At 34.2% G+C, this 288358-nt stretch overlaps 6 protein-coding genes across 28 annotated transcripts; 2 read left to right on the plus strand and 4 right to left on the minus strand.

Annotated features, from left to right (window-relative positions):
- Window positions 1–4124: 4124 nt before the first annotated feature.
- On the minus strand, window positions 4125–26267 carry LOC143051495 (ras-related protein Rab-11A). 3 transcript variants are annotated; one of them, XM_076224370.1, is made up of 7 exons: window positions 26264–26267; window positions 18914–19043; window positions 12603–12714; window positions 11975–12058; window positions 11226–11419; window positions 9747–9827; window positions 4125–7690 (listed from the first exon to the last, which is right to left on the minus strand). In XM_076224370.1, exons 2-7 carry the CDS (start codon window positions 19029–19031, stop codon window positions 7551–7553), a joined length of 729 nt encoding a protein of 242 aa, XP_076080485.1. In that variant the 5' UTR covers window positions 19032–19043; window positions 26264–26267; the 3' UTR covers window positions 4125–7550. The 3 variants fall into 3 exon arrangements, with proteins under 3 accessions (XP_076080485.1, XP_076080486.1, XP_076080484.1); XM_076224371.1 differs by lacking the exons at window positions 18914–19043; window positions 26264–26267 and adding an exon at window positions 21155–21416; XM_076224369.1 differs by lacking the exon at window positions 26264–26267 and having other exon boundaries at window positions 18914–19106.
- Window positions 21435–33214, plus strand: LOC143051496 (riboflavin kinase-like). Its single transcript, XM_076224372.1, has 4 exons — window positions 21435–21648; window positions 25909–26060; window positions 28167–28269; window positions 29239–33214. The coding sequence occupies exons 1-4, from the start codon at window positions 21564–21566 to the stop codon at window positions 29358–29360; spliced, it is 462 nt and encodes a 153-aa protein (XP_076080487.1). The 5' UTR covers window positions 21435–21563; the 3' UTR covers window positions 29361–33214.
- A 5664-nt stretch (window positions 33215–38878) lies between these two features.
- LOC143051497 (ankyrin repeat domain-containing protein 40-like) lies at window positions 38879–40085 on the minus strand. The gene has a single exon (XM_076224374.1). The coding sequence runs from the start codon at window positions 39973–39975 to the stop codon at window positions 39154–39156; it is 822 nt and encodes a 273-aa protein (XP_076080489.1). The 5' UTR covers window positions 39976–40085; the 3' UTR covers window positions 38879–39153.
- A 256-nt stretch (window positions 40086–40341) lies between these two features.
- LOC143052011 (tudor and KH domain-containing protein-like) lies at window positions 40342–65046 on the plus strand. Its single transcript, XM_076224984.1, has 12 exons — window positions 40342–40360; window positions 48233–48368; window positions 48717–48838; window positions 49482–49680; window positions 49977–50116; window positions 51147–51297; window positions 52142–52368; window positions 56529–56701; window positions 57154–57258; window positions 58558–58622; window positions 61944–62101; window positions 64832–65046. Exons 2-12 carry the CDS (start codon window positions 48275–48277, stop codon window positions 64898–64900), a joined length of 1503 nt encoding a protein of 500 aa, XP_076081099.1. The 5' UTR covers window positions 40342–40360; window positions 48233–48274; the 3' UTR covers window positions 64901–65046.
- Window positions 65047–71021: 5975 nt separating this feature from the next.
- On the minus strand, window positions 71022–198597 carry LOC143051499 (CUGBP Elav-like family member 4). 16 transcript variants are annotated; one of them, XR_012970809.1, is made up of 15 exons: window positions 198172–198397; window positions 169067–169149; window positions 103524–103572; window positions 86430–86558; window positions 85633–85727; window positions 84391–84534; window positions 83693–83858; window positions 83212–83361; window positions 82520–82555; window positions 81479–81565; window positions 81030–81119; window positions 79180–79335; window positions 78360–78506; window positions 77469–77532; window positions 71022–75225 (listed from the first exon to the last, which is right to left on the minus strand). XR_012970809.1 is itself a non-coding variant. In XM_076224392.1 (14 exons), the coding sequence occupies exons 1-13, from the start codon at window positions 198580–198582 to the stop codon at window positions 78379–78381; spliced, it is 1320 nt and encodes a 439-aa protein (XP_076080507.1). In that variant the 5' UTR covers window positions 198583–198597; the 3' UTR covers window positions 71022–75225; window positions 78360–78378. The 16 variants fall into 16 exon arrangements, 15 of the variants coding, with proteins under 15 accessions (XP_076080507.1, XP_076080497.1, XP_076080501.1 ...); XM_076224392.1 differs by lacking the exons at window positions 77469–77532; window positions 198172–198397 and adding an exon at window positions 198576–198597; XM_076224382.1 differs by lacking the exon at window positions 77469–77532 and having other exon boundaries at window positions 85648–85727.
- Window positions 198598–205236: 6639 nt separating this feature from the next.
- Window positions 205237–228074, minus strand: LOC143051501 (uncharacterized). 6 transcript variants are annotated; one of them, XM_076224395.1, is made up of 8 exons: window positions 227957–228074; window positions 220327–220347; window positions 215381–215452; window positions 213834–213860; window positions 213129–213155; window positions 211372–211410; window positions 210544–210573; window positions 205237–207765 (listed from the first exon to the last, which is right to left on the minus strand). In XM_076224395.1, the coding sequence occupies exons 1-8, from the start codon at window positions 227994–227996 to the stop codon at window positions 206300–206302; spliced, it is 1722 nt and encodes a 573-aa protein (XP_076080510.1). In that variant the 5' UTR covers window positions 227997–228074; the 3' UTR covers window positions 205237–206299. The 6 variants fall into 6 exon arrangements, with proteins under 6 accessions (XP_076080510.1, XP_076080511.1, XP_076080515.1 ...); XM_076224396.1 differs by lacking the exon at window positions 213129–213155; XM_076224398.1 differs by lacking the exon at window positions 215381–215452 and having other exon boundaries at window positions 205238–207765.
- Between the last annotated feature and the right edge of the window lie 60284 nt (window positions 228075–288358).

A 288358-nucleotide genomic window follows, 5' to 3' on the forward strand; every position in this document is an offset into this window, starting at 1 on the left:
ATTGCTTGAAAGCAATCGTATCCCAAAAACAACCTGTACATTTCCCTTAAAAATGACCTCTCGACAAATTTAAAAGCGATCTTGCGACCTGAGGGGGTACCCTGTGGGAGCCTCAGAATATGAGCTATAAAACTGAAAATATTTCTACCTACAGTATTCTCAAATGACACTGGATACCCCAATTTTAAAATCCTAGTAATTTCATAGAAAATTGGCAACCAATCTATCATGGCAAGTACAGAAACTTCGGAGTGATTAATTAAAGATCTTTGGAGAGAAATCAAACATAAGTTAAAGTTCTTTCTAATTTAAGGGCCAAGAAAGTGACCTCATCTTTCCTTATAATTGATCTATATGTGGTAGTCCAAACATCATTGTTTTGTAGTCTTAAGAAAAATGTGCCAGAAATTGAATTCATGGCCTTCGTCAAAGAATGGTCTCCGATAGAGTGACTTCATTGGACATCCTACCATATAGATATAGGAAGATGTGGTACGAGTGCAAATGAGACAACTCTCCATCCAAGTTACACATTCTATATAATATGTATTGAACAAAATATGAGGCTCCCGCAGGGTCAAAAACGACCTGCGACCTCTGGGCTTTTTAGAGGCGACTTCCGACCTGAGGGCCTTCTAAAAACAACCTGCGACCTGTAAAATTTGGAAAAAAACGACCTCTGACCAACTTCCTTCCTCTGTGTTGGGAAAAACGACCTGTATTATTCCCTTAATCAAAGCGCTGTAAGCGCTGAAGGCAGTTAACCAAAAACCAAGGCAACCGTAATTATGAAAACTGTGGCAATGTTGCCTCAACATTAAACATTCACATATAGTAAATTCATGTTTATCTAATGATTTATTTATTAAGGCAAATAATTTATATGTTATCAAGGTTTCAAAAGCAATGCATATATCAATGTATATTTTTTATGGTGAGTCTGCAGTGGTACAAGTTCCCAATGATTGCAGTTGTTCTACTTGGTAGTTAACCTTGATTTGACTGCTAGAAGTTCAATTTGACGTAGTATGAACATGTAATAGTATGAATGGACTGGTTTCCCTGGAAAGAAAACTGAGTTTGTGTTCTATAGTACAAAAGTTATGAGACACGAATCAGACAAATGTTCACTACAACAGGGATCAAAGATGAGGTCTGACTGACTTGCCCATAGTAAATGTAAAATTAAAATGATTTGTTATTTTGTCCCATACATATGAATATATATAATTTAGGGGTGGGGATCTCAACGGTTTTCAAGTTCTCAAACAGGTAGGGGTAGGCAGAGGATTTAGGGGGCAGAGGGCCTGGCCCCCTCTTTTTGGGAAAAAATTTGGTTGCTTATATAGGGAATCACTGAAGCGTGACTGGAGCGGGCCCCTCTTAGGTCAGTCAGTGGGCCCAACTTATGAAAATTTCTGGATCCGCCACTGGGGGTAGGGTGACCCTAGGGACTTCCCCTACATTTCATTTTATTCATTATATTGTCCCATACATGAATATATATGGTTTAGGGGTGGGGATCTCATTGGTTTCCAAGTTCTCAAACAGGAAGGGTAGGCTGACCCAAGGGACTCCCCCTATATTTCATTTACTTAGTTATATTGATCCATACATGAATATATATTGTTTTGGTGTGGGGATCTCGACCATTTCCAAGTTCTCAAACAGGAGGGTTGGGATGACCACAGGGACTTCCCTTATATTTCATTTGATTTGTTATATTGTCCCATACATGAGTATATATGGTTTAGGGGTAAGGATCTTGACCATTTCCAAGTTCTCAAACAGGAGGGTGAACAGTGACCTCAGGGACTCCCCCTATCTTTCATCTGATTTGTTATATTGTCCCATACATGAATATATATGGTTTAGGGATGGGGATCTCGACCATTTTTAAATTCTAAAACAGGAGGGGTGGGGTGACCCCTAGCGACTCTTCCTATATTTCATTTGATTTTTCATATTGTCACAAACATGAATATTTATGGTTAAGGGGTGTGGATCTCGACCGTTTCCAAGTTCTCAAACAGGAGGGGGTGGGGTAACTCCAGTGACTCCCCCTATATTTCATTTTTTATTTATTATATTGTCCTATACTTGAATATATGCAGGGGCGGATTCAGACGGGGGAGAGTTGCGGGCTTGCACCCCCCTTAAATTTGAAAAGCATGGGTTGTTCTCAGCTTAATAAAGAAAATTCCGATAATTTTACCTCAATTTTTTTTAGCCTCGCTCTGCTCGGCGAAAATTTAAGTTTGCGCCCCTCCTAACCTAAAATCCCAGATCTGCCCCTCATATGGTTTAGGGGTGGGGAGCTCGACCGTTTCCAAGTTATCAAACAGGAGGGGGTAGAGTGGTCCAAAGAATGCCACCTATATATCATATGATTTACTTACATTAAGGTATATATAATATAGTTGCATTATTTGTGAAAATAAAGAATGAAACTTTCAGCTACTTTAATCGACCCTTCAAAATTGAGAAAAAACTAATAACCCCTCGAAATTGCAGTAATATGTTTACACTTTAAAAGCATCTCACATGCATTATCATCATTTATCATTTATAAAGAAAATTTAGACTGTGACCATGAACATGTATATCGTTAGATATACTGTTCCCAGCTGTCACGTTGTATTGGATTTTTAAATTAAAATTTATCAAAAAGTAATTTTTAGTTTCTGAATAAAATATTTTTCTGCTTTTTCTTTCTTTAACATATATCTTTTGGTTTACAATACTAGTGTTTATATTCATTTACCAGGCATAGATGTATTTTTTCACCTGCTTGGATTTATTTTGTAAATGATCGTCAAACCCGGAATTACCCTTATCCGCTTCCGGAATCGGATCCGATTTTGTAAAATTTTGTCTTCACGGCCGCCATTGTTATGTGTTTACAATGTTGTTTTTGTCAATCAGATACGATTTTACGGGATTTTACTCGAATTTATACAATATTTGTCGGCGATTTTCTGTATAAAGCTAGCGGTTGAACAAATTGAACATCGCCGTCATGAATAATAATGATAAAAATAAGTTTTTAGCTCGTTTAATTGGAGACTTTGGTGAACATGGTGAAAAGGTTTGCAAAGTAATTTCTTATTTTCTTTCAAATGTAAGGCGACTACGTCGGGCGTAGCTAGAAACCAACTATCCTAGTCGAAATTCCGCTTGCAAAAGTGGAAGGTCGCGGACCACCGCTAATTTGCACACCTGCCTCCAAATTGAAAAGCTACGAAAATTTCTTTTTTCTAATTTGAAATTGCCGCCAACAGCATGAACAGTTGAATTATATAATAGACTACTGACGTAGTTGTACTACGTATTGATGACAAACAATATTCCTACGACTTTGGTCATTTGGGAAATCTAAACTGCTTGTCTTAAGAGATTTTCGGCGATTAAATATTTCATACAATTGTTCTTTGACATCTTAGCTAAAAGCTCAAGTCATAATGAACTACACAAGGATTTTTAATAAGCACTACTTCCTATGTGTAACTTTAAAACTTTTGGATAAATCGACGATCATTTAAGGTTTTTCTGGTCATTTTTTTTGTAATCCAGAATAAAAAGTATTAAAAAAGTGTTCAATTAGTTATATATAACATAGTAACAAGCTAGATAATAACAATGGCAAGTATTTCAGGATTTATTGGATAGAACACAAATCTAGGGTGCTCGCATAATGCAGCTTAACTGCATAAAAATGACCTCTCGACGAATTGAAAAGCGACCTTGCGACCTGAGGGGGTACCCTGTGGTAGCCTTAGAATATGAGCTATGGAACTGAAAATATTTCTACCTACAGTATTCTCAAATGACACTGTATACCCCAATTTTAAAATCCTAGTAATTTCATAGAAACTTGCAACCAATCTACCATGGCAAGTACAGAAACTTCTGAGTGATTAATTAAAGATCGTTGGACAGAAATCATACATAAATTTAAGTTCTTTCTAATTTAAGGGCCAAGAAAGTGACCTCATCTTTCCTTATAATTTATCTATATGTGACAAGAAAGTTCACATTACCCAGACAAACGCAACAGATTTCAATTATTCAATCCAAATTTACGCTAAACTGCTGACAAAGTATGGCAAATATAAACGATGAGATAAATGTTAACATTTTTATTCTATCAGTTTTGTTTATAAAATGTACCCTCCTCAACTCTCACATACACTCGTACAGACATACGATAAACAAGCATTTGTGATGAAAAAATAAACATATATTTACATAATAATCACAGTAAGATCAGGCCAAACATAAAATTTACGTTGTTTGATGTTGCCTAAAAAGCAGCCTACCCAAAAATATCTGACACAAATCATATCAAATTTAAAAGATATTTTTTTCCTGCTTTTACTTTGTCTATTAATTTATGTCTTTTCACCAATTTCTTTTAAAACTCTACTTAATAATAGGCAACATCTAACAAAATATTTTTTAAAGAGTGGCCTCAAAGTTGTTTCCACAGCTCTTACAGTCCTGGCATTATACGACCAGAAACGACTGTTTACTATAATTCATTATATCGTCTTTTATTTCTCTGACATTTTTTATATTTTGTCTTGAAATCTTTCCAACATAATAAATTTATCCATGTATCATGACATTGAAGGCTGATTAGGAAAATACCTATGTATCGAACATGTGTCCTTTCCCACTGGACCATGGGCACATCAGCTGAAATGTCAGAGGCGGATTTAGGGGGGGGACCAGGGGGCCCGGGCCCCCCTTTTTAGGAAAAAATTTGGTTGCTTATATAGGGAATCACTGAAGCGTGACTGGAGCGGGCCCCCTCTTAGGTCAATCAGTGGGCCCCCTCTTAGGTCAATCAGTGGGCCCCCACTTATGAAAATTTCTGGATCCGCCACTGAATGTGTAATCAAAGCCCACTAGAAATTTGATTGTACATGTATTTGAATATAGATTTTTTCAAAGAAATAATTTATTATAATCTCATACAAGATTTTACATCAAATATTAACAAATATACAGTCATAATATTGAGTTAATAAAGCAGTAACAAAAATATACCAACATGCTAGCAATAAGGTACATTTTATAATGTTAGGGTAGAAATAAAGGGTGCAGCCACTTATTCAAAACATGTAATCATTGGATTAAGTTACTGTATTTTAGTGGTTTTTTTCCCCTTTTGTTGCTTAATTTGATAATGGCAGTCTTCTTTAGCAATGATTTAGTATTTTACCTGGTCAAAAGTCATCACAGCCACATTATTAATGCCAACATACACTTAAAACAAAATTTACTTTTCCCTGATTCATGATTGATATTTTAAAACAATTTTCTTGCTATATATTCATACAAGTTGCTTTAGCTTTAAATTTTGTTGTACAGAACTTTCATGACTTAACAAAGATTGTTTAGTAAATACAGAATTCAAGAACACAGGGCAATATGGGGTAAATTCTGCTTATAATAATGTTTCACTTCATACACATGCTTGAATCTTTTTCTAAAAAAGAAATAGATATTTTATAATAGCAATGTACCCCTTTGAATCATATTTGAATGGTTAAACAGAACTAGGATATCTTTGAATAGAAATCATGTGTTATGCCTTTTCACATATAATGAAAGCTGTATTGGACATCAAATGGTATACTGACATCCCTTCCTTAATGAAACTTATTCAAACTTAAGAAAATATCAATCTGATATACACAAATGCATTCATTACTTGTACTTTTTTTATGTACAGACTTGACCTCAAAACAAATGGAAATTTGAGAAACAACATCAACAAAAAGCCAGACTATTATAAGTACAAGTCTCGCTGTATAATAATTACACAATCACACCCAAACATTCGTACTCATCATTTAAATAAAATACACTCACACAAATTGTACAGATTTGTTTAAAAATATGTGATATAGCTATAATAGATAAACAGATTCTACATGTGACTTCATTCTACATTATATAACCATACCAGTCAGTCATTCACAATCTAATAAATAAGGCTTGTCCTGGAACAATACTACATAAATTATACCCAGGACTGATTACAGACTTACATGTTGTTCAAACTAATTAAAAACAGTTACAGCTAATTTCTATAGCATGTAGAGCAACACTTTGGTAAGCTTACTTGCTTTGATTGTATATTGTAGAATAATATTAGTACAACAACCAATTAAATTCAAATATAATATATACAGGTTAAACTATGCCTATATATATTATTTAAAGATGTCAATCTATTTACAAAGCTTGTAAAAACAATCATACAAACAAAGCAAGCAAGCCAACCAAAGTTTTACTTTGCAAGCATTAGAATATCAGCTGTAATCAATCTTCAGCACAACATGGTCTACATTTTACAGTTTCAATTCATTTTTCCGATATGAGTCATAGCTATACTAAAGGTTAAATCTTCAATATAAGGTTTTAAAATGCAGTTTCTATCTGACACACAGTAGCAAAAATATAAAAACCACCACCCTTATTCTGAATTTAAAAATAAGATATATTCTTTATCTTGTTTATCAGTCTGCACCAAGATGTTTTCCTACTACTTGTTGGAACACCAATATTCTAACATTTTCTTTGGTGTCTAAACAAAGTTTTTCAAAATCTCACGGGTGGTTTACAGTGCAGACTGTGTTTAAACCATAAACAAACATTTTACTGGCAGTCTTTTAGTGTAAAACAAGTTTAAATTACAACAATACAATCCAGTTGTATCAAACATTTCTATAGGAACAAAACACGGGAATTCAAGTTTTACATTCAAAACCTTTAACGGAATGTCATACGTGATATTTGAGCCGATGATTCTTTCAAATACAATGAAATCTATGATCATCTAGTGAATAAAGAATCATGCAAATTTAGGGAGATATGGAATTGTTGTGTTGAAAGGTGTTAAATTGAGGGGTATAGTGAAAAATAAGTTTGTTATAACAAAAATTACTATGGATCTCCAGTATTGTTATATATCACAGTATGTAATCAATACAACTAGCAAATCAAAAATTAAGCTTAATTACAATGTATAAAAAAACAAACTTCAATCATTCATATAGTCTCACACATTCTAGTGAAAGGAAGATTAATGGACTCAAGATTTTTATTTCTTTGCAACTGATAATGTATCCATGAATAGAAACAAAAAGGCTTAAAGAAGAAATGGTAAAAGAATGTCTCCCAAAATATGTCCCGAAGAAAAAACCAATATTTATAAGTTTTGAGTCGACTTCTATTTTTTGGTTTTTTTTTAATTTAAGAGTATAAGTAGTATAAACCATCATGAATAATAAAATTAAAACAACTTAAACATTTCTAAACACAATGTAACAATCGCACCATATGACCATAATCATTTTAACACAAAAGTTGATATTACAGGTTATTACAGAAACAAGCCCCTTTTACAATAATGCAGAATGTCGTCAAATGAGAAACTGTGGAGTTCTTCCCCTTTCTTTAGTAACATATCATTCAATATGATGTCGTATAGACATATCATTGGTCTTATTTAAATGTTCTTTCTAACCACGCGACTCTCATACATTACAGCATGACTTAGACTTTGGCGTGGAGCTATCTGTAGGTCCGACTATGATATTTTGTACATTGTTGCTAGGTGTGTTGTCGTCGTCAGGGCTGTCCCGGATTTGTTTCTGTGATACTATTTTATAAATTTCTGAAAAAAGAAAAATAATTTGAAGGATTTGTACTTACATATAACTAATAAATAGTATAATCCCAACAAAGCAGTTCCATAATCACCATCTAAATACAAGCAGCACAAGTTTCTGAGTACTTTCGTCAATATTGCTCTAAAGAGCCTGTGTCGCTCACCTTGGTCTATGTGCATATTAAACAAAGGACACAGATGGATTCATGACAAAATTGTGTTTTGCTGATAGTGATGTGTTTGTAGATCTTACTTTACTGAACATTCTTGGTACTTAGAATTTTTTCTATCTATAATAAACTTGGACCTTTAGATACAGTGAAAAATATTTTGTAAAAATTTACAAAAATTTACCAAATTAGTGAAAATTGTTAAAAATTGAATAAAATGGGCAACAACTCCTTAAGGGGTCAACTGACGATTTTGGTCATGTTGACTTATTTCTAGATCTTACTTAGCTGAACATTATTGCTGTTTACAAGTTATCTCTATCTATAACAATATTCAAGATAATAACCAAAAACAGCAAAATTTCCTTAAAATTACTAATTCAGGGGCAGCAACCCAACAACAGGTTATCCGATTTATCTGAAAATTTCAGGGCAGATAGATCTTGACCTGTTACACAATTTTACCCCATGTCAGATTTGCTCTAAATGCTTTGGTTTTTGAGTTATAAGCCCAAAACTGCATTTTACCCCTATGTTCTATTTTTAGCCACGTGGCCATCTTGGAGGGATGGCCGGGTCACCGGACACATTTTTTAAACAAGATACCCAAATGATGATTTTGGCCAAGTTTGGTGTAATTTGGCCAAGTAGTTTCAGAGGAGAAGATGTAAAAGATTACTAAGATTTACGAAAAATGGTTAAAAATTGACTATTAAGGGCAATAACTCCTAAAGAGGTCAACTGACCATTTCGGTCATGTTGACTTATTTGTAAATCTTTTTTTGCTGAACATTATTGCTGTTTACAGTTTATCTCTATCTATAATAATATTCAAGATAATAACCAAAAACAGCAAAATTTCATTAAAATTACTTATTCTGGGGCAGCAACCCAAAACCGGGTTGTCCAATTCATCTGAAAATTTCAGGGCAGGTAGATCTTGACCTGTTACACAAGTTTACCCCATGTCAGATTTGTTCTAAATGCTTTGGTTTTTGAGTTATAAGCCAAAAACTGCATTTTACCCCTATGTTCTATTTTTAGCCATGGCGGCCATCTTGGATGGTTGGCCGGGTCACCGGACACATTTATTAAACTAGATACCCCAATGATGATTTTGGCCAAGTTTGGTGTAATTTGGCCCAGTAGTTTCAGAGGAGAAGATTTTTGTAAAAGTTAACGACGCCGGACGACAACACGACAGACGCCAAGTGATGGGAAAAGTTATGGATTAAGTTTCTGTTCTTTTATCAGTTCCTGGGAATCAAGTTTTTTTGTTGTTAACTCTGCACTTTTTCTGAGGTTTAGATTTGATTTGTTTTTTGGTGTTTTAACGCCACTTTTAAGCACCCACTAAGCTATTACGTGGCGGTCAGTTTTTGTTGGTGGAGGAAGCCACAATGCCCGAAGAAAACCACTGACTTTTGATAGGAAAACTGACAATCCTAGTCAATAAAGATTGAAATTGAGTGCACGCACAAGAGCTGGGTTCAAATTGTCAACCTCAGTGTTGACTGGCTAGTGATTACAGAAGTAACTACTTAGATCACTTGGCCACTGAGGCCACTTTTAGAGTTTTAACCCCGCCGCATTTTTGCGCCTGTCCCAAGTCAGGAGCCTCTGGCCTTTGTTAGTCTTGTATTTTTTTAATTTTAGTTTCTTGTGTACAATTCGGAAATTAGTATGGCGTTCATTATCACTGAACTAGTATATATTTGTTTAGGGTCCAGCTGAAGGACACCTCCGGGTGCGGGAATTTCTCGCTACATTGAAGACCTGTTGGTGACCTTCTGCTGTTGTTTTTTCTATGGTCGGGTTGTTGTCTCTTTGGCACATTCCCCATTTCCATTCTCAATTTGATTGAAGGAAAATGATTTAACACTACAACCAACCTGTTAATATATTTTGAAATGCTGATTCCACATTAGTTGAGTCCAATGCTGAAGTTTCAATGAAAGACAGGGAGTTCTTTTCTGAAATAGAAAATCAAATATGAAATACATACTTTTATAAGTCACAACAAAATACAAGTATAGAGCAAAAGTTTGCCTCAAAAATTTGACTGAAATGGGAGCATGCATGATTCCTATGGCAATTTGTAGCAGTCTGCACGGTTAGCCACTAGTCTTATGCCCCAGACTAGTAAAATTTCATTCGGACTAGTAAGTTTTTGCAAAAATTTGTTTGTACCAATAAGAGAAATGTCAGGATATTGGTCTTCGGACTAGTAGTTGAAAAAGTTTTTGATCCAGACTGCATTTGGTTTTTGTTTGATAATTGTTTCATTAGCGAATTAATCAACTCCAATCTATTGTCATGATTGTAAACCGACTTTAAAATTCTCATTTAGCTATTACAACACTTTAAATAGCAATATAGAATTGTAATTTTCCTAGCACAATTGTTTTACAAATAACCTATATAGCTGTAGCTAGTTATTTCTGTGTCATTAAGAGAGTTTCCTCATTAGAAATCATACCACATCTTCTTTATATTAATTAAAGAAGAGTTTCAACAATCTTTTGTTTCACCTCTTCAGTTTATATCAGGTATTGTTATTGTTGTAGTGTAGAAAGTTTTATTACTATGTCAATGTAATTACATCTCTCCCACTTTTGTTTTCAATTAACAAGACAGTTATAATGATTCATGAGCAACACCATCTGTGGAGCAGGAATTCCCCTTCCAGAGCACATGAGATCCTCCCCAGTTTTTGGTGGGGTACGTATCTAGGGAGCAGGAATTCCCCTTCCAGAGCACATGAGATCCTCCCCAGTTTTTGGTGGGGTACGTATCTAGGGAGCAGGAATTCCCCTTCCAGAGCACATGAGATCCTCCCCAGTTTTTGGTGGGGTACGTATCTAGGGAGCAGGAATTCCCCTTCCAGAGCACATGAGATCCTCCCCAGTTTTTGGTGGGGTACGTATCTAGGGAGCAGGAATTCCCCTTCCAGAGCACATGAGATCCTCCCCAGTTTTTGGTGGGGTACATATCTAGGGAGCAGGAATTCCCCTTCCAGAGCACATGAGATCCTCCCCAGTTTTTGGTGGGGTACGTATCTAGGGAGCAGGAATTCCCCTTCCAGAGCACACGAGATCCTCCCCAGTTTTTGGTGGGGTACGTATCTGTGGAGCAGGAATTCCCCTTCCAGAGCACACGAGATCCTCCCGTTTTTGGTGGGGTACGTTTTGCTTAGTATTTTATTTTCTATGTTGTGTTTTGTGTTCTATTGCTTGTCTTTTTCTTCTTAAGCCATGGCATTATCAGTTTATTTTAGATTTATGAGATTGTTTCAAACTTTTCTACCCTAAAATAATCTCTTTTTTTAATAATCACATGACAACCTTGAAGAATTGTAAATGATTGTTTACCTGCAAAGGCCCTTGCTTCGTCTGTAGGGACAGCTCGTAAATGCCGTAAATCACTTTTATTTCCTACTAACATAATAACGATGTTACTGTCCGCGTGGTCCCGTAGTTCCTTCAGCCATCTTTCTACATTTTCATATGTCAAATGTTTAGCTATATCATATACTAATAATGCACCAACAGCACCTCTATAATATCTGTAATAACACACAAAATCATTTCAATGTAGGATAAACATGATCAAATATCTTTAGAAGTATGACAACGCATATATTGAAATGCAAATTAAATAGAAATTATTATTTTTTTTATTCAGAACTCTTTTTTTTTATATACTAGAATTTGTATTCATTCATCATTGATTTCTGATTGAAATTTTTCCATTCTTTGAGGAACAGAAACAAGATTAGCAGCACAATCAAAAGTAACATAAGAGGTTTAATTTTGTTCTCAGGGAAGACTTCAAAAGAGTCAAATTAAACTAGAGGTATAAGGGGAGGGTTGAGATCTCACAAGATATGTTTAACTGTCATGACTGTGATGCATTTAATTTGTTCTCCTGCCCAAAGTCTGGCCTTTGTTAGTCTTGTATATTTCTTTAAATTTTGGTTTCAGAGTTTCATGTCGAATCCATTTTCACTGAACATTTTATTAAGGATGCAGCAAAAGTCACTACTGTCTGACATTCTCAATACTAAATTGTATAGACTATAGTACAAACCTGATCTTGATACTACATAAAATGTACTTACGCACTAGTTATAGCCCTGTATCGTTCTTGACCAGCTGTGTCCCAGATCTGGGCCTTTATCACTTTACCCTCGACCTGTATGCTCCTGAATAATTATAAAGGTTTATCATTAAAGTTGTGTTTATTTTTATTAATGTCACTGCAAATACTATAAAAAAGATGATGTGGTATGATTGCCAATGAAACAACTATCCACAAAAGACCAAAATGACAGACATTAACAACTACAATTTATTTGAAAATCATTTGTAAGTATTTGGTTACTGATAGTCTTAATTCTATATATAAAAGACATACTGTCTCTAGTGAATAGTTTGTCAATCGTTTCAAATCTTAAGTTCTGACAGTTTGATTTATTTGAAGTTCACATTATCTTTCGCTGAACTTGGTTACGTAGTATGTGCCAAGTGTTTAAGGGTTTGTCTCGCCCTAAAATTAATGGTTTGCAACTAAATAATCTTTAAAATTTCTGTCTTACCGATCGATTTTTTTTGTCTGACAGTCATCATCCCTTTTTTTCATTCAGTAATTTGTTATATATGGTAAGGAAAATTATAAAACAGATTTTCTGATGTACTAAAAATTATTGTTTTCATTTTTTTTTTTAAATCAAACCTTTGTATAATTACCTTGTGGCAAATTCCACACCAATGGTACTTTTACTTTCCAAGTTGAATTCATTTCTTGTGAATCTTGACAACAGATTACTTTTTCCTACGCCAGAATCACCAATCAACACAACTGCAATAGAAATATATACATTAAAACTAAAATATGCTTTCTTACATGAAATTAGAAATTAAAGGGAAACTTCGCAAAAAAATCAAAAATTGATATTATGTCCATTCTGTATAAAAATTCTCAAATTTATAGATATTAAAGTTTTATTCCGCTAGATAAGAGATCACCATCGATTTTAAATTTTGAGTATCAATTCTCTGCGTTCCGCCATTTTGTCATCTTCTACGATCAAAAATCACGATATGTCTATAAACCACAAAGGACCAAAACTACAGTAACCGATGTAGTCGTAATTGCGTGTCGATATCTTGTCAATCGTACGGTTGTTTTATCTGACTAACTAACTTGATACGGAAAATGTTCTTATTTTTTTTTTAAATAACCATAGTCTGTTATTTTTAAACGGTTAATATTGGAATTAATTAAAAAGTCAAAGTTCAAATCATAAATAAGTGTTCCGTGAAAATTGTTTTCGAAAATGTAATTCGTTCATAATTCTTTAAAGTAATAAACTTTATTCAAATAAATTCGGATCTTCCCTCATCTGATCACCAGCATGGCTTAAGGTATTACTCCCAAAGGTATTGTGAGGGGTGTGAGGTGACACGTCCAGGTATTCAAGCGATTTCCTGTCAGGATTGCAAGTTCATGCATCGTTTCACTTCTGTAGGTATTGATCGGTGTACACGGTCGATAACTTATAACTTTCCATTTTGAACTATCAGGTTTATAATATACATCTCTGTCTTGCGTGTCCGAAAGTGATATAATATACTAGTCATTACTTAACTCATACGCTTGTTTATAAATAACATTTCTGGTGTAAAGAATATTATTTATAAAAATATTATTTATAAAAATATAAATAATACATAAAAAAAAGATTTGAAGAAATAAAAATCTATTTACATATTTTTTCCAAGGGTTAATTTAGGAAAATGTAATATAAACTCGTTGTCAATAGTTAAAGACAGATTGGAACATACAAGAAATATTGATTTTAAAAAATGTACGCATTTGCCGACGATTCGTTTATACGCCTGGATAGAAAGTTACAGAACTATAGCGCAATTTAAATTATATACATGAATACATTGAACATAAGAAAGAAACATACATTTTGTGTAAATTGGGGTAAAAGTTTTGTAAATTGACTAGTCCACGTATGCCAACAGTATGTAATCAACGGATTCGATAGACTATTGTATACCAAAAGAAGAAGAAGAAGAACGAACTATACAAATTAGTTGAAAAAGGCTTTAGTTAACTCATCAGATGGATAAAAATACAAATACTATAAATACAATTGGAAGTTTTCGTTTTTGAAATTTGAGAGTAAATGATGTATTAAACGTTCAAGAATACGCATGTAATATGTGTCACTGGATAAAAAAAAATCATCCTCAACACCTACTTCCGTATGGGACTTCCCCTTTCAGTGACCTGCAAATTTAACAGATGATACACTTTCTAAGATTTATATGTCCAACAACGACCCACTGCTCTACATGTGTTACTAACAGCCTAAGATAGCAATTCTTTTGTTAGGTAAATTCTCTTTTGTACAATACCAGAAAACACGGAAAATAAGTTCTTTAAATTTTGACTCTGGAATTAATACCATTTTTTCGTGCGACAAACTTTATTTCTGGCGATGAGCAGACATGGGCGGAAAACAATAAAAAGATAGGTTTAATATTTGTTCATTCATTTAACATGTATAATATGAATATCATTTAGTACACTTCGGTCTATACAAATGCAGAATATACCATGATGGTTTGATTTCGTCAAAAGATGTAAGAGATCTGACAAATAGATTATCACTTCGATATTGCAAGACACCCATTTATAACTTTGCACTTTTGCATACCAAACTTTCGCAAAAAGATAAGTCATTTGATTAAATAAGAAGTTGTGGTTTGTTTACTTGGGAGACACTTACCCAAATGATCCCAAATGAAGTGGACTTAAGCAGCTATATAAGTCACGGTATGGCCTTCAACAGTGAACAAAATTAAAAGTATATTGTATAATTCAACTAAATGTAAACATGGCTGTGAGTTAGTACGTCTGGAGCTCTCCCTCTATGGCGCTTGTACCTCGGAAAACTTATACAGCTTGTTTCAAGAACAACCGGGTTCAGACAAACTGTTCTGAAATCGATATTGTCACTAATGCATTCACCCAATTCAATATTACCATCAAAGAGAGTAAATTCGGGGCAACAAAGACATTCCGTCAATAACGGCATAACTATGCATTTAGTACACGAACACCAATCCTGTTGTGTTAAACTGGCGAGGGTTGCTAAGGATATCTTGATTTCGGGAACTTTCTGCAGCTTCCATTTTATGGAGCTCTTCTTCGGTATACTCTGGCTCTAGTGCGTACCCAAATTGACCATACTCGTCAAAATCTGCCTCACTTGACCGGACTGGAACCACTGTTAGTACTATCGACCTCTTTTTTTTTTTACTATCAACCTCCGAACAAGACATTTTTAGTTACAATTTTATGATTAATTTTGGGACAATATATACACTGTCCTATAGAAACAAGCATGCACAAATCATGAGAGAAATATATGTGAGTAAAAGTTAATTGAATTAGAAAAGTTAATATCCTTTGGTCTCGAATGTATGTTAACTAATTAATGTGTTTTTATAGGCTAGCTCAAATCCTCATCCAAATAATATAATCTATATGTAATAATCCCTTTCTACCACACCAAGATTTAATGCCGAGCGGTAGACATATTTAAGGTACTAATTAAGTATAATTAAATGAACAATAGATAACAATAATTAATCATAAATGTGCAAAGATTTAAAAACATTTTTTTTTCTTTATTCATACAATTATATTTCGCTTCGGTAGAGTTATCTTCAAATAGTTTCAGATATTAATTAATACATGGGTTACAAGAGTCTAAATGTAAGTGTTCTCGTACATTTTTTTGCCTAATAAAGACAATCAAAATGATTTGGTAAAGCTATTTCTAATTTCCAAGTTCACCTTTTTTATGAGACTTAAATCAAGGACAAGAGGTGTATATCATTTTATTCTGACACATGAATTAAGTTTCCCGTCTTTAACTGAAAACTGTTTATTTCTTAGTACATTAATTTATTTGAATTCAAATAAATAATAGCACCAAATATAATTAAATAATTCCACGGCGATCTATTTTTATTTGTCACCTGTATTTTTAATGTGTGTAGTAAATGCTCCCTTGTTTTAGAATCCACTGATCCGAATAGACAGTCACACCTGGCAAGGTGTGCCCTAGAGGCGTGGTTAAATACCGAAGTGCAAATAACAATTTACCTTTAAACAAGCCATCTACGAGTATTGCCACAGAACCGTGAATACACACATCATCGTATAAACCTAGTCATAGCAGAGATAGTAAAAGGTCAATAAGAGTACACCAACATATTGTCTTTACAGATTATTGTACTTTAATTTGTTCACCTTATCAGACCGAAAATGCATTAATTAAAAATAATTTTATAACTTTTTGTGTTGTCTAAAAAAATAATTCGAATATACACATGAATGTGTACAATTGCACGTCTGTGCGTTTTATCTTCTTATTATCAGCTGGTTATTAGATAAAGCATAAGTCATCGGCGCGCTTACGATTACGTTAAAATATGATTAAAAACCAAGACTTTTAATGATTGTATTTTAAATCCCGGCATGCAAAAACCAGGAGAAAACGTCACGACCTACAGGAAGTAGTTAATATTTTTTCATTAATTATTGAATTTCTCCTTTATTACTGCACATTTAGCGATAAAACTTTGTGAATATATATATTATGTCATTATGAACATATTTAAACCATAAGAAAAAAATCGCGAATTTTCCCTTTAAGCAAATGTTTTACTTATTGGGGTTAGGGTTAGCAGACTTGTCTGTTCTTGTCATTCAGGTGAAAATTTCTGCGTAAATTTATTTTTCTAGTTTAACATGGCCTCTGATCAGATTGTTTTCTTCTTTTCCAAACGGATTTAATAAATACAAAGTAATATGCTTTCTTACATGAAATTTAAAATCAAGCAACTATTTTAATTAATATCCATACAGCAGACTTGTCTGTTCTTGTCATTCAGGTGAAAATTTCTGTGTAAATTTGTTTTTCTACAGTTTACCACAGTTCAGATTTTCTTCTTCTTTTCTGGTCTAATTAAAATTAAGTTGACCGGGGTTAACCCATTTCAGAAATCAACATTATTTCAAGCATTTTACAGACAGAAGTTTAAAAACAGTGAAAAGAAAAGTGAGGATCCAGATATGAATTAGTTTGTGCAGAAGTCTAAGATCTTTTGATTTTCAATATAATGAATATGTTCAATATTTATCCTTGTTGTTTAAGGTGGTACCCAACACCTGCACTAAAATTAATTGATTTTACAAAGTTAAATCCCTATAGTGTTAAGCATGTTCAGAAAAAGGGTTATCAGACAAATATATAACTAGAAACTGTTTGGCATTTACTTTCAACATGTTCAAAGAACAAGATTTTTCTAAAAATTAGCATAACAGACAAGCTACATGTATGTAGATTAATTTTGTATGTAATTGTAATTTCTTTTGTGTGTGTTAAAAAAGGTTTAATGTAACAACAGGACTTGTTTGTAGTCAATGAACTGTACTACATGTACATGTATTGTTCTTAATCCTAATATCCTGAAAACAGGCAATCTTCTTACTTGTCTATATATATTAAGTAATAAAAATAAAGATTTAGTAAAACATTTACAAAGGAATCTATTGTTCAACAATATTTATGTTTCTTTTAATTTTTTTTTAATATGCATATCAATTTTCCTCCTACAAATGTTCATAAACATTTGTTCATTTTCCATCAAATAAGACTCAAATTAGTATACAGAATTGTGAAAATACCTATTTATTTATGTGTTTGGTAAGGCCACGTTTTTTTTATTTGTTGGTTTACGGATCCGCCGACCCGATTTTGCCGATTTTAAGAATAAAAATAAAATTGACTTTCATGCTTTTTTATTCCCGCCGACCCTTATAAATGCATTATCCCTGAAAAATAATTAAATTTTTCTTTTATTATGAAATGAAATGCATTAATCATTAACAAAGTTGATAACACTTTCTGTTGTGAAAAATAAAACTTCCAATTTACGTTTCTAAAAATAGACAAATCAATTATAACTGACCTTGAAATGTCTTTTGCGCAAATAATTTTGCGGAACGAAACATGTGTTTAAAACCAATTACAACATAAGTTCGTTTCCCTTATTTGTCATCAGTCCGTAAGATGCATCATCTCAGAGAAATAGACTTGTCCAAATGTGGACAGGTGGAATACATCAATTAAAGTACTGAATATAGACAAATCATTTGAAATTTTCTTGTTTCATAGATAACAAAAAATATCGATCATTGGGATAAAAACCAGATTGCATGACAACTGATTAACCCGATATTGTCGTTTTTCCATTGGACGAGTCTATTACGTTTTTCAACACGTGTGTTGAAACTTATTTTTGTAAAACGTTTTTATATTTTTTTTCTTTATCAGTTTTTGTGCTTGAAGATCATTATTCACCAAGTTTTCTGGAATTGATTGAGAGCTACGCGAATCTGATTTTCTTGTTTCTGAAATGACGATTTAATTTCGTCTTTGTCCGTGCAACCCCCCTTTTTTACAGGAAATTATTAAACGATGTCATGCGATGTTCATGATCACTGATCAATAATATTTCATCGAACTTAATGTTAAGAAATGATGACAAAACAGCATATAAGACAAACATTTTGTTAGTAAGGTGAAATATATATTTATTTTGCATATTTTATCTGTTTTGAAAGATATTTTTTTCCTTCTTTTTTTCCGACCGACCGACCCAACTTTTTAATGCGAAAAATCCGTAAACCAACAAATTAAAAAACTGTGGCCTAAGGTTCCTAATATACATTTATGTAGTGACTATCCACCTTAGAAAGAAATTAAAGAAGTTTATTTTTCCAATTACAATGTACCTGTTGGAAGGTTCTATAATGTACATTTTGTAAACAAAACAATACTGAATTAAAAAAATGTGTAATTTCTTCATGTTTCCCAAATTTTCAAGATAGCTATAGGGGAACCCAGTATTAAATTTTGAACATTGGTAAAATATACAAGAACTTCTTCAAGAAATAAGTACCTTACCTTTTGTTATGTAATCAAATTCATCATCCAAATAATAAGTATAAGCATTGCTTTTTATTTTACTCTGACAGTAACGACATTCAGTTTTCTTATCCTTTTCTCTTTTGTGCAAAGCCATTTTGTCAAAAATGATTTTTAGTGAGCAAGAGTTTGCGAAGCAGACAAGACTACTAATTCAATAAGTTTAAACTTTATACTGTTAAATTTATTAAAATAAATATATATATAGCCTGAATTTATGATTCATTTTTTAATATTTTATTTTATTTTTAGCCCTGATTGTTGGCCATGTCACTTTGTTTACAAACATAAAATGACTCATCTTCACCAGGAAGTAAGTTAGTCAAAAGTTAACTATTTACAGACCACATTCAGGACATTGCTAAATATATCTTGTGTAAAATTCTTACCTTTTTATGTTGAAATTAGTTTATAGGTATAGGAAGATATGGTATGAGTGCCAATGAGACTTCTCAATCAAAATAACAATTTATAAAAGTAAACAATTATAGGTCAGGTGCAATCTTTAACACGAATCCTTGGCTCACACCGAACAACAAGCTATAAAGGGTATGTTTACATGTTTGTAGCATTAGACTATTCAACTTCAAGGGAAACAGATCAGTTTATATACATGTATTATTTTTTTTCCCTTGAGATTTGATTTATACTGCAGAGGCGGATTTAGGGGGGGGGGGGGGGCCCGGGACCCCCTTTTTGGGAAAAAATTTGGTTTCTTATATAGGGAATCACTGAAGCGTGACTGGAGCGGGCCCCCTCTTAGGTCAGTCCGTGGGCCCCCACTTATGAAAATTTCTGGATCCGCCACTGTACCAGTCAGGGGACTTACTGAAATAGGTGATTTTTAAATCACTTATTTGAGTAGCAAATTCGTGGTTTTGTCACAAATTGGAATTTTGTATTTTTTTCAAAATTTTAAACACATAGGTTTAAATAATATCTTTTAATTAGTAAAATTAAAAAAAAACAAAACTGTTTGCTTCTTTTAAGTAGAAAGGTTTCTGCCTTTGATGCTATCATTTAGCTGAAAATTCTATTTTAGTTGAAAAAATGCTATAATAATGGCTTTACATAATGAACTGATACTTTCTTAAAAGATTTTTCCCAGCAGTGGGAGTATTTTTCCTGTGAAGTTCAAGGTTTCATCTTTCAGATTATGTAATAAAATTCTACTGTTCGCGATAAAAATCTCACTGTTCGGGGGTGTTGAAATTACATGTAGTAGGGATTATTAAAAGAATGATACTTAAAGAAGTGATTTTTGGGAAGGAAATTGAGGTCTGATACTTAAACAAGTGATTTTTATGTCATTATCCTAGATTCAGTACAAGGTCATCACCTGAAATGACCTGGTCATCCTAGACAACACAGATGTTGGTTCTGATAAGTTTAGAAACATAATTAGTCCCTGGATCATTAGTATTCTATATTTAAAGCTACAATAAGATTAAATCACTTCTTCTAGTGATTAATTTGTACTACTTAAATAGGTGATTATTAAAGAAAGACAACTCTAACTTCCAACCTTTATGGAAATAATGTTACTTAAATCAGTGATTTAGAAAATCACTTATTTAAGTAAGTCCCCTGACTGCTGTACTGTGTTCAAAAAGCTAAATAGTGTATTATGATATTTTGTTGTAAAAGAGAATTAAGAAAACATATTTTTCACAGTTGACCGCCAAGATTGGTGCTGATACACTTTCTACATATAAATGTAGCTTTAACCCGACGGTAACCTGACAATATCATCGTAGGTGTTTCCTGTTTACAGTCGCTAGAGAAAAAGAAAGACACAATAAAAAAACGGACATCATTGAAGGACACATAATAGTTTGAGTATTACAAACGCACAGGTCAGCGTTGCATATACTAACTCAAGAACTAAGGACAATTAAGCAACTACATTTATTTTTTTAATTCTTGTCTGACCCTAGCCTATGCCCTTCATAGGGTCGACTATTTATTTATACAAATGTAAAATCAATTGATGGACATGGGAAATCTCTGAAGTAATAAGGGAATAAACATCTGAAGGGAAATGTTTATGCTGTCAAAAATAGTTTTTGACATTTCATTTCCTGTCCTTAATGACAACACAACAAAACATCAACAACATCACATCGGGGTGCGAACAAAGCTTCAAGTCGTTCATGGTGATGTAAACTGTAAATATGAGAATTAATGTAAGACTTAATCACACAAATAGACGGTCTGTACCTTTAAATAAGTAATCGTACTCGTCATCTTTACTACCCATTTCTTTCCGGAAGTTGGCGGAAGCAGGAATTCAGATGAAGATTCTTCTGACCCCTTCCTCAAATTAAAACAATTAAGTCGATTTTCAAAGTCTTGAACCAGTTGACTTTGTGACCTGTTGATAACTAAATACTTTCAACTTCTGATGCTTGTGATTCCAACAGATTTGTCAGGTGACCCTATTTCTGTCAACAACTGTAGCAGCCAATATGGCGATTTTGACGCCCCTTGTTCTGCGCAACCAAATGACGTCACCCGCGCAAGAGGAAATGCAAAAAACAGCCGGGGAAAATTTCAAAATACGAAAAATTTACCGGAAGTTCATTAACGAGAACATATGACGATTCTTACATTTTAAGGTTATATAAAAATGGAGCAAATTCTACCACATTTTGCAGAAGGAAAAGTTGTTAAAGGATTTGGACGGGGCAGCAAAGAACTAGGAATACCCACTGGTATTGAATACAGTTAATTTTACACAAACTTATATCTAACTTATGGGGGAAAATGATAACAAAAAACAGGAGTGTCAGTGACCAGGTTCTTCATAAAATTATCTGTGTCTGGTGTAATACCATGAATACTGGCTTGTGTAATATATGTATGTCACAAAATATTCCAAATAATCAAGATATCTTCATTTTTTGCTTCGAATCATGGGGTGCAGCTATACACCTAATAGCTATTCCCGGCTGACATGAGAATCTGTACCTCCTGAACTATTACATCCTACAACACTCACTTTTTCCTTGTGACGTCAGATATTTTGGGTTATGTGGTAATTTTTTTTTATGGGAACCTGTGACAGTGTGTAGTCCTATAACCAAGGACATATATTAGTTATACATGTTCGTTTTTGCTATAACATATTTTTGCATTCTTATTAAATTTTTAACGTTTTTAGCTCACCTGGCCCAAAGGGCCAAGTGAGCTTTTCTCAGCACTTGGCGTCCGGCGTCCGTCGTCCGTCGTCTGTCGTCCGTCGTCGTTAACTTTTACAAAAATCTTCTCCTCTGAAACTACTGGGCCAAATTAAACCAAACTTGGCCACAATCATCATTGGGGTATCTAGTTTAAAAAATGTGTCCGGTGACCCGGTCAACCAACCAAGATGGCCGCCATGGCTAAAAATAGAACATAGGGGTAAAATGCAGTTTTTGGCTTATAACTCAAAAACCAAAGCATTTAGAGCAAATCTGACATGGGGTAAAATTGTTCATCAGGTCAAGATCTATCTGCCCTGAAATTTTCAGATGAATCGGACAACCTGTTGTTGGGTTGCTGCCCCTGAATTGGTAATTTTAAGGAAATTTTGCTGTTTTTGGTTATTATCTTGAATATTATTATAGATAGAGATAAACTGTAAACAGCAATAATGTTCAGCAAAGTAAGATTTACAAATAAGTCAATATGACCAAAATGGTCAGTTGACCCCTTTAGGAGTTATTGCCCTTTATAGTCAATTTTTAACCATTTTTCGTAAATCTTAGTTATCTTTTAGGAAATCTTCTCCTCTGAAACTACTGGGCCAAATTAAACCAAACTTCGCCACAATCATCATTGGGGTATCTAGTTTAAAAAATGTTTCGGTGACCCGGCCAACTAACCAATATGGCCGCCACGGCTAAAAATAGAACATAGTGGTAAAATGCAGTTTTTGGCTTATAACTCAAAAACCAAAGCATTTAGAGCAAATCTGACATGGAGGTAAAATTGTTTATCGGGTCAAGATCTATCTGCCCTGGAATTTTCAGATGAATCGGACAACCTGATGTTGGGTTGCTGCCCCTGAATTGGTAATTTTAAGGAAATTTTGCTGTTTTTGGTTATTATCTTGAACATTATTATAGATAGAGATAAACTGTAAACAGCAATAATGTTAAGCAAAGTAAGATTAACAAATAAGTCAACATGACCGAAATGGTCAGTTGACCCCTTTAGGAGTTATTGCCCTTTATAGTCAATTTTTAACCATTTTTCGTAAATCTTAGTAATCTTTTACAAAAATCTTCTCCTCTGAAACTACTGGGCCAAATTAATCCAGACTTGGCTACAATCATCATTGGGGTATCTAGTTTAAAAATTGTGTCCGGTGACCCGGCCAACTAACCAAGATGGCCGCCACGGCTAAAAATAGAACATAGGGGTAAAATGCAGTTTTTGGCTTATAACTCAAAAACCAAAGCATTTAGAGCAAATCTGACAATGGGTAAAATTGTTTATTGGGTCAAGATCTATCTGCCCTGAAATTTTCAGATGAATCAGACAACCTGTTGTTGGGTTGCTGCCCCTGAATTGGTAATTTTAAGGAAATTTTGCTGTTTTTGGTTATTATCTTGAATATTATTATAGATAGAGATAAATTGTAAAAAGCAATAATGTACAGCAAAGTAAGACCTAAAGAAGTCAACATGACCAAAATGGTCAATTGACCCCTAAGGAGTTATTGCCCTTTATATAGTCATTTTTTTAACAATTTTCACAAAATTTGTAAAATTTTACTAACATTTTCCACTGTAACTACTGGGCCAAGTTCATTATAGATAGAGATAATTGTAAGCAGCAAGAATGTTCAGTAAAGTAAGATCTACAAACACATCACCATCACCAAACCACAATTTTGTCTTGAATCCATCTGTGTCCTTTGTTTAGTATTCACATAGACCAAGGTGAGCGACACAGGCTCTTTAGAGCCTCTAGTTATACTGATATTTTCATTTTTTATTTTTTTTTTAATATCAGAACAGTAAATAGAAATAGTAAATAATGCCCCCGAGGTCATATTTTATAGAACTATTATGACAGTGTGATGTCCAGTAATGTCGCACAAATAGCGATAAGGTGTATTAGTTTCAGTCAATAAACATTTGAACACACCATCTTAAAATAGTTCTTATCACATATAGATTCTGATTAGTTGCAGCTGAGATACAATAGCTATTAGCTTAAAAAAGAGGGGCTAAAGATGTCAGAGGGACAGTCAAACTCATAGATTGAAAATAAATTGACAACGCCATGGCTAAAAAATAAAAATAAAAAGACAAACAGACAAATAAAACATGTAGAAAACTAAATGAGAGTCAACATCTTCCTAGGTTTATAGCTTTAATAATGAGGATGACTGATACCTGAAATGAATACACAGTATATTAGTAAATGATTAGTTATCTCCTCCCCCGGGGACAATTTTTTTTTGGATACGAAAAAAAAAACTTAAACAATTAAAGTCAAGTCTATTAGAAAATAGATCTTCAGGAATGTTCTGTTAAAGTCATCTGGAAGCGAACAAGATTAAAGGTATGGTGTCCTTTCACAATTTTAAACGTATGGTGTCCTTTCACAATTTTAAACATATGGTGTCCATAGAAGCGGTTCATTACAAACAAATTGCTGCATTAATTTGCCTAAAAGGTATCAGTCATAAATGAGAGTCAACATCTTCCTAGGTTTATAGCTTTAATAATAAGGATGACTGATACCTGAAATGAATACACAGTATATTAGTAAATGATTAGTTAAAAACTAAAGACTAAGCAACACAAATCCCACCAAAAAGTGGGGTGATGGAAGGGTAAGCAGATCTTGCTCCACATGTGGCACCTGTTGTGTTGCTCATGTTTATTTCAAACCCGGTAAATAGTCTTATTAGGTAGGTCACATTGGTGGTGAAAAGGATTGTAGTTACGACATAAAGAACATATCAGATATTATCTTAAGAATGACAGCCTTTTTGTCTCAGGACAGGATATCAATGTCGGAAAATTCTATACATGTGTATTTCAGTTTCGATCAACTTTCATTATTCATGCTCAATATATTATGCATATATATATTTCACACTGAAATTCAAATTTGAAATATCAATTATTAATACAATTTTATTTGCCTTGATAATCTGCCAGTGGTGGATCCAGAACTTTTCCTAAGGGGGCCCTCTGACTAACCTAAGGTGGGGCCCGCTCCAGTCATGCTTCATTGATTCCCTATATAATCAACTAAATTTTTCCCAGGAAAGGGGGGGGGGGCCCGGTCCCCCAGGCCCCCTTGATCTGCCTATGTCTGCGATATGCACAATTTGTTTTGACTGGTAGTTGTTAATTTCTATGTCTTTGTTGTATTGCTCCTCCCATTAAGTTATTTTACTTTGATTTTCATAGGAATGCATAGTATTATTAAATAACAACTGTAGACCAGATTGTTTATGTGATTGAGCAATTCCAATTATATATATATTTAAATTATCATGTTTATAGGTCAACCGTCTTTTGTCCTCTTTATGTATACACATATTGAACTCTCTTTCCCAATTTCCAAAAAAACTCATAAAGACGAAAACTAACTCATGTAACTGACAAAAATAAAATACCGTTATTGCATCCGTTTTGGCGAAATGAGCAAAGAAAAAAAAAACATGTTAACAAGACATCATCCAAACAACACCATTAAATTAATCACCAAACAACACCATTAAATTAATCTCCAAACAACACCATTAAATTAATCTCCAAACAACACCATTAAATTAATCTCCAAACAACACCATTAAATTAATCTCCAAACAACACCATTAAATTAATCACCAATCACCAAACAACACCATTAAATTAATCACCAAACAGCACCATTAAATTAATCATTAATTTATAGAAAATCTTCTGTCTTTGCTACTGTTATATGTTATTCTAGACTGACTTAAGTACTGTTCTACATTTCAGCTAATTTCCCAGAAAAGGTAGTAGAAAACTTACCCAAAGATCTTCCAGGTGGTGTGTACTATGGCTGGGCCAATGTGGATAATGGTGAAGTATTGAAAATGGTCCTTAGTATTGGATGGAACCCTTACTATCATAATACAAAGAAATCTATGGTAAAAATAATAATAAGATGACAAACTGATTGTCAATAAGATAACTCTCCACCAAAGACATAATTAATAACTTTAGGTCACTGTACAGCCTTTGTCAATGAGCAAAACCCAAACAACTTAGTCGGCTAAAACAAGAAAACAAAACTTTTTAAAACAATGAACAAAAAACAATAATGCAGCATCAGGCAACAAATGACAATCACTGAATTTTAGGTTCCTGAGTTGGAACAGGCACATACGGAATGTTGTTCGGTTGATCATGTTTGTGAGTGTTTAATGTTCACCTGTGAGAGAGAGTTATGTTACAGCACAACATTAGTTACTGTATTGCAGAACAAACTATTACAATCAGCTGAAAAAGGATCACATGCATTTAAGTGTTGTTCTCTAATGTTTTCAGGAAACTCATGTTATACCATGCATTTAAGTGTTGTTCTCTAATGTTTTCAGGAAACACATGTTATACATACATTTAAGTGTTGTTCTTTAATGTTTTCAGGAAACACATGTTATACCATGTATTTAAGTGTTGTTCTCTAATGTTTTCAGGAAACACATGTTATACCATACATTTAAGTGGTGTTCTCTAATGTTTTTAGGAAACACATGTTATACCATACATTTAAGTGGTGTTCTCTAATGTTTTTAGGAAACACATGTTATACCATACATTTAAGTGTTGTTCTCTAATGTTTTTAGGAAACACATGTTATACCATGCATTTAAGTGTTGTTCTCTAATGTTTTCAGGAAACACATGTTATACCATACATTTAAGTGTTGTTCTCTAATGTTTTCAGGAAACACATGTTATACCATGTATTTAAGTGTTGTTCACTAATGTTTTCAGGAAACACATGTTATACCATACATTTAAGTGTTGTTCTCTAATGTTTTCAGGAAACACATGTTATACATACATTTAAGTGTTGTTCTTTAATGTTTTCAGGAAACACATGTTATACCATACATTTAAGTGGTGTTCTCTAATGTTTTTAGGAAACACATGTTATACCATACATTTAAGTGGTGTTCTCTAATGTTTTTAGGAAACACATGTTATACCATACATTTAAGTGTTGTTCTCTAATGTTTTTAGGAAACACATGTTATACCATGCATTTAAGTGGTGTTCTCTAATGTTTTCAGGAAACACATGTTATACCATACATTTAAGTGTTGTTCTCTAATGTTTTCAGGAAACACATGTTATACCATGTATTTAAGTGTTGTTCTCTAATGTTTTCAGGAAACACATGTTATACCATACATTTAAGTGGTGTTCTCTAATGTTTTTAGGAAACACATGTTGTACCATGTATTTAAGTGTTGTTCTCTAATGTTTTTAGGAAACACATGTTATACCATACATTTAAGTGTTGTTCTCTAATGTTTTTAGGAAACACATGTTATACCATGCATTTAAGTGGTGTTCTCTAATGTTTTCAGGAAACACATGTTATAAAATTGAGAAAGGAAATGGTGAATATGTCAAAGCGACAACCACCCGACCATAGAGCAAACAACAGCCGAAGGCAACCAATGGGTCTTCAATGTAGCGAGAATTCCCGCACCCGTAGGTGTCCTTCAGCTGGCCCCTAAAATATGCATAATAGTACAGTGATAATGGACGTCATACTAAACTCCGAATTATACACAAGAAACTAAAATTTAAAATCATACAAGACTAACAAAGGCCAGAGGCTCCTGACTTGGGACAGGCGCAAAATTGCGGCGGGGTTAAACATGTTTATGAGATCTCAACCCTCCCCCTATACCTCTAGCCATACATTTAAGTGTTGTTCTCTAATGTTTTCAGGAAACACATGTTATACCATGTATTTAAGTGTTGTTCTCTAATGTTTTCAGGAAACACATGTTATACCATACATTTAAGTGTTGTTCTCTAATGTTTTCAGGAAACACATGTTATACCATGCATTTAAATGTTGTTTTATGTTTTCAGGAAACACATGTTATACTGTGCATTTAAGTGTTGTTCTCTTATGTTTTCAGGAAACACATGTTATACCATGCATTTAAGTGTTGTTCTATCCAGAAAACCCATATGTTATTAATACATTTAAATGTTGTTCTATGTTTTCAGGAAACACATGTTATACACACATTTAAAGAAGATTTTTATGGATCAACATTAAAAGTAATTATGCTTGGATATATACGACCAATGAGAGATTTCTCCTCTTTAGGTAAGTTTTTATTTATTGATAAGAACAAAATCACACGAACTACCATTTCTATTAAAGATAAAATATGGGGTAGTATATTATTTAAGTAGTATCAATTATTAGCAAGTGTATGTATACGTGGTATGTAAAATTGTAATGTCCATGCTGATCATAAAATTGAGAATGGAAATTGGGAATGTGTCAAAGAGACAACAACCCGACCAAATAAAAAGCAACAGCAGAGGGTCACCAACAGGTCTTCAATGACTGTTTATTGATAAGAAAGCAGATTAAAGCAACCTGTCAATGTATTGTTTGTAATCGTGATGTCTGTTAATGAATTTCTTCTCTCAAAACATATTACATATAAAAATAAGAAGATAAAATGACGTAGAAGTTTGCAATTATAGGTCATGTATAAGAATAAGGAGTTATGGTTTAATGAGACAACATTCCAACAGAATCAAAATGACTTGCTGATAATAAAAATTCTGTTTGTGTAATTAGCCTTACATGTTATCAAACATACAATGTTACGGCTATAGGAAATAAAATGACTTTTTAAGGGAAACCTACTCAAATTTGATAAATATCCAAGATTTTTGTAAACACAGATGAATTATACTCTTACATCACTATCTCTGTTGTATTACACGTAAAAAAATATGTTTGATTAGATGATACCTCAATATAATGTTAGGGTTTTTTTTTGTTACGGTTAATTTTATAATGCATTGTGTGACAATAGTTGCTATTTTCTTATTAAATTATCTCCCTTGTTTGAAGTCTATTTTTATATAATTACACTTGAACACTAAAATTATGAAAAAGAATCCTGTTACCATCACTTTTTGTGACTTTGCTGTATTATTTGTGGACATCATTTTTAGAAGATACGGTTAAAACCATGCATGTATTTTTTTTAACTTTTAGATTTAGACCTAGGATCAAGTTTTCATTGTTCTAAATTAATGTTTTTTTATTTTACAGATGAATTAATAGATGCCATAAATGATGATATACAACAGGCTAAAGACAAGTTAGATTTACCTGAGAATGCATCATATAAACAAAATAACTTTTTATTCGATGAAATCAAGGCGGATGTTTAATGTTAGATTATCTTAGATTTTTTATTATTTTTATTTATTTACAGACTGACTGTTTTAAGTGAGACTGGTTTAATGTTAATTGATTGTCATTTATTTGGCAATGTGGTATAAATATTTGAGCTGCGATGGAAAGAAATTGACCTTATGCAAGTGCATGTATAAAGGAGTAGGTTCAGTAAGACCCCATTTTGGCCCCAAAATATAGTAGTTTTGCAAAATTGTGAAAATGTAATCCTTTAGCTATTTATTGGAAAGAAGAATGCTTCTGCTACACAAATATGGTCTGTTTTTGACAATACAATGCACATATAATTATATCGGGTACTAACATCATTAAGTCATGCTATATTACTGAAATCTTCACAATTTTAGCATTTTGGTTAAATTTTAGACGGTTTCCGTCTCAAATGAAAGTGGCCGCATTCGTGTTCATTCATAATATTGAAATGTAAGTTGTATTTAATGATAATACATGACATATATAAAGGTTGAGGTTGAACACGGATGCGGCCACTTTCATTTTTGACAAAAAACATCTGAAAATGACGATTTTTTGCATATTTGATAGATTTTTCATATTTTTGCTTGAATCGGAGGGTTTTTAATGACTTAATCAGCTAAAATCTTTCACATATACTAGTTGAATCAATTAAAATAGACACTTAAGTGTTTAAAAAGTGTCCAAAATCTTTCGTTAGATGAACCTGAATTTTGAGGCCAAAATCGGCCCTTACCGGACCTACTCCTTTACATGTATAAGCCTTTGAACAAATTAATAACATTCAAATATATAATAAAGATGAATTTTGTGCTGTGTTGTAGGATGTTATATCAACTTTTTTTTTTGCCTTGACATATCTTTTTTGTGCTGATGTGGTGTAAAGCAATCACCAACCAATCAGTCAATCAAATCAATTTTTAAACAGCGACAGACTTTGCATCAAGATTTTTTTTACCTCAAATAGGTTTTTATAAAAGATGTATTGATATTTACATAGGGTTAATATCTATCTGCTGCAGCTCATATATAATGAAAATAATTCCTGGTGAAGTTTTGTATAAATCCTTGAGATGTTCAACCAATTATGAAATGTCAAGTATTTATGTGTTCTAATGCATTAAGGTGGTACCTAACACTACAGGGAGATAACTCTGTAAAATCAGCTAAATGTTTTAATTAAGTTGCCTTGTGAAGGCAATATTAAGCTTCTCAATTATCAAAATTAGTGTTTGTCAAACTGCTATATAACCAGAATAATTTTTCTAATAAATTGGTTGGTTCAAATATTTTGAAATTTTTATATTTTTGTCAAACGTTCAAAGTAAATACTTCGTCAAAATTTTAGGAAAATAAACGAGCCAAATAAATTTTAGTTAAGATGTTGGGTACCACCTTAACATATAACTTATGTTTTATTTTTTATGTCACATATTTCCAACAACAAAATAATGTTTTGTTTGAGTGGCGATAACATCTGTCTAATTTTAAGTTTAATAATGCAAATTTATTTGTTCTATATAATTATGTTTTTTTTTTGTTGAGTATTATACAGATGTCAAAAAAGAGTAATAGACATATATGATATATATTGCTGTACCACTGCCTATTTTCTTCATAATATTTCTAAGTTTGCTTTGATTGGTATTTAAAAAAATGAAGTTTGTTTCTTTTATAAGACAATCTGTCTCTTAAATTTGAACTTTTTCAGAATTGTCCTAGAGTTATGGAATTTTTGAACATTTTGACATCTTTAAGGATGTACTTAGGTGAGATTTTGGAATTTGTGTAAAATTTCCGGACTCCTTGGTGTTTTTCCATACAATACAATGTAAAATATTTTGCCCCATAACACCCATTTATTTTTTCATATAAGACTTTATAGCTCATGATAGGTAATTTATCAAAATTTTAGAAGATTCTTGATTTTCTTTCTTTAATTTTGAGACCCAAATAATACCAATGCAAATATAAGGTAAAAGTCCGATTCAGCCTTTTCCCGCCATATTTTAAATCTCAAATATCTCGAAAAGGAGGTAACAACTTTTGTCCTAAATCAATAACATATGAAAAATTACAACTTGAAACTTTTCAGATTAGTTTTTCAAGAGTTATTGAACTTTAATTGTTTAACATTGTTCAACATATTTAGTTTCATGATGGCAATAAGTGTTTTAAATTTGAATGACTTAGGTTATATACCTATAAACTTCATTTGTCAAATTAAGCCAATTTTGAGGTGTTTTTTTTGTTAATTTACTAACTTAATCCATTTTCAACATTAAATATGATAAATGCTACTTGCATATTTAAAATTATTTCCTAATTTATATAATTTGATCTTGCGACTTTTTATCATTAAATTATAATGAGGGTATTTTGTCATCTTTCTGGTATCTGTGGTATTCTCATGTCACAGTTGTTTATTTTTGTAGTCATATTATTTTTATTGAATTATGTATCATACAAAACCTGTCTTATTAAAACAATAATCATTTGTAAAAATAGGTCAAATCTTGGAAATATTTTTATTGAACAATTCATCCTGAGTGTGTGTGTGTTTGGAGGAAAGAAAGTATGTTAAAAAGGACCTTTAAATGAGGGGGGATAGGAGGGGTCCTGATCCCGAAATCCCGGACTTAAAAAAACGAAATCCAGAGGTCCCGAATTTAAATAAAGTAAATCCCGAAATCCGAAAAAAAAAGGATTCCCGGATCCCGAAAGGGTCAATCCCGAAATCCCGAGCTTAAAAACACCCGATCCCGGAGTCCCGATAAAGGTCCTATCCCCCCTCTTATATATACCATGGTGCACTGACCATATAAATCATAGAACTTATTTTATTATGAGGGACAAAATTCCTACAAAAAACCAAAAGAGAAAAGGCAATAAGCAAATCAATAAACTTCTATTCAGTAATTATATAACCTAAGCATGAACAGCAGATCATTTATATAAGCAGTTCATTAGTTAAGCAGGTAACACTAATGTGTAGGGACCACATCATTGTTAATGATTTGATGGGATTTTGTAACTTTCCAATCATTACACAGATGATGATAATTTAATGTTTGCTAAAAGGTGTTCAAAGTTAACTTGCCAGCCAAAATAGGGTTATTTATCAATGTATCTGTTATAATTATGATTTAAATTATGTGTATAACTTATGCTGAGGTTAAAGAAGATCTGATGTCTTACAGCTGAATATATCTGACTAATTATTTTATATCTTTAATGAATTGTCAATACTTTAATAAGAGGCCTGTTAATTGTCCTTTGTACTGGGCTTTATAAGTAAGGGACAACATCAAAAGTTCAATGAAGGATGAAAAACTTAATTCACATAGTTTTTTCACTGACCCCCCTCCACCCCGCTCTTAACTTAATTTGGGAAAAATTGATTGACCGATATGGATATATGTAAAAATCAATGTCGGATAACCAAATCTTGCAGCCGTTCAACTCCCCACTGCCACCCCCAAACTATTTGAATTAAGTTTTTTTTTATCTTACATTGATCTTTTGATGTCGTCCCTAAATGTGTGGTACTACAGTTGTCTCAGCAAACATTGTTCACAACTTGATATTTGTGTTATGAATTATGCTGGTGTTAGCCACTTTATCATCTATAATTGACATTTAAATCTATAACAGTACTATAATTTCTCTTAAATATAAAGTTTATGCAGTCAACTTTTGACCTTACTCAACAAAACATAACAGGGTTGAATAAGCTTTTGAAGTTTGGAGATATGGCCTTGTCTGTTCATCATGGATCTTTGACTTTAAAACTTTGCATTTTGCACTTTGCATATTGCAAATTTTAATATGTTCAAATTTATAAGATAAAAGTTACTGTCACAAATCATAACAGAGAAGAATAGTACTCAATAGTTAACAAAAAAACATTGCCCTTTATATTGAGGTGAGGTTGTATGTCAACTTGCTTATACTCAGAAATGTATGTTTTCATTTGTTTTGATAGCTATAAGATCAATGAAATAAGAAGCTAAATTATTTCAAACCACAAAACCTATAGAACAAGAAGTCATTTACAAATAATCCACCGACCAAGCTTTTCAGATGCATGATTATATTTGATATATTATGAAGAATGTATAGATAACTTACATGTTTATTTGTTACTGGTATTTGTTTGTTATTGTTGTTATTCAGAGCTATAAATCATGTTACATCATATAAAATAAAGGCCATGATTTTGTAGATTTTGTTTTTTATTGTTGAAGAATTTTATGTGATGTCAGTATATTTGTATTTTGTCCAAAGGAGGTCATTGACTTCATCATTTAAAAAAAAGAAAAGTGTTATAAATGCCAATGAGACAACTATTCATGAGATTTAAAATGAGGTTAATGTAAGCTATTTATTTACTTCTAGGCCTACAGCAAACATATAGAATAGAATAGAATAGAATATTTTTATTTTCAAAATTACAGGGCCCATAAAGGACATAAAATCAGATACAATTGACTTACATAATTGGTATAGGATTCAAATCAATGAACTCAGAAAACTCTGCAAAAATTTACAAATAGTTGAATTTATTTCTAAGATCCTTGATGGCCTACAATCATAATACTTGCATTGATGTAGGATTTAAAATAGGAAAAGGTGACATATATCAAATTGACATTCAGAAGTTATAAATTGAAGAGAAACTGACAATGCCATTGACAAAAAACAAAAAGCCTAAAAAATTATAAAGAAAAAATAAGTCCACAAAACAATGAATAAAAAAGACTTGTGATGTGCAGGATTATGTTACCACAAGACATCCACAACATCCCATTTGACATGATTATGTTACCACAAGACATCCACAACATCCCACTTGACAGGATTATGTTACAACAAGACAACCCACAACATCCCACTTGACAGGATAATGTTACAAGACATCACAAAACATCCCACTTGACAGGATTATGTTACCACAAGACAACTCACAACATTCCCCTTGACAGGATTATGTTACCACAAGACAACACACAACATCCCACTTGACAGGATTATGTTAGCACAAGACATCCACAACATCCCACTCGACAGGATTATGTTACCACAAGACAACACTCAACATCCCACTTGACAGGATTATGTTACCACAAGACAACACACAACATCCCACTTGACAGGATTATGTTACCACAAGACAACCCACAACATCACACTTGATAGGATTATGTTACAACAAGACAACCACAACATCCACTTGACATGATTATGTTACCACAAGACAACCCACAACATCCCACTTGATAGGATTATGTTACCACAAGACAATCCACAACATCCCACTTGACAGGATTATGTTACCACAAGACATCCACAACATCTCACTTGACAAGATTATGTTACTACAAGACATCCACAACATCCCACTCGACAAGATTTTGTTACCACAAGACATCCACAACATCCCACTTGACAAGATTATGTTACTACAAGACATCCACAACATCCCACTCGACAAGATTATGTTACCACAAAGACATCCACAACATCCCACTTGACATGATTATGTTACCACAAGACAACCCACAACATCCCACTTGAAAGGATTATGTTACCACAAGACAATCCACAACATCCCACTTGACAGGATTATGTTACCACAAGACAACACACAACATCCGACTTAACAGGATAATGTTACCACAAGACAACACACAACATCCCACTTGACAGGATTATGTTATCACAAGACAACCCACAAAATCCCACTTGACAGGATTATGTTACCACAAGACAACCCACAACATCCCACACGACAGGATTATGTTACCACAAGACAACCCACAACATCCCACTTGACATGATTATGTTACCACAAGACAACCCACAACATCACACATGACAGGATTATGTTACCACAAGACAACCCACAACATCCCACTTGACAGGATTATGTTACCAGAAGACAACCCACAACAGGATTATGTTACCACAAGACAACCCACAACATCCCACTTGACAGGATTATGTTACCACAAGACAACCCACAACATCCCACACGACAGGATTATGTTACCACAAGACAACCCACAACATCCCACTTGACAGGATTATGTTACCACAAGACAACTCACAATATCCCACTTGACAGGATTATGTTACCACAAGACAACCCACAACATCCCACTTGACATGATATTATTACAAGACATCACACAACATCCCACTCGACATGATATGTTACCACAAGACAACACACAACATCCCACTTGACAGGATTATGTTTCCACAAGACAACCCACAACATCCGACTAAACAGGATTATGTTACCACAAGACAACCCACAACATCCCACTCGACATGATATGTTACCACAAGACAACACACAACATTCCACTCGACATGATATATTACCACAAATTAACACACAACATTCCACTCGACAGGATTATGTTACCACAAGACAACCAACAACATCCCACTCGACAGGATTATGTTACCACAAGACAACACACAACATCCCACTTGACAGGATTATGTTACCACAAGACAACACACAACATCCCACTTGACAGGATTATGTTACCACAAGATCACACAATATCCCACGCAACAGGATTATGTTACCACAAAGACATCCACAACATCCCACTTGACAGGATTATGTTACAAGACATCCACAACATCCCACTTGACAGGATTATGTTACCACAAAGACATCCACAACATCCCACTCGACAAGATTATGTTACCACAAGACATCCAAAATATTCCACTTGACAGGATTATGTTACCACAAGACATCCACAACATCCCACTTGACAAGATTATGTTACTACAAGACATCCACAACATCCCACTTGACAAGATTATGTTACCACAAGACATCAACAGCATCAGACTCGACAGGATTATGTTACCACAACACAACCCAAGGATTATGTTACCACAAGACAACACACAACATCCCACTTGACAGGATTATGTTACCACAACACAACCCACAACATCCCACTTGACAGGATTATGTTACCACAACACAACCCACAACATCCCATTTGACATGATTATGTTACCACAAGACAACCAACAACATCCCTCTTGACAGGATTATGTTACCACAAGACAATCCACAACATCCCACTCGACAGGATTGTGTTACCACAAGACAACACACAACATCCCACTCGACAGGATTATGTTACCACAAGACATCAGACATCCCACTTGACAGGATTATGTTACCACAAGACAACCAACAACATCCCACTCAACAGGATAATGTTACCACAAGACAACACACAACATCCCACTTGACAGGATTATGTTACCACAAGACAGCCAACAACATCCAACTCGACAGGATTATGTTACCACAAGACATCAGACAACACCCCACTTGACAGGATTATGTTACCACAAGACAACACACATCCCACTTGACAGGATTATGTTACCACAAGACAACACACAACATCCCACTTGACAGGATTATGTTACCACAAGACAACACACAACATCCCACTCAACAGGATTATGTTACCACAAGACAATCAACAACATCCCACGCAACAGGATTATGTTACCACAAGACATCAGACAACATCCCACTTGACAGGATTATGTTACCACAAGACAACACACAACATCCCACTCGACAGGATTATGTTACCACTCGACAATCCACAACATCCCACTTGACAGGATTATGTTACCACAAGACAACACACAACATCCTACTCGACAGGATTATGTAACAACAAGACATCAGACAACATCCCACTTGACAGGATTATGTTACCACAAGACAACACACAACATCCCACTTGACAGGATTATGTTACCACAAGACATCAGACAACATCCCACTTGACAGGATTATGTTACCACAAGACATCAGACAACATCCCACTTGACAGGATGATGTAACCACAAGACAATCAACAACATCTCACGCAACAGGATTATGTTACCACAAGACATCAGACAACATCCCACTTGACAGGATTATGTTACCACAAGACAACACACAACATCCCACTCGACAGGATTATGTTACCACAAGACAATCCACAACATCCCACTCGACAAGATTATGTTACCACAAAGACATCCACAACATCCCACTCGACAGGATTATGTTACCACAAGACAACACACAACATCCCACTCGACAGGATTATGTTACCACAAGACAACACACAACATCCCACTTGACAGGATTATGTTACCACAAGACAACCCACAACATCCCACTTGACATGATATGTTACCACAAGACATCACACAACATCCCACTCGACATGATATGTTACCACAAGACATCAGACATCCCACTTGACAGGATTATGTTACCACAAGACAACCAACAACATCCCACTCAACAGGATAATGTTACCACAAGACAACACACAACATCCCACTTGACAGGATTATGTTACCACAAGACAACCCACAACATCCCACTTGACAGGATTATGTTACCACAAGACAACACACAACATCCCACTCGACAGGATTATGTTACCACAAGACAACCCACAACATCCGACTTGACAGGATTATGTTACCACAAGACAACCCACAACATCCCACTCAACAGGATTATGTTACCACAAGACAACACACAACATCCCACTTGACAGGATTATGTTACTACAAGACAACCCACAACATCCCACTCGACAGGATTATGTAACCACAAGACAACACACAACATCCCACTTGACAGGATTATGTTACCACAAGACAACACACAACATCCCACTTGACATGATAATGACAAGACAACCAAGACAGGTAACTCTTAAATTTCTTGCAAAAGTATTGAGAAGCCAAAAAACAACATTAAAATATATTTAAAGGCCCCTTTGCAGGTTTTGTATGACTATAAGTGCAACCTTGCACATAAAACCTACACTGAAAATATCATGTATGAGACTGTTAGTTTTCTAGTTTGAATTTTTTTACATTGTCATTTTGGGGCCTTCAATAGCTGACTATGCAGTATGGGCTTTGCTCATTGTTGATGGCTGTTCTGTGACCTATAGTTGTTAATTTCTGTGTCATTTTGGTCTCTTGTAGAGAGTTGTCTTATTGGCAATCATCATGATCATACCATATCTTCTTTTTTTATATCATGTATAAAATAATGTACATTTTTGCTCAATTTTCAATTGAAGGTTTCACTGTAACTTTGAAATGAAGAACAGCAATACATTGTGTTCATTTGTCTTATCTGTAATCCATATCCTTTCTCTTCTATTATGTAATTCATCAGATCACATTTTCATATATTACATGTAGCTGACCCATTTTTGCTCTAAGTCTGATTCCTGTATTGCACATCATGCACATGCTTGACTGATATGGCTGAGAAACACTTAAATAATTAAGGTATGACTCTTACATCAAACATACATTTATACATGTACATATATTCGTAACATAAGCATCCTACATGTATCACAACAAAACAATTTGCAAATGTTGCATATATAGTAGATCGGAAACAGAAAATATTTAACAATTACAATCAAAAGAATTCTAATATTTCTAAATTTTATTTGCTTTCTTAAGCATGATATATAGCCTCGCTATGCTTGCAAAATTATAAATTGTAACCGACATGACCAAAAGTAAACCTGTTGACTACCATAACCATGATAACATATCATGCGTATAATTGAGTAATAATTTAATCCCACTTGTGTAAATTACAAAATTAAATAGACCATACATGTACATTTAAAAAAAGATTAGACCCATCATTACAAAATTTATAAAACTAGTATATATTATTATAAAATGTCATGACTGTCAATAAAGAACTTCTTGATTTTTGATTGGGGCGGCTAATCCTCTCATCCCTGCACTAGCTGGTGGAACTTTATTTGTCAGAACTACTTCAAGTTCCTGAAAATCGCACAATCTTTGAACATCTTTGTCTTTTCGTAAAATTGTATTAGGCAATTTTCTGATCTTGTTTATCAATCTTCGTTCGACTCCTAATTCTTTACACATGACTGATTTTAGTGATTCATATGTCAGATTTGATTTTTCCATTTCGACCTCAATAAAATCTCGGTCATCTAAATAAGCAACTCTTATTTTCAGAACAAGTTCATTCTCATTTAAACCTTGCATCGTTTTCACTTCTATACTTTTTTGATGGGTTTGAATGGTTGGTGCTGTAGTTTTCACTTCTATACTTTTTTGTTGACTATGAACCGACTCAACTTCGTTCAGATTTGTACTCTCTAGATCTGCGACTGGTTGTGTATATGGAAAAACAGGATTTGCTAGATAATTCGGTGTAAAGCTTGACTCGTCCTTTTTTAGGATAGCTATGCGATTTCCAGAACCACCAAGCAGATTAAATAAGTCCTCACTTGTTGTTAAATCTACAGGCTTTTCCCCTTTTGCTGTAAGTAAGTCTTTATTTGCACCTTTTTGTAAAAGGAACTCTACGACACCTTTGTGGTTTCTTTTACACCCCCAGTGTAGCGCAGACCACCCGTTTACAGGATTCTGAGAATTGACATCAATAGAGAATGTCTCTAAGAGTTTTTTTAATGAGTCTTTATCACCATTGCACGCTGCTTCTCTAAATGATTCGTCGTTTTCACTTGTTGCACTCATGCCTCGTCAAAGCAAATAATTGGACAAAGAAAATGAGCGTGGTGAATAAGTATTTTCTGCTCTAATGAGTTTAGCAGGCTGCAAAATCACAACAAGGATGTTGTTAATTCATAAATAAACTGAAAACTAAAACGGGTTTAGTTTCCGTAATTTTAAAACTAAAGAAAAGTGACATTTCAAGTGTAAAAAGCTTAAACGCTTTGATTTTAGATATCCTTGATGTTCTATAAATTATTTTTTGTTGTATTTAATCTTGTTCATACGAATATTTTATATACGACAATTTTTTTCACAGAACTCCCCCCTTTATTCATCCTCAAAACCGGAAGTCCCATGCTTTCTCTAGTTTCAGTTTCAATTTGACTACCCTTGCTGATTGTATTTTGTAAGCTTGTTTATTTTTAATGTATACCCTAATATTAACAGATCATAATTAAACATGAGGCAGATAAATGCCAAAGAGGAAAAGTCCTTATCAATTATTCCATTATATTTCATTATACTGATTTCTGCAAAAAATAAATGAGCCTGACATGTTGTGAATTTTATAGCTGAAACAAATATGGCTTTATTTACACCTCAAAATTAACTCCGAGTAAAGACAGACCTGTGCATCTGGAAAATTGTGAATACATAGCATATATGAGGGAGATAGGAGGGGTCCCGATCCCGAAATCCCATCCTGAGGTCCCGAAATTAAATAAAAAGAATTCCCGGATCCTGAAAGTGTCAATCCCGAAAATCCGAAAATCCCAACCTTAAAAACACCCAATCCCGGAGTCCCGATAAAGGTCTTATCCCCCCTCATATATCAAAATCAAATTTTACAGAGGAAAAGCCCCATTATGCAGTGTTATATGGCATTAAGCACAATTATAGGGGCATAAATAATACAGAATACAGGGCAAAATATACAAAAAAAATTCTAAGACCACACTTTTCAAGCATACACTAATTTAGTAAAATAGGTATATATGTTACCAGTCAGAGATATAACTCTATAGAGTTATTACAGAAAATAACTTGCGTGTGTTATTACAGATACTTTTCCTTAAATTTTCTAAATCTGTAATAACATATGTTTGTTATTTGTAAAATTATTTAATCTATAGTGGACTTTAGGGAACTCTTGAGACTTTGGGCAGAAGCTAAATGCATAGCCTTGATAATTAATTTTTAGCTCACCTGGCCCAAAGGGCCAAGTGAGCTCTCGAGTGAGCTATTCCCATCACTTTGCGTCCGTCGTCCGTCGTCGTTAACTTTTACAAAAATCTTCTCCTCTGAAACTACTGGGCCAAATTGAACCAAACTTGGCCACAATCATCATTGGGGTATCTAGTTTAAAAAATGTGTGGCGTGACCCGGTCAACCAACCAAGATGGCCGCCACGGCTAAAAATAGAACATAGGGGTAAAATGCAGTTTTTGGCTTATAACTCAAAAACCAAAGCATTTAGAGCAAATCTGACATGGGGTAAAAATGTTTATCAGGTCAAGATCTATCTGCCCTGAAATTTTCAGATGAATCGGTCAATCGGTTGTTGGGTTGCTGCCCCTGAATTGGTAATTTTGAGGAAATTTTGCTGTTTTTGGTTATTATCTTGAATATTATTATAGATAGAGATAAATTGTAAACAGCAATAATGTTCAGCAAAGTAAGATTTACAAATAAGTCAACATGACTAAAATGGTCAGTTGACCCGTTTAGGAGTTATTGCCCTTTATAGTCAATTTTTAACCATTTTTCGTTAATTAAAGTAATCTTTTACAAAAATCTTCTCCTCTGAAACTACTTGGCCAAATTAATCCAAACTTGGCCACAATCATCTTTGGGGTATCTAGTTTAAAAAATGTGTGGCGTGACCCGGTCAACCAACCAAGATGGCCGCCACGGCTAAAAATAGAACAAAGGGGTAAAATGCCGTTTTTGGCTTATAACTCAAAAACCAAAGCATTTTGAGGAAATCTGACATGGGATAAAAATGTTTATTAGGTCAAGATCTATCTGCCCTGAAATTTTCAGATGAATCGGTCAACCTGTTGTTGGGTTGCTGCCCCTGAATTGGTAATTTTGAGGAAATTTTTGCCGTTTTTGGTTATTATCTTGAATATTATTATAGATAGAGATAAACTGTAAAAGCAATAATGTTCAGCAAAGTTAGATTTACAAATAAGTCAACATGACCGAAATGGTCAGTTGACCCCTTAAGGAGTTATTGCCCTTTATAGTCAATTTTTAACCATTTTTCATAAATCTAAGTAATCTTTTACAAAAATCTTCTCCTCTGAAACTAATCGGTCAAATTAATCCAAAGTTGGCCACAATCATCTTTGGGGTATTTAGTTTAAAAAATGTGTGGCGTGACCCGGTCAACCAACCAAGATGGCCGCCACGGCTAAAAATAGAACATAGGGGTAAAATGCAGTTTTTGGCTTATAACTCAAAAACCAAAACATTTAGAGGAAATCTGACATGGAGTAAAAATGTTTATCAGGTCAAGATCTATCTGCCCTGAAATTTTCAGATGAATCGGTCAACCTGTTGTTGGGTTGCTGCCCCTGAATTGGTAATTTTGAGGAAATTTTTGCCGTTTTTGGTTATTATCTTGAATATTATTATAGATAGAGATAAACTGTAAACAGCAATAATGTTTATCAAAGTAAGATTTACAAATAAGTCAACATGACCAAAATGGTCAGTTGACCCCTTAAGGAGTTATTGCCCTTTATAGTCAATTTTTAACCATTTTTCGTAAATCTTAGTTATCTTTTACAAAAATCTTCTCCTCTGAAACTACTGGGCCAAATTAATTCAAACTTGGCCACAATCATCTTTGAGGTACCTTGTTTGAAAAATGTGTCCGATGACCTGGCCATCCAACCAAGATGGCCACCACGGCTAAAAATAGAACAGGGGTAAAATGTAGTTTTTTGCTTACAACTCTGAAACCCAAATCATTTAGAGGAAATCTGACAAGGAGTTAAATTGTTAATCAAGTCAATATATATCTGCCCTGAAATATTCAAATGAATTGGACAACCGGTTGTTGGGTTGCTGCCCTCCAATTGGTAATTTTTAAAGAAATTTTGCTGTTTTTGGTTATTATCTTGAATACTATTATAGATAGCGATAAACTGTAAACAGCAATAATGTTCATCAAAGTAAGATCTACAAATAAGTCAACATGACCTAAATGGTCAATTGACCCCTTAAGGAGTTATTGCCCTTTATAGTCAATTTTTAACAATTTTCATTAATTTGGTAAATTTATGTAAATTTTTACCAAATATTTTTCTCTGTTACTAATGGGCAAAGTTCATTATAGATATAATTGTAAGAAGCAAGAATGTTCAGTAAAGTAAGAACTTCAAACACATCACCATCACCAAAATACAATTTTGTCATGAATCCATTTGTGTCCTTTGTTTAATATGCACATAGACCAAGGTGAGCGACACAGGCTCTTTAGAGCCTCTAGTTTAATTGAATTAATTCATTTTTGATTATAAACCATGGTAAATCAATGAGACAAGGCTATTAAGGAATTAACTTAGCTGTGATAACAAGGCTTAGTTATTAAAGGAATGTAACTTATTATATAAGACACTTGGGAATTACTGAGAAACTTGCGCAGAACCTCATTACATGCTCTGGTCATTATTTCTTACAATGAATTAAAATACATTGTAATTAAGTATGATTTTTGTCTGAGCAAATGCTTTGAAGTGATATAGAGAAGCTGTGATAACACCCTTTAGTTATTACAGGCATATTTTTTCTGTAATAACATATAGGTGTACTATTCAAAATTGGAATACTATGAACTGTTACATCTTTCAATAGTTAAGTATGCATAAAGACAATAGTAATATCAATAGAACATGTAGAACTTGTATACATTTTAACTAAACTTTTGATGTATATTGTCCCTTTGAAACATGTAACATACGTATGTTATCACAGTTCTTTGATTTTTTAGTCCACAATAACAAATGTATGTTATTTTCCTGTAATAACCCTATAGTGTTATATCCCTGACTGGTTACAGTGAATTTGTATAATCAGGGATTATGTCATCTTCGCTAGCCAAGGGTTACGATCCACTCCCACTCTCTCCACCCTTGGCAGATTAAGCCAACATTTGTTAAAACAATGTTGCGCCATCTAACGGAATGTTAAAGTCACGCCCATTCCGAATACATTATTCTTGACCAACGGTAGCACTTGAACTTTTCAATTTGGAGGTAAAAACACGGTAGCGTCTAGATTCTACACACTTGGTAAAGCCGGAAACGAAAATATACGTCAACATTCATGCATTTGTGCATGAAACATTCACAGGAACTTCTAATAGTTGATTAAAAACATTCTAGTTGTCACTAAATATAGTAGTATGTTTAGGAATGTAAAGACTTGTTGCACAATAAACACGTGGCAATTGTTTAGAAACACCTTCTACATTTACACATGATCATGTAATAGACGCTTTTTGATTGGATGCAGCGAGTTTCGACTGCAGCCAATGAAAATCCTAATCCTGTGTCTCCGAAATTTTATCTCAATCCGCCAAGGGTGGAGAGAGCAGGTGTGGATCGTAACTCTTGGCTAGCGAAGATGGAATTATGTAGAATCCCTGATTTTTCAGGGAATATTTAGAATCACTAAAATCATTAGTAATTATATATAATCCCTGAAAATGGCCAGTGATTTTACATAATTCCTGAACATTTCAATAATTATTCTACATGTTCTACAAATTCCCTAATATGATTTCAGGGATTATGAATAATTTAATGATTCTTTGTTTGATAACAAAAATTAATACAGACAAATTGTAATTTTTAGCTCACCTGGCCCGAAGGGCCAAGTGAGCTTTTCCCATCACTTTGCGTCCGGCGTCCGGCGTCGTTAACTTTTACAAAAATCTTCTCCTCTGAAACTACTGGGCCAAATTGAACCAAACTCGGCCACAACCATCATTGGGGTATCTAGTTTAAAAAATGTGTGGCGTGACCCGGTCAACCAACCAAGATGGCCGCCACGGCTAAAAATAGAACATAGGGGTAAAATGCAGTTTTTGGCTTATAACTCAAAACCCAAAGCATTTAGAGGAAAACTGACTAAAAATGTTTATCAGGTCAAGATCTATCTGCCCTGAAATTTTCAGATGAATCGATCAACCCATTCTTGGGTTGCTGCCCCTGAATTGGTAATTTTGAGGAAATTTTGCTGTTTTTGGTTATTATCTTGAATATTATTATAGATAGAGATAAACTGTAAACAGCAATAATGTTCAGCAAAGTTAGATTTACAAATAAGTCAATATGACCGAAATGGTCAGTTGGCCCCTTTAGGAGTTATTGCCCTTTATAGTCAATTTTTAACCATTTTTCATAAATCTAAGTAATCTTTTACAAAAATCTTCTCCTCTGAAACTACTAGGCCAAATTAATCCAAACTTGGCCACAATCATCTTTGGGGTATCTAGTTTAAAAAATGTATGGTGTGACCCGGTCAACCAACCAAGATGGCCGCCACGGCTAAAAATAGAACATAGGGGTAAAATGCAGTTTTTGGCTTATAACTCAAAAACCAAAGCATTTAGAGGAAATCTGACAAGGGATAAAAATGTTTATCAGGTTAAGATCTATCTGCCCTGAAATTTTTAGATGAATCGGTCCACCCGTTGTTGGGTTGCTGCCCCTGAATTGGTAATTTTGAGGAAATTTTGCCGTTTTTGGTTATTATCTTGAATATTATTATAGATAGAGATAAACTGTAAACAGCAATAATGTTCATTAAAGTAAGATTTACAAATAAGTCAACATGACCGAAATGGTCAGTTGACCCCTTTAGGAGTTATTGCCCTTTATAGTCAATTTTTAACCATTTTTCGTAAATCTTAGTTATCTTTTACAAAAATCTTCTCCTCTAAAACTACTGGGCCAAATTAATTCAAACTTGGCCACAATCATCTTTGAGGTACCTTGTTTGAAAAATGTGTCTGATGACCTGGCCATCCAACCAAGATGGCCACCACGGCTAAAAATAGAACAGGGGTAAAATGTAGTTTTTTGCTTATAACTCTGAAACCAAATCATTTAGAGCAAATCTGACAAGGAGTTAAATTGTTAATCAAGTCAATATATATCTGCCCTGAAATATTCAAATGAATTGGACAAACGGTTGTTAGGTTGCTGCCCTCCAATTGGTAATTTTTAAAGAAATTTTGCTGTTTTTGGTTATTATCTTGAATACTATTATAGATAGCGATAAACTGTAAGCAGCGATAATGTTCATCAAAGTAAGATCTACAAATAAGTCAACATGACCTAAATGGTCAATTGACCCCTTAAGGAGTTATTGCCCTTTATAGTCAATTTTTAACAATTTTCATTAATTTGGTAAATTTATGTAAATTTTTACCAAATATTTTTCTCTGTTACTAATGGGCAAAGTTCATTATAGATATAATTGTAAGAAGCAAGAACGTTCAGTAAAGTAAGAACTTCAAACACATCACCATCACCAAAATACAATTTTGTCATGAATCCATTTGTGTCCTTTGTTTAATATGCACATAGACCAAGGTGAGCGACACAGGCTCTTTAGAGCCTCTAGTTTATGGATATTCATGCTCTTTTTGTAAATCCACAAAGCATGCTATTTGTGATACATGGCTAGAGGTATAAGGGGACGGTTGAGATCTCAAAAACATGTTTAACTTCACCACATTTTTGCACCTGTCCCAAGTCAGGAGCCTCTGGCCTTTATTAGTCTTGTATGATTTTCAATTTCAGTTTCTTGTGTATAATTCGGAGTTTAGTATGACGTCCATTATCACTGTACTAGTATACATATTTGTTTAGGGGCCAGCTGAAGGACGCCTCCGGGTGCTGGGGTTTCTCTCTGCATCGAAGACCTATTGGTGACCTTCTGCTGTTGTCTGTTCTATGGTCGGGTTGTTGTCTCTTTGACACGTTCCCCATTTCCCTTCTCAATTTCCACAGGATAAAAAAGGGAAAGGGAAACCTACAAAACATAATGGCAATTGTTCACAAAAAGTCTGAAAAAGAATATCGCCTGGCCACAAAACATGGTATCTCTCTTGCTCAAACCAGTTCAAGGTTGCAAATTCCCAATTTTATTTTATTTTTATTTTTTGGGGGAGGGGGGGGGGGGGGTTACTTTCAGATGTTTTTACTGAACACTTTATTTCTCTTACGCATATCGTTAAAATCTGATATGATATGTGCAGGAAAAGGTTTTTTAAAAAGTGGATATTGTGGTAAAAACAGATGTGAAGCATATTATCGTAATATATTGTGTTTCACATTTAAATATAGTGTGTCTAACATTTTAAAAAATTGGGGTCATCATTTTGATATATTGTGCTTAACATTTTACAATTGATGTTACTTTATAATGATGTTTTTGTGTGGTTTTATAAAATACATTATTTTACTTTTATTCATTTTCTTTATAAATAAAACTATTTCTTCATTTCAGTTATTATGTATAATCCCTGACGTTTTTTCTAGTGATTATACATAATCCCTGAAAATTTTAGTGATTATATATAATCCCTAAACTAGCCAGTGATTCTACATAATCCCTGAAAATTTCAGGGATTCTACATAATCACTGATTATACAAATTCACTGTAACATATACATGATATATACATGTACTATAATTTTATGCTTTCATATTTTTCTCTGACACTGATACACATAGTTAATATGGCTTCTACTAACGAAAGCTCCATTTGGAGTTAATGTGTTTAGAGACCACTTATGTCAGTACACCTTTGCTACATGTCCTATATTGCCTAATTTAGTAAAATTAATTTGTTGAATTATGAATTTTATGGACAGTGATGAGGGTAGTAATGGGGGTAACTTCATGATGTATAACGGTAAAATATTTATACCAAATGATGTTAACGGTAATTTTTAGTGCATGACGATAAAACTTACACTTTCTTTTAGAGGATAAAAAATTCAGCTGAAGTTGACGAATCACGCTATTTTTTTTCCAAATAACGATAATTATTTGAGACATCTGACGAATTTCGACGCTAACATTAGCCGAAATTGACCGTATGATGCCTGACGGTAAAGGGCAGTACCACCCTCAGTGATGGATAACAAAATTGATTTAAATTGTAAAGTAAACTAACCAACATTTTTTGCATTGAATTATAAAGTTCTTTACTATTTAAATGTAACCTTTAAGTCATTTTATTTCTTTTCAGAAAAAATGTAAAGATTTACATAGCATCAACCAGCTACTGAAAATGGAATTGACAACAAGGAATAAACTCCTGCTACTGATTGGTGCACCAACTACGTTGTTACTAGGTTATTGGTTATTACGTGGTACAGACGATGGTATGATTATATTTATTAATATGCTCACCTCATTGGCCGTAGGGCCATAATTTGTTGTCCACCTCAGTGGGCATAGGGCCATCCTTTCATGTCCACTTCAGTGGCCATAGGGCCAACATTTGTTGTCCACCTCAGTGGCCATAGAGACATCATTTTTGTTCACCTCAGTGGCCATAGGGTCATCCTTTGCTACAGTCCATTGTTCTTATCTGTTTTTGAAAACTTCTCCCCTGAAACATTAGTTTATCTTGTGATTCTTATTTATTTTGGTTTCAATCATTGTTAATTATAATCCTTTCTTTTAGTGAATTCTTTACAAAAAAACATTATTTTTTTATCTCATTGAAGACGATGAAGAAGAAGAAACTGCAGAAAAGATGGCCACCTCTCGACAAACAGTTATTGATGTTAAAGTTCCACCTAAAGCTGTAGGAGCTGTTATTGGTAGACAGGGAGCTATGATTAAGGAGGTACACATTATATATATTCATGATATTATCTTATTTATTTAAACTAACTAGTTAACCAGAAAATGTGTTTTTTTCTCGATTGAATAGTATTAAGAGAGCCGTAGTGTAGTGGTTAGTGCATCAGCCTACTAACGCAAAAGTTCCTTGTTTGATATCCGCTCCAGGGAATAATTTCAGGGACTGAATTTTTGGCTCTCCCTTGACATCATTTGTGGGTATGGTCTTGAAGAACGATAATAGTCTGTAGAAAGGGGACAATAAATGGTTGACTCATGTTAAGAATAAGCCGTATCACTTAAAAGACACCCTGATTTCAAAAAAGAGCAGGCTAATGCCACTACAAGGCAGCACTCGCACTGGCAAAGTGGAAAGGGATTAATATAAGTTGCAATAACTTGTTTTCCTATCTACTTTTAATAAATATGTTTATCTAAACTAACATAGTATTTCATTTTGCTGTAATTTGCTATTTCAAATCATTTCTGGAGCCAGAGTTAATTTCTATTTATAGATTCAACAGATATCTGGAGCCAGAGTTAATTTCTATTTATAGATTCAACAGGTGTCTGAAACCAGAGTTAATAATTTCTATTTATAGATTCAACAGGTGTCTGGAACCAGAATTAATAATTTCTATTTATAGATACAACAGGTGTCTGGAGCCAGAGTTAATTTTACAGATAACAAGAGAGATTCTCAGGAAGAAAGAGGAGTTGTTATCAGAGGGACACCTGAAGCTGCTCAGATGGCAGAAAATATGATCAGAAAAATCATCGGAGAACTTCCTGTTATTGTTACTGAAGAAATGGTGGTTCCTGGGAAATGTCTCGGTAGAATTATAGGTAAATAAAACTTGATAGTTATTGTTTCTGAATTATAGGTGAATAAAGGATCTGTTAAAAGGTGTTTGAATTTATAAATGCTGCACACCCCAATTACCTTCTTGAAAAAAAGTATAACAAAAATACCAAGACAAATTCGAAAACGGGAAGTCCGTAAAAAGTAACAAAATCAAAAGCTACCAAACCATAGAACAAATGATAAACAACTGACAAATAGAAATATTAGATATTGTGCATTTAGTTCTGTATAAAAAATCTTGGAAGAAAATAATAAATGTGTGATAAATCTTTAACAGGAAGAAATGGGGACACTATTCGTCAGATGTCACGAACTTCTAAAGCCAAAGTTTACGTTGACAGAACATGTGATGATTATAGAGAGTCTGAGAGAACTGTCACCATTACTGGTACTAAAGAAAACATAGAGCTGGCTAAGGTGAGTTAAATAGAGGAAACAGGGATTCAGAAAATTAGTGACCTATTACTGGTACCAAAGAAAACATAAAGCTGGCTAAGGTGAGTTAAGAAGGGAAAACAAGGATTCAGTAAATAGTGACCTATTACTGGTACCAAAGAAAACATAGAGCTGGCTAAGGTGAGTTAAGTAGAGGTAACAGGGATTCAGAAAATTAGTGACCTATTACTGGTACCAAAGAAAACATAAAGCTGGCTAAGGTGAGTTAAGAAGGGAAAACAAGGATTCAGTAAATAGTGACCTATTACTGGTACCAAAGAAAACAGAGCTGGCTAAGGTGAGTTAAGTAGAGGTAACAGGGATTCAGAAAATTAGTGACCTATTACTGGTACCAAAGAAAATATAGAGCTTGCTATAAAGATGAGTTAAGAAGGGGACACAGGGATTCAGAAAAATAGTTACCTATTATTGGTATTAAAGAAAACATAGAGCTGGCTAATGTAAGTAAAGAAGGGGAAACAGAGATTCAGTAAAATAGTGATCTATTACTGGTACAATGTACCAAAGAAAACTTAGAGCTGGCTAAGGTGAGTTAAGGGAAAACAGGGATTCAGACAAATAGTCACACATTACTGGTACCAAAGAAAACAGAGCTGGCTAAGATGAGTAAAGAAGGGGAAGCAGGGATTCAGAAAAATAGTGACCTACAACTGGTATTAAAGAAAATATAGAGTTAGTTATATATACCTTAGTTGAGTTAAGTTGGGGAATTATTAAACAAAGTGACATATTTCTGGTACCAAAGAAAATATAGAGTTAGCTAAGGGGAGTTAAGATCCAGAAAAATGTTTACCCTGGTTCAAGACAATTTATGAATTTAACAGAGAAATGTAACGGTATTTCATCAGAAAAAAGAGATGTATTTATTGTAAAGCAGAGACAACTTTCCAAATCATGTATTCTACTCTTCATAATTTCTTATAAATTGAGTCACTGTTTTGATGAAGGGAGATAACTCTAAGCCATACTAACACAATTAACTATATTCCAGTCTATGATTCAAGAGAAGATAGATGATGAGGAATTATTCAGAGCCAAGAAAGCTGTAATGGAGGCCAATAGAGAACAAAGACAAAAACCAAAACTACATGTACAAGACAAGCAGTCTGAGGGAAGGACAGACATGTCTTCTAGTAACCATGGTAATACTGGTCATTGTAATATACTGTGGATTCATTTGTAAATTTATGATTAAAGTCACAAGAAACCTCAAATTGAAAAAAAAATTATGCATATGTTTTTTATAACTCAATGGATAGTTTTCATTATAAAACTTATGTACATATACTTTTTTCTGAAGAAAATTCTTTAATTTGTTCATATTAAGAAGAAATTAACTTTATTTTCATTGTTTCCTTTCCAGGAAGCAATTCCCTCGACATATTTTCCGTATGTAAAGTGACCTCCGTCTGACCCATCTCGTAAAGATCCGGTGATTTCAATACACATGGATGTCCTTAAAATAAACTATTTATCTGATTGTACATGTTAAACACTTGCTCAATATCCATGTTTTTTTGTTGATTTTTGACAAACAGGTGACAATCGTTAAACTTCGGCTTCAAAACACGAACTTTAATTACCTGCCATACTTTCACTACAACACTGACCGATTGAAAAAAAAATGACGATTACACGAAATTTATGCGAAAAAATAATAAAATCGTGACAGAAGACTAAGTTTATGATGTTTGTATGCATTGGTTGAAGAATTGGAATAATATTATTTTTCACCGGTCACTCGTTTTTTATGACTTTAATAGGTAGAAGAGATATTTTATGTTTTTCACTCCCAGTATTTGCAAGGTTCTCATAAAGAAATAATAAGATGTAAAATTATTGCCAATGAGACAACTCTACACAATAACAAGTTAGCTGTATTGATATGTGTTAAAAATTAGAACATGAGAACTAATTTTAATACTTTTAATCAGTAAAATTTAAAGTGTTAATACATAAGGCTAACTTAGACCTTTCTATTTCCAGATCAAGCTAATGGAGGACCAGAGCCCACTGTCCATCCAACAGGACCAGAGCCCACTGTCCATCCAGCAGTAAGAGGATGGCCCACAGGCAGAGACTATATTGAGGTCTATGTGTCCGCTGTGGCTAACCCAGGACTATTTTGGGTCCAAATTCTATCCTCTATGTCTGTGGAGTTGGATAACTTGGTTGATAGAATCACTTCATTTTATACCTCAGAAATGCCACAGGTTTGTACGTGATGGACTGACTATAAAACTATGTCAGTCAGTAGAAGTATACTGGGTCTAGGGAAAGAATCAATTAATATTATTCATCAGAAATGTCAAAGGATTGCTAAGGATAGTTCTGCCTATTGAATTGAATCACAAAAATTTATACCTCCTAAAAATATGTCAGAAATTATTTTCTAACCTGAAAACCACATGAAAAATTGTTACTATACAGTACAAAAAAATAGCAAAGAGACAAAAAGCACAAAATAAATTGATTATAAACATAAAATACAACTACAAATGTCTATCTAGGACCAGAATATAGAACCCCTACCCATAACAGTACCACGATTTCCCACAAAATACAAGAACCTTTATAATATCCCCAAAACAAACTGATATATCCCGATAACAAGATTTTTTATGGTGTTATGCTACTTTTTAGGAGCTTTTCTCACCACTTGGCGTCCTTCGTCCGTCGTCGTCGTCGTCCGGCGTTAACAATTTACATTTTGAACTTTTTCTAGAGAACCACTAAATGGAATGGAACCAAACATGGCATGAATGTTCCTTATGAGGTGCTGACCAAGTGTTGTTACTTTGTAGCCGATCCATCATCCAAGATGGCCGCCAGCGGGGGACTTAGTTTAACATAGGACGCTATGGGAAATGCATACAAATGACTTCTTTTAGAGAACCATTGAATGGAATGAAACCAAACATGGCATGAATGTTCCTTATGAGGTGCTGACCACGTGTTGTTACTTTGTTGCCGATCCATCATCCAAGATGGCCACCAGCCGGGGACTTAGTTTAACATAGGACCCTATGGGAAATGCATACAAATGACTTCTTTTAGAGAACCACTGAATGGAATAAAACCAAACATAGCATGAATTATCCTTATGGGGTGCTGACCAAGTGTTGTTACTTTGTAGCCGATCCATTATCCAAGATGGCCACCAGCGGGGACTTAGTTTAACATAGGACCCTATTGGAAATGCATACAAATGACTACTTCTAGTGAACCACTGAATGGAATGAAACCAAACATGGCATGAATGTTCCTTATGTGGTGCTGACCAAGTGTTGTTACTCTGTAGCTGATCCATCATCAAAGATGGCCGCCAGCAGGGGACTTAGTTTAACATAGGACCCTATGGGAAATGCATACAAATGACTTCTTTTAGAGAACCACTGAATGGAATAAAACCAAACATAGCATGAATGTTCCTTATGGGGTGCTGACCAAGTGTTGTTACTTTGTAGCCGATCCATTATCCAAGATGGCCGCCAGCGGGGGACTTAGTTTAACATAGGACCCTATGGGAAATGCATACAAATGACTTCTTTTAGAGAACCACTGAATGGAATGAAACCAAACATGGCATGAATGTTCCTTATGAGGTGCTGACCAAGTGTTGTTACTTTGTTGCTGATCCATCATCCAAGATGGCCGCCAGCCGGGGACTTAGTTTAACATAGGACCCTATGGGAAATGCATACAAATGACTTCTTTTAGAGAACCACTGAATGGAATAAAACCAAACATAGCATGAATGTTCCTTATGGGATGCTGACCAAGTGTTGTTACTTTGTAGCCGATCCATCATCCAAGATGGACGCCAGCGGGGGACTTAGTTTAACATAGGACCCTATGGGAAATGCATACAAATGACTTCTTCTAGAGAACCACTAAATGGAATGAAACCAAACATAGCATGAATGTTCCTTATGGAGTGCTGACCAAGTGTTGTTACTTTGTAGCTGATCCATTATCCAAGAAGGCCGCCAGCGAGGGACTTAGTTTAACATAGGACCCTATTGGAAATGCATACAAATCACTTCTTCTAGTGAACCACTGAATGGAATGAAACCAAACATGGCATGAATGTTCCTTATGTGGTGCTGACCAAGTGTTGTTACTTTGTAGCTGATCCATCATCCAAGATGGCCACCAGCGTGGGACTTAGTTTAACATAGGACCCTATGGGAAATGCATACAAATGACTTCTTTTAGAGAACCACTGAATGGAATGAAATCAAACATGGCATGAATGTTCCTAATGTGGTGCTGACCAAGTGTTGTTACTTTGTAGCAGATCCATTATCCAAGATTGCCGCCAGCGGGGGACTTAGTTTAACATAGGACCCTATGGGAAATGCATACAAATGACTTCTTATAGAGAACCACTGAATGGAATAAAACCAAACATTGCATGAATGTTCCTTATGAGGTGCTGACCAAGTGTTGTTACTTTGTAGCCGATCCATCATCCAAGATGGCCGCCAGCAGGGGACTTAGTTTAACATAGGACCCTATGGGAAATGCATACAAATGACTTCTTTTAGAGAACCGCTGAATGGAATAAAACCAAACATGGCATGAATGTTCCTTATGAGGTGCTGACCAAGTGTTGTTACTTTGTAGCCGATCCATCATCCAAGATGGCCGCCAGTGGGGGACTTTTGAATGAAATTAAACATGTTCCTTTCCTTATAAATGAGGTTGTGTTGTCACTTTTAGTCAAATTTTATATTTTTTTATATGATTTCAAAAACCCAAGTAGAATCAGGTGAGCGATACAGGCTCTTGAGAGCCTCTAGTTATGGTGTTATACTACTTTTAACAATATTAAAGAATATTAACTAAAGATATTACTCATTTTTACTCAATAAAAGTGTATTTCACTTCAAGAATTTGATTTGTATGTCTTGTATACAAAATATAATGTCCGCCATATTGTTTTCAACAAGGAATTTGCATACAAGATATACAAATTGATTTTCTGAAGATTGCATGTACTTTTATTTATTATGAACGCCTTAAACCTTATAAGTGTATGCTGTTACACTAATTCAAGCAGTATAACACCATAAAAAATCTTGTTATCGGGATATATCAGTTTGTTTTGGGGAAATTATGTTGTTCAGTGGTTTCGTTATTAATTGTTATGCCCCACCTACGATAGTAGAGGGGCATTATGTTTTCTGGTCTGTGGCTCCGTTCGTCCGTCCGTCCGTCTGTGCTTCCGTTCGTCCGTCCGTTTAGGTTAAAGTTTTTGGTCAAGGTAGTTTTTGATGAAGCTGAAGTCCAATCAACTTGAAACTTAGTACACTTGTTGCTTATGATATGATCTTTCTAATTTTAAAGCCAAATTAGACTTTTGACCCCAATTTCACGGTCCACTGAACATAGAAAATGAAAGTGGGAGTTTCAGGTTAAAGTTTTTGGTCAAGGTAGTTTTTGATGAAGCTGAAGTCCAATCAACTTGAAACTTAGTAAACTTGTTGCTTATGATATGATCTTTTTAATTTTAAAGCCAAATTAGACTTTTGACCCCAAATTCACGGTCCATTAAACATAGAAAATGAAAGTGGGAGTTTCAGGTTAAAGTTTTTGGTCAAGGTAGTTTTTGATAAAATTGAAGTCCAATCAACTTGAAACTTAGTACATATGTTCCCTATAGTATAATCTTTCTTATTTTAATGCCAAATTAGATTATTACCCAATTTCACGGTCCATGGAACATGGTAAAGGATAGTGCGAGTGGGGCATCCATGTACTTTGGACACATTCTTGTTTTGACAATGTTATTGTAATATGTTTAAAAGCATGCAGCTGTTGTCTGCTCTATGATCGGGTTGTTGTCGCTTTGACACATTCCCCATTTCCTTTCCCAATTTTATTTCCATGGTTATATGTTTCATAGCATGTATTTAATAGTTTTACTATGTTTGATAGCATGTATCTAATAGCTTTACTATGTTTGATAGCATGTATCTAATAGTTTTACTATGTTTGATAGCATGTATTTAATAGCTTTACTATGTTTGATAGTATGTATCTAATAGCTTTACTATGTTTGATAGCTTGTATCTAATAGTTTTACTATGTTTGATAGCATGTATCTAATAGCTTTACTATGTTTGATAGCATGTATCTAATAGCTTTACTATGTTTGATAGCATGTATTTAATAGCTTTACTATGTTTGATAGCATGTATTTAATAGTTTTACTATGTTTGATAGCATGTATCTAATAGCTTTACTATGTATGATAGCATGTATCTAATAGCTTTACAATGTATGATAGCATTTATCATTCTGGTTGAGGATGTTAAGTGGTGTTTATCTTACAGTGTTGTGTTGTTAAAGAGCCTTTATTTTACAGGGTTACAATGTATCAAACCCATCAACAGGAGATCTGGTAGCTGCACCGTTTGAGAACGATACCTCATGGTATAGAGCCAAGGTGATGGGAGTAGAGGGCGACACTTTAGATCTGTTGTATATAGATTATGGAGACAGTGGTTATCTCCCCTACAACAAGGTTCGAAGACTGAGGTAAATACTAAGAGCCAAGGTGATGGGAGTAGAGGGCGACACTTTAGATCTGTTGTATGTAGATTATGGAGACAGTGGTTATCTCCCCTACAACAAGGTTCGAAGACTGAGGTAAATACTAAGAGCCAAGGTGATGGGAGTAGAGGGCGACACTTTAGATCTGTTGTATGTAGATTATGGAGACAGTGGTTATCTCCCCTACAACAAGGTTCGAAGACTGAGGTAAATACTAAGAGCCAAGGTGATGGGAGTAGAGGGCGACACTTTAGATCTGTTGTATGTAGATTATGGAGAAAGTGGTTATCTCCCCTACAACAAGGTTTGAAGACTGAGGTAAATAATATAGAGCCAAGGTGATGGGGGTAGAGGGCGACACTTTAGATCTGTTGTATGTTGATTATGGAGACAGTGGTTATCTCCCCTACAACAAGGTTCGAAGACTAAGGTAAATAGTATAGAGCCAAGGTGATGGGGGTAGAGGGCGACACTTTAGATCTGTTGTATGTTGATTATGGAGACAGTGGTTATCTCCCCTACAACAAGGTTCGAAGACTGAGGTAAATAGTTCTGACTTCCTTTGAGGATCAAATTTTATTCATCCAAGCATTGAACATATACAATAGAAGATGTGGTATGATTGGCTATGAGACAACAAAAGACCAAATGACACTGAAATTAACAACTATAGGTCACCATACGGCCTTCAACAATAAGCAAAGCCCATACCGCATATTCAGATATAAAAGGCCCTGGAATTACAAATGTAAACAGGGGTTAAAAAATGTTGTTACAGCTAACTAGCCCAGGACTTATTGGCAGCAGGATTTTACTAGCCCTGTTGGAAGAACTGCTAGTCCATCAAAACTGACCTGCTAGCCCTAGTATGCCTTAAATATCAAGAGTTTGCTGCATAATACAAAGTGGGTGTCCTTTGTTTTGAAGGAGACATTAACACTGTATTTAATCATTTTTGTTGATCTGTTATTTATTCTTTTGGTGCATAACCTAACTTAGTTGTTCCCACATTCAAAGCAGACTTTTTATTTGCGTGCTTGGGGCAACTAACGGCAATATTCACAGAGCATTGTCTGTTTTTTTCATCAGCAACAGCCAACCTTGCCAGGGGAATCCCTGTGTCCATGTTCTGCCCGTTCGTCTGTCTGTCCCGCTTCAGGTTAAAGTTTTTGATTGAGGTAGCTTTTGATGAAGTTGAAGTCCAATCAACTTGAAACTTAGTAAACATGTTCCCTATGATATGATCTTTCTAATTTTAATGCCAAATTAGAGATTTTATCCGATTTTCACAGTCCAATGAACATGGAAAATGATAGTGCGGATGGGGCATCCATGTACTTGGGACACATTCTTGTTTATCATCCATTGTCTGTTAACTCTTTAAATATTTTTCTCCTCTTTTTGATTGGAACAAATCTTAGTCACAATCATATATATAGAGTTTGAAATGAAAAATGAGCCTGTCAGTCTACATTTTAATTTAAAAAACAATTAGAGGCAACTTTTATATTTGCAACAGCATGTAGACTACTTTGGTAACCATAACTAAACTTTGTACTTGTTTGGCTTTATAAATATTTTGATATGAGCGTCACTGATGAGTCTTATGTAAACGAAACACGCTTCTGATGTACTAAATTATAATCCTGGTACCTGTGATAACTATTTAATGAAATATGTATCTGTGGACACAGTTCATTGAAAACATTGAATCAAAATGGAGAATATATTAAATGTAAAATAATTACAGTTGTTATCTCCCCTTGTTCAATGACTTGATATTGATCATCACCAGTAATTTGACACAGGTACCATAAGCTTATAATTTTTTGTTCTTTCAGATCTGAATTTGAGGCATTGCCATTCCAAGCTATAGAATGTAATCTGGCTTATGTCAAACCAGTTGGTAAGTTAATCTTAATTCTGATGCAACAATGTTTGTAACGTTCATTTTGATTGGATAACGTCACTTATTTTCATGGCATCTGGCTGGCATCAATTGATAATTGATGCTATGGAACGTACGCTTAAGCGCAGACAATATATTATAGATTTTAAATACATGTTTCAACATTGTTTTTTGTCAGTTTCATTAGAATGGAGATAACAATATTGTATTTTAAGCTCCACGGCATCAGCGCGTCGCCTGTAAACTAAGTTTGCGACCATCAAATCACCAATTGATGCCCTCAGAGCTTAAAATACAATACAGTTATCTCCTAATTATATTGGTACATATCTATCTGACAGCTAAGTCTAAGTTACAGAAAATGTTTCAGTCGAGGGGTTCAGTTAAAACAAATAATTGTCTAAAGTGAAACAACATAAAAGGGGGGAAAGCTGTATCTAAAATTTTAATGTATAGCACAGCCCATGTTTCCAGGATATTTCAAATGTTTTAATCTAAAATTTAAGACCATATCATTAGAATAGAATAGAGTGCTGCTGTATTTGAACAGATGATTGTTATAACAAAACCATAGTTATTCCTTAAGGAGGATAGAGGATACAAAAGATTTTACTTTATGATATGGTGCAAACATCAACCTATAAAATCAATTCATTTTGGCCCCAAATGACTTTTAAAATATTTATATCATTGAAAAGCCCCAACTTATCTCCCTTTGGTGATTTAAAAAAAAAAAATTTGCATTGAAATTGAAATATCTTTTTTGATTCATCGGTGATCTAAATTTTTTATTACTTTTTCAAATAAGGTGAACTTAAACTCAACTATTGTAAAATTTAAGGGATTTCTGTAATTTAGTTCTTTTTTTATTTCAAACTTACCTTTTTTTTCTCCTATTAGTTCAACAACAAAAAACTAGTACCTCAACAAAAATACAGGCTTCTTTGGAAGACAGATTGTGAGCTAAAATGAACGGTGACCCCATTTTTAAAATATTTTTTTATCAAGTATAGGATAAAGTTTATAGAAAAAAAAAAGCGAAATCCTATATTTAAAAGAAAAATGATTTATACCCGTGAGCCCCCTTAATTGGAAATATGTTGTATATAAAAGCTTATTTTAAAAAGAAGTGAATAGAGCAGCATGTGAAATTTCTGTACTTAAATTAAGGACACCCTTTACATTTTCAATAACAAACATGTCAGAATGTAAAGAAACCTTGTGAAATCGTGTTTTTCTCTTATTTCTTTCTTATAATACTCTATAATTTGCACCCCTGTCTGAATTGAGGTTTTGAAATTTCTATAGAAAAATGCCTTAGGAGAGTCAGGGGTTAAGAAATTTTGTTATAGCTCACTAGCCCAGGGCTAATTGGTAGCAGGATTTTACTAGCCCTGTTGGAAGAACTACTAGCCCAACAAAACTGACCTGCTAGCCCGAGTATGCCTTACAAAATTTGCTGCAAAATACAATGAATTCTATAAACTTTATAATTTTTATCCATTGTACAGTAGATTTTAGCAAATTGGATACCAAAAACTGATGTCAGCCAAAAAAAATCCCATTAGCAGATATATTCAATTCGTTGATAATTGAATATTCCTTGACTATACTGTAATAAAGAGTTGACCAAATCCGATATGGTACAATTCTTGACCACTGCTATAGTATATAGGTATATAAAAGGATTGGAGTGATTTTTATCAAATACATCATCAGGTTTGTGTAAAAGAATTATCAGCTGGTTATGTGAAATGATCATATTTGTTTTCAGTTTCAAAATTCTCTTAATTAAAATAAATCAAATGACCTAAAATATTTATGTGATTAAATATCACCATTCATAGTTTGTGTTTTTTATAATTGTTTTATAAAGGAAGTACGGTAATATCCATATATTTACATTTATCACAGGTAAGCTAATTGTGGGCTATAAATTGACTACAAACTGAGCAATCAATCTCTAAACATAAAATTGTTTTTGTTATAAATTTTATTTCTTTAAAATCGAATCCATTTGAATATTAATGAAGATAATCATGATTGATGACATATTATTGCATCAAGTTTAGGTTTTCTGAAGACTTTAAATGTTTCGGTTATGGTTCTGGAGGCTTCTTCAATTTGCAAATAAAAACAAAATGGCGTCCATAACATGTGCACATGTTACAAATTTATATCTGACGAAAGTCAGGTTTTTACTGTAAAAAGGGATTCACATAAAATTGCATAAATTATTAATCAGGTTACATTATATTTCCCGGTTGCATAAGCAGTGTAAAATACCCCCTGTAATGACAAATCGATATTGAAAGTACGGGATCCACACCAAGTTATTTGTTCTATTTTAAAACTTTTACAAAATCAGTTCAAACTCTGGGAATCTCGGATGATTAGCTAAGATAGAATGGTGATGAGAGGATTTTCCACTTTCTATTTTGAAAACGCCACGAATGTTTTGTTACTAGTCCGTCAGGCATATTGGGTTACAAGTTTAGGTTGCCGAGGTCCAAATGCTGTAGTCCCGGGCGTCGGGCTAGTGGATTTTTTAACCCCTGAGAGTTAAAATTTGTATACATTGATCTTTTAGTTTCTGTCCATCATATTTTGAAGGATAAAAATGTAACTTAATTATGTCAGACATTTTAAGAACCTGGCAAGGTGTAGACTCCTCTTACTTGGAATCATGGTGTAACTGCACAACATGTAAAAAGACTGTAAAAATCAGTTGGAAATAACACATGATCAGATTGGCCCAAACAAACTACCACTTACATCAATGACAAAGTACACAATGTACAAATCTAAGAACACTTTTAAAAGGGCAAAGAACATCTCAGGGGGGAATTAACTCTATAATGATCAGCCTAACGTTTTAATCAAACACTGTAAGAATAGAGACATCAAGCTTTTCAATGATTAAACTTAGTGTTTGTCAAACTGCTACATATCCAATAAAATTATTCATGTAAATTGTGTGGTTCAAATTTCTTGAAACTATATTTTTTTGTCAACCGGTCAGAGTTAATATTTTTCCTAAAATTTTAAGTGAAATTATATAACAAGCCAAATCTATTTTCAGAGGTGGATTTAGAGGGATTTTCAGGGGGCCTGGGCCCCCCCCCCCCTTTTGTGGGAAAATTTTGGTTGATTATATAGGGAATCACTGAAGCATGACTGGAGCAGGCCCCTTTTTAGGCAGTCAGTGGGCCCCCTCTTATGAAAACTTCTGGATCCGCCACTGATTTTAGTTTCATAAAAAAAATTTGCCTTTATAAATCTTAGTTTTGAAAAATTTATGTAAATTTGTTTATTCAGGTGACACATGGAGTGACGACTCGATAGAAGTATTTGATGAGTTGACATATGCTGCTAAGTGGAAGGTTTTAATGGCCAAGAAAATAAATCATCTTCAATCTACCAGCGGTATGGGTATTGTACCGGTACTAGAACTGATGGACACAAATACAGATCAGGTATGTAATGGTCTTAAAAATAAGGGGTTGTTATAATTAAAGAAAATCTGACAGAGGTAAAAATGTATATTTAATATGTTAAAACTGTCAGATGACTTTTCAAGAATTATTGCTCTTAAATGACAATTTAAACCATTTATTTTCATGTTTGCCTTCTATCTGGAAAATTATAATAGATGAAGAGAATATTTAAATTGCAAAAATGAGCAGCAAAACAAGTTCTACTTGTGAGTTTTACATGGTTGAAAAGGTCAGGCCACTGCTTATTAGAGTTACTGCGGTTTTGATGATGATTTTAACCATTTTTTTGCATTTTTGCCTTAATTAGAACAACTCAGGGATCTCCATGGCCTGTTTAACGATGGCGCCCCGCCATCGTTCCAATGTCTTGCGCCATCGTCAAATGACTCGCGCCATCGTTAAATTGTCTTGCACCATCGTTTAATTGTCTTCTGCCATCGTTCAAAACTTCATCGTTTTTTGTAGCCCGACGCCATTTTTTTTTTATCAATTATAATCAAATGCATGTAATTGCATAACCCTTACAGTTCTAACGCCTGAGGGATATCCTGATTAAGATCGCTAATCACTTGTACCTGAGCTTGTACAGATAGATCAACAAACCAGACAGGAGAATACTATCTGAGGATAGACGATCCATTTGTCGAATTAATCAACTAAGTTTCAGCAAATGATTATGATAATTTAGATTAAATAAATAAATTAATAATCCAGTTGCAAAGAAAACATTTTAACAAGTCGAACACGTGCTTTATTTTGACTTACGCAATCAGCATCCCCCTTTTTTAAGAAGTACAAAATAAGACGCATAAATGAAAATATTGATACTTCTAATTCTATAATGAAAATTCAAATAAATATGATTTAAATAAGTAAGGAATTAGCATGTTCACCATTCCTTGTATCATTGTTGTATGGAGGGATAAAATACTTTCGATCGCGCTACACTGTACAGCGTAGTCACGGTTTGTAATGGTGAAAGTTCCTCCATCGTTCAATTTTCATCCATGGAGATCCCTGCAACTGGGACAACATCCCTAATGCGCCTCGAAATGAGGAACTCAAAAGTCACGTGTAAAGAAAAAATCTCTGTGTAGTGATATTGGACATGTTTCTATTTTTAACAAATGACTGAACTTAATTATTTGTGGTGATTAGGAAAGTAGAGGAACATAGAATAAATGTGTAAAAACTGGAGCTATTGAATGTGTTCAAAGTATTAAATTTTCAAAGAACTTATTGTGTTAAAAAGGGGATATTTTACCACAAGGAGCCGCATCACAAAAGGATGTTCGGGGTTTGCTAATTTACGGAAAAAGTAATCTCACTTCGTACCCCGAAAATTTAACCACATATGTGAAAATGTCACAGCTTCGAAACGAGCTATCATACATATCCAAGTTTATGATATGGACTGAGCTACAGGAAAAAACGTTACCATTACCGCCTATGTAAAAACAATTAAAGATATTGAACCAACTGATAATAGATATATATAGAAACTTAAACAAGCAAAATTATTCAGCAAGACACCATCTTTAATTTTGACATCATGGGGAAAATCATCCGATGACTCCTTATTGGAGTTATTGCCCATTAATGTTGATTTTTTGTTGTCTGTTAAATATTACAAAAACTTGAAACTACTAAGCCAAATTTAACCCAACTTGGTGACATTCATCTGTTATATATTTAGATATATATGTATTATATATGTGTGATTCAGTTTTGTATGTTTTACGGAATTGTACAAGTGATGTCCGGAAATGCCTTTTTGTTTTACTCGCTCTCTTTTATTAAATGTCGTCAACGTAAGACGTGTTTTTATTGCTTGAGCTAGTTCCAACCCAAAACTTATAACTAAGACGAGGCGATATCGTTACACATTATTTGGGTAGTTTAAAAGAAATGTCTGATGACCGTGACTGCCAACCAAGACATGGCTGAACATAGAACATAGATTTGTCTAATATTTTGAAAACGGAGACACAAAATAAAATACTTTCCTGCATATTAAAATGTAACGTAACAGTACCCAAATTGCACCGAGTACCCAAATTGCACCTATTTAGCAAAAATAGCAGTGGACATCTTAGAAGATTTCCTAGAGACTACACAATTTGTATTTTTATGATTTGATACTTTGCACATCTTTCAACATAGGTGAAAATATTTAGATATGCACAAAACGTTCACAGTATTTATCAATAGATGAAGTGTTTACTGAAAAGGCAAAATGTACTGAAACGTCGCCATGCGACATCATCAAAACGTCATCTTTTTAAAATGATCAAATACAATATGTTACAAGTACCCATTTTAAAAAAAATGAAGAGTAAGCATGGACTTATATCCAATTGTTCAAAATATTTGAAGAAATTAAACAAAAGCTCTTGTTATTCGACTTTTGACGATGCAAATTTAAGCATAGATGCAATTTGGGTACTCCTCATTTCAGAATCATTGATGGTTTGAAGGTCAGTTTAGACCAATTTTTCTATGATTCCATATGGATTAAAAATCAAATTGGTATGCCTATATAATAAAAAAGGATACGGCTACAAAATAAACACAGAATGGACATTATTGTCTTTATCATAAAAGAACGTAGGTGAAAAAACTGTCAAAATAGGTGCAATTTGGGTACCGTCACGTTATGATGTTAAGCAACAATCAATCAATGAACCTAATGCATTATTTACTTAACAGGATGTTAATATTGCTCAAGAAATGGTGAAACGTGGTTATGCAGTGTGGGATGAGTCAGAAATGTCTTGAAAAAAAACCAATCATCATGATCATGCTAGACAAACAAGGGGAGAGAACTGTAGAAGAGAAGAATGTTTATGAACATTTTAACTGAGTTATATGTTTGTCATCAAATGATTTTAAGCATTGTGTAATTGGTGCTATAATATGTTTATGTTGTTAAGTTGTTTTGTAACAGTTTTGATACATAAGTTAGTTAATTAATTTTGAACCTGGGCATTTTATAACATTTTGTAAGATTAGACCATAAGAACTCATTTTGTTCTCCCATTTTGCCTGTAAGATATTGGTGTTATGTCAAATAGTTTTAGATACTTTTTATCAACACTCTTGGTTAGATTCTTTTCAGAATAAGGTCTTATGATACATCATTGTGTTAGATATACAATTTTATTAACATCCATTCATCTAACATTATTATAGAGGTTCCCACAGGGTACCCCCCTCAGGTTGCAAGGTTGCTTTTAAATTTGTCGAGAGATCGTTTTTAAGGGAAATGTACAGGTCGCAGGTCGTTTTTTCCAACACAGAGGACGGAAGTAAGTGGGAGGTCGTTTTTTTCCAAATTTTACAGGTCGCAGGTCGTTTTTAGAAGGCCCTCAGGTCGGATTTCGCCTCTAAAAAGCCCAGAGGTCGCAGGTCGTTTTTGACCCTGCGGGAGCCTCATTATATGAAGTCATTTACCCCTAGTCATTTTCTAAACTTGATTTGTTTCTGATCTTGGTGTGTTTAGTACAAAAGACTATTTTCAAATATCTGGGTTTTTTTCACTCCAGAGCTCCAGACTTAATGTTTTTTGACAGGTTACCTTCTACACAGCTACTTTTGCATAGATACTATTTCTGTACAAAAAAAATGCAGTACTGGAAATTTACTATTAATATTTAGTACTATTTCTTAACTTTAAAACTATTGTAATTATTTAGGTACTTGAATTTTACAGTACTTGATTTGTACTAAATATTTTGGTACAGAAATAATACAATATTTCATGTTTGAAAATCATAACTTTAAGAGATTTGAAATAGAAAACTTTCAAAATGCTGAAAATGTAACGGTAGTAACCAAAAATCTATAGTACCTAAATTTCAAGTACAAATAAAGTACTGTAAAATACAGGTACTTAATTATTACAATAATTTTAGAGTAACAAAATAGTACTGAATATATTCCAATACTACAAATTTTTTGTACAGAAATAGTACCTATGCAAAAGTAGCTGTGTATGTGGTAGGACATTTTTACATTGTGAATTTGAGTTCAAATCAAGCAACCAGTTTCATTCCAAATGATTTTTTGCTCTACTCAAAGTGATAAATGTAACTTGTTAAATTAATTATTAGTGTTTTTATAATACCATGACAACAGTTGTATGAGGGCATTATGGTTTCTGTTGAGCATCTGTCTGTCAGTCTTTATCGTATCAGGTTGTAGTTTTTCATTAAAATCAACTTGAAACTAATAGTACACATGTTTATTATAATGTTTACTTTGAAAGCTATAAACCAAATTACCAATTTAACCCCAATTTTTGTATTCACTGAACATAGAAATGTGGATAGCGTGAAATTTAAACTTTCTCAAGATGAAACTTTTGGCTAAGTTAGCTAACCATGTAATTTGGTGACATCAACTTAAAACTAGGGACATTATGGTTTTTACCCTGATTTTATTTCATGGTTCACAGAATTTATAGTAGTGCTAAAAGGGCATGTTGTCCTATTATATATTCTTGTGATGAACATATACACATACAAATGTATCATGTTTTGGACTTTCTATTCTTAAACAATTTTATATAGATTTCTTGGCCTTTTGATTCTTTTTGGAAGTTTAAGAATGTTCGCTACTCTTGTTTTTGACCTTTTTGTCAGACGTTCAGAATCCTCTGGTTTTATCAATGAATTGCTTATAGAAATATTGCCTGCTAACCGCTATATTTCTTATCTTAATTTTATTACATATAGTTCAAAATTTCATTTTGGAAAATCTTTTTAATTTTTAGCTCACCTGGCCCGAAGGGCCAAGTGAGCTTTTCCCATCACTTTGCGTCCATCGTCGTCCGTCGTCGTTAACTTTTACAAAAATCTTCTCCTCTGAAACTACTGGGCCAAATTAAACCAAACTTGGCCACAATCATCATTGGGGTATCTAGTTTAAAAGATATGTCCGGTGACCCGGCCATCCAACCAAGATAGCTGCCATGGCTAAAAATAGAACATAGGGGTAAAATGCAGTTTTTGGCTTATAACTCAAAAACCAAAGCATTTAATAGAGCAATCTGAAAATGGGTCAAATTGTTTATCAGGTCAAGATCTAGCTGTCCTGAAATTTTCAGATGAATTGGGCAACCCGTTGTTGGGTTGCTGCCCCTGAATTGGTAATTTTAAGGAAATTTTACTGTTTTTGGTTATTATCTTGAATATTATTATAGATAGAGATAAACTGTAAAGTTTAAAAAATGTGTCCGGTGACCCGGCCATCAAATCAAGATGGCCGCCACGGCTAAAAATAGAACATGGGGGTAAAATGCAGTTTGGCTTATAACTCAAAAACCAAAGCATTTAGAGAATTGGTAATTTTAGGAAATTTTGCTGTTTTTGGTTATTATCTTGACTATTATCATAGATAGAGATAAACTGTAAACAGCAATAATGTTCAGCAAAGTAAGATTTACAAATAAGTCAACATGACCGAAATGGTCAATTGACCCCTTAAGGAGTTATTGTCCTTTATAGTCAATTTTTAACAATTTTCATAAAATTTGTAAATTTTTATTAACATTTTCCACTGAAACTACTGGACCAAGTTCATTACAGATAGAGATAATTGTAAGCAGCAAGACTGTTTAGTAAAGTAAGATGTACAGACACATCACCATCACCAAAACACAATTTTGTCATGAATCCATGCTTCCTTTGTTTAATATTCACATAGACCAAGGTGAGCGACACAGGCTCTTTAGAGCCTCTAGTTTGTAAAGCCCTGGTCACAACACATGCAACAGATTGTACAATTTTTTGTCTGGAAAATCTATAAAACAGTTGTCGTGCAAAATGTCAAAATAATATTTCGAGTGGTCACATCAGCTATGACATGATGGTTCCACCATGAGTACAAGACTCATGATGGTTCCACCATGAGTACAAGACAGAAAAAAATATGTAATTGTACCGTCGTGTGCTTGTCGCAAGTCGGTTGTGCGACAGTCTTGTGACAGTTGTGCAACAATCGTACGACAATCGTGAGTTGTTTGGGGCTAATTGTCAGGTTTTCATGTATTGGGATGTGAGTGTGACTGTTGTGTTACTGTAGTGCCACTGTCGTACCACTGTTGTGCAACTGTAATGCGAGTGGCGACTCTCATTAAAAGCTCTTGAAACATGTCAGGCTCCATCCGCATGAATCCAACGAAATCACCTGTAGATTCCCGTTCCAACTCTAGCATCAGTGTACTATACTGCCCAAGCATCAGGCGCCGTTCAATCCATGGCTTTAACCACCAACGTCGATCGTTCCTATATTTTCACGGGCCCAAATCAACGCCATCCTTTAAACAGTTGACGGTGTGTTTTTCCAAACATTCATTCCCGCCGAATTGTATTTGTCTAAATGAAACGTAAATATGCTGCACGAAGAACGTACCACTGTCATATGACAGACAATCATTGCTGTACGAGCATCGTACGAAATTTGGTATTCGTGAGGCAATCGTGTGACTGTATCACGAGTGTCTTGCGACAGTCATGAAATTGTCGTACGACAGTCCTGTGACGTTTGTTTTATTAAAATGGTTTATGTTGGTACCCACGACAATGTGTTTATCGCACAACAGTCACACGACTGTGGAAAGACACTCTTACGACAGCCACAAGACAGTGATATGACAAAAAATCTTATAGCAAAAAAGGTGCGTGTCCAATTTTTGTCCCAAGACAGCGCCACGATGCTCAAAATATCGTCCAACTGTCGTGCGATTGTTGTACGTCAATCACAGATGACCCCTATATTACCAAATTTCATGTGGTGGAGCTGCATAAATGTGTCGTAGGTTCGTTGTGACCAGGGCTTTAATCACTTTTCAGTTTTTTAAAAAATAAGTGCCAATGTGAAGTATATGCTAAATCTAGACAGAATCGGTTTCCAGGAAAATTTTTCAATCAATTAAATTTCAAATTTAAGGACAGACATGTCATTTTTTTCTACTTTTCATGTTCTGTTATTTGTATATGACCAATTTACAATAGTCTTTGTAATAGCTCATTATATTCAACAGAGGAACAAACATCTTAATTAATTTCTTTTGTAATATTGAGAATCTCTTGTTTTTTTTATTTTAGAAATATGTTCTTTGATGATTAGAGAATAAATCATCATTTTTATAAAATGGAATAAAGATAAGTAATTTTACCACATATGAGTTGTCTTTTATTTTTGTCCATGTTGGACAACATAGATACCTTATTTATGTAATCAACTAAGGTTTTCAACCCTATCCCTGAAACTTCACAAGAAAATTTCAAATATGTTGAAGTTGTTCATCTGCTATTATGGAACTGTTTAAAGATTTTTTTTCTCATTTTTCCAGACATTTGATCTTTTTCATCAGATTTCGGCAAACGTTAGTCACAAATATTACAACCTGGCCATTCAAGACTTTGACCAATAATTATAAAATTGAGAATGGAAATGGGGAATGTGTCAAAGAGACAACAACCCGACAATAGAGCAGACAACAGCTTATAATAATATATGATATATATCTGATCAGAATCCAGTGTATGAAGATCATGTGTTTTTGTCACAGATGCAGTTACCAATTAGAACATCTTAAAGTAAAAAGCCTTCAACAATGAAAAAACACAACAGAAAGCTCTTGAAGGTCCCAAAACCAAATTCAGGCAATTCAAAAGAATTGGTCAACAAATTGAATTAGTCAGTTTAAAATGTCTGGTGCATAATTTTTGTATTATTGATCTTAGGATAGAAACTTGGTATTCAGATGCACCATGGACTGGATGTGTATCATATACAAAGTCGGGTAACTCTGACCTTTACTTGAACCTTTTTTACCCTCATTGAAATAAATCCTTGGCAAATTCATGTCCAGTTCACAATTTTTGTACAGTAAAACTTATATAAACCACACTTGGTATGCAAATGTATCATTAACTAGGAGTATTTAGCAAAGTAAGATTACTCCGACGTTAACTTTGAACCCTATGATGTAAAACCTTGTCTGTCTTGTATCCTGCACATAACTTTTGAACCATATAATACCAGTAACCACAGTTTGGATGATGGTGCATAATGGGATGTGGTGTGTCAAAGTCATGATGTCAGGTCACTAACATTTGACCCTCATGATACCAAAACATTGTCGGATTTGCGTTTTGTGCAAGGCTCATAACTATTTAACTGTCAAACTATGGTTAGCCAAACTTGGTTTGCTGATGTATCATGGGTTGTATGTCATATATCAGTCAGGTCACCCTATCCTTGATTTGTCTGTGTACTGAATTTCACAGCAGCCACTAAAATGAATATACAAGGGGTATTAGCCTGTTTATGATACAGCTTTGTACAAAAGTATCTTGTTTATTTTGTTCAATTTTTTTTATGAATTTTGTTAAACTGTGGATACTCAACATGCTCAATGGATATGCTAACTGGCAGTGAGATTGAACCTTTTGCATTAGTGTGACTTTGAGATGAAGAACAGCCATGGTAGGAATGTGTGTCATTCATTATTTATTATTAATCTTAGTCATTCTTTTCCATTTCAAAATTGTTTATACTCTGTGCTTATGAATATCAACTAGCATACTGAGGAAATATTTGCTTTTACTGAATGAAAACAGGGATATTTCTTATCTAGATTAGACCTTTGGCTTTCCCATTTGTATGGTTTTACACTAGTAATTTGTGGGGCCATTTATAGCTTGTTGTTCGGTGTGAGCCAAGGCTCCTTGTTGAAGGCTGTACCTTGACCTATAATGGTTTACTTTTATATAAAATTGTGACTCAGATGGAGAGTTGTTTTATTGGCACTCATACCACATCTTCTTATATCTATATATGTAATTCATTCAAGATGGCTGCCATCAGGATAATAAAACATAACACATAATTTGTCATTAACTGACCTTTTTTTATTTGTGATGATATGACTTGAGCATGGATGAACAAACTTCAGGTACAGTGTGAAGTCTCAGTTCTCAATAGCATTTCATATATACAAAATATATTCATGTCTGGTCCTCAACCGATTTGTTACTTAAAAATAATCTGGCAATGAAAAACTCCAGGTACAAATATGACAGTGAAATTTCAAGATTATTACAGAATTTGACTAATTTAACAGTTTTACTAAATAATGAAGAATGAACAACAATTATCATAAAAAAAATAAAAGTAGTTTTGAGAACATTTCTCTTGAAAAGAATTCTATACCAATGTAAGGGAAGCTTATGACAGCCAATTAATTAGATGAGGACCATTATTATAATAATTTAACTAAACTATATGATTATTTACAGATGAATTTAAGTACATATTGAATCATTATATTCAAATTTAAGTTCGTGAACTTTTTTCTAAATTTTAAATTAAAATTATAAATTCAAAATTTCATCAAACCATAAAATATATGAACAATATGACTCATTATATACATTACACATTAAAACAAATTATGTAAATTTCAACCTTGACTTTGACAAGTTCAAAGGTCAAAAGGTCATAAAATTCTGAGATTTCTTTGTCCTCCAAAAAACTAAAACATGTAAAAAATAATAAATATTGCACCACTTTATTAGACAAAATAACACCACAGAATTCTGTATGAAGATGTAAACATATGAAATAAATATTCCTGTAGAAAGTAGGTTAATGACCTTAAATTAAGTCAGATAGAAGGGAGAAAACTGACAACAGATGAAATAGTAATAGCTGTCTTGTAACAGGTTAATTTGGTCCCATTTAAAATTTTACAGTTCAAACTCATTAGTTAGTCAAAAAGTGATCAGAATCTATTTCAATTGTAAAGATAAAAACAAAGATTTTTTTTCAGAGACATTTCAGAAAAGAAAGAATTCTGTGGTGAAATTTTTGACTAGAGACATTTTATTCTAAAGTAATATTGCACTTATACTAAAACTCTGCTAAAATACCCACAACAGTGTGTCAAATACTTTGTTCTTAAACGGCTCACTGACAACATATAAAACTGTGACAATCTATCTTATCTCTATATCACAATGCTTCAGAGGAAATGACCTCATCTCAAACATTGCCATATAAGGTAACACAAATGTCTATTTTTAGATTAAAAAAACGACAGATAGTTGATTGTCTAGAGTTAAGAAATTTAGTACACTTATTTGATTTGTAAAAGTAGATACAAATGTTTAACAAATTCTCTTTCTATTTTATATAAAAAAACATGTGTTGAAGACTACACTCACCATATGATACAATGTAGTGGAAAAACACCGTCCCATGAAGACTACAATCACCATATGATACAATGTAGTGGAAAAACACCGTCCCATGAAGACTACAATCACCATATGATACAATGTAGTGGAAAAACACCGTCCCATGAAGACTACAATCACCATATGATACAATGTAGTGGAAAAACACCGTCCCATGAAGACTACAATCACCATATGATACAATGTAGTGGAAAAACACCGTCCCATGAAACACATAGTTAATTGGAGCACTTTTAGGTTTGTAGAACAGCAGTCAGTCCTAACTTGTTCCAGATAATACAAAATTTTATTACACTATTAAAAGTCACAAAATATTCTTCTACACATTATAAATCATGTTCAAGAATTTTAGCCATTATTAAACACCTAACAAAAGAACATTAAAATGTATTCATGTCAAATATACTGATTTTTTAAATTACAATGTGGAACATTAATATAAAAAATAATTAAAAGTTAACTGATTTATTTCACCAGGGGAGGTAACCCCATATAGAAGATTGGAATTGTTATAAAAGAAAAATACAAAATACAACAATTGTATGACTGCTGCTCACAAAGCATAAATGTCCCCTGACATCTAAAGCACTAACTGTGTGGAAATTTAACAATATGCTATTACATTGTACCATGATTACAATATTAAATTTGTTAACCATTTCATTTATATCTAAAACCATGATTACAATATTAAATTTGTTAACCATTTCATTCATTAACTTGTATACAGAAATTGACTAGTTACGTTACAATGTTTTAACATGGCAAGGAGTATGTTCTCTCATTTATTGCAACCTGGCCCGATTTCTTTTTATAACAGTAAGGCCCCCATAAGGGATAATCTTAATATGGTCATTTATTATTCAAAAGATGTGGTATGATTGCCAATGAGACAACTTTCTACAAGCATGTAAAGTTCAATCGTATTCTATTTTTTTTTATTTCATTTCTTTTTTATCACAAATAATAATAAATTACAATTATCCTTATGGGAGCCTCAATAATTTTAAGCTCAAAATATGTTCACAACGATAGTAACAGAATACCCAAATAACAAAAGTTTAACAGTAACAGTTCCTGATCTCAAATAAACTATATGCAATTCTGTCAACAAACATAACCTACACACATTTAAAGTTTAATTTCTTGTGAAACTGACTGCTAACTACTAACAGTTATGTCCCCTTGTTTGTATGGATTATGTCCCTTAGTTTCATACAGAATAAGACTTATAAGGGATGCAGAATAGCAAAAATAATTAAGCAAATAACGTTTCATAACAAAAATATCCAAGATAAAAGAAACAGATTTGATGTGGAACTTTGAATCTCAACAAAATTGTAATTTTTGGTCTATTTAAAATGTGTCTTATATGAAAAACAGAATTGATATATATATATATTTCAATATGGTATCATTTTTAAGGAATTTGTACAGCAAAAATAACAAAATAGAAGCTATCTTAAATATTTCTGATGATATAAAACTTTCAATCATTTACACCCCTTGTTTGACAAAACAATGAAATCTTTTCAAAACCAAAGTTATAAACTTGATTCTCTTTAACTTCCTGCAGGACTTAATTTAAACCAGGTCATATAAAGTTTCATCATTTTTGTCAACTTATCAAGCATTTTTTCAACAATATAAAACATCTCAATGATACAGATGATCCATGTCATGGACGCTCTCTAATTCAATGATAATATGATGAATAATAAAATAAATAAGTTTTCAATAAATAATAAACATGACTTCATATTAATAAGGAATGCAAGAGAAATATATACAAAAATAATTTTTTATTCAATGCCCTCTTCAATTTAAAATTAAAATGATAAAATTTAAGCTATTTAATTACCAAACTTTACTTAATAGACACGTATAAAATGTGATTGAACCACAACATTCAACACTTGGTGTTACCATAGTCACAAAAAATAAATAAATTGACCAGTCATCTTATCTAATACATCCTAAATGCCTTGGTTACCATGACAACAATAAATGTGTCACGTGACAGACAACAACCAATAGAAAAGTATGTCTCACAAGAGTTTAAAAAGATAGATACATCTTTACAAATACACAATTTTACTCCATAACAATGAACTGTTTCACAGATTTAACATACCAATATAAAAATGGAATGTCGTAAGAACTTAATCCATCTAAACTCTGCTTGAAGAGGGCATGAACTTTAACAAAGATTGTAAAATATATAAATATTATCAATTTTTAACATCATAATAAATAAACAAATAGTAATCTCCTTATAAATATTCATAACAATTCTTAAAATAGAATCTTTTTTGTCCACCTCTGTAAGCACACAATCTATAAAATGTTTTAAATTGTTCATTCACGCTTAAAAAAACATAGCGTATTTGGTTGTATATACCACACTTATCAGTTGTTAATATTGGAGGCGTATTGTACACAACTGTAGACGGTACCCAGCATTAAATTTTGAAATTTGGTATGTTTCTTCTGTCTTTCTTTTCACAATACCAATGGCCAATACATCTACTTAGCTCAATTTAACATGTTGTGCTTCTAAAAAATCATCAAGACTGTATGCTTACAGAAGGCATGATAAAAAATCAAACTTTGAATTGTATTCAAATTAATAATTTAAGGTGGACTAAATGCTAAGATAAATAAATTAAGTATATCTATTCTATGTATTTACAAAACCTACAATGGTGGGATTTCGTTCGTGAAAAATAAGGGTCTATATACAAAATTTGTTCCGTAACTGGAAACAAACCAATAACCTTGTGATTAGGCCTCTTCTTAAGTACTCTTGTGCCATTGGGGTCCCATTTGGGGTATCTGGAATAGAAAAAGAACTTTTAAGAAACATGTTTACATAATTTGGACTCATCAGCATAAAGTTTCTATGTAAGCAGGTGTAAGATGTGCTTAACACAATAAAAATCCTTGGAACATGTTTGTTTTCAACAATTTTTCAACAAGCATGGTTAATCTGCTTAAAGTTCAGGTTAGAAAAACTTTTTTCTCAACATGTTTACTTTTGTATAAACATGTCCAAGTGTACACAATAACATTATCTCAATGAAAAGAAAAACAAATGTAAAAGTGACTAAATATCAACATCTAAAATTATCTGGGGTAATTTTAGGATGCAAGGCTGAAACAAAGCAATAAATCATTAAAATTGTAAATAGGAAATAGGAAATATTTCATTAAAATTATGTACCGGTACTGAAATATTAAACAAATAAAGAGTAGGAAAAAAGTATCTATTATAAGAGTTTCAAATATCTAATATTTTGAAAGTTTTAAAAGTGTTAATTTTCTATTAATGATATCAACATGCAAAAATTCACAAAATATGTACAATATCAAAACTTCACAAAATTTATATGAAAAAAATCTAAAAAATTGAAAAAAATATTGTGACCACAAAGCCGTGAATGAAATAAAATTGGGTGTTATAAAAATGCTCACGTCGACCAACTAAATCTTAGTGATTAGAACATTGAAAAAAAGTTGGAAGACATTTTCTGAATAAATCTGTAATAATTTTTTTATTTTAAATTTGGCACTATATTTGGTGCCGCTAACCAGGTTTTTCTATAAATAAAACATATATTACAGATTTAATTCCAATATCTTTTGCATGATCTAAATATCCATTGTTTAAATCTTCTCTTCTGACAATATTTAACATTCCTTTTAAAATGTTTCCCAATGAGAAGATTTAAACAGTTCATAAAAATATTTTAGAAATCATATGTTTTATCAACAATAGCTGACATTAGAAGGACTAAATGACACAGAAATAAAAATCTAACTTTTTAAATAATAAAAATTTCATATGAAGACAATTTCATTATCAATATAATAAATTATTAAACGTGTAAATTTTTATTAAATCCAAATGTTGTGTTTTGAGCATCAGTATTTGATTTTAGAAATAATAATTGTTGGTTTCATTTTCTAAATCTAGAATAGAATTCCATGTTAAAAACAGCAACAAGTGAATTCTTAGAAACTGAATTTCAAAATAATATTATAAATCTGATTAATAAGAGACTGTCATTCTTTCCTATTATGTACAGCTTTATTGTAAATAACAATCACAGGTCACATGGTCTGATATCCGTCACATTTATAACATGGTAGAATGATGACACCTTACACCAAAATATCGGGGAAAATATGTGAAACAAGAGGCCAAGAGAATCATTACCATATATAATTATTCTTAAAAATTAAGCTTTTAGTCATCTAAATACTTTGAAACAAAAACAATTTTCAATCTATTTATAAAATAGAGAAAGGAAATAGGGAATGTGTCAAAGAGACAACAATCCGGCCATAGAGCAGACAACAGCCAAAGGCCACCAATGGGTCTTCAATGTAGCAAAAAACTCCCACACCTGTAGGTGTCCTTCAGCTGGCCCCTTAAAAAATATTTATACTAGTACAGTGATAATGGACGTCATACTAAACTCCGAATTATACACAAGAAATTAAAATCAAAAATCATACAAGACTAACAAAGGCCAGAGGCTCCTGACTTGGGACAGGCACAAAATTGCAGTGGGGTTAAACATGTTTATGAGATCTCAACCCTCCCCTATGTATTTTTTGCTAGTAGAAAAAAAGTGAAAATAATTTGTAATAAAAACCTCCCAGTACAAGAATGTAACAACTGAAAAAGGCCAAAGGAAAATATGTACCACATTTTCCTATATCTATTGAAAATAAGATGCTTAAAATGTTTATTCTGTATTTGAATTTATTAATTTTTTTACTGAAGTTAATATAAAGGGGAAAAAAATTCTAATAATTACACTGAAGCCTATGGTCTCCTACATAAAAAAAGATGAAGCAGTGCTTTTTATTTATCATCATCTCTCTACCATGTTCTAAACCATGTGACTTTTCAAATCAGGTCATGTGACTTCTGATGGTAAAATAATCTTGAACACCATACACATGTATAATTGGATTAATACCAAGAAGCAACAATTTTCACCAGATATACTACACGAAAGATTCATCTAACACCTTTTACAACCGACCAACACCGTTCACCGACTTACACATTTTTCTATTACTATCCTGTAACCCCTACATGTCCTGAAGTTTTGGACTTGTCCAGTTGTGCTACAGAATAGGGGAATATCATGTGATCAAATGTTACAGAATAGGGGAATATCATGTGATCAAATGTTACAGAATAGAGGAATATCATGTGATCAAATGTTACAGAATACGGTAATATCATGTGATCAAATGTTACCACACAAAGTGTACCTTCTATTTTTTTTTTTAGAATATACTAAAATAGTATGTCTTCTTTTTCTAAGAATAAACTGAATTTAATAGAACACCGTTTTTGTTTAAATAAACTAAATTGAATTGTATGTCTTTTTTTTTAGTATGAACGGATTTCAATTGTACATTTTTTTTCTAAGAAAAATCTTAATTGAAAAGAATTTCTTATATGTTATAAGTAAAACTAAATATTGAATAGTATGGGTTTTTTTTAAGAATACTGAATTAAAAAGTACTGTTTTTTAGAATAAGGTGAACTCAAAATGGTAATTATTAAAACAGAATACATTTTGATTTCTGTTTAAGTGATTTTTTTTACTTTATTACATTTCTGAAGAGGGTAAGTTGTGTCTGAACATGTACGTTAAATTTTTCATCACAGGATGAAATAAACATAATCATGATAATGATAGGAACTTTTTTTTGTCACAAAAAAAGAAATTAATTTCTAATCTAGAATAAATCATCAGAGATATTTTGCTGGTTTTTAACCCACAATTCAAGGACTAAACATATATGCTAAAAGTTAAAGAATACCAGTTTCCCTAATAAGGATTTTTCACCCAAACTCATCTTTGAACTCAGTGAACCAAAAAATCTATGAAAATATATAATTAGTAAACATTCTATAACAACACATCCAATATTTTACTTACCAATTAAGAACATTGCTGTCTAATATGGTCTGTTGGCATCCTTTGGGCGTTTAAGCTGTACCTTCAAACGTTTCATACCGATCTGGAATCCATTCATAGCCTGGATAGCAGCCTGAGCACTTGTTGGATTATCAAAACTGACAAATCCTGAAAAAACAAATTTATGACGAAGTTTTAACATCACTTCAATTAAGTTGTCAGTCACTCTTTTTCCTAGAAATTAATATTTCAGTGAAAATTTTCTTTTTTTTTATGAAAGAAAAAGAATAACTATCATTTACAGAAAATATTACTTATCTATATTGGTGAAACAAATTTATTAAAGTAACCACTATAAAAATTGAAGCCTAAAAAAAGACTCAAACATCTTTTATATAATTTAAAATTTTAGTAACTGACAATAATTCACTTTCATTGGTAAATAGATAAAAACAAAAGTATGCAACAAGAAATGAATTGTATAAACATCTATAAGTGATCTGCAAATATTTTCTTTTCTGCATCATATCCTGTCTCCAATCAACATCTACTCCCCAACTCTTGTCACAGAAACAAATTATACTGTTTCCGAAACTATAAACTATAAACATCAAATCCTCAACCCTCCTCTCCCCTTGTCAAAAAGAATCACATTTTGTATCAAAACTTTAAAATCAACAATACCCCCTTCTCCAACTTTGTAAATAATGAACAAATGGTAATTTCTTAAAAGAAAGCAAATCCCCACCCCTCCAAAAACACTGAAACTAGACTTAGTTCAAACCAAAATTTAAACATACAGATTGCAACCCCACCCCTTTTAAAGTATCAGAATTCTTACCAAAGCATTTGCTTTGATTAGTAGCACGGTCAACGTAAACCTTAGCACTAATAACGGTTCCGAATGGCATGAACATCTGAGCCAGTTCTGCATCTCCGAACTCCTGTGGCAGGTGGTAGATGAACAGGTTACATCCCTCTGGACCTGTAAGTATAACTGTTGGGTATATACAGAATTAAAACGGGTTCACAACAGAGTCAAACACTACAGTATAGACAACATAGGTATCACCTGTCTTATAAACCTGGCTATACCCACCGTGGGAGTAATGTCTTATCAACCGCCAGAGTAATGTCTTATCAACCTGGCTATACCCACTATGGGAGTCAAGGGCAGAATACCAAGTGTCTTATCAACCAGGATATACCCACTGTGTAAGTCAAGGTTGTTAAACACCTCTGTAGGAGCACAGATGATGGTTAAATGTTTGAAAAGGGACTTTATCATTCATAGATAAAAAAAACATTAAATAATTAAATATATAAAAGTAGTTTGATTTATATTTATTTTTGGGTTGTAAAAAAATTTTTCAAGAAGATAAAATTATGTTTATTAAATATAAAAGTATATGCAGAAACAGCTTTAGTTGGTTTAATCTGAATATTAACCATGGTCCTTCTGGATTTTCATGTAAATACATGTAGTAATTTTTCAAAGATTATGTAGGATGATGATACTGTCGTCCTGGTAAATCTTTTTATCTATGGGGATAGCAATGAGGACCTTTGGTCAAAATATATAGTAAACAAATATCAAAATTATTATTTTTTAAAATGGAAGGTGGTATTATATTATGGGGCCACTAATATTTCATGGATTATAAGACTGCAGTGAAACCTAAATATAACATGAACTGTTTCAAAGTATGAAAATCTGACCATACTTTGTAACGGTCCTTGTATGAAATATGCAAATACTGTACAACAAACTTGAAAGACTCTGTCACGACAGTTAGAAGTTAGTGTTAAGTGTCTATGACAACTAGAAGTTAGTTAGTGTTAATGTCTATATACATGTATATTAAATGTAGATTTGTCAATTATATCTGAAAAAATCTGCCTTTTGAAATAAGATCATTGTTCTTTTATAACTGTGCATCTCTTTTATAACCTTGTTTGTAAAAACAGTTGATCTTTTTTGTTAAAACTACATGAACTGAATTATTTGGTGCTTTGACTCTTATAACAGATTAATAGCTTTAAAAACTGAGAAAATGTCTGTAGTTTCAAATATTTTACCAATTAGGTCTCTGAACTAAATTTTTAAATGAGTTTTGCAAATTATAAATTTCTCCTTCTATTTGAAACCAGTCCGTGCTGTGTTATTGTTTTGTGAGTATAGTAGTTACAGAGTAGAGACATTGGCATGCACAAACCCACACAAACACATTGGCACCATTTTACATTATAACAATAATTCAATTACAACATTACATCTAATTCATGGTGACATTACAAATTCAATAAAATTACATTTTATGATGGTGTAAAGAAATTTCATCAGACTAAATTTCATATTTCTATCATGGGAAAACTAAGATTTTCTACATTATCTTTAAAATAAATTACATTTTATCTTTTAAAAAAAAAATAATTGAATACTGGCGTTGGCTCCTTTACTCATAAAGGGAAAATAACTCCAATATTTTAAAATTTTTAAGATTTTCAGAAAGCGGTCAATAATTTCCACTTATTCTTAATCTATTTCAGAAAGATTAAAATATATTCATTGCTTGTAATTGTTGATCCATTTCAAATGATCAAAGGGGAGATAATTCACAATAAAAAATCACTTTTTTTCCAATTTCCAATGATCAAGGGGAGATAGTTCACAATAAAGAAATGACTTACCTTCCTTCTGAGCCGTTGGTAATAGTGCGGCTTGTGCTGCAAGGGTTTGCTGGATTGCCCCAAAAGCTGGGTAAGCTGAAATATTCATATCTATTAGAAATAAAACAGAAAGCCAATAATTTGAAAACTGTTTGAAGAATAATTTGTACTAATGAAATAATAAATTGATAAACTTTAACTATTCACATGTCCATGTTTGGCTCATTATCAGTTATTGACTTTTTTTTAAACATTTAATTGATTTTTGTCTTGAAGAAATATTTAGAGTTGATGGTAAAACTGACTTTGGCAAAACCATCAATCGAACATATTGATGAAAAAGTAATTTTTTCCCAATCCACAATAATTGTATTTATTCACATAATTTTGTAAACACTAGTTTTAACAGTCTATATGTTCATACTGAACTGTAAACCAGTTTAATCTGTTAACCTAGGGCATAAACTTACCAATTCCTGGGTAAGCTTGGACAGCATATGCCTGGATTGGGTCTCCATTGGCTACTTGGGCTGTAACAGGTAGAGAAATGTTACGGGCTAGAAAATAAAAGGTTAGTCCAAGCTGTTAGCACATGCAAAAATAACTAAAGAGGGTTAGGCAAGCTAGAAATAACTTGATGTAGAAAGTTAGAAATAAATAACCAATGTTGTCAATTGGAAGCAACTAGAGTAGAAAAAGCAATATTAAACTAAATATAATATTAGTAGCTGGGTTAGAATCAATAAAATAATAATAGATTGAATAAGTAAGTTATGTACAGATCTCAAATATAATCATAATAGAAGAAAATGTTAGATTAAAAGATTTAGAGTTAATGTAAATTAAATAGAGCAAATCTTTTTCGCTAAATCTTTAAATTTAGTCAAAACGCAGGTTATATGTATGATATAAAAGCATGCAAGCTAAAAACTATATACATAAATAAAGCATAAAAAAGCAAAGTTTGTTCACTGAAATTATTGATCATAAAATTTCCTTTAGTTCAGTTGTGGAGTGTCTTGTTAGCTTTTCTAAATAATTATAACTCTCCCCCCCCCCCCACCCAAAAAAAAAAAAATAACTTAAAATATAACAGATATATAGAGGGAGATGTCATTAACAAAGTTTCAGCCCAAGAAATAATTTAAAAAGATTGAATTTTATTATCAGTAAACAAACTAAGCAATAAAATGGATGCTAGTGTAAAAGCAGACTTGAATTAAATCAATAACATGGGTTGTTTTCGAAGTTCAACAATTGCCTTGAATTCAAATATAACATACAATAAAAATAGATTTTGAAATACAGTGCAGTAAACATAAAATTTCAAATATCATATTGTATTTAAATCAGATTCTCTTGTTTTTATTTTTTTCAGTTTTTTTAACATTTGAAAAATAATGAAGTGTAAATGTGAGTTATCTTCCCCTATATAACAAGTGTAAAAGTGAGTTATCTCCCCTATATAACAAGCTGCCATTTTGAATTATATCTTGAGCAATAATACATACCTGTCAACGTCTGAAAGTGTGAATGCGGGTCATAACCTACATTGAGGAAAAAAAGGATAAAATCATAATGTGTTCAAACTTATTTTGGTTCATATTATTATTAGGGTAGTATGGGAGCTTTGATAAAAAAAATAATGATATCAGCAAATTATGATGCTACAGTAGTATGCATTTTTTCGAGAGACTCATCATTTATAAATATATGTTATCTTATCTTATGAATACAAATACTGTACATTGTTGGTTTTACAATTTAAAAGTTTTAAATTTTGCTTTATAAGGGAAGGTTACTCAAATGAACTAATTTTATTAAAGAATGCACAATATGTTATCTATTTTGTTATACATATTCATTTGTAGAAAGAATATGTTTACCCATATATGTCATTTGCTGTTATATGGGTCAAAATCATTAATGGTTCTCAAGATTTTTGGCTGATATTGATAATATTCTCACTAATAATTAGAGGGGGAAATAAAGTTCTTACATACAGAAAATCAAACAAATGTTTTCATTCCTTTTTTTTTATCTTTTTGTATTTGAATTTTCTTAATCTTAATAATTGATTAAAATGTAGATTAAAATAGTATATTATCTACAATTTTAAAATGACAGCTTATTTTTAAGGGGAGATAATGATATATTATGGGGAGATAATAAATTATAAAAGTGAGTGAATGAATCAACATACCTATATCAACAAGCTGGCACTCACCAGGATAGTGAGGTATACCATTAGCATAAATCTCTGGTGTTTGTCCATTAGCCTGTTGCATTTGGAAACCTGCCATTGATGTGGGGGACAAAACACTGGGAGGGGCACCATTTAAGGTGGCAGCACCTAAAATACAAACAGAATGTTGTATTAATTCTTGTTCACAAGCCAGTTGATTTACTTATGTAATGATTCATTAAGCCACTGCTACTGTTGGCACATCTTAAACCTTAAAAAAATGGTCAGAAAATATTTAATTTTTTTGTTTTTCAAGTAAGTTCCAAAATTAATCCATTATTCGAACAAACTTCACTTATTATCAAAAAGTATTAAAAAGATGAAATGAATTACTGAAATAAAGAGGCATGAAAAATCTTTCATAACAAAAATTTCAAAAGAATATTGAAATTGACTATGTAATGAGTGCATCAATCAACTAAAAACAAACAAGACATACCATTAGAAAGAGCCAGTGTGGCTGTAGTTGGGGTCAGTGCATTGGTAGAGATACCATTGGGTGCGGCCAGCGCCCCAATCTGTGGAATATGACCGAGGGAGGTTACTGGACTAGCCAAGTAAGCTCCTTGTGAAGCAGCCATCAGTGCTGCTTGTTGTTGTGGAATCTGAAATGATTAATGTTAAGTATTAAATTGTAATTGTAATAGTATCAATTGTAATTGTAATAGTATTAATTGTAATTTGTAAATACATTAATATTAATTGCAATAACCTTAATTTATTATTGAATGAATGTTACTTGTTATGGTAATAATATTACTTGTTATTATAATTTTACTTGTTAATATAATATTACTTGTAATAATGTTAAATTGTAATTGTAATGATGTTTAATTGTAATAATAAAATGTTAAAAGTATAAATTGTATAAATTTCAATTGTAATTGTAGGTAAGTGAAAGATTCACAAAATTAAAGTTTTGATTAATCCAGTTCTTTTTTCAGATATACAAATATATAAATTCTTAAAGTTCTATTGGAATTTGGCAAACAAAACGAAATAAGCTGAGATGTACAAAAAATATTTGCACTGAAGATAATTATGTTCTATATTTAATAGCAATAATACTGTTTCAAAACTGTTTCAATTTTTTTCTTTACCACAAATTTATCGTAAGTAAAAAGAATAATACCATACCTGAGCGTAAGCTCCGTAAGCACCAAGATTGGAAATTGCAAAAGGGTTCAGTAGACCCAGGGGACCTGTCATCTGCTGCATACGTCTGAGTTGTCTTTCTTTTTCTGTATCAGCAAATTTAACTACTAAACTAGATGATGCACCCTAGATAAACAGAAATATATTTCAAAGATTAATCACATCTTCAAATAATTCTCTTTTTATTTTCTTACCTGATTCAGATTATTATTTCCTGTTTTAATTTGGTTTGAATCCTAAAATAAATCCAACATATCTTCTCAACTATTTCCTTCATTTGTAGTCATATACTTGACTTGTTCACAAAATTAATGGATTAATAAAATATGTGTAAAATAATCCAATAATGTGCAGACTCCTCTTTCAAATAGAAAAAAGAAGATAGATGTGCCAATTAGACAACTCTCCATATATCTCCATGAACAAAATCATAAAAAACATATATAAAAACTTTAAAATATATTTCAGAAAATATAAAATAAATAATATGGACAACTTAATTCTCATTTAATAAAGCACAACAACAGAATTTCTTGATAATCTTGAAAATATACAATATCCCTAAGTAAAATCATACAATGTATATATCCCTCCTGATTCTAGCTAATGCTGGATATATTATTAGGCAAGGAAATTACCCATGAAGAATTGCAATTTTTTGCATCCCAGAAATAGTTTTCTCAATCATGTTAATTAATAGATGATGATTCCTGGTTTAAAACTCTCCCATATGTTAGCTAATCTAATTATTTCTCCTAATTAGTTCTCCTGTTGATGTAAAACATAAATTGCATTCTAGCAATGATAATTTGTGGTTTATGAAGTAGGTTTACTTATGCACTATGTGCACTTATCTACCGTAATATTAAACGTTAAATATAAGTTGTAAACCATAAACAAATTCTGAAATTATATTAATAATGGCTACATATTTTATCGATATAAATCATATCAGAATAAAATAAACAGAATACAGTTTGAAAAAAAATAAAACTGATCATAGCTTTGTTAAATTTCTTTTTTATTATAAATTTATCACAAGCATGCCAAATAAAATTTTAAAAATTAAGTAATATGAAGAGTTTGAAAATAAAGAAAGTTACACATGTACATATATTGTAGGTGTGTTTATACTACATGTAGTTGTGTTGAAATTCCCACCCAAATTAAAGAGCAACAAATATCTTTAAAGTACGAACAGTCCAATAATATGACTTTACATACATTGTTATAACTTACAGGCATAGTCTGACTTCCGTGTAGAGCACTAATGGCTGAGTGGGCTTCTGTTGCTGTCGTAAATTTAACAAATGCACAACCTATAATAAAATGATGATGTCTTTTATTGACCATTTCTCATTTCTGCAGGAATATTCACAGAATATTATTGATTTTTATAAGCCTTTGAAGGGTGAATTGGTCTCCATGAATTATTCTTCCCTTCTTAGGCTGTACTATTAAATTTTCCAAATCTAGTTTTCTTAGTTTTCACAATAATCCATCAACTAATTGATCTACAATCCATAACATTTGAGATTTAAATTCAAGTCACTAGTCATTCCTTTAACTTTCCAAATAACTTTTCTCTTTTGGACAGATGCTCTGTACAGTGCTACTGGATTTGTTCAACATAATATAATTTTTTATCTCCAGTATATTTGTTTTTAAATTCTTGTGAAAATGATTTGATTTAAAGGTATAATAACTTATAAACTAGCAGGTTTGGCAATTGAATAAATGAATTTGTCAGAAATATAAATTTTTAGAACAGAGATTGGCAGCTGAGAAAAATCTCATGATAAAACACTACCCTGGTACTTTCTTTGATAATGAGTTTTTATGTGGTTGTACGTTAAAATCTTATTTTCTCAAAAATTACAATAACATATTTCAACAGTAAAATTATTTGGGATTCATATTTAATATCAAATTTCAAAAGTCATTCAAACACCATTGAAAACATTTTTATAATAAGAATAAAACCGCCGACTATGAGAAATGAACACCGGAAGTTTATTTACCTTTACTGTTACCATTCTGATCTCTCAGTATTGTACATTCTTCTATTGTTCCGAATGGCTGGAATAACTGTCTTACATCGTCTTCCGTCTGTTGCTTATTTAACATACCAACAAAAAGTTTTTTATCTTCTGTAAAATAATATTTTCTTCGAATAAAATAATTTGTAAATCACCGCCCACTCAACTTCCTGTTATGAAAAAGATAGAATATGACAGCAGAGACGGAATAACACCGATTTTCCGTATCAATCACGACAAGGATTTTTAATATTTATTATAACAAACTTTAAATCGATTCCAATCGATCTACGTATATTTGTTTTACATAAAATATTCAGTAGATGTTTTCATGAATAAAAGGAAATATAAATTTGTCTGATTGTTTAGCAAATCGGTTTTATACCATCCGCCATTGATTATACAAGACTTAGAGCGCACTATCATACACGACATACACAGTGAAGCACCTGAATTCACAATGCAAAGAGGTTGATGATGTAAAAATGTAATCAATTTATTGATTAATTTACCAATTATGCTGTCTTAATGAGGAGATATACACAGGGGCAATCGATAACCACTGAGACTGAACGAATGAATCAGAAATTGATAAGAAGTAATTGGTTCGTTGGAAATATTCCATTCCTCGAGTTCCATTTACCTCCATTCACTTTTAGTGATGAAAGATGCGTGACAAGACAGATTCTCAGAAAACATTTCATTGATTATTTGACTATCCGAAAATAAAAATTGGTACAATGTCCGTCTGGTAAAACTGATAAAAATTTCGAGATGCGATGTGTTTGCCAATGAAACAAATATCAACCGCAGAGTTAAAATGAAGTGGTAATACGCAATACCGTACGGCAGTGGCGGATCCAGAGGGGGTCCGGGGGTTGGAACCCCCTTTTTTGGACTATCAATGCATTTGAATGGGGACATATAGTTGGACCCCCCCCCCTTTTTATCCTGGGTTGGCAACCCCCCTTTTTAAAATGGCCTGATCCGGCCCTGGTACGGTCTTCAACATTGATAAAAAAAACCACCCAGAATAGTCGACTACCCGGCAGTGATATATTTATTTAAAAAAAATGATGCCAACTTAAAATTAACGTCTGAGAATCTAACTCATTAAAATTGTATACTTCTTCCAGTTTAATTTTATTGTAGTAAATAATGCAAGTTTGTTATTAATATCTATTTATGACAGAAAGAGTTTATTTTAGAAAACAATCTCCATGACAGCAGTCTGTAACTTCTTGTCTCATTTAATGGGATTCATTCATTGAAAAAAGGTTGACGTTCTACATTAAAGTACATTGAGCTCCGTTATAATTGCATTAAATGATAATACTGAGAATATTCAAGAAACTGTAATGAAATTTACGGTACTTATGTTACTGCAACAGTTTCCGCATTTCAACAACAAATGTCTCTTCAGTGAAGATAATGGCCAAAATATTTGATAATCTAAAACATGAAGGGTGTATACCCCGGCCCCCAATGTATAAAATTTAATAACTAATACCACTTATAAAAAACCCTCGGAGTTTACTTATCAAAAATCAAGTTTATATTTATTATATGATTTCAAAATGATCTCTTTTGTTTAATGCATTTGCCAATGTTAAATAAACGATTTTTATTCCTCTTGGAAATTTAAAATAGAAAAGAACACAGGTACCCTTATTGTGTGTCACATTTACTGATTTAATGGTTTTGAGACCGTAATTGTGCGTTGTACAAATCAATGACTCATTAGTTTGGATGCAATATTGTCAAACCCAGAAGCATTATAATTTCCGAGTCGGCTTTGGGAATAAGAATTGATCTGGTTCCGAAAAATCAATACGGTTTATTATCCAGTGATGGAATGGTTCCGTTATAACGAGGGTCGATAAGGGGGTATTTTAGGTACAAAGTCAATATTCTTTGATTTTCAAATCTAAACTTGACAAATGGGTTTAATGTGTTTGTATATATCTATATTTCGATTCTTTAACAAACGTGTATGTTTGTCTCAAAGATTAATCAAACAAGTACGTGGGTACAAGCGAGAAATAAAACATGGTAATACAAGCACCCGCATATTAACCTAACGGATTTATACATGTTGTAAAACTCCCACCCAATGAATGTACGCAACTAGACCAACAACGGTCTCTTAAAATACGTTTCCTCGGTTTCATAATATATCTATTTAATAAAACACTTCAAAAAACATATATACGTTCATTATAAGTCTTCACAAACTGTTGTTGTCGAGCATACATTTGGTAGCACTGCGTTTTCATATTTGCATATTATTTTCTATATCCCGTCGTATACCTCTATAAATAAATGTAACTAGGGCCTCAAGACGACAACGACGGATCCCATTAACGGTGGTCACGTCCAAAAAGAACGATCTATGAAGAAATGATTGAGTTAAGGGAAGCAAGTGAAAGAAGTCATTATAATCTTAAAGTACCAGGCGATCGATCAGCAACCAACTATTTACGTCAGCCAGATTTTCAGATTTCGTTCCAATAAATCAAAGACTTGTAGAGATAGCATGAACGATTCTGATGAGGTTCAAGATTGTTTATTTATACTGAGAATAAAAGATGTTGTTCAAGATTGTTTATACTGAGAATAACAGTTTTACATGTTTATCTCTTTTTTAGGTACAATCGCGAGCATTTGGACACCGGGTATGAAAGATAATGGATGAATACTCCTATATTTTCATAGCGACTTTTCCTCTACAGCTTCCCAAGGGTTGAAGCATCTGCATTTCATATGTCAGGGAGAAGAGAGTTTGAAACGCGCTTCTACCGCAACAAATTAGATTAAAATCAAAATGTTTCCTGTTTCCTTTATTTTGCATTGCATGGTCACAAGTTATCAGTTTGAATTTTATAAAACCTTATATTTCCATGATCAAGTTTTCTGTGTAAAGACTTGAAAATTCATTCTGAAATATTTCCACGATACCCTTAGTTCTGTTTTTAACATAGATACATAAATACATTAGTATACCATTGACATTTGAGTAGTTGTACCAAATACAATAACTGTGTGTATCTACTTTGAAGTTATAAAAAGACGCGGTTTGTAACTGGCTAATTACGGTATCGTCGAATTGAAATTACAGGGCATATTTGCCGGATCATTCATCAAAAATTCTTTTCTATTTTTACCGCTCGTTTAAAAAGAAAACATCTGGTTTTACTAAAAGCAAAAGTAAATTTCTGTTAAACCAGAAACCCCTTGATGTAATAGCAGTTTAATTAAAACTGAATCACTGGATAAAAAGTAAAAACACAAAAATACTGAACTCCGAGGAAAATTCAAAAAGGAAAATCAAAAATCAAAAGGCAAAATCAAAAGTCCAAGCACATCAAACGAATGGATAACAACTGTCATATTCCTGACTTGGTACAGGCATTTTCTAATGTAGAAAATGGTGGATTGAACCTGGTTTTATAGCTAGCTAAACCTCTCACTTGTATGACAGTCGCATCAAATTCCATTACATTGTCAACGATGCATGAACAAAACAAACATACTCAAAGAGTAAAAATGTCAAAAATAGGGGTACAACAGTCAATATTGTGTTATCATCTTAATATCACTACATAAACAACAAATGTAACAAAGTAGCACAAAAAGGCATACATCAAATTCAACATTCTCATTTTGCTTTTCCTATACGGCTGAATTTATCTATGTAAAGTCTACCCATAAATGAAAGAAGGTTTTCATACTGGTGTAAAATTACGCGTTTGAAATTCGCACAGGTAGACATAAAAATAATTTTGTCGTATGACGGCATACATAAATGTAGACTCATGTAAAGTAGATATAACAAAAAACAGACTTACAGTAAAAATAATAAATAAAATAATGGTGTGGTTCAAAGTATGACGGGATACATAAGTACAGTTTCACGTCAAATACGGCTGAATTTATCTATGTAAAGTCTACCCATAAATGATAGAAGGTTTTCATTACTGGTGTAAAATTGCGCGTTTGAAATTCGTACAGGTAGACATAAAAATAATTTTGTCGTATGACGGCATACATAAATGCAGACTCACGTAAAGTAGATATAACAAAAACCAGAGTTAACAGTAAAAGTAATAATAATAAATAAAAATAACATTCATTTGCGAGGCCAACTTTTAAGAGAGGTGGCGCACTTCCAAATATATCCTTCCAGATTTATACAAATACCCTTTTCATAAACAAAATCGGCACATCTGCCTTGAACATCATCTGTCGGTAGCTACGAAAACAAAGAACTAAAAATCCAGGTCAAATTTTATCAAAAAATATTTGAAAAGATTGCTCTCGTGTTCGCTCTAGCAATGTTATGTAATATAAGATAAGGGCGTCTATAGAAAAAAAATCATCTTATATCAAAATTTAACTAGATGTATTAAATATTCCAGACTGCATGTATTTAATCGGAATTTTTGAAATTTCAATTTCAGTTTTTTTAAATGATTTGTATTTTCTGTTGAAAACATAAAGATGAAATATTTTAACAATGATAAAACAACAAGGAACAGCTGCCGTATTTGTGCAAATTCATTGGTCCATAAAAACGTCTCCGCTAGTGACAAAAAAAGTTTCAAAACTTTTTAATTTATAAAATACATGCACCTCTTAACGCGGTAACATGTGGTACTCCTATTATAAAGCACTATTTAAAATCTAATATTTCGGTAATGTAAATATTAATGCACAAACCTACCCTTCTTTGTCGTGTTTGAAAGGTATAGACCAATGCCCCTTTGTGAGGTCGGCGGAAAGGTTATTCATACACAAATAAACACACATTAACAGATGGCTAAATTATAGGGCCAACTGTCGTGTAGTTTTTTCGACACTTGCTACCGATTTTAATGGGGTTCTATAGAGGGAATATTATCCCATACAAAAGGTTGAAAAAAATACAATGATTATTGATTGAATTCAATACTATAATAATTTACGTTCGTGTGTCATTTTTCAAATCTATTCAATTTAATTGTTCCAAACTAGTGTCATTTTTCGCATCTTTTTAATTAATTTGTTCCAAACTAGATAAGATAAAGCCAGCGTGACCTGTACAGAAATAAAACACTCGACACCTAATGTAAATAAATTAAGCGTATATCAGTTCTCTCTTCTTTCATGACAAATTTGTATGACATACTTGTTTAATTTACTAAATTTCCTAATCTCCTTATGAGCGTACATCAAAAGTTACTTCCGACAATTATTTCAGATTTTAGCATTGCATATGAAAACCATCATCAACATTTTGGCAGCTGCCAAAACTAATCAATTTTCTTTTCTACAAGAATTTCGCATTTGTCTGATCATTAATTTAACTCCCTATCTTGAACTCTCTTAGTTTATGTCTTATAGATAGCGTGCTTAAAATTCCTTGGAATAGCAAGAATTAAAAGATTCACTACTGCTGCACATTCTTGTTAAACAATTGAAGATCTCTTTTCTTGCCGGTACAAAGATATATATGATTTTTATTCAAATTTGAAAGACTACGCTAAAACTTCGTTTTTTTAATGTAAAATCCTTACTGTATGAAAAATCCTCTCCGACAGTCCTATAACAAATATCCGACATAGAAATGTTTTTCTTTTTTATTTCGTACTCTAATACCCTAAATCCCGTGGATAAAACCATTAACTATAATCCGATTAAGAAAAATGTTTGTTTTTATAATGTCAGTCTCTTTCACTTTGAAATCTTTACTTTATCCCTGCAGGGATTCGTCTGGACTTAACGCACTTCCAATCCTGTGCCGTGCCCCACTTGTTGAAATTGTTTATCATTCAGAAGTAAAACTTCAATCACGCTGGGAACGATAAACTTAATAATGATGAAAAATTACCAGATAAAATCGGGATATTCACATGCATTTATATAATATAATGATTCTTTTCTTTGTGAGTACCATGCACTGTCATGCATATATTTATAGAGTTTGCACGTTTTCTCTTATTTTATCATTCAAACCTAAACTTTACAGTCGTAAAATGCACCCATTGAGAACATTTTTGTAATATTATACAAAATCTGATAAAATACTCATTCATCTTATAGTGGAACTTCCTAAAGAGATTCTATACTTTTTACGTTTTCAAAAAATCGTTGGATCAATAAATATTGCGAAGTACGGTACCATTCAGATCTCAAATGAATATAATTTCTAATTGTCAGGAATTATCAATTATTTATCTAGATCGTATATTTTCAAGCTAAATCAATAAAACAAAAAAGAATTTTCCGCGTCAAAAGGTGCAGTTACATTTACACAAAACAAAGCATAAATAAACATTCAAATAAGCAACTAAACATACATACAAACTAAACAAAGTTGTTAGTTTTTATACAAAAAATAGAAAATGATTAAAATGATGAAATTAAAAATGTTAGTTAAAACGACATACCTCCGCCTGCAACGACCATTTTTAAACAGCTAGATTTTTACACACTTAGAAAAGCCACACAACGACAAAGTTACAACAATTACAAATGTTCCCTGTACACAGAAAAAAATTAGAATGACAAAAATTTCTTGACCCCAAGTCTTTATATTCCGACAGATTGTAAATTCAATCGGTTTGCCGTTATTATTGAATGGGCAAATCCATTATCGCTTTTGTTTACTGGTCGCGTGCCATCGAACAAAGAATGTTTAACACCCCTTTTGATTGGTCGAAATGGAATCGTCCTCTTTGGAAGCTGTCAGACTAGAGAAAGTTGAAATGAAAGTTCCGTAGAGTTAATTATTTACATAGTTGAACAGTAAACAGGATATTTGATTGTTTTTGATTAATGATATAGTATTTCTTGTACTTTGTTATATTTTTTACTTCGAACTATTTTTAGTTTTTTGCAAGGTGGTTTCCAGAAGATTAATATTTGTATAAAATCACCTGTATTTTTTTGTTTATTCTCTTGCTCAACACCTGTCAGTTTTTACAGTTTCGTTTTTCTTGGCAACCAGGTGATAATTATTCTCCAAATGATTTCTAATCGATGAAACCGTTTTTATGTAGATATTATTACATATCTGATATTCGTTTTCATGTAGTTAGTTCATCAACAATTGATTTACTAATTTAATTGTATGGAGATGAAGATTATATATCTATATTTTATACGTGTACTTGTAAATCATGCTTCTTCAGTTTCGTTAACATGCGTTAGGCTCAATTGTAAAATATATAATACAAACATGTGCATAGATTCAGTCCTAAAAATAACGAATTTGTGACGTTTTTTTATACACTAAATTCTCTGTCATTTCCTTTCTTAAAATTTTCGACAAACATTTATTAATGTATACCAGAGACATATATATATCAGACATATATATATGTCTCTGTGTATACTAGGGCTAGAAAATAACATGAAGTAGTTTTCATATCATCAAAAGGGGATACTTTGACGGCTTTTGATAACACAAATAATTATTTAATGGATATAATATTACATGTACTTGAAAATTATGCTTCTTCATTTTCCTTAACATCATTCGGCTCAATTGTAAAATACATAATATAAACATGTGCATAGATTCAGTCTTAAAAATAACGAATTTGTGACGGTTTTTTTATACACTACATTATCTGTCATTTCCTTTGCTAAAACTTATATTAATGAATAATGCGCCAAAATTATGAAATATATTTCACATCATCAAAAAAGGGATACGTTAATGGTTTTTGAAACACTAATCGTAGATTACTGTATGTAATATTGTGCAAATTAATTAAACAAAAAGCCTTTTTACCAACAGTTATTTTTGCTATAACTTGATCCGTATTGCGTGTGTACGGTATTAATAATTTAATTAAACAAGCAAGTTCCCACGCTTATAATATATTCAACGTATCTCTAATATTGCTTATGGATATTATTATGTTTTTCATACATTATAATTTTCTGGATAAAAATGATGCGGTCTTTTATTATTTTTCTATTAAATATCGTTTATATCTGCTGTGTGTTTAAATATTCATCAACCGACAGGTTTCTAACATGAAGTTTGGGTCTTTATAATTTTTACGGTACTTGAACCCGCTTTCCACATGTACACACGAAAAAACTCAAATGATATTTAACATTGATAAAGTTATATTTTTTATATCAAGTAATAAATTGGTTTGCACCGAATGCTATTGATTGCTTAAGTTAAGTGCATAAAATGACGGTTTCATTTGAATATGACGAATAGATGAAACTGCATCTCAAAATGCATTATTTTTATTTGGTGAATAAATTAAAATTACAAATGTACCGATTGTCTCGTCTAAAATAATTCAATATCATCAGAAAGTATTGATGGGAAATGTCAAAAGAGACTGTCTTATTTAATTATTTGTCATAATTTAATTTTCAAATATAATTCAAATGTTTCTATCGCTTTTAATGAATCAAATTAGTTCTTAAATAAGAGACTGGTTTGGGAACTGTCAATTCCAAGTGCCATCTGTCATGAGTTCTGACGTAACATCGGTCACTTTTTGTCAGTCCACAGTGGTCAGTTCGCAGCCACCTGCTAACTAATCAGTACTAATGGATTGTTTGTCCGTTCGACAAAGGGTAAGGTAATGTTTGCCACAGTGTTGATTTTAGGTGACGACCAGCACGCGCTACTCACACTTTTCTATTTAGTTTGGTTTAGAGGCTATAACGGATTTTATTTCAAAAGTGTTACCTTTTCATTGTTTGGTTAACGGTACAAAATCTGTTCGTATTTGTATCCAAAAGTTGTTGATAAGGGAATAATGAAGTTTATATCATCTGACATATTGCGTGAGTTATCTCGAAATCCCGAAAGTAAATAAAACAAATTAAACAAAGAGCGATTAAAACTTTGAAGGCGTGACTTCCACACTATGGTAAAAATAGTGCAATGAAATATTCCTGACTTTGATGATACAATTCTAGGTCAAATTTATATCAAATATATAAAAAGTAGCCAATTACTTGAAAAAAATGATGCAAGCTCGACAAAACGTCAGATGCAATGGGTTAGCAGAACGATGTACTGAGGAAACCAGAAAGTGCTAGGGGAATACGAAAAATTGAATGCCATAAAATTGAGTTCCACTTAACTGTTCTAAAAATACTTTAAGTTTCTAATTATCCGAAAAATAGGACACCCTGCATTTATTTCACATCTGGTTAATTTTCAAACGTCTAAAACAAATTTTCAGTATCACAGTCAGCTTCAAATGTTTAAACCGTTCAAGGTTCTCAGACGGTAAGAGTCTGTGTATGGTGTTCTATATGTTCAACGTTAGGTTAAAAGTTATATACGTTTACCGTTTTGTGTTCTAGGCGATTGCCATTTTGTATTCTATAGGCGTTTGCCGATTTGTGTTCTATAGGCGTTTGCCGTTTTGTGTTCTAGGCATTTGCCGTTTGATGCATGCTCGCAACGTTTGTACGGCCAAATAAAGAAAGCCCTTTTAAACAGTTTTTGTAGTCTGTTTCGTGTACTGTTACATCACTGTCCAAGGTTGGTCAAGAATTTGGCGCAAGCAAACATGTTTTACCCCTCCACATTCAAGATTTGCATTTCCAGAGTCAGTAGCCTGCAGTTCTGTAGATATTGGTTGGGTATAAATCATGCATTTCCAGAGTCAGTAGCCTGCAGTTCTGTAGATATTGGTTGGGTATAAATCATGCATTTCCAGAGTCAGTAGCCTGTAGATCTGTAGATATTGGTTGGGTATAAATCATGCCGTTTTCTAGATTGGTTTGTTTTACATTTGTCATTCTAATGACGCTATAACTTGTTGTGTGGTATTGGTTTTGCTCATCAGTGTTAAAGGCTACATACGTTAACCTATAGTTGCCTACTTCTACGTCATTTTGGGTCTTATGTGCAGAGTAATTACCTTGGCAATCATACCACATCTTCACCCTTTTTTTTCAATTCTGATTTTGAAATAGTTGGTGAACCCTTACCTTTGGTGATAGTGGGAAAATTTGCCTAACCTCTTTTATCGACCAAAATTTTAATATTTGTTCAAATAAAGAATGAGTAAGCACTAAGCAGTATGTTTTTCTTTGCTTCGTGCACCTTTTTTGTCGGCCAGGCTATTTGAAAAGAATGAGTAAGCACTAAGCAGTATTTTTTTCTGTTCTCCTTTATCGTGAGAATCAACAGGATTTATTTAGTCAGGTAGAAATGCAAGATAATGATATTAGTTATTTTTACCATAGATCATTAGAGATTTTTGTGATAAAGTTGGGTCATTCAAGCGGATTAACAAAGTCATTAAAAAACATATGCTTTGTGATGATTTTGTAGAAATTAGTCAAAAAAATCGATAAGCACCTGATAATATGTTATCTTTCAAATCTGACAATCATAGGTGACGGGATTTAATTTGAAGTGAGGCACGTGGCTGGCTCGCGACAGGTAAAAAAGGGCGGAGCTTATCATATCCGGCAGGTGAGAGATCGATTTGCAATTTAAATTGAAATGCATCTGATTTTATGAATTTTATGGTCTGTTTGAGACGATCGATTTACACGGTGCGAATTATAAATGAAAGAAATTGTGTATGACAATTATGAGTCAATATATTAAAGAATATTGTAAATAGATGCATGGAGCGATGGCAAATGTGAACTGAAAAGTTACATCTAAATAATTTTATAGCATGATTAGCACTGTAACGTTAGGTCATACACTGTAAATTTCTTACAAAAAAAATAACATAATTTTGTCAAAACATATAATTTAATTCATATTTTAAAGTAAACAAAGTTTCAAAGTAATGACACCAAAATCACACAAAATATAAAATGCAACCGTATAATCACTTGAAATAAATTTGATGGAGGAGTGTTGCTATATTTGTTCAGGAAATTTATTTTTTTTAACTAAATAATGCAAATTCTTTCACCTTAATTACACTGAAAATGAACAACAAAGCAGTCAATCACTCAAAATTGAGAAAAAGTTTTTATTTGACACTCATTGTTATCTACATACTAATTCCTTGGAAACTTTCTCTATAAATATCCTGGTATTCGTACAAAGCTGAATTTTATCTCTTTGTTGCAGCTTATACATTTCAATTTATGAAATTATACTGCTGTCATAGATATGACCCCTGGTTGAAATATAATTTATACGCACAAAGAAAGTGTCGCTGAAAGTTCCCATAAAAAGTACAAGCTTCGCACGCGACGTCGCGTGCTAGACACGCGTCCGAAGTTTGCCAAGATATTATCGTTGTTGGGAATATTTCTAAGGGCACCGACCCATTATTTCCATGAACATGGTTTTGAATTGATGGGTCATCGGTCAATCAAGGCGAGTTTATTGCTTCTGATAGGACAGATTCCATAAAACCTGAGATACGACTTCTTTGACCCCGGAACCATAAATCAAAGATAAGAAGAAAAGGGGACTAATTGGACAAAATTGCAAAAAAAAAATTCATGTTTTATAGAAAGAAAAACAAATTATAATTTCTCTTAAAAATAAGTGTCACTATTTATTTAAGAATCAATTCCGGTGTAATTTAAATTAAAGTTTTACAAGTGAATGGTCATCAATAATTCTTTTTTAAAAGCGAGAAAATTAACCGCCAATTACCTGAAGCCTGATCTGCAGATCTCAAAAAGGACCAAAATGACCAAATTCGCTCCCAATCATTGAATTGGGATCGGGTACGCATTAAATATTAATGCTAAATAAAACGAGCTTCCGACTTCAAATGAATTGTATATATACTAATGACCTCGTAAATAAATTAAGTGTGGAATATCTAATGAGATCAATTTCTGTGACAATTTTGGCTCTCAGACGACAAAGGGGTATTCGGGGGTCTCTTCTTCAAAGACGCGTCACCTCACCCTAAAAGCCGAATAAAGAAACATCTAATGACCTTAACAAAACAATGAGCCACCTGTCCCCCAAAATAACACATGTCTCTCAAAAACTAAGTGTGCCGCCAAAAACTTAGAATGTTTGAAATAGTTTTAACAGTTTCATGGTTGAAAAACTTTACAGATATTTGAAAAGATGAAACCTTAGGCGGTGTATACGAACACCAGGTGATAATGTTATAAAGAATTAATTCATGTTGGTGACACACTTATAACAAACATACAAAAGGTAACTTTAGGACACTTTGGTTTAGCATTTTATATCTGGGTTACAAGGTGGTGATACAAGTACCTTGGCGCTCTTTTAAATGGGATCTTCATGATAAAGTCAACAACACTTAAATATTTAGTTTTTTAATAGCTACAAAATTATGATTTATCTAAATTTTGAAGGTACTGCAACGTATACTCGAGCATTTATATAGAATCCCATTTGAAGTCCGACGTTCCACCACTACTAGAGAATGCAGCAGCTAAGCAGACGACAGAACGAAGATAAAAGTAATTAAACTGCACAATTTAGTTTAATAATTCGTTAGCTTGTTGTCTCCCTAACGTATACCCTACCCTTCATATACTTTATTTCTGACATTTTATTTCCGGTTAAACAATATATGTTTTATAATACCAAAGTTTATTTTTTCCATATGTGTATAGTTTCTTTCGCTACACCCAACAAGATTCATAACTTTTATAAACAAAAAACTAGTTCAACTCCACAATATGTTTACGTGTCTTTCCCATGGCAAAAACTTGGTTAACATTTTTCATTTTTCATTTTTATATATATATGAGCTAGGACTCCGGGATCGGGTGTTTTTAAGCTCGGGATTTCGAGATTGACCCTTTCGGGATCCGGGAATTATTTTTTCGAATTTCGGGACCTCGGGATTTCGTTTTTTTTAAGCCCGGGATTTCGGGATTTCGTGTTTTTAAGCTCGGGATTTCGGGATCAGGACCCCTCCTACCCGCCCTCATATATGGTAACTCGACTAATTCCTTATATGTTAGAGTGATATGTTCAAAATACTGGTGGTTTGCATAAATGCTATAGCTACGTCTCCTTTGAACAAAGCAAGAACAACTTACAAAAAAAACACACATCTAAACTGATCTCAGGGGCGGACCCAGCTACTAGTATTTTAAAAGAGGTTCCTACCACATGTCCCCTTTTATGAAACCGCCTAAGGTTTCATCTTTTTCAAAAAACTTGGTTAACAGTTGTATTTTTATAACTTTTTGTTCTTGAATTAGTTATAGCATTGCTGGTAAATCTTATTTTCCTCTATTAAATTTAATTATTCACGAAAATGAAGGCGTTGGAAAGCTATATTCGGTAGTCACTGTTGTTGCTATATTGTTCGAGATTGTTGAACTATAGATGTATCTTTGGTGGTATTACGTTGTTGGGACTACGTCTATTTATTTGTGATATATATTTCAGCTTCTGATCTTTAAAACTGTTAATAAACTCAAAGTGTTAATGAAAACAGGAAGACAGTTATTACAATGTGTTAACGGTAAATGGAATACAATCAGTTAAGAGTCTGCCCACTGCAAAAATTACGAGCTAATTTTTATCAAAACGCGAAAAATCAGAATATTCCATTGAAAATAATGTTACCAAATTTTACAAGGTAAATATTTATCCTATCAAATAAGTAAAGATTTGTGTAAATTCACAATAAACTTCATTGATTTTCTAAACCAATATTTGTACCAGAGAGCAGGTGCCGTTATGTAAACATTACATTGTGTTTGTTTTTTAATCTCAAACGATTGAATTAATATTTTTAAATCACATCTGTAATTTTCAGATTAGGAAACTGACCGATTTTCGTAGAAAAACAAACATTACGACTGGTATGCCCATGCGAACAATGAAGCCACGTACACCTGTATCACGGCCGACACTCGGCTAACCGAGAGATTGGTCGGTTAATCTATATTGAGTATGCGGCTATATGGGCGATTGGTCTGTTAATCGGGTTGGTTATACGTCTGTTAAGAGTAAAACGCTTAATTTAATGTTAAACTCTATTAAAAATACAGATTTTTGGCATGTTATAAGAACCAAATCAAAAAAAGAAAAGTGTCTGACAAAATGATATCTATCATAGAACATTTTGCATTTGTAAAAACATTTCTTAGTCTGCGCAGTTCTCAGTAAAACTAAAAGGCGTCGCGCAAGTATGTAGTATTTATGCTTATACGCATAGCAATTTTTTGAATAAAAGGCGAAACAAACAAATTTAGATATCATTTAAAGGACAAAAAATAGTACTGTGGTTCTAAAAAATAAATTGATATTAGTAAATATTTGATAATTGTAAAATAACGTGAATAATACCACGTTTTAGTGAAAATTATGGGAATAAAGTCTGTTAATGGGTTGGACAATTGAAATTGTGTCAGTTAAGAGTTATTTAGCCACGACAAAGTTAAGAATGAGATGTTCCTGAGTAAACACAAATGACAATACGGTGCCACAGTATCCTAGAAAGAGCATTTTTATTTTGACTTTCTTTGCATTTTATTGAAGGGTGTGTCACTTCAATATAGCGTGATATGTATTGGCTTCTGGAATATGCATGAATTTTTTATTGACGTTTTCAATCAGCTTTAATTTTGGTGTCTGTTTGAAGTAGCACGTTCTCAATTCCGACTGAAAGTGTCTTTCTAATACAACACAGTGTACATATAACGTGTTCTCGTTCACATATGAACATGATATTTGTCACTGGACGTTAAACCCTAATTCGTCAGCTTCATCCAATTGGTTCTTTTCTTCTATTACTTAATCATATTATGTTGTTTACAAATCACTCTAAAGAAGTAAACGGAAAGGAGCGAATGCAGCTACATTTGGTTATTTTAAGTTTCAATTAATTTTATTCCGTTTAGTTCCTTTCTACATAAGTGCAGAGGAGAACTACAGTTGTCTATGGTGGCCGGAGAAGTCCATTTCGCGTTTTCGCGATTTCGCCTTTCATATTCTATAGGTCGAAAACGCGAAATAGCGAAAAGGCGAAATCGCAAAGTCGAAAACGCGAAAACGCGAAGTCGAAAACGAGAAATCGGTTTCGCATTTTCGCGTTTTCGACTGCGCAATTTCGCGTTTCCGCCATATAAAATATGTAAGGCGAAAACGCTAAGCTCTAAAACGCAAAATGGCATTAACCTGCCACCATAGTTGTCCGCATGTAAACTTCTAGAATTTGTCACCAATATAAGTACATCGCAATCCGTTACTGTTTCAACGGCCATCGGTGTTTCATGTGTGTATTCTTAAAGAAGTATTATTTTTCTCTCGTTTTTAGCAATGTACCACTCTCTACTGTCCTTATATATTATTCTATATTCTGCGTTTCCATCCAGATTCTCGTGTATACCATGAGGGTCCGGATTGGGGGTTTTGTTGATTTCTGTACTCTTTAAATTGTTATGTCATTTTTTTCTACATTTTGTTTATATCTTACTCATAATTCTTTCTTTCTTTTCATATTTTGTCATCCCAATATATTTTACTTACTGATGTTTAGTTACATTACGACGTTTATCTCTGATTTATATATATTGGTTACCAATGTAGATGACAAATTTGTGTCATGCATGACAATTAAGCAGAATCAACATGATATACGCGATCATTCTTGGGTGAAATTAATATTACTTTAATATTACACTTTTTGAAACCATTTTTATCAATTTTCAATTTCATGTGTTGTTTCCGTATATGCGATGTTTCATTGCTCATGTGGTGTTTTCGTACATTTTAGCCGCTCGTCTTGAGCCTACTCATTTGATCCGATAACACCCCATATAGCAATAAAATTATACTTTTATTGCCATTCATAACTCTTAACAGACCAATTAACAGACCGAGTTTTATACATCCGACCCATTAACAGACCAGGTTTTAAATAAAGATTGATTTATGTCACCAAAATACAGATGTTCGTGTAGATTTTTCACACAATGATATCAATATGGTTAACAAACATCATGCCTTTCTTTTTTCGATGTTCAAAATATTGAATGCAAGTAAATTTAACCAATGTGTCATTTTGTGTACATTTTATGTGTGTAAAATGTGTATAAATTTATTGATGAGTAACCCGCCTTTTCATTTTACAGATCGTACATCGAAGCTAGAAAAATAATAATTACACCACTGATTTCAGTACATTGAATTGTTTTGTTAGACATGAATACTTTTTATGATGAAAATATATTTAGAAAGTTATACTATGAAACATGTTGAACTTTCAATGATTTTCTCGATAACACCTGATTAACAGACTTTAGCCAACCCAATTAACAGACCAACCACCGATATAGCCACATACTCAATATGGATTAACCGACCAATCTCTCGGTTAGCCGAGTGTCGGCCGTGTGTATGTCCCTTATGTTTTTAAAGATTGACAAGGGAAACCTGAGTTACCATTTATGATTATTCTTCTATATATACATGTGTTATATTAAAATTTTGTCTTTGGCAATTCACAATTTTAATTTTAATATAACACATGCACTACATATAAGAGAAGCCCGATTTACCATGGGGGAACTTCAACCCAATTCTATATATATGACACAACATGCATTACAAAACGCAAACACCGGCAACAAAACACAATCAACATATATACACTTAAATTGAAGGCCCGATTGGTATGTCGCCTGCCGCAGCTATATGAGTTGCATATACACGTAAAGTAACCGATTAAAAGTCCTCATCTAACATGAGTTAGATTGGTAAATATGAATACTAGTATAATATGACGAATGAGTGCATTGCCATAACGGCCGAATATGTAAATCTATAAGAAACCTTTGACAAATGACAAATTCGGGTTGTACAGCACTTTCAAGCCGGCATAAACATGATTTCACCGAACTTGACTAATTCCCTATATGTTAGAGTGATATGATCAATATACTGGTGGTTTGCTATAGCTACGTCTCCTTTAAACAAAGCAAAAACAACCTACAAATAAACACACACATATAAACTGATCTCAGGGGCGGACCCAGCTACTCGTATTTTAAAAGAGGTTCCTACCACATGTCCCCTTTTACAAGCATCGATCGTCAAAAAGGGGGTTCTGATTTACCCAGGACGCTCCCCTGCATGGATCAGCCTGTGAAATACATAACATGAACACTTACCCGCCCTACTTTCACTGTCTGCTGGTTTAACCTGTATAGGACGGTTCATCTGAAAGTATAAGGGATAACATTGCTATATTGAATTTTTCTCGTTCCAACTATCTAGATTAAAATAAGGAGAGTCGAGTTTCTTAAACCAGTAAAACCTGGAGGCTCCTGTTCTTCCACCGAGATTCAAACAGGGAAAGTCGAGTTCTTCTCTTAAACCAATTAAATCTGCGTGTCCCCGGTATATTTTTGTAAACCTCTCCTTCCATTTTATCATAACTTTGGCTATATATGTTAGCCGTTTGTCATTTATGGACTTTGGCTATATATATGTTAGCCGTTTGTCATTTATGAAATTCGGTTTTTAAAGGATGAGTATATTTTGAATTTAGTGGCATATATTTTGCCTCGCAACAGACTACATTATACGAACCCCTCAGAGAGTTGTTTCAGGAGTTCCAGAAATCATTGAATTATTATTAAATTTAACAGAAACGTACAATCTGCCCTCAAAATTACTATTTAGTCACCAAGGATTTGTATAGCGAGAAGGCTTACTGTACAAATCCTTGATAGTCACGTATGCAAAAGATATAATCTTTTAAAATGTAGCATTTCATTTTATACAGATGATAAAAGTGTACACAAAAAGCTAAATTTCAACTGTTTCCAGATTGAAATCTAGCTTTTATGCACCTGAATGATTTTTTATAAGAAATTTTCTGTTACATCTATCAGGATGCCAAAAATTAGAAAAAACTTTAAACTTATAACCTTTATTAGTTTCCTCTGACATTCTCCAATTGAACCTCACGCACTAAATCATGTCCCTACTGTATATATAAACTTTATTTAATTTCGACACGAATTCTTACCATATTAAGTAAACCTTCTATAAAGTCTTAATTTATGGACAATAAACTTCCATTCGTATGCAACTTCCGATCATTTACAACCTCGTCTTGGAGAAAATTTTATTTTCTTGATGCAAATATGTTGCAATTAGCACCAAAGAAACCTCTCGTTCTTGAGAAATGCAATTACTGAAACCTTAGAACCATCTTTCAATGTAGCGATTTAAAGAACTAAGCAGACGGAACTCGATTAAGTTTTTTTCAACACAATCAGCTTAAAGTCGACAATAAGGGTCTTTTGGAGGACAATCCTTATATTTCAAAATCATTGTTTGCCATTTTAACCCTCTTATAAGAAAGCTGTCACAATTTGAAAGTCGGCTTGAAAGGTCTTTTGGGAGACCTTCACTTGTGTTCTCAAATTTTAAATCCACATATACAGTTTTAATGATCTTTGCAAGAAAGAAGTCGTTATTTCAAATCTTACGACTTGTATTTGTAAACCATTTAAACTATAAAATTCAGCTTCATACACATAAAACCGTTGAAAATTCTGGCTATATGGGTCTTTTGGGAGAACTTTACTTGTGAATAAAATTGAGAATGGAAATGGGGAATGTGTCAAAGAGACAACAACCCGACCAACTAAAAAACAACAGCAGAGGGTCACCAACAGGTCTTTAATGTAGCGAGAAATTCCCGCACCCGGAGTCGTCCTTCGGCTGGCCCCTAAACAAATATATACTAGTCCAGTGATAATGAACGCCATACTAATTTCCAAATTGTACACTAAGAAACTAAAATTAAAATAATACAAGACTAACAAAGGCCAGAGGCTCCTGACTTGGGACTTGTGCATGTTCTCAAATTTTAAATCTATTTTTTGCCATTACTATATTCTCTGAAAGAAAGAAGTATTTTTTCAAATCTTACGACTTGTATTTGTAAACAATTTAAACTGAAATATCAGCTCCATACATATAATCCCTTTGGAAATTCTGCAACGTGACAAAAGTCACATGATCTAGCAATCGCTAGTGAATTATGGAACAGATATATCATGTTAAGGAGGGGTATTTGGGGTAAATACCAGTCGAGAGAATGTTAAATTTCACGAGCCGTAAGGCGAGGGAAATTCATTTTCAAGACTGGTATTTTCAAGAACATGCTATATCTGGTTACCGTTCAAAAGCGCATTGATAATCGTGACGTTACAAGCGTCCAGTCGGATAGAGTATTTTTTGGCAAATACCACGACAGAGAGGGTAAAAAATCCTTTATGCATACTAGTATACCCCGGCGGCGTTAAAAATGAACGATATTCATTTGATAACAGTAAATTGGTGAAAAATACACTGGCTATCAACCATTCAAAACCCCGGATTCTTACATAAGGTGTAATTAACTATATTACCATACACTTGAAGAAAGTGTATCTATATATAATCATTAGAAATAAAAAGCCTACAGGTACAAGAATTTGAAAGTACTACGAGCCATTATTTTGTTATCAATATATAAATCAATGTATAGAATGTACACAAAAAGCACCGAAAGAGCACTTTTCCATGCACTGAAAAAGATCTTAATCCTTACAAAATTGTACGGAATCCCATATACAACCAAATTAAACTTTGTCTTGAATTATATCTCGAAATGTATACAAACATATTATGTTTTCATTTTTTCCCCCAATAACTTATTTATACAGCCAAGAACTAGTACTAGATATAAAGACAACTGCGCAATAAGAAATGCTCCTCTCGTTCCGACTATTCGGACAAATTTTATTACCGATAAAATCACAGAACTTCTCTCTGGAGCCTCGTCAGACATGAATTCCGATGTATTAACATTGATTTGGAATCGGAAAGTGCAGCTGCGACAACTCCGGAGATGTTTTTTTTATTACGATATGAGTCACTGAATTGATGCTCCAATTCCATTATAAAATACAAGACTTAATCTTCGGATTGTATTTGATAGTTTGGGAAAAAATCCATTTATGCAATTGTTTCACAAGCGGCTAGAAATATTGAATTAATAACACGCCAAAGGAAAGAAATAATACGACAAAAGGATAGAGGAATAAATCTAATTAAAGGGGTTGTTCTTTCTATAGAAGAAACTGTGTTAAAATGTTCTTAGATAATACAGAAATGTATAGTTAGATTATACAAATCCTTGGGAAAATATCATAGAGATATCCTTTAAATCGTTCCTATTTTATCTTTCTTTATTTCATAATAATTATACAATTATAGGAGATGTTGTTTGGTTGCTAATAAAACAAGTTGTTTAAAGTGTGTCTGCCTTTTTTTATGATGTTGGCCGTTGCACTATTGTTTCAAGTTGGGTGAAGGTTGGCGCGCCTATTAAACGTTACCCTAGGCTCTGCATTAGTTTACATCTGTCCTAAGTCAGTGAAGGTTGACGCGCCCATTAAACGTCACCCTAGACTCTGCATTAGTTTACATCTGTCCTAAGTCAGTGAAGGTTGACGCGCCCATTAAACGTCACCCTAGGCTCTGCATTAGTTTACATCTGTCCTAAGTCAGTGAAGGTTGACGCGCCCATTAAACGTCACCCTAGGCTCTGCATTAGTTTACATCTGTCCTAAGTCAGTGAAAGTTGACGCGCCCATTAAACGTCACCCTAGGCTCTGCATTAGTTTACATCTGTCCTAAGTCAGTGAAGGTTGACGCGCCCATTAAACGTCACCCTAGGCTCTGCATTAGTTTACATCTGTCCTAAGTCAGTGAAGGTTGACGCGCCCATTAAACGTCACCCTCGGCTCTGCATTAGTTTACATCTGTCCTAAGTCAGTGAAGGTTGACGCGCCCATTAAACGTCACCCTAGGCTCTGCATTAGTTTGCATCTGTCCCAAGTCAGGAACCTTAGGTTCTGAGTGGTTGTCGTTTGTTGATGTTGGTGCGATCTTCAACAATTAGCAAAACTCAAACCGTATAGTAAGCTAACATGCAGACTTTTAAGAAGGAGAAAACAAACGGCCTGATTTATGACTAATTACCGAAAAATAAATATGATAGACAGCAACCCACAACAACCACGTAATTACAAGCTCCTGACTTTGGAAAGGGATATGTAGAACTTGGCGGGGTTAAACATGTTTATATACGTGCACATTATTGTTTTGCTTATTATATTTTTTATTCTGTCATGTTGTTTGTGTACAAATAATGTAAATGATGACTAGTATACATATTTGTTTAGGGGCAAGCTGAAGAACGCCTCCGGGTGCGGGAGTTTCTCGTTGCATTGAATACCCATTGGTGGCTTTCGGCTGTTGTCTGCTATATGGTCGGGTTGCTGTCTCGTTGACACATTCCCCATCTCCATTCTCAATCTTATAATATATAAGAATGGGATAACTTTTGTTCAATTTCGTGTCTGTGGTATTCGCATCTAGGTCTTTTAAGAACCTTGCACTGATTCTGGTAAATTATTAAGTGCTTTCCTCCGATGACAACGGTACGTCCAAACAATATATAACATATCAGGGAATAACAAAGCAGACACGTACGTACACTAAAACGGACCAACATAAACCAACCAATTCACACGCTTCTTTTAGAAAAAAACACCGTGGGAAAAAGGGAGATTAATAAGTATTTGTTCAAAGGAACGTGTCTTTACTGCAATAACGTTAATGGAATCAATAATAGGTCATTTACAGATCAGAACTGCAAAATATAAGAGTCAACAAAAACTAAAACTGAAAATGTAAGTGAGAAGCAATCCAATCGAGGAGTGCATTTAAAATAAATTCCCTGTTGCTCATGCATATTATTGGTTTTCTCTCAAATATTTCTTTTGTCTTCTTTTTTTCTAATTCCACCTGAGTTTATATAAATCTGAAGATGATGACAAGTTCATTCTTATTGTCCTCACGTGTAAGCCGTAACCAAGGATATTATTCCTTTGAAATAATATCCGACTCAATTCTCTAGACGAAATGATCTTTTCCTTTATAAGAATTCTTTTATAAAATAAGATATTCATTGATTTTTGATGATAGACAAAAGATTTCTACTTCATGTTTTAATCCGATCCGATTTGATTTGCAGAATATGAGTCATGGCGCTTAATTTTTCTCATCCGCTTTTTTCCGGAGTATTATAAATATAAATCGTGTGTCGGAATGACAATGTAACGATTTTCAATTACAGAAATAATCATTCCGCGACAAAACCGAAGACAAGTCGATCGTTTGGCAGACATTAATGAACAACACGTCAAGTTTTAAAAAGCATTTGTTATTTTTTATTGAAAAAATGTGGTTGGTATGGCAACAGTTTTCCAAGGATACAGCAGAAGGAATATTTTCACACAATATCATTTCGCAGACGTAATTGCTATTGTTGAAAATAAAACATGTCGCATACCGTTCAACAAATTGAGAATAAGGGAGAGAGAGAGAGAGAGTTGAATCAGAATTTTTTATGCTAGTGATAATAAAGGTTCTGTACTACCATACCAAACAACCAAGTACATTTGCGAATTGTAATACTAGTATAGTACAGGAGCCTATAATTCAGTGGTTGTCGTTTGTTTATGTGTTACATATTTGTTTTTCGTTCATTTCTTTTTTATATAAATAAGGCCGTTAGTTTTCTCGTTTGAATTATTTTACATATAAATATCGGGGCCTTTTATAGCTGACTATGCGGTATGGGCTTTGCTCATTGTCGAAGGCCGTACGGTGACCTATAGTTGTTAATGTCTGTATCATTTTGGTCTCTTGTGGACAGTTGTCTCATTGGCAGTCATACCACATCTTCTTTTTTATATTATATACCGTCCCGTATATAATTTATACAAACAAAACGTGACGACGAGTACATACTATCGGGTTAGAGCAATACTCAGCTGTTGTTCGGTGAAACTGGTCCTTTCACAAGTTAAGCAATAGAGCAATATTCATCAGCTCTTTAATATGTCTTATTCTCTTATGACAGACTATAAGCGACACAACCATTTGTAACAGGAATCGTTCATTTTCAAACGGACAAGCAGCCATGGCATTGCCAATATATCCAAACAGACTTAGCAAAGAATACATTCCAAGGAGAGAGGACAGCCCTCTCCAACTGCATAAAATGTAATAAGACAACCCTTTTAGAATGCGTATAACTATAAGACAAATCTCGGGCTTTTAATGGAAACCAATAAAAAAAAATCATAAAGTAAAAGGAACGATACAGTCGTAGACATGCATTTTGAATCAAACATCGACAAGAGTGTTGAGCCCTTGCGAGTGTCTAAAATTTCCCAGTCTTGTGACCTTATAGCCAGGCCTTCTGTTCCCAAACAACCGTTAAGTGTTTGCTAGAACACACCCGCGAAATCGCGGGCATATACAGCTTGTAAACTTGTAGAATGAATTTTTGAAAAAGCTATTATGACTGGAGAATTTCATATAAGGTATCTAAAGCCCTCTCCCTTTTTTCCAAAGTCCGTTATTTGTTTCATTTCTGTTTAATTCAATTATGTTCGTGTTTCTAGCCTTATACCACAATTATTATTTTTAGTAGACAGAATACAGAGAGTCTCTATATATTATAGTAGTATAATCGTAGTTTACATGTGGATAAACGCGAAAAATAATTGTCTCTAAGGAGGTATAATAGTTGTGGTTCTTACGATCTAAAAACCATGATATGGAGAACGCTCTGATTTGCTTAAATCTATTTTATATTTTTGTAACCTATCATACGATTGGTTGTTCTTGTGCATGTTTAAAACCGGAAGTTTTATCTATGACTTAAAGTCAGTCTGATGACGGAAACAATATCCGGACACCTATTTTCTCGTTTTTTCTCCCAAAATAACTCAATTTGAATAATCATAAGAATTTATGACAAATGCGCACAGAGGCATGATGATTAATTTATTGTGGAAGGAAGGGAAGCGATACACAAAATGAGGTCTTCTCGTTTATTAGTATAGATGGTCAATTCGGTTAAAATCACACCAAATTTAAGGGCAAACCGGTGTCTTTAAGTCATCAGAGGTTGAGCGAGACGTGAATATCTCGGCTCATAGCAAACATTCGATATTTTAAAACTTCTAAGAAAAAAAAAAGCAGGACCGAATAGAGTGAAAAATAAAAAGGCAGGACAGAGATTACAACTAAAAAAAAATGAAGGACAAATTTTTCATCCTAACCCCCACCCCCCCTAAAAATCAAATGGTAGCTCCCTAACTCAGTTTTTAAATGGCGAGAAAATACATTTCCTGGGAGAATGTCGATTTCCAGTGCTGGCATATATTCTATAGTAACCACCTGTCTGATAATCTTAATAATAAATAGACCTGTAATGATCTTTGTGTAACAAAATAAACAGAAAACGATTTGTATATAAATTATTGATGGGGAAAATATAATACAACCGGTTCTGACACGGATAGTTCTTTACGTGGACATGTTAGTACGTCAGTGATGGCTGATAACATGCTTTAATAATTCATGTTTCCAATCGAATGAATTGGATACGATACGATATAAAAAAAAATTGAAAGTAAGAGATTCTTTCAAAAAAAGAGAAACCTAAACTTAGCAATTTGGTAAAAATACAATCAGTTCAGGATTGCTAAAAATACTCTGTACTCTACACGCAAAACTAAGTTAGGAGGTGAATATATATACCAAAAAGTAAGGTCATATATTATTGTTCTAAACCTCAAATAACACCAAGACTCCAAAAGTCTCTATAGAAGAGCGAAATGATGCGAAAACATGTCCTAAATATATCTTATAATCTATTTTTTTGGCGACAAGTCGAAAACAATTTTTTCTTTCAATTTTAGCATTACATAATAGTGGCAGCTGAGGGTGAAACAAACAACTTTTTTTTCTCAGAGTCAAAAAAAAATTTTTTTTGCTCCAAAAACTGGAAACAAACTTTTTTTCCCAAATAAATCCATAGCTGTGTTTTAGGCCATACTTTGACCTATAATGGTTTAATTTTACAAATTGTGACTTGAATGGAGAGTTGTCTCATTGGCACTTATGCGACATCTTCTTGCATATCTATTTATTATGAAAATGCTCCAAACAATACAAGACTGTCGGTATAGACATAAATATATAGTTTAATCTTAAACTATGGTGGGATTTAAGGTGGTACCCAACACTTTCACTAAAATTAATTCGGCTCGTTTAATTTACACAAAATTTTTACAAAGTATTTACTTTGACCCTTTGACAAAAATATAAAAATTTCAAAAAATTTGAACCAAGCATTTTGTCAGAAAAATTACACTGGTTATATAGCAGTTTGACAAACACTAATTTTGATCATTGAGAAGCTTAATATTCCCTTAAAAACACAACGTCATTAAAACGTTTAGGTGATTTTACAGAGTTATCTACCTATAGTGTTAGGTTCCACCTTAAAAGCCCTTCCCTCCATCATGACGTGTTTGATTAAACTGTTTCTAAGCACAAGGTGTACGCGCATAGATTAACAAACAACTGGACTTTTTTTTTAAATCTTGTAATTTATTTGAAAGAGCAAAAATGTTGAAAAATTTGCACTATACTAATACTATATAAAACAATACTTAAATTTATCACCAAGATTAATCTTGAATATAATCCAGAATGACACAGCAACTTTGATTTTTTTTCAATGTAATCTCATAATGGTTATACCATTAACAAACACAGATATTGAATTCTCTCTTTGTTAATACATCAGTTGTTGACCCAGGGTACTTGACTTCTGGTTTGTTATTGAACCATTATTGATTGCAGACTAAGGTGTACATAATAGTATGATAAATATAACAGCATGAAATAAGACCGTCCACATTTGATTTTTTTTTATATAAACTTTATAATGATTTTCATGGACGTCTTGTTGCTTCGGTGGTTTACATCTTGTATAAACAAAACTCAAGTCAAATATTATTGACATACGACTCTAGTATGCTATTCTGTCATAAGTAACAAAACTCAAGTCAAATATTTTTGACATACGACTCTAGTATGCTATTGTGTCATAAGTAACAAAACTCAAGTCAAATATTTTTGACATACGACTCTAGTATGCTATTGTGTCATAAGTAACAAAACTCAAGTCAAATATTTTTGACATACGACTCTAGTATGCTATTGTGTCATAAGTAACAAAACTCAAGTCAAATATTATTGACATACGACTCTAGTATGCTATTGTGTCATAAGTAACAAAACTCAAGTCAAATATTTTTGACATACGACTCTAGTATGCTATTGTGTCATAAGTAACAAAACTCAAGTCAAATATTTTTGACATACGACTCTAGTATGCTATTGTGTCATAAGTAACAAAACTCAAGTCAAATATTTTTGACATACGACTCTAGTATGCTATTGTGTCATAAGTAACAAAACTCAAGTCAAATATTTTTGACATACGACTCTAGTATGCTATTGTGTCATAAGTAACAAAACTCAAGTCAAATATTTTTGACATACGACTCTAGTATGCTATTGTGTCATAAGTAACAAAACTCAAGTCAAATATTTTTGACATACGACTCTAGTATGCTATTGTGTCATAAGTAACAAAACTCAAGTCAAATATTTTTGACATACGACTCTAGTATGCTATTGTGTCATAAGTAACAAAACTCAAGTCAAATATTTTTGACATACGACTCTAGTATGCTATTGTGTCATAAGTAACAAAACTCAAGTCAAATATTTTTGACATACGACTCTAGTATGCTATTGTGTCATAAGTAACAAAACTAGAACCTACATTGTTTTGCCAAGTGTTACATTGGTTATCTTCAAACTAATGCACACAAAAACAGACAGAAGTTAAAAGGATAAATAAAAATCATGTTCAAGAAAAAAGACAAAACCATGACCTAATTTAAGACAAACTCATACTATGCAAAATGAACCATCATGGTGGTGATCTTATGTTATCCGAAGGATAAACAGACCCCGGTACCGTACGCGTAATCCGACCGTTAAGTATAGACCGCAGTTTCACTGTTGGCATAATTCGTGTCGACTTTGACAATTTTACTCTAACAAGACGCACTCGATGTGCACACAGAATTAGACACAAGTAGACTAGTACCGAAGAGATAAATACACAGAAAAGAATGACGTGATACACGGATATACAGAGTGTACTCACGTTAAAATTACAAAAGTGAGTGACATGATGCAGTGTGAAGAAGAGATTAGTGTCCTTAATCAATGTATGTTTACATGCAAAATAAAAAGATATATAGTGCACTCAAAACACACATTTTGCTCATTGTTGAAGGCCGTACGGTGACCTATAGTTGTTAATGTCTGTGTCATTTTGGTCTTTTGTGGATAGTTGTCTCATTGGCTATCATACCACATCTTCTTTTTTTATATGTATGGTTGAAAGAGCAATGCTCTATTACAATGGAGCTGGAATCGTTACTTATTATTCCTAAAGTTCGGCAAACTGACTAGGATCCTAGATCTACTAAATAAAGGCATGATTTTAATTTGAAACATCACTATATACGATGATTCACCAGTAGACCAAAGAAATGACGTCAAAGAATGCAAACGTCGAGATTGAATATATTTCGATTGATTTTGTCTGTAAACTGCCAATATAAAAACCAGCAGCAAATCCAATAGGGATTTATGGGTCACTTGAACTCTTTAATAGATGTCAATAACGTTAACCCATCAAAGCTTTCTGAACGACTGGGTCTATATCAATGCAGAACTAACGTGGTATTTCATGGAAAAACAAGTTATGTTACGTAATGTAGGAATACAAGGAAATTGATTATTGATAAAGCGTAAAAATAGAATAAAAATCCATTTTACGATTAAATCATTTGATCATTGCAATCAATAGATAATCATACAGAAGCAGGTGAGTTAATGATACTGACGATTTTCGTGATTACTCGCTGTTGCACCATGCCGACATTAAACTAGAGGCTCCAAGTAACTTGAAGCCATCATCTGGCCATACCGTTATCTTCTCCTAATCATTCAACGTTACATTAATCACAAAACATAAATTATAAATCGCTATTTGCTTGTTTACCAAATTCCTTGTTACAGTTTCTTATCATTTCTTATTATTCATTATTATTTGCATTATAATATCCCAAAACACTAAAAGTTTAAACAACTTATCACAACTACAACAAGCAATAGACGGACCTCAGTGGCTCTAGATGTGACTCGAATCATTAACTAAAGTATAAACGTCGAAATAAGAGTGTCATTCGAAGGAAACTATAGACGAATGACAATGAGCGATGGTAAGCCCATCTATCCCGTAAGGCCATCACAATTGATGCCTATTTAGTATCTCAATGTTTTTGAGAAATCATTTAAACATTCTAAAGAATATGTAACTGTCTGTATCTTTCCAGGTCTTGCTCATTAAATTTTGAAAGGATCATGTAGTCATCTCTTAGATAGTCTTTTTAATTTGTGTGTCATTTGGTCTCTTGTGAAGAGTTGTCACATTGACATTTATATCACATCTTATTTTTATATTGGCTTCTTAAGCTTTTGAATCACCCGCCAAATAGCCAGTGCTTAGATACTGATCTCTAACATTTTGGGCTAAACATTCCCCGTTTATAGACGAAACGCGCGTCTGGCGTATATATGAAATTTAGTCCTGGTATCTATGCTGAGTTTATTTACAACCACTGGGTCGATACCACTGCTGTCGGAGATTTATTTCCCCGAGGGTATCACAAGCCCAGTAGTCAGCACTTTTTTTGCTGACATGAATTATCATTGATATTGTTATATATATAAATTAACTGTTTACAAATTTAAATTTTTTGAAATACTAAGGCTTTTCTACCTCAGGCGTAGATTACCTTAGCTGTATTTGGAAACACTTTTAGGAATTTTGGATCTCAATGCTCTTCAAATTAATTCGTACTTTATTTGGCTTTTTTAACTTTTTTGGATTCGAGCGTCACTGATGAGTCTTTTGTAGACGAAACGCGCGTCTGGCGTATGTATAAAATTTAGTCCTAGTTTCTATGATGAGTTTTTTTATAAGATATGCACTTCATGTACTGACACTATAATGCTAAGACTCGGAGATATATCTAAACACTGAAACTATAATGCTAGGACTCGGAGATATATCTAAACACTGAAACTATAATGCTAGGACTCGGAGATATATCTAAACACTGAAACTATAATGCTAGGACTCGGAGATATATCTAAACACTGAAACTATAATGCTAGGACTCGGAGATAAATCTAAACACTGAAACTATAATGCTAGGACTCGGAGATAAATCTAAACACTGAAACTATAATGCTAGGACTCGGAGATAAATCTAAACACTGAAACTATAATGCTAGGACTCGGAGATATATCTAAACACTGAAACTATAATGCTAGGACTCGGAGATAAATCTAAACACTGAAACTATAATGCTAGGACTCGGAGATAAATCTAAACACTGAAACTATAATGCTAGGACTCGGAGATATATCTAAACACTGAAACTATAATGCTAAGACTCGGAGATAAATCTAAACACTGAAACTATAATGCTAGGACTCGGAGATATATCTAAACACTGAAACTATAATGCTAGGACTCGGAGATAAATCTAAACACTGAATAATGCTAGGACTCGGAGATATATCTAAACACTGAAACTATAATGCTAGGACTCGGAGATAAATCTAAACACTGAATAATGCTAGGACTCGGAGATATATCTAACACTGAAACTATAATGCTAGGACTCGGAGATAAATCTAAACACTGAAACTATAATGCTAAGACTCGGAGATATATCTAAACACTGAAACTATAATGCTAGGACTCGGAGATATATCTAAACACTGAAACTATAATGCTAAGACTCGGAGATATATCTAAACACTGAAACTATAATGCTAGGACTCGGAGATATATCTAAACACTGAAACTATAATGCTAGGACTCGGAGATATATCTAAACACTGAAACTATAATGCTAAGACTCGGAGATATATCTAAACACTGAAACTATAATGCTAAGACTCGGAGATAAATCTAAACACTGAAACTGTAATGCTAAGACTCGGAGATAAATCTAAACACTGAAACTATAATGCTAAGACTCGGAGATAAATCTAAACACTGAAACTATAATGCTAAGACTCGGAGATAAATCTAAACACTGAAACTATAATGCTAAGACTCGGAGATAAATCTAAACACTGAAACTATAATGCTAAGACTCGGAGATAAATCTAAACACTGAAACTATAATGCTAGGAATCGGAGATATATCTAAACACAAGTTTATGAAGCATACCCGTTGGTGGCCTTCGGTTGTTATCTTCTCTTTGGGGTCGGGTTGTTGTCTCCTTGGCACAGTCCCCATTTCCATTCTCAATTTTACGTGCAAGGTGAAACTATGTTGTGTATTGTGTTATATTGATTGTCTTTTTTCTTTTTTAGCCATGGCGTTTTCAGTTTATTGTTTATCTATTAGTTTGAATGACCCTCTGGTATCTCACTTTGACATGTTTACATATCCCCTTCGTTTTCGACAATCAAGTTAGGTAACGTTATAATATCTAAATGTTATGCCGTTTTAAAATTAGGAACAATATTTAAAAAATCAATTACACTGCATGTACAATAATTACAGATCTATAGCTATAACTGCAAAAGTTTTCTTATTTTCAAAATAATTAATGCCCATTATCTAATTTGTCAAGTTTACAAGTTTGTTAGCTTAAAATCTAATGTAACACTATGGATTTTTTGATTAAACCAAAAGAATATCGAAAGGTCTTTTCCTGATGTTCATTAAACCGTCTTTCATGGTTAAAGACTTCAACAATCTAATAATTCCATATCATCTTCAAAAGAGAAAAGATTCTTTTGAAGGAAGGATTTTAAAATTTTCAATATCGTCAATAATTTCTTTTAATCTTTATGAAATTTTAATATGAAAACGACGGATCGAAGTTTTAATGTTTTTTTAGCTTGTGATCTTGTAACTTTAAGCAGATTAGAAACCAGTCTTTGTATATGATATATTGTGGAAAAAACAAAAAGAACAGAAGCTTCAAACATATTATTCATTATAAATCAGACGATGTATACAATGGCAACATACATGTACGTCTTATTTGTCTCATTCAAATTTTCAAAGTATTACTGCTTTTTTAGATTAAAATGTTTTAGAAACTAATTAAAATGATTCTTTATAAATATTTACACAATATAAAAGAAGCTGATCATAATACGAGACTGTTTTGTCGATACTGGTATATACGTGACCTTGATGGAAAACGATACACTATAACTAAACGATACAAAACATCTTCAGGTCATCAACCACAAATTCCAAATACAAAAACATCGTTGGGAGAACGTGTATTGTTTACCCTAAACTGTAGGTAATCGCATTGAGACTATTTGTCTTGCATTAAAATAAAAACACATTGGTATGACTACATGGTAAGTATTATACTTTACGACAGGCACATGCTGTTCGGGATTTGCTTATTGTTGAAGGCCTTACGGTGACATTTAGTTGTTAATTTCTATGTTATTTTGATTCTGGTGAGAAGAGTTGTCGCATTGGCACTCATACCACGTCTTCTTATTTTTTTTATAAAACCGTGATTTGCAAAGTATTCGATTAACATGCCACAACATGTACCGTGTTTATCAACTCCTGTTTTATAGTGGACATATTTATTCTCGACTGACGAAACCTCATTTCTATAGCATCTGAGTAAGGCAAGAAGTATATATGGGGTGATGGACGCTGTCAATAGTGCAATACGATCTGATTACCTTTCCGGAGCACACGATAACAGTTCCGTTATGTTTATGTTATGCTTTCGTGTTGCTAAGTCTATAGTTTTCTATTTATCGTTTGCGAAGTTAATTGACATTTGGTCCTTATTCGTTATTTTTTTAAATGGTGTTTGATAGTTATCTCGACTAATAAATTTTTAATTTCTCCTGGTCAACTTCAGCCCCTTTTTTGACATACAATAATTTCATTTTTCTCTCTCATATGCATTTACGTATGAACTTTCCATTACTTGAAGCACTATTAATGGTGTTCTAATATTATATTCATTAAGAAATACAATGGTCGAAATGGTTAAAGAAAGTTTTATGAGAACTGTCTTGACTTTCAATTTGTCTAATGGGATCTGTCAGTGATCATATTGACAACTATTTATTATGAACCTTAATGGCTTTAACAACGAACAGGGCATAGATTGTTCGGTTTGCTCTTAGAAATCAACCAAAATGAGAAATAAATAAAGAGAAAGTCAATCTGTTCATACAAGGAACAAGCACAAAACAAAATAAAAACTCGTCATTACAAAGTAGCAAAAATATAATTGACATGTGAGTTTGTTTTCAAAGGTCATCTTTTTGGTGAGTTTTCATTTTCAATACTTTGTTTAATTGATTTTACTACTGCGTCTGACATAAGAATAATACCGTAAATAAGGAACTGTGGTATGATTGTCAAAGAGACAATTATCAAGCAATGTGTAAATGACGTCGAAATAAGCAATTATAAGCAACCGTTTGACCTTTAGATAGCACTCCACAGTTAGAAAATAAAATCAAAAATGAGCCACAACATGTTTTATCATCTCCTGTTCCTGGATTTCTAATACATTAACCTAACTGTTTGTGTTGTAAATGGACATATGTATGTAATCTGTATCTTCCATAGATTTGATTTTCAAAAGTTAAAAGGGTGAAACATATTTCCTTTTATGTGTATCCATGGCAACATTCTGCATTTATTAGTCATAAAATATTTGCAAAAAAGGGGGGGGGGTGAACACACGGGGGGGGGGGGGGGGGCAACTTCGATATTTTGTTGGTAGGGGTTTGCCATTTTTGCCTCAAAAAACGTACCCCCATTTTAATATAACATTCACTGAAATTCAGTACCTTTAGTTATATAAATATTTAAGAAAGAATGACCTATACTTATATACAATATTTGAAATATGACCCATGCTTAGGTAAGCACTAACTCATCATCACTCATAATTCATAAATATACCAGCTACCCTTAAGTTTTTATATATGAATTGACATACTCAATAACATATTTATATATGGTATATATGTAGATCATACCCCAAATCAATATACAGTTATCAAACGTAAATGCATTTTAATATAGGATGTCATAAAAAGGAGGGTCATTTTTATATAAAATCTCGCAAAATTATGACCCATATTTTTAGCACATCCCCGTATACCCAATTATAGGAAGTTACCCCCCCCCCCCCCGTGGGTGAACATGTCAAATATCCCCCCAAAATTTGTATCAAACTAGAATTGCAATGCCTTTGAGTGATACCTTTTTAGAAACTGTTGACATTAATCTTCCTGAAGATAAAATAAAAAATAGGTGTCTTTCGCCTCATTTTTTTCGTAAAATCTAATCACAAAGTTCGTGTGATAAAAAGTTGGAAAAAAACATTACAATAATTGCCGGACCAATGTATGCGGACTGTCATTCAGAAAACAGCCTATATTACATACATTACATAATCTTATTATTCATATAAACCCAAAACGAAGGCTATTTTAATACTGAGCTATCCAAAAATGAATTTTATTGCACACTAGCTCTCATATTTGAAAAATCCACAGGAGCCAAAATGCGAAACTACACACCTAACTGTGGAGTCTACCTTAACATTGAGCAATACCAATACCGTATAGTCAGCAGTAGAAAGCCGCGACATGACAAAATGTGAGTTTTATGTCAAAAAAAGACCGCAAAATAATAACCAAAGTCACGTGATAAACTGTGCATGAGAGAATACACCCTTTTTTTCTGATATAAAAATGAAGATGTGGTATGATTGCAACTCTCCACAAAAGACCAAATGACACAGAAAATATTTTTCATAGTTTCTTAAAAGAGGGACGAAAGATACCAAAGGGACAGTCAAACTCATAAATCTAAAACAAACTGACAACGCCATGGCTAAAAATGAAAAAGACAAACAGAAAAACAATAGTACACATGACACAACATAGAAAACTAAAGAATAAACAACACGAACCCCACCAAATGACACAGACAATATTTTTCATAGTTTCTTAATTTATTACGCGAAACTAAAAATATAAAATCAGTATTTTTTTTTTAAATTATTCAAATTTTTTCATGATATAACTTTTGTGATAAAACAGATCTTAAGCTTTACCCTGTTAATCAATACTGTTCTATCTACGAATATATGATATTTATAAGACAGAGAGATCAGGATAAATCACGACCATTAATAATAAATATTATCATATTAGAGACTGCCTTAATATTTATTGATTATCTTGGACAACAAACGTAATAATATCAGCTATTATTCATTATATATATATATACGGTAGCGTACCGATGTTCAAATTTTAATAATATATAAGACGCGGTATAAAATCGCTCTCTTTTTTTTTCGACGCTATTAATTAACAGACTTCATGCTTTAATAAAGTATTTGTCTCGTCTTGTCTTGTCTTGTTTTGTCTTACTTAAATGATCTAAGGAGACAGAGCATGCTGGATCCGGCTTTTTTTTTGTTGACTTGAGGAATGATTTTAAAAAAAACCATTTGTTTGTTATAACTGAGTAATTGTAACTTACAAATTTTAATAATCCACCAATAAAAAGTTATTTCCCACCATGCAATGGTTCTAGAAAACCCAATCAAACCTCATAAGTTGGAGAAAAAACTGACAACGACTTGACAACAAACGAAAACTGACGGAAAGACGAATAAATCCACAAATTGCTACTAGTACTTAAAATTTTTTTATGTGAAGTGCTCTGGACCTGAGTTAGTTACGCTTGCTGTTGAAAGATGTAAGACTACAAGAAAGGGTAGAATAAAAAAAACTGACCGTCTAATGTTATATTTTTACGAGAAACATTATAATCATGTTTGAAAGTATTCGGTTGTCGGATGTGTCGGTAGAATAAATTTGGTGATTTTTTTTTCAATATAAAAAAGATATGGTATGATTCCCAATGAGACAACCTTCCACGAGAGACCAAAATGACACAGAAATATTCAACTATAGGTCACCGTACGGCCTTCAACAATGAACAAAGCCAATACTGCATAGTCAGCTATAAAAGGTCCCGAAATGCATGGTATAATAAAGACAAATATCTTTTTTTTTTAAAGTAAAGTTTGTGATGTAGAGCATTTGAATTTGCAGCATGCACGAGGTACACAAATGTAGTTAAGGATGTTTGCTCCTCAATTTTTTGATTTTTTGCAAGATTTTCGGAATCCTCTTGTTTTATCCATGTATTGTCATTAAAATATTTTGCCCACTGACCCCTACTTTTCTTTTCATATTTTTATTACATAAAGTTTAAAAAGCCATATTTCAAAATTTTATAAAATTCTTGTTATTTTTTCATAGTTTTTGAAACAAAGAAGGTGCCAATGTTAAATATATGAAAAATCTAGAGAGAATTATTTCCCGCCAAATTTTCAATGGATTATATCTAGAAAACGACCACACGGACCCTCCATTTTTTTCTACTTTTTATTTTTTTTATTTATATACTATCAATTCATAATAGTCTTTTAAAAAGCTTGTTATTTCTTAACAGAGTAGCGAACATCCTTTACACACAAAATAGATTTGTTGTCTCCAGATTAAAGTACAGTCAGAACAAAGAGAATTTGTATATATATGTTACGTATTGATACCCATTATCGCAAATGACGGGAAAATAATTTAATGACAGGTGTCCGGCACACTTTTCAATCGGGAAAGGTTATATACCCATCCCTTAATAATCAAAACTAAATGACGTTTCTAAAGGGTGATAATTTGTCATGTTGTCACTGTTATACAAGTGTGATAATCATATATATCAATAAAATTGAGAATGGAAATGGGGAATGTGCCAAAGAGACAACAACCCGACCATAGAAAAAAAAACAACAGCAGAAGGTCACCAACAGGTCTTCAATGTAGCGAGAAATTCCCGCAACCGGAATATATGTAGTCACCATGATTAACCATATTACATAAAGATATAATGGCAACCTGTATTTTAAAACCATATTGGTTGGCTGGAATATGGCAATCTATATAGATATAAAACCACTAATTCGTAGCACCATTGCTCCTAGGTTAAATTCTGCAATTTCAAGCATAATGGCTACTTTGTCTCAAGTTCAAATAAAGTGGCAATCATTTCATGTCAAAACTATACCTTATTCTGACTTTTGCTGAAAAAGTCAACATACCTTTAATTGCATATTTGAGCGTACTGGTTCCCGGAAGTTGGATAGTACAAAATCGGGTGCTTCTGATCTGAACAACAGGGCAAATGTGCCCTTCTATTATTAGTATATATACTTCTTTATTGATTAAACGAAACTTTCAATAAGGCCTCTTCAGTGATCCCAAGTCCCCAAACTTTCATTTGAAACAAAAAAAATACATTTCAACTATTGACATTTAGCCATGGCTTTGTCAGTTTATTTTCGATTTATGAGTTTGACTGTCCCTTTGGTATCTTTCGTCCCTCTTTGACAAAGATACAGCTATGTGTAGGAACTATTTTTGTTTAAGTGTGTAATACTTTCTTGTATTGTTATTTCCGACCGGGCCTGAATTAGTGGTTCTATATACCTATATACAATATAACAAGGTTGAATGGGATATAGAAACATAAGACAACTTGGATAAACTGCATTGGTTGATTGTGAAGCACATATATAAGGCTCACCATTGTAAATATAAAGGCATTTGTGTGGCTGCTTGAGATGTATGAATACGCAGCCCCGCCCGGAATAAGGTTGTCAACACTGATACCTTTTTAAAGGATTTGTACTTAAGGTGGTACCCAACACTTTCACTAAACTTAATTTGGCTCGTTTAATTTTCATAAAATTTTGACAATGTATTTACTTTGACCCTTCAACAAAAACATAAAAATTTCAAAAATTTTGAACCAACCGTTTTGTCAGAAAAATTACACTGGTTATATAGCAGTTTGACAAACACTAATTTTGATCATTGAGAATCTTAATATTCCCTTTACAAAACAACGTTATTGGAAAATAGAGAACACCGGTATTCGCGACGATTTTAATGGAAGTTCCTAGAAAAGTCGGCTTTACGTCATTCTCTAGGATATAAATAATTACTATTCTGTAAAGAGGGGCGTAAAGGGGAGGGGGTATCAGCACGGAAGAACGCGAAATAAAATTGCCATTTCACGATGAACGAACAATTAAAATTTCTTGTACGTTGATCTTTTTTCGATTTCACGAAACACGGTGAATAACGAAACTTTTTCACGGCTGCACGTGAAATAAAAATGGCAAAACACGTTGCACGAAAATAAACCTTTACCACCCTCTGTAAATAACACAAAATTCTAAAAGATGACGGAAAATGACGTGTGTATGCTTTTTTAAAATGTCAATTCTAGAAAAATATATTTTTGAATAATTATGTGTTATTTGTGATATATTCACCAAAAAGTGATAATTTAGTATATTTTTTTTTTAGATAACTTGCTCTTACGATCAAAACAAAAACTAGATTTATACACGTTCAAAAAAGAAAATATAGCGAGATGTACGTCATGGAGACTGCGACACAACGACAGACATAACCAAAAGACGTATAGAAAGTTGATTCAAAGTTATCTTGATGTCTTCAAAATTAAGCCAGTTTTCCGACAATGTGTCGTACATTTTTCACATTTGGATAATTCCAAAGAAATTTATTATTATTCAGTTAAATACTGAGAGAAAAAATTCGTTTGACGTTGATTGTAAAAGGAAACAGTAGCGGATTCAGGGGGGGGGGGGGTTTCCAACCCCCCTTTTTTTTGGCTGATCAATGCATTTGAATGGGGACATGTAATTGGACCCCCCCCCCCTTTGTCCTGGGTTAGGACCCCCCCCCTTTTTAAAATGGCTGGATCCGCCCCTGAAAGGGAATATTGGTAGCTTATGAAACTTTGAATTTACTATGCGTACGTTATTTCATTAAATGCTGTTTTTTTCAATTTAATTAAGAAAATGAAGATTAGTACAGTAAAATCTGACTAAACCGAACCCTTTCGGGACTTGAGATTTTGTTCGGTTTTGGCAGGTATTCAGTTTCATCAGGTTCACAATGCATAACATGTGATATGATTGGTATACAGAACAAGTTTGGATTAGACAGGTTTCCGGTTTATTCAGGGTTCGGTTTTATCAGGTTTCACTGTATAAGAAAAAAAAGAGACTAACATGGTCTCAAACTCAGAAGTCGGAAATATTAAAAGTGAAAAAAGACAAACTTGCAACTGTTCACATAGCTAAAGACTGGGCAACATCATCTGGGCAATGGCAATATTGTTTTTTCTATAACATGTATGGAAGACTACCAATATATTTTAACATGATTAAAGCAATGACTAAATACTATTACAGATTAGAAAAGTCAGACACTAACTTTCCATTGTTATATAATGCATTTATAGAATCAAAGAAATTGTATGAGTCAAAGAAACCATCATGGTATATGTCATCTGAAAAACTTCTTTCACTGATTAATAATTATCAAATATCCTCAGACATGGCTAAACCAATTGACAACAGAAAACTAAGAATTGCCATGTTAAAAGATTGGGAAAAAAATCTCAAAACTCACTCAGAAGGAAAACTTTGCACATATGTTACGTTTAAAGCAAATTTTGGTTGTGAAAAATATCTTGATATTGTTAAAAAATTTGAAGATAGACGGAGTCTAACAAGATTTCGCATATCTGCTCACCATTTACTTATAGAGAGAGGTAGATATAGTAATACTCCCCGACACAATAGAGTATGTAAGAGATGTTGTAGTAATGAGGTCGAAGATGAAACACATTTTCTTTTTAACTGTGATAGTTTATCAGATCAAAGGAAAGACATGATAACAATGATAAATAATTGCTGCAAGAATTTTCAATATCTTGACCCTAAACAAAAACTGATATGGTTAATGAATAATGAAGATGAGAATTTATTATCAGAATTATGCATGTTCATTAAGAAATATGAAAAGTTTTAATGGGATTTATTTCCCTATACTACTTGTAATTTGAACTTTATATTTTCTCCATAGTGAGTTCTAGAGCACCGTCCCTTGATGAATATTGTCCAGTAGCAATGTTAACCCTTGCTATTGTGCATTAGTCATGAGGAGAATCACTATTGGAGTAATCTCATGTATCTGTAGCTAGTTCTGAAGGATCCCCCCTTGATGACCTTTGCATTGTTGTGATGAAGTCCCTCACTACTGTGCACTGGTCATGAGGAGAACTACTGCAGATTGAGATACTATATTCCCGGTTCTATTTTTGCTATTTTTTAGTTTCCGTATTTTAAAATAAACTTAATATCATATCCTTTTAATATTAAATTGGCCTCATTGCACTCAATGTCTCTTACTATAATTATATCCTACATTACTCATATTATCAATTTATTATTTGTGTATTACTTATTGTGTATTTCACTAATGTTTATATAATCATTGTATTATGATGTTTTTGTATCTTGCCTGACAAGGGCCCATGATTGGAAAATAAAATAATGTCTAATGTCTAATGTCTAATGTATGATTTTTTGAAGAAAAAAATCTTTTATAAAATATTAAAAAAGATTATTTGTTCATTTCAAAGTTCAAGGTTGCAGACATGCGTCATTGTTACACTTTACCACGGGCATCATCTTTCATATCACATCAAGTGTAATACTACCAAATCATAGTACGTCACATCCGGTTCCATACGAAAAAAGGTAAAACTTAAATATTCCTCGGAGTATGACAGTTGTTGGAAATAAATACATTGCATTAAAAAAATATTTTAGTTGTTTTAAAGCACCATTCTATTTTAAAAAGGTATTTCAAAAGATTATCTTGAAACTTAAGGTTGCATGGACACTAAAGCATGGACAGAGAAAAAATGAGGTGAAAATTTGATCGGTTAACTTCCAGAAATGGTAATTATCTTATATGCAATGAAATTGTATGTGAAATTTTGTCTGTAGTACTGGACAGGATTAAACTTTACTCATGCCAAGAATTGCTTTTTTTTTTAAAAGATTCTGCACAATTTTTTAAAAGGTGCAAACTGAACAAAGACTTTCCAATAGGAGAAAACCAACGGTGGTATCAAACCTACCACCAGTAACATAGAAGTATCTGTTTTAAGCTCATCCTAATGTTGTGCACCAAATGTGTTGACCTGTTTTTGTTATAGAAGTCTATTAATCCGACCACAACTGTGACCAGTGTATAGAAGTCTATTAATCCGACCACCACTGCCATACTAGTAGTAGTTGTTTCTGCGTCTGTTTTGTTTGATATTAAGGGAGCTACCATTTGATTTTTAGGGGGGGGGGCTAGGACGAAAAAATTTGTCCTGCTTTTTTTTTGATTTTTTACTCTATTCGGTCCTGCCTTTTTTTTACTAGTTATCCTGACTTTTTTTACACAAATTGTCATCCTCCCTTTTTTTTTTTACCAAGTTGCTCATCCTGCCTTTTTTTTTTTTACTCAAAACTCCTGTCCTGCCTATTTTTTTCAAATTTCGTCCCGTCCTAGCCCCCCCCCCCCCCCACATAAAAATCAAATGGTAGCTCCCTTAATCCGACCACCACTGAGACCAGTGCCATACTAGTAGTAGTTGTTTCTGTGTCTGTTTTGTTTGATATTAAGAACAGAAAACAACAAACATACACACACAAATGACACAATTTAAATTCATTATTTAATTTTCCTCATTATTAATGAAAATCAGATAAATATCAAAATATTTCTACATTCCTGCACGTATATAAATTACCAGAGACATACAAGCATATTATATATATGTTTCTGATATTACTTAAGTATTAGCAAAATCTGTGGATCCAAAATCGATATCCTACAGATACACTGATGACAATTATACCTTTCCATATACATATAAGTAAATTATTATCTATTTCAGAATCACGACATCTTTTAAATTAATCAATATAGGAGTTCTTTCAAAGATACCATTTTTGAGTAATTTTTTAAAAGAGGTCTATATTAACGTTTTGGAGTTAATCTTGTGCATCAAAACGCTTTTAATAATTATGATTTTGAATAGAATATCAAACACTAAAACGACTTACCCTCACTAACATCCTCAACCGTTGCTGTTTCCACCACTAAAACACTTCAAAGACACAGGTCAGTCAGAGTCATCCAAACGTTTATTCCATTGGTAGATATTTACCAATAATAATAATGTCAGATTTATCAGGTTCAAAAGGAATATCTTTCTAATTACGAATATGTCATAGTAGGTTGCGATTTTTCTCCACACGTTAATATTGATTAAAATGGTGTCTCTTAAAACAAACAGGTGGACTTGTGTATTGGTTTTTCTTGATGAAAGACATTTGTCGATTTCATCCCTTAGTTTCTTAATGAGATACGTAAATAGAATTGTAATGAAACATATAAAAGGATATATATGAAACGTACATGCACAGTGCTAATGTAATTAAACATACAGGACTTATGTTTGCCATGACTATTCTACTGCATACTATACTAGTCATTTAGAGGGAGAAATAATATTTTGCAATTGCCATTTGCGGTTTTAAAAAAATGTACATTTTAAGTTTCCAAAATCGTTCATTATTTTGAATATTTATTTGAATTCCAAAAAAGTAGCAATTAATTAAAATAGCATTCATTACCTATTATTTGAAATTAAAATGATAAAAATAATTCTGAATCTTACGGCAGTCAATTGTTTAACATTGAGTAATAATCAGCTATAAAAAGAAATTGAATATTCGGTACGATATTGGCATCGTAATCGAAACCGAAACAATCCCCCCCCCCCCCAAAAAAAAAAAAAAAAAAAAAATTAAAATAAAATAAAATGTGTTACAACGCAAGATGAGATGCGGGCAATTCTATAGGACACATAAAAAACGGAAAAGATGCGAGATCGGTTTTTAGTGAGATTGCGATGTGAATCAGTGAAACTAACAAAGACAGACACATGACATTAGTCTTTGTTTACAAAATTCTCCGTTATCTAATCTGAAAACACATTTTGTAACCTGTCTTATAAAGTCGTATGTTGAATTAGAGAAAATTGAATCGGATTGCCAAATTGTATGAGAAACATGCAAAATCCCCGTATTAAAAAAACCCAGATACTTTTGGGAGCATTTACCCCATTTTGATTGTAACAGACAAAAAAATGTCCACTAAAATTGCCGTTCGGTTGTTACCGACAGAAACTTTAGTAGATACTCATTGGCGGATACAGGGGCGGGGGGTCCGGGCATAGGAACCCCCCTTTTTTGGGCCGATCAATGCATTTGAATGGGGACATATAGCTGGACCCCCCTTTTATCCTGGGTTGGGAACCCCCCTTTTTAAAATGGCTGGATCCGCCCCTGATACTGTCGTATTTATCTCGGCTGCGACGAAAGTGTTGTATTTTCTGAATTTTATGCCGACAGGAGAGTCTTATTTCTGTATCAACCGTCTGTATTGATACAAACTGAACTTTTGACAGATAGTACTATTTAAACTCAGACCATTTCAGCAGATTTATGTAGCGCCATAGCATCATCACAAACAGCACAGTTTATTAAGTATTGCCCTTTCCCAAGAAAAATAAAATAAACATTTGATTTACTATGTATGAATTGTACTTTTCGATAGGAGAAGTCCAACCGTAACCATAACGTTTGCCTGCATGAACTTCACGATCCAATGATTATTATAAAGCATGCAATCCTTACTCTACACTCCAATTGATTCGATAAACTAAAACGGCAACGCATCTACGTCAAGAGATTAACTAAAACACCAACGGATATCCACTTGGTCCGGAGAATCCATAGAGAACACTCTTACAAAGTGTGAATTTTCACCAAAATATATAAACTATAATCTATAACGGCCCTGCAAATTCTCTCAACGTTTACGATGCCTGCAACACTACTGTCCCGTAACGTTAATGTTGACCTACATACAACCGTCAGCGTTGATGTACATACAACCCTACTCTCCTGTAACGTCATCGCTGAAATAAATACAACCCTACTCTCTCGTAACGTCAAATCTGACCTACATAGAACTTTTCTGTCTCGTAACGTTTACTTTGACACTAATAAAATCGTGCTCTCTCGTAACGTCAACGTTGAGCTACATACAACCCTTCGTATAGTCAACAATGACCTACATACAACCCTACGTAAAGTCAACGTTGACCTATAGACCTATATACCACCCTACATAATGCCAAAGTTGACCTACATATAATCCTTCGTAACGTCAACGTTAACCTATATACAATCCTACGTAACACCAACGTTGACCTTTATACAACTGTATTCTCCCGTAACGCCAACGTTGACCTACATATAATCCTACGTAACGTCAACGTTCACCTTCATACAATCCTACTTAACACCAACGTTGACCTTCATACAACTGTATTCTCCCGTAACACCAACGTTGGTCTACATATAATCCTTCGAAACTTCAACGTTGACCTTCATACAACCCTACGTCACGTCAACGTTGACCTACATACAATCCTACGTAACACCAATGTTGACCTTCAAACAACTGTATTATCCCGGAACGCCAATGTTGACCTACATATAATCGTACGTAACGTCAACGTTGACCTACATATAATCCTACGTAACGTCAACGTTCATCTACATACAATTAAGAAATAATTCATGGAAGCCATCAGTTAGCGAGGGATAAAATTAACGAATATCACGGCCCTGGCCATGTGTAAATTTACAACAAATCTATGGCTTCCATGAACTATTTCGATTCTAATAGGACAAATACGATTATTAAAAAACTGAAGCGATGATGGGTATACCGTGTGTGTGGCTGTTCTATTTTACCCACTGTTCGATAAATGTAAAACAAATCTAATAAACCTGCATGAATAATTTCTTAACTAACCGCTAGAAAAAAACATGTGATTACTTTTTTTACTTCTCAGTAAACCCAACATTTGCAATTTTAAATTTACATTTTTTTATCGTAAGCTACCGTTAAATTCACTGTTGACATGTTGTAACCAAGGAGCCGCCATGTTGACTTGCTGAAACTAGTAAATGTGCGGATAATGCAATAGAACAGAAAACAAGCAACACCTACCTCAATACTTTATTTTAATGCAATTGTATCCGAGTTTAGAAGGTAAACGCAATAGAAAAACCTTCAGATTTGACGTTTTCATTCGTATGACGTCATGTTTTGAAATGATGACGTTAATGCGCCAAAATCATTACTGGAATTTCGCGGAATTTTAATTTATTTTGTTTTTGTCCATTTTCCCGTTCTCTAAATGTGTAAATTCTTTTTGTTATGCCTCAGAATCAGAATAAATGTTCTGTAGGGTTTTTATTCAATTGTAGTTGTTGACACAGCGAAATCCACAACCGTTTACACATAGGTTACGATGCATGTGGATTTACGTGGGAGGCATATTTAAACAGCCATTTATGTACATCTTGGAGTCTGCGCTAAGTATAGATATATCGAGAATTTTATCACGGTGTTGTTTACAAAACGAAAGAAGCACGTCATATTAGAATCCTACGTAACGTCAACGTTGACCTACATATAATCCTACGTAACGTCGATGTTGACCTACATTCAACCTACGTAACGTCAACATTCACCTACATACAATCTTAAGTAACATCAACGTTGACCTTAATACAACTGTATTCTCCCGTAACGTGAACGTTCACCTACAAACAATCCTACGTAACACCAAAGTTGACCTTCATACAACTGTATTCTCCCGTAACGCCAACGTTGACCTACATATAATCCTACGTAACGTCAACGTTGACCTACATATAACCCTACGTAACGTCAACGTTGACCTACATACAACCCTACGTAACGTTAACGTTCACCTATATACAATCCTACGTACCACCAATGTTGACCTTCATACACCCTACTCTCTCGTAACGCAATCGGGACCTACATACAACCATACGCAAAGTCCTTGCTTTGACCTACATATAATCCTACGTAACGCCAACGTTGACCTTCATATAATCCTATGTAACGTCAACGTTGACCTACTTAAAACCCCACGTAACACCAACGTTGACCTTCATACAACTGTATTCTCCCGTAACGTCAACGTTGACCTACATATAATCCTACGTAAACTAGTCCATAGATTTTTTTAAAACTTAGAACTCAATTAGATATTGAAAATATACATCAGAAAATGTAAAAAAAAGTATATGTCACCGACTTCGTTTTCAAGAAAAATCCATTTTTAAAATGGTCCGAGAGGGTACTAAATTACATTGAATATATAGGGTAAATCTATATTTTTCTTCTACAATTTTCGGTTTCTGGTATAAATCACGAGAACCGCTCCATAGAATTTTTTTTTAAATTAATATTTTTTTCCTCTTTGTCTTACGAATTAGATGATATTTAAAAAAAATATGGTCACCGACTTCGTTTTCCCTGTAGAAGCGACGCAAACCCAACATTTTGACAAAAAAAGCCATCAAAATTCGTGACGTCGTAATTTTTATTATATATAACGTCAAGTTATCATGCTAATAATTTCCAACGTTCTTCGTGTTGATTATGCACGATGATTATGTGTTCCGTATTGATAGATTCTTTTTATCATAAGAGTCTGGATAATTATCATAAATTTTTATTTAGTATTACCAATATTCCGCAAAACATCTACAGTTTGAATCATAGAAGGTACTTTGCTGTCTGTTTGCATGTGGTCAGGGTTTTGATCTTTATTAATATTTGCTCTAATGAGAGATAGTTGTACTTTGTCATTTTTGGGTAACCAATTCATAAATCTCTTAGACTATCTTGTAAGTCATCTTTTTACACTTTTTCTCCGTTCCGATATATGATTTGGCCACTTTTGAAAGAAAAAAAAGCGGAACATGTAAAAGCTTGTGTTTTGGTACTAATTCACGACAGAACACGCTGTCCATATACTGCTGCTTAACATCGCATATATAAACAAACATTATATCAATGATTCTACAAATTCTTGAAAGAGTGTCGTGTGGTTATTTATACATCTTCAAGTTAACAAGTAAAACACGCAGACAAACTGACATCTTTGTTAATATCTTTTGTGTTCTTTATAAAATTTATTGTATACAAGTCTACAAAAACGTTTTTAAAAGTTTACGAAATGGTTATTGTTCCATAAGTGTACATATGTATGCTCAAAGTATATATAGAATCAGTACATGATACACAACATGCGACAAAGTAAGGGGGGGGGGGTAGTAATGACAGGAAACTAAATTAAACTAAGGCTTTGATGAATGTAAACTTTAATAAAACTGGAAGTTATATAAGGGGAACAGGAAAATAAGAATATATTGCATCACTTACGACAACCTTTAAATTGACCAGTGATTTTTTATTCATTACTGACCAGCAACACCGAGATAATCCAACGATTTTTAAGGGTCCATATGAAGTGTGGACCTAAATGTTCTTTATCTTTAGATATAACGCTTATTCTGTAAAATCTTCGATTAACGATTTTGTAAAATTCTGTACATGGTCTACACTATTATATTACATAATTATTTTATTTTCCGTTGTTATTCTTTATAAGTTTGCAAACTTTTTGTTCAATTTTGACATTCGCCAGTATCCGTCATTCTGCAACTCCCTTTGAGATCTAATTATATGTGACAATAAATTATTGTGCTTCTCTCTCTGAATTTCGCTTTCTCTCAAGACATTTGTAGTCTTTGTAGTACAGTGTATTTTCCAGAAAATACATCGTGTAAAAACATCTCCGAGGAAACCAAATTAACGTAGGTTGAGACATATGACATAAAAACAGATGTACATATTTATGTTTGATATGTCTACACCCCCCCCTTTTTTCCCCTAACCGAAAAAAAAACCAAGAAAAAAACAATCGCACACAGGCTGAGACATGACTGGTAATATTGTGTTTTGTTATTTAGCCCATCTACACAAATGGGGGGGGGGGGGGGGGACCTTAAACGGGACTCTGGGATCGGGTGTTTTTTCAGCACGGGATTTCGGGATTGATCTTTATGGATCCGGCTATTCTTTTTTCGAATTTCGGTATGGCGGGATTGAAATTTCTATTAATTCGGGACCTCGGGATTTCATGTTTTTAAGTCCGGGATCATGACCCCTGCACCCCCTCCCCACCCCCGTCAAATGCATATCATAAGATGTCTTTTCCTTTTTAAATAATTTTTTTTTGGCCTTGTGTTGTTGTCTGGTTGCTGTCTTTTTGAAGTACTGACTACTTACGGGATTTACATTTAACTTTAGGTACTGAAAGTCTGTGACACTGTGCATATTTTTCAGTCGGTATATATAGTAGTACTGTGATATAGAGGTGATCGATATAATGTCGTTCTTAACCTTCAAGTTTTATGAGTGAAATAGAATTGAGAACATCTCTATTGTATATTTGAGATGCTACTTTCAGCTAGGGTACATTTTTTTTATTCGGTTAATTTTTACCCATTTATATATATATAACAATTTCCTTTGAGGAGACAACCATACGAATCAATACTATTAGGATACTAAGCCCTCATGTATAAATCTTTAAACCATAGACTATTTATACATGTATCTATTTAAAGATTTGTCTTCTATTTTTAACATCGAAATTGCGGACGTGAAAGAAAGCACCATTACAAAAACAAAAAAACAACGTTAGATTACAAAATGTAGCGATGGATTAATGATCGTGAAACATCATTTTTGCTTATTTTTAATTTGTTATAGTCTAAAAACTGTTGTATGAATATTAAACTATTGTTCCAACCGTGAACAAGGTTAATTAATTTAAGTGTATTATTGTTTAGTGCCATCTATGACTGACTGACAGCAGCGGCGAATTTGTGACCAGTATTAGTTTATATGGTTTATTTCCTTTTCTCTAATTTGAAAATATTTTTATTGTTCCGACTGGTGTGATAATTTTTAAAATACGGAAGATATTATAGTCTTACAGTACAATACTAAGTTTCAACTTTAGTATTAATGTCCCAAACTTGCACCCCTTCTGCTTATTTTTTGCTAGACGATGTCTTTTCCCAGTGAATATAGGGTTTTGAAAGGACAGTTTTGACATACTACATATAGAATACTTCCGAGACCACACTGTTTTTTCTCATCACAATTATGTAGCCGAAATAGTAATGAGCAACAGTTTTCACACTTGTTTTAACTGGTCGGCAGATATACAAACTCTACCACCCTACGTCCTGATTTTCATGTTGACGATTGTCTTCAGGACTGTTTTCATATTACGTCACCGTTCACCTACATACAATCCTACGTAACACCAACGTTGACCTTCATACAACCCTACTCTCTTGTAACGTCAATCGTGACCTACATACAACCATACGTAAAGTCCTTACATGCAACCTTATTCTGCAGTAACGTTATCAATCTTGAAAGCTATCTACTAGTATTTTTTCAGGTATAAATAATTTTGTATCTTTACCATTGAATAAGATTCTTCGACAAAGTGCAAGTTTAATGAGATGGCGTATGTAGGAAGAATATATCACGGAATGAACAATAAATGATGAACAGTCCTGAGTGAACCATTATCAAGTTTTACACAATATCAGTGCTTTGATACTTAATTTTCATGTTTGCCATTACTGGCATAAGAATATCTCAAATCTTTCAGGTTCTGAAAAACTCCTCTTTGAGCCTTACTTTAAAATATTTCTTCTTGTAGCTGACACAATTTATTTGAGATTATACATTTTAATGTCAAATTTATCGACTATCTTTTAATGAAATAATAATGACATTGGAAGTGAATTCCTTAGTCCCATGACAACACTGATCGGATTTGAAACTAATACTAAGGAATTGTGTATAAAATTACACTTTTTGAAAAACGAAGAACTGAAATAACGACCAAAAAAATTTAACGACAATTTTAACGATTTTGTCATTTCCTGATACAATCATACTAACTTGGCATCCATGACAAGAAACTTATATTTAGTTTCTTCCTGCAGTTTTATATGTTTCTGTTTTTAGGTTATTGTATAATTTCATATAAATATCTCAATTTTCTAGATCAGATCTACTGGTAGAAGACAGTTAGAGATCCCCCTTACGGGGTCTAATCGAGGTCGTCTTGGCTTAAATATCCGGACGTATAGTTTGATTGTTTTAGGCGGCCTGTTTCAAAGTTGTATTTGCACTCCTTTCCAGAAATAAAAGCCCCCTTTTGCAAGTGGCACTCTTAATTGTTTCTTCTTTATTGTGGTCGCATTGTTGATATGCAGATCATTTCTCAATTCGCTTGAATCAATTCATTTTAGATAACCGTGAGCAGTTAAGTAAAGCATAGAATTGAAAAGGCCGGGTAATATGTCAAAGAGACAACAACCCGACCGAAGAGCACAAAACAACAACTACATTTTATCATAACTCACAGTATAATTGAATTAATCAATTGGCAAATAGAAGATCACGTGGTGTAAAGTTAAATCGGATATATTTGTCCAAATCAGCAGAGCCGCTGAATAACTTCGAGAAATAATACTTGTTCGTTTTTTTCCCACAGGCCAATTTGAATGAAATGGAATATTTGTTCTGTATAATAAAACAATAACGACCCTTTGAGTAGAGGATATACCCTCCTCAGAAGTCCGGATATACCCTCCTCAGAAGTCCGGATATACCCTCCTCAGAAGTCCGTAATTGTTTATTGTTTTAACAGAATCAAAACACAAACGATAATTACTTCGATAACAAGCTAGATAAGTAATAACTCAATTGTTCTTCAAAGTTGGCAAAATAACACCAACCGATCTACTGCCTGATAACCCTCCGCAGTTGTCTCTGTAAAATTCATGTGCAGATAGCAAGCTAATAAATCACCCATCTTTAGTTAATAGATAATAATGTTTATAAGTGTTACGCATCTTTTTCTTCAGGTATTCATAGAATTTGTATAATTACCAAGTTATTCTAAATTGTTACTTCCGGTGCAAAGATTTATGGGAGATGACATATACAATTTGGCTGTTACAATAAACTAACATGTTGTTTGTTTTCTTCAACAGGTTTGATCGAGCAGACAATATATTTCACCTTTTTGCAACTGAAATACTTTACCTCAATATTAAACAATGCAAGAGGCTTTTTTTTTTTTTTTTTAGCCCTGATCACTATACTGATGAAGAAACGATCGCCAACAAGGTAGCTTTAATTCAAGGTTACAGAAAGGTTTTAACTACTAACTTTCTACTGTCTTAATGGGGGACGTGAATTATTTTCTGAGAGTCTGAACAAATATCTCATTTAGACTGTTATTGATTGGAGACAAGTCCGTGCTTGGGAAACAAAGAAAAGACAACAATAAGAAGCCGTGCTCTGTGTTTCCGTTGACATTTGTTCATTAGCGAGTTGTGTCTTTGTATTCAACAGATCCCTGGTAAAGACAGGTTAAAGGACCACGTATATTAATGTGTTAATGGGGTTTCACTGTGGTTAATTAGTAGCGTTACATCTCGACAAGACTTTGTAAGGATTTCTGTGTTTAATGAAGCCATAAACTTGGGAATATCAAGATAATGATCTTTTTTTCTACAAATCAATGTTAAAAGAGGGTATGATTGGGGAAAAGTCTCTGTCAATTTTTCCTTCTAAAATTCTAATGTGACATCACAATGTCTATCGGCAATCCTCGGGTGACTCCGCTTCTCTCCGTAGATGAGGTACGAAATCGGCCGAGTTGTGACGATTGACGAATGAATTAATCGGCAATCCTCGGGTGACTCCGCTTCTCTCCTTCTATCGTTAGATGAGGTACGGAATCGGCCGAGTTGTGACGATTGACGAATGAATTAATCGGCAATCCTCGGGTGACTCCGCTTCTCTCCTTCTATCGTTAGATGAGGTACGAAACCGGCCGAGTTGTGACGATTGACGAATGAATTAATCGGCAATCCTCGGCTGACTCCGCTTCTCTTCTTTTATCGTTAGATGAGGTACGGAATCGGCCGAGTTGTGACGATTGACGAATGAATTAATCGGCAATCCTCGGCTGACTCCGCTTCTCTTCTTTTATCGTTAGATGAGGTACGGAATCGGCCGAGTTGTGACGATTGACGAATGAATTAATCGGCAATCCTCGGCTGACTCCGCTTCTCTTCTTTTATCGTTAGATGAGGTACGGAATCGGCCGAGTTGTGACGATTGATCTCAATGTGATGCATTCCAAAACAACAAGGCCTTTTTTTTACAATAAATAAAAACGTCTAAAGTCTTTTAAAACGTCAAAAATAAACGTCTTAAGTTGACCGTAAGTCAAACTAAGATTCATTTTTTTTAACATAGATAAGGCCGTTAGTTTTCTCGTTTGAATTGTTTTACATTTCTTATCGGGGCCTATTATAGCTGACTATGCGGTATGGGCTTTGCTCATTGTTGAAGGCCGTACGGTGACCTATAGTTGTTAATGTCTGTGTCATTTTGGTCTTTTGTGGATAGTTGTCTCATTGGCAATCATACCACATCTTCTTTTTTTATAAGATGTTTATGACATAAATTGCGAGTAGATATAGGAAGATGTGGTATGAGTGCCAATGAGACAACTCTCCATCCACATAACAAGTTATAAAAGTAAACTATTGTACGTCAAGGTACGGCCTTCAACACGGAGCCTTGGCTCACACCGATCAGCAAGCTATAAAGGGCCCCAAAAATTACTAGTGTAAAACAATTCAAACGAGAAAATCAACGGTCTAATCTATATAAAAACGAGAAACACGTATGAACTTCATAAACAAACGACAACTACTGTACAACAGATTCCTGACTTTGGACAGGTGCAAACATTTGCAGCGGGATTAAACGTTTTAATGTACTGACTGTTCCAACTTCGGATTATAATCAGAAATGTGCCTGTGTGTAGCCCCAATGAAAGTAAAAATTCCTCAGGATACCAAAGTACTCAATTAATTTTCCGTTCTGCGGACGTCTTAGAATCTTGCATGTTATTGACAGCCTTGATTAACACGGGTTTAGCTGTCTATGATTGACACAAAATCGACATCCGGGCAGGTTAGAAACAGACATTGATTACATGTTCAATTGATTGAACCCAACATTTGAAAAGTTTAAATAATATCGCATAATTCTTTAGAAGAACTATAATGGCACATGTCGGTACTAATTAACTAAAGATAAATTACATAGATGCTGACGGATCGTGTACGGATGATTTATCGAATATCGGTCAACTTCAGTTAAGAGCATTCCAAACGTTTAGATAATTAGGATATAAATATTAAGAAGGTGCTACAAATGTTGCACGTTCAGGAAAAGTAGGCTTCGTCTCAATATTATTTTTCCTTACGACGAACAAACCTAATTTCAAATGTCACATTCATATAGCAATTCCCGTTTGAAATTAAAATGGATTCCGAGTGTCTCTGTCCAAGTGAGTTATTAGTTAATCAAACTGTATCCCGCAAGCAATTTGTTTCTTTTAATGTACCATAATGTTTTTGAAGACATGTGTTACTGGAATCAAGGAGGAAGTGGCGATAGTTTGTAGTGTGGTCATGACACGTGGGTCGTTTTTATTCTTTAGGTTTTTCTGTACTGAAAGTACACACAAACTTCGATAGTGACAGGAAACTGGTTGCCTTTCGGGCATAGTATTAATCAGCTTTAATTAGTCCTACGTGAAGTCTAGGTCGATTCTGTTCTTTGTGAAATGTGGTGTCTTTGCTCATATAACTATAGAGTAATAACAGACTAAATCTGATTTAAAGTTAGCCTATCGCATGTACGAAGAAAAAAAGGTGTTATCATTTGTTGATTGCTGTAGTTCCTGCTAATCATATGTTGCTGTTAAGAAGTGATTTGCTTCGGTATTGAAGCGCTTATTTAAATGAACAATAATGCTTTCAAATTGAAAATGTTACTCATTCATATATAAGTCACTTCAACGCAAAAGGAAAATCAATGACTTTATGTACAATCACAACTTCTTCAATGTGCGCTTCCTTATCCCCCCCCCCCCCCAAAAAAAAAAAAAACAACAACCCAACCTTAAACAATAATCGAGTGGTCAGAAAAGCTTTATGAAAACATTATATCGCGAGTAATTCATATCTGAATTTCAATGATATTTCAACATGATAACGACTTCAGTTTCATCATTGAAACCTGAAGTTACTCATAAGTGGTCAAAGGCTAAGCTAAACTTATTACAAAATGGTTTAATAGACAGTGCTAGAGGAAGTTGAAGAGCATGTTTATTATTCCAAGTAAGGTAAATATATATAAAAAAAAGATGTGGCATGATTGCCAATGAGACAACTCTCTACAAGAGACCAAATGGTACAGAAATTAACAACTAAAGGTCACTGTACGACCTTCAACAAGGAGCACAGTCCACCATACCACATAGTCCGCTATAAAAGGCCCCAAAATGACAATGTAAAACAATTCAAACGAGAAAAATAACGGCACGCATTACATAGAAAAATTTTCTCATTCATGTGTCACATTTACCTCTGTCACAATAAACCATTCCCTCAATAATGTGAGAAGCAGCCAACCTCTCCAGGGAAGTGAGTTCGTGTTTATCTATCAATATAAGGATGGATTTATGTGAAAGTTTAAGCAAATCTGGTCTTGTTATTACTTTACATTGAAATGATTCTATAGTTTATTACTCTCTAATGGCTTGCTTTTTCTCAAACACATTAGATTTATGTCAGCCAAATATCGACAAATTTCCAACAAATATGAGCAGACGGAAAACCATTATATATACACAGAAAATGCATAGTGTTCATTATCTACTGAATGAAGGCTTCTAAAAGCACTGGTGAAGTAAAAATGGATCCCTTAATTTCATTTAGATAAAAAAAAAAAAAAAAAAAAAAAAAACATTATACTGCGTACATAGTGATGCTCGAGACCAAATATTTGAATATCCAAAACATATTACAAACGCTGAACATGTGACCTAAACTACATATAGAAAAATCCGAACTAGGAACCAGAGCTTTGTATCTAAGCTCTGATAGAAGTAAATCAGAATAAATTATTTAAAGAAATCATAGATGTAATCTACATTTTTATGGCGCTAAAGTGGTCGCCACTAATGTCATTCTCAGGACGAGGCTAATAAAACAAGACATTTCCATTATAATCTTAATTGCCAGATTGCGATTCAATCACTGATGTTCAATGATCCGCGAATAAGGTTGGTATTGAGAAACACTGTCGGCTATATCATTGTTGCTTCCTGGAATCAAAATATCCATTAAAAAAAAACATTAACGGATTAAACTTCGGCAAAATTGAAAATAAAATGTTGTCCTTAAAACTAATCAACATATTCCTGCAGCTGGAAGTCAATGAAGAGTGACGGCTTTCCTTTCTGATTAGTTTGGAAGTCATTGAAGAGTGACGGCTTTCCTTTCTGATTAAAATACAGATTTTGTGTCCAAACTTTGCTTCCAAGGATATGAAAACGCTCCGTTATATTTTCTGTTTTGAAGAACTTTCGTGATCCTCCGGTTTTATCGGAATACTACATACCTTCCAAAATTTGAAGGCTGAATTTACATTGGTTGATGTACTGATTACCAGAACAGAAAGTGAAACGGTGTTCAGACCGTGTGACAAATAGACGAAGTTGCACATATGATTTAAGAGACAAAATATTATATATCTTTATTACTAGGATTACTAGAGCTCACAGACTAAAACTTCAAGCCTCCACTCATCTTTATTTTTAGATAAGGCAACATTAATGTTCTGTTGAGGTTAATTAACAAATCAGTTAGATTAAAAACTGAAATAAAATGTGCATTAAGTATTATAACAATATCATCAATAAAGCAAACAATTTTAGGAAAATCCAATATTGCTCTTTCTACTAGGTTGAATATACTGTTTGCTAATTCGCCGTTTCAGAATCTAATGCATCCTGGGTAATATTTTCAAAAGTGTGTACCAAAACGTCCTGATTGGTTAAAAATGTCATAAACAATGGAAATTTAACCAATGACGTGACGTTATTTTCATTTTGGGGTACGAACAATGAAATAACCCATGATGCTTTAGATTCTGAAACTGCCAATTGCGGACATCTATTGTTTACGAGCTGCATCAACTTACATAATTATGTGGAGGAATTTTGTATGTTGTTTATTTTATGCGAAGGATTGGTGTTGATAACTTTGAAAATAGTCTCTGTCAATTTTTTTTATCCACTTCTTTAGATTGTTGTCATAGTTTAAGGCAGCAACCATTTGATTTTCTGGGGGGGGGGCTATGGTTTTTTTTTCTGTACAAACTTTTTTTTTCGCCTGTGGCGAAAAACAATCTATTTTTTTCGCAACAAGTCGAAAACAATTTTTTTCTTTCAATTTTAGCATTACATATAGTGGCAGCTGAGGGTGAAACAAACAATTTTTTTTTCCTCAGAATCAAAAACAAATTATTTTTTTCTCCAAAAACTGGAAACAAACTTTTTTTTCCAAAAAAAACCATAGCCCCCCCAGAAAATCAAATGGTTGCTGCCTAATACCCTTTTCAATTTTTCAAAGTTTAACATTTTTCGGAAAAAATTTAAATCATGAATTGTATTACTAGTATGAACCCTAGCACTTGAACTATGCAGTCATTGACGATTACACAGGCAAAATTTGCTCACGTGAATTTCACACAAATCTCACATGAAATTCACGTGAAAAATTTCATGTGAGATTCCCCTCAAACGAGCTTATACATGAAACTCACGTAAAAATTTTCATGTGAATTTCACGTGAATTGAGATTCACATGATTCTCACGTGAAAAATTTCACATGAATTTCACATGAACTTTTCCCAAAAAAAAATGGAATTTTGAATGATTTTACTTTAGTATGAAAATTTAGATGTTGTTTGAATTACTTTATTTCAAAAATTCATGTGAATTTCACGTGAACAAAATTCATGTGAATTTCACGTGAAATTCACGAGAGATTCACATGAGATTAATGTAAAACTAACAGAAACTGATTTCACGTGAGTTTCACGTATAAGCTCGTTTGAGGTGAAATTCATGTGAATTTCACGTGAGATTCACATTAATTTAAATTCACGTGAAATTCATGTGAATGAAATTTGCCTGTGTACATAGTGGGTTGGGTTGGTCATTCGGAATATTGGCTTTTTAGTTAAAATTACACCAAAGTCCTTGTGAGTAAAGCGCTTATTACCACGGGGATAATTCTTTGACAGTCTATACGTTTTAATGAATATGAAACTCTTTTGTTTGGAGACGAGAAACATCTGCTTGGTCATTTATATAACTCATTGTCCGTCAATGAACCGTTAATCAGCTTATAATATTTCCAGTCCTTCACCGTTAATTTCCCGTTATCGATGTAAAACTTATGCAATGTTTCATATTTCAAAGATTGAGAACAAATAAGTACATAGCCACACGATATTGCTGATTATACTTTTGTTTCCTTAATAAGATATCTTTCCAATATTTCAAAGGTAAATTGAGGATTTTAGATTAAAGACAACTCGGATTTCACAGAATATACATGTAAACTTGCACGCGCTTTATGTTGTATAAATGTTTCATGAACGTCATATAGAAGAGGGACGAAAGATACCAAAGGGACAGTCAAACTCATAAATCTAAAACAAACTGACAACGCCATGGCTAAAAATAAAAAAGACAAACAGAAAAACAATAGTACACATGACACAACATAGAAAACTAAAGAATAAACAACACGAACCCCACCAAAAACTAGGGGTGATCTCAGGTGCTCCGGAAGGGTAAGGATATACATCTCAAAATTTTATAACAACGGTTTGAATTTCATTTTGATACAAGATATTAAAATGTGGAACTGTGGTTCGACTCCTAATGAAACAACTATCAATTAAGACAAAAAAAACCCAAAGATTATTCATTTTTTTTTATAGTTCGAGCGATACTGATAAAAGTAAATTCAAAAAGCGATTCGGACGCACGAAATCAATATAATATTTTTTCATATTCTTTATTCAAATCCTTACGGGCTTGTGCCAGTTTGATATTGGACGCAGTAGCCGAACTGAAATAAACGATTACTTTACTAGCAATTGGGAAAACCGAATCTGATTGATAATACAACATGCATTGAACGAAAAAAACAACTAACCCTAATCCTAATCCTAACCCTAACCCTAACAACAAATAATACATACAGGGACCAACGTCAACCATTGGATTAAAGGCCTCTGTCAATAGTACAGACATGGAAAAATAATTGTGTTAGTGCCCAATCCACTTTTAACCTAGGCCAAGGGAGTAATAGACTGACATCATAAGATTGAATTATTTTCTTACTTGTTTATATTTATATTTTAAAGCGGAGTCAACACTAGTCTCGTCGTTATCAGAGGCGGATTTAGGGGGGGGGGGGGCAGGGGGCCCGCCCCCCCCTTTTTGGGAAAAAATTTGGTTGCTTATATAAGGAATCACTGAAGCGTGACTGGAACGGGCCCCCTCTTAGGTCAGTCAGTGGGCCCTGGATCCGCCACTGGTTATCGATATTTCCACTGAAAATTCGCGTTCTGTATTTAACTGAAATATTGCTTTGGAGAACTGTGGAACTTTTTAAACAGGAATTTGTAATTTATTAGATTTATAACAGTATCTTTAAAACCTTTTTAATTTCTAAATTTAGATCAGTTATACTGAAATATATCACTATTTTAATCAGGACTCGGTTTGGCCATCTGCATTGATTCAAACGAATCTTTTAATAGACTAATTCACTAAACTTGTGGCTTAGAACCTTCTGTTCAAATTTTCATATCACGCAGTCATTGACCGCAAAGCGAGTTACAAAAAGGTCATGTGAGTTCATCATCAGTGGAATGTACCGTTAACAATAGACAGATGGCATCCGGGGTACTTGTCGTCTGAACTAAATCAAAGTATTGAAAAGCGGATAACATTCTAATCCTACAAACAATTCCGGGTCGTCTGATATCCGGATCATCTGACCAACCAACATCTTCATTAGAACACTTAACATCTGTTAGGTTCACACTGCCTTTGATCGCCTTTGTTCGTAGGGATCACGTGATACAAACAGTACCAACACGCGCACAGTATAAAAGAAATGAAAGTCAAATGTTTTCTGTATTCTATTGAAACTTCCAAATAATAACTTTTGTAAAATAAATCAAATTATGATATTGAAAGACAACTTCATAACTGTCAAAAATTAAAGAACCACTATAAAAGGAAACGTAGAGGCAAACCTTTTAACATGTTCTTCTTGCGGAATCGCCTGGCATATATCTGTCATAGTTACGCAGAGTATAAAGTAATAGCTAATCCAGAGAAGTAGAATGAGTTGGTTATATACATAATACACTTACATCATAATGTATATAACTAAATGACTGTCTCGAAAAAAAATATGTAACTCATAACTATTAATGTTCTTTTTTGCACAAAAACAATTGTAATTCAGGCTGCACTGCCACATGTTGGGTTTCTTTTATTAATTGTTTCCTGTTTTGTCATGCTGGGGCCTTTTATATACAGTATGGGTTTTTATTCATTTTTGAAGGATGAACGATACCTGTAATTCTCATCCTTAGAGCTCTGGTTGACAGTTGTCTCACTGGCAATCATATCACATCTTCTTAAATGTTTGATATAACGCCGGACGGTAACTAATAGTATGCATAAAACATTGTATTTTAAATACATGAAATACATCATTACATGTGGCGGGCGTTTAGGGAGCTACCATTTGATTTTTATGGGGGGGGGGGGGGGGGGAGATAGGATGAAAAAAATTGTCCTGCATTTTTTTTTTAGCTGTAATCTCTGTCCTTCCTTTTTATTTTTCACTCTATTCAGTCCTGCCTTTTTTTTTTGTTTATCCTGACTTCTTTTTACCTAAATTTTCATCCTGACTTTTTTTTTGCAAGTGTCTCATCCTGCCTTTTTTTTACTCAAAATTCCTGTCCTGCCAATTTTTTTCAAATTTCATCCTAGACCCCCCCTCCCCTAAAAATCAGATAGTAGCTCCCTTAAACAGATCGTTCCATTTTAATTACAAATGTTGAACTGATAAACATTGACCTGATATTTCCATTGTCTTCAGAATTGATTTTAAATGGGAATGCAATCTGTATCTTGAAAAGTAAACACAATTTTATCTTTAAATAAATAGTAACAAATATTAAAATAGCATGTCTGTCTACCAAGTAATTGTAATTTACTGAAACGACAGGAACATAATAATTACACAGTTCCGTTCAGGGGTTTTGAAATAGTGGTAAAAAAAAAATCTCACAAAAGTACATCACTCACAAACACGAATCAATATAGATACATACTAGTATAAAAAGACAATTTGGTTAAGCAGCTAAGTATAATATAAGAATAAGAAAATAAGGTTTAATTGTCAACGAGACAACCCTCCACCAGAGACCAAATGACATAGAAGCCAACAACTGTAGGTCACCGATCAGCCTTCAACAATGAGCAAACAAAAAATGTTTAGTTTTTTCCTCTTCTTGCAATTATTTCCTGACAAATGTATTACATGCAAGAATTTTTTAAGCCACAGTAACATTACATATATATCTATAAACTGTACAATGGAAAATTTTCTAAATATTTAATAAATTAAATCTCTCCAGATATCAGATTGAGTGTCTTCAAAATAAAGATAACTAGATGCCTCCAAGGCACAGACTGAGAACATCAACTAATTTCTTGATTACATCAGCTGTACCAATATCGAATAAAGTATAATTACTATTTTAAATTTTTTCAGAATCCTCCAATCGTATCTGTCATAAAAAAAGATTAAAGGTTCTTATGGTAAAGCCCCAGAGGACTAGATGACAGACATCGAATTCTTGATATTTTGCATACAAGACTTACGTATATATATAGTTGCAGTGCATACCCAAGAAAAACCCGATAATTAAATTACAAAATGTAATTGTGGATCACTTAACGAAGACGCCGTCAATGAAACAACTCTCGACAAGAGACCGAATGAAACAGAAATTAACAATTATTGTTCATTGTCCGGCCTTCAACAACGAACAAAGCTCGTATTGCATAATCAGCTTAAAAAAAACCCGAAACGAGTATTTTTCAAAACTGACGATCGACACATACAAAAAAAAACCAGACGATTGTAGTATACATATCTAGTATACGCACAAATTGTTTCCTATTTATGTATATCATTTAAAATTACTCCACATTATTGACATATCTAAATATTCTTTTTTTAAACCTAAGAAGCTCGTTTGTTTATTTTTGGTGCACTAAAAAATGATTTGACATAACTGATTACAAAACAATGGGTAAAATATTTGCCAGGTGAAGGCACCCCAGGTCTTTATATCTTATATATTAAGTGCAAACCAGTCTTTATGTTGAGATATGCATGCGCGTGTTGGCAGATGAAAGCACGTGCAGCACGTGTGGGAGTATGGAATCAAATAGAAATTGATTACAATATTCATGTTTATCTACTACAGAATGTGTTGTAATACATTTTACAGATGTAGCTCTGCTTTGTGCTGTTCTTTCTTGCTCCATTGTTCAAAGAAACTTTTGTAGTTTTGAATTCAATTCCTTCTCTTTAAAAATTGCAAGGTGATCACGAAATAGGTTTTAAATAGATACAATGTGTCTGAATATTAATGAAATGTGATAATGAACATCTGAGACTTGTAATATGTTCTAACCAGATGAATCCGACATCTTTGTTTGTATGCTATATACTTGTCTTGTGGAGCGTCTACTAGTTCTAGTCTTTAGTTTAGAGAATGATAGCTGCAAATTTTGAAATAGAATTGTTTGTATGAGGAGCTGACATATTTGTTAGTATTTTCTATACTAGTGGGACTTCTAAGAACAGTTGTATAGAGAAAGATAATAAGTCAGGAGCCAGTATTTTAAGTGGTTGTAGTTTGTTGCTGTATATCATTGGCGGATCCAGGGGGTTCTGGGGGTTGGAACCCCCCCTTTTTTAGCCGATCAATGCATTTGAATGGGGATATATAGTTGGAACCCCCCTTTGTCCTGGGTTGGGACCCCCCTTTTTAGAATGGTTGGATCCGCCCCTGAATTTTTCCTACAGTATTTTTTTACATAAAGCAGGCCGTTAGTTCTTCTCGTTTTAAATGTTGTACGTTTGTCATATCGATGTCTTTTATAACTGATTATGTTTTTATGGTTTTACTCATTGTCGAAGTCTGTACGGTGACCTAAAGTTGTCTGTACGGTGACCAGAAGTCTGTACGGTGACCTAAAGTTGTCTGTACGGTGACCTCAAGTTGTTCATTTCTGTGCCGTTTGGTTTCTTGTGCGAGTTGTCTCATTGGCAATCATACGACATCTTCTTATTTGATATCTATATACACAGTAACTCAGAGGTGGATCCAGTCATTTAAAAAAAGGGGGGGGGTCCTAACCCAGGACAAAAAGGGGGGGGGGGTTCCAACTATATGTCCCCATTTTAATGCATTAATCGGCCAAAAAAGGGGGTTCTAACCCCCCCTCCCCCCCCGCCTGGATCCACCAATGCAGTTCGAGAAGGATGTTGAACCGATGCGAACTTCAATACGTGTATTTTCTATACTTATGCACTTCCTAATAGTCAGAAAAAAGTTTTTATGTGAAAAAAAAAAATGGAAGTTGAACGTAATTAATTACCATGTGTTCAGTGATCTATAGAGAAAAAAACATTAAATGTCTATCATTCATATTTATGAACCTTCAGATGTTGGGTGAAATTGAAACCACGTGATCTAAACAACTTTTTTTCTATTTTGGATATACGAAGCTTTCATGACAGGCACGCAACTAATAGAAATTAAGACACTTTAATTTACATTCAAGACTTTTAGTAATTTATATATATCTTTCATTCATGATACATTGCGTACATTTCTTTAAGTAACTTCATTATTTCCTCTTTGTTAAATTCGAATGAAGTTGGGCATATAATATCTCTTATTCAAAGGGATTTTAAACTGAAATACGACAATACATAAACGATCATAAAATGTACAAATGTTTTGCCTCACTGAATAACGCCCCTATAATAACCTCTTTTTAATATTCATAATTCTAAATTAGGATGAGTTTGTGGTTTTACATTTATGTTACAAGTCAATAACTACTTTTAATGTACTTCTACGGTTTCTTTGTGCATAAATAACACCTGGGGTAGTTGAAATATGATAATGGTAGAGGCGCGTGTCATTAACCAATCAAAACCCTCGTTACACAGTTCAGTGAAGAGGTGACATTTATCCCTTTGCAATTGAATCGATTCACCTTGTAGTCCTCTCGTGTAAATATTGCAGTCTTTGTGATAACACAAATTAAAATGAAATACATTATTCAACAAAATTCATTAAAATAATATAACTTAGATATTTGCCTAGGGCGTGTGAGAACATGGCACGTGACCAGTAGTCGGCTGTTAATATCATCTGTCCGTTCAGCTTGGATTCTGACAATTTACATTCATATTAACAACAATTTTCTGATAACGATGATAATAATATTTACATACATAAAACATTTATTTATATACATTATTATTAAATATCTAATCTGTTCCTAACTGTGCTTTATCTGTGTAATGTCCAGGGGTCTCATCGCAATTTATGTTGTAAAACAACTAAAATGATTTCGTTTTAATATAGAAAGTGGTGGACGGCTATTTCCATAGAAATCTATATTTAAAAGGGGCAATAGGGGGTTCGTTAACATGTTAACATCCAACTTGATATGCATATTTAATTTGATCAGGGTTGGGATCTTATGCTGGATTTGAGAGACAATTATATGGATCTATGCAAAGTAATAAAAAAAAAAATTTCAAACAGACGCGGAACTGACTAATTCAATGAAAGAATTGTTTCGAGAATCCGAGTTGAGGAAGACAAACATTTTTCTTTCCCTGAAATCTTTTTTAGAACACGTTGTATTTTCATTGAATTATTAATGGCGAGGTTTTTTTTTCTTCAGCAGACGACACCTGATGCCGGTATTATTCTGACAATAATAAATAGAGAGAATCTAAGAATGACTACACGATCAGCATCTCAGGTTTCCCAAGTCTTTTGTCAACAGTATACGTACTCTTCCAATCCAATGTTTTATTGTCAAAAGATATATAGATCAAAATGACGCTGTTTTCTTTAAACAGACATCTACAATTCGCCCTTTCAGAATCTAAAGGAGTATGGTTAATCTTATTATTCGTACACCAAAGTGAAAATAAGGGTACGTCATGGTTGGATTTCCAGTGTATAGAACGTTTTAAACCAATCAAAACGTTTTGATGTACGTTTTTTAAAATATTACCCAGAATGCATTAGATTCCGAAACGGTGAATTGAACATATGAACATTGTTTTGGTATTTTTTGAAAATTGAATTTATACACATACACATCTGAGTGAAGTCCCTGTTTACATAGTTGTACATGGATAACGGGTGCCATACGTGGAGAACGATCTAATTACCCTTCCGGTTCCCCTGAGATAAACCCGTTTTTAGCCAGGTTCGTGCTCAGTCATTGGTTTTCTATGTTTGGAGGTGAAGATAGTTTTACAACCTCCTTTTATGTTCGATAAAATCCTGTATCCAGGTAATCATATGATAGTTGAACTTGTTACGCGATCGAATTTCGACTGAGTTTTTGATTTTGTCAGGTTTCATGAACTTCCGCCTTTATTTGCGGTTGTTTTTTGAATTTTCAACTGTTCCATCGAGAACCTCCAGATAAACTGTAGCTTTGCACATAATATTCTTAATTAAATTTAATTTAGCGATTGAATTGGGAGGATGAATCTAGTTTCAGGCAAAATGTTTAGGATTTAAGGTGCTTGAAATTGTATTACGAACAATACTATATTTGCATGAAATTTATCAAAATATTTGCAAACAAAAATTGAATATACTAAAATTAAATTCGAGGCGAAATTCTGAAAGTGCGACATCATGAAATAACTGACTTATTTTGAAGAAGGTGGACTTATTATAATTATGACATGCGCAATCAGAAGGTCGCGTGGTAATGTTGGAGATGAAACACCTGTAAAAGGAGCACCTGTCGGGAAGTTAATTAATTAGTAATCTGCTGGTGATAATGTATTACGGTTCTTCAGATGCTATTGACAAATATGGATCTGTTTACGGCACACGATATAAAAATGAGTACAAATATGGATCTGTTTACGGCACACGATATAAAAATGAGTACAAATATGTCCACCTGCAAATGTTTTAAGATATGCCAGGACATGTAAATCGGCTGTAAATGCAGTTTATGTTTCAGAAAAAATAATTATTTGTTTACCCATTTTGTTGTGTACACAGGGACATACAAATGACAATTTTTTTCCCATTGCAAATGAACGCATCAGTCTTTATATTATTTACTGAAATAAGCAAATTCTAATTCAAAATATTTTAATATGCGTTTTATTTCTTGGACTTTTCTTTAAGCCAGAAAAATACGTTTGGTTTTATCTTATATTTTTACAAACAGAACATGAACCAAGAATGACCATTTTTTTTTATTTTCTTAAAGTATTTTCAATCTAATTAAATTGAAAGTATTTTTATAAAAGCTATCTTCTTCTAAACAATATAAGATTTTCTGACATCAACACGCATGGTGGTCTTTAATTTTGAAAAAAAGCACAAGATAAACTTTTGACAAAGTATAACTTTTTTGCCTTGACTAGCACATATAGAGATTCCAGGAAAATGTGTAAACTGTATTAATATGAAATGGGATGCTATTTCTGAAACTTTGACAGTTTTTGTCTAAAAGTGTGAACACATAATTAGCTATTTCTCGTTTTATCCGTTGCTTCTAAAACACTGGTCAATAAATGTGTTAAATACGTCACGTCGAAAAATTACGAAAATTCCCCAAGGTATTCTTAGCGTCAAATTGTATCTTTTCAATATTTCTGTTAATGATTTCCGTCATTTTCAATAACTTGACGCTTCGAAATAAAATGAAAACGGTATTTCAGTTTACGAAAAGAATTTTATTTCTGAGAAAATATGAACGTTATTAAAATAAGAAATTGTGTTTCGATTACCAACGAGAAAATTATCAATCAGCGATTAAATGGCGCATACAAAGTCAGCCATAGGACACTGCACTAACTAGTACGTGTTCATGAATCTTTGTCCTTTGGGGTTTATGGTCTTTTCGGGTTAGGGTTAGAGTTCTAATTAACATTCATACCACATCTCAAATTGTTTTATACTGCATGTACAGTCCAATGTCGGTGACTAACTAGTACGTGTTCATGAATCTTTGTCCTTTGGGGTTTATGGATAGTTTTCGGGTTAGGGTTAGAGTTCTAATTAACATTCATACCACATCTCAAATTGTTTTATACTGCATGTACAGTCCAATGTCGGTGACTAACTAGTACGTGTTCATGAATCTTTGTCCTTTGGGGTTTATGGATAGTTTTCGGGTTAGGGTTAGAGTTCTAATTAACATTCATACCACATCTCAAATTGTTTTATACTGCATGTACAGTCCAATGTCGGTGACTAACTAGTACGTGTTCATGAATCTTTGTCCTTTGGGGTTTATGGATAGTTTTCGGGTTAGGGTTAGAGTTCTAATTAACATTCATACCACATCTCAAATTGTTTTATACTGCATGTACAGTCCAATGTCGGTGACTAACTAGTACGTGTTCATGAATCTTTGTCCTTTGGGGTTTATGGATAGTTTTCGGGTTAGGGTTAGAGTTCTAATTAACATTCATACCACATCTCAAATTGTTTTATACTGCATGTACAGTCCAATGTCGGTGACTAACTAGTACGTATTCATGAATCTTTGTCCTTGGGGTTTATAGATAGTTTTCGGGTTAGGGTTAGAGTTCTAATTAACATTCATACCACATCTCAAATTGTTTTATACTGCATGTACAGTCCAATGCTGGTGACTAACTAGTACGTGTTCATGAGTCTTTGTCCATTGGGGTTTATGGATAGTTTTCGGGTTAGGGTTAGAGTTCTAATTAACATTCATACCACATCTCAAATTGTTTTATACTGCATGTACAGTCCAATGTCGGTGACTAACTAGTACGTGTTCATGAATCTTTGTCCTTTGGGGTTTATGGATAGTTTTCGGGTTTGGGTTAGAGTTCTAATTAACATTCATACCACATCTCAAATTGTTTTATACTGCATGTACAGTCCACTGTGCAATCTTAAGCTTCATGTTCAGCAAAATGACGCAATGGGATTTTTAATGACTTATCGTTCTAAAGGTGCATGACATATTTGCCACTGGATGTTAAGCAACCATCAATCAATCAATTTTATTCCTAAACGAAAAACACTGAACGCTTCTCTTGATGGTTTGTATATTAGTCAGTTATCTACCTTAGTTAAGTCCACTGCCATGTTTTTCACTTAATTTCTCTCTAAACACGTGGTATTCGTTTTCTTAAAAGTAAAAAAACTTATCTGTATAATGTGTTTTCACACTTAATTAAATGAGAGATAAATATCTTCACTAAGCAACAATTATGCAAAATTACATAGAATAGTATCTGGTTATAATTATCTAATACATATATTTTTGTTCATTTTTTTTTTTTTTTTTTTACATAAATAAGGCCGTTAGTTTTCCCGTTTGAATTGTTTTACATTGTCTTATCGGGGCCTTTTATAGCTGACTATGCGGTATTGGCTTTGCTCATTGTTGAAGGCCGTACGGTGACCTATAGTTGTTAATGTCTGTGTCATTTTGGTCTTTTGTGGATAGTTGTCTCATTGGCAATCATACCACTTCTTCTTTTTTATATGAAAAGAAAGCGGTCAACGTTTATTTCTGAATGCTAAAAACAAAATCATTGAAAATATCTGGGTAATTGCATTTTATATAAAGGAAGGAGATTTGGTATGATTGTCAATGGCACAACTATACAACAGAGTCCAAGTGGCGAGAGATGTGGTACGATTGTCAATGGCACAACTATACAACAGAGTCCAAGTGGCGAGAGATGTGGTACGATTGTCAATGGCACAACTATACAACAGAGTCCAAGTGGCGAGAGATGTGGTACGATTGTCAATGGTACAACTATACAACAGAGTCCAAGTGGCGAGAGATGTGGTACGATTGTCAATGGCACAACTATACAAAAGAGTCCAAGTGGCGAAGAAGTAACCAATGCGGATCACCATACACCGTACACGGACTTCACCAATAAGAAAAATCCATACCACATTTAGTCCGACAAATGTGAAGTACTTCACACGAAATATACAACGGCCTGATTAATGACAAAAAACTACAAAAAATATAAAGTATAATCGAGAGTAACCAATTACAGCGGATTCCATTGGGTGTGTAGCCAAAGGTAATATCTTTGGTTAGCTTGCGTGTTAGCTGATCCGTGAAGTCATTGTTAGGTAAGGTAAACTACCCTACTTTAAGAATAGACTAGTCCGACAGAAAACCAATCGATCTGTCTGTTGGACTATGTTACTTCGAAAGGAGGGTTGAATACCTGACCTAATAATGACTTCACGGTTCAGCTAACAAGCAAGCTAACCAAATATATTACCTTTCGCTACACACTCAATGGGATCTGCTGTAAATGATTATCCCTGAATTACAGGCAACATCTTGTCCCTTCGTAAGTTTTACGGACGCCATCAAGAGTTGGTTGACCGTTGTTGAATATATCTTCACAGGTTAACGGATATGTTCCTAATGTCATTACTACAATCCTGTCCCTTTTTTTGAAAATGACCCACCCAATTAGAAGAACTACCGGGTTTTACTAAGATGAGCAACACGACGGGTGCCACATGTGAAGCAGGATCTGCTTACCCTTCCGAGGCACCTGAGATAACCTCCAGGTTTTGTTGGGTTTGTGTCGCTAAGTCTTATTTACATTTATGTATGTTTTTGTTAACTCGTATATATTGTTAGATTTTTGTCTGATTTGCTCAGTTTATGCATCTCTTTAATTCAAAACCCCAAGTTCAAAATTAGTGTACCGAATTGTTACTTGCCCTGACAAATTTTTGAAACATTTGTAAGAGATCACAAAATTAGTTAAATTATATTATTCAAGATCAAACTATATCGTGTTCTTGATTTTGAAATATGCTGTCATTTTCAGGTTCAATTAATGATTTTAAGATTCTCCAACTGCTGCTGAATAAACAGGTTGAACGATTCTATCGAGTTGATAAATTTTACATTAATGAAAATAAGAGACATCAAAAACCATCTTCCAAAAGGATTTTGAAACTAGATCTCATGTTTTTTCTTGAATCAATACCGTTGAAAATAATTTATAACATCTATTAAAAAAATATACTTCAAAAGAACATTGAAACTAGATCTCAGGTTATTTCTTGAATCAATTCATCTACGAATTACTCTGTTTTAACAAATGCACTTTTCTTCGCTTTTAAACTGACATAACCATTAACTAACTTAAGCTTACAAAAGTAAGTACCAAATTGCACTTAATAATTTTCAAAGTAACTTCCTAGAATATTTCTCACGGAAGTCAGAAAAATACTGTCTATTTTCAAAAACGTATTGCAAATAAAATTACTTAAAGCGTTTTATGTGGATGTCATAAATTTCGAAAGTAAGAAAAAACCCGAACCTTTTGAATGAAATGATAGTTTTGAGAAGTACAACATGTGTTATCTATATCGTGAAAGGAAGCTTTTATATGTACGAGTTGAATTGATGAGCAATTAGAACGGTATAAAAACCAGAAAAGAAATTATACCCACATTTAATTGTTAGCCGTCTGCTTCTGATTAAAGCGCGTGGATGTTATAAACATCAAGTCGACCCAGACTAACAAGTACCATAGATGCTTGAAAAGAAAATTTGGAACAAATCAACCGCAAGCTTTTTTTTCATTGATAGTGGGGAAATGTGCTACAAGAATTTACTCTCATCTTAATCAAATTATCTGTGGTTTTGATAGATTATCTCATATACATCATTCTCTGATAATTTAAGTCATATCTTGTGTAAAAGTGAAATCTTGCTAACAACAATTTCTGCTTCGGCAATATTTGACTGATGAAGAATGCTATTTGAGACATGTAGAAAATTGATAAAACACAACCTTAAGTTTTAATAGCTTTGCACTTTCTTCTTGTTACAATTGAATTTCAAGATCAGTTCCAATAGCGATGTTTACAAAATTACAAGTAAAATAATGAATTTAACGACAAAACACCTAAAGTAAATTGTCGTCTGCTAAATTCGTTACTATAGTAACATCTTTAAAATATGACCAGTAATTGATTGTTTTTAAGAATCTAACCAAATACGGAGTAAGAAGAATCGATCGAAGACATAATTCTTGACGTCGAGTTTCAAACAGGTTTCAAATTAGATCTAAGAAAATGAGTCACTGCCGAGAGATAGCTTCAAGTGAATCTAAAGAACTTCAAACAGAAAATCAAATTACAATTCAAATATGGAGTTGATTGAATTCGGTCCTTAAGAGAATTACTGAAGATAATACAAGAGAGACAAAGGAGGTAACCATAACGCATAGGAATGCCACGACCCTTAAGAGAATTATTGAAGATAATTCGAGAGAGACAAAGAAGTTCGACATCATGCAAAGGAATGCCACTGGTTGGCATGACAACATAGCGCAAATCTAATAAATTCGCGTGGCACAATAAAATGAAGATCAATTATGTTTTGGTAAATTTTAAGAAAAAATTGCATGTCTGATATTTAATCAAATAAATAATTTTCAATGTATAAACGTAATCAACTTTAAAACAAATAATGAAATAAAGAACACGTGCCCATCCGTTTATACTAACACGGACACTAAATTAAAATAATCACAAATCAACAAGAGCACACTTTTTCATTTGATTTCGCATACTTCAAATTCACTTCAAACTTTGAAAACCATGTGAAAATTAAATAATGAGCAAAGCCCCCGAAATGACAAATATACACCAATCCAAACGGAAAACTAACGGCTTAATTCAAGTACATAACAATGTACGAAAAACATTTATGTAACACAGCAACAAACGACAACCACTGAATTACAGGCTCCTGACTTTGGACAGGCACATATATATATACAGAATTTGGCGGAGTTAAACATTTAAGCGGGCACCCACCCCTCCCCTAAAGTGGAACAGTACAACAAAATAAAAAACAAACTATACAATTCAGTTGAAAAAGAATTAACTCATTAGCTTATCACATTCTATGAAAGGAAAGTTACGGAATAAATGATATATATATTTGTTTATAGGGGCCAGCTGAAGGACGCCTCCGGGTGCGGGAATTTCTCGCTGCATTGAAGACCTGTTGGTGACCTTCTGCTGTTGTCTGTTCTATGGTCGGGTTATTGTCTCTTTGACACATTCCCCATTTCCATTCTCAATTTTATTATTGTGGAATAATTTTAAAATATCATGTTTCTGTTGTTTTGTTTTGTTTTATTGTCAATTATTATATTCTATCAATAAATCTTGGAGGTATAGTGCATACATTGCAGGATGTACAACAGTTTGTATGTCGATAGTCTTAACAGAATCAATTATTTAACTCAGAAGCTTTGATAACGACAGTTAGGTTTCCTATTAAAAGGGAATTAACTCAAAATCTTTCGTAAGATTTATGTCCAAAACAGGAAAAGAACCAAAAAAATAAATAAATAATAAATCTAAATGTAAGCATTTATACAACGATACTGATTAAAGATAGTATTACATTCTTGTACTAATTAAATGAAATGGTAGCGTACATACAAACTTGTTCGTCTCTTCATGTCTTCCAAAATACTTTTTTAAAGTTTTAAAAATGCAATCCGGCACAAAGGAAGGTAAAAAGTATTTTGAGAAATTAAATATTGTTTGCAGGTAGAATCGGTTTGAAGGTACTGATACCTTATTAGCGATATCCAGGTGTTAACACTTTGCAATACTATCACCTAAAATACTCTAAATGCACATTATAAAACCTACTAAATCGTATTTAATTATTTAATTACATGTAATGCCGATAGATATTTGGCAGAAAATCAAAAAACTGCAACGATTGCATAAAATGCAAATCTACGAAATTTGATAGCGAAGTAATTTTAAGTGTTTTCATAAACAGATACGAAAATGGAAAGAAGAGTTCGTCTAATTGTTAATGAAAACATATGGAGACTCGTGCATAACAGCAGACGATATGAATGAGATGAACACGAAGAGCAGACGAACATCTGGAGCACGTGAAATATGGCGTGAAATCAAGTTTTACTTCCGGTAATTGAGTATAAAATGGTGCAATCTGGATTTTTAATTCATTACATATTTATTTTTGTCTTAAAGGTCAAGAAATATTAAAAACACAAGTGCACTAGTACTATATGAAAGTGATAAAAAGATACAAAACATTATTCCATTAACTAGATTCCATCCTTATATTCCTGGAAATCATACTGTACAAATTTCATTTTATTTTAAATATTTCCTGAATCAGAAAATTGAAGATGAAAGACGCTAAAGAAGTGTGAGGATTAAAAACTGCCGCGAACCCTGTGCAACTACAAGAATCGCAAGAAATATAATTGAACCACTCCTCTGATGCATATATATATATCGCGGGTTTCTACATCAATGGGACATTCTTATATTTGCAATATGAAAAGTATGACGACATAATTGACTGAAATATTATCAAATTAACCTAATAATATCTCTTAGGAACAGTTGACGGAAATTATAAAGTCAAGTGTTATCTGTCACTACTCAAGGAGAAGGTTAAGTGATACGCTTTTTATTCTTTGCATCTTTTCTTGATTCTGGTTGCTGTTTCGTGAGTGTCGTAAATTAACGCGTCTTGTGGTAATACGCTATGTCGTAAAATATGTCATTAGGTAATCATATAGATATTATAACTAATAGACAAGAACAGAAGTCATCAAAGAGGATAATTGATGAATAATGAGTTACTCTGCAGACAATCTTTTATTTATAAAACTCTCGTTTAAGTTATTATACACACACGTTTAATTGATCCTACTAATATCGTCCGCTACAAAACCAAGAAAGTTTAGTAAAATATGTTCTTTTCTATGGCAGGCAGTTGGTGTTTGGCGGTAAAGATTGAAATAAACAATTAATTTCCCCATAGGCGACAATGGTAGCCTTTTTCGAGACACAGACTTTAGGAAGTTGATTTTTTTAACGAAACCTTGCTAGAATCAAAGAAAAGTTATTAGGACAGTATTTTTTGGTCCAAAAAATATAGGTTCGCATTGCTTTTCTTAGCGTATTTTGTACTTATCTCCCATACCTATCAATTTTGCCCTTAAAAATACGTGTCTTGTCCTAGCGTTGAAAAGTCATCTCAGTGCCTTTAGGGCTACGGAATAATTTTTATTTTGCCTTTTGTATAAAGCAGAGTGCACGAAGTCTCTAATAATAAAAAATAACGGGCGCACATATCGACCAATCAGGATTCGCCATACTCTTAATTCTGAATACCATATGCTCATAAAATGGCTGCTCCCATAAAATCTAATGGTGTATTGTAACCTATAGGTTCGGAATCGTACACTAAAAATGACGAACAAACGGGTATGCTGTAGCCGTGAATATATTTTACAGAAGGACATACCGGTTCACTGAACAGTTTTTCCGGCGTAAACTTTATGTTATCTCACCAGGATTATAGAATATGAACCTTATGCCACGATACCATACTAGTGGAATATTTTCAACATATTTTAAAACAAAAGGGTTGTTTCGTTTTCTGTATACATTAAAAGTACAATCACAAAAATACTAAACCCCGAGGAAAATTCATAACGGAAAGTCCCAAATCATATGGCAAAAAAAATCGCAAACACATCAAACGAATGGATAACAACTGTCATGTTCCTGACTAGGTACAGACATTTTCTCATGTAGAAAATGGTGGATTGAACCTAGTTTTATAGCTAGCTAATAATGAACTAAATATATATATGAAGATGTGGTATGAGCAATGAGACAACTCTCCATCCAAGTCACAATTTACAAAAGTAAACCCCTATAGGGCAAAGTATGGTCTCCAAAACGGAGCCTGAAGCTTGATACATCAATCCTCCAAAAGTCAATTTATTACAAAACCAAATTAACTTTTGGGCAAAAACTTAAGTTTTCTTACAGCAAGAAATATCAGTTCTCATGTTTTCCTCAAAGTTTACTATGTTCATTAAGAAAGACAAAGTTTATAATCGAAATGCACGCAAGCAAATTAAAAACAAATCTGATTCAAACCACAGAATAATCAACCAAACATGTTTATTCTTTAAATATCATTAATGGGTAGTAACACAATTGATATATTGGTTTTGTAAATGTTATAATGTGATAACCACATAACACGCCATTGTCTTTTAGTCAAACATATTCATTTATAGTGGATTGGAAAACAAGTTATTGCAACTTATATTAATCCGTTTCCACTTTGCCAGTGCGAGTGCTGCCTTGCAGCGGCATTCGACTGATCTTTCTCGAAATCTACAAGGGTGTCTTTTACGTGCAAGAGATACTGCTCTCTCTTAACACTGGTCAGTCATTTATCGTTCCTTCAGACGGACTATCCCTGAAATTTCCACCCCGAAACGGGGACCGAACCAGGAACCTTTGTGTTAGAAGTCCGATGCGGTAACCACTACACAACGATTCTCAACTACACCACTGCTTCTTGTTATTTTAGTTGCATATATGGTGTATTTATTATACTCGAGGTACAAAAAGATAAATAGAGTTGGGTCAATATGATCTGATTATCCTCTGAAATTTGTTTACTCATTCTCCTTTAGGTAGATTCATGGTATACCGCCATCTTGGATTGTACAATCATAGTACAAAATCGGTCTAGTTATTTGCCCAAATCAGCAAATTTGGAAACAGATTTGCAATTTAATGGTTAAACTGTTTATTTATATAAAGAAAACTTGTCAATTTATTGTATTACTAAAATATTTTTACAAATATCAACCCTTTTGGTTTTTAAAATCATTTTTTTCCAAATGAGCAATTTAAGGGGAAATAACTTAGTACAAAATTTATACTGGGCTAATAGGGAATTTTTTTATTTTTACTTGTTGCAAGAAAACAAGTTCGGTGACACCATATTTTCTTTTTATTTTCTTAAAACATTTTTGTCCTGAAGAATATGAATGGCGAAAAGAGGAAATTGCAAAAACGCGAAATGACCTTAACCGGCCACCATATATTCAGAATTCACTAATTTAAGGTTTTGCATGTATGACAAAATGACTGTGTAGTAAATGCTATGAAACCAATTTTATCTTTTTCAAATAATTTTGAATTGGTTTCGTATTAAATCATGAATCAAGTTACACCATGCAGCGGTAGAATAGTTTAATCATCCACGATAATTTTCTGTTAGCGAGGGAACTTTAACTGAATAGGAAGATTGCAATGCTAAATCCCAGTCTTCTTTGAATAATTGTGCGTGTAATAAGTATTTTAATCTCTTATCTTAAATATGTTCGTACAATTTCGTTTATAAATTAACGATACAGGAAGCAAGAATGTTGCGAATAAATTTACACGGTACTTCTTTGAAGTGATTGTTTGTCTCTCAATGTCCAGAAGCAAATGTTAGACAAGTTCATCAAACCCTTTTAAAACACAAGTTCTTCAAATACGACCAAATACGTCATTAGATCAAAAACCTCGCCACATAACTTCCAAGATGGAAGGTAGCTATTTCATCAAATGAATGATGTTATATTTATGTTTGTTTTATGTTTGCCATTGAATGTGTACTGCATCCCTGTATATGGTTGAGGGTCTCCGTGAGTGCAAATAAGACAAGTTCATATTACACTCTTTAAATAAACGCCTTATTATCATTATTACTAGACCACACCCGTGAAATCGCGGGTTCGTGACTGTATACTAGACCATACCCGTGAAATCGCGGGTTCGTGACTGATAACTAGACCACACCCGTGATATCGCGGGTTCGTGACTGAATTAAAGTATATAACTATGCGTAAGCCTTATTTTAGTATTGGTATTGTCATCAATAAAGTCATGCCGATTATAAGATGCACATTTTTCTCTGCTTTCAAAATCTTTCTGTTTGATTCCGTTGACCTGGAACTTATCAATTATTGGTAATTAATTATTTGAAAAACAAAAGAGCCTGGAATGAAGTATTTTCTAACCAACAGCATTGTCCTATATAAGTTATATATAAAGTTGAATTCTTTGATTCGCTGTTTTACGTCAGGGCTAACAAATTGAAAACTGTACCTATACGCCTTATTTTAAGTCCAGAGTTTATAGTATTGGTATTGTCATCTTAGAAAGTCATACTGATTAAAATACTACAATATGGAACAATGAGACAATGATTGAATTTAGTAGTGTAAACCCTGTGATTATGACCCGTGTATATAGCAAAATCCTAAATACACCGTTTGGTGGTGCGCCTATCAGATGCGGAACGTACAGATACGGTAATAGGTAACAGGTGAATATACTATTGGTATCGGTTTCGCCCCGGAACTTGTCAATTATTGGCAATATTAATTAAAATTTTTAATCCACACCATTGTCCTATACTAGCTTTATATAAAGCCGAATTCTTTGATTTGTCGTTTTTACCCTTATGACGGCTGACAAATTGGACCTCGTTACTATAGATTTGTTATCATTATCAGGTCTACAAGAGAGAACTAATTACTCTTGATTAAGATTGAAGCTGATAAACAGCCATGACTTTTTATTATCTGAAATTGACAAGAAGAAATGATAGCACATACCAAGAATAAAAACCCACAAGAAAAATAGACTGTATACATGTGGAACGCACAACAGTGATCAATCAATCATTCAACATCATTACGATATATAGTCTCGTGTGATTAGTACCTTACTTTTTTTTAAATTGCATTGTTCAATGACGAATGGTTACCTAGCATATTTTTAAACGAAAATTGCCATTTCATGCCAATATGATTTTTCAGGTAAAGCTAGCTTTTTATATTTTTTTTATTATTATTACATTAGATGTATGTTTCATTATAATACGTTATTCTGATTGGCTAACTGCACATCACATGTTATTCCTTAATCAATTGCATCACACAATAAAATATATCATTCATGTCGACACGAGGTCCCAAAATAAAGTGCACAGGTGAATTAAATAAATACTTGATAAAAATCGTGCTTTCATGATCCTAGCTAATAAATGTAATTATAAGTATTGAATGCTTCTTTTTGTAACTTTATAGGGTTGTAAAAGCGTTGACCGTGCGCACATTTTTAGAATGAAGCGCTGTGGCACCGTTAAAGTCCACAATTCCTCTAAAGTCCACAACACCGCTAAAGTCCACAACAAATTGCCGCTAAAGTCCACAACGCCGCTAAAGTCCACAAACTTTCCGCTAAAGTCCACATAATGACCTCCGCTAAAGTCCACAAGAAAACGCCGTTAAAGTCCACAACAACAAGTTCCGCTAAAGTCCACAAAAAAGCACCGTTAAAGTCCAAATAATTTTTTTTATTAATAAAAAATCAATTCGCTTCTTTTTTAACTCCCGATAGTATAGATCTAATAAAAACATGTTCTTGTGAAGTATTGATTATCAGCTTGAATTATATTTTTGATAAATGAAAAGATTACAGTTTCTGATTTTGATCCCCGCAAATCTGATCTTTGTATTGCGATTTCCTATCAATCAAACGATCAAACAGACAACATTTCGTAAAAGTTATCTACATGTAGCTATGGTGCGTTTTTCGTATTCTTTAGTAAACATGTGTACATCCACAAGAAACTCCAATATATCGTTCTTTTTATTTATATGTTTGAGACACTGACATATCTTGGAGCCTATATTTGGGGACCTACTAAAAAGCGCCCATGAGCGCCCTGGGGAAGAAAAAGCGCCCGGGGAAAATATATAGATATTATATTGGCATGAGACAACTTTGTGTCGATGAAATAAGTTATGCACATTTATTTGTTTTTAATTCTAGACAAGTATTTTAATAATTCAGATAATAGACATTTGTTTATAATAAAGCACAAAAAACAAGTATGAATGTTTCAATTTTAACAACAATATATGAATACTATTTCGAAAGACAGATAATAATGAATCACAGTTAATGCTGAAGATTTTTTAAAATGTTAGTCATCAAAAGACATGTTTCTCAAAAACGATATCAAAATGAAAAACGCAAAAACAAAACAGATAGATATTTTATCCGCTAAATTCTAGATACTATTTTATGGTCATGAACAAGCTTCTGGCCAAATTTGGAACAAATCCAGGATAGTTTAAGAAAAATATTAAAATTTTAAACATTTTAACCAGAGTGAATGTTATTTTTCCTTGCAGAAAAACAAACTTCATTTATAAGTAAAATACGGGAAGAATGGATTTGTTTTTCAAAATTTACTTCTGGATACCAACTTAACATTATCATAAACAAGCTTCTGTCTGGTACAAATCAAAGTTTTCTCGCTTGAATTGTTTTACATTTTCTATTCGGGGCCTTTTATAGCTGACTATACGGTGACATTGAAATTTTCTTTCCAAATATATGAAACATAAAAAAGAAATCCATGCAGTGTGTGTTAGGCTCCACAGCAGCCAAAATGGTCTGTAAATCTCAAAAATAGACTTTGAACCATAATGATCTTGTTTCAAATCAACATAATGATAAAGAATTCCACACAGTCATGCATTTTGTAGTGCAAGGCAGATTTCAATCACTCATTGGTTGCATGTTTGTTTTGTTTTCTAAAAGGAAAATGTATTTGTTTCAAAATATGTTGAAGATGAATTGAATACGCGGATGCGGTTCTGTACTGTCTATTACCTATGATGAGTACACGTATAAAAGATTTCATTTTAACAATGCTATATGTATATATGTTCCATATGATATGTGTACGCGTACGGTCCGGACCATATAGGTGTACGCGAACGTATGCTCGGCCCGTATGATTATACTCGTACGGTCTAGGTACGAGCTCGACCATACACGTGTATTTGGACCATACGGGTTGATTTGTCAAATTTATCAATAGTTAGAAAATGAAATAAAAACTTTAACTGAATACAAGAGTGACGCTACGTTGTCACTTTATCAGTTAAGCTCCTGACTGTGTTAAATATGAAATTTGAGTTCAAATGCTCACTGAAATTAAAGTTATTGGAAGTACATACATGTATAATGTTGGTAGATACGTATACGTTTTTAGAATATTCAGAATTTTAATAGTCAGAAGGATGTGTAACCTACAATTTGTTGTTACAAATATCATCATTAAATTTTGTATCATAAAAATCTAAGTTTTTCATAAAAATATTTAGGGCCTATTTCCTTCAGGATTTAATCAAAATTGGTACCAATGGAAGCAGAATTCTCATTAATTTATTTGTTTATTTGAGAAATAATTCATGGGGGGGGGGCTTAAAAAGAGCAAACACAAGATTAGTTTTTCGAAAATAATAATATTATAGGCAACGTGACTATTTTTGCGTTATGGTAATTTTGAAACGCATCTATATTACGGAGGGAATACATAAATATGAATTTATATTATACTTTTTATTTAATAAAACCTGATTTGAGAACATTTCAATGAGACAGCAACTCAACAATGAATATGACACATATATATTTAAACCAATTTTAGAGATTAAAGTGGAAATTTAAATATTACTTGCATCATACTTGTACATTTATAACATAAATATCAGTTAATAGGATATTGCTTAGGTTTTGACTTATAATGAATTTACACATAACAATTTTAGCTATAGGAAATGTGTATAATCACTCGATAAAAAAAGGACACACTCGAAAAAGCCCGGACTGCTCTCGAAAAAACCCGGACATGAAAACTGAATTTAGTCTCAAAATGTCTTTTTCAATGCCATTACAATACCTTTTGTAAAGTGTATGTATATATAACGATATATAGATTCCATGTATGCATTTCCGTCGACATTTGCATTGGCATGTGTAAGAAAATGGCTTTGGAAATAAAAGCATTTTAAGGCTAATTTTAACTTTTTAAACGGAAATCAATGTCAGAATGATACTTTCTTCATATCTCAAATACTAACATATCTTTTATAACCTTGTATATCAAACTCAAGCTTCTATATCACGTCTTGTTAGAAAAGAAGTCTGTTTGTTTACATTTTTGATCATATTCACTCGAAAAAAAGTGGTCACACTCGAAAAAAACCCGATCAAATCACTCAAAAAAACACGATCCTAGCCGGACACTATACCTACCGTGGTATGTACATGTACAGAACCTATCCAAGTCCGGAACGTGTAACTCGTTGGCTGTCGTTTGTTTCTGTTTATCATATAATTTTCACGTTTATTGTTATTTAAATATATCAGGCCGTTACTTTTCTCGTTTGAATTGTTCAACAGTTTTTTTTTATTTTGGAGTCTTTCATAGCTTTCTGTGAAGTAAGTCTCGATTTTGCTCATTATTGAAGGACCTACGGTGAGCTATAATAGTGTTAAATTCTCTGATAGAGATGAAATTGTCTCATCGGCTGTGAATTCGATGAACCCCGCTTTAGGCATATGCGTTCGACTCCATGCAATCTTTATCAACTACTTCGTTATTGTTCCGCACTCCCTTATTTAAAACAACAAATGGTTGACTAATTCCTTACACTCACTTCATTTAAACCTTGGTGGAGAGTTGTACCTTCGGCAATCATACCACATCTCCTTATTTTCATATTGACTGCTTACTTATGGTGTCCGTACTGTGAACTGTGTACTATGTTTTTGATTTCGAGACAAAACATATACATACAATAGTTGTTTAACTTGGTAAAGTCTTTTAATCACATGCAAAATTACACAAAGATTAATATGTATAAACTCGCATAACGATTCCTTGAAAGTTTATAATTCGTTTAAAGTTTCAGTTCAAATCTTCATACTAGACTTCCATTAGGTTTTTCAAAATACTAATCAAAGTACTGAAATACTGAACAAATGACAGGAAATTCAACCTAACCGTAATAACTATTATAGTGTAGTGATACAAATCACTGTACACTGGTTTGTTGTTATATATTATATTAACATAACAGTTACATGTATATATAATTTAGAATTAACTATCTTGGATTTGTACCAAATTTGGCCAGAAGCTTGTTCATTATCATTAAATACTATCTAGAATTTAGCGGATAAAGTATCTATCTGTTTTGTTTTTGCGTTTTTCATTTTGATATCGGTTTGGAGAATCATGTCTTTTGATGTCTAACATTTAAAAAAAATCTTCAGCATTAACTGTGATTCATTATTATCTGTCTTTCGAAATAGTATTCATATATTGTTGTTAAAATTGAAACATTCATACTTGTTTTTGTGCTTTATTATAAACAAATGTCTATTATCTGAATAAGTAAAATACTTGTCTAAAATTAAAAAAAAATTAAAATGTGCATAACTTATTTCATCGACACAAAGTTGTCTCATGCCAATATAATATCTATATATTTTCCCCGGGCGCCTTTTCTTTTATCGGGTGTTTTTTTCTTCTTACCCGGGCGCTTTTTCTTCCCCAGGGCGATCAGGGGCGCTTTTTAGTACGACCCCAAATATAGGCTCCAAGATATGTCAGTGTCTCCAGCATATAAATAAAAAAAAATGATATATTGGAGTTTCTTGTGGATGTACAAATGTTTACTAAAGAATACGAAAAAAGCACCATAGCTACATGTAGATAACTTTTACGAAACGTTGTCTGTTTGATTGATAGGAAATAGCAATACAAAGATCAGATTTGTGGGGATCAAAATCAGAAACTGTAATCTTTTCATTTATCAAAAATATAATTCAAGCTGATAAGAAAAACTTAACAAGAACAATAGTCCATGCTTTTTATTAGATCTATACTATCGGGAGTAAAAAAAGAAGCGAATTGATTTTTTATTTATAAAAAAAATTATTTGGACTTTAACGGTGCTTTTTTGTGGACTTTAGCGGAACTTGTTGTTGTGGACTTTAACGGCGTTTTCTTGTGGACTTTAGCGGAGGTCATTATGTGGACTTTAGCGGAAAGTTTGTGGACTTTAGCGGCGTTGTGGACTTTAGCGGCAATTTGTTGTGGACTTTAGCGGTGTTGTGGACTTTAGAGGAATTGTGGACTTTAACGGTGCCACAAAGCGCTTCCGCGCTTCATACAAAATGTACTTCGGTCAACGCTTTTACACCCCAATAAATTTACAAAAAGAAGCATTCAATTCTTAAATAAAAACAAATATTCTACCCCGCCTATACAATTGTTATAAATATGTTTGTATTAAACTAAAGTTATGTTGCACGTGTTACTATCCAATTTACAAAGAAACAAATCGTATATTTTGGTATGGTAACATTCTTACTTTAAAGAAGCAATGAAAGTGCAAAAACTGCTTTTTGTGCATTCTAGAACAGACATAAAATTTCCGCACAGTACGTCACTTCCGGCGAGTAGTAATATTAGAATAGGTGGCAAGTTTTTTAACTGCTTTTTGTGCATTCTAGAACAGACATAAAATTCTAGTACGTCACTTCCGGCGAGTAGTAATATTAGAATAAGTGGCAAGTTTTTTAACTGCTTTTTGTGCATTCCAGAACATAGATATAGTTTCAAAAGAAAGATGCAATAAAACAGACAAAATTCTACATTAAAACGTTATTGATAGGTTTGTTTTTGTTAGATACTTAACATATCTTCTGCTCTGTCTTAATTACAGTGAACATGCATTTGGAAGGTGATTACATAATTAGGTGAAGCATTTACTATGTAGGTCAAGTATTTCCAGAACTCATGTCAAATACTGCAAATATGACTTCAATTTTCTGTAATTCGTAATATATATCCATCAAGGGACCTGTATAATTTCCGCTATCGTCAATTAAATTGCGCAGTTTTAGCGTCCTTGGCGCCTTCTAACGATCGACAAAATAATAACAGAGAAAGACAATTCCAGATTTTTCAGCAATATTTTTGATATTTTCTTTTATATTGTAAAGAGTGCTGAACAAGTACCATAATTGCATTCAAATACAGTGAATAATGGATTCCGAAACGCTGTCCAATTAAAACCTTTTACTAACGTCATTTGAATGTCATATTTGCAAACTGCATTGATCCCGTTGTCTGTTATCTGGCCAGATCATTGCGTCTGCTGGACATTGAGCTTTACTTACCATATGTGTAACTTGTGGTGTGCATTCATTTCCCCAGGTGGTTTGCGCTACTAAACCCAGGTATAACTCGCGGTTTGCGTTTCTAACCTCAGGTGCAACTCGTGGTGTACGTGACTCAAGGTGTAAACGTGATGTGTGTTGCATACCAAATGTGTGCATGCTACTCATGCTGTGTGTTACTTACCTCGGGTGAAACCGTGGTATGCATTGACAACACTGTATCTGTAACAAGTTAAAGTATACATGTATAAGGACTTACCCCAGGTAATGTTTTCAGTTCGTGTAACTCGTGTTGTGCGTTTATAGCGCTGTCTTTGTTGCAGTAAGTTAGGAAGGCACAACCTGTAAGAACAGAAAATGATAACTGATTCGATGAGAAATGGGAAGACACTCAATATAACTATGGGACAGATGGAGAACAATATATTCCCATGCACGTGGTACAGACCAAGCAGAAACGATAGCGTCCATGCGATTGTTCATCAGTAAATATGGCACAAAAGACAAAAAGACCGGATATGGCGTAATATCTTACCTCGCCTTTTTTTAGGAACATTCACGGAATGAACATTGATTGCTCTTTTCGAGCGCCTTTTGTATTTCAAGCTACGAGCAAATAAGTCGCAGTTAAATTCTGGTTCCTGATTCTTTTTTGTTTTGTTTTTTTATTTGTCCGCATTCTGCATTTTTTAGTTTGTTTCTCCCTATCATCTCAATTTCGGTTCACAGTCACAGTCTGTCATATAATTACCGTCCGAACCGCTGAACAAGCATTGACTACGCTCATGCACCTTCTTATTAATAATATATTTTTAGACTCTTTTCCCCTTATTTTACAAATGAATCATGGATATTGCATAGATCGATGTCATGCATGCAGATCTTTGGCAAAGGTAAATTTTGAGAAAGTATCGCAGATCATTATACGCTGTTGCATCTCTAATAATCCTTCAATAACATTTTAAAGAGCCATTTATATAAACACCAAACATGTAAACGTTAAGGAAAATTGACATGCCAAATGGTCTTAGCATTATTCCTCTGGCTAGCCGGATAAATAGCCACTAGGAAAATAATTGATTGAAAAAGGCTGATTGTAAATGATGAAAAAGTTCAACGTTAAGTTCAATTTTTGTGACTCTTTTTTTTTTATAATTCAGTTATTCATATTTCGGTGCAAAAATATAAACTAGTCCGTTAATTCAGCTGCACATGCGTGAGAAAAGAATAAAAAAAAAAAGTTTTTGAGTGTTTGCATCTCGTAATAAGAAATGTTTATGTATATCATAACACGATGGCTTTTTCATGTTTCAGAAGAGTTCGGCTCCTTAAAACCTCTCGACTGAATAAATAATAAACTTCCATCGTTATGTAACGTACTAAGAAAAGCATGTTAGATGAGTGCGCGTACTATTTATGAATATTCATTCACAATTTCAATTGAGACATTAATTTCCGTTTTTTGTAAGAACATGGATATAAGTGCTAATTCATAACACGTGCCTTCCTTGATTGAAGTACCACCAAAATTGTTTGATCTCGCGTTAATTAACGGGTGTCTTGAAATGTAATTACCGGAAACGGCTATATTGTTTATCCCGGATGCTCCAGAAAACGTAAATAAAGAAAATTATGTTTATACTAACTGTTAATTGTTGATGATAGAACATGTGAAGCAAAACCTTAAAATCATTTTATTGTAATACCTTTTTTGCCTGCTTCTACAAACGCAAAATTAAGTCTCGCTAGACTGTGTTCGTGATTGCGTCCGTCCATTCTTGTGTCTGTCCTAAAAAAGCGTCCGTCAATATTTTCTCCACAAGAGACCAAATGACACAGCAGTTAACAACTATAGGTCACCGTGCGGCCTACAACAATGAGTAAAGCCGAGCTTATCTATAGGTCACCGTACGGCCTACAACAATGAGAAAAGCCGAGCTTATCTATAGGTCACCGTACGGCCTACAACAATGAGTAAAGCCGAGCTTATCTATAGGTCACCGTGCGGCCTTCAACAATGATTAAAGCCGAGCTTATCTATAGGTCACCGTGCGGCCTTCAACAATGAGTAAAGCCGAGCTTATCTATAGGTCACCGTGCGGCCTACAACAATGAGTAAAGCCGAGCTTATCTATAGGTCACCGTGCGGCCTACAACAATGAGTAAAGCCGAGCTTATCTATAGGTCACCGTGCGACCTACAACAATGAGTAAAGCCGAGCTTATCTATAGGTAACCGTACGGCCTACAACAATGAGTAAAGCCGAGCTTATCTATAGGTCACCGTTCGGCCTACAACAATGAGTAAAGCCGAGCTTATCTATAGGTCACCGTACGGCCTACAACAATGAGTAAAACCGAGCTTTTATAACGAATCTCACATTTAATGTTACGTTCGCAGCTTGATAATGAGAGATTGTATATTGATTGTATATTGACTTAGACAGTGGCGGATTCAGAGGGGGGCGTAAAGGGCGTACGCCCCCTATTTGCTGGCACTTTTTTTTGTTGGTAAAATGATTAATAATCAGCCTAGACTTCGGGAATTTTGCCGTGTTTTTCATTTTAATGCGACAATTCTCCACTTATAAAGACATTTTTCGGTCGTATTCACTGTAATATATTATTGATTATGTCAAAGTTATGTAATTCGCTACGGCGGAGTTGACAAGTACGTCGAAAAAAAAACCCGTCACTCAGTCATTTTGAAATTCAAGTTACAGTAACACATGTTTAAAGAAGACAGCGAAATAGTAAAATAGAAGACAAATAGACAACAGCAGTAAACAAATATAACGTAGAAAACTAACGAATGAGCAACACGAACCCAACCAAAATTCGGGGGTGATCTCAGGTGCCCCATGAAGGGTAAGCAGGTCCTGCTCCACATATGTTTCTTAGTATAATAAAAAGGTCCACTTGTCATATAGAAATACAGGATGAATACTCAAACATTAGTCTTCCAGTAAGTATATACAATTTTATACCTAATATACGTTTTATATCAAAGGGAGGCTCAAACAGAGTCCAGTTTTACCTGAAACAATAAGAAAGCTAAGGATGACACCCCTCGCTTCCATTGTTTGGTGAAACATTTCAACCAAACATTTCAATGAATAAAAATTTCTTGTTTGTTTTTCTTCGTGTCGATCGTATTGTAAATTTCATTGAATAGCCGTATATCTTGTTCACAACAAGAAATATGTAAAGCTAACTAACCATACAACAAACGGATATTTCCCATGTCCATTTTTACTGACAAATTCCACTTCAAATATATTAAATAGTACATAGCTTTGGATCCATTCAATCATTTTATAATAGACAATCAATGTAGAGAATACTGCACCAAAAATGTCCAGCCCCTACACTTTAACTCAGCCCCTACACTTTAACTCAATGCATTTTACACTTACTTTAGCCAAAAAAAAAAGTCCCAATTTTTTTTTAGCCTCGCTCCGCTTGGCAAAATTTATTACTTCGCCTCCCCCCTTTTCAAAATCCTTGATCCGCCCCTGTTAGATATGCCATGACATGCAAACCCAGCAGTAGTCTTTTTGTGTTACAAACCACATGGAATGTAATTGGAAATTATAATTTAGTTGAAAATAATATGGTGTTAACACATCAGAACAATGGTGGTGATTCTGAACACTAGAAACTCTTTCTCTAATGGTGAATATTATTCCCCTTTTCCCGAATTAGGTTTAATACTGTATGTGTACTAACTCGAGTAGCACAACGGTTGCTACATGTCGAGCAGAATCTGCTAACCTTCTGGATCACGTGAGATCACACGAGATCACCACAATATTTGGTGGGGGTCGTACTGCTCAGTTTTTAGTTTACTAAGTTGTGTTTTGTGTACTATTGTTCGTCTGTTTGACTGTTTGTCTTTTTGTCTTTTTCGTTATAAGCCATGGCGTTGACAGTTTTTTTATGCTTTTTTATAGTTTGAAATGTCCCTTTGTTATTTTTCGCCCTCTTTTATCAGTGGAACTTTTTATTTTTACCAAAGTAACTTTGCATTTTTTAAAGAATCTTATGAATGTTTTACCTGTCAAAAGGTATACAAATCTCGTAACGACCGTTAAAGTATCTCTTTTAAACATAATGAATATGCTCTCCTTAATGAAGATAGGAATGTGCAGCCGTCGGTAACAGTTACATCCTTTAATTAATGATGACGTATGATTGATTAAACAGCGGTGCAGCTATTTATTTTAAATTGTGAAGATATTGCACAAAGATAATAGACCATGTCAAAGGTTAAAACAAATAGATTTTGTAAAATATCATGTCTTATTGGTTCCAATGCAATATTATACTAATAATATAATAAACGATGTGTTGTTTATGAGAAAAGTTTTTATTTTGAATAAAGCAAATATTTAATTGTTTGTGTACGTAGAGGTTTCTGTAATTTAACTTCATAGCTAGTTATAAATTCAGCATTAAAACTAACGTCCAGTGGCAAATTAATTGCATATATATTCATAAGAGAACATAAGAAACATTGATCCTGCTTTGAACGGACTCGCTTAGCCGGATTTTTAACGTGTTTGTTCACAATGGTTAATATGGATGTCAACTCTTTATTTAAAAAAAATGGATAGACGTTTTAGATGAGAGATGAAAGATAGCAAAGGGTTATTCAAACTCATAATTCGAAAATAAAATGACAGCGCAATTGCAAAAAAAAACAAAAAAACCAAAAGACAAACAACAAAATACATAACACAACATAGAAAACTAAAGATTGAGCAACCCTACTAAAGTATTAAAAACGCAGAGTGATTGCAGGTGCTCCAGAATGGTAATTAGAACCTGCTCCACATGTGTTACTTAGTATAATCGAATTTTCAGTCTGTATATATATACAATTTAATTTATTTAAAAAGTTAAGCTGCACCGAACTATATATTAATCGAGCTTCACTAGAATATATATAGGAAGGGGTGTAATTCAAGAGTCACATTTTCACCCCAAACACCAATATCACCCCATGTCGAGCCTACTAAATCTGAAACATTTCATAAGATACGACAGTAGTTGGCTTTTTGTTTACTGCAAATGTAAGGGTTGCATAGAGCAGAGAAGGTTGACCTAGAAATTCTGTTAAAACTTCCAGCGCTTTTAAATTTTATTTTTATGGATTTTTAGAATCAAACATTTCAAACCTGAACTGGATTTATCGTAACTCAATGGATAATAAAATGGAAACCGGAATGTATACACGTCAACAACAGTTGCATTCTTTAATTAGTTTTCAAGTGTAATTGATTTTCCAGTTCTGCAGATATTTGTTTGGAAGAGTAAAGATACTGAAAGGCGAAAATCTTTCTGTTGAAACGTCAAAACAAACATTCGGTTTATTTGATTGACGGTATTGACTGGCTTCAGTTTGTTCATATAAAAACCAGGAATGTAGGTCACAGAATGTAGGTCACATGAAAACTGCACCATGCAAAATAATATTCTGGGATGCAAAATGTTAAAAAGGAAATTTGATCACATATTATAAAGAGGATGTGAATATAGAAATGGTATTGTCCACGCAGTTATGAAAATTATTCTATTTGTGTAATTGTTTTATAATTCGTCATTTTGCACGTTAGATATAAAAACAGCGTTGTCTATCTCTATCAGCTAAAACTTACAGAGCCATCTTTCCAGACAAGTTTATGGTTAAATCTAGAAACAGCAAGGCAACCCCAAATATTCTAGTGGACAATAAACAAAACCTTTTATGCCCTGGTCATGTCTTTGATTTATTTTGCGATATTCAATGACAATCCTTATAATTCATGAAATAAATCCGGTGATCTGTAGTTGTTAACATCTGTTTCATTTGGTCTCTTGTAGAGAGAAGTCTCATTGGAAATAATGCCACATCCTCCCTATTTTTATTTTTAAATAAGTATCCTACTTTAACTGATCGGAATAAATTATCTCATTTGCAACAACCTTTCTCCACAAATTGTTTGTAATGTATTTTTTTTTATAATTAAATATAAATGAGACTACACTTTTGTATTTTATACTATAACATAATTGTTTGTATTTAAATTTAGCATTTTAATCTCATTAAATGCGTGTATATCACCGCACTTACATTAACGAACTGACAGTACATTAAACATGTTAAAATTCCTCAGCCGCATTAATATAAGACAAAGTAGATACGAGAATAAATGGAAAACCAATAAATGAATTAAATGAGTTAGTGGGTCGTCAGGAAGGGAACTAGTAACTAAAAAAAACCTATGTTGTCTTGCAATAGTTCCATTACGAATCTGTAATAGGTCAAATTCTGATTTGTAATATGTCAAATACTGATTTATGATAGGCCCACTGCTGATTTGTAAAAGGTTCACTGCTAATTAGTCATAGGTTCACTACTGATTTATGATAGGTCCACTGCTAATTTGTAATAGGTTCACTGCTAATTTGTATTAGGTTCACTGCTAATTTGTAATAGGTTCACTGCTAATTTGTAATAGGTTCACTATTAATTTGTAATAGGTCTACTACTGATTTATGATAGGGCCACTGCAGTTTGGCATAGGTTCACTGCTAATTTGTAATAGGTTCACTGCTAATTTGTCATAGGTTCACTACTGATTTATGATAGGTCCACTGCTAATTTGTAATAGGTTCACTGCTAATTTGTAATAGGTTCACTATTAATTTGTAATAGGTCTACTACTGATTTATGATAGGTCCACTGCAGTTTGGCATAGATTCACTGCTAATTTGTAATAGGTTCACTGCTAATTTGTAATAGGTCCACTACTGATTTGCAATAGGTTCACTACTGATTTGTAATAGGTAATAGGTCCACTGCAGTTTGGCAAAGGTTCACTTTTAATTTGTAATAGGTCTACTACTGATTTATGATAGGTCCACTGCAGTTTGGCATAGGTTCACTGCTAATTTGTAATAGGTTCACTGCTAATTTGTCATAGGTTCACTGCTAATTTGTAATAGGTTCACTGCTAATTTGTAATAGGTTCACTGCTAATTTGTAATAGGTTCACTGCTAATTTGTCATAGGTTCACTACTGATTTATGATAGGTCCACTGCAGTTTGGCATAGATTCACTGCTAATTTGTAATAGGTTCACTGCTAATTTGTAATAGGTTCACTGCTAATTTGTAATAGGTCCACTGCTAATTTGTAATAGGTTCACTGCTAATTTGTAATAGGTCAACTACTGATTTGCAATAGGTCCACTACTGATTTGTAATAGGTAATAGGTCTACTACAGGGTTGTAATAGGTTCACTTCTTATTTGTAATAGGTCCACTACTGATTTATGATAGGTTCACTGCTAATTTGTAATAGGTTCACTTCTTATTTGTAATAGGTCCACTACTGATTTATGATAGGTCCACTGCTGATTTGTAATAGGTGGACTACGAAAAAAAAGTTCTAGCTAGTGTTTATTTACGTGTTATTCCCCTTACATTTGGTATCAAAATAACGACTGGATCGGATATCGTTTGGATAACCCCATGGACAACCGTTTGGTCAACATTAATTTTACATCTACAGTGATAAAAGTAACAAATGGGAATGTTTTCTTCTTAAAAAGTTTTAAAAAGTTATTAAAAAAAGGCCGTGGTTTTTCTTACGGATCTAAAAGGCAATACAATCTGAATAAAAGAAGTTATGGAACCTATATAGCTACGATTTCAAGTCTAACATAAAATAGAATAGTACTGGTTCCTTTATTGACAATTTGCAATTTAGGAAGTCCCTCTTCAACAGTCAATGCCTCGTTTTCGATTGTGGTATTCTCTTAAAAATGATACAAGCAGAGAAGGGAAGAAAAGTAATAAATTATCAAATATAATATCGCTGATATTTAAGAGACTGACAGCGGTACTTCATTTTTTATAGCTTCTCCGCCTTATGAAATTTTATTATTTAAATTTGTTTTAACTAAATTACTAATTAACTTTATTGATATGAATAACGACCTCTCTATGTATTTTTCAAAGACATGACAGTTATTTTTTATTGAGAATTCCAACATAAAATAACGAAGATTTAGCATTGATAATTTCTGCCTCAGAAGTTCAGAAGTAATAATCTAGTTAAATGTGTGTTACGAGATGCACTATAAATAATTTTAGAAACAGAGAATGCGAATTGAATTAAAAAGCAATCATAGATAAAATTCTTGAAGGCACGCGCACGAGAACTGCATTCATGAAATATTACACTGAACAATAAGTTAAACCTTTTGATGCTGTTTACAGCTGTCTAGAAGATATCAGAAGATGCAACTGTTGTAAAAGACATTTTTTGATCCTGTTTCAAAAAATAAACAAATACTTTCTGATAGTCTAAATAAAGATTAAAAGAATGACAAAAAATGATAAATATCTGCATGAAATTGAGAACGAGGCGGAAATGAAAACATATGAAATAGATAAAATGCCTGTCGTTCACATGCACTACGATGTTCAATGTGGAAAGATAAATAAAAATAAAAAAAGATTTGGTATAATTACCAATGAGACACCTCTCCAACCAAATTTACATCTAAGCCGTGCTAGTGGTTGTTATGAGATTGTAGTGCATTCAGTACTTTTGCTACAAGTTGAAGGTCTCTATTAGTTATTCTAATGCAACAACGTTTGTAACGTTCATTTTGATTGGATAACGTCACTTTCTTACATGGCATCAATTGACAATTGATGCTATGGGACGTACGCGCAAGCGCAGACGGCATATGACATATTTTAAATACATGTTTTAACTTTGTTTTCTGTCAGTTTCGTTAGAATGGAGATAACAATATTGTATTTTAAGCTCCGACGGCATCAATTGGGGATTTGATGGTCACAAATACCCGTTTACTGTCTCCGCTAACGCGTCGCCAGTAAACTTAATTTGCGACCATCAAATCCCCAATTGATGCCGTCGGAGCTTAAAATACAATACAGTTATCTCCTAAGTAGTAGTATAGAGTTGTTCTTTTGCTTAAAGTCGTAAGGACTTTGTGTGGCCTCTTCTTTTTTGACTAAACAACATAACAGACACCAAGGTCCCCTGGAAACCCGTAACTCTACTCTCCCCCCAAATAATTGACGGACAATTGATTGGTAATGAAGATGTGGAACATCCGAAAATACTTAGGAAATATATGCATGTGTTTACAAAACACTGTTGAAATATTTTATATTTGTGTTACTAGTAAATTAGATGAACCAGTACCAGTTGATCTAACAAGTAAATTAATAACCTGTCAAACGCAGACTGTATAAAGTTAGGTGTACTCAGCTGCTGTCTTAGTTCCGTCATTCTCTCAGTGAAGATACTTAATCTATCAGCCATAATTGAAAACTAATAATGACAAATATCATACACGAGAAAAAAAATAAATGTATAATCTAAAACACTATTGATAAAACATCGTTCCGAATTTGAAGGTCCAAGAAATTAAAACGATTCAGACCGCTTTTTTTTTATCGTAACAATTATTTGCAAGTGCACTTAACGAGTAAAGAAATAGCCACAATAAGTGCCGCGAAGAAAAGAGAAGACGCAAATTTATAGGTACTATTTCTGTACTAAAACTTTGTAGTACTGGAAATCTACTTTTAATATTCAGTACATTTGTTGTTTATGTAGTGATATTAAGATGATAACACAATATTGACTGTTGTACCCCTATTTTTGACATTTTTACTCTTTGAGTATGTTTGTTTTGTTCATGCATCGTTGACAATGTAATGGAATTTGATGCGACTGTCATACAAGTGAGAGGTTTAGCTAGCTATAAAACCAGGTTCAATCCACCATTTTCTACATTAGAAAATGCCTGTACCAAGTCAGGAATATGACAGTTGTTATCCATTCGTTTGATGTGCTTGGACTTTTGATTTTGCCTTTTGCCTTTTGATTTTCCTTTTTGAATTTTCCTCGGAGTTCAGTATTTTTGTGTTTTTACTTTTTGTTACTCTAAAATTATTGTAATATTAAGGTACCTGTATTTTACAATACTTTATTTGTACTTGAAATTTAGGTACTACAGATTTTTGGTTACTACTGTTACATTTTCAGCATTTTGAAAGTTTTTCTATTTCAAATCTCTTAAAGTTATGATTTTTAAACATGGAATATTTTTACATTGGCTAGAGGTATAGGGGAGGGTTGAGATCTCATAAACATGTTTAACCCCGCCGCATTTTTGCGCCTGTCCCAAGTCAGGAGCCTCTGGTCTTTGTTAGTCTTGTATTGTTTTAATTTTAGTTTCTTGTGTACAATTTGGAAATTAGTATGGCGTTCATTATCACTGAACTAGTATATATTTGTTTAGGAGCCAGCTGAAGGACGCCTCCGGGTGCGGGAATTTCTCGTTACATTGAAGACCTGTTGGTGACCTTCTGCTGTTGTTTTTTCTATGGTCGGGTTGTTGCCTCTTTGATACATTCCCCATTTCCATTCTCAATTTTAAAATTGTATTATTTCTGTACCAAAATATTTAGTACAAATCAAGTACTGTAAAATACAAGTGCCTAAATATTGCAATAGTTTTAAAGTAAAGAAATAGTACTAAATATTAAAAGTAAATTTCCAGTACTACAAATTTTTAGTACAGAAATAGTACCTATGCAAAAGTAGCTATGTATGAATGAGGAAGCAGTGTGCGCATGACGTAATTTGTTCATAATAACTTTCATAAAAATGACATAGCAACTCAATTTCTATTGTATTTGTTCAAATATTGACCATATGTTTTTTCAAGGATCTCCAGTCCAACTTTAAACTAACATATCGATGAACAAAAACTTATATATGACATGAAGGTAAACGATACAGCAAATAAAATCTAAAACACATCTCAATGATTCTTGTAGTTACATGATTATATTGTATACAATCGTAAATATGAAATGGACGATACTTGCGTTTGGATAATTTTTGTTCCAAACATTTAAACAGTGGATGGATTACTTAATAGGTTGATGCTCTCTAATCGTGCAGTGGAAAATATTTCATGCCTATTCAGGATTATTCTAACAGTGAATAAATTTAAAATATAACAATCGATTATATATTTTTTTTTATCAAGATTATTATCCTTAATTACTAGACTCAAAAATGATGTATACTATAACAATTTGTTGAAACATTGAAACATTGAAACGTTTTATTTCAGTAAAGGCCTCACATGATACATGATAGTACAACAATATAACATACGAAATAATGCATGAATTTCAACGGCAGTATCGTGTCAATTGACTAGAGTTGTCTTTCTTTTGCTAGATCATTTCTATTTCTTCAAAATCGATACTGGTGCTGTGTTAATATCACCCTGATGCTGTGGTACAGTTCAATAAACAGTTTATCATTCTTATGCAATTGTATAGATGAATCTGTCGACATATCATCTGCACAATCCTGTGCTGTATAGCAAATGACTAAGGTGCAAAGCCGTTTGTCTTCAAATACTCGCCAATATAAAATTTATGCATAGTTTACATTGAGATGTGTCGGGTAGAAATCGACATAATGCATGCACCGCATACATGTACCTTTGAAAACTATCCACATGAAGGATTTTGGAGCATTCAAATACGTATTGAAAGATGAATTTTGATCTATACTACAAATTAACGTAAATAAATATTAGCCGTCATTTTGTCTTGGACGGAAATTGTAAGCACTGCCTCGCATTAGCTTCATTAAGTTTTACCAATCATTTCTTTTATATCTTTATGCCATTATTAGCTTAACGTGATACATCCAGGTATCCCAAACAGAGTTTTGAAAACAATTGTTAGATAAGAAGGATGTGATATGTATAGGTTTCAATGCAGCTTTTACCAGGCCTTCAAGTCATTAGTTTTATCTTGGACTAATAGTAGTCATATGATAACATAATGTTTTAGTAAATTTAAGTTGAGAGTTTAAACAGCCATAGATGTTCGTCTGTTTTGGTGTTTCTTAACCGTAACTGATATTGACGTCATCACGAGTGGCCGATGCTAAACGATTAGTGTATTTACTATTGACTGCCCTCAGGTCGGAAGTCGCCTCTAAAAAGCCCAGAGGTCGCAGGTCGTTTTTGACCCTGCGGGAGCCTCATACATATATAACGAAATTTATTTTCCTACATTTTAGAAACTGTCCAACTTGATGACAATGACAGCCGTACCTAAAATGTCTTAAGTACTTAAATGCACCAGATGATGTTACATTGATTTAGAATCCCGATGTCTGCTTGATATCAGACTGAGAGGGTTATTCTATTTATCGAATCGATACTAATTAGTCCACAGTGAGATGTGCTGATTGTGCAGATCACAATATAATGTTTTGTATTGTATTGCATAACTAAATTAAAATATGTGTGTAAAGATCGTATTTTACGAGAACAAACTATGGACTTTGCTGATTGTTGAAGGCCATTCAGTGACCTAAAGTTGTCGATTTCCGTGTCTCTTGTGGAGAGTTGCCTACTTGGCAGGCATGCCACATCTTCTTTTATTATTATATTTGTCATTTGGTCTCTTGTGGAGAGCTGTAAATACTATCTTCTTTTTATATCTATATTTTCACACACTGCATGTTTTATGCTCAATAGCAAAACCCACATTTAATAAAGCGATATATTGCTGCTTCTTGTATATATAATGTATCAAAGATTACAAATTAGGAAGTTCTGTCGTGCCGATGTATGAGTAGTAATGTCTGCGTATTATCGTCAGACGAGATAACAGACGAGATAACAGACGAGATAACAGAAGAAAATCAGAAAAGGAAGCTTTGTCTCACCGATACGGTTTATATGAGTGGTCTATGTAATATCAAAAGACAACCTTAAAGATGTAAGTCTAAGTGTTTGTCTCACCGATACGGATTATATGAGTGGTCTATGTTATATCAAAAGACGACCTTAAAGATGTAAGTCTAAGTGTTTGTCTCACCGATACGGATTATATGAGTGGTCTATGTTATATCAAAAGACAACCTTAAAGATGTAAGTCTAAGTGTTTGTCTCACCAATACGGATTATATGAGTGGTCTATGTAATATCAAAAGACGACCTTAAAGATGTAAGTCTAAGTGTTTGTCTCACCGATACGGATTATATGAGTGGTCTATGTAATATCAAAAGACAACCTTAAAGATGTAAGTCTAAGTGTTTGTCTCACCGATACGGTTTATATGAGTGGTCTATGTAATATCAAAAGACGACCTTAAAGATGTAAGTCTAAGTGTTTGTCTCACCGATACGGTTTATATGAGTGGTCTATGTAATATCAAAAGACAACCTTAAAAATGTAAGTCTAAGTGTTTGTCTCACCGATACGGTTTATATGAGTGGTCTATGTAATATCAAAAGACGACCTTAAAGATGTAAGTCTAAGTGTTTGTCTCACCGATACGGTTTATATGAGTGGTCTATGTAATATCAAAAGACAACCTTAAAAATGTAAGTCTAAGTGTTTGTCTCACCGATACGGTTTATATGAGTGGTCTATGTAATATCAAAAGACGACCTTAAAGATGTAAGTCTAAGTGTTTGTCTCACCGATACGGTTTATATGAGTGGTCTATGTAATATCAAAAGACGACCTTAAAGATGTAAGTCTAAGTGTTTGTCTCACCGATACGGATTATATGAGTGGTCTATGTAATATCAAAAGACAACCTTAAAGATGTAAGTCTAAGTGTTTGTCTCACCGATACGGTTTATATGAGTGGTCTATGTAATATCAAAAGACGACCTTAAAGATGTAAGTCTAAGTGTTTGTCTCACCGATACGGATTATATGAGTGGTCTATGTAATATCAAAAGACAACCTTAAAGATGTAAGTCTAAGTGTTTGTCTCACCGATACGGATTATATGAGTGGTCTATGTAATATCAAAAGACGACCTTAAAGATGTAAGTCTAAGTGTTTGTCTCACCGATACGGATTATATGAGTGGTCTATGTAATATCAAAAGACAACCTTAAAGATGTAAGTCTAAGTGTTTGTCTCACCGATACGGTTTATATGAGTGGTCTATGTAATATCAAAAGACGACCTTAAAGATGTAAGTCTAAGTGTTTGTCTCACCGATACGGTTATATGAGGGGTCTATGTAATATCAAAAGACAACCTTAAAAATGTAAGTCTAAGTGTTTGTCTCACCGATACGGATTATATGAGTGGTCTATGTAATATCAAAAGACAACCTTAAAGATGTAAGTCTAAGTGTTTGTCTCACCGATACGGATTATATGAGTGGTCTATGTAATATCAAAAGACGACCTTAAAGATGTAAGTCTAAGTGTTTGTCTCACCGATACGGTTTATATGAGTGGTCTATGTAATATCAAAAGACAACCTTAAAAATGTAAGTCTAAGTGTTTGTCTCACCGATACGGATTATATGAGTGGTCTATGTAATATCAAAAGACGACCTTAAAGATGTAAGTCTAAGTGTTTGTCTCACCGATACGGTTTATATGAGTGGTCTATGTAATATCAAAAGACGACCTTAAAGATGTAAGTCTAAGTGTTTGTCTCACCGATACGGTTTATATGAGTGGTCTATGCAATATCAAAAGACGACCTTAAAGATGTAAGTCTAAGTGTTTGTCTCACCGATACGGATTATATGAGTGGTCTATGTAATATCAAAAGACAACCTTAAAAATGTAAGTCTAAGTGTTTGTCTCACCGATACGGTTTATATGAGTGGTCTATGTAATATCAAAAGACGACCTTAAAGATGTAAGTCTAAGTGTTTGTCTCACCGATACGGTTTATATGAGTGGTCTATGCAATATCAAAAGACGACTTTAAAGATGTAAGTCTAAGTGTTTGTCTCACCGATACGGATTATATGAGTGGTCTATGTAATATCAAAAGACAACCTTAAAAATGTAAGTCTAAGTGTTTGTCTCACCGATACGGTTTATATGAGTGGTCTATGTAATATCAAAAGACGACCTTAAAGATGTAAGTCTAAGTGTTTGTCTCACCGATACGGATTATATGAGTGGTCTATGTAAAATCAAAAGACAACCTTAAAGATGTAAGTCTAAGTGTTTGTCTCACCGATACGGTTTATATGAGTGGTCTATGTAATATCAAAAGACGACCTTAAAGATGTAAGTCTAAGTGTTTGTCTCACCGATACGGTTTATATGAGTGGTCTATGTAATATCAAAAGACGACCTTAAAGATGTAAGTCTAAGTGTTTGTCTCACCGATACGGTTTATATGAGTGGTCTATGTAATATCAAAAGACAACCTTAAAAATGTAAGTCTAAGTGTTTGTCTCACCGATACGGATTATATGAGTTGTCTATGTAATATCAAAAGACAACCTTAAAGATGTAAGTCTAAGTGTTTGTCTCACCAATACGGATTATATGAGTGGTCTATGTAATATCAAAAGACGACCTTAAAGATGTAAGTCTAAGTGTTTGTCTCACCGATACGGTTTATATGAGTGGTCTATGTAATATCAAAAGACAACCTTAAAGATGTAAGTCTAAGTGTTTGTCTCACCGATACGGATTATATGAGTGGTCTATGTAATATCAAAAGACAACCTTAAAGATGTAAGTCTAAGTGTTCACTGGCGTCAACGTGATGATCGTAACTGCAGTTACGATCATCCCAATATGGTGGACACAAATATAGGGAAATTTTATAAGGCTGATTACTCCACTTTAACAGGTTATTTTCAGATATGTATTATTTCAAGAAACATCTTTATAAGCGTTGCCAATGAAATATTTTTTCGGACTGGATGGAAAAGCAACAAGAAGAATGAAAATCGAGATACAAAAAATCACGATGATGATCGTAACTTTTATTTATTTTCATAAACGATGATCGTAACTTGTACTTAAGATGATCGTAACTGTTTGTTCCAACGGAGCATTTTCTGATAAATAAGGACAAATAAAGTTGTCTAGTATGCGACAAAATGTACGTTATCAGCTGATATTGTGATAATAATGACGAACGATCATAGAGGGGAGGATAACGTCCTATTGGTAAGTGCACAAATGGTTATGACTTCGCGAGATTTGGTATTTCTTATTTATCTAGTTCAATATTAAAATGCATTGGGGGTTAACACAACTTTATATTGATTTCATATGTTTTATATATATAAGGTATTGGACAGTTCATATTAATGACCAGTTTGTTAAAATTGAAGTTTTTATTTTATTTTTTTCCCTACACTTTTAGGGACAATAGTACCTTTCGAGGATCTGGTATTTTTGGGGAATTCAGACTTTATAGTTTCTTTTATTTAACAGATTTACGATTTTTAAGGGAGAGGTTGGAAAAATAAAGCATTAAGAAGTGAAATCATATCTGTTGAATAAAAAAAACCCAATGAAACCGTCAATAAAGGGAGCTACTATTTGATTTTTATTTTGGGGGAAGGGCTAGGATAAATAATTTTGTCCTGAATTTTTTTTTGTTGAACTCTCTATCATGTGTTTTTATTTTTACTCTATTCGGTCCTCCTTTTTTTCATCCTGATTTTTTTTACATAAATTGTGATCCTGCCTTTTTGTTTGGCCAAGATGTTCATCCGGCCTTTTTTTTACTCAAATCTCCTGTCCTGCCTTTTTCCAAACATCTCCCCTTATCATAGATCCCTTATTGATACGTTTGGCTCAACACAACTTCTTCGACCAACTTCAATAATACATGTCATATACCGTATAAATGTAATAATTTGTAGCTTGAAAAATCTAATATGAACGTGTATACCATCTATTTCAACTTTTCCTTCTTTACATAGATAGTCAACCCATGGTAAATATAGGCAACAGTAGTTCGGTGGCGTATTCAGAGATTTTCAAAAAGGGATTGGGGACTGGCTGCCTAAGAGTAGGCCCGCTACAGTCATGCTTCATTGATTCCCTATACAATCAACCAAATTTCCCCCACAAAAAGGTGATGCGAGCACCTTGACCCTCCCTCGAAGTCCACCTCTGTAATGTTCCAATTTTTAATAGTCATAGTTTGATTAAGAAAAACCGAGACCAGGCAACAATTTAAAACCGATAGAAAGTCATCAAAATAATGTAACTTCATGCCCTCCTTTACTTTATTCAGTGAAAGTTTTGGTCTGTATTCTTAAACTGTATTATGAGAATGATATTTATATCAACTTCATATCCACGTAAATCCATTTTGAATGTTAACTTAATTACTCATAATGTTGGGGACATTTGCATATAAGTCTGCTAATCCCCCTTATGTCATTTCTTTTTAGAATAGCGGTTTTCATTTATTCTTTGTTTGATTTTAAAATAATATGTTTTTTTATCGTGACTGCTTAATAGGGTATTCATTTAGTGGGGAAAAAAACATTCGTAAATTTTGAGTTACGATCATCTTTTTATAAAAGCAAGTCAAAGTTACGATCATCTGTAGACGAAGTTACGATCATCATCGTGATTTTTTGAATCTCGATTTTCGTTCTTCTGTTTGTTTTTCTGTAACTTATGAAAAACACATTCAACGGCAATGCTTATAAAGATGTTCCTTGATATAAAACAAATCTGAAAATAAGCTGTTAAAGTGGAGAAATCAGCCTTCTAAAATATCCCTATATTTGTGTCCGCCATATTGGGATGATCGTAGTTACGATCATCACGTTGACGCCAGTGAGTGTTTGTCTCACCGATACGGATTATATGAGTGGTCTATGTAATATCAAAAGACGACCTTAAAGATGTAAGTCTAAGTGTTTGTCTCACCGATACGGTTTATATGAGTGGTCTATGCAATATCAAAAGACGACCTTAAAGATGTAAGTCTAAGTGTTTGTCTTACCGATACGGTTTATATGAGTGGTCTATGTAATATCAAAAGACAACCTTAAAGATGTAAGTCTAAGTGTTTGTCTCACCAATACGGATTATATGAGTGGTCTATGTAATATCAAAAGACGACCTTAAAGATGTAAGTCTAAGTGTTTGTCTCACCGATACGGTTTATATGAGTGGTCTATGTAATATCAAAAGACAACCTTAAAGATGTAAGTCTAAGTGTTTGTCTCACCGATACGGATTATATGAGTGGTCTATGTAATATCAAAAGACGACCTTAAAGATGTAAGTCTAAGTGTTTGTCTCACTGATACGGTTTATATGAGTGGTCTATGTAATATCAAAAGACAACCTTAAAGATGTAAGTCTAAGTGTTTGTCTCCGTAAAGGAATCGATACTAATTATTGCAAAGTAAGAAGTGATGATTGTGCAGATCACAACGTTTTGTATTGTGTTGCAGTACTAAATCAAAATCAGTTTGTAAGGAAAGTATTTTACGTTGGAACACAAGCAGCATATATTGCCAATAAAACGGGAGCATGATAGAGGCAGAAGCGTTCTGTGAAAGAGGACAAAGGACTACTAACTCAAAGGTTCCTGGTTCGATTCGCGTTCCGGCTCTCCCTTGACACCATTTGCAAGTATGGTCTTGAGGAAACGATGATAGGCCGTCTGAAGGGGACGATAAATGGCTGACCCGTGTTAAGAGAGAGCCATATATCTTGCACGTTAAAGACACCCTTGTAGATTTCGAAAAAGAGCAGGCCTTTGCCGGTACAAGGCAGCAATCGCACCCCCAAAGTGGAAAGGGATTAATATAAGTTGCAAAACTTGTTTTCCAATATACTATAAACATGATAAATAAATATATTTAAACTAAAAGGAGAAAGGCGTATCAAGTTCATAGAACTTTTTAACAATCGTAAAAACTTTGAAACATCGTATGCTCCTTTAATGATGATAACGGTAATGAGTTGGTAAACGTACGCTTCGACGAATGCACTTTGGTAGGATTTTGCTGTTTTGCAAGTTTTAATATAGTGTCAGTATTGCTGTGGCCTTATGACCTACTGGGGATGAAGAGGCTAAGTTAGTTATATACAACCTTGAACATAATCTATACTATTAAGCGAGAAGACCTCATTTTGTGTGTCGCTTCTCTTCCTTCCACAGTAAATCAATCATCATGCCTCTGTGTCCTATAGGTAACATGCATAGTTGCATTTGTCATCCATTCTTATGATTATTCAGATTGAGATATTTTGGGAGAAAAACGACAAAAAAGGAGTCCGGATATGATTCCGTCATCGGACTGACTTTTAGACATAGATAAGACTTCCGGTTTGAAACTTGCACAAATACAACCAATGGTATGATAGATAACAAAAATGAAAAATAAATAAGCCAATCAGAGCGTTCTTCATATCATGGTGTTTAGATCGCAAGAACCACAACTATTATACCTCTTTATAGAGAACAATAATTTTTCGCGTCTATCTACATGTAAACTACGATTATACTACTTGAATATATAGAGACTCTCTGTATTCTTCCTACTGTTTTCTTTGAATGTTTACTATTTAAGGGGTCATACCAGTTGCGTATATATTAAAAAAAGTAAAACGTGACACAAGTACAACCAATCATATGATGGATAACAAAAATGAAAAATAAATAAGCCATCCAGAGCGTTCTCCATATCATGGTGTTTGGATCGCAAGAATCACAACTATTATACCTCCTTATAGAGGACAATTTTTTTTTCGCGTTTATCTACATGTAAACTACGATACTACTACTTTAATATATAGAGACTCTCTGTATTCTCTCTACTGCTTTCTTTGAATGTTTACTATTCAAGGGGTCATTACACTTGCATACATGTATATATTAAAATAAGTAAAACATGTTCAACTTCATCTAAAACTACCTCGATCAAAAACATTAACCGGAAGCGTGACAGACGGACGGACGGACGACCGAACGAACGAACGCACGGATGCACAGATTAGAAACATAATGCCCATAAATGGGACATAAAAATTTATTGTTGAAAGGTAAAATAGTGATTTGGCAAAAATGAAAGTAAGGTAGAGATTAGAGGCAGGCAGGACCTTTTTCGAGGCGTCGGGATTGGTGTTTTTAAGCTCGGGATTTGGGGATTGATCCTTACGGGATCCGGGTATATATTTTTCGATTTCGGGATTTCGGGATCAGGACCCCTCCGACCACCCCTCAAATAAGCCTTAGTCGGTCTTAGTCATTTATACATGATTCATATCCTACCATTGGCATGTAAATAAGTCCCTCAAAAGAAAAAGCACTGATAGAATTGTCCTAAAAGCATATTTTATTAGATTAATAATGGTCTATATATAAGCAGTTACATTTATTTCATGTTTGAAACGGTGCAAATTTTTACTTTGATTTGACTTAAAATTACCAAAAGAAGCATTGTAGAAAAGGAGAAGAATAATTGTGGTCTGAGGCCAGACATACGAAAATAATTGAATTTAACAGAAAGGAAACAAATATCGGACTTTGGAAAAAGGGAGAGGGAAAAGGGAGAGAGCTTTTGATACCGTGCCTTTTATGAAATTTTCCATACATAATATCTTTTACAAAAAATCAGCCTACAACAGTTCGCAAGCTGTATATGCCCGCGATTTCGCGGGTGTGCTCTAGTAGACATATAAAATGAACAAATGAAAAATGAGTGAAATACGTTTCCCTAATAAAAGTCGTCCTTTGGTGCCACAACTCATTTGCGCTGCACCCTAGCTAGTAAAATACCTATTATCATTTGCCCTAAAAATGAAGTATCCTTTGCGCTATTCTAATATAATTTTGCTAAGATAAATATTTTAACAACAAGTCTTAATGATTAACAGTTCTAACTTGCTTGAAGGCTGATATGTTTAATCTTTTTCAACCGCTGATACTTTTTTTTCTGAATTAACGTCTTCTGTTATGCGTAAATCAATTCAAGTAATGCATATGTTACAACTGTTGTAAATACTTTTGACAGCTAAAGAGTTTAGTTAAGGGACAATTATCATATATTTTGTACACATTTGATTCATGCATTTTGTTTTATAGAATATTCGTGTTCACCCTGGGTGTCTTGTGCAAAGTTATTTATTTTCAATTTTAACCAGGTCACGTCACTCTTTTTCAAAACTATCAAATGATTGTTCCCTAAGCATATTTCAGAGACGCCTTCTGAAGTAAAGTATCGTGAAAATATATGGATGGTACCAAGGTAATCGAACCGTCAATCTCGGGATCTAACGATATCGAAGGGTTCTGATAATTCTAATGCCGATTGGTACATCTCATTCCAAACCGATGAACCGTACACTGTAAAATGTGCTCCAAAACTACATGTCTTAGACTGGGTATTACAAATTCAAATCTTGTAAAAGATATACAAGATACTGTCCGATTTTGTCATAATCTCCAATAAAACTTTTATTTCGAAACCAAATGCCGTTATATTTAATGATATTTCATCAATTAAAAAAGTGACGTGACAACATAGGGGTGTTTCTTTTAATATTCAATTTATAAATTTTTATTTTGCTTTTTTTTTTGCATGCCGAATCGATGAACTGCGTGTTAGCGTATAGGGAGCTACGCGCCTGTGAGAGCTTGAATATTTTTTATTAAAGTATTGTAACTGGTAAGTAGGACCGTATACTTTCAAATGTAGTGGATTTTGTCTGTAGCTAATACCAGGTCGTGAGGTCTTTTGAATGAAGTTATTTTGTCTGTAGTTGGTAACAGATCTTTTGTAAGTAAGCTTGTCTTTTCGTTGTTGACATATACACGTACACGGTCACGTAAGTGTTGTTGAATTTATCAATTAAATGCAATTTAGACCGAGTTGAGGTCATAAACTGTAATTCATTGGTCTGTTTGCTTTTAATTTGTACGTACGTTGTTTTTGTCTGTAGCTGATACCAGGTCTTGTTGGTTTTTGTCTGTGGCTAGAACCATGTCTTGGTGGCTTTTTTATGTAATTGTTTTTCGTCTGTAGCTAAGAACAAGGTCTTGGGTGACTTTTGCTTATACATGTAGTTGTTTTTTGTTTATAGCTGGAACCAGGTCTTTTTTTATATGTAGTTAAATTGTCTACATCTGGTAGCAGGTCTAGAGACTTATGTATATAGTAACTTTCGTCTGTTGCTGATACATGGTTTTCTAGGCTTTTAAGTGCAGTTGATTTTATCTGTAACTGGTAGTATGTCTGTGTGCTTTTGCATGAATTTGTGTTTTTCTGTAAAAGGAAAGTTGGCTTTTTTATATACCTGTTTTTGTCTGAAGTTGTTACTTGGTTTGTTCGCTTTTGCATAGAGTTGTTTGCTTTTGTACGTAAGTGGTGTTGTCTGAATAAACTGTAAAACGTGCACAGGCATTTATTATTGTGATGGTTAAATATGTACAATATTTGAGATAGATTAATTTAAAAAGAAAAAAGTTTATAGAAATGACTATCACAATTTAAAATGTGATTTTTTTTTTACATTATTAATGAGACACAATTTTCTCGATAACATCTTAAACCGCCAAATATTCAGTATATCATCGTTAAAGCTGCTTATTTTAAAGCTTCTGTTTTATGCTGAATAGCGAAAAAACACATTTATTTAGGCGACATATGGATGCTACGTCATATCTGATATATCAAAGATTATAGAATAGGAAGTAATGTCGCACCGATACGGATTGTACGAGTAGTAATGTCTGCGTATTATCGGCAGACGGCATTAACGGAAAGAAGAGATACGGATTGTATTAGTGGTCTGAGCATAATCAGCAGACGACCTTAAACAAGAAACAAAGTCTAAGTGTTTGTCTCCGTTAAAAAAGAGACATTGTCACATATGAAGATGAAATCGTTATGTTTCTTTGCTGATTCCCAAGAAATGAAAATTACAATCTTTTTATTAGGATATAAAATGTTTTGCTAAATATAAGAAAAGAAGATGTTGTATGATTGCCAATGAGACAACTCTCCACACTAGTCCAAAAAGACACAGAAATTAACAATTATAGGTCACCGTACGGCCTTCAACAAAGCCCACACCGCATAGTCAGCCATAAAAGGCCCCGAAATGACAATGTAAAACAATTCATACGAGAAAACTAACGGCCTTATCAATTTAAAGAAAGTTTTCTTGTTTGAATGGTTTGACAATTGATGACTATGCGGTATGGGCTTCACTCATAGTTGAAGGCAATACGGTGACCCATACTTGTTAATTTCTGTGTCAATTTGTCTCTTATTGAGAGTGGTCTCATTTGCAATAAATACCTGCCTACCTATCCTAGTTTTTAAAAGGATGTAACAGACATACATATTTATTTTTGGCCTCAGACCGTATCTTTTTATTTCTATTTTTGAAAATGAAAAAGAATGACACAGAGCCAAGATTATTTTAAACACAAAAGTTAATCTTGCAAATGCATTCAAAGTATCGACACAAAATGTTCTCTTCGAATAGAAGTTACAGCTGGGCAATTTTCAGTTATCTCGATAGCCGTTAATTGGTTGTAAGTCTATAATTCAAGACTGTTGTTCTTAAAGAAAATAGAACAGAACTTTTTCCCAAATTGATTTATCGTGAAAATGAAACTTTAAATTGAGAATGGAAATGGGGAATGTGTCAAAGAGACAACAACCCGACCAAAGAGTAAAAAAAATCGAAGGCAACCAACACAGCGTGAAAATCCCACACCCGAAGGCATGCTTTAGCTGGCCCCTAAATTAACAAAAGGTCGAACATTAAATATTACAGGAGCTATATGATAATTTAATATTAAAATAACAGCAAAATCCAAGTACGAAACTTCACCTTCGAAGGTGTTAACTTTACTATCTTGGTGATATATGTTAAACTTCACCTTGATGATAAATGTTAAACTTCACCTTCAAAGGTGTTAACTTTATTATCTTGGTGATATATGTTTAACTCCACCTTCGAAGGTGTTAACTTTACTATCTTGATGATATATGTTAAACTTCACCTTCAAAGGTGTTAACTTTACTATCTTGGTGATATATGTTAAACTTCACCTTCGAAGGTGTTAACTTTACTATCTTGATGATAAATGTTAAACTTCACCTTCAAAGGTGTCAACTTTACTATCTTGATGATATATGTTAAACTTCACCTTCGAAGGTGTCAACTTTACTATCTTGATGATATATGTTAAACTTCACCTTCGAAGGTGTCAACTTTACTATCTTGATGATATATGTTAAACTTCACCTTCAAAGGTGTTAACTTTACTATCTTGATGATATATGTTAAACTTCACCTTCAAAGGTGTTAACTTTACTACCTTGATGATATATGTTAAACTTAACCTTGATGATATATGTTAAACTTCACCTTCGAAGGTGTCAACTTTACTATCTTGATGATATATGTTAAATTTCACCTTCGAAGGTGTCAACTTTACTATCTTGGTGATATATGTTAAACTTCACCTTGATGATATATGTTAAACTTCACCTTCGAAGGTGTCAACTTTACTATCTTGATGATATATGTTAAACTTCACCTTCGAAGGTGTCAACTTTACTATCTTGATGATATATGTTAAACTTCACCTTCAAAGGTGTTAACTTTACTATCTTGATGATATATGTCAAACTTCACCTTCAAAGGTGTTAACTTTACTATCTTGATGATATATGTCAAACTTCACCTTCAAAGGTGTTAACTTTACTATCTTGATGATATATGTTAAACTTCACCTTCAAAGGTGTTAACTTTACTACCTTGATGATATATGTTAAACTTCACCTTGATGATATATGTTAAACTTCACCTTCGAAGGTGTTAACTTTACTACCTTGGTGATATATGTTGCCATTAAACAATTGTTATGTCTGGATGGAATGTAGATAATCGATATATAGTATAGTATTGGATTTAACGAAACAGTGCAGTGTTTGTTACAAAATGATAAGCTTGCAATGAAGAAACAATTATATCAGATGACAGATATGTGGCTGTTTTGAGAAGAAAGTCGACCGACTCTCGATTGGTGCTTTTTTTAAATTTTGTAAGGTACAGGGAAGGCGAAATATACCAAAGAGACTTCAAATTCAATTTATAATGACATCTATATTTAGACTTTGTTCATATTACCAACTTTTTACTACGGAGTATATAATTGTTCGACTGGTAACCTACTCTGTGGTATGACACTCTAGTACATGTTCTCGGCCAAGTAAGAGCAACGAAGAGTAATAAACTCAACCGTAAAGTCATAGGAACATGTACTGTTTTCGGATGGTTTTCTCATGTGAGTAAGACAATCACAACACTTTAATCCCCTCCCCTCCAAACCTGGATTTGTACCGAGTGTCAGCCATACTATGCTTCTTTTAGTAAACGTAATAATGAGTATAATTTGAGGTCCATGATATTGCGGCAGCAGTCCATTTACTAGTTTTTCAGGGGTATCATTTGCGCCAATTTTTGTTTTCCAAATGTATCAATTGCGCCAATATTCGGAACTCTTTTGCGCCTAATTTACTTGTACACATGATGATTAACAAATACTTATTCTTATTTTTGGCATAAAAAATATCATATGTTCGGAGATATTTCACCATGAAGATGAGTATCTGGAGAGAAATGACTTTAAATTAAAATAAAACTTATTGCTTTGTTGAATACTTAATAAACTTTAAGATATACCAATAGAGACGAAAATAGAAGCTTTTGCTGATTATGTTTTAGTCACATATGTTAATGATACAATGCTTTGTTCCCAACATGCGTAAGGGCTTTATTATTAGTAAGAATTATTATGAACTGTTTCATGCATTTCATCCTTCAATGTTTGTGTTTTTGGACAATACAGTGAAGTTACAAGCTACTACATGTACATACATTAAATTGGAAAGACCCCATCCAGCAGCAGTAAGAAGAAGATATGTTTCAGAAAAAAATATTTGCCGTGTAAACTGCGATTCCAAGTCCGAATAAAGGAGTAGGGAAGTCATTTTTCTTCTAACTGGCGCAATCGTATGTTTTATTTTTGGCTCAAAAGATACCTTGTAATTTTTAAACATGTGGCGCAAACGTAGCATAGGAGAGAAAAAAGTTGTGGCGCAAAAGGACGCATTTTTGGCGCAAACGGATCTCTCCCGATATTGCAATGACGGATATAGTCATTTGTGTCATATTGATCTCACGATATTTGCAAAATTGGTCGAAACCGTTAACCGGTAAAAGCCATTCATCTTAATTGGTTAATGCACTAGGAGGACTAATAGGACTATCAAAATGGCCAAACATTTTAATATTTGTCTCATCTCTTCAGAATTCGCCGGTTCGCTCACAAGACGTCTTTTTATTTACTTGGCGACGAGAATTAATCGATGTCTAGAAGCAAAAGTAGTCCATACCAATGAAATGACATTATGACAGTATAATAAAATACTAAAAACAATATAAAATGTTAACTTCTTATGAACATTCGAGAAGTTAAATCCAATTAAAAACCGTCGCATATAGTGTACAGTTAATTATTAAGCTGTTAATTGGTTTTCTGTCGCTGCCCAGGGTTGAAAGGGAGGAAGGTTTGTGTGTGTGTTAGTGCTGGCACCTTAATGCTTACAAACGTGGTTCACTCGATCCCATTTTATATGTTCCTGTCACACACACACCGATAATTCAGTGTCTTTGGTTAATGTCGGTCATATATGTCCTTATTTCGTTTATTGTATTGTCATAAGTTAGACTGTTTGTTTTACGTTTGAACCTTTACTCTTTTATCATGTTGGGACGTTTTATAGCTTACTATACGATATTGTTTTGGCTCACTGTTGAAGGTCGTGCGATAACCTATTAAACTTAAATTCACTCCATTTGGACTCTACTTTCAATGTCAACGTACCTTTTTGTTTTCCTCTAGTAACTTGTCGGATGTCAGCAAAATGGATATTTTTTTTTAGAATTTTCTACTTGCAGTATTACTATTGATCCTTAGACATACATGTATATGAAAATATCAGCAATTTTATTATTTAATTTCTTTTAGTTAAGCATAAGGAGTAGTTCATCTCACTTGAATATTCTATCACAAAGTGCTTAGGAATAATCATAGAGCGAGACAAGCGGAACTCATTTGAGCATATTTAAAAGCCATTTTTAAAAATCTTACAAAATCCTTGTTATTTTCAAAGATTTTGAAAAAAGGTGCCTTTATTAAATGAAAGAAAATCTAGAGACAATAATTTCCCGCCAAATAGTCAATGTCTGATACGTCAAAAACAAGGACATGCACCTATCATTTAGCCCTCTTTTCAAAATCCATTATTTATGTACTATCAATTTATAACAGTTTCTAAAAAGCTTGTTATTTTTAAAGCATCTAGCGTTCAACATCCTTATACGGATTAGCTAATGAACAAAAATCCATTTAAGGAATACAGCAACAGTATGAAAAATTGAAAAGCTTTTGCTAATTGATTGTTGAAAATTATCATGGCTTCAGTGCACTTAAAATTATGAGAAGCTGATATATCCAAAAACAACAATTGATATTGAAAATTACAACATGATGTCATGTGATATACTTTTCAATTATAGATCACATTTCAATAAATTATACATCCTTATCATTATATACGTCCTTATCAGTATAGATCGTATACGGGACTGCACTTTTACATGCTGGTAGTAAGATATAATTATAGTAAAATGAAATTCAAACAAATTATTTATTAACGTAATATGCAAAACCAACAAGGCTTTAATATGATAAGTCAGATATAACAATACACACAAATAGTATTATAGATCTTAAACGGCACTGCACTTTAAAGTGCTGGTATAGTACATCTTAATTAAGGTAAAAAGAAATTCTGAAAAAAATATACATTCACTTAATATTCAATAAATATACAGGGGTTTATTGCTATAAATCAGCCATAACAATGCACAAAAATAAAGGTGAACAAATACAAAATCACTTGAAATCAAAAGAGATGAGAGCAGGTCCAAGAACCGGATATTATGCAGACAGCAGCCTTAATGTATTCCAAATGAATATTAAATTACACATGGTATCTATAGTAAACGCTTTGAAATAAGATATTGTGGAAAAAAGAAAGGCAGAGTTGGTCAACTTTATAAGGAATGTCAACATTTTAATATTTTTTTTATCTAGCAACATATTTACCTCACTAGTAGAGAGTTCAGGGTTCCTGATTAGTAATATCAGAAACCCGGTTTAACCTGTATTTACATATGAAACCAGCACTCCAAAAGTTAGACAGAAAATAGGATATATAAGTCACTATGCTGTCTACAGTATTTAGAGCGTTTATTTGTTTTATATCCAGTTTAAAATATAGAAAGTATTGAATTATGTAAGGTATTTGAGATTAATTTTTTACTAATGGTCAGCTTCAGCAGTATGCAACTTACCGTCAACTGAATTTGCCACAATCAAATATAAGAATAAGAATAAGAATATATTTTTATTAGTCTAAAATCCAAACAATAGGATTGTTACAAAAATACAAAACAAAAACAAACAAACAAACAAACAGACAGACAGACAGACAGACAGACAGACAGGCATATTAATTACAAAACGATAGACATTAAACACTACAAACATGTATTATTGAAAGAAAAAAATATAGATTATTAATATTAATTATAATACTATTTTTGGCCTCCTCTTATGATTGACGACGACAAATGTCTGCTATCAGTTATTCAACACTGCTAATCACCCAAATAGGTGACAAATATTTTACAGATATAATGGTTGAATTGTGAAATAACGTAAAAAATATCGTAGTAATTATTATTTAAAAATAAAATCCATAGTTGTCTATCAAATGCAAATGAAACATGTCAAAACCATCAACTTTTATCGAATCACTTTTAATAGGTAGTCAAAAATTTATGTTTAATCCAATGACTCTTAAACATGCCTATTAATTAACGATTTAAATAGTTCAATCAAGGAGGTTATATTAAAATGGTTACTTTACTCGGTTGTCACTAACTTCTAAAGAATATTTATATATAATCTTACTGGTGATTCTTAACACTCTTTGCTTAAAAAATGAGAAATACTTTCAAAAGCGTTCCAGTTGTTTCCCGCCAAATTCTCGGGGTTTTTCCTTTTACTAACAGTGAACATTTGTTTACCATTCCATGAAGTTTGGGAGTAAGATGAGTTGCAGTAATAGAATTTGATTGAAAGTTTTGTATTTCTGAAATCGTTATGTTGTTTTTTCTTCTAAAATAGTATTTTACAATTCTATAAGATCAAAAATTGGTACACTACCCAATAAAAACTTTTACCTTTATGGCAATGATGTGACATTTCACTGTCGTAAAAGAAAAGATGCATGCAAACAAGAATTTGTATAGTTTGATTACCATACACATCCTTGGTACAAATAACAAAAGCAATTATGTAAATAAAATTAAAAAACATATACAAAAATAAATGCAATGAATTGTAATTTAAGTGAAAGTATCTATACCTTTATGGAGTCCAGTAAATCTATCTCGAAGAACCGTGAATTCGTAAATTGGTCCAAATTCTTCAAAAATAGGTCTTAAATCCTTATCATCTAAGTTTCTAGGAATTTGTCCGACAAATAATTTGACAGCGTCCTGCTCCTTTACAGGCGGTGAACAATGTCCGTTTGATATTATTTGATGTTCATTTAAGCCATTCACCAAAGTTGACATACTGTAGAACTACGATGGAATGATCACAATAGGTAGAAAAAATACAATGTACAAAAAATACAACAAAACTAATTATAACACCTATAAACTACACCAACTAAACGAACGATCACTACAAACGTTACAATCGGAATGTCTCTGACTTTATACAACAGTCAATGAAATTGACATTCAATTTGCATACAGCACTTACCCGCCATTTTCTAGACGTAATCGATTGCAGTGCCTCCGACAATTTTGTTTGATCAATATTCCGTAGCTATCAGTCATTTAACACTGCTAAACTACACAGTTATAACTGTTGCATGGTGTTTACCAATATTTAACAGAAATAACAGTAAAATCCTTTAAATCCAAGAACAATTGGCAGCAATATTGAATTATAGATAAGAACTGCCATTAAACAAACAATTCCTACCGTCATATAACAATTTACCTGTTCAACTACACATGCCAATCAAACATACAAAAAATACTGCTCAATAATTAGATAATTGAAGCTTAACTACTCCAGTGACTATGAATGAATGTAATTTGATCTTTGAGAATTAGTTTGCTTACAGAACACCAGACCGATTAACGTATTATATTTGTCAAAAGCTTGTTTCGTCTCATGTCAAGAGGTCGATGTAAAGTTTGTTAAGGACTCAAAACTAAAAATTATAGATTTCGTCATATCGAAATTCTGTGTGCAAAGTATATTTCACATGATGTTATTTGACAGAACTTCTAAACTTGATTGCGAAGAACCTGTAAAGAAAATCGTTTGATTAACGTCCAGTGGCAAATATTTCATGCATGTTCAAGACGATGCCAATAAGAGAAGTTTAATACTACTAAAGAACTGCTTAAAACCCTATCTGCATTTTTTATTGGTGGCGAATGCAAATATTGCACATAACAAAAAAAGTGTAGAATAGGTATTTTGTTTACCTTCATTGCATTGTATCGTAGTGCATTTCCTTTAAAACATAAATGAAAATAAAAAAAAACCCACTCGCGCTTTCTCGATGATACTTTTACAGTGTGTTGTACTACTTTTGGGACAAATTAAATCAAAATTATAGAAAACTTCATCGGCTCTAACTCAAAATATGGACAATTTTATGTTTAGAGCGTCTTGAAATCTTTTGACAGCTTCCGAAGTGCTAATTTTTAACCTTTTTCAGCTGGACCAAATCACTACTTTCCTTTAAAATGGACCCAAATTTTTCACCCCCTTACTTGCAATTTGAGGCATAAAACATGGAGAAATAAATTTGGAAGGGGTATAAAAACATTGACAAGTAACCCACTGTCAACACTAGGGACTATGAACAACGAAAATCTAGGGACGACAATTGTGGTCTCGGACCACATGACAAAAGTTATATTTGTTGATTAAGATATATATAAATGCTTTCACTGTTCTTGGTATTCGTTTACTTAATTATTTAAATAGCGCTTTTACATTTGACTTTTTTCGTCTCCGTGAAAATCAGTTCACAAACTAGAACAAGCTATGGTCCGCATCTTCAAATCTACTCCCGAATATTAGAACTAAAAGAGGAAACCAACGAAATAACAGAAGCACTGAAGTTCATAAACAAACGAACGACAGTGTAACATACATATGTAGAAGCAAACTTTTAAATAACATCTGCCATAGTCATTACTTGTTACAAGACATTTTAAGAAAATAAATGGTAGGTTGAAACTGGTTTTATGGCTAGCCAAACCACGCTTGATGGTAATGTTAAATATATCGCTTAACTGACAACCTTTCATGACACAGAAATATAGTAAAAAAAAAAATACAGGAATAAACAGGACAGAGACATACATAGGTAAATAATATAATAGTACATTTCGACATTTTAACCACAGAATAACAACGAATATCTTAAATATTAAGCTAGGACAGTGCACAAAAACATTATAATAGAATTGTGTCACACGAACGTATCAAAACCACAAAAATGACGTCACAGGTAAATTTGTACAAATTGGATGTACATTGAGATTAGGTTTGTAATTATCTTATTTGATGTATTTTTCAACAAATTAAAGAATAACGCTGTAAAATTGTGTTAGAAACTGCAGCAAATTGCACTATCTAACTATTTTAGAGAATGTTAGAGAATATGTTTTAATATATTGAAAAATGAATGGAGTAAAAAAGATGATAATAAATTACATGAAATTAAACTTATTTAAGTAAAACTTTCAATAGTTTTGTGTGCAGAAAATATCAGTGTGTTATTTCTAAATGTCGTACTGGTCAAACTAGAATAACACACGAATATCTTTTAAAAAATGAAATAGAACCACAATGTATACCTTGTAAGTGCAAGTATACTATTAAACATGTTTTAATCAATTGTATTGACTCTGCTGATATTCGTAGGAAGCATTTCGCTGCCAATACTATGTATGAAATGAAAATACTATTCATTTTTATTTGAAAATAATCAATTTGCTTTAATTTAAAATTTTAGCTAATTGAAGGACCTTTTACCTGATTTTAAGAATATGCTTTAAATTGTAATAAAATATTCGAATTAGCTCTCGCCGCGATATAGTCTTGTTGTGCTTATGCGGCGTAAAGCAACAAACAATCAATCAATCAAATCTAACTATGTCGGTCTTTCGTCCAAATGAAACTGCAAAAAGAAAAATCCTGTGCACATAGTTTCTTTAAACCAAAATCATAGAAATGAATTGGGTGATAAATTATCATTACTTTATATACAAATAGAAAATAAAAAGTATATACAAATACAACCGATAAGACAAAAACAATATCCGATCTGAATACTTGCACGCTGGATAAACAAATACTTAGTCACGTTTTATAGCAATGCGAATTCACATTCAGCAAAACGTCATATTCGGTACTTTAAAAGACCAGACACCGTAAATGGTAAACCACAAAGACGTGGTAAAAAAGTCCTTAGTAAGTTTAGACACAGACACATCGTATGAATCAACCAATTCGTGATGCTGTCCATAAAACTTACGGAGAGTCATTTTTAATCTTTCCTCCTAATAACTTTGTTGGAACAAAAACGTAAATATCGTTATCTAAGTGCATCGAAAATCGACTTACAATTCCAACTTATCTGTAGATCTTTTCTTGCAGATCATTTTCTTAAACCTTTTCCTTTACCCAATGTTTGCAAAACAAGCATCCAAACCAGGGTAGAAATCGTCGTTAAATATTATGGCAGGCTGTTCTTGTTAAAGCGAAATTTAAAAAAATGCACACACTTCTTTTTAAACAATTAAAGCGTCATAAATACATGAATATATATATCTAAGATATAATCTAGTTATAAAAGAGAAACGAAAGATATAAAAGGGACAGTCAAACTCATAAATCTAAAACAAACTGACAACGCCATGGCTAAAAATGAAAAAAGACAAACAAACACACGACACAACATAGAAAACTAAAGAATAAAAAACACGAACCCCACCAAAAACTAGGGGTGATCTCAGGTGCTCCGGAAGGGTAAGCAGATCCTGCTCCACATGTGGCATCCGTCGTGTTGCTTATGTGATAACAAATCAGGTAAATAGTCTAATTCGGTAGGTCATATGCATGAAAGGGAAGGGGATTGTAGTTACGACGTAAGGAACATATCCGATATCATTTGTCAAACGGTTATTCCATAACGGTCAACCAACTCGTGATGGCGACCGTAAAATTTACGAAGGGATGATTTCAACTTCACCATGCAACACATATATATCGAATAAAAGTAACGTATAAAACGCGTATCAACAATTATACAAATGTCATAATCAGGAAAAAGTAAAATCACAAAAATACTGAACTCCGAGGAAAATTCAAAATTCCCTAATCAAATGGCAAAATCAAAAGCACAAGCATATCAAACGAACGAAGAACAACTGTCATATTCCTGACTTGGTATTTGCATTTTCTAATGAAGAAAAAGGTGGATTGAACCTGGTTGTATAGCTATCTAAACCTCTCCCTTGTATGACAGTCGCACCAAAATTCATTATATTGACAACACTGTTTGAACAAAACAAACAGACATAATAAGTAGTTTTGCACACTAAGTAACTATTTGTTTACCAATAGTTATCAAAAGTACCAGGATTATAATTTTATACGCCAGACGCGCGTTTGTTTACCAAATGTACCAAATGTATATATGCTGAAATATCCCTAGGGGGACTTTTTCTTAAGGTTGCAGAATTTATCTTTGTTTCAAATTAAGAAAAATCCTTGGCATAAAATTTAACCCTGTCCAGTACTATTAAGGAATGACTGTAATATTTTTTCTGTCTATGAAGAAATAACATAAAAAATTTGGTGCACACTGAATAACGCGCGTAGCGGGTTATTTAACAGTGTGCACCACATTTTTTATGTTATTTCGAATAGACAGAAAAAATATTACAGTCATTTCTTATAATTTAATGACTTGGTACAGGATATTTTAAGAAAAACGAATTCGTTCATAATTTCGTTACATATAAGATAATAACCATCACCAGATATAAGCCAATCAAAGTTTCAACCCTTTTTTCTGTTTGCAAGCTTGAGCAACCATGTCACCTCAAGTTTACGAAATGTTTAATTGAAACACGAAATAAAGAAAGAATGGTGCTTTGAGAAAGCCAATATTTATGAATATGTCTCACAATTTTTTCTGCAATGATATATAAAGGCAACAGTAGTATACCGCTGTTCAAACTCATTAATCCATGGACAAAAAACAAAATCGGGGTAACAAACTAAAACTGACGGAAACGTCATAAATATAAGAGGAGAACAACGACACAACACTACAATGTAACTAACACACACAGAAACGGACCATGTGATTCAAACATTGGTAAACTATTTTTGTCTCAAATTAAACATTCCTGTCTTTATCTAATGTTTTTTTAATGTGTGTGTGTGTTTTTACTCTCCTTGTTCCTGAACTGAATATATTATTTTGTATCAAATACTAGTGCTTTTATTGTATTTCTGTTATGGGCTTGATGATTTTTTCAACTGAACGCAAGATGTCCAATAGCTAATTAAAAGATAAATAAATGTACTTCGAAATAGGCATAAAATGTATGGCTGATACTTCTCCTTTATCTTCGTACTTTATTTGGCCTTAGTAACGTTTTTTACTCGAGCGTCACTGATGAGTCGTTTGTTGATGTAAAAAATAGAATAACAATAATATTGATCTAAGAAAATCCAAAATGGAAAACAAACGGCAAAATCAAAAGCGAAAACAAATCAAACGAATGGAAAACAACTGACATATTTCACTTCTGGTGTGCAAAATTTTAATCCTGGTATTTATGATGAGATTTTTGCCTTTTACAAGTATAATATTGTGTTTACCTCGTGTTCTTGGTAATTTTCGTCAAAGGATTACATATTATTTAATTACATATGTAGGTATTATTCCATATTTCAAGTAGAAAAACTTATACAAAATTACACAAATAAATCCTAACAAAAGTTCATTTTATTTATCAAAATAGTTCTTCACAAAAAAGTCAATGAAATAAATAAGCCTATGTAATTGTACAAATCAACAAAACATATGATCTATATACATTAACATTAAATAGAACAGATTACATTTAAAGTTTGCTTACAAAACCGGACTAAGGACATTAAACAATTGTTTTAAATAATCCTAATCAGAAATGAATAAAAAGTTGATATCACTGGGTGTTTACAACTGTAACAGAAACCTTCTGCGTATGGCAATACAACAATTGCCATCATATTTGAACAGAAAAACATTACTGCACACAAATACATTTGACAAATATCATACAGATGTGAATATAAAACAATCCATACAAAAATGTTTATCTAAATAACAATAATGGTTTGATGAGTCTAAAGTGATGCTAGAAAATCAATTAAGATTTGTGAATTGTAAAATTTAGAATGGAAATGGGGAATGTGTCAAAGAGACAACAACCCGAACATAGAGCAGAAAACAGCAGAAGGTCACCAACAGGTCTTGAATGCAACGAGAAATTATCGCACCCGGAGGCGTCCTTCAGCTGGCTCCTAAACAAATATATACTAGTTCATTGATAATGAACACCATACTAAACTCCATGGATTGTTTTGCATGTTAAAATTTGATACCAAACTATTGTTAACGACGAAGTTCAATTGAATTAAAATAGTGACCAATCAAACACGCAACATGTTAAAAGCAGTGAAATCATGTCAAATTGACTTTACAATGGTGAGTATACTTCCTTTGTATCAGTTTAGCAATCATGGTAGGGTCAAAGGCAATATACGGATGAAAGCGACTTCATTTGAGCGAACTAGTTAATATAAATTGAATTTAAAACTATCTATTAGGGTCCGAGTAGGATATACAGAATAAAGGATAAAGGGGAAAATGATAAACTATAGAAAATGAGGCAATAAATTAAAAAGGGAATGATGGGGGTCAAATATATAAACAGAGAAATATAAATCAGAGGGAGTGATGGGCAAAAGTTTAAAAACAAAAAAAAAAGAGAAATGAAAATAGAAGCATACAGAAATAGAGGACATCCACCCAGACTCTAATCTCTTTTGTAAACACTTTCTCTTTATCACATATTTCAAACAAATCACGAAAGAAAAATAATTTGTTATGAAAATTTAATAAATATTAAAATATTAAATTTTAAATATTAAATATTAAATATTAAATATTAAATTTTAAATATTAAATTTTAAATATTAAATTTTAAATATTATATATTAAATATTAAATTTTAAATATTAAATATTAAATATTAAATTTTAAATATTAAATATTAAATATTAAATTTTAAATATTAAATTTTAAATTTTAAAAATTTTAAATATTAAATATTAAATATTAAATTTTTGGAAAATCTTGTGAAGTAAGGGATTACCTCCTTCAAGCAAAGTTCTGATTCCAACACTCAGGTTTCGCCTCCCTTTTATTAAGTTTTGTTTCATCAACTCTTAAACGCTTCAATTAGGTTTTGGACTTTCAAATATTTTAAATTGAAGTATCACTGAAAAGATATACCTTATAGAAATGCAAATCTGAAGTAGTTGAATTGATATTGGTAAAAATGACAATTGACTTATTAGAAATTTACTGAAAAAAAAACACGAAATATGAGTTAAATGATCTGTGCTCAAGATGGCTTTGCAAAATTTTACTTGTCACATTAAATATAATTAATTCACATTTGAACAATATTCAATCATACAAATTAATGGATTTTTTTAAAATAATGTAGAAATGAATGACAATTTAAAGTCACGTGCTAGATGCACTTGATTTGTGAAAAATGAATAAGTTAGACACAACAGTATATTTGTTTTTAAACGATAATTTTATACAAATATAAACAATTTGAAATATAAATAGAATTCCAATGTGAAAATAATAATAATTTGAGTAGGTGTTTCAACATCTCTTTTGTTAAACATCAATAAAAGTTATGAACTTAAATTAACCCGAATAATTCAGTTCCTCCCCGTAATCGAGCTCTCCTACTTAGGATGGTTAATAAAGTAATCGAAGAACAGCGGAACATAAAGACTGAATTATTCGGGTTAAACTAAAATGCGACAAAGAATTCTCATGAATGGCTCGAACAAACGTTTTCTCATAATGCCAATCAATTCTTTAAACGTACACATTTAACGAAAATAAAAGAGGTATATTCCTAATGGTAAATAAAATAATCATATCAGTCTAACAGCTTATAAACATCACCAGTTTATTCAGTCGACATCAATGACTTCTTTTGGGTTTCAATGTTCGAACCCTTTCAGTTTTACTTTGTAAGCTTGGACCGTCTTGCCAACTGACGCTATATTCTTATCGTCATATCGTTCCTTTGTGTTTAATGGTATTACCGATCATCATCATATTATAATCGTTCACTGAGTCGTTAGGACATCATGGGTGACATAAACGTCGATGTCATCATACGATTCATACCCAAACCGCCGAATCCACCACTCACTCCCATGCCATTTCCCATCCCCCCTCCGCCCATCATACCGCCTAAACCACCCATCCCGCCTAATCCACCCATGGCACCCATTCCACCTAACGCACCCATTCCACCCATAGTGCCTAATCCACCCATGGCACCCATTCCACCTAATCCACTCATACCGCTCATTCCACCTAAAGCACCCATTCCACCCATACCGCTCATTCCACCCAGTCCACCCATTCCGCTCATTCCACCCATAGCGCCCATTCCACCCATGGCGCCCATTCCACCCATAACATTCATCCCACTCATCATATTCATCATTCCGAACCCCATTCCGGCCTCAGCCATGTCCGACATTGCGTCAAGTTGTGTGTCAAGCATGTCAGCCATTGTATTACTGGCTTTTTTTGCTGTTACCGCTGACGCTAACATATTTCCAGAAACGGCACCAGCTGATTGTTGTGTTTGTACAGCAGCAGCAGCCTGAACCATATTAGCAAGAGGATTAACTTGTTGGATTGAGGGGGCACCTGTTAATGCGCCCATTGTCATAGCTGGTGTTTGTTGTGCTACATTGATTGGTACAGCCGCTGGTACTGGTTTTACTGTTTGTTGTGTAACAACAGGACTTCCTGCTGCATGTCCAGCTCTTAAAGCTTCTAACATTGCTAAAAGTTCAGGAGTTATGGCAGCTGGTTTTGTAGAAACGTTTGAATTCACTTGGGGTGCTGGATTAGGTTTCTGAAACTTTGCCATGTTAACTGGTAAACCTGGCACATTTACTTTTGTTTTCCTTTTAACAGTAATATTTATCGTATGTTTGTTTGTAGCTGGCTTCACTGGATGTACTGGCTGCACTGGCTGTGCTGGTTGTGCTGGTTGTGCTGGTTGTGCTGGTTTCATGGGTTGTTGTGGCACGTAAGAATTGACATCAAAAGGCATTGCTGCTGAAGGACCTGGTGTTTGAAAGCCGATAGCGTCTAACTGACCTTTGAAACCACTTAAATCTGGAACTAAAGATGAAGATGATCCCGCACCAGCATTGTTCATTCTGCTTCGTAATGTTTGCATCATTGCATCCATAGGAAGAGCTTTTAAAGCGTGACCATGGGGATCAAAACTAGTCATGCCAGCAGAACCCGAGGACTGACCATGGGGATCAAAACTAGTCATCCCAGCAGATCCCATCGGGTCATGGTTTAGTTGTGTAGGTGCTGGATCATGAACAGACGATTGTTGTAAAGCTAACATTTGTTGTAATTTTACTTGTTGCCGCTTACGTTCATCTAATTCCTGTTGAAGCTTCTGTATTTTCATTTCTTGGCGCATGCGTTGTAGTTGTAATTTCTGATGCATATTTTGTGGTTGTGGTGGTTTGTTCTGGGATTCCATCATCATTCTCTGTAATAATCCTGCAACAAATTAGATTATCTTAGTATTTCAATTTACTATGTAAATAAAGTCAACACTTGTATACCGCTGTTGGAAAGTCATAAATCGATTGAGTGAAAACAAATCTGGGTTAATAATTGAAACAGATGGAACCACAACAGCTATAATGTACAGATGTTCACCTGATAAATAAAGGCAAATGTAGTATACCGTTGTTCAAAAGCCATTAAATCGATTAAGAGAAAAAAATCCGGGTTACAAACTAAAACGGAAGGAAACACACAAACTATAAGTGGAAAACAACGAAACAACAGAAACCCTAAAGTGCAACCAAAACAAACGACACACAGAAACGAACTATAAGATAACAACTGACTTTTTCCGGAATTGGTACAGGACATTTCCAGAAAATGCTGGGTTGAACCTGGTTTTGTGGCTAGCCAAACATTGCGCTTTTGTTAAATATAACACGATCAATCATATTTACTTTATTTGTCACATGTTTGATATATCGATTCCAATAAAACTAAATATTTTATAATTTGCTTATACTGATTATGTTCCTATCATACATTTTACGCAGGTACAGTATACGTTGATGTAATACATTGTATATATTGGTACGTAGTCGGTTATACCCTTTTATTTACAATAATTGACTCTTTAAATAGTGGAGTAATGCCACTGTATAAGAACAAACGTTAAAAATTCAGTCAGAAATGAATCGACTCATCTGATTGGCATTATGCAAACAAGAAAACCTAAAAAAACAACCTAGGTACCAACCTGCAGGTACAGTTACTAAAGAATGTCATGTTCATTATGGAGCAGGGCCTGTTTACCCATCAGAAGCATCAATAAATTGATCTAAGAACCAATCTACAAGTACTGGAAGTTATTGGAAATTGTCACTTTAACTTGTTGAGCAGGATCTGCTTTCCTTTCCGGAGCATAAATAAAAATACCTTAATACCATGGACACATGAAATCATACCAGACTTTTTTTATTGTGTTCAGTCTTGATTGTATATTTTGTATTCTGTGTACTGTTATTTTTTGCTTGTCTGCTTGTCTTTTTTTAGCCATAGCGTTGTCAGTTTATTTTCGATTTGTGAGTTTAAATAATTCATTGGTATCGTTCATCTCTCTTTTTAACACTACAGGGAGATAACTCTGTAAAATCAACTAAACGTTTTAATTACGTTGTGTTGTTAAGGGAATATTAAGCTTCTCAATGATCAAATTTAGTGTTTGTCAAATTGCTATATAACCAGTGCAATTTTTCTTCTAAAACGGTTGGTTCAAATTTTTTGAAATTTTTATATTTTGTCAAAGGTTCAAATTAAAGTCATAAGAAACCTCAAATTAAAAAAAATCATGCATATGTTTTTTATAACTAAATGGATAGTTTTCATTATACAACTTATGTACATATACTTTTTTCTGAGGAAAATTCTTTAATGTGTCCACATTTACAAGAAGTTTATTTGTTTTTAATTACTTGCTTCCAGGAAGCAATTCGCCGACGTATTTTCCGTATGCATAGTGACCTGAGCGTAACCCTCCTCGTAAAAATCCGGCGATCGCAATACGCATGGATCTGTCATTAAAATAAACAATTATCTGATTGTACATGTTAAACACGTGCTCAATACCCATGCTTTGGCATTTAAATTTACTAGCTAATGAAAGCAGTAAATTGCGTACTTACAGGTTATTTAAATCAAATTATTGTACAGAAAAATATTTAAGTATTACTATGCCCGGTAAATTTAGAAGTGCATATGCTAAATTTAGAGCAGGTGTTGCTCCGATTAAAATTGAAACTGGCAGATATGAAGGTATAGATGTAAATGAAAGGTTCTGTTTTAATTGTAGAAAAAATGATTTGAATATAATTGAAGATGAAAAACATGTTTTATTAGAATGCCCAGAATATGCAGATCTGCGAACGATATTTTTTAACAGTGTATGTAATATAGAAAGTAGTTTTAGTAATTTAAGTAATGAAGAAAAGTTTTTATTTATGTTTCATGATGATAGAGTTTGTTATTTTACAGCCAAAATCTGCCATGAAGTACTTTTTAAGAGAAAGTGTATTTTATACTCGTAATAAGTTTCTATAATGTTGTTTGTTTTCTTTTGTATAAGTGTTTTTAATAGTATGGTGTTTTATGCTAAGATATATTGATATATGAAATAGATGTAATATAAATGTATTTTAATCTGTGTTTTTACAGTCTCTCATAACTCTTTTTAGAGTGGCTCTTTTTTATAAATTGTTAATATTATATTGTGTTGTATATCAAATGTTTTAAAGAGGTGAGACTCTAATAAATTATTTGTTTGTTTGTTTGTTTGTTTGCTTTTGGTCATTTATTTACTATAAGGTGACAATCGGTAAACTTCGGCTTTAAAACACGGCATTTAATGAGCAGCCATATTTGTTAAATCATAACAGACAGAGAGAAAAAAAATTGACGATTATACGATATATTTGCGTAAAAAATGACAAAATCGTGCACAGAGCTCTAAGTTTATGATATAAACATGCATTGGTTCAAGAATTGGATAAACATTATTTTTCACCACTCACTGGTTTCATATGACTTTAAATACTTTGTCAAAATTTTATGAAAATTAAACGAGAAAAATTAATTTTAGTGAAGGTGTTGGGTACCACCTTAAACTAATAAATATATCATGCTCTCTTATACATAATAAGAATCGGTGTACATCTATTTACATATCTAGTATAAGACGTTGTTACATTTTCTTATTTATGTGAACTGACTTACTGTTTCTTAATTGGCCCAAAGCACCATCGGCTGAAATATATAAATATTCATATATCATCTTAAGTGTAAGTAATTATCATATATCATTGTTGAAATGCAGACTTATATGCATAAAATGTGCGGACACGTTGACCGTACAAAAACAATTTGTAAAAAAATAACCATTACAAGTCAAAGTACTGTCTTCAACATGGAGCCTTGGCTCATAATGATCAACAAGCTATGAAACACATTATCAAAAGAGGCATATTATACATGAATACCTTTTGAATAATAGAGGACTCCATCGCGAGTTGAGTAACAGTTATGAAATATCAGTGTCACAGACGGTCACGGATATGTTCCAAATGTCGTTACCACACTCCCATCATCTTTCCTTTCATTGAGACATCACCAATTTAGACTCCACATCAAATGTGTAGAAACCGTGAATAACAGTACGAGTAACACCAGGCCTTGAAGGCATAAAACTTGGCTCAGTGTTCGGAGCACAAAAATCATGCTCGAAACATGAAATCCAGCAATTTGATTGGTTGATTTTCGAGTCTGAGTACAAATCATGCTCGAAAGTTTTATGACCGTGAGGCCAGATGTGCACGATTCACTCACCATTCTGGAGTACATGAATTAATCCCAGTTTTTGGTTGGGTTTGTATCGCAGTTTTTAGTTTTCTAAGCAGTGTTTTGCTGAGTTGCTTTTTTTCACTGTCTTTTGTATGTTATCATGGAATTTTAAGATCTAGTTTGAATGTTTGTCATATCTTCTATCTTTCTTTTGTTACCTGAATTTACTCTTAGCGTTCTCGATTTAATAAAGAAACAACTCACCCATTGCTACTTGTTTGAAATTCTTCATCCTGGCATTTTCTGAAACATATGATACAGGATCCATTAAAACTACATTCATATTGTTATCGTTATTCTACTATTTTACTGCTGGTATGTTAAAGAAATAAATTACAAATACTGGATTGAGAGAGATATTTTATTCCATAACTGTAAATATGTTTGCAAATATTAACTGTTAGTAGTAGATGGTAAAACAAAATCTTGAAAGCATCAACCCTTCTAAAAAATCATAGAAATACAAGCTCTAGAATATTATATCGACGGGGAGATACACACTTAATGTAAAGGTGCTGTTGGAACCTTACTACATCTGTACATAGAAATGGAAAGTTCACAATTTTGAAGAAAAATCCTTCCTTGTGTGGTAAAGTTGTGCCCCCCTCCCCCCAAAAAAAAATAAAAGTAAAATCACAAAAGTACTGAACTCTGAGGATATTCATAACCGAAAGTTCCTAATCAAATGGCAAAATCAAAAGTTCAAACACATTAAACGAATGATAACATACATGTACATGTATGTACAATTGATCATAACCGCTGCGTTACACAACGTACACGTACATGTTTGTCTGATATCAAAATTATAGCGCGTATTCGTACACACACCTCACACAAGAACAACTAAAATCGTAACACACACACACAACTAAAACATTGCACACACAAATAACTTACACTCTAGGGAGCAATTATTTAACTTCAAGAGGGTGGGTTATGGTGTTTTGTCTGAGTCAGAAAATTTATCAATTTATAATTATTTTTTTTCAAAATTTGACACTATAATCAATGGGGAAAATCTGAAATCTTGATTCCGAATAATTCGGAAAACATAGCTCCCTTTGTAGTTAAAAGGTCGTTCCCTTATATAACGGAACGACTGAAAACTACAAACATCCAACTAAAATATTACACATAAAAGACCAAAACTTTAAACAAACAAACATCTAAAAAATAACACACACACAGACAGTCAACTCAAAATTATACACACAAACGAACAAAGCAGTACACACACAAGCAAATAAAACATTACATACACAAACAACTTATTCATCACACTGTTATTAAAAAGAACGACTAAAGAAAGAAACAAACAATTAAACATTACACACACACTTAAAGACAACTCGACATTATACACACAAACAACTTCTACATCACACACAAAAACAAAGAAAATATTACACACTCGAACAACTAATCATATATATAAAACATAACACACAAAAACAAAGAAAACAAAACACACACGAACAACTTATACATCACACACACGAAGAACTAAAACATAACACACACGAACAACTTATACATCACACACACGAACAACTTATACATCACACACACGAACAACTAAAACATAACACACACGAACAACTTATACATCACACACACGAACAACTAAAACATAACACACAAACACAAGGAAAACATAACACACACGAACAACTAAAACATAACACACACGAACAACTTATACATCACACACACGAACAACTAAAACATAACACACAAACACAAGGAAAACAAAACACACACGAACAACTGAAGCAGTACAAACGCAAGGAACTAAAACATTAGAAAAAAACGTATACAAGTTACACACTAAAAAAACGAAAAAAGTACCATGGTACACACAAAAACAACGAAAACATAAGACACACGAACAACTTAAACATTACACACACGCAACTGAAAGATTGGCACACAAACAATACACAAAGTGAAGTGTTTACCTGGAGTTGCCGGAACGCTCTGTGCTGCTGAAAGAAGTAGAAAAGGATAAATAAGCAAGGAAATTGTAAACAAAAACATAGACAGGGGTGTTCCTTTTAAAGGCAGGATATTCACACAAGACAAGAAATGGCAACATCTTTTTATTATGTGTATCGTATCTTGCGCATCTGAAATTCTTAAGATTTTTTTTTATGAGAAACAGAAACATACACGATTAGATTTGCAATATACGTTATATACTTGTATAATTATTAATTTGTAACACTTGTTATTTAAGACTATAGATGTGTAAAACAATATATTTGTACGACTATGTAAAACGCTACATTTGTAATACTATACATTAGTTCTGGCATGTGTTTAATACATTTGTACTCTGATTTACAGCCGATTGCATTAACTGTGAAGTAAAGGTAATTGCTTGCTTTTTACAGACCGATAGATTGGTTATCTGTCGGAAAAGTCTACTCTTAAAGGTGGTTAGTTTACCTAACATAATAATGACTCCACGGTTCAGCTATCAATTAAGCTTATCAAACATATTACGTTTACCTTCACCTACACACTCAATGCAATCGGCTGTTATATTTTACTCTCTCTCTCTCTCTCTCTCTCTCTCTCTCTCTCTCTCTCTCTCTCTCTTCGTTTTAAAAGATTTTATACTCTCGGTTTTGTAATCTATAAAGTTTAAAAAAGCTTATTACCTGTTTTGTTTGATGCTTTGGCCTTGCCTGCAGTATAGACAATAACAGTTTCAATACTATGATTAATTAAAAAAATCAAAATACTCATGTAATAAAATGTTTCATCAATATTATCTATATAAAATTGTAAATGAAAAGATTACTGATAAAAAAGATATGACAGAATATTTCCAAGTCAATAGATTTAATATAAATTCTTTGAAAATTATTACTACAAGTATAAATTCTAATTCATCAGAACCAAAAACTTAAAAAATTCAGATCAAAATGAAAATTCTAGGCTAATTTTGATATTTTAAACTTTAAAGCATTAAAAGCATTAAACATGCAAATAAGCGTTCTATTTGAACTACAGCTATATAAACTCTAGAACGCCTCAGCAGGACTGGTCTTAATAACTCATGCTATAATTTAGTTTACAAATGAAGTTATAAAAGTTCTCAAATGAGTATTACTTTATTATAGCATAGACGGATATAAAATTTAACGCGCTATTTTGTTTCAAGAAGTATTTTGTTATGCTTTTTTCTTCTCCATGAGTTCGTGGTATCTTTCTGTCGAACCAACGCGTATCTGTTGTATCTTCTTTTTATACAATCTTTTGGTACATACATATAGCAGATATATACAAAATTAACTTAAACTTGATATTACATTTATATAAAGCTAACACATAAAACATTTTCTACTTGCATACACTATTAGTTAGATAGTGGTATATACTAATATATACTAATACAGAAAGCAGTTTTCTACTTGCATATACAATATACACTATTAGTTAAGATAGTGGTATACACTTATATATTCTTTTACAGAAAGCATTTTCTACTCAGAAGGATGGTATATATATATATAGTGAAAAATATAGTGTATATACTAACACAGAAACCATGTTCTACTCAGTACTAAGGTATATAGAGTGAAGAGTGTATATACTAACACAGAAACCATGTTCTACTTAGAACTGCAGTAGTTAGAATATTGGTATAATAATAAAAGCGATCTGCTGAAAATAGGCAAATATGATAACAGCCATTTCAAGAGTATTATCATTTTATGATAGTTTCAAACATTAAAGAATTTCACTTGATTTGTGTCAAATACTATATAGTAAAGTGGTAACTCATGCTACAGGGGGATAATTCTGTAAAAATCATCTGAACGTTTTAATAACGTTCTACTATAATAGATATACTAATCTTCTCAATGATAAAACTTAGTATTCGTCAAACTGCAATATAGCCAATGAAATCTTTTCGATAAAGTGCGTGGTTCAAGTTTTTTTTTTAAATTTTGAATTTTTTGGTAAAAGGATCAACGTTAATATTTCTTCAACAATGTATGATACTAAACAAGCCAAATTAATTTGTCAATGTGTTTGGTACTCCCTTAACTTGTTTCCATAGAGCTGCGTGCGGAAGGTAAATCCTAGAAAAGGCTTAGTACGCAGCAAAGTATTACTTTTTTGTAAGTAATATCACTTGCGCATTTTGTACACTAAAACAGTGAGCCATGCAAAACAGACAATACAAGTAATACATAACCTTCAGTGGCTAACTCTACCAGGAGCTCTTTACTGAGTTGTTCAGAAAGTGCAGTTATTTCTGCATGTGACACTGATTGGATAAAATAATGATATCGAATTTAATGGAATCATACGTATAAAATAATGATATCGAATTTAATGGAATCATACGTATAAAATAATGACATAGAATTTAATGGAATCATACGTATAAAATAATGACATAGAATTTAATGGAATCATACGTATAAAATAATGACATCGAATTTAATGGAATCATACGTATAAAATAATGACATAGAATTTAATGGAATCATACGTATAAAATAATGACATAGAATTTAATGGAATCATACGTATAAAATAATGATATCGAATTTAATGGAATCATACGTATAAAATAATGATATCGAATTTAATGGAATCATACGTATAAAATAATGACATAGAATTTAATGGAATCATACGTATAAAATAATGATATCGAATTTAATGGAATTATACGTATAAAATAATGATATCGAATTTAATGGACTCATATGTATAAAATAATGATATAGAATTTAATGGAATCATACGTATAAAATAATGATATCGAATTTAATGGAATCATATGTATAAAATAATGATATAGAATTTAATGGAATCATACGTATAAAATAATGATATCGAATTTAATGGAATTATACGTATAAAATAATGATATCGAATTTAATGGACTCATATGTATAAAATAATGATATAGAATTTAATGGAATCATACGTATAAAATAATGATATCGAATTTAATGGAATTATACGTATAAAATAATGATATCGAATTTAAAGGAATCATATGTATAAAATAATGATATAGAATTTAATGGAATCATACGTATGAAATAATGATATCGAATTTAATGGAATCATATGTATAAAATAATGATATAGAATTTAATGGAATCGTACGTATAAAATAATGACATCGAATTTAATGGAATCATACGTATAAAATAATGATATCGAATTTAATGGTATCATACGTATAAAATAATGATATCGAATTTAATGGAATCATACGTATAAATATACCATTGAACTATGCATCTACACATACAATTTCAAATTTACCTTATAAATATACTTTACTTATTTATCTAGTTATAAATATAACAAGACGAATCCTTTATTCAAATAAGCAATTGAGAATTTACCTTATACACATACCATAGCGCATTTACCTTTTAAATATACTGTACGAATTTACCTTATAGATATACCATTGCGAATTTACCTTATAATTATACCATTGCAGATTTACCTTATAAGTATACCATTGCCAATGTCCCTATAAATATACCATACGAATTTACCTTATAAAAGTACTCTTGCTAATTACTCAGAGATTTGCCATTACTTATCTAGCTTAAAGGTTGCACTTCTGTAAATATTGACAAAGCAATTTCCCATAGGAACTCCTTTTACGGCTAAAACTGTACCACTTTTACTATGAAGTTTTCAAAAAAATCTTATCCTAGAATTGAAAGTTCATATGCACGACAATTTTTTTTCAAAGGTCAAAATATCGGGCTGTGCGGCATATTTTCAACGTTTATATGCCCTGAACTTCTCTCAGTTTAAACTAACTCTAATTTTCTTAACTACCCCTACCTCGAATAAAAGGTTACCACAGATTTCAATGTTAACAATATGCACATGTTTATTTACTGGTAACATTCCCAAGTTATGTCTCTGTGAGATGGAACACAGAGAGCATAACTGGAAACCAGTATGTAAACAAAATTAATTTTTTATGAATATTCAAGGACTCCCCAAAAGAGGCGTGTTTTGAGAAACAGCTGTGTTTACAAAGTGCAACCTAAAGATATACTGTTTCGAATTCACCTGATGAATATACCATCAAAAGTTATGTATTAACATACCATTTAAAGTTTCCTTATGATTTAATGAAACTGTAAAAGAGAGACGAAAAATACCAAAGGAAATTTCAAAATCATCAGTCGAAAACAAACTAGCAAATTATGAAAAAAGTAAAAACACAAAAATACTGAACTCCGAGGAAAATTCAAAAAGGAAAATCAAAAATCAAAAGGCAAAATCAAAAGTCCAAGCATATCAAACGAATGGATAACAACTGTCATATTCCTGACTTGGTACAGGCATTTTCTAATGTAGAAAATGGTGGATTGAACCTGGTTTTATAGCTAGCTAAACCTCTCACCTGTACGACAGTCGCATCAAATTCCATCACATTGTCAACGATGCACGAACAAAACAAACACACTCAAAGAGTAAAAATGTCAAAAATAGGGGTACAACAGTCAATATTGTGTTATCATCTAAATATCACTACATAAACAACAAATGTAACAAAGTAGCACAAAAAGGCATACATCAAATTCAACATTCTCATTTTGCTTTTCCTATACGGCTGAATTTATCTATGTAAAGTCTACCCATAAATGAAAGAAGGTTTTCATTACTGGTGTAAAATTGCGCGTTTGAAATTCGCACAGGTAGACATAAAAATAATTTTGTCGTATGACGGCATACATAAATGCAGACTCACGTAAAGTAGATATAACAAAAAACAGACTTACAGTAAAAATAATAAATAAAATAATGGTGTGGTTCAAAGTATGACGGGATACATAAGTACAGTTTCACGTCAAATACGGCTGAATTTATCTATGTAAAGTCTACCCATAAATGATAGAAGGTTTTCATTACTGGTGTAAAATTGCGCGTTTGAAATTCGTACAGGTAGACATAAAAATAATTTTGTCGTATGACGGCATACATAAATGCAGAATCACGTAAAGTAGATATAACAAAAACCAGATTTAACAGTAAAAGTAATAATAATAAATAAAACAATGGTGTGGTTCAAAGTATGACGGGATACATAAGTACAGTTTCACGTCAAATGTATATCATAAAAAACAGACTAAACAGAAAAAGTAGTCTTATTGAATAAAATAGTTTTGTCATTCATAGTATGTCAAGATCCTTAAGTAAAAGTAATATCAATAAATGAAATAATTTTGCCGTTCAAAGTATGTGGTTTTACATAACCACAGAGTCACTTCAAATGAATATCTAAAAAAGACATATAAAAGAATACTATAATACGTAATTAAGATGATAACAAACGTCAGTACGCAAAATCTATACTTCAAGACCATCTTGTATTATTTGTGAAGTTGATACGGAATATTTATCAACAAGTTCTGGGTATCTTCCGATGAACTTTTTTAGAAAAAGGACGAGACGTTCTTTGACATATCCCTGGTTCATCAATTTTCTGCTCAGACACTGGTGACGTTTTACAAAGTCTGAATAGGAGCTGCAAGCTCTTGAATACCTAATAAGTTGGGAAATGTATATTCCATATGCAGGTGAAGTTGGTATATTACTACTAAGGTGGGGGAAATTGATAATTTCAAAATTAAAATCGTCTCGTTTGTCATAGATTCTGGTACTGAGATGACTGTGTATGTCAAAGTCGAGGTATAAGTCTAAAAATGAGGCAGAGGAAGCCGTGTCTGTGGTCTCTTTAATTTCTAGTTCTGGTGGGTATATTAATGGAATCCAATCAGAAAAGTTCGGATTGTTAATGGAAAGAACATCATCAATATATCTGAAAGTGAAATTAAATAACCTGGCTTCTTTGATCTTCTTGTTTTTGACAAGTGTCTGAAGGAACTCCGATTCATATGAAAATAAGAAGAGGTCGGCAAGGAGAGGCGCACAGTTCGTTCCCATAGGAATGCCGACAATTTGTTGGAAAAGTCTACCTCCAAATTCAACAAATATGTTGTCAATAAGAAACTCCAGCATACTAATCACTTGTTCCTCTGTGTAGTATGTTTTACCCTTTTGTTCCTTATTAACAAAATATGCCTTGTGGTATCCCAAAGTGATAAATTTATAGCGTATGCTACCATTTTTATGATGAAAAGCATTGTGAATTATTTCTTTTAGACGGGTTTTCAATTTCACATGGGGAATGGTTGTATACAAGGTTGAAAAATCAAAAGTTTTAATAGAACTAATTTCAGAAAAAGACCGAGATTTAAAATTATCCAGAAGTTCTTTAGAGTTTTTCAGAATCCACATATGGTTAATACCACTACGTATTACTGGGGATATACATATCATGAGATACCAAATATGGGATTACGAATTGTAGGAATTTTTGCAAAGATCAAGCAATTAGTGATAAAAGGCAGAAAATAAATCAATTTGAGAGGCCCCTCATGGGGGTGGGGGGGGGGGGGTCCTAGTAATCACATAATCACCATTTTTTTGCCAATATAATCACATAATCATTAAATATTTGCTTATCTTTAGTAATCAAATAATCATAAACTAAAAATACAGTCCTAGGTAATCAAATAATCATAAAATATTTGGCTTAATAATCAAATAATCATTAAAAAAACGGCCAAGTAATCACATAATCAAAAACCCCATGAGGGCCCTCATTTGATAAAAAGGAATATTCATTTATTGAGCTTTCACAAACATAAGCCTCCAATACTTCTGGTTCAAGATCATTATTCTTTAGGATAAAAAAAGTCGGTTATTCCAATAAATAAAATGCATCTAGCATCTTTAAACAGACTATAACTCATATGCATATATCGTATCTTTCTCTAGAAACAAATACTAGTCTGGTAATATTCATCTCTTCGCTGATAGAGATACAGTGAAACATGTTTAAACCTAGTGACCTCTTCGGGACTTCAGATTTTGTTCGGTTTGGGCCGATATTCGGTTTTAATAGGTTCACAACGTATACAGTGTGATATAACATATTTGTTTTATACAAGTTTTCGATTTATGCAGGATTCGGTTAAGTCAGGTTTCACTGTATCAGTATTTGACTCTATTCTTTTAAAATAGAGAGAAACAAACATATAAACATTACAGATATTAGAAATAAAATTGCATATAACTTACTTTGTTGTCCGGCGGATATGTCTGAAAAAGAAAGAAGCATTACATTTTCGGTTTATTATATCAATCAATTATTTATTTCGAAATCTGTTATACTACTATTTAGAAAATAAAATAAGTATCAACTAAATATGAACAGACAGTCGGACTTTTAATATGTATTATACTGTCTTTTTGCCTCTTAACTGAAATATCTAAAACTGTTATCAATCTATCAAATAGTATTGCTCAAATGTTCATAAGACATATATTGATCGATTGTTGGCTGCTTAAGGTGGTACCTAACACTACAGGGAGATAACTCTGTAAAATCAGCAGAACGTTTTAATGACATTGTGTTCATATGGGAATATTAAGCTTCTCGATGATCAAAATAACTGTTTGTCAAACTGCTATATAACCAGTGTAACTTTTCTGATTAAACGGTTGGTTGAAATTTTTTGAAATTTTTATATTTTTGTCAAAGGGTCAAAGTAAATACTTTGTCAAAATTTAAAGAAAATTTAAAGAGCCAAATTAATTTTAGTTAAAGTGTTAGGTACCACCTTAACGTCTAGTGGCAAATATTTCATGCATATTCAAGACGGCAATCAATTATTCAAATACGAATATTCGTTGTTTTGAATTTAGTCTTACATAGTTGCATAAGAGCTTCAAACTTCATGCATTTGTTGCAAAACTGTAAAAATACAACCCACAATAGCCTCATGTTGAAATCTTGTCATTTATATTTAGACATGATCAACAGTCCAACTCGAAAAGACTTGTTGTTGACGACAGTTAAAGCATATATATGGGGTATCCATCCGTGACGCACACTTAGTCACGTGACATGGAAAGCTTAAAAACAACAATATGGAAATGAACAGCGCTTTTGTTGCTAGTCACAGTGAGGCAGTGAGGCCTTCAACACGGAGCCAAAAAAAATTAAACAAAATAACCAACTGTCACCTCACTGCAATTTTAAGACGACCCCTAGTACCGGTGTAAGCGGAGATTCTTTGCAACCTGACGATCACGCCACAACTGTGAATTAAAGAACAAAGACATGGGGTAGGGTGTTTTATACAAAGATGTAAATATGTGTTAAACATATCTTTGTTAGTAGATATAAGAAGATGTGGTATCAGTTTCAATGAGACAATTCTCCACCCAAGTCACAATAAATAAAAATATAACAATTATAGGTCAAAGTATGGCCTTCAATACGGAGCATTGACTCACGCCGAACAGCAAGCTATCAAGGGCTCTAAAATGACTTGTGTAAAACCACCGAAGCAGGAAACCAACAGTCTAACCTTTATAAAAATAACCTGAACAACAGGTTCCCGACATAGGCCTTGAATAATGATACTATTTTGGCAATATTAGGGACCGCCACATAATAGCTCTTTTCATATTAATTTTGATCGAATACGGTTCATATGAGGTAAAGTGTTTAAATAAGAAGATTTAATATAACTTGATTATTCGGTTTATGGTGATACATTATACTGTTGTAAGAGGAGTGATGGACTATACTGGATTATTAGGGAATCATGATTCAGTAGTCCAGAGGCGTGATCGTAGAGTGTGGGATCTAACGACTGGATTATTAGGGAATCATGATTCAATAGTCCAGAGGCGTGATCGTAGAGTATGGGATCTAACGACTGGATTATTAGGGTATCATGATTCAGTAGTTCAGAGACTTGATCGTAGAGTGATGGACTATAAGATAAAGATAAAGATATTTTATTTCCTAATCATAGGGCTCATAACAAGCATGTAATCACATAAAGTAAAAATAAAAAGCCTTTCTCTCCCACTCGCATACACTCACACATACAACTATCGTTCTGATTAAGGATGATTAATTTAACAGTACAACATGTAAATGAAAAATAAAATACAGATAAAAATTGGAACGAAGGATAACTCTTACTGCCCAGAAAAGAAAAAGAAAAAACAATTCAAGAAAAATGTGACAATGAACTGGTGAAGACTATAAATAAGTTTTATAAGTTTCAGTTAAGCAAATATTTAGTTTCTCAATGTGTAAAATGAGGATAGCAATTCACATAATTTAGAGTTAAAATGAAGGCTATCGTTTGACATGAACCAAATAAGCAGATTACTATCGGATATTTGGGATAAATATGGGTATTTTGTAAAGAGTTCATCCAGAAAGGTTTTTCTTTCCTTATTATAAAGGGTACATTTAAATAAAAAATGTTCTTCGTCTTCAACCGAGTTCATTGAACAAAACTGGCATGTTCTCTCTGATCTTGGCAGTGTAATATTTTTTCCGTGTTCATCAATTTTTCGTTCGTAACGGCCTCTCTCTATGCGGAGACAATGATTGCTTATTCTAAATCTAGTTAGTATAACTCTCTTATCTCTGTTCTTAATATTGAAGTAATCTTCAAAAGTGAAATTATGTTTAAATTTAAAGTAGTTGCTCAATTTACTGTGATCATCTTTTTTTATTAAGTCTTTTTGATGGCTCCAATATGTTAAAAAATCAGTTTTGATACATTTTCTAAGTAAAATTTTGAATTTATTTTTACCGATTTTTTACAAAGTGCTAAATTTAAACCAAGTTTTTCACTAATAAACTTTATGTTTGCATACCCGGATTGATTAGCCACAGCTTTATCAGAGGAGCCTTCAATATAAGCATCACTTAAGAGATCAGTGGGCGAGTTTTCAAGGCGGTGCCAATACATAAACATTTGAATTACTATGTTAATAACGACTGGATTATTAGGTCTATGATGATTCAGTCGTCTGCGTCACAACCTTTAGTATGTAATAACAGTATCGTATATTACATGTTTACTATGGAAGATAACATAAATTGTCCATCCTTCATCGTCACATTGTCAATAAAAAGTTATATAAAACTACTGACTTGGTTGACCAGTGGGTAACTACTGTGATTCATTCATATCCTAAATATCGTACTTCCCACATTGAAAGGCATTTTGTCGTATTACCTAGGAATAGTTTTACAATATAAAAAAGAAGATGTGGTATGATTGCCAATGTGACAACTGTCCACAAGAGACTAAATGACACAGACATCAACAACTATAGGTCACCGTACGGCCTTCAACAATGAGCAAAGCCCATACTGCATAGTCAGCTATAAAACGCCCCGATATGACAAGTTATTTTTAGTCTTTCATGAATTGACATAAAACCATTTTATCCAAATGATCAAATAAAAAATAATTATTCATTATTGAAAAATATTAAATTTTAAAGAATAATTTTAATTTGGAGAGCTAAGGGTAACCTTGCGTTCGTGACATTAAAGTCACCATGAAACTTCGCAAGACTGATCATTGACGTTTTCATAGGCGGATCCAATAGGGGGGGGGGGGGGGTATGTGGGGCCCACACACCCTTTCGTGGAAAAAAAGGGTTTGAAGCATGACTGGAGCCCCCCCCCCCCTTAAGCCAGTTAACCCTTAAAAAAAAGTTCTGGATTCGCCACTGGATTTGAAAATATTAAAAAAACTGGTAGGGAAAATCAAAGATGAATTTAAGGAAAAAATCAAATCAAATGTCGATAGAGGGTAAATTATTTCCTACGATAGAGGGTAAATTATTTTTAACATTTTTCTTTTCATATGAGACTTCATTAGCTCATAAAAGGTCATTTACTAAAAATTAAGCACTTTATATTTCTTTTCTTACGATTTGAGACCCAAATAATGGCTATACTAAGTATATGGTAAAAGTCCGAGTTAGCCTTTTCCCGCCATTTAAAATATCAAATATCTCCATAACTTATCAACATTTTTAGCCTATTTTGATCCTCAACTAATGCTCTCAGTAAAATCTGACTTACAATATCAATTCTAAATTCTAAATTTTTAAATACAATCATCCTTATTAATATTTATCTGGTCAGATACATATACGTATTATGTTGTGGTATTTTTCTGTATGCACGTGGAAGTATCAATCATTTCCTGTATACATGTACGAACGTGCAAGACATACATAATAAAGTCAGAACTATTAACGTCATTATTATCAATTCCGACAATTTCCTGGTGTACACTACTGTCAAACATCAGTGACTTATTGATATTACTAACTATACTGATTTAATTTGTTCCTAATTTTATGAGCACCCAGAAGGAAGTTCGAGAGTGCTTTGACATCTGAAGACCTTTTTTAAGGATAAGCTGGGCCATGCGTTTCCATGTTTTCTATATCGACTGCGCTTTAACTTAATTCCAACGGCCTCTGCAAATCCAAAAAAAAAAAAAAGCCATCAGACGCCACAACAATCTCGTACTACCAAAACGTTGACCGGTTTAACAATTCTGACCGCCTGGACTTCTATTACTCAGCAGTAAATTCTAAAGATTGGCTTACAGTATTTATAAACACATAACTACGTCCGATCGTTCAATCTGATGCCTCGTGTAGAAAAAGTGCAAGATCTCTTCACGCGCGTAAAACCCGTTTAAACATTTCTGTCAAAGGGAAAATAGGTTGAAAATTTGTATGTCCATGTCCAACAAACCCTCTTTTTCTCGTCTTTAATCTTGGCTCTCACCGATTTGATTTATTGTGAATTTGTTCTAGTCATGAATATGCATTAAACATTTGTCACTGGACACTTAGCAAACATCAATCAATCTTTTTGAAAGAGGGACGAAAGTTTTGAACTACCCCATGCATTTTAGTTACTCTATCACAATCTGTAGTCTATTTGTAAAAATACTTAAAATGTGGTACAAACATGCATAAAGAAATTTATATTAAAAATAAAGAAATGGACAAATGTAGGCAACAACTTATATCCATCTGATGAGTTAAGCCTTTTTCAACGGATTTTGATAGTTCGTTATTATGTTGTACTGTCCCAGGGTAGGGGGAGGGTTTGCATTCTGCTATATGTTTAATCCCGCCAGATTCTGTATGAATGTGTCTGTCTGTCCCAAGTTAGGAGCCTGAAATTCAGTGGAAATCGTTTGTTGCTTTGTTGTATATTTGTTTTTCGTTTTTGGTTTTGTACATTTATTAGGCCGTTAGTTTTCTTGTTTGAATTGTTTTACATTTTTCATTTCGGGGCCCGAAATAGCTGACTATGCGATAGGTTTTTTTCTCATTTTTTTGAACGCCGTACGGTGAACTATAGTCGTTAATTGTGCTATTTGATCTCATATGAAGGGTTGTCTAATAGGCAATCATACCACACAGTGGCGGATCCAGCCATTTAAAAAAAGGGGGGTTCCCAACACAGAGTAAAAGGGGGGGGGGTGTTCCAACTATATGCTCCCATTCGAATGCATTGATCGGCCAAAAAAAGGGGGGTTACAACCCCCGGAACCCCCCTCCCTGGATCCGCCACTTCCACATCTTATCTTTTTATAAATAAACTATCAAGCTAGATATGTTTATAAATCTATTCCTTTTTATCTTTATATTCAAAATGCTTGAAATTTCAAAGTTAAGCGAAAACAGGTTCGTGCTGTGAAACGCTTCTCTGTATATAATTCCATTTGGAAGGCTAAACAAGAGACTAAAGAATGAGAATGCAATCAGTTATAGGATACCCTAAGGCCTTCAACTATGAGGAAAACGTTTACAGGCACCGACGTATATCATGGGCGGATCCAGCCTTTTTAAAAAGGGGGTTCTTTCTTAAACCAGGATAAAGGAGGGGTTCCAGCTATATGTTCCCATTCAAATGCATTGATCGGCCAAAAAAAAGGGGGGGGGGGGTCCAACTCCCAGAACCCCACTCCCACGCCCCTGGATCCGCCAATGTATATAACCAAATGTCAAACAATTAATAGAAAAAAATACAAAGGCCTAAGTTATATAAGAATTTTTCAATTCTTACTATAGTGTCATGGGAATAGAAACATAGGAAGGGTAGCTGTGACGTAGAAGGTACACTGTTTGTGATCTTCACAAAATGACACAACCTACACTATGGCAGTATTTATTATTCAAAATAGAAAAATATATTTCGTGTGTGCATTTATCCTACATGTATGTGATATATTTGGGAAACGAAAAACACTACAATAAATATAGGAAAACCTACTTTTTTTGTTGTTAAAAATGCTTTTGTATTTGGAATGTTTTGCATCTTATTTCGTTTGTGTTGTCTGCACGTATATCTTCAGTTCTTCATTTATTTATTTTTCTGTTACTGTTAGAATATATTTCGGGTAGGTGTTTTTATATACAATGCATGTGGGACTTTACGTGGGACCATGTCTGATGACCATGTACACCTTGAAGCAAACTAACAAACGAAATACCGTGATAACAATGACTGCCTGTACTTATGATGATATATTCGTCATTAATTTATTATGTAATATAATAGTAACACATTGACACCAACACCATCATAAAACATTTCCTCACAAACCTGTCATGTATAATTGGACTATCATAGAATAATTCAGGCGCGGAAACGGCCATTTTGAAAAAAAGGGGTCCAAATCCACGAAATTTTATGAATCGTTCATATAATTTATTTAAAAAATGGAAAAAAATGGAGATTCTGACGTCTGGAATATTCTATTGGTCCGCCGAACAGACTTAACGAGATAATCTAAACGAAACGAAAGACACAATCTAAACTTAAACCAAATAATCGTAAGTGCTTGTGTTCTGGACAGTAAGCAGCCACGACCACTTTATATGTTCATCCAACTTGTTGCTAGAGACATCAGTTTTGAAATTACCGGATAATTAAGATTAAAAGAATTAGCATTCAGCATATTTTGTATTTATAATGCACCTTAGAAATTCAAAGAAATCTGTTCGCTATTCGATCACCTGAAAACTTTCTTTCAATTAATGTAAAAGGATTTTTTTCTAACATTTCGAAAGAGGTTTATGACAACATAGAACTCAGTTAAATTTGAACGCAGTGGCGGATCCAGCCATTTAAAAAAAAGGGGGGTCCCAACCCAAAGTAAAAAGGGGGGGGGGTTCCAACTATATGCTCCTATTCAAATGCATTTATCGTCCAAAAAGGGGGGGTTCCAACCCCCGGAACCCCCCCCCCCCCTGGATCCGCCACTGGAATGTGTTATATAATGGAAAAAAATATATGCGAAGTTGGATACATTTGTTGATGTTATGTTGTACTTTTAAGCTTATCAAATAAAATGAATAAAAAAAAGTTCAATTATTAAAGTAATTGTTAGTTTAAACATATTTATTTATAGTGGATTGGGAAACAAGTTTTGCAACTTATATTAATCCCTTTCCACTTTACGGGGGCGAGTGCTGCCTTGTAGCGGCATTAGCCTACTCTTTTTCGAAATCTACAAGGGTGTCTTTAACGTGCAAGAGATATGGCTCTCTCTTAACACGGGTCAGCCATTTATCGTCCCCTTCCGACGGACTATCATCGTAATTGTTGCACCTTCATTTATGATAAAGAACAGAGTAGTTGTATTTGTCGATGTTATAGATGACACATAATATTTTACTAAAACGTTATATATTTTTACACACGTTTGTCTATGCTTTGTAATCCGAAGTACATGCATATTATTAAAAAAAGGATTTTTTAAGTGATAATTTATATTTCGATAACTTGTTATGATGACTCTGAAATAAACAATTAGCGATAAATAATTACTGATAATATACTTACAAATCATCCCGAATAAGACTATGAAAAATAAGGAATACATTTTAAAAACAATCAAAATCTCCAAGACTAAAAATCAAAACAAGCTTCAATTCATCGATACAGATATGAATGACTATTGGTTATGTCCCCCCATAAACCATCCTCACAACTAACTCGGAGGCCCAATAAGGGTAAACTATTTTATCAAATAATTATTGCATATATTTGAACATGTTAAATAATATTCTTCATTGTGAAAATTAACAACAAATAGCAGGATTCAAAGTTGTTTTCAAATTTAAAAAAATCAACATAAAAATTTGAACTTTTCCCTTAACAGTACCCCCGCAGAATAGTTCATCTATAATATGGCGTTTTGACCGACATAAGACACTACAAGTTCCAAATACATTACTAATATTTTTATTACAGAAAAGTGACAAAAAGTATCGTAAATATTGTCATGTCCACACGGATTTGTTAGATCAAGGGGAGACAATTTAGCCATGTATTGTCTTCCCATAGCCCCGTAGGTATACAACATCGTGTTTAAATCATTTAACCAGACAAGACTGGTTTAGGAGGTATCATTCTTCTGATGATAAGATCTCAATCACATTATACTTCAATCATTAGCATCATTGGTAATAATTATGAGACTAACATTATCTCAAATTATCATGATTATTTAAAAAAAACAAAAAAAAAACGAACAAAAACAATCAAAAATTTATAGTTTTTTCGATAAATTACCAATTTTATATATGTCGTATGATTGCTCATCTCAAGTCATACCATTTCTAAACCTATAAAATATCAAAACTTTTATACAGAATGCACAAAATTACCGATTTTAATAGAATAAGTAGCACTAAATGAAATATCCATACACATACTAAATTATCTCGATGTCAAGATGTATCGATCATTACTTAGCGTTATAAGTATTTCAACGAATAAGAATTATGTAACTTCGTATGATTCATTCATAGACAGGTCCAAGGAGGGGGGGGGGCTGGTCCCTCTTTTGTGGGGAAAGTCTCCCCCTTTAGGTCGGTCAGAGGGCTCCCCTTATGGAAAGTTCTGGATCCGCCACTTTGATTGTTACGGAAGCCGATAAGGGCCATTCAAAAAAAAATAATTATGTCGTAATTACGACATAGCATGTCGTAATTTCGACATAACATGTCGTTATAACGACATCGCTATGTCGTAATTTCGACATAACATGTCGTTATAACGACATCGCTATGTCGTAATTTCGACATAATATGTCGTTATAACGACATCGCTTTGTCGTAATTTCGACATAACTTGTCGTAATAACGACATAGCTATGTCGTAATAACGACATCACTATATATATTAAAGAATATGTATTATGATTGCCAAGACACTAAATGACACAGAAATTAACAACTATAGGTCATATCATAATGCCCCCAATAACTAGAAAAGCCCCCGCATAATCAGCTATAAAAGAGGGACGAAAGATACCAGAGGGAGAGCCCCCGAAATGCTGTGTTGCAGACAGTGTTATTAATTAATTATTAGCTCCCTTGGTAAAACTCCAAATTTCATATTTAATGTATTTCATTGTTAAATAATTTACATGAAGCTGAATAAGTATATATCTGTTAATTGCATAGCTTTTGCTATTTGAATTCATTGATTAAAGATATTTATTTATATTGTAAAGTTTAATATTTGTATCGTCGCAAAATCTTTGGTCACCTTCTTTAGTTACCTTCTGTGAGAAACTTATATATTTTATAGATCCTAATCGAAAGTAATAAGAAACCGACCGGGGACTAAGCCGACTGACATAAAGTCCTATCAAGGCAAGCAAAGCCTAACACCTTTTTTAAAGAAGCGCACAACTCCGTGATTTGTGGTAATGAGGGTGAATGAACGTATCGATTGCTGTGTATTTACTGTCAAACGAAGGGCACGATGTTCCTAAAACACGACGTTACACATAAAAGCGGCGTCGAAGAGGGTTTTTGACTAATTTTTGCGAGTTTTATTCGTTTTTTTATATGTTGGTTGATTTATTAATTATATTACAAAATTTTTAAAATTTCTGATTCTGGTTCTGTTCGTTTTGTGATGTCATTTTATCATAAATTACCTCAAGTTGTGGAAATCTATTTAATAATGTTTACCCTTTAAGTTATTTCAACTAAAAATGCATTACTGTCGCAAGTAATGTGGGAAAGAAAGATGGGACAGAAGTAGATATAGGCAGATGTGGTACAGTTTTCCGTAAAAAAGATATTTTTTTTTAGATGTACGAAACTTTTATCATATGATGTTTAACTTTCAAGGTGCATATCATCTGTCATTGTAAAATTTCTAAATCTTAACTCAACCCCAATACAAATATATCTGACACTCTGCAAGTAAATCGAACATTTTTACCCTTGGTTAAATTTGAATAGAATTGTATTTTCCCGTGTACATAAGTTGTCGAAATACACCCCTTCAATTACTTGAACCTTGGCTTGAGAATTATTTCCGCAAGTCATCTATAGTGTTTAATTTCTGATATACATTTTAAAATATAGTAATCTACTCCTGGATCGTCCGCGAAAACGGCTTAAATAATCCCGGGTTTTTAAAATTCGATGAAACGGTTTTCGTCGCTGTTTGGGATTTGTCTTTCAATTACTAGTACCTCCATTTCATGCACAAGTTTATATTGACGAAAAGTTCCGGCTTCGCTAGTACAGGAATTAATTTCATCACGACAGTTATAACTTGAATAGCAGGACAAATCGCGAAGTAAAACACTCCGTGAACTGGTATAAGTCTTTTAATATTGGTGATTGCACCTTACTGAAATGACGACTTTAAATGATCTATGGAGTACTTCCACAATATAAATTTCAATTCGAATTTTACATTTAGAGGATTGTCTTGGTGTCTAAAAATTGTCTTTGCAAAAATGTTTTTCCCCATTTCACCATTCTTTTAAATAAATCGTTAAAAGCTATAAACGATTAATAAAAATTGCAAAATTTAACCTGTGTCGAACCTATGTCCCCGGGTGGAGTCTATAGCAACATGCGCTATTCTTTTTTTTCGGCAGCAATCATCAACCTGTTTTTCCAAATTTCACAACACGATTTGTTTTAATTATCATGAACATTTAATTGAAACTTAAGCACATGTAACGACGGAAATTAGCGTCTTTCGAACTTTCGACGTTTGGACAAATTGGCTACTGTTTTGTAATGTGTGGAAGCATTTTATTCCTTTAAGACCCAAACATGTAGTTAATAAGAAAAGAATCTTGTCGTTTTTTAATCTTCGTGTATCTAACTTTTGTTTTGATTAATTATAAAAAATACGCGTTAACTGCTTTGAAAAATGAAATATCAACTTGGACAAAATGGCTACCGTTTGAAAAACGACTGTGTAGAGAAGATTTTATTGAATCAGCAATATTTGAACTCACGAACAATGAGGCAAATATTTGTACTTTTGTTAGATATTATTATTGTCTTACTATTATTATTCATTTTCTGCTACTTACAAAATTCACTTTCAGTCGTTGAGATAACGAAAAACGTCGTTGGACATTTTTCTTATTCCCGCTTAATATAAAGCCACCGAGTCAAATAAAATTTGGCAAAAATAACGTCTTTAACGCCACAAAGAACCGACATCTGTCGTTGTTCCTGCCAAGTATCAAGAAGATCAGAGAATAAGAAATAGGATCACTATACATAAGATTTAAAACAGTTTTTCATAAATGTAACGTTGGACATCCGGTTTTTTTCACATAGCTTTGCTATTATAAATTAATAAATCATCAAATATACTAGATATTACTTAGTATATGATCAAGAGCTGTAAAAACATAATTTGAAACATATATTGAATTTGCTTTAATATTGGTTCGTGTTTTCTAACATTTTTATTTTGTTTTGCGGATGAAATTTCGAAGATTCTGTTTTAAATACTAGAGGTTGTAGAAACATCGTGTCCAACGTTTGTAAGTAGAAAGAGAGCAATCAATATATTTCAATTCACCCTTATTACACGAAGGCATGTAGTTGGGCGCTGGTTTATAGGTCGGATGTATGTCAGTCCTCATATAATTCCTCACATATTAGTACAAACAAGTAGAGAGTTTATCACACTAAGTCTGTATCTCCTTAATTAGGATCTATAAATTATATAAGTTTCTCACAGAAGGTAACCAAAGAAGGTGACCAAAGATTTTGCAACGATACAAATATTAAACTTTACAATATGAATAAATATCTTTAATCAATGAATTCAAATAGCAAAAGATATGCAAATAACAAATATATACTTATTAAGCATCATGTAAATTAATCAACAATGAAATACTTTAAATATGAAATTTGGAGTTTTACCAAGGGAGCTAATAATTAATTAATGTTAACACTGTCTGCCACACAGCATTTCGGGGCCTCTCCCTCTGGTATCTTTCGTCCCTCTTTTATAGCTGACTATGCGGGGGCTTTTCTAATTATTGGGGGCATTATGATAACATATAGTTGTTAATTTCTGTGTCATTTAGTCTCTTGGCAATGCTAATACATATTCTTTAATATATATAGTGATGTCGTTATTACGACATAGCTATGTCGTTAAAACGACATAGTGATGTCGTAATAACGACATGTTATGTCGAAATAACGACATAGCGATGTCGTAATAACGACATGTTATGTCGAAATTACGACATAGCGATGTCGTAATAACGACATGTTATGTCGAAATTACGACATGCTATGTCGTAATTACGACATAATTTTTTTTTTTTTAATGGCCCTTATCGGCTTCCGTAATAGTCAGACCATACGGAAAAAAATCCAGAGAAAATGAATTCTTATGATAAAAGAAAACACCAAATATTCTATGCCCTTTAAAACGATAATATTCTTCAGGTTAGATAACTCCTGCCTTCATACGTAACTTTACCACATGTACAAAAAATAATGAAACTGATATAAAATTATACTTTTTGTTTTTACCAAAATTAAATATTTTTCTCAGTACCATAAATATTATAGGCATGTGATACAGAGTAACATTTATTTAGTTTATATTTATTTCAAAGATCGGATGGCCTAATAATTTGTTATAAAGATAAGATTTTAAATTAAATTCTCCCTCTCCCTGCTTTTCCGAATTTAAAGTATTTAATCTCTTACATGTAATTCAATAGGCTATAAACAAGACAAACACAGATATAGGATTAGTTGCGAGAAGTAACATCCTATTTTCTCTTGCGATGCAATATTTTATTTTACTTTATTGTACATATTTCTTCGATTGAAATAATATATAAATACATGACATATAACATTGTTCCTCTTTCGCATCGTTTCTTTTTCCTCGGCTAAAACCTCCAACGCCTGTAAGTAAAATAAACATAGCAGCAACTACATATATACCTTTGTGACCAACTTCAATTCGACGTAAGGGAGCTACCATTTGATTTTTATGGGGGGGCTAGGATGAAATTTGAAAAAAATAGGCAGGACAGGAGTTTTGAGTAAAAAAAAAAGGCAGGATGTGACACTTGCAAAAAAAAAAAGTCAGGACGACAATTTAGGTAAAAAAAAGTCAGGACAAACTAAAAAAAAAAAGGCAGGATCGATTAAAGTGAAAAATAAAAAGGCAGGACAGAGATTACAGCTAAAAAAAAAATGCAGGACAAAATTTTTCATCCTAGCCCCCCCCCCCCCCCATAAAAATCAAATGGTAGCTCCCTAACTGCGAGCACCTTCGATACTAATACATTTAAATGCCAAACTTTATATAGTACCATAAAACCCCACCCGTAAAAACCGCCAAAACTTCCTCGTGCCTCCTGCACCTAACGTCAAATTTATAAATAGTACATACTATTACAAAACCAGTATCCGAACTAGTTATACTAGTTCCGATCTATAAAGAATTACTACAAATAGCGAACGGGAAAAACCCTATTTCAAACGAAATAAAATACATATATGTCTGGCTTATAGAAAATGAACGCAATTTTTGTCATGTGGATTAATATTTCATATCAATACACAAAAACGCAAATCGAACAAATGATGATTTGGCAACGAATGCAGGAAAAACAGAAAAAGACAAGACACACTCAAAGAGTATAAAGACTATGTTAATCATAATTTTGTACTTTTAAAAAAGTTTCTGTATTTGTTTACCTTAACTATTGTATATGTTATCACTGGACTAGTATATATTTGTTTAGGGGCCAGCTGAAGGACGCCTCCGGGTGCGGGAATTTCTCGCTACATTGAAGACCTTTTGGTGACCCTCTGCTGTTGTTTTTTATTTGGTCGGGTTGTTGTCTCTTTGACACATTCCCCATTTCCATTCTCAATTTTATATGTATTTATATTGTTTCTCTGTAAACTTGTATTTAGTTTTTTTTTTAGAGAATAAAGTATCTAATCTAATCTAAAAAGTGTAAACATGATGTGGGCAAATAAATCATAAAAAATAAACATTGTTAATGTTTGTGTCATTTTGGTCTTTTGTGGATAGTTGTCTCATTGGCAATCATACCACATCTTCTTTTTTTTTTTATATATTATACTAATAATTGAATAAATAGTAGTAATAACCAGAACAGTCGTAATAAATCATTACAACAACACCAATTAATAATACTATAAATTACATGTAAACAACAAATCATGATTTATATGTAAAACAAGTTTTATCAACAATTAATCAAAATTATCTTGATCTCAACAAAACATATACATGTATAAGCAAAGACCGATCGAAACAACATCTTATAAACAAATTTAATAATACTTTTAGATATTTGGATGATATTTTGGCTCTCAATAATGACGACTTCAGTATGTATATTAAAGAAATTTATCCTGTTGAACTTGTCCCTTGTCACCATCTTACGGTGTTTATATATCTCAACTTGTACGATTCGCTCGTGTATGTAACAATGTTTTAGATTTTAACGAGAGAAATTTATGTATTACTGAAAAATTATTACACCAGGGTTTTCGATATCACAAACTAGTCAAAACATTTACTAAATTTTATCATCGGTATAAGGACATCATTCGTAAATATAGCTCAACATGCAGACTTCTTATACGTTCAGGTATTTCACATCCAATTTTTTATGGAAATATTCTTTATAAAGCACAAAGGTGTCAGTATTCACCTCAAAAACTAACAAAACCTTTGAATACACTTATTAAGAAGGGATATATATATAGTTACGAGACTGTTGTCAGGTCATTAAAGATTGCATATGTAACGTGTACACAGGGTAAGCGTGTCTATTTCTATTTAGAATGTGTTCGTTACCAGTTTGATACTGGATCCAAAATTGTTCTTTTTACAAAATATACAACAAACAATCTTTATTTATAAATTAACATCAATGAACCAAAATATGTACAACTGCTCTTTGCAATCTTTAATAAACTAGCTATAAACAATTCTTCTTTAATATATATATATATACAACTGGTACAAATTTGTACTATTACAAATTTGTCCTAGGTCAGGAACAAACTTGTCCTCCTAATACAATAATGTACCCTACAAGTTTACACACTTCGTCTTTGTTCCTCTGGTACAATTATGTACTTTACAAGGTGGTCACACAGACTCACACTTGTCCTATACGGTACAATACGGTTCCGCTTGTAAATGTACAAGTCCGTATTTATAACAGGCACCAACCTGTTCTTTATTACACTTAGTAATATTAACACAATATATAATATATAAGAGACAGCGATCTCGAATATCTACGTACCGTACTTCAGGTCTTCGTCTTCTAACGTATGACAATCGACCCTGAGCTAGGAATCTCTCCAGCTTATATACCCAGATGGAAACTGTACCATTCTTGAAGGAGGGGTGTTCTAACAAAGTGTCTCTTTACTCGTATCTGAGTTTCATAAGGAACACCCCTTTACATTCGACCTGACCCAAAGTTTACCCGCGAAACATCTTACTCTTTTCTATGTTTATTAAAGTATTATACAAATATATACAATAAGGCTTCTGTTGAACTGTAACCAATATAAACAATTTAAACATAGATACAAAATCATCACATAACCCACGCCTCAAAAACACATGCGTCCCGCATGTCTAAAACTATCTTTAACATGTTTCAAACGGATAAAACATAGACATACTATATACACATACTTCAAATAAATGTACAAAATCTATTTAACAACATAATCTGCCATCCAAGCTGGTTTTCGCCTTGTACGACGCCCTTCATAACTAATTTCTTGCGTTTCTTCCTCAGGCAACGTTGACTCATGAACAGCAATATCTTGAACATAAGGAGTTTCTATAGGGTCATTTTCAGCTATATCATTTTCACTACCTAATGGGACAAAAGTGTTATTATCCGATTCTGTCCTTAATGTTTGTTTGTTCTTTTTCTTAAGTCTGTCGACATGTATAACTTGTGGTTTCCCTCTGTATCCACAGTCAACTTTATATGTAAGGTCACCATATTTATCGAGAATTTTAAAAGGACCTTTCCAGAAACTAGTCAATTTTGAAGACATCCCAGGTTTCTTTACTGGGAAAAAGACGTATACCTCATCATCTTTTCTGAAATTTTGGTATGACAATTTGAGATCGTGGTAGTGTTTCTGTCTCCGCATTTGCCCTTTTATTTTACCTCTGACAAAACTGTGGGAGATTTCTAACTTTTCCTTAAGCTCCCAAGCCCATTTATGTGCAGGGATATCTTTAACTGATGGTGGCATTTCATACATGATGTCTAAAGGGGTTGATAGTTCCCTACCTAACATGAGACTATTTGGCGTTTGACCAGTCGTCTCGTGCTCTGATGCCCTATATGCCATCATGACAAAAGGAATGTATTCATCCCAGTCTCTCTGATTTTGTTCCACAAATGAACTTAACATTGTTGCAAGAGTCTTATTAAACCTTTCCACCATACCATCAGATTTTGGATGATATGGAGTTGTACGTGTTTTCTTAATGTTTAGAATACAACACATCTCTTGAAACAACAAACTTTCAAATTGTCTACCTTGATCTGAATGTATCCAATGAGGAACACCAAATCTTACAATGACTTCTTCAACTATAATCTTAGCCACAGTCTTAGCTTCCATATTTGGCATGGCAAAAGACTCCGTCCACTTTGTGTAGTAGTCAGAAACTACCAAGATATATTTATTACCACTCTCTGTTTCTGGCAACTCACCAAGGATATCTGTAGCTATCCTTTCCATTGGCCCATTAGCTTCAACTAAAGCCATTGGAGCTCTTTTGGACTTTTGTGGACTTTTTTTCTTTGCACATTTGTCACATCCGTTTATGTAAGTCCTGACGTCATTTTGTAACCCAGGCCAATAATAGGATTGTCTAATTTTTGCCAAAGTTTTATGGATACCCAAATGAGCAGAACATTTATCATCATGGGAAAATTGTAAAACCTTTTTGCGTTCTGATAAAGGAATGATAGCCTGCATTTTAACAATTTTGGTTGCAGGGTCTTCAAACCGTCTGTAGATAAGTCCGTCTCTTAACTCTAAATTGTTCCATTGATTCCAAAGTGATCTCAAGAAAAATCCCTTATCAGAAATATCTTTGTAATCCGGACGTTCGTCTGTTTCTACCCATTTTGTCACTATTTTCAAGTCATGATCATTTTTCTGAATTTCTATTAGAGACAAATCATGATGTTTACTGTCATCATCTTTGTCATTACTATCATCAAAACGGGTGATAGCATTAACAGTGTCATATTGGTCTTTAGTCTCGGTCTCTTTTTCTAAACCGGAATAATAACCGCATTGTTTACAAGGAATGCGACTAAGTGCGTCTGCATTCCTATGTTGCACTCCTGGCCGATGTTGAATTTGCATCTCAAATGATCCTAACGTCTCTATCCATCTAGCTATCTGTCCTTCTGGGTTCTTAAAGTTAAGTAACCACTTTAATGATCCGTGATCAGTTCTAACCGTGAATTTTCTACCGTAGAGGTATGGTTTAAAATGTTTAACAAAACAAACCACAGCAAGCAATTCCTTGCGTGTCACACAGTACTTTCGTTCTGATTTTGAAAGTGTACGACTAGCATAAGCCACAACATGTTCAAGCCCTTCATCAGATTTCTGAGTCAAGACAGCTCCGACTGCCAAATTGCTTGCATCAGTATTCAAAATGAATTCTTTATTAAAATCTGGATATGCAAGAACTGGTGCGTTTATTAACTTGCCTTTCAATTGATCAAAAGATTCTTGACATTCTAACTTCCAAACAAATTTTGTTTCTTTCTCTGTTATTTTGTGTAATGGTTTAGCAATGTGGGCAAAGTTTTTGATAAATTTTCTGTAGTACCCACAGAGACCTAAAAAGGAACGAACTTCGGTTATATTTGTAGGGGTGGGCCACTCTTTAACAGCTTTAATCTTATCGGGATCAGTGGAAATTCCTTCCTCAGAGACAATATGTCCTAAGAAACGAACCTTGGTGGTACACAAGGTGCACTTCTTCGCCTTCAGCTTTAAACCTGCCGATTTAAGCCTAGCAAAAACGTCTCTTAAATTATCAAGCATACCATCTAGTGTTTTTCCAAAAACGATTATATCGTCAATGTAAACCAGACATGTTTCCCACTGCAAACCAGCTAGTATGGTTTCCATCAATCGCTCAAATGTCTGTGCAGCGCAACACAACCCAAACGGCATGACTCTAAATTGAAATAAACCCCTTCGCGTTGCAAAAGCGGTTTTGTGTTTGTCATTTTCGGCCAGCTCCACCTGCCAATATCCTGAACAACAGTCCAGAGTACTATACCATTTATTTCCTGCTAAATGATCTAACGAATCGTCAATCCTCGGTAAAGGATACGCGTCTTTATTAAGGGTCACACTGTTTAAGCGTCTATAATCTACGCAAAAGCGATAACTGTCGTCCTTTTTCTTAACTAAGACTATCCCTGCCGCCCAGGGACTATGGGAGGGTTCAATAATCCCTTTTTGTAACATTTTGTCAAGGTTGTCATTAACTACCTTGTTCAAATGATACGGTGTACGACGAGGCGGTTCTTTAAACGGCCTTGCGTTTCCCGTATTGATTTCATGTTTTACGAGATTGGTCCTTCCAAAGTCAACATCAGATGAAGCAAACAAGTTTTGATTTTCTATCAACAAAGATTTTACTTTTTGTTTGTCTTTCGAAGTCAATTCATCTGATGTCCTGTCTAACAGATCTTGTAAATCTGGTCTAAGTCCGTCATGTTTCTGTTCATTTGAACCAATATTACCATCCAGTACTTGTTCAACACCAGACATTTGGGCTATAGTTGTACCAGGATAGATTGTCTTAGGATCTAGTTCTGTGTTCATTAATCTAACAGGGACTTTTTCGCCTGACCTTACCAACGTTCTAGCAGTCAAAATGTAGTCTTTCCCTGCATGCTCATTTGCCTCTAACAAAGCATTGTCAGCAGGTAATTTCTGACCTTCTGCTAAGCAAACCGTGCCATTAATGACTATTTCTGACCTTGGCGGTATAACAACCGCTTCTGAAGCCACCACTCGGTAACAGCCTATTGATCCCTGAAAACACAAATCTACCCTAAAATCCCCAATACAAAAGTGTCCATTCTTAACATCAATTAAACAATTATGTCTTTTCATGAAATCCAAACCAAGTATACCGTCAACTTGCAGATCAGTCACAACAGCTTCAGATTGCAACATATTTGGACCGAAGTGCAGATTGAACCTGCCTTTTCCTCGAAGCTCTAGCTTAGTGCCACATACTGACCTAACACTTGTCTTTACTTCACTCAGATATGATTTATCTAATGGAGTCAACATATCGTATAACTTGGAAGATACCAATGTCAAAGTTGCTCCTGTATCAACCACAAACTTGGCTTCAATGTCTCCTACATTTAGTTTGACATACATACCAGCATCTTCAGATGCTGTTGTAACCGCACCTTCATTTGTCTTACGGTTATTTTGTTTCCTAGTTTTCATTAATGTTTTGACAGTTCCATCCCCCTTATTACCATTATAATTGTTCCGATTTCTTCGGGGTAGGCGACAGTCCCTTGCTAAATGACCAAATTTGCCACAATTATAACAACCCTTATTTGTCCTCTTACTTTGGGTATATCTCGTTTTAGAATTATAAGACCCCTCATTTGTACCACTAGATTTTAATTTTGCCATTTCAGTCGTAAGAGTACTTAGACTTTTCTCCATTGTTTGCATCCATGATGCAATGTCTTTCGTTGTAGAGTCACTTCTTGTACTCTGTTCTTCCCTACCTAACTCGTCATCGTTCATAGTTTGCCGTAAATAACCTCGTCCCTCTCTCACTTTATTCTCAGCTTTATTGTAAGCCTCTAGTTCAACGGCAAGTCTCACGGCATCATTTAAACCTTTCGGTCGCGATTGTTTTATTCTCAGTCGCATTTCCGAATCAACGAGCGCGTCAATAAACTGCTCTTTCCCGAGAGTTTCTCGTACGTCCAATGGGGCAGTAGGATATGCCAAATTGGACAATCTCCGAATTGACTGGCCTAATTCGGGAAGAGATTCGCTGGCTTTTTGACGTCTTTCTTTAAACTGAACTCTGTATAACTCAGTTTGACTAGAAGGCGCGAATCGCTCTTCAAGTGCGCTGACTAGATCGGAAAAGTTTTGTCTTTTCTCACTTGGTAAATCTCCAAGTACAGCCTGTGCTTGTCCCATTAACGATACCGCCAAATATAACCCTTTTTGGTTTTCCGACCAATTATTTACAAGTACACACATTTCAAAATGGGACAAATAGTCCGTCCATGATGTGCTACCGTTATATTGACATGGTTTAATTTTCACACCAGAATTATCTGTGTTACCAGTATGTCGGTACTTTGATTTGTCAGTTTTGTCTTTTTCCCTAATGTAACTATTATCTATGGGTAAAGGCAAAGTGTCCCCTTCCTTTAAATCAATTTGGGAAAATTTAACAGTTTTGTGCATATTCGGGTTGTTGAATGTTGGTAAATCAACTTTTTCATTATCTCCCTTCCTTGACAATGAGGACCCTCTTGATCCCAGACCCGAATCATTTCTTTTTATAAAAGTATCTTTTGGACGAACACCCTGATCTTTAGGTGTAGACGAAACAAAACTGTTTCTATACCTTGTCTCTTCCATACCTTCAATTTGTTTTGTCAATTCGTCGTCAAAAGACATTTTTGTACTTTAATTTGCGATATAACTATGCATTCACAGTATAATAATATCAACACAATGTCATAAATGTACAACGTAATAAATGTCAATCAAAATTTTGCCTGTACCACTATCAATCGTTAATCCCTAATGTAAATAATAATCGAAACTTAACCGTGGGAAATTTAAAACGTTAACAGGACAATTTTGATCTGTGCAAAAGTGAACAGTAAATTCTCACAAGACAGTTTGGATATAAGTTTATTAGATGATCAAATTTGGATATAAATTCTTTCACTATGGATTTAAAAATGAACAATTCGGATCCCACCGCTGCCACCAAATTATGTAACGTGTACACAGGGTAAGCGTGTCTATTTCTATTTAGAATGTGTTCGTTACCAGTTTGATACTGGATCCAAAATTGTTCTTTTTACAAAATATACAACAAACAATCTTTATTTATAAATTAACATCAATGAACCAAAATATGTACAACTGCTCTTTGCAATCTTTAATAAACTAGCTATAAACAATTCTTCTTTAATATATATATATATACAACTGGTACAAATTTGTACTATTACAAATTTGTCCTAGGTCAGGAACAAACTTGTCCTCCTAATACAATAATGTACCCTACAAGTTTACACACTTCGTCTTTGTTCCTCTGGTACAATTATGTACTTTACAAGGTGGTCACACAGACTCACACTTGTCCTATACGGTACAATACGGTTCCGCTTGTAAATGTACAAGTCCGTATTTATAACAGGCACCAACCTGTTCTTTATTACACTTAGTAATATTAACACAATATATAATATATAAGAGACAGCGATCTCGAATATCTACGTACCGTACTTCAGGTCTTCGTCTTCTAACGTATGACAATCGACCCTGAGCTAGGAATCTCTCCAGCTTATATACCCAGATGGAAACTGTACCATTCTTGAAGGAGGGGTGTTCTAACAAAGTGTCTCTTTACTCGTATCTGAGTTTCATAAGGAACACCCCTTTACATTCGACCTGACCCAAAGTTTACCCGCGAAACATCTTACTCTTTTCTATGTTTATTAAAGTATTATACAAATATATACAATAAGGCTTCTGTTGAACTGTAACCAATATAAACAATTTAAACATAGATACAAAATCATCACACATATTTTGGCGTTAATATTGATTCACTTATAGGGTCTTTGCATCGGAACTAAACACATTTTTTCAAAAACCAGTTGTTGACATGACACGGGTTATGTTCTTCTCATATATGTTATGATGGTATGATACTAACCCCCCAACGGGAAGGATTGTGCCTGAGGTTCATATGATGAAATCATAATATTTCAGTCAGTTTAATTGAAGTCTGGAGCTGGCATGTCAGTTAACTGCTAGTAGTCTGTTGTTATTTATGTATTATTGTCATTTTGTTTATTTTCTTTGGTTACATCTTCTAACATCAGACTCGGACTTCTCTTGAACTAAATTTTAATGTGCGTATTGTTATGCGTTTACTTTTCTACATTGGCTAGAGGTATAGGGGAGGGTTGAGATCTCATAAACATGTTTAACCCCGCCGCATTTTTGTTAGTCTTGTATTATTTTAATTTTAGTTTCTTGTGTACAATTTGGAAATTAGTATGGCGTTCATTATCACTAAACTAGTACATATTTGTTTAGGGGCCAGTTGAAGGACGCCTCCGGGTGCGGGAATTTCTCGCTACATTGAAGACCTGTTGGTGACCTTCTGCTGTTGTTTTTTTCTATGGTCGGGTTGTTGTCTCTTTGGCACATTCCCCATTTCCATTCTCAATTTTAGTTCAATAAAATGTAATAATTTGAAGGATGCACCTCATTTTATTTAAAAGTGATAATTTTTATAACCAAAATCGTTATTCGTCACAATTCTTCAGAATAATGCCATTCTGAATTAAACTTTCACTTCTAATATTCGAACTATATTTATTTGTTTCTAGAAGATGTAGCTTTAAAATTCGTTTACAATAAAAAATATATTCTATTCTAATAACTGATAATTTTATATATATATAAAAAAAAAATAATGATCTAGAATTCCCGGGTAAATTTCACAACTCCGCAATAAAATAGTTTCTGTAAATGTTTTAAAAGCTGTAAATGACTTTTTGTCAATTGGAATTTTCTGATAAAATGGTTTATTGTTTGTGTTACAAAAATATACCGTGGCTTATTTTTATGAAAGCCGTTAAATGTTGACCGTTGTATAATTGGCAAGGATATAGCTGTCTGATCCCATCCCACCCCAAAACCCCGGACCCGCCACTATCGTTCCTATAAGAAACAGAAATTCATCTCATTTGACTGTTGAATTTAAAGAAATAATTGACATTTTTTTTTAATTTGTTTACGATAAAAACTATTAATTCTATCCAGATTGTCACTGCTGAGAATCAGTTGAAAGATGGTTTTTACCACTTTTAAATAAAAACAACAACGCTTCATCTCGTACTATTAATGTTGTCCAACATACCGGATCATTACATTCGTTTTATCCTGTTTCATGAATGAAGAATTAATTATTCTCTTTAGATTTAGTATCATAATGAAACCGATACTTTCTATATTTTCCTATCATATTAATTTTCTGTTAACGTTTATGTGGAAATATTTGGTTTAAATTTGGTTTATATTTGGTTTAAAACTGTACTTAAACTGGTTTTAACGGGAAATAATCTAAAGATAACTCACAATGTGAGTAAACAGAGGAAACAAGTCGGATTGGAATCCGGTTTTATTAAATCAATCTATTATCTTAAAATGCTCGAATGGTGTTCTTTTTTAAACTATTTTCCTTATGGGAGGAGAATTCCAGAAAGAGACAAGTTTTGAACAGATTCATAGACTCAATGTTGGAATTGTTTAGCAATATACGTCTAGTAGTTCTTAGATGAAACTGCTGTCACATACTAGAGGGTCGTAATGGGAGTACCTGCTGTCACATACTAGAGGGTCGTAATGGGAGTACCTGCTGTCACATACTAGAGGGTCGTAATGGGAGTACTTTCATGACGAATAACGGTACAAATTCTTGAGGGGGGATAGGAGGGGTCTTGATCCCGAAATCCCGGACTTGGAAAAAACGAAATCCCGAGGTCCCGAATTTAAATAAAGCAAATCCCGACATCCCGAAATCCGAAAAAAAGGATTCCCGGATCCCGAAAGGGTCATTCCCGAAATCCCGAGCTTAAAAACACCCGACCCCGGAGTCCAGATAAAGGTCCTATCCCCCCTCATTCTTGCCATCTGATGTTAACGGTTGACGATAAAATGAATCTATCTTTTAGACGATAAAAACATCGACTGATTTTGACGAATCACGTTAATTTTCCCCCAAAAATGACGGTAACGATAATTATTTGAGACCTCTGACGAATCACGATAAGGATATTTTGACGAATCACGGTAAAAATTTAACCAATTTGACGCTAACGGTAGCCGAAAATGACTGTATACGCCTGACGGTAAAGGGCATTACTACCATCATACTAGTACTGACGGTAAAGGGCATTACTACCATCATACTAGTACCACCGTGTATCATGATATAGGTACTAACCAAGCGGGCATGATCGATTTTGACCTTACACGGTAACGAAAATCTTTGTTTTGCTTTATCAATATTCAATGAACATTTCTCAACATTTGAAATTCCTGCTCCCAAATAATTTTCGACTCGATATTTTTCTATTCATAAAAGAACTTTGATATTCTAACAAGAACAATTAACTTGTACATGCGCAAATAGTTGTGAATGTCAACACTAACTTTCAATTTCGATACAGTTGTTGAGACATTTACATGTTTTATCTGAAAGAAATCTATTACAGGGCAAAAGTAATAGTTACCTATCATAAAACTACCTGCGATTACTCATTCCTTGAAACTTTTTGGGTAATAAACGAGTATGAAAATTTGTGTACGGTGTACAACAACTTAACTATGCACCGTACATAAGGATTTATGTGGTCAGCTAAACACCGTACACAACGCTTCTTTAGGGTTAAAACATTGAAAAATAACATATGTATGAAAGATTTCAATGCCAATTATTGAAACAGCTATACTTATTACACACACACATTGATCTTCTATCAGAAAAGACGTTGCAATGAATATAGAATTATATCGGATGAGACGAAGGCCAACTTCTTATACAAGTATTTGCACATGCTTTTAGTAATCCCTCTTGTTTTGGGAAAATAATAAGACATCTCTAATCATCAACCTACGACCAAATCATTTCTTAAAACAGCAATTATGTTTAGATTGAAGTACACATTGATATTATGAGAACAAAACAAAGATTTTTCGTTACCGTGTAAGATCAAAATCGCTCACGCCCGCTTGGTTAGTACCTATATCATCTGTACGATGATACACGGTGAGTACTACGACAAAGATCATTTTCTTGTGCTAGCAATAAGATGGCTCACCTTTCATACTAGTACTACGACAAAGATCATTTTCTTGTGCTAGCAATAAGATGACTAACCTTTCATACTAGTACTACGACAAAGATCATTTTCTTGTGCTAGCAGTAAGATGGCTAACCTTTCATACTAATACTACGACAAAGATCATTTTCTTGTGCTAGCAATAAGATGGCTAACCTTTCATACTAGTACTACGACAAAGATCATTTTCTTGTGCTAGCAGTAAGATGACTAACCTTTCATACTAGTACTACGACAAAGATCATTTTCTTGTGCTAGCAGTAAGATGGCTAACCTTTCATACTAGTACTACGACAAAGATCATTTTCTTGTGCTAGCAATAAGATGGCTAACCTTTCATACTAGTACTACGACAAAGATCATTTTCTTGTGCTAGCAGTAAGATGGCTAACCTTTCATACTAGTACTACGACAAAGATCATTTTCTTATGCTAGCAATAAGATGGCTAACCTTTCATACTAGTACTACGACAAAGATCATTTTCTTGTGCTAGCAATAAGATGGCTAACCTTTCATACTAGTAATACGACAAAGATCATTTTCTTGTGCTAGCAGTAAGATGGCTAACCTTTCATACTAGTACTACTACAAAGATCATTTTCTTGTGCTAACAGTAAGATGGCTAACCTTTCATACTAGTACTACTACAAAGATCATTTTCTTGTGCTAGCAGTAAGATGGCTAACCTTTCATACTAATACTACGACAAAGATCATTTTCTTGTGCTAGCAGTAAGATGGCTAACCTTTCATACTAGTACTACGACAAAGATCATTTTCATGTGCTAGCAGTAAGATGGTTAACTTTCATACTAGTACTACGACAAAGATCATTTTCTTGTGCTAACAGTAAGATGGCTAACCTTTCATACTAGTACTACTACAAAGATCATTTTCTTGTGCTAGCAGTAAGATGGTTAACCTTTCATACTAGTACTACGACAAAGATCATTTTCTTGTGCTAGCAATAAGATGGCTAACCTTTCATACTAATACTACGACAAAGATCATTTTCTTGTGCTAGCAGTAAGATGGCTAACCTTTCATACTAGTACTACTACAAAGATCATTTTCTTGTGCTAGCAGTAAGATGGCTAACCTTTCATACTAATACTACGACAAAGATCATTTTCTTGTGCTAGCAGTAAGATGGCTAACCTTTCATACTAGTACTACTACAAAGATCATTTTCTTGTGCTAGCAGTAAGATGGCTAACCTTTCATACTGGTACTACGACAAAGATCATTTTCTTGTGCTAGCAGTAAGATGGCTAACCTTTCATACTAGTACTACGACAAAGATCACACAGTTTTCTTGTGCTAGCAGTAAGACGGCTAACCTTTCATACTAGTACTACTACAAAGATCATTTTCTTGTGCTAGCAGTAAGATGGCTAACCTTTCATACTAGTACTACTACAAAGATCATTTTCTTGTGCTAGCAGTAAGATGGCTAACCTTTCATACTAGTACTACGACAAAGATCATTTTCTTGTGCTAGCAGTAAAATGGCTAACCTTTCATACTAGTACTACGACAAAGATCATTTTCTTGTGCTAGCAGTAAGATGGTTAACCTTTCATACTAGTACTACGACAAAGATCATTTTCTTGTGCTAGCAGTAAGATGGCTAACCTTTCATACTAGTACTACGACAAAGATCATTTTCTTGTGCTAGCAATAAGATGGCTAACCTTTCGTAATAACTGATATAAATACCCTAGGTGTAGACCTAGAGATTGCAAAAGGAGAGGGGTTTTTAAGCCAAAGTTTTGGTCAATACTAATACGTGTAACAGGCCAATGCATTTATCATATATGTAGCTCCGTAAAGTGTGGGAGGGGGGGGGGGTACCCCCAAAACCCGCCTCTGTACCTCGGTATTTAGTGGGATTTGTTTTGCCTAGTGTTTGTAGACTGGTGTTTCTTTTTTTGTCATTTCTAGTAGATTGTCATTATATTATTGTCGGTCTGTCATTATATTATTGTCGGTCTGTCATTATATTATTGTCGGTCTCTCTGTGACTTTGTTCTGATACCCCATTTTTGTTTATTCCGCATTTTGTTTCTTCAATTCTGTTTTATCCTTTTTCTTCTTTTTTTTTCTGCTGGAGAGTAGTGTGTCATTGGTAATCAAAACCAGGCGCCAATCCAGCAATAAGGGGGGTTTCAACCATATGTCCCCATCAAATGCAGTGATCCCCCGGATCCCTTCTGCAGGGATCCGTCACTGAAACCACAACTTCTTTTTTTTATATTTCGGTGTCAAATTGAATTCATTAGATTGCTAAGAAAGTTATCACATTTCACATTATGTCTTAATTCTTAGTCTCTTAAAATTTGTTTTGATTAATGAATTATAACACAATTAAATAAATGAAATACCTATAAATTAGGTATCGCTAAAATAATGTGCATGCCACATATACTATATATGCCTGCACAATCTGTGGTATTCATTTAGGTATAGTATAGGCACTGTCTTAATTTGACGTTGATAATTATTATTTAATAATTATTTTACGACAATCAGGTGCTGTTTAGCGGCAGTGAACTTACATTTGCGTAAGAGAAGATGAATGTTATGGACTTTGAACCCTTTAGTTACGATAGTTATTACGTTCAGTGTCAGACTAACATTGTTTATGATATGACACATCACAAACAAATACATACATATAATATAAAATCCTTTTTTGATAAGTTAAGTAGATGAGTGCCAATGAAAAAACTCTCCATTCAAGTCACAATGTGTAAACCGTTAAAGGTCAATGTACGACGTTCTTTGCGGACAATTCTCATACAACGAGGATACAACCACGCGCAAGTTTTTTCTATTGACTCATTTTACTAATTTCTGATAAAACGAATATTTATCGTACGCTCTTTTCGAAATGTTGTACTTTTTGTTAGTCCATTTGTCGCGATTTAATTGGTAAATCTGATGCCGTCACATATAAATATTCATGTACGTGTACGTGTACTTTTTTACAGGAAACTCGTCAGAATTTCCTGATGTTTAATATTTGGTAATTCGAAAAAAGGTAGATCTATGATTGTTTGGAACTTTTTTTTCCAGATTTCGCAGACGATTTAGGGACATTCGTTTCAAATCGGTCGATTCCGTACCCTCGTCTAACCTCGTTCATGATACGTAGGTTGCCTTTACCAATCTCATGTACAGGAGGGACACATAAAGTATTAAAAATATTGCAATAATCAGTAAACCGTTCATCTTTCGGAGAAGAAATGTATGGCGTAGACACATACAATGTATCACATACCGTATTAGAGCCGAGGGATAGAAGGAGAGTAGTGGATTCTACCGAGGATTGCCGAATGAAGGAGAGAAGTGGACTCTACCGAGGATTGCCGAATGGAGGAGAGTAGCGGATTCTACCGAGGATTGCCGAATGAAGGAGAGTAGCGGATTCTACCGAGGATTGCCGAATGGATTTAGGGATTGACAAAATGCATAGACAACTGTTTATTGTAGATGACTGCATGTTGCCTTTAATATGTCTTTAATTATGGCATTGCATTGCTGACTCCATGATTGTCACCTAATAAATATATCTTCTTATATTCAACATAGCCGAATGAACGCTATATCATTTTTCACCGATAAATACTGGTCTCATTTTTATGAAAATTTGCATGCGCGATTTATGAGTAAATGATATAAAACTAATGTCATCACTGATTGAAAAAAGTACTACTAGTTTACTTAAGTACGCTTTTCTTTATAAATGTATGTCTCTTTTTCTTTATCGTTATATCTTTGTCTGTATATTGTACAGCTATTCACAACAGTCAGATTTACTGGCCAATGATCGGGCGATTTTGGATCTTTAAGGTGGTACCTAACACTACAGGGAGATAACTCTGTAAAATCAGCTAAACGTTATAATTACGTTGTGTTGGTAAGGGAATATTAAGCTTCTCAATGATCAAAATAAGTGTTTGACAAATTGCTATATGACCAGTGTAATTTTTCTGACAAAACTGTTGGTTCAAAATTTTAGAAATTTTCATATTTTTGTTGAAGGATTTACTTTGACACAATTTTATGAAAATTAAACGAGCCAAATTAATTTAAGTGAAAGTGTTGGGTACCACTTTAATTGAGGGACACTTGGTAGTTAACATTTGTCTTTTATAGTTTCAGGAAAATTTTCTATTGCATTTTTCTGAAAGGTTACTTTTATTTCTATTGTACTGTAAATAGAAAAATGAAGATGTGGTATGATTGTCAATGAGACCATAAGTACACGGAAATCAACAACTATAGGTCACCGTACGGCCTTCAACCATGAGCAAAGTCCATACCGCATAGTAAGCTATAAAAGGCCCCGAAATGACAATGTATAATAATTCCAACTTCAACTTCATCAAAAACTATCTCGACTGAAAACCTTAACATAAGCGTGACAGACGGACGAACGGACCAACGAACGAACGGACGAACAGACGGATAGGAGGACAGACGGACGAACGGACGGACGGACGCACAGACCAAAAAACTTAATGACTCTAGGTGGCACATAAAATTCTTTGTTGGAAGAACAATTAGTATGGAAGATGGTATCAGAACGAGGAAAGAAACACACTTGGCAACTAAAGGCCTTCAACAGGAGAAAAACACATAATGATAAACGCCACAACAGGTCTCTACATGGAAATAGAATGGACAATGAAAATGGAGAATTTACCAAAAGAGACAACAACCCGACTATAGAGAAAAACAGTCCAACGCCACGAATGGGTCTTGAACGCATTTAGAAAATCCCGCACCCGAAGTCGGGCGTTTGCTGACCACTAAACAATAACGTATACTAGTTCAGAGCAATTGACGCCAAATTAAAGTCCAAAACATACAAAAAAAAAAAAAAAAACAAAAAAAAAAACACGCACACGTACACTAGACTTACAAGGACTAGAGGTTTATGACTTGGGACAGGCCCAAATTGTGGCGGGTTTTAACATCATAAGATTTTTTTGTGAGATCTTTTACCTCTAGTTACTAGTAGTAATATGGAATAAACAAACACAAAGCACATTTTTAATAAATTTCAAATAAACGAACATTTAAAAGTAAGATTTTTTTTTAAAGTATTCCGATACCCAATTTGATGAAAAAAAAAATTTCTGGTCAAGCCGTTAACTAAATAGCGCGCGAGAGAAAAATCTGTATCGGACAAAAAACAATAACCTCCCCCTTAAAGTTAAATGGTTACTCCCTAACTATGACGAACGATTATCTAGGCTTTTTGAGATGGTCCCCATGTGCTATAAACTATAGGTAGTGTTGGTATTGAACATCAGCGCCAAAATCATATTGACTCTTCTAACACGTCTAATATATTGTAAGCTTACTTTTTAAGGGTTTATATTCCGGGCAAACTAAATACATAATTGCTTAATGTACTTAATCACGAGGAAAGGTATTTATTATTATTGAAACAAAGGAAGAAAATGAAGGTGAGGAACTTTTACACCATGACTTATGGCGGTGCTCCTTGTGAACGGAGACTTGTACGTAGCATAAAAACATACTTCGCCCCATGGCAAAACACATAATTTCAAAGTATATAACATTCACTAGCGTGTAATCTAACAATTAATCTATTGATCATTAATTAAAATCTTATTATTGATCTATTCATTTTTAATTTATGCATATTACTTGTTTCACACGTGGTATGTAGAAAGAAGTTTTTATAACAACACATACATTAACCAAGTTTTGTGTTTTGTAAAATCTACTCACTTACATTATAACTTTTAATAATACAGTCATTTACTGATATTGTTTACAAATGGAGAAAACACGGATAGGAAACTTGATAGTTTATAGTAAGTTTTTAATTAAGTAAGTTCTAAGTAAGTAATAAAATAAAAAAAATATTATTATAGTGACATGTGTATTATAACATATATTTATATTTGTATATGTATATCAATTTGATACTTACACCCGGTCCATTGGACCTATATGTCACTTTAACAATATCATATCATATTCAAAATACGTAAAAGTTTGCAAGACAGAAATACACAATTAGACGAAAACAATTTTTCTATGAAAGAATGCTGAATTTACAAATTTTGCAGTTTAGAACTTGATAATGTTTCAGTAAATTAATTAGTCTTTCGCTGTCGAAAGTAAAATCGTCTTATGCGACCATAGATAGATACATATTTGTATCTAAGTTTTTCATATTCGACCTCATGTTTTTCACACAATACACATATTCGGTCTTGTTAATCAATTTGAAACATAAAATTTTTAATGCGTTACTATTAGTATATATATATATCCCCTTCTCTGTAGTTTTGTAAGTACCTATCTCCTACGCTGTGACACTATACGTATCTATCCCCTTCTCTGTAATACTGTACGTATCTATCCCCGTCTCTGTAATTCTATAAGTGTCTACCCTCTTCCCTGTGGTTCTGTAAGAATGTGTCGCATTCCATTTGATTCTATAAGTATCCATCCCTTTCCCTGTGGTACTGTAAGTATTTGTCGCGTTCCCTGTGATACTATAAGTATATATCCCCTTCCCTGTGATACTGTAAGTATCCATCCCCTTACCTGTGATACTATAAGTATGATTCGCCTTCCTTTGATACTACTTGTATATATCTCCTTCCCGGTGTTACTGTAAGAATGTATCGCGTTCCCTTTGATATCATAAGTATCTATCCCCTTCCCTGTGGTACTGTAAGTAAGTGTCGCGTTCCCTTTGATATCATAAGTATCTATCCCCTTCCCTGTGGTACTGTAAGTATGTGTCGTGTTCCCACTGATACTATATGTATCTATCCCCTTTCGCTGTGGCACTGTAAGTATTTGTCGTGTTCACTTAGATACTATAAGTATCTATCCCCTTCCCTGTGGTACTGTAAGTATGTGTCACGTTCCCATTGATACTATATGTATCTATCCCCTTCCCTGTGGTACTGTAAGTATGTGTCGCGTTTCCATTGAGACTTTAAGTATTTATCCCTTCCCTTTGATACTATAAGTATCCATCCCCTTTCCTGTGGCACTGTACGGATGTGTCGCGTTCCCTTTGATATCATAAGTATCTATCCCCTTCCCTGTGGTACTGTAAGTATGTGTCGTGTTCCAACTGATACTATATGTATCTATTCCCTTTCGCTGTGGCACTGTAAGTATTTGTCGTGTTCCCTTAGATACTATAAGTATCTATCGCCTTCCCTGTGGTACTGTAAGTATGTGTCGTCTTCACTTTGATACTATAAGTATCTATTCTCTTCCCTGTGGTACTGTAAGTATGTGTCGTCTTCTTGATACTTTAAGTATCTCTCCCCTTCCCCGTAGTACTGCAAGTATGTGTCGCGTTCTTTTTGATACTATAGGTATCTTTCCCCTTTCCTGTTTTACTGTAAGTATGTGTCGTCTTTCCTTTGATACATCAGTATCTAACCCCTTCCCTGTGGTACTGTAAGTATGTGTTGCGTTTCTTTTGATACTATCAGTATCTATCCCCTTCCCTGTGGTACTGTAAGTATGTCTCGCGTTCCCTTTGACACTAAAAGTATCTATCCCATTTCCTGTGATACTGTAAGTATGTGTCGCGTTCCCTTTGATACTATAAGTATGTTTGCCCTTCCCTGTGTTACTGTAAGTATGTGTCGCGTTCCTTTTGATACTATAAGTATCTATCCCCTTCCATGTCGGACTGTAAGTATGTGTCGTCTTCCCTTTGATACATAAGTATCTAACCCCTTCCCTGTGGTACTGTAAGTATGTGTCGCGTTCCTTTTGATACTGTAAGTATCTATCCCCTTCCCTGGGGTACTGTAAGTATGTGTCGCGTTCCCTTTGATACTTTAAGTATCTATCCCATTTCCTGTGGTACTGTAAGTGTATGTTGCGTTCATTTTGATACTATAAGTATCTATCCCCTTTCCTGTGGTACTGTAAGTATGTGTCGCGTTCCCTTTGATACTATAAGTATCTATCCCATTTCCTGTGGTACTGTAAGTATGTGTTGCGTTCCTTTTGATACTTTAAGTATCTAACCCCTTCCCTGTGGTACTGTAAGTATGTGTCGCGTTCCCTTTAATACTATAAGTATCTATCCCCTTCCCTGTGGTACTGTAAGTATGTGTCGTCTTCCCTTTGATACATAAGTATCTAACCCCTTCCCTGTGGTACTGTAAGTATATGTCGCGTTGCTTTTGATACTATATGTATCTATCCCCTTCCCTGTGGTACTGTAAGTATGCGTCGCGTTCCCTTTGATACTATAAGTATCTTTCCCCTTCCCTGTGGTACTGTAAGTATGTGTCGCGTTCCTTTTGATACTATCAGTATCTATCCCCTTCCCTGTGGTACTGTAAGTATGTCTCGCGTTCCCTTTGATACTATCAGTATCTATCCCCTTCCCTGTGGTACTGTAAGTATGTGTCGTCTTCACTTTGATACTATCAGTATCTATCCCCGTCCCTGTGGTACCGTAAGGATGTCTTGCGTTCCCTTTGATACTATCAATATTAAGTATCTATCCCATTTTCTGTGGTACTGTAAGTATGTGTCGTCTTTCGTTTGATACATCAGTATCTAACCCTTTCCTTTGCTACTGTAAGTATGTGTCGCGTTCCTTTTGATACTTTTATTATCTACCCACTTCCTGTGTTACTGTAAGTATGTGTTGCGTTCCTTTGATACTATCCCCTTCGCTGTGTTATTGTAAGTATGTGGCGCGTTCGTTTTGATACTATAAGTATCTATCCCCTTCTCTGTGGTACTGTAAGTATGTGTCGCGTTCCTTTTGATACTTTAAGTATCTACCCCCTTCCTGTGTTACTGTAAGTGTGTGTCGCGTTCCTTTTGATATTATAAGTATGTAACTTTCCTGTGGTACTGAAAGTATGTGTCGCGTTTATTTTGATACTATAAGTATCCATTCCCTTCCCTGTGTTACTATAAGTATGTGTCGCGTTCCTTTTGATACAATAAGTATCTATCCCCTTCCCTGTTGTACTGTAAGTATGTGTAGTCTTCCCTTTGATACATCAGTATCTAATCCCTTCCCTGTGGTACTGTAAGTATGTTTCGGGTTCCTTTTTATACTATCAGTATCTATAAAGGCAACAGTAGTATACTGTGTTCAAAACTCATAAATCCATGGACAAAAAACAAAATCGGGATAACAAACTAAAACCGAGGGAAACGCATTAAATATAAGAGGAGAACAACGACATAACACCGAAACGTAACACACACAGAAACGGACCAAGCATCAGACAAAACACCACGAGAATAACAAATATAACATGAAAACCAAATACATGAATTTGGGATAGACAAGTACCGTGCCACGTCTTATCTCAATTTCTCAAAAATAAGAGAAAACACAAACGACTCAACGTTAAAATGCAACACACACAGAAACAAACAATAATATAACAATGGCCATCTTCCTGACTTGGTACAGGACACTTTTAAAGGGGAATAAAAGTGGTGGGTTGAACCTGGTTTTGTGGCATGCCAAACCTCGCACTTTAATGGCAAAGTTAAATATAACATTGAAATGACAACATAATATTACAGGACTACAATACAAATTAATAGAACATATTAGACATATCAGTATCTATCCCCTTCCCTATCGTTCTGTAAGTATGTTTCGCGTGTTCCCTTTGATACTTAAAGTCTCTATCCCATTTCCTGTGGTACTGTAAGTATGTATCGCGTTCCCTTTGATACTATAAGTATCTATGCCCTTCCCTGTGTTACTGCAAGTATGTGTCGCGTTCCGTTTGATAATATAAGTATCTATCCCCTTCCCTGTGGTACTGTAAGTATGTATCGCGTTCTTTTTGATACTATAAGTATATATCCCCTTCCCTGTGCTACTGTAAGTATGTGTCGTCTTCCCTTTGATACATCAGTATGTGACCCCTTCTCTGTGGTACTGTATGTGTCGCGTTCCTTTTGATACTATCAGTATCTATCCCTTTCCCTGTGGTACTGTAAGTATGTGTCGCGTTCCCTTTGAGACTATAAGTATCTATCCCCTTTGCTGTAGTACTGTAAGTATGTGTTGCGTTCCTTTTGATACTATAAGTATCTATCCCCTTCCCTGTGGTACTGTAAGTATGTGTCGTCTTCCCTTTGATACATCAGTATCTAACCCCTTCCCTGTGGTACTGTATGTGTCGTGTTCCCTTTGATACTATAAGTATCTATCCCCTTACTTGCGGTACTGTAAGTATATGTCGTCTTCCCTTTGATACATAAGTATCTAACCCTTTCCTGTGGTACTGTAAGTATGTGTCGTGTTGCTTTTGATACTATAAGTATCTTACCCCTTCCCTGTGGTACTGTTAGTATGTGTTGCGTTCCTTTTGATACTATCAGTATCTATCCCCTTCCCTGTGGTACCGTAAGTATGTCTCGCGTTCCCTTTGATACTATCAGTATCTATCCCCTTCCCTGTGGTACTGTAAGTATGTGTCGTCTTTACTTTGATACTATAAGTATATATCGCCTAGCCTGTGGTACTGTAATTACGTGTCGTCTTCTTGATACTATAAGTATCTATCCCCTTCCCTATAGTACTGTCAGGAGTTGTATTGTTCCCTTTGATACTATCAGTATCTATCCCCTTCCCTGTGGTACTGTAAATATGTGTCGCGTTCCCTTTGATACTATAAGTAACTATCCCCTTTCCTGTGGTACTGTAAGTATTTGTCGCGTTCCTTTTGAGACTATAAGTATATATCCCCTTCCCTGTGGTACTGTCAGTATGTGTCGTCTTCACTTTGATTCATCAGTATCTAGCCCCTTCCCTATGGTACTGTATGTGTCACGTTCCTTTCCTGTGGTACTGTAAGTATGTGTCCCGTTCCCATTGATACTATAAGTATCTATCCCATTTCCTGTGGTACTGTAAGTATGTGTTGCATTCCTTTTGATACTATAAGTATCTATCCCCTTTCCTGTGGTACTGTAAGTATGTGTTGTCTTACCTTTGATACATAAGTATCTAACCCCTTCCCTGTGGAACTGTAAGTATGTGTCGCGTTGCTTTTGATACTATAAGTATCTATCCCCTTCCCTGTGGTACTGTAAGTATGTGTCGCGTTCCCTTTGATACTATAAGTATCTATCCCCTTCCGTGTGGTACTGTAAGTATGTGTCGCGTTCTTTTTGATACTATCAGTATCTATCCCCTTCCCTGTGGTACTGTAAGTATGTCTCGCGTTCCCTTTGATACTATCAGTATCTATCCCCCTCCCTGTGGTACTGTAAGAATGTGTCGTCTTCCCTTTGATGCTATCAGTATCTATCCCCTTCCCTGTGGTATTGTAAGTATGTCTCGCGTTTCCTTTGATACTATAAGTGTCTATCCTCTTCCCTGTGTTACTATAAGTATGCGTCGCGTTCCTTTTGATACTATAAGTATCTACCCACTTCCTGTGTTACTGTAAGTATGTGTTGTGTTCCTTTGATACTATGAGTATCTATCCCCTTCGCTGTGTTATTGTAAGTATGTGGCGCGTTCGTTTTGATACTATAAGTATCTATCCCCTTCTCTGTGGTACTGTAAGTATGTGTCGCGTTTCTTTTAATACTTTAAGTATACACCCCCTTCCTGTGTTACTGTAAGTGTGTATCGCGTTCCTTTTGATATTATAAGTATGTAACTTTCCTGTGATACTGAAAGTATGTGTCGCGTTTATTTTGATACTATAAGTATCCATCCCCTTCCCTGTGTTACTATAAGTATGTGTTGTTTTCCCTTTGATACATCAGTATCTAATCCCTTCCTGTGATACTGTAAGTATGTATCGCGTTCCCTTTGATACTATAAGTATCTATGCCCTTCCCTGTGTTACTGCAAGTATGTGTCGCGTTCCGTTTGATAATATAAGTATCTATCCCCTTCCCTGTGGTACTGTAAGTATGTATCGCGTTCTTTTTGATACTATAAGTATATATCCCCTTCCCTGTGCTACTGTAAGTATGTGTCGTCTTCCCTTTGATACATCAGTATGTGACCCCTTCTCTGTGGTACTGTATGTGTCGCGTTCCTTTTGATACTATCAGTATCTATCCCTTTCCCTGTGGTACTGTAAGTATGTGTCGCGTTCCCTTTGAGACTATAAGTATCTATCCCCTTTGCTGTAGTACTGTAAGTATGTGTTGCGTTCCTTTTGATACTATAAGTATCTATCCCCTTCCCTGTGGTACTGTAAGTATGTGTCGTCTTCCCTTTGATACATCAGTATCTAACCCCTTCCCTGTGGTACTGTATGTGTCGTGTTCCCTTTGATACTATAAGTATCTATCCCCTTACTTGTGGTACTGTAAGTATATGTCGTCTTCCCTTTGATACATAAGTATCTAACCCTTTCCTGTGGTACTGTAAGTATGTGTCGTGTTGCTTTTGATACTATAAGTATCTATCCCCTTCCCTGTGGTACTGTTAGTATGTGTTGCGTTCCTTTTGATACTATCAGTATCTATCCCCTTCCCTGTGGTACCGTAAGGATGTCTCGCGTTCCCTTTGATACTATCAGTATCTATCCCCTTCCCTGTGGTACTGTAAGTATGTCTCGCGTTTCCTTTGATACTATAAGCGTCTATCCCCTTCCATGTGTTACTATAAGTATGTGTCGCGTTCCTTTTGATACTATAAGTATCTATCCCATTTTCTGTGGTACTGTAAGTATGTGTCGTCTTTCCTTTGATACATAAGTATCTAACCCTTTCCTTTGCTACTGTAAGTATGTGTCGCGTTCCTTTTGATACTTTTATTATCTACCCACTTCCTGTGTTACTGTAAGTATGTGTTGCGTTCCTTTGATACTATCCCTTTCGCTGTGTTATTGTAAGTATGTGGCGCGTTCGTTTTGATACTATAAGTATCTATCCCCTTCTCTGTGGTACTGTAAGTATGTGTCGCGTTCCTTTTGATACAATAAGTATCTATCCCCTTCCCTGTTGTACTGTAAGTATGTGTAGTCTTCCCTTTGATACATCAGTATCTAATCCCTTCCCTGTGGTACTGTAAGTATGTTTCGGGTTCCTTTTTATACTATCAGTATCTATAAAGGCAACAGTAGTATACCGCTGTTCAAAACTCATCAATCCATGGACAAAAAACAAAATCGGGGTAACAAACTAAAACCGAGGGAAACGCATTAAATATAAGAGGAGAACAACGACATAACACCGAAACGTAACACACACAGAAACGGACCAAGCATCAGACAAAACACCACGAGAATAACAAATATAACATGAAAACCAAATACATGAATTTGGGATAGACAAGTACCGTGCCACGTCTTATCTCAATTTCTCAAAAATAAGACAAAACACAAACGACTCAACGTTAAAATGCAACACACACAGAAACAAACAATAATATAACAATGGCCATCTTCCTGACTTGGTACAGGACACTTTTAAAGGGGAATAAAAGTGGTGGGTTGAACCTGGTTTTGTGGCATGCCAAACCTCGCACTTTAATGGCAAAGTTAAATATAACATTGAAATGACAACATAATATTACAGGACTACAATACAAATTAATAGAACATATTAGACATATCAGTATCTATCCCCTTCCCTATCGTTCTGTAAGTATGTTTCGCGTGTTCCCTTTGATACTTAAAGTCTCTATCCCATTTCCTGTGGTACTGTAAGTATGTATCGCGTTCCCTTTGATACTATAAGTATCTATGCCCTTCCCTGTGTTACTGCAAGTATGTGTCGCGTTCCGTTTGATAATATAAGTATCTATCCCCTTCCCTGTGGTACTGTAAGTATGTATCGCGTTCTTTTTGATACTATAAGTATATATCCCCTTCCCTGTGCTACTGTAAGTATGTGTCGTCTTCCCTTTGATACATCAGTATGTGACCCCTTCTCTGTGGTACTGTATGTGTCGCGTTCCTTTTGATACTATCAGTATCTATCCCTTTCCCTGTGGTACTGTAAGTATGTGTCGCGTTCCCTTTGAGACTATAAGTATCTATCCCCTTTGCTGTAGTACTGTAAGTATGTGTTGCGTTCCTTTTGATACTATAAGTATCTATCCCCTTCCCTGTGGTACTGTAAGTATGTGTCGTCTTCCCTTTGATACATCAGTATCTAACCCCTTCCCTGTGGTACTGTATGTGTCGTGTTCCCTTTGATACTATAAGTATCTATCCCCTTACTTGCGGTACTGTAAGTATATGTCGTCTTCCCTTTGATACATAAGTATCTAACCCTTTCCTGTGGTACTGTAAGTATGTGTCGTGTTGCTTTTGATACTATAAGTATCTATCCCCTTCCCTGTGGTACTGTTAGTATGTGTTGCGTTCCTTTTGATACTATCAGTATCTATCCCCTTCCCTGTGGTACCGTAAGTATGTCTCGCGTTCCCTTTGATACTATCAGTATCTATCCCCTTCCCTGTGGTACTGTAAGTATGTGTCGTCTTTACTTTGATACTATAAGTATATATCGCCTAGCCTGTGGTACTGTAATTACGTGTCGTCTTCTTGATACTATAAGTATCTATCCCCTTCCCTATAGTACTGTCAGGAGTTGTATTGTTCCCTTTGATACTATCAGTATCTATCCCCTTCCCTGTGGTACTGTAAATATGTGTCGCGTTCCCTTTGATACTATAAGTAACTATCCCCTTTCCTGTGGTACTGTAAGTATTTGTCGCGTTCCTTTTGAGACTATAAGTATATATCCCCTTCCCTGTGGTACTGTCAGTATGTGTCGTCTTCACTTTGATTCATCAGTATCTAGCCCCTTCCCTATGGTACTGTATGTGTCACGTTCCTTTCCTGTGGTACTGTAAGTATGTGTCCCGTTCCCATTGATACTATAAGTATCTATCCCATTTCCTGTGGTACTGTAAGTATGTGTTGCATTCCTTTTGATACTATAAGTATCTATCCCCTTTCCTGTGGTACTGTAAGTATGTGTCGTATTCCCTTTGATACATCAGTATATAACCCCTTCCCTGTGGTACTGTAAGTATGTGTCGTGTTCCCTTTGATACTATAAGTATCTATCCCCTTCCCTGTGGTACTGTAAGTATGTGTTGTCTTACCTTTGATACATAAGTATCTATCCCCTTCCCTGTGGTACTGTAAGTATGTGTCGCGTTCCCTTTGATACTATAAGTATCTATCCCCTTCCCTGTGGTACTGTAAGTATGTGTTGTCTTACCTTTGATACATAAGTATCTATCCCCTTCCCTGTGGTACTGTAAGTATGTGTCGCGTTCCCTTTGATACTATAAGTATCTATCCCCTTCCGTGTGGTACTGTAAGTATGTGTCGCGTTCTTTTTGATACTATCAGTATCAATCCCCTTCCCTGTGGTACTGTAAGTATGTCTCGCGTTCCCTTTGATACTATCAGTATCTATCCCCTTCCCTGTGGTACTGTAAGTATGTGTCGTCTTCACTTTGATACTATAAGCATCTATCCCCCTCCCTGTGGTACTGTAAGAATGTGTCGTCTTCCCTTTGATGCTATCAGTATCTATCCCCTTCCCTGTGGTATTGTAAGTATGTCTCGCGTTTCCTTTGATACTATAAGTGTCTATCGTCTTCCCTGTGTTACTATAAGTATGCGTCGCGTTCCTTTTGATACTATAAGTATCTACCCACTTCCTGTGTTACTGTAAGTATGTGTTGTGTTCCTTTGATACTATGAGTATCTATCCCCTTCGCTGTGTTATTGTAAGTATGTGGCGCGTTCGTTTTGATACTATAAGTATCTATCCCCTTCTCTGTGGTACTGTAAGTATGTGTCGCGTTTCTTTTAATACTTTAAGTATACACCCCCTTCCTGTGTTACTGTAAATGTGTGTCGCGTTCCTTTTGATATTATAAGTATGTAACTTTCCTGTGATACTGAAAGTATGTGTCGCGTTTATTTTGATACTATAAGTATCCATCCCCTTCTCTGTGTAACTATAAGTATGTGTTGTCTTCCCTTTGATACATCAGTATCTAATCCCTTCCTGTGGTACTGTAAGTATGTATCGCGTTCCCTTTGATACTATAAGTATCTATGCCCTTCCCTGTGGTACTGTTAGTATGTGTTGCGTTCCTTTTGATACTATCAGTATCTATCCCCTTCCCTGTGGTACCGTAAGTATGTCTCGCGTTCCCTTTGATACTATCAGTATCTATCCCCTTCCCTGTGGTACTGTAAGTATGTGTCGTCTTTACTTTGATACTATAAGTATATATCGCCTAGCCTGTGGTACTGTAATTACGTGTCGTCTTCTTGATACTATAAGTATCTATCCCCTTCCCTATAGTACTGTCAGGAGTTGTATTGTTCCCTTTGATACTATCAGTATCTATCCCCTTCCCTGTGGTACTGTAAATATGTGTCGCGATCCCTTTGATACTATAAGTAACTATCCCCTTTCCTGTGGTACTGTAAGTATTTGTCGCGTTCCTTTTGAGACTATAAGTATATATCCCCTTCCCTGTGGTACTGTCAGTATGTGTCGTCTTCACTTTGATTCATCAGTATCTAGCCCCTTCCCTATGGTACTGTATGTGTCATGTTCCTTTCCTGTGGTACTGTAAGTATGTGTCGTATTCCCTTTGATACATCAGTATATAACCCCTTCCCTGTGGTACTGTAAGTATGTGTCGCGTTCCCTTTGATACTATAAGTATCTATCCCCTTCCCTGTGGTACTGTAAGTATGTGTTGTCTTACCTTTGATACATAAGTATCTAACCCCTTCCCTGTGGAACTGTAAGTATGTGTCGCGTTGCTTTTGATACTATAAGTATCTATCCCCTTCCCTGTGGTACTGTAAGTATGTGTCGCGTTCCCTTTGATACTATAAGTATCTATCCCCTTCCGTGTGGTACTGTAAGTATGTGTCGCGTTCTTTTTGATACTATCAGTATCTATCCCCTTCCCTGTGGTACTGTAAGTATGTCTCGCGTTCCCTTTGATACTATCAGTATCTATCCCCTTCCCTGTGGTACTGTAAGTATGTGTTTTCTTCACTTTTATACTATAAGTATCTATCCCTCTCCCTGTGGTACTGTAAGAATGTGTCGTCTTCCCTTTGATGCTATCAGTATCTATCCCCTTCCCTGTGGTATTGTAAGTATGTCTCGCGTTTCCTTTGATACTATAAGTGTCTATCCTCTTCCCTGTGTTACTATAAGTATGCGTCGCGTTCCTTTTGATACTATAAGTATCTACCCACTCCCTGTGTTACTGTAAGTATGTGTTGTGTTCCTTTGATACTATGAGTATCTATCCCCTTCGCTGTGTTATTGTAAGTATGTGGCGCGTTCGTTTTGATACTATAAGTATCTATCCCCTTCTCTGTGGTACTGTAAGTATGTGTCGCGTTTCTTTTAATACTTTAAGTGTACACCCCCTTCCTGTGTTACTGTAAGTGTGTGTCGCGTTCCTTTTGATATTATTAGTATGTAACTTTCCTGTGATACTGAAAGTATGTGTCGCGTTTATTTTGATACTATAAGTATCCATCCCCTTCCCTGTGTTACTATAAGTATGTGTTGTCTTCCCTTTGATACATCAGTATCTAATCCCTTCCCTGTGGTACTGTAAGTATGTGTCGCGTTCCTTTTTATACTATCAGTATCTATCTCCTTCCCTGTGGTACTGTAAGTATTTGTCGCGTTCCCTTTGATACTTTAAGTATCTATCCCCTATCCTTTGGTACTGTAAGTATGTGTCGCATTCCCTTTGATACTAAAAGTCTCTAACCCATTTCCTGTGGTACTGTAAGTATGTATCGCGTTCCCTTTGATACTATAAGTATCTATGCCCTTCCCTGTGTTACTGCAAGTATGTGTCGCGTTCCTTTTGATACTATTAGTATCTATCCCCTTCCCTGTGGTACTATTAGTAATTATCGCGTTCTTTTTGATACTATAAGTATATATCCCCTTCCCTGTGCTACTGTAAGTATGTGTCGTTTTCCCTTTGATACATCAGTATCTGACCCTTTCCCTGTGGTACTGTATGTGTCGCGTTCCTTTTGATACTATCAGTATCTATCCCCTTCCCTGTGGTACAGTAAGTATGTGTCGTCTTCCCTTTTATACTATAAGTATCTATCCCCTTTTCTGTGGTACTGTCAGTATGTGTCATGTTCCTTTTGATACTATGAGTATCTATCCCCTTCCCTGTGGTACTGTAAGTATGTGTCGCCTTCCCTTTGATACTATAAGCATCTTTCCCTTTTCCTTTGGTACTGTAAGTATGTTTTGCGTTTCTTTCGATACTATAAGTATATATCCCTTTCCCTGTGGTACTGTAAGTATTTGTCGTCTTCTTGCTACTATAAGTATCTATCCCCTTCCCTGTAGTACTGTCAGTATGTGTCGCGTTCCTTTTGATACTATCAGTATCTATCCCCTTCACTGTGGTACTGTAAGTATGTGTCGCCTTCCCTTTGATACTATAAGCATCTTTCCCTTTTCCTTTGGTACTGTAAGTATGTTTTGCGTTTCTTTTGATACTATAAGTATATATCCCTTTCCCTGTGGTACTGTAAGTATTTGTCGCGTTCCCTTTGATACTTTAAGTATCTATCCCCTATCCTTTGGTACTGTAAGTATGTGTCGCATTCCGTTTGATACTATAAGTATCTATCGCCTTCCCTGTGGTACTGTAAGTATGTGTCGTCTTCACTTTGATACTATAAGTATCTATTCTCTTCTCTGTGGTACTGTAAGTATGTGTCGTGTGCTTGATACTATAAGTATCTATCCCCTTCCCTGTAGTACTTTCAGTATGTGTCGCGTTTCCTTTGATACTATCAGTATATATCCCCTTCCCTGTGGTACTGTAAGTATGTGTCGTCTTCCCTTTGATACATCAGTATCTAACCCCTTCCCTGTGGTATTGTATGTGTCGCGTTCCTTTTGATACTATCAGTATCTATCCCGTTTCCTGTGGTACTGTAAGTATGTGTCGCCTTCTCTTTGATACTATTAGCATCTATTCCCTTCCCTGTGGTACTGTTAGTATGTGTTGCGTTCCGTTTGATACTATAAGTAACTATCGCCTTCTGTGTGGTACTGTAAGGATGTGTTGCGTTCCCTTTGATACTTTAAGTATCTATCCCCTATCCTTTGGTATTGTAAGTATGTGTCGCGTTCCGTTTGATACTATACGTATCTATTGCCTTCCCTGTGGTACTGTAAGTATGTGTCGTCTTCCCTTTGATACTATAAGTATCTATCCCCTTCCCTGTGGTACTGTAAGTATGTGTTGTCTTACCTTTGATACATAAGTATCTAACCCCTTCCCTGTGGAACTGTAAGTATGTGTCGCGTTGCTTTTGATACTATAAGTATCTATCCCCTTCCCTGTGGTACTGTAAGTATGTGTCGCGTTCCCTTTGATACTATAAGTATCTATCCCCTTCCGTGTGGTACTGTAAGTATGTGTCGCGTTCTTTTTGATACTATCAGTATCTATCCCCTTCCCTGTGGTACTGTAAGTATGTCTCGCGTTCCCTTTGATACTATCAGTATCTATCCCCTTCCCTGTGGTACTACAAGTATGTGTTTTCTTCACTTTGATACTATAAGTATCTATCCCTCTCCCTGTGGTACTGTAAGAATGTGTCGTCTTCCCTTTGATGCTATCAGTATCTATCCCCTTCCCTGTGGTATTGTAAGTATGTCTCGCGTTTCCTTTGATACTATAAGTGTCTATCCTCTTCCCTGTGTTACTATAAGTATGCGTCGCGTTCCTTTTGATACTATAAGTATCTACCCACTTCCTGTGTTACTGTAAGTATGTGTTGTGTTCCTTTGATACTATGAGTATCTATCCCCTTCGCTGTGTTATTGTAAGTATGTGGCGCGTTCGTTTTGATACTATAAGTATCTATCCCCTTCTCTGTGGTACAGTAAGTATGTGTCGCGTTTCTTTTAATACTTTAAGTGTACACCCCCTTCCTGTGTTACTGTAAGTGTGTGTCGCGTTCCTTTTGATATTATTAGTATGTAACTTTCCTGTGATACTGAAAGTATGTGTCGCGTTTATTTTGATACTATAAGTATCCATCCCCTTCCCTGTGGTACTGTAAGTATGTCTTGCGTGTTCCCTTTGATACTAAAAGTCTCTAACCCATTTCCTGTGGTACTGTAAGTATGTATCGCGTTCCCTTTGATACTATTAGTATCTATCCCCTTCCCTGTGGTACTATTAGTAATTATCGCGTTCTTTTTGATACTATAAGTATATATCCCCTTCCCTGTGCTACTGTAAGTATGTGTCGTTTTCCCTTTGATACATCAGTATCTGACCCTTTCCCTGTGGTACTGTATGTGTCGCGTTCCTTTTGATACTATCAGTATCTATCCCCTTCCCTGTGGTACAGTAAGTATGTGTCGTCTTCCCTTTTATACTATAAGTATCTATCCCCTTTTCTGTGGTACTGTCAGTATGTGTCGTGTTCCTTTTGATACTATGAGTATCTATCCCCTTCCCTGTGGTACTGTAAGTATGTGTCGCCTTCCCTTTGATACTATAAGCATCTTTCCCTTTTCCTTTGGTACTGTAAGTATGTTTTGCGTTTCTTTCGATACTATAAGTATATATCCCTTTCCCTGTGGTACTGTAAGTATTTGTCGTCTTCTTGATACTATAAGTATCTATCCCCTTCCCTGTAGTACTGTCAGTATGTGTCGCGTTCCTTTTGATACTATCAGTATCTATCCCCTTCACTGTGGTACTGTAAGTATGTGTCGCCTTCCCTTTGATACTATAAGCATCTTTCCCTTTTCCTTTGGTACTGTAAGTATGTTTTGCGTTTCTTTTGATACTATAAGTATATATCCCTTTCCCTGTGGTACTGTAAGTATTTGTCGCGTTCCCTTTGATACTTTAAGTATCTATCCCCTATCCTTTGGTACTGTAAGTATGTGTCGCATTCCGTTTGATACTATAAGTATCTATCGCCTTCCCTGTGGTACTGTAAGTATGTGTCGTCTTCACTTTGATACTATAAGTATCTATTCTCTTCTCTGTGGTACTGTAAGTATGTGTCGTGTGCTTGATACTATAAGTATCTATCCCCTTCCCTGTAGTACTGTCAGTATGTGTCGCGTTCCTTTTGATACTATCAGTATCTATCCCCTTCACTGTGGTACTGTAAGTATATGTCGCCTTCCCTTTGATACTATAAGCATCTTTCCCTTTTCCTTTGGTACTGTAAGTATGTTTTGCGTTTCTTTTGATACTATAAGTATATATCCCTTTCCCTGTGGTACTGTAAGTATGTGTTGCGTTCCATTTGATACTTTAAGTATATATCCCCTATCCTTTGGTACTGTAAGTATGTGTCGCGTTCCGTTTGATACTATAAGTATCTTTTCCCTTCCCTATAAGTATGTGTCGTCTTCCCTTTTGATATATCAGTATCTAACCCCTTCCCTGTGGTACTGTATGTGTCGCGTTCCTTTTGATACTATCAGTATCTGTCTCCTTCCCTGTGGTATTGTAAGTATGTGTCGCGTTCCGTTTGATACTATCAGTATCTATCCCCTTCCCTGTGGTACTGTAAGTATGTGTCGTCTTCCCTTTGATACATCAGTATCTAACCCCTTCCCTGTGGTATTGTATGTGTCGCGTTCCTTTTGATACTATCAGTATCTATCCCCTTACCTTAGGTACTGTAACTATGTGTCGCGTTCCATTTGATACTTTAAGTATATATCCCCTATCCTTTGGTACTGTAAGTATGTGTCGCGTTCCGTTTGATACTATAAGTATCTTTTCCCTTCCCTATAAGTATGTGTCGTCTTCCCTTTTGATATATCAGTATCTAACCCCTTCCCTGTGGTACTGTATGTGTCGCGTTCCTTTTGATACTATCAGTATCTGTCTCCTTCCCTGTGGTATTGTAAGTATGTGTCGCGTTCCGTTTGATACTATCAGTATCTGTCTCCTTCCCTGTGGTACTGTAAGTATGTGTCGCATTCCCTTTGATACTATAAGTATCTATCCCCTTCCCTGTGGTACTGTAAGTATGTGTCGTCTTCCCTTTGATACATAAGTATCTAACCCCTTCCCTGTGGTACTGTAAGTATGTGTCGTGTTGCCTTTGATACTATAAGTATCTATCCCCTTCCCTGTGGTACTGTAAGTATATGTCGCCTTCCCTTTGATACTATAAGCATCTATCCCCTTACCTGTTGTACTGTAAGTATGTTTTGCGTTTCTTTTGATACTATAAGTATCTATCCCCATCCCTGTGTTACTGTAGGTATGTGTCGCGTTCCCTTTGATACTATAAGTATCTATCCCTTTCCCTGTGGTACTGTAAGCATGTGTCGCGTTCCCTTTGATACTATCAGTATCTATCCCATTCCCTGTGGTACTGTAAGTATGTGTCGTCTTCTTGATACTATAAGTATCTATCCCCTTCCCTCTGGTACTGTAAGTATGTGTCGTCTTCTTGATACTATAAGTATCTATCCCCTTCTATGTAGTACTGTAAGTATGTGTCACGTTCATTTTGATACTATCAGTACCTATCCCCTTCCCTGGGGTACTGTAAGTATGTTTCGCGTTCCCTTTGATACCATCAATATCTTTCCCCTTCCCTGTGGTACTGTAAGTATGTGTCGTCTTCACTTTGATACTATAAGTTTCTATCCCATTCCCTGTGGTACTGTACTTATGTTTCGTCTTTTTGATACTATAAGTATCTATCCCCTTCTATGTAGTACTGTAAGTATGTGTCGCGTTCATTTTGATACTATCAGTACCTATCCCCTTCCCTGTGGTACTGTAAGTATGTGTCGCGTTCCCTTTGATACTATAAGTATCTATCCCCTTCCCTGTGGTACTGTAAGTATGTTTCGTCTTCCCTTTGATACATCAGTATCTAACCCCTTCCCTGTGGTACTGTAAGTATGTGTCGTGTTGCTTTTGATACAATAAGTATCTATCCCCTTCCCTGTGGTACTGTAAGAATGTGTCGCGTTCCCTTTGATACTGTCAGTATCTATCCCCTTCCCTGTGTTACTGTAAGTATGTGTCGTGTTGCTTTTTATTCTATAAGTATCTATCCCCTTCCTTGTGGTACTGTAAGTATGTGTCGCGTTCCCTTTGATACTGTCCGTATCTATCCCCTTCCCTGAGTCACTGTAAGTATGTTTTGCGTTTCTTTTGATACTATAAGTATATATCCCTTTCCCTGTGGTACTGTAAGTATGTGTCGCGTTCCATTTGATACTTTAAGTATATATCCCCTATCCTTTGGTACTGTAAGTATGTGTCGCGTTCCGTTTGATACTATAAGTATCTTTTCCCTTCCCTATAAGTATGTGTCGTCTTCCCTTTTGATATATCAGTATCTAACCCCTTCCCTGTGGTACTGTATGTGTCGCGTTCCTTTTGATACTATCAGTATCTGTCTCCTTCCCTGTGGTATTGTAAGTATGTGTCGCGTTCCGTTTGATACTATCAGTATCTGTCTCCTTCCCTGTGGTACTGTAAGTATGTGTCGCATTCCCTTTGATACTATAAGTATCTATCCCCTTCCCTGTGGTACTGTAAGTATGTGTCGTCTTCCCTTTGATACATAAGTATCTAACCCCTTCCCTGTGGTACTGTAAGTATGTGTCGTGTTGCCTTTGATACTATAAGTATCTATCCCCTTCCCTGTGGTACTGTAAGTATATGTCGCCTTCCCTTTGATACTATAAGCATCTATCCCCTTACCTGTTGTACTGTAAGTATGTTTTGCGTTTCTTTTGATACTATAAGTATCTATCCCCATCCCTGTGTTACTGTAGGTATGTGTCGCGTTCCCTTTGATACTATAAGTATATATCCCTTTCCCTGTGGTACTGTAAGTATTTGTCGCGTTCCCTTTGATACTTTAAGTATCTATCCCCTATCCTTTGGTACTGTAAGTATGTGTCGCATTCCGTTTGATACTATAAGTATCTATCGCCTTCCCTGTGGTACTGTAAGTATGTGTTGTCTTCACTTTGATACTATAGGTATCTATTCTCTTCTCTGTGGTACTGTAAGTATGTGTCGTGTGCTTGATACTATAAGTATCTATCCCCTTCCCTGTAGTACTTTCAGTATGTGTCGCGTTTCCTTTGATACTATCAGTATATATCCCCTTCCCTGTGGTACTGTAAGTATGTGTCGTCTTCCCTTTGATACATCAGTATCTAACCCCTTCCCTGTGGTATTGTATGTGTCGCGTTCCTTTTGATACTATCAGTATCTATCCCGTTTCCTGTGGTACTGTAAGTATGTGTCGCCTTCTCTTTGATACTATTAGCATCTATTCCCTTCCCTGTGGTACTGTTAGTATGTGTCGCGTTCCGTTTGATACTATAAGTAACTATCGCCTTCTGTGTGGTACTGTAAGTATGTGTTGCGTTCCCTTTGATACTTTAAGTATCTATCCCCTATCCTTTGGTATTGTAAGTATGTGTCGCGTTCCGTTTGATACTATACGTATCTATTGCCTTCCCTGTGGTACTGTAAGTATGTGTCGTCTACCCTTTGATACTATAAGTATCTATTCTCTTCTCTGTGGTACTGTAAGCATATGTCGTCTTCTTGATAGTATAAGTATCTATCCCCTTCCCTGTAGTACTGTCAGTATGTGTCGCGTTCCCTTTGATACTATTAGTATCTATCCCCTTCCCTGTGGTACTGTAAGTATGTGTCGTCTTCCCTTTGATACATCAGTATCTAACCCCTTCCCTGTGGTATTGTATGTGTCGCGTTCCTTTTGATACTATCAGTATCTATCCCCTTACCTTAGGTACTGTAACTATGTGTCGCGTTCCATTTGATACTTTAAGTATATATCCCCTATCCTTTGGTACTGTAAGTATGTGTCGCGTTCCGTTTGATACTATAAGTATCTTTTCCCTTCCCTATAAGTATGTGTCGTCTTCCCTTTTGATATATCAGTATCTAACCCCTTCCCTGTGGTACTGTATGTGTCGCGTTCCTTTTGATACTATCAGTATCTGTCTCCTTCCCTGTGGTATTGTAAGTATGTGTCGCGTTCCGTTTGATACTATCAGTATCTGTCTCCTTCCCTGTGGTACTGTAAGTATGTGTCGCATTCCCTTTGATACTATAAGTATCTATCCCCTTCCCTGTGGTACTGTAAGTATGTGTCGTCTTCCCTTTGATACATAAGTATCTAACCCCTTCCCTGTGGTACTGTAAGTATGTGTCGTGTTGCCTTTGATACTATAAGTATCTATCCCCTTCCCTGTGGTACTGTAAGTATATGTCGCCTTCCCTTTGATACTATAAGCATCTATCCCCTTACCTGTTGTACTGTAAGTATGTTTTGCGTTTCTTTTGATACTATAAGTATCTATCCCCATCCCTGTGTTACTGTAGGTATGTGTCGCGTTCCCTTTGATACTATAAGTATCTATCCCTTTCCCTGTGGTACTGTAAGCATGTGTCGCGTTCCCTTTGATACTATCAGTATCTATCCCCTTCCCTGTGGTACTGTAAGTATGTGTCGTCTTCTTGATACTATAAGTATCTATCCCCTTCCCTCTGGTACTGTAAGTATGTGTCGTCTTCTTGATACTATAAGTATCTATCCCCTTCTATGTAGTACTGTAAGTATGTGTCACGTTCATTTTGATACTATCAGTACCTATCCCCTTCCCTGGGGTACTGTAAGTATGTTTCGCGTTCCCTTTGATACCATCAATATCTTTCCCCTTCCCTGTGGTACTGTAAGTATGTGTCGTCTTCACTTTGATACTATAAGTTTCTATCCCATTCCCTGTGGTACTGTACTTATGTTTCGTCTTTTTGATACTATAAGTATCTATCCCCTTCTATGTAGTACTGTAAGTATGTGTCGCGTTCATTTTGATACTATCAGTACCTATCCCCTTCCCTGTGGTACTGTAAGTATGTGTCGCGTTCCCTTTGATACTATAAGTATCTATCCCCTTCCCTGTGGTACTGTAAGTATGTTTCGTCTTCCCTTTGATACATCAGTATCTAACCCCTTCCCTGTGGTACTGTAAGTATGTGTCGTGTTGCTTTTGATACAATAAGTATCTATCCCCTTCCCTGTGGTACTGTAAGAATGTGTCGCGTTCCCTTTGATACTGTCAGTATCTATCCCCTTCCCTGTGTTACTGTAAGTATGTGTCGTGTTGCTTTTTATTCTATAAGTATCTATCCCCTTCCTTGTGGTACTGTAAGTATGTGTCGCGTTCCCTTTGATACTGTCCGTATCTATCCCCTTCCCTGAGTCACTGTAAGTATGTTTTGCGTTTCTTTTGATACTATAAGTATCTATCCCCTTCCCTGTGTTACTGTAGGTATTTGTCGCGTTCCCTTTGATACTATAAGTATCTATCCCCTTCCCTGTGGTACTGTAAGCATGTGTCGCGTTCCCTTTGATACTATCAGTATCTATCCCCTTCCCTGTGGTACTGTAAGTATGTGTCATCTTGCTTTTGATACATCAGTATCTAACCCCTTTCCTGTGGTACTGTATGTGTCGCGTTCCTTTTGATACTATCAGTATCTATCTCCTTACCTGTGGTACTGTAAGTATGTGTCGTCTTCCCTTTGATACATCAGTATCTAACATCTTCCCTGTGGTATTGTATGTGTCGCGTTCCCTTTGATACTATCAGTATCTATCCCCTTCCTTGTGGTACTGTAAGTATGTCTCGCGTTCCTTTTGATACTATCAGTATCTATCCCCTTCCCTGTGGTACTGTAAGTATGTGTCGCGTTCCCTTTGATACTATCAATATCTATCCCCTTCCCTGTGTAACTGTTAGTATGTGTCGTCTTCACTTTGATACTATAAGTATCTAACCCCTTCCCTGTGGTACTGTAAGTATGTGTCGCGTTCCCTTTGATACTGTCCGTATCTATCCCCTTCCCTGAGTCACTGTAAGTATGTTTTGCGTTTCTTTTGATACTATAAGTATCTATCCCCTTCCCTGTGTTACTGTAGGTATTTGTCGCGTTCCCTTTGATACTATAAGTATCTATCCCCTTCCCTGTGGTACTGTAAGCATGTGTCGCGTTCCCTTTGATACTATCAGTATCTATCCCCTTCCCTGTGGTACTGTAAGTATGTGTCATCTTGCTTTTGATACATCAGTATCTAACCCCTTTCCTGTGGTACTGTATGTGTGGCGTTCCTTTTGATACTATCAGTATCTATCTCCTTACCTGTGGTACTGTAAGTATGTGTCGTCTTCCCTTTGATACATCAGTATCTAACATCTTCCCTGTGGTATTGTATGTGTCGCGTTCCCTTTGATACTATCAGTATCTATCCCCTTCCTTGTGGTACTGTAAGTATGTCTCGCGTTCCTTTTGATACTATCAGTATCTATCCCCTTCCCTGTGGTACTGTAAGTATGTGTCGCGTTCCCTTTGATACTATCAATATCTATCCCCTTCCCTGTGTAACTGTTAGTATGTGTCGTCTTCACTTTGATACTATCAGTATCTGTCTCCTTCCCTGTGGTATTGTAAGTATGTGTCGCGTTCCGTTTGATACTATCAGTATCTGTCTCCTTCCCTGTGGTACTGTAAGTATGTGTCGCATTCCCTTTGATACTATAAGTATCTATCCCCTTCCCTGTGGTACTGTAAGTATGTGTCGTCTTCCCTTTGATACATAAGTATCTAACCCCTTCCCTGTGGTACTGTAAGTATGTGTCGTGTTGCCTTTGATACTATAAGTATCTATCCCCTTCCCTGTGGTACTGTAAGTATATGTCGCCTTCCCTTTGATACTATAAGCATCTATCCCCTTACCTGTTGTACTGTAAGTATGTTTTGCGTTTCTTTTGATACTATAAGTATCTATCCCCATCCCTGTGTTACTGTAGGTATGTGTCGCGTTCCCTTTGATACTATAAGTATCTATCCCTTTCCCTGTGGTACTGTAAGCATGTGTCGCGTTCCCTTTGATACTATCAGTATCTATCCCCTTCCCTGTGGTACTGTAAGTATGTGTCGTCTTCTTGATACTATAAGTATCTATCCCCTTCCCTCTGGTACTGTAAGTATGTGTCGTCTTCTTGATACTATAAGTATCTATCCCCTTCTATGTAGTACTGTAAGTATGTGTCACGTTCATTTTGATACTATCAGTACCTATCCCCTTCCCTGGGGTACTGTAAGTATGTTTCGCGTTCCCTTTGATACCATCAATATCTTTCCCCTTCCCTGTGGTACTGTAAGTATGTGTCGTCTTCACTTTGATACTATAAGTTTCTATCCCATTCCCTGTGGTACTGTACTTATGTTTCGTCTTTTTGATACTATAAGTATCTATCCCCTTCTATGTAGTACTGTAAGTATGTGTCGCGTTCATTTTGATACTATCAGTACCTATCCCCTTCCCTGTGGTACTGTAAGTATGTGTCGCGTTCCCTTTGATACTATAAGTATCTATCCCCTTCCCTGTGGTACTGTAAGTATGTTTAGTCTTCCCTTTGATACATCAGTATCTAACCCCTTCCCTGTGGTACTGTAAGTATGTGTCGTGTTGCTTTTGATACAATAAGTATCTATCCCCTTCCCTGTGGTACTGTAAGAATGTGTCGCGTTCCCTTTGATACTGTCAGTATCTATCCCCTTCCCTGTGTTACTGTAAGTATGTGTCGTGTTGCTTTTTATTCTATAAGTATCTATCCCCTTCCTTGTGGTACTGTAAGTATGTGTCGCGTTCCCTTTGATACTGTCCGTATCTATCCCCTTCCCTGAGTCACTGTAAGTATGTTTTGCGTTTCTTTTGATACTATAAGTATCTATCCCCTTCCCTGTGTTACTGTAGGTATTTGTCGCGTTCCCTTTGATACTATAAGTATCTATCCCCTTCCCTGTGGTACTGTAAGCATGTGTCGCGTTCCCTTTGATACTATCAGTATCTATCCCCTTCCCTGTGGTACTGTAAGTATGTGTCATCTTGCTTTTGATACATCAGTATCTAACCCCTTTCCTGTGGTACTGTATGTGTCGCGTTCCTTTTGATACTATCAGTATCTATCTCCTTACCTGTGGTACTGTAAGTATGTGTCGTCTTCCCTTTGATACATCAGTATCTAACATCTTCCCTGTGGTATTGTATGTGTCGCGTTCCCTTTGATACTATCAGTATCTATCCCCTTCCTTGTGGTACTGTAAGTATGTCTCGCGTTCCTTTTGATACTATCAGTATCTATCCCCTTCCCTGTGGTACTGTAAGTATGTGTCGCGTTCCCTTTGATACTATCAATATCTATCCCCTTCCCTGTGTAACTGTTAGTATGTGTCGTCTTCACTTTGATACTGTAAGTATCTAACCCCTTCCCTGTGGTACTGTAAGTATGTGTCGCGTTCCCTTTGATACTGTCCGTATCTATCCCCTTCCCTGAGTCACTGTAAGTATGTTTTGCGTTTCTTTTGATACTATAAGTATCTATCCCCTTCCCTGTGTTACTGTAGGTATTTGTCGCGTTCCCTTTGATACTATAAGTATCTATCCCCTTCCCTGTGGTACTGTAAGCATGTGTCGCGTTCCCTTTGATACTATCAGTATCTATCCCCTTCCCTGTGGTACTGTAAGTATGTGTCATCTTGCTTTTGATACATCAGTATCTAACCCCTTTCCTGTGGTACTGTATGTGTGGCGTTCCTTTTGATACTATCAGTATCTATCTCCTTACCTGTGGTACTGTAAGTATGTGTCGTCTTCCCTTTGATACATCAGTATCTAACATCTTCCCTGTGGTATTGTATGTGTCGCGTTCCCTTTGATACTATCAGTATCTATCCCCTTCCTTGTGGTACTGTAAGTATGTCTCGCGTTCCTTTTGATACTATCAGTATCTATCCCCTTCCCTGTGGTACTGTAAGTATGTGTCGCGTTCCCTTTGATACTATCAATATCTATCCCCTTCCCTGTGTAACTGTTAGTATGTGTCGTCTTCACTTTGATACTATAAGTATCTAACCCCTTCCCTGTGGTACTGTAAGTATGTGTCGTGTTGCTTTTGATACTATAAGTATCTATCCCCTTCCCTTTGGTACTGTAAGTATGTGTCGCGTTCCCTTTGATACTGTCAGTATCTGTCCCCTTCCCTGTGGTACTGTAAGTATGTTTTGCGTTTCTTTTGATACTATAAGTATCTATCCCCTTCCCTGTGTTACTGTAGGTATGTGTCGCGTTCCTTTTGATACTATCAATATCTATCTCCTTCCCTTTGGTACTGTAAGTTTTTGTCGCGTTCCCTTTAATACTTTACGTATCTATCCCCTTCCCTGTGGTACTGTAAGTATGTGTCGTCTTCCTTTTGATACATCAGTATCTATCTCCTTTCCTGTGGTACTGTTAGTATGTGTCGCGTTCCCTTTGATACTATAAGTATCTATCCCTTCCCTTTGGTACTGTAAGTATGTGTCGTCTTCCCTTTGATACATAAGTATCTAACCCCTTCCCTGTGGTACTGTAAGTATGTGTCGTGTTGCTTTTGATACTTAAGTATCTATCCCCTTCCCTGTGGTACTGTAAGTATGTGTCGCGTTGCCTTTGATACTATCAGTATCTATCCCCTTCTGTGTGGTACTGTAAGTATGTGTCGCGTACTTTTTGATACTATCAGTATCTATCCCCTTCCCTGTTGTACTGTAAGTATGTTTTGCGTTTCTTTTGATACTATCAGTATCTATCCCCTTCCCTGTGGTACTGTAAATATGTGTCGTCTTCACTTTCATACTATAAGTATCTATCCCCTTCCCTGTGGTACTGTAAGTATGTTTCGTCTTCTTGATACTATAAGTATCTATTCCCTTCCATGTAGTACTTTAAATATGTGTCGCGTTCCAGTTGATACTATCAGTATCTATCCCCTTCCCTGTGGTACTGTAAGTATTTGTGGCCTTCCCTTTGATACTATAAGCATTTATCCCCTTTCCTGTGGTGCTGTAAGTATGTGTCGCGTTTCTTTTGATACTATAAGTATATATCCCCTTCCCTGTGGTACTGTAAGTATTTGTCGTCTTCCCTTTGATACCTCAGTATCTAACCCCTTCCCTGAGATTTTGTATGTGTCGCATTCCTTTTGATACTATCAGTATCTATCCCGTTTCCTGTGGTACTGTAGGTATGTGTCGCCTTCTCTTTGATACTATTAGCATCTATTCCCTTCCCTGTTGTACTGTAAGTATGTGTCGCGTTCCGTTTGATACTATAAGTAACTATCGCCTTCTGTGTGGTACTGTAAGTATGTGTTGCGTTCCCTTTGATACTTTAAATATCTATCCCCTATCCTTTGGTATTGTAAGTATGTGTCGCGTTCCGTTTGATACTATACGTATCTGTTGCCTTCCCTGTGGTACTGTAAGTATGTGTCGTCTTCCCTTTGATACTATAAGTATCTATTCTCTTCTCTGTGGTACTGTAAGTATATGTCGTCTTGTTGATAGTATAAGTATCTATCCCCTTCCCTGTAGTACTGTCAGTATGTGTCGCGTTCCCTTTGATACTATTAGTATCTATCCCCTTCCCTGTGGTACTGTAAGTATGTGTCGTCTTCCCTTTGATACATCAGTATCTAACCCCTTCCCTGTGGTATTGTATGTGTCGCGTTCCTTTTGATACTATCAGTATCTATCCCCTTCCCTTAGGTACTGTAACTATGTGTCGCGTTCCATTTGATACTTTAAGTATATATCCCCTATCCTTTGGTACTGTAAGTATGTGTCGCGTTCCGTTTGATACTATAAGTATCTTTTCCCTACCCTGTAAGTATGTGTCGTCTTCCCTTTTGATATATCAGTATCTAACCCCTTCCCTGTGGTACTGTATGTGTCGCGTTCCTTTTGATACTATCAGTATCTGTCTCCTTCCCTGTGGTATTGTAAGTATGTGTCGCGTTCCGTTTGATACTATCAGTATCTGTCTCCTTCCCTGTGGTACTGTAAGTATGTGTCGCATTCCCTTTGATACTATAAGTATCTATCCCCTTCCCTGTGGTACTGTAAGTATGTGTCGTCTTCCCTTTGATACATAAGTATCTAACCCCTTCCCTGTGGTACTGTAAGTATATGTCGCCTTCCCTTTGATACTATAAGCATCTATCCCCTTACCTGTTGTACTGTAAGTATGTTTTGCGTTTCTTTTGATACTATAAGTATCTATCCCCATCCCTGTGTTACTGTAGGTATGTGTCACGTTCCCTTTGATACTATAAGTATCTATCCCTTTCCCTGTGGTACTGTAAGCATGTGTCGCGTTCCCTTTGATACTATCAGTATCTATCCCCTTCCCTGTGGTACTGTAAGTATGTGTCGTCTTCTTGATACTATAAGTATCTATCCCCTTCCCTCTGGTACTCTAAGTATGTGTCGTCTTCTTGATACTATAAGTATCTATCCCCTTCTATGTAGTACTGTAAGTATGTGTCACGTTCATTTTGATACTATCAGTACCTATCCCCTTCCCTGGGGTACTGTAAGTATGTTTCGCGTTCCCTTTGATACCATCAATATCTTTCCCCTTCCCTGTGGTACTGTAAGTAAGTGTCGTCTTCACTTTGATACTATAAGTTTCTATCCCATTCCCTGTGGTACTGTACTTATGTTTCGTCTTTTTGATACTATAAGTATCTATCCCCTTCTATGTAGTACTGTAAGTATGTGTCGCGTTCATTTTGATACTATCAGTACCTATCCCTTTCCCTGTGGTACTGTAAGTATGTGTCGCGTTCCCTTTGATACTATAAGTATCAATCCCCTGCCCTGTGGTACTGTAAGTATGTGTCGTCTTCCCTTTGATACATCAGTATCTAACCCCTTCCCTGTGGTACTGTAAGTATGTGTCGTGTTGCTTTTGATACTATAAGTATCTATCCCCTTCCCTGTGGTACTGTAAGAATGTGTCGCGTTCCCTTTGATACTGTCAGTATCTATCGCCTTCCCTGTGTTACTGTAAGTATGTGTCGTGTTGCTTTTGATACTATAAGTATCTATCCCCTTCCCTGTGGTACTGTAAGTATGTGTCGCGTTCCCTTTGATACTGTCCGTATCTATCCCCTTCCCTGTGTCACTGTAAGTATGTTTTGCGTTTCTTTTGATACTATAAGTATCTATCCCCTTCCCTGTGTTACTGTAGGTATTTGTCGCGTTCCCTTTGATACTATAAGTATCTATCCCTTTCCCTGTGGTACTGTAAGCATGTGTCACGTTCCCTTTGATACTATCAGTATCTATCCCGTTCCCTGTGGTACTGTAAGTATGTGTCATCTTGCCTTTGATACATCAGTATCTAACCCCTTTCCTGTGGTACTGTATGTGTCGCGTTCCTTTTGATACTATCAGTATCTATCTCCTTCCCTGTGGTACTGTAAGTATGTGTCGTCTTCCCTTTGATACATCAGTATCTAACACCTTCCCTGTGGTATTGTATGTGTCGCGTTCCCTTTGATACTATCAGTATCTATCCCCTTCCCTGTGGTACTGTAAGTATGTCTCGCGTTCCCTTTGATACTATCAGTATCTATCCCCTTCCCTGTGGTACTGTAAGTATGTGTCGCGTTCCCTTTGATACTATCAATATCTATCCCCTTCCCTGTGTAACTGTTAGTATGTGTCGTCTTCACTTTGATACTATAAGTATCTAACCCCTTCCCTGTGGTACTGTAAGTATGTGTCGTGTTGCTTTTGATACTATAAGTATCTATCCCCTTCCCTGTGGTACTGTAAGTATGTGTCGCGTTCCCTTTGATACTGTCTGTATCTATCCCCTTCCCTGTGTCACTGTAAGTATGTTTTGCGTTTCTTTTGATACTATAAGTATCTATCCCCTTCCCTGTGTTACTGTAGGTATTTGTCGCGTTCCCTTTGATACTATAAGTATCTATCCCTTTCCCTGTGGTACTGTAAGCATGTGTCACGTTCCCTTTGATACTATCAGTATCTATCCCCTTCCCTGTGGTACTGTAAGTATGTGTCATCTTGCCTTTGATACATCAGTATCTAACCCCTTTCCTGTGGTACTGTATGTGTCGCGTTCCTTTTGATATTATCAGTATCTATCTCCTTCCCTGTGGTACTGTAAGTATGTGTCGTCTTCCCTTTGATACATCAGTATCTAACACCTTCCCTGTGGTATTGTATGTGTCGCGTTCCCTTTGATACTATCAGTATCTATCCCCTTCCCTGTGGTACTGTAAGTATGTCTCGCGTTCCCTTTGATACTATCAGTATCTATCCCCTTCCCTGTGGTACTGTAAGTATGTGTCGCGTTCCCTTTGATACTATCAATATCTATCCCCTTCCCTGTGTAACTGTTAGTATGTGTCGTCTTCACTTTGATACTATAAGTATCTAACCCCTTCCCTGTGGTACTGTAAGTATGTGTCGTGTTGCTTTTGATACTATAAGTATCTATCCCCTTCCCTTTGGTACTGTAAGTATGTGTCGCCTTCTCTTTGATACTGTCAGTATCTATCCCCTTCCCTGTGGTACTGTCAGTATGTTTTGCGTTTCTTTTGATACTATAAGTATCTATCCCCTTCCCTGTGTTACTGTAGGTATGTGTCGCGTTCCTTTTGATACTATCAATATCTATCTCCTTCCCTGTGGTACTGTAAGTATTTGTCGCGTTCCCAATGATACTTTACGTATCTATCCCCTTCCCTGTGGTACTGTAAGTATGTGTCGTCTTCCTTTTGATACAAGTATCTATCCCCTTCCCTTTGTTACTGTAGGTATGTGTCGCGTTCCTTTTGATACTATCAATATCTATCTCCTTCCCTGTGGTACTGTAAGTATTTGTCGCGTTCCCTTTGATACTTTACGTATCTATCCCCTTCCCTGTGGTACTGTAAGTATGTGTCGTCTTCCTTTTGATACAAGTATCTATCCCCTTCCCTGTGTTACTGTAGGTATGTGTCGTGTTGCTTTTGATACTATCAGTATCTATCTCCTTTCCTGTGGTACTGTTAGTATGTGTCGCGTTCCCTTTGATACTATAAGTATCTATCCCTTCCCTATGGTACTGTAAGTATGTGTCGTCTTCCCTTTGATACATAAGTATCTAACCCCTTCCCTGTGGTACTGTAAGTATGTGTCGTGTTGCTTTTGATACTATAAGTATCTATCCCCTTCCCTGTGGTACTTTAAGTATGTGTCGCGTTGCCTGTGATACTATCAGTATCTATCCCCTTCTGTGTGGTACTGTAAGTATGTGTCGCGTACTTTTTGATACTATCAGTATCTATCCCCTTCCCTGTTGTACTGTAAGTATGTTTTGCGTTTCTTTTGATACTATCAGTATCTATCCCCTTCCCTGTGGTACTGTAAATATGTGTCGTCTTCACTTTCATACTATAAGTATCTATCCCCTTCCCTGTGGTACTGTAAGTATGTTTCGTCTTCTTGATACTATAAGTATCTATCCCCTTCCATGTAGTACTTGAAATATGTGTCGCGTTCCAGTTGATACTATCAGTATCTATCCCCTTCCCTGTGGTACTGTAAGTATTTGTGGCCTTCTCTTTGATACTATAAGCATTTATCCCCTTTCCTGTGGTGCTGTAAGTATGTGTCGCGTTTCTTTTGATACTATAAGTATATATCCCCTTCCCTGTGGTACTGTAAGTATTTGTCGTCTTCCCTTTGATACCTCAGTATCTAACCCCTTCCCTGAGGTTTTGAATGTGTCGCATTCCTTTGATACTATCAGTATCTATCCCGTTTCCTGTGGTACTGTAAGTATGTGTCGCCTTCTCTTTGATACTATTAGCATCTATTCCCTTCCCTGTGGTACTGTAAGTATGTGTCGCGTTCCGTTTGATACTATAAGTAACTATCGCCTTCTGTGTGGTACTGTAAGTATGTGTTGCGTTCCCTTTGATACTTTAAGTATCTATCCCCTATCCTTTGGTATTGTAAGTATGTGTCGCGTTCCGTTTGATACTATACGTATCTATTGCCTTCCCTGTGGTACTGTAAGTATGTGTCGTCTTCCCTTTGATACTATAAGTATCTATTCTCTTCTCTGTGGTACTGTAAGTATATGTCGTCTTCTTGATAGTATAAGTATCTATCCCCTTTCCTGTAGTACTGTCAGTATGTGTCGCGTTCCCTTTGATACTATTAGTATCTGTCCCCTTCCCTGTGGTACTGTAAGTATGTGTCGTCTTCCCTTTGATACATCAGTATCTAACCCCTTTCCTGTGGTATTGTATGTGTCGCGTTCCTTTTGATACTATCAGTATTTATCCCCTTCCCTTAGGTACTGTAACTATGTGTCGCGTTCCATTTGAAACTTTAAGTATATATCCCCTATCCTTTGGTACTGTAAGTATGTGTCGCGTTCCGTTTGATACTATAAGTATCTTTTCTCTTCCCTGTAAGTATGTGTCGTCTTCCCTTTTGATATATCAGTATCTAACCCCTTCCCTGTGGTACTGTATGTGTCGCGTTACTTTTGATACTATCAGTATCTGTCTCCTTCCCTGTGGTATTGTAAGTATGTGTCGCGTTCCGTTTGATACTATCAGTATCTGTCTCCTTCCCTGTGGTACTGTAAGTATGTGTCGCATTCCCTTTGATACTATAAGTATCTATCCCCTTCCCTGTGGTACTGTAAGTATGTGTCGTCTTCCCTTTGATACATACGTATCTAACCCCTTCCCTGTGGTACTGTAAGTATGTGTCGTGTTGCCTTTGATACTATAAGTATCTATCCCCTTCCCTGTGGTACTGTAAGTATATGTCGCCTTCCCTTTGATACTATAAGCATCTATCCCCTTACCTGTTGTACTGTAAGTATGTTTTGCGTTTCTTTTGATACTATAAGTATCTATCCCCATCCCTGTGTTACTGTAGGTATGTGTCGCGTTCCCTTTGATACTATAAGTATCTATCCCTTTCCCTGTGGTACTGTAAGCATGTGTCGCGTTCCCTTTGATACTATCAGTATCTATCCCCTTCCCTGTGGTACTGTAAGTATGTGTCGTCTTCTTGATACTATAAGTATCTATCCCCTTCCCTCTGGTACTCTAAGTATGTGTCGTCTTCTTGATACTATAAGTATCTATCCCCTTCTATGTAGTACTGTAAGTATGTGTCACGTTCATTTTGATACTTTCAGTACCTATCCCCTTCCCTGGGGTACTGTAAGTATGTTTCGCGTTCCCTTTGATACTTTACGTATCTATCCCCTTCCCTGTGGTACTGTAAGTATGTGTCGTCTTCCTTTTGATACATCAGTATCTAACCCCTTCCCTGTGGTACTGTAAGTATGTGTCGTGTTGCTTTTGATACTATCAGTATCTATCTCCTTTCCTGTGGTACTGTTAGTATGTGTCGCGTTCCCTTTGATACTATAAGTATCTATCCCTTCCATATGGTACTGTAAGTATGTGTCGTCTTCCCTTTGATACATAAGTATCTAACCCCTTCCCTGTGGTACTGTAAGTATGTGTCGTGTTGCTTTTGATACTATAAGTATCTATCCCCTTCCCTGTGGTACTGTAAGTATGTGTCGCGTTGCCTTTGATACTATCAGTATCTATCCCCTTCTGTGTGGTACTGTAAGTATGTGTCGCGTACTTTTTGATACTATCAGTATCTATCCCCTTCCCTGTTGTACTGTAAGTATGTTTTGCGTTTCTTTTGATACTATCAGTATCTATCCCCTTCCCTGTGGTACTGTAAATATGTGTCGTCTTCACTTTCATACTATAAGTATCTATCCCCTTCCCTGTGGTACTGTAAGTATGTTTCGTCTTCTTGATACTATAAGTATCTATCCCCTTCCATGTAGTACTTTAAATATGTGTCGCGTTCCAGTTGATACTATCAGTATCTATCCCCTTCCCTGAAGTACTGTAAGTATTTGTGGCCTTCCCTTTGATACTATAAGCATTTATCCCCTTTCCTGTGGTGCTGTAAGTATGTGTCGCGTTTCTTTTGATACTATAAGTATATATCCCCTTCCCTGTGGTACTGTAAGTATTTGTCGTCTTCCCTTTGATACCTCAGTATCTAATTGCTTCCCTGAGGTTTTGTATGTGTCGCATTCCTTTTGATACTATCAGTATCTATCCCGTTCCCTGTGGTACTGTAAGTATGTGTCGCGTTCCCTTTGATACTTTCAGTTTCTATCCCATATCCTTTGGTACTGTAAGTATGTGTCGCGTTCCGTTTGATACTATCAGTATCTATCTCCTTCCCTGTGGTACTGTAAGTATGTGTCGTCTTCCGTTTTGATATATCAGTATCTAACCCCTTCCCTGTGGTACTGTCAGTATGTGTAGCGTTCCTTTTGCTACTATCAGTACCTATCCCCTTCCCTGTGGTACTGTAAGTATGTGTCGCGTTCCCTTTGATACTATAAGTATCTACCCCCTTCCCTGTGGTACTGTAAGTATGTGTCGTTTTGCCTTTGATACATAAGTATCTATCCCCTTCTCTTTGGTACTGTAAGTATGTGTCGCGTTCCTTTTATTCCATAAATATCTATCCCCTTCCCTGTGCTACTGTAAGTATGTGTTGCGTTCCCTTTGATACTATAAGTATCTATCCCCTTCACTGTGGTACTGTAAGTATGTGTCGCGTTCCTTTTATTACATAAGTATCTATCCCGTTCCCTGTGCTACTGCAAGTATGTGTTGCGTTCCCTTTGATACTATAAGTATATATCCCCTTCCTTGTGGTACTGTAAGTATGTGTCGCGTTCCTTTTGATACTATCAGCATCTATCCCCTTCCCTGTGTTACTCTAAGTATGTGTCGCGTTCCTTTAGATACTATAATTATCTATCTCCTACCCTATGGTACTGTAAGTATGTGTCGTGTTACCATTGATATCATAAATATCTATTTCCATTCCGGTGGTACTTTAAGTATGTGTCACATTCCCATTGATACAATAAGTATCTATCCGCTTCTTTGTGGTACTGTAAGTATGTGTAGCGTTCCCGTTGATATCATCAGTATCTATCCTCTTCCCTGTGGTACTGTAAGTATGTGTCGCATTCCCATTGATATTATAAGTATCTATCCCCTTCCGTTCGGTATTGTAAGTATGTGTCGCATTCCCATTGATGCTATAAGTATCCATCCCCTTCTCTGTGGTACTGTAAGTATGTGTCACATTCCCAATTATACTATATGTATCTATCCCCTTCCCTGTGGTACTGTAAGTATTTGTCGTGTTCCCATTGATATTATAAGTATCTATCCCCTTCTGTTCGGTACTGTAAGTATGTGTCGCATTCCCATTGATACTATCAGTATCTTTCCCCTTCCCTGTGGTACTGTAAATATGTGTAGTGTTCCTTTTGATATCATCAGTATCTATCCCCGTCCCTGTGGCACTGTAAGTATGTGTTGTGTTCCCATTGATATTTTAAGTGTCTATTCCCTTCCCTGTGGTACTGTAAGTATGTGTCACGTTCCCATTGATACTATAAGTATCTATCCTCTTCTCTGTGGTACTGTAAGTATATGTCACGTTCCCGTTGACACTATAAGTATTTATCCCCTTCCCTGTGGTACTGTAAGTATGTGTTGCGTTTACATTGATATCATAAGCATCTATCCCCTTCCGTGTGGTACTGTAAGTATGTGTCATGTTCCCATTGATACTATAAGTATTTATCCCCTTCCCTGTAGATCTGTAAGTATGTGTCGTGTTCCCATTAATACTAAATGTATCTATCCCTTCCCTGTGGTACTGTAAGTATGTGTCTCGTTCCCTTTGATACTATTTGTATCTATCCCCTTCCCTGTGGAGCTGTAAGTATGTGTCGTGTTCCAATTAATACTAAATGTATGTATCCCCTTCCCTGTGGTTTTGTAAGTATGTTTCGTGTTCCCTTTGATATCTATATGTGTCACGTTCTCATCGATACTATATGTATCTATCCCCTTCCTTCTAGTACTGTAAGTATGTGTCGCGTTCTCTTTGATACTATGAGTGTCTATCCTCTTCCCTATGGTACTGTAAGTATGTGTCGTGTTCCCATTGATATCATAAATATCTATTTCCTTCCCTGTAGTACGTTAAGCACGTGTCACGTTCCAATTGATACTATAAGTATCTATCCTCTTCCCTGTGGTACTGTAGGTATGTGTCGCATTCCTATTGATACTATAAATATTTATCCCCTTCCCTTTGGAGCTGTAAGTATGTGTCGTGTTACCATTTATACTAAACGTATCTATCCCCTTCCCTGTGGTACTGTAAGTATGTGTCTCGTTCCCTTTGATACTATTTGTATCTGTCCCCTTCCCTGTGGTACTGTAAGTATGTGTCATGTTCCCATTGATACTATAAGTATTTATCCCCTTCCCTATGGAGCTGTAAGTATGTGTCGTGTTACCATTTATACTAAACGTATCTATCCCCTTCCCTGTGGTACTGTAGGTATGTGTCTCATTGCCATTGATACTATTTGTATCTATCCCCTTCGCTGTGGTACTGTAAGTATGTGTCATGTTCCCATTGATACTATAAGTATTTATCCCCTTCCCTGTGGAGCTGTAAGTATGTGTCGTGTTACCATTTATACTAAACGTATCTATTCCCTTCCCTGTGGTACTGTAAGTATGTGTAGTGTTCCCTTTGATATCATTAGTATCTATCCCCGTCCATGTGGCACTGTGAGTATGTGTCGCGTTCCCATTGTTATTTTAAGTGTCTATTCCCTTCCCTGTGGTACTGTAAGTATGTGTCACGTTCCCATTTATACTATAAGTATCTATCCTCTTCCCTGTGGTACTGTAGGTATGTGTCGCATTCCCATTGATACTATTTGTATCTATCCCCTTCCCTGTGGTACTGTAAGTATGTGTCATGTTCCCATTGATACTATAAGTATTTATCCCCTTCCCTTTGAGAGCTGTAAGTATGTGTTGTGTTCCCATTAATACTAAATGTATTTATCCCCTTCCCTGTGGTGCTGTAGGTATGTGTCTCGTTCCCTTTGATACTATTAGTATCTATCCCCTTCCCTGTGGAGCTGTAGGTATGTGTTGTAATCCCATTAATACTAAATGTATCATCCCATTCACTGTGGTACTGTATGTGTCTCGTTCCCTTTGATACAATAAGTGTCTATCCTTTTCCCTATGGTACTGTAAGTATTTGTCGTGTTCCCATTGCTATCATAAATATCTATTTCCTTCCCTGTAGTACTTTAAGCATGTGTCATGTTCCCATTGATACTATCAGTATCTTTCCCCTTCCCTGTGGTACTGTAAGTATGTGTAGTGTTCCTTTTGATATCATCAGTATCTATCCCCATCCCTGTGGCACTGTAAGTATGTGTTGCGTTCCCATTGATATTTTAAGTGTCTATTCCCTTCCCTGTGGTACTGTTAGTATGTGTCACGTTCCCATTTATACTATAAGTATCTGTCCTCTATCCTGTGGTACTGTAAGTATGTGTCGCATTCACATTAATACTAAATGTATCTATCCCCTTCCCTGTGGTACTGTAAGTATGTATTTCGTTCCCTTTGATATTATTAGTATTTATTCTCTTCCCTGTGGTACTGTAAGTATGTGTCACGTTCCCGTTGACACTATAAGTATTTATCCCCTTCCCTGTGGTACTGTAAGTATGTGTCGCGTTTACATTGATATCATAAGCATCTATCCCCTTCCGTGTGGTACTGTAAGTATGTGTCATGTTCCCATTGATACTATAAGTATTTATCCCCTTCCCTGTGTATCTGTAAGTATGTGTCGTGTTCCCATTAATACTAAATGTATCTATCACTTCCATGTGGTACTGTAAGTATGTGTCTCGTTCCCTTTGATACTATTTGTATCTATCCCCTTCCCTGTGGAGCTGTAAGTATGTGTCGTGTTCCAATTAATACTAAATGTATGTATCCTCTTCCCTGTGGTTTTGTAAGTATGTTTCGTCTTCCCTTTGATACTATAAGTATCTATCTCCTTGCCTGTGGTACTGTAAGTATGTGTCACGTTCCCATCGATACTATATGTATCTATCCCCTTCCCTATGGTACTGTAAGTATGTGTCGTGTTCCCATGATATCATATGCATCAATATCTATTTCCTTCCCTGTAGTACTTTAAGCACGTGTCAAGTTCCCATTGATATTATAAGTATCTATCCTCTTCCCTGTGGTACTGTAGGTATGTGTCGCATTCCCATTTATACTATTTGTATCTATCCCCTTCCCTGTGGTACTGTAAGTATGTGTCATGTTCCCATTGATACTATAAGTATTTATCCCCTTCCCTGTGGAGCTGTAAGTATGTGTCGTGTTACCATTTATACTAAACGTATCTATCCCCTTCCCTGTGGTACTGTAAGTATGTGTCTCGTTCCCTTTGATACTATTTGTATCTATCCCCTTCGCTGTGGTACTGTAAGTATGTGTCATGTTCCCATTGATACTATAAGTATTTATCCCCTTCCCTGTGGAGCTGTAAGTATTTGTCGTGTTACCATTTATACTAAACGTATCTATCCCCTTCCCTGTGGTACTGTAGGTATGTGTCGCATTCCCATTGATACTATTTGTATCTATCCCCTTCCCTGTGGTACTGTAAGTATGTGTCATGTTCCCATTGATACTATAAGTATTTATTCCCTTCCCTGTGGAGCTGTAAGTATGTGTCATATTACCATTTATACTAAACGTATCTATCCCCTTCC

The sequence above is a fragment of the Mytilus galloprovincialis genome, chromosome 11 (assembly GCF_965363235.1).
Source record: "Mytilus galloprovincialis chromosome 11, xbMytGall1.hap1.1, whole genome shotgun sequence".
Taxonomy (NCBI): domain Eukaryota; kingdom Metazoa; phylum Mollusca; class Bivalvia; order Mytilida; family Mytilidae; genus Mytilus; species Mytilus galloprovincialis.

Bases quoted from the DNA above. Each gene is read 5' to 3' on its own strand.
- LOC143051495 (XM_076224370.1), bottom strand. From the start codon at position 19,031: ATGGCTTTGCACAAAAGAGAAAAGGATAAGAAAACTGAATGTCGTTAC. The intron at 11,420-11,974 runs GTAAGTACATTT...GTGTTATTACAG, and splicing joins TACAGGGCTATAACTAGTGC to ATATTATAGAGGTGCTGTTG. The intron at 7,691-9,746 runs GTTGGTTGTAGT...TTCTTTTTTCAG, and splicing joins ATTTCAAAATATATTAACAG to AAATTTATAAAATAGTATCA.
- LOC143051496 (XM_076224372.1), top strand. From the start codon at position 21,564: ATGGAGCAAATTCTACCACATTTTGCAGAAGGAAAAGTTGTTAAAGGA. The intron at 21,649-25,908 runs GTATTGAATACA...TCTACATTTCAG, and splicing joins AGAACTAGGAATACCCACTG to CTAATTTCCCAGAAAAGGTA. The intron at 26,061-28,166 runs GTAAAAATAATA...CTATGTTTTCAG, and splicing joins ATAATACAAAGAAATCTATG to GAAACACATGTTATACACAC.
- LOC143051497 (XM_076224374.1), bottom strand. From the start codon at position 39,975: ATGAGTGCAACAAGTGAAAACGACGAATCATTTAGAGAAGCAGCGTGC.
- LOC143052011 (XM_076224984.1), top strand. From the start codon at position 48,275: ATGGAATTGACAACAAGGAATAAACTCCTGCTACTGATTGGTGCACCA. The intron at 49,681-49,976 runs GTAAATAAAACT...AATCTTTAACAG, and splicing joins ATGTCTCGGTAGAATTATAG to GAAGAAATGGGGACACTATT. The intron at 52,369-56,528 runs GTTTGTACGTGA...TTTATTTTACAG, and splicing joins ATACCTCAGAAATGCCACAG to GGTTACAATGTATCAAACCC.
- LOC143051499 (XM_076224379.1), bottom strand. From the start codon at position 198,382: ATGTCAACTTTGGTGAATGGCTTAAATGAACATCAAATAATATCAAAC. The intron at 85,728-86,429 runs GTAAATAAACTT...ATTTTATTATAG, and splicing joins TCAGAATGGTAACAGTAAAG to GTTGTGCATTTGTTAAATTT. The intron at 81,120-81,478 runs GTAAGTTTATGC...TATTTCTAATAG, and splicing joins CCAAGCTTACCCAGGAATTG to ATATGAATATTTCAGCTTAC.
- LOC143051501 (XM_076224395.1), bottom strand. From the start codon at position 227,996: ATGTATTCCTTATTTTTCATAGTCTTATTCGGGATGATTT. The intron at 220,348-227,956 runs GTAAGTATATTA...TTTCTTTTTCAG, and splicing joins AGTCTTATTCGGGATGATTT to ACATATCCGCCGGACAACAA. The intron at 213,156-213,833 runs GTAATAAGCTTT...TACTTCTTTCAG, and splicing joins CAAAGCATCAAACAAAACAG to CAGCACAGAGCGTTCCGGCA.